The 245,425-nt window shown below is 43.5% G+C and overlaps 3 protein-coding genes across 14 annotated transcripts; all 3 read right to left on the reverse strand.

Moving 5' to 3' along the window:
• Positions 1–11,380: 11,380 nt before the first annotated feature.
• On the reverse strand, positions 11,381–12,763 carry LOC130356973 (polyubiquitin). Of its 4 annotated transcripts, none has more exons than XM_056559205.1 (2): positions 12,532–12,754; positions 11,381–12,432 (listed from the first exon to the last, which is right to left on the reverse strand). In XM_056559205.1, exons 1-2 carry the CDS (start codon positions 12,752–12,754, stop codon positions 11,381–11,383), a joined length of 1,275 nt encoding a protein of 424 aa, XP_056415180.1. The 4 variants fall into 4 exon arrangements, with proteins under 4 accessions (XP_056415180.1, XP_056415177.1, XP_056415178.1 ...); XM_056559202.1 differs by having other exon boundaries at positions 11,381–11,970; positions 12,013–12,754; XM_056559203.1 differs by having other exon boundaries at positions 11,381–11,880; positions 11,968–12,754.
• Positions 12,764–41,336: 28,573 nt separating this feature from the next.
• On the reverse strand, positions 41,337–42,404 carry LOC130356974 (histone H2A, sperm-like). 2 transcript variants are annotated; one of them, XM_056559207.1, is made up of 2 exons: positions 42,363–42,404; positions 41,337–41,813 (listed from the first exon to the last, which is right to left on the reverse strand). In XM_056559207.1, the coding sequence occupies exons 1-2, from the start codon at positions 42,375–42,377 to the stop codon at positions 41,367–41,369; spliced, it is 462 nt and encodes a 153-aa protein (XP_056415182.1). In that variant the 5' UTR covers positions 42,378–42,404; the 3' UTR covers positions 41,337–41,366. The 2 variants fall into 2 exon arrangements, with proteins under 2 accessions (XP_056415182.1, XP_056415183.1); XM_056559208.1 differs by lacking the exon at positions 42,363–42,404 and adding an exon at positions 42,183–42,300.
• A 19,308-nt stretch (positions 42,405–61,712) lies between these two features.
• On the reverse strand, positions 61,713–241,333 carry ITGAE (integrin subunit alpha E). Of its 8 annotated transcripts, XR_008889048.1 has the most exons (33): positions 232,539–232,770; positions 227,238–227,355; positions 199,495–199,619; positions 198,195–198,265; positions 179,760–179,886; positions 179,077–179,172; positions 178,205–178,306; positions 176,301–176,416; positions 173,955–174,109; positions 166,773–166,926; positions 165,809–165,956; positions 165,173–165,240; positions 164,663–164,804; positions 153,840–153,982; positions 152,352–152,492; positions 152,011–152,226; positions 147,867–147,997; positions 146,578–146,702; positions 144,614–144,759; positions 143,488–143,613; positions 135,675–135,748; positions 135,453–135,585; positions 94,780–94,881; positions 92,748–92,827; positions 89,806–89,883; positions 89,006–89,078; positions 88,811–88,918; positions 81,443–81,499; positions 80,322–80,420; positions 79,887–79,982; positions 75,056–75,166; positions 67,867–68,116; positions 61,713–61,837 (listed from the first exon to the last, which is right to left on the reverse strand). XR_008889048.1 is itself a non-coding variant. In XM_056559190.1 (32 exons), exons 1-32 carry the CDS (start codon positions 241,302–241,304, stop codon positions 68,063–68,065), a joined length of 3,546 nt encoding a protein of 1,181 aa, XP_056415165.1. In that variant the 5' UTR covers positions 241,305–241,333; the 3' UTR covers positions 65,889–68,062. The 8 variants fall into 8 exon arrangements, 6 of the variants coding, with proteins under 6 accessions (XP_056415165.1, XP_056415164.1, XP_056415166.1 ...); XM_056559190.1 differs by lacking the exons at positions 61,713–61,837; positions 232,539–232,770 and adding an exon at positions 241,274–241,333 and having other exon boundaries at positions 65,889–68,116; XM_056559189.1 differs by lacking the exon at positions 61,713–61,837 and having other exon boundaries at positions 65,889–68,116.
• Between the last annotated feature and the right edge of the window lie 4,092 nt (positions 241,334–245,425).

Genomic DNA, 245,425 nt, shown 5'->3' on the forward strand with positions numbered 1-245,425 from the left:
TTGTGAAAATGAAAAATGTAGGGTACACCAGCATTTTAATGAAAAACTTATTTTTTTTTTCATTTTCACATCCAAATGTAACGAAAATTCTTCAAACACCTGTGGGGTGTTAAGGCTCACTATACCCCTTTTTATGTTCCATGAGGGGTGTAGTTTCCAAAATGGGGTCACATGTGGGTATTTATTGTTTTGCATTTATGTCAGAACCTGTGCAAATCACCAATTTAGACCTCAAATGTACACGGTGCGTTCTCACTACTGAGTCATGTTTTGCGCCTGCAGAGCACTTTGCATCCACATATTGGGGAATTTCCGTACTCAGGAGAAATTGCGTTACAAATTTTGGGGGTCTTTTTTTCCTTTTACTGCTTGTGAAAATTTAAAGCATGTTAGTGTAAAAAAAAAAAAAAAAACACTAACATGATGGTGTTAAGATGTCTCAGGGCCGGAGTACCCCTTTAAATATCCTGAACATGTAAACCAATTGGGTTTCTTCTGAATGTTGCTTAGAAAAAGACTAGGGGAGACTTTGTTGGCAATAGTGGTAGCCTTCCTCGAAACCATTCTGGAATACCTCAGAATATGCCGGATCCCCACTAAACATGGGGATGGATTTCAGAATAATCCTTCGTATAGCCTTGTAGTCATCGCAATACTAAGTGGAAAAAATGAAACACTGAAACAAAATAAACAGCCTGTAAAATAATAAGACTCAATTTTGCTTGAGCTGATAAATGGTATTTCAACCTTGGCCCTCTCAAGAACTCCCCTCTCACTGTTAGTTTGGTGCCATATATAATAGAAAATGAAAGTGCTGCCTTTTAGTTAAAAAATTAAAAAATTAAGCAACAAGTTAACAGAATTCCAAGATGAAACACCTGAAGTAGGAGTGAGACTTAGCTAGTGCTTTGCACAGGAGAAAGCCTTGAGTGCATCCATCGGACCTCGCCTGGGCCTTGTTTATGCCATACATCACATGTATTGGCTGGCATCCCGCCAGAGAGGGATGCCGATGTATAGTGTGGTATACTGCAGCAGGCCCCATCTGTTTCAATGGCTTGAACAGAGTCACCCTAGTGACTCTGTTTAGGACGCTTTCTGCTAGTATATGCTAATTTAAGGGGAATCAATAGCACAACATACCAGGCTAATAAGTCCCGTTAAATTAGCATATCCAAATAGAGAGTGGTCTGAACACTATGGGGGAGATTCATCAAAACCTGTCTAGAGGAAAAGTTGCTGAGTTGCCCTGCAACTTTTCCTCTGGACAGGTTTTGAGGAATCTCCCCCTATGTGACTATGTTTTGAAGTGAATGGGTTATACCATAGTATACAATAGCATCCCTTTCTTGGCAATTTTTTTTCTAATCAACTGGTGCCAGAAAGTTAAACAGATTGGTAAATTAAAAATCTTAATCCTCCCAGAATGTATTAGCTGCTGTATGTTCCACTGGATAGTTCTTTCCAGTCTGACCACAGTGCTCTCTGCTGACACCTTTGTCCATGTCAGGACATGGACAGAGGTGTCAGTAGAGAGCACTGTGGTCAGACAGAAAATAACTATACAATTTCCTCCAGATCATACAACAGCTGATAAGTACTGGAAGGGTAAAGATTTTAATATAGAAGTAATTTATAAATCTGTTTAACTTTTTGACACCAGTTGATAAAAAAAAATGTGTTTTCCACCGGAGTACCCCTTTTAGTCATTATCCACAGTTCACTGCTTGGACCAGGGCTGCTTTTTCGATGAAACTTCCTCTCTTATGCTGTTTGTTTCCTTTTTGCTTACACAGCATCTTGCAAACCCAGTGTGTGAATAACCCTCTTCTTGTAATGCTGGCGGTTGGTAGCCGCCAACATGTACCACATACCGCTGGCAACCTTGGACAAACAGCTCGAACAGCTCCAATCCCTGACTGCCATCTCCTATTTAAGGGTACTCCTCCCTCACCTTCTCGCCTGCGCTACAAAGTTGTTTTCCATTGTAAAGGTTTTGCCGATTCTGCTGCTCTTTTGTTTCCAGTATTTCCTGATCTCTACCTGTTTTGTGACGCCGTCTGTAGCACTATTCCAAAACATAATAGAAAGAAGGAAGACTAACGAGTAGGTACTGTTTTGTGATTGGCCAGAGAAGCAAAGGAAAGGAAGTTCATGTATGATTACTGCTGGCAAACAGTCCCCTTACTGAAATGTAGAGAATGAAAAATAGCTGTGCACCATCAAGGGGACTCTAAGGGACTCAATAACAGTAGTAAGAGAAATAAAATCATCTTGTCACAACTATGAGGGTTCATTTAACAAAACAAGGTTAAAGTACAGGTATGCTTTAACCTCTTCAGGACCCATGACGTATGCATACGCCATCACACCCTGGGTCTTAAGGACCCATGACGTATGCATACGTCATGGTCTTTTCCTGGTCTCCGCCGCTCACCCGGCGGAGATCGGAAGTGGATCCCTGCTGAAATCCTTCAGCAGGGATCCAGGGCAAACGCCGAGGGGGGCCATGTATGCCCCCCATGTCGGCGATCGCCGCAAATCGCAAGGGAAATCGCCCTTGCGATTTGCGGTGATACCGGGCTGATCGGGTCTCTGGGACCCGACCGCCCGGTAATTTCGCATGATCCCGGCTGTCACAGACAGCCAGGACCATGCTGGAGCCTAGGAGCGAGGTGGCAAGCCGGCCACCTCCTCCTATCCCCTGCGATCTGTCGGTTAGTTAACCGACCAATCGCAGGAGGGGGGGCGGTTACTTCCTCCCGTCCTGCCCGGCCCCTTGAAGTCCGGAGAGGACGGGAGGAAGACCGGAGGATGCGGCGGGGGACGGGGAAGTGCTGGGGACCGGCCCCGGTACTTACCTCGTCCCTGAAGACCCGGATCCCGGCGAGGAAGATGGTGGCGGCGGCGACAGGTGAGTGGATCTTCAGCCGCGGTCGGGCCCTTTACAGCAATGCACGTCGCCGTAAAGCGACATGCATTGCTGTATTGGGACCCTATATACTACAACTCCCAGCATGCCCAGACAGCCCTTGGCGTCTGGGCATGCTGGGAGTTACAGTTTTGCAACATCTGGAGGTCCACAGTTTGGAGACCACTGTGCCCTTCCAGATGTTGCAAAACTACACATTCTCAGCATGCCCTTACTGTCCAGGCATGCTGGGAGTTGTAGTTCTGTAACATCTGGCCCTTCGTTGCAGAACTACAACTCCCAGCATGCCTGGACAGTTTTGGCATACTGGGAGTTGTAGTTTTGCAACATCTGGAAGGGCACAGATTGGGAACCACTGTATTAGTGGTCTGCAAACTGTAGTCCTCCAGATGTTGCAAAACTACAACTCCAAGCATGCTGGGAGTTGTAGTTCGGCAACATCTGGCTCTAAAGATGTTGCCGAACTACTACTCCCAGCATGCCTGAGAATGTTTGGGAGTAGTGGTTTTGCAACAACAGGAGGCACACTGGTTGGGAAACATTGTCTGTTTCCTAACTCAGTGTTTCCCAACCCGTGTGCCCCCAGCTGTTGCAAAACTATAACTACCAGCATGCACTGATAGACTGTGCATGCTGGGAGTTGTAGTTTTGCAACAGCTGGAGGTCCCCCCCCCCCCTCTGTGAATGTACAGGATACATTCACATGGGCAGGGAGCTTACAGTGAGTATCAGGCTGCAAGTTTGCGATGCAGCAAATTTTGCGCGGCAGCTCAAACTCGCAGCGGGAAAATCGCTGTAACCCCCCCCGCCCGTGTGACTGTACCCTAAAAACACTACACTACACTAACACAAAATAAAATAAAAAGTAAAAAACACTACATATACACATACCCCTACACAGCCCCCCTCCCCCAATAAAAATGAAAAACGTCTGGTACGCCACTGTTTTCAAAATGGAGCCTCCAGCTGTTGCAAAACAACAACTCCCAGTATTGCCGGACAGCCGTTGACTGTCCAAGCATGCTGGGAGTTTTGCAACAGCTGGAGGCACCCTGTTTGGGAATCACTGGCGTAGAATACCCCTATGTCCATCCCAATGCAAATCCCTAATTCAGGCCTCAAATGCACATGGCGCTCTCACTTTGGAGCCCTGTCGTATTTCAAGGCAACACTGTCGTATTTCAAGGCAACAGTTTAGGGTCACATATGGGGTATCGCCGTACTCAGGAGAAATTGCCTTACAAATTTTGGGGGGCTTTTTCTCCTTTCACCCCTTATGAAAAGGTGAAATTGGGGTCTACACCAGCATGTCAGTGTAAAAAAAAAATTTTTTTTACACTAACATGCTGGTGTTGCCCCATACTTTTCATTTTGACAAGAGGTAAAAGGGAAAAAAGCCCCCCACAATTTGTAATGCAACTTCTCCCGACTACGCAGATACTCCATATGTGGGCGCAAAGTGCTCTGGGGGCGCACAACAAGGCTCAGAAGGGAGAGTGCGCCATGTACATTTGAGGTGATTTGCACAGGGGTGGCTGATTGTTACAGCGGTTTTGACAAACGCAAAAAAAAAAAAACCCACATGTGACCCCATTTCGGAAACTACACCCCTCACGGAATGTAATGAGGGGTGCAGTGAGAATTTACACCCCACTGGTGTCTGACAGATCTTTGGAACAGTGGGCTGCGCAAATTAAAAATTTTGTACAGCCCACTGTTCCAAAGATCTGATAGACACCAGTGGGGGGTAAATGCTCACTGTACCCCTTGTTACGTTCCTCAAGGGGTCTAGTTTCCAATGTGGTATGGCATGTGGGTATTTTTTGTTGTCCTGGCACCATAGGGGCTTCCTAAATGCGACATGCCCCCGAGCAAAATTTGCTCTCAAAAAGCCAAATATGACTCCTTCTCTTCTGAGCATTGTAGTTCGCCCATAGTGCACTTCATGTCAACTTATGGGGTACCTCCATACTCAGAAGAGATGGGGTTACAAATTTTGGGGGCTATTTTCTGCTATTAACCCTTGCAAAAATGTGAAATTTGGGGGGAAGCACACATTTTATTGAAATTTTTTAAATTTTTTTTTACATATGCAAAAGTCGTGAAACACCTGTGGGGTATTAAGGTTCACTTTATTCCTTGTTACGTTCCTCAAGGGGTCTAGTTTCCAAAATGGTATGCCATGTGGGTATTTTTTGCTGTCCTGGCACCATAGGGGCTTCCTATATGGGACATGCCCCCCAAAAACCATTTCTGAAAAACGTACGCTCCAAAATCCCCTTGTCGCTCCTTCCCTTCTGAGCCCTCTACTGCGCCCGCCGAACACTTTACATAGACATATGAGGTATGTGCTTAGTCGAGAGAAATTGGGCTACAAATAGAAGTATACATTTTCTCCTTTTACCCCTTGTAAAAATTCAAAAATTGGGTCTACAAGAACATGCGAGTGTAAAAAATGGAAATTGTGAATTTTCTCCTTCACTTTGCTGCTATTCCTGTGAAACACCTAAAGGGTTAAAATGCTGACTGAATGTCATTTTGAATATTTTGGGGGGTGCAGTTTTTATAATGGGGTCATTTGTGGGGTATTTCTAAGATGAAGACCCTTCAAATCCACTTCAAACCTGAACTGGTCCCTGAAAAATTGTGATTTTGGAAATTTTGTGAAAAATTTGAAAATTGCCGCTGAACTTTGAAGCCCTATGGTGTCTTCCAAAAGTAAAAACTCAAACATAAAGTAGACATATTGTATATGTGAATAAAATAAAATAATATTTGGAATATCCATTTTCATTACAAGCAGAGAGCTTCAAAGTTAGAAAAATGCAAAATTTTCAAATTTTTCATCAAATTTTGGGATTTTTCACCAAGAAAGGATGCAAGTTACCAAAAATTTTTACCACTAAGTTAAAGTAGAATATGTCACAAAAAAACAATCTCGGAATCAGAATGATAACTAAAAGCATTCCAGAGTTATTAATGTTTAAAGTGACAGTGGTCAGATGTGCAAAAAATGGCCGGGTCCTAAGGTGTAAAATGGCTGGGTCCTTAAGGGGTTAAGCCAAGGTCCAGGATTGGCTGACATTTACTCTAAATGCTTAGATGGTAATTTATTCTCATGAGGTCACATCAGTTACGGAAAGTGTAAATTACCAGGTAGGAAAAATGCTGCAATGATTTGCATTGGATGCTGTCTTCATATTTCATATCAATTCCACTGTCACAGAGAACTAGTATTAGCATTGCCTGCAATATGCAAACACTTCTAGCGTGTTAGCTCTGCCGAGATAGGTCATTGAGTGGTTGGATTGCTGTATGATAATATAATTCTTGAATACAGGCTGCAGTTTGAAGCATCCCATCTCAGCTCTTCTCAAACCTTAAACGCCATCTAGTGGTGCATTAGTAGAATAACTGTGTAAGTCCTATACCAAAGCGATTCTATATTTTCTGCTAGTTACAGAAACACAGTAATAGTTATCTGAAGTATAACAATGGTCTCCAATGTCAAATCTGTAACAGGACTCCTATGTACCCTGTGGTGTATAATATTGGTGTATTTTATTCATACTCCAAAGCCATGATGAGACTGCTGTGTCCCCTGTAGTTAGGCACCTGACACTGCAGTTACTGTCACATATTACCTGTTGTCTTGTTCCATTTGGATTGGTATTTCCCAACTAGCATGCCTCCAGCTGTTGCAAAACCCTAACTCCTTTACCCTGCAACACAAAATGTAGGCTTTACATGGGTGACATGAGTAATAGAGGGGTACAAAGGAGTCCCAGAGGGGTGTAAATAGGTGGCAGAGGGGTGTACAGGGCTGACAGGTAAAAGGAGTACAGGAGGAAGTCACATCCACATATATATAGGGGAGGGGGAGCAGTACCTGAAGCTGAGCAGGGCGCTGTGATTCCAGCTCCAGTCCCAGCAGCTCCTGCTCCTTCTCACCATACACATCTTCATGCTGGAGGACCATGCACCTTCATACTAGGGAGGATCTGGAGGCCAGAGCTGCCCTACACGACCCAGATGTCCAGAGAAAGGAGCCACAGCATAACCCATCTCTGATCATGTGCACTGCACAACACAGACACCTCTTCTCCCTGTGTTGTCATGAGTCACAGGTACGTAAGTGTTTGTGTACTCCAATGAGTGTCTGCGAGGAATTCTGTGTGGATTTGCCTTGCAGCACAGTCCCTTCAACAGTGTTTTTATTAAAGGGGTACTCCGGCGCTAAGACATCTTATCCCCTATCCAAAGGATAGGGGATAAGACGCCTGATTGCAGGGGTCCCGTCGCTGGGGACCCCCGTGATCTTCCACGCCGCACCCCCTTAGAATCAGCCCCCGGAGCTTGCTCACTCTGAGTCTGATTACTAGCGATCACGGGGATGGAGCATAGTGATGTCACGCTCCGCCCCCTCAATGCAAGCCTATGGAGGGGGCGTGACAGCTGTCACGCCCCCTCCATAGGCTTGCATTGAGGGGGCGGAGCGTGTATTTAGACCCGGAGCAAGCATGCTCCGGGGGCGGATTCTAACGGGGTGCGGCATGGAAGATCACGGGGGTCCCCAGCGGTGGGACCCCCGCGATCATTCATTTTATTATAAGATGTCTTAGCGCCGGAGTACCCCTTTAACAATATAAAATGGGATAATGTCCTCAAAAACAAGAATATTGACACTAAATGGGAGACTTTTAAAAATATCTTAAATTCTCACTGTAAAATGTTTATACCTTATGGGAATGAAAGGATCAGGAATAAAAGAAAACCAATATGGATGAATAAAAATGTTAAGGGGCAATAAATGACAAAAATAATGAGGAAGAAAAGATGATGAGGAAATTATAAAAGGGGATCAGGAAAAAGGAAATATAGTAAACAAATTCTTCTCCAATGTATTCACCGAGGAAAATGAAATGCCAGGTGAAATGCAGCGAGATAAGGTAATCTCCCCAGTACAGGTCACCTGTGTAACCCGGGAAGAAGTACAGTGCCACCTACAGAAAATCTAAATAGACAAATCCCCAGGTCCAGATGGCATTCACCCCCGTGTTCTAAAGGAATTAAGTAATGTGATAGACAGACCCCTATTTTTAATATTCAGAGACTCTATAGTAACAGGGACTGTTCCTCAGGACTGGCGCATGGCAAATGTGGTGCTAATATTTCAAAAGGTGTCGAAAGGTGACCCCGGGAATTCTAGGCCTGTTATTTTAATCTCCGTTATATGTAAATTTTTGAGAGTTTTCTAAGAGATGCTATTTTGGAGTATCTTGATAAAAATAAATATATGACCCCATATCAGCATGGGATTATGAGGGATCTGTCCTGTCAAACTAACCTGTTTAGCTTTTATTAGAAGGTAGCTCCAGACTGGACCAGGGGCTTTGGATTTTTCCAAAGCATTTGATAAGGTGCCACATAAAAGGTTGGTGCATAAAATGAGAATGCTTGGACTGGGGGAACATGTGTGCAAGTGGGTAAGTAACTGGCTCAGTGACAGGAAACAGAGGGTGGTTATTAATGGTACTTATTCTGATTGGGTGACTGTTACTAGTGGGGTACCACAGGGGTCAGTCTTGGGCCCTGTTCTATTTAATATATTCATTGTAGAGGGGTTGAATAGTAAAGTAGCAATCTTTACCGATGATATTAAACTCTGTAAAGCGGTAAACACTATAGAGGACAGTGCACTGTTACAAATGGATCTGGATAGGTTGGAGGTTTGGGCTGGAAAGTGGCAGATGAGGTTCAACACTGATAAATGTAAAGTAATGCACATGGGGAGGAAAAATCCAGGCTGGGATTATGTATTAAATGAGAGAACACTTGGGACGACTGACATGGAAAAGGATTTAGGAGTCTTAGTTAATTGTAAATTTAGCTGTAGTGACCAGTGTTGGGCAGCTGCTGCCAAGGCAAATAAAATCATGGGATGCATCAATAGGGGCATAGATGCCCACGACAAGGAAATAATTCTACCACTGTACAAATCAATAGAATACTGTGTACAGTACTGGGCACCAGTGTACAAGAAAGATAAAGTGGAGCTGGAGAGGGTTCAAAGACGGGCAACCAGAGTAATACAGGGAATTGGAGGACTACAGTACCCAGAAAGATTATCAGAATTAGGGTTACTAAGTTTAGAAAAAGAAGGCTTAGGGGCGACAGGGGATTGTACAGAGATCTCTCCCATGATCTATTTATACCCAGGACTGTATATTTAACAAGGGGAGCATCCTCTACATCTAGAGGAAAGCAGGTTTCTACACCAGCACAGACAGGGGTTCTTTACTGTAAGAGCAGTGAGACTGTGGCATGCTCTGCCAGAGGAGGTGGTCATGATGAACTCTGTAAAAGAATTTAAAAAGGGGTCTGGATGCATTTTGGAGAATAATAACATTACAGATTATGGATTCTAGATCTATATCAATTAAGTAGGGACTCATTAGGGTTGTAGGTTGAACTTGATGGACTCTGGTCTTTTTTCGACCTTATGAACTATGTTACTATGTTACTCATCAGCTAAGGCATCTTTCACACTGTTGTTGTGCCCTTTGGGAAAAGGTCTGTTAGGCTAAGTTTCTACTTGGTTGCATTTTCCTGTGTTTGGTGTTTTTTTCTTGCATTTTCTGCTTTTGAGTGGAAATTGTATTTTTGGCCCCTTTGACGTTTTTTCTAAATTTGTTGGGTACAAAAAATAAAAATAAATAAATAAGGATGCAGTAGTGATGTAAAAAATTTATTTAACGAAATTTATATTTTTTATAACAAAATTTTAATTAATTTTTAATTGTGTGTGTGTTTCACATTTTTTTCTCTATTTTTTTTTTAGATAGTACTACTACTCCCGGCATGGAACAGACTGTTCCATGATGGGAGTAGTAGTACCTGTACTAATAGACATATCGCACCTGGGTGTCACTCCTGACACCCAATGCGATCATCCATAATATAGCAGAGATGCGGAGCTGCTCTGTACAGCGCTCGCATCTCTGCACTATACTCCAGGCCGGCCACTGATGTGAATAGAATTTCACATCACTCATTCATATTTTCCACCCAGAGTGGGGATTGGCTGGCTGGTGGCAGCCAATCACCGCTCTCAGAGGCAAATATGAATCAGTGATGTTCTATTCATATCACTGGCCGGCCGGAGTATAGTGCAGAGATGCGAGTGCAAGAGAAAGCCGCTCTGCATCTCTGCAATAAATAGGAAGATCGCATCGGGTGTCAGGAGTGACATCTGCTGTGATCTGTCCTTAACTGCAGGTACTACTACTCCGAACATGGAGCACACTCTGCTCCATGCTGGGAGCTGTAGTACATGCATTAATAGACAGATCGCAGGGAGTGTAAATTCTGACACCTGTTGTTATCTGTCTTTTAATGCAAGTACTACAGCTCCCAGCATTGAGCAGAGTGTGCTCCATGTTGGGAGCAGTAGTACCTGCAGTTAAGGAAAGATCACAGCGGATATCACTCCTGACACCAGCTGTGATCCTCCTGTATAATGTATACACCTATTCATAACATGCATTGCATTGCCGTGTCACAATGGCAGTGTGAAAGAAGCCTAAAACAGGTAAGCACAAGACATACACATGAACCTCTACATTATTCTCTAACAATAGCCTATGGTACACCATATAAGCAAAAAGGAATAAAAAAAAAAACGCAAAGGTGCTTCTTTATTAAGAACTTTGATAGTGGGAGGTTCCTTTGGGTGACTGTCTAATATAGAAACTTTTTTCATCAGAGCCAATGAGCTAACAGGAAGAGGGTGTCAGACATCTACTTTTATATAATGATACCATATACAAGATATTTTATTCTTAGAAGGGTAACTTAAAAATTCAATGTTTTTTTTTTTTATTGAAGTAGGCATGGGCATTGTGTGAGTACAAATGACATTTACACACTTTAAGATAACCTGTTAATTAAAGTGGTTGCTACCATGTAGTTGCCATAATTGTCCTTATGAGACAATCCCTTTAAATTAGTTCTTCACTTTGAACACTTTGGGCTACGTGCTAGAAAGGTCTCCATGTACTGTCTGTAAAATGGAGCATAGAGGAAGTCCTCCAGAGATACACTCTTTGTAGCATTCTGATAAGTACCCCTATATTAAGCCACATATCCCTAAATGGTATATAAAAATGGGTTTTCTAAACTGGACAACAACATTAGAAAAGGAGATATTTCATTACAATCAGTAACATAAAATCCCATTGGTTGATACTTATAACATCTTAAGAAATAAGAAATAAATGCAATTCAAGTTATTGTATGTTTTTTTTTTTACTACTGCTTTATTTAAAAAAATGAAGAACACATTTTGTCTGGTACCTTAAGAAAAACCCATAGGATCATTTATACCAATAAAACTATATCATCAAAACTAGTGTCTCCAATGTCCATTTGTGTTTTCAGCATTTACCTCTAACAGCCACCTCTCAGACGGAGTACTAAATGCAGTGTTGATTCCTTCTGGATATTGTAGTCACACAGTGTGCGTCCATCTTCCAGCTGCTTGCCGGCAAAGATCAATCTCTGCTGATCTGGTGGGATACCCTCTTTGTCTTGGATCTTGGCCTTGACGTTCTCAATAGTGTCACTGGGTTCAACCTCAAGGGTAATGGTCTTGCCAGTAAGGGTCTTCACGAAGATCTGCATACCACCTCTCAGACGAAGCACAAGATGGAGAGTGGATTCTTTTTGGATATTGTAGTCACATAGTGTGCGACCATCTTCCAACTGCTTGCCAGCAAAGATCAATCTCTGCTGATCGGGTGGGATACCCTCTTTGTCTTGGATTTTGGCCTTCACATTCTCGATAGTGTCACTAGGCTCTACCTCAAGGGTGATGGTCTTGCCGGTCAGGGTCTTCACAAAGATCTGCATACCACCTCTAAGACGAAGCACAAGATGGAGGGTGGATTCTTTCTGGATATTGTAGTCACACAGTGTGCGCCCATCTTCCAACTGCTTTCCAGCAAAGATCAATCTCTGCTGATCGGGTGGGATACCCTCTTTGTCTTGGATCTTGGCCTTGACGTTCTCAATAGTGTCACTGGGTTCAACCTCAAGGGTGATGGTCTTGCCAGTAAGGGTCTTCACGAAGATCTGCATACCACCTCTCAGACGAAGCACAAGATGGAGAGTGGATTCTTTTTGGATATTGTAGTCACATAGTGTGCGACCATCTTCCAACTGCTTGCCAGCAAAGATCAATCTCTGCTGATCGGGTGGGATACCCTCTTTGTCTTGGATTTTGGCCTTCACATTCTCGATAGTGTCACTAGGCTCTACCTCAAGGGTGATGGTCTTGCCGGTCAGGGTCTTCACAAAGATCTGCATACCACCTCTAAGACGAAGCACAAGATGGAGGGTGGATTCTTTTTGGATATTGTAGTCACATAGTGTGCGACCATCTTCCAACTGCTTTCCAGCAAAGATCAATCTCTGCTGATCTGGTGGTATTCCTTCTTTGTCTTGGATCTTGGCTTTCACATTCTCGATAGTGTCACTAGGCTCCACTTCGAGGGTGATGGTTTTGCCAGTGAGAGTTTTGACAAAGATCTGCATACCACCTCTCAGACGAAGAACTAAGTGAAGAGTAGATTCTTTTTGGATATTGTAGTCAGAGAGAGTGCGGCCATCTTCAAGCTGCTTTCCTGCAAAGATCAATCTCTGCTGATCTGGTGGGATTCCTTCTTTGTCTTGGATCTTGGCCTTCATATTCTCGATTGTGTCACTGGGCTCTACCTCAAGTGTGATGGTCTTGCCAGTCAGAGTTTTCACAAAGATCTGCATACTTTCTGAAAATAAGATGAATATTAATGGTTTAATTTGTGAAAATCCACATTCAGTGTGCAGAATTTTGTTTCTCTACAAATATGCATTTCATTAGTATTAGGAAATGTTACATACCTTCTTTTTCTCCTTTTTCTCCAAAGAGTAATTCTGCTGAAGTCTTAGCTGAGTAAACTGATGGACTGACTTCAAACAAGTTTATATATACTGTGGAGTGACATCAGAGAGGAAACCAACCGGTTTTCCTGGATTAAAGAATTTATTAGTCATTGCTCCATCAAGAATTCTTCATCACTGTAACATTAAATAGCTTAATAATCAGTTGCCAAAAAGGGCTTTGCCTAGTAATTAAACCTTCCACATATCCATGTATCATCATGAAACATTGCATAAATGAAGACAGACAAGAATGACCGGCTCATCCCAAGCTACTAAAGACGGCAGCATTGCTTGTTATTATCTGCTAAACAATGTGGGACAAGGATATATTTTCATTAGTGGCACAAAATACTCTAAAGTGGGCATATGGCCAGGTTCACACTATGGAAAATCAGAGCGTAATTCCGCTGCACAGTGCAGACTATGGGATTTCAGCGGCAGAAGGTCTGTTGTTGAGATTCTGCCATGATCCTGCTCATTCTTTCATCCATGGAGACAACAGTGTCCATGCGGTCCTCACCCAGGATTTGACATTATAAACCCTGCCTAAAAGTGGCTCCCCTGGTGCCCTATGACAAGAGTCTCAGAGGCTACTTTTGGGTAGTGTGCCACTTGAGGAGAGATCACTGACTGCTAGACATGATACTATGACACACAGTTAACTGGGGGGCACATCATTGGACTGAGAAATAGCAGAATGGTCATTTTGATTAACTGTCCGTTATCTAGGTGATTCTGCCCATGCTGTTAGGAGATTTTGGGAGCAAAGTATAAGGAGCTCCCACAGTTTTCTTATCTACCATTCAGACACAGTTGGCACCTCGAATATATGTCCCTTTTTTGCCTGGACCTTTTACAGGTACTTATCAGAAGGAAATTTGGTGTAATGTCAATCATTATTCGTCCTGCCATTTACAACCAGCTACATCACCTTTGTTTCCAGTGGTATTGTGAACAAGAAACCTGAACGGCTACAAGCTGGAACTGTATTGTCTTTAGAAATGAATCAAGGTTCTGGATTTATTCTGTACATCTGTACATCTGTAAGGGCAGATGTTATTAACCCTTAGGGCAGATGGCATTAATCCTATGTGTTCGTGATGCCAGGGCATGGTTATCCTCTACACCACCTGAGGTATGGCCGCTGGTTCCCGGGCCAGGCTGCAAGGTTATGGAACAACGGCACTTTACTGAGGTCAACAAGGTGTTAAAGTCTTTACAGCTCAGTTTAGGCCCAATGAGATGCTCAGTAAACTTTAGGAAGCTTGTTGGCTCGCTGGGACTTGTAGTGGACTTGGACTGACTTGTACAACCCACGCTGACTTTAGTAATTTGACAGACATGACTAACTTGACTATGTTGACTTGTCCCCTGTATTTGTGCTTACCGCCAGGCTTTGACTTTTATCTGCAGGAGTTAACTGGTAGTAGCTGCGTGGCTGCGTGACTAGGCCTTGGCCTCCCTCAGGAACACCAGACAACTGCTCAGGTCTTCGCTTGGCTGTACCTCAGCAGAACTGAACTCTCCACTCAACTGACTAGGCTAGTTCCTCCCTGGTATATATATATTTAGAGATTTCCCATTGGTCACCAACAAGTCACCTGTTCACCTTGCACCTTCCTTGGTAACATAGGACTTGGCAACAAAGATTTAAAGAGACAAATGCCTCAAAAAATTAACCAGCATATAACATGAGAACTTATTACACTTTATAGTCCTTAGGAGGGATGTGGACCCAAGGGAACACTGACAAAGAAGCCGCCACACAGGACGGGCAGGTGTGCAGAGTAGCAGATTCGGTACTAGGAAACCACAAGCTCCCCCTCTAAAAAGAAGCTGTCCTTGGCGCAACTTCCTGGAGGGTGGATGATATGAAGTGATCACTGGGGGGCCACGCAATAACGAAATAGCAACAACAACAGTTCCTGGGGCATTGTTCCAATGTCCTGCCCAGGGCTGATAACAGGGATAGAGTTCATTTTGCATTGTTGACAAATGTCCTGACATACTCATGTAGAGATGGGATTTTAAACCAGGATTCAACCAAAGATTTTTGTGTGAGATTCTATGTCCTCGTAACTGCATTGGGGTGGATCGGGCTTCCTGAGGCTTTCTACCCAGATGCCTGTGCTAACGAGGCCCATCGGCATGTTTTGCTCTACTTCTCCCCATAACAATATATTAGTAAATGTATTTGACTTTACATAGTATGCATTAGACAACAATGACTTATATACAATAACTTTTCCACCTTACATGCTGCGTCAGGTTATCAGGTACTTTCTGTGGCCAGTCAGAAAAGTCCTGTGCACAGTGGACAGGAAAACAATTAGTATTAGACAGAATAGACTGACATGGACTGAGTATAGGTATACTGACTATTAGGTAACAGTCCTATCTTAACCCCTTAAGGACGCAGGACGTACTCAAACGGCCCCTTTTCCGAGTCCTTAAGGACTCAGGACGTTTGAGTACGTCCTGTCAAATCCCGGCCCCCCCCGCCGCTAGCTGGAGGGGAGCCGGTGCCCGATGCCCGCTGAAATCGTTCAGCAGGCATCGGGGCATATCGCCCAGGGGGGTCATTATGCCCCCCCCATGTCGGCGATGGCCGCAGATCGCTGGACAATTCAGCCCAGCGATCTGCGGCAGATTCCGGGTCAATCGGGTCTCCAGTGACCCAGTGACTCGGAATTACAGGCTGTTCGGGGCCGTCTCCGACGGCCCCGAACAGCCAGAGCCTGCAGGGGTGAGGTGGCACTGGTGCCACCTCACGATCGCCCTGATTCGTCGGCCGGATTACCGGCCGAACAATCAGGGCGCCTGCTGCGGGTGTCACTCCCGCAACCCGCTCCGCCCCTCTTCCGGAGGATGTGAGCGGGTGCGGGACGTGCACCCCAGGTGCTGGGGACCCCGATCCCCGGCGTCAATGTTGGGATCGGGGCCCCAGGAGCGACGGCCGCGGCGACGACGAGGGACTGACCTGTGCGGCTGGATCGTTGGAGGTGAGTGACAGCCTCCTGCTGTTGCTTAGCAACAGCTCCCAGCATGCAAAAAGGGCATGCTGGGAGCTGTAGTTATGCAACAGCAGGAGGCAGACCACCACAAACAGCTGGAGGCACATTTTTTCTATGGAAAAGTGTACCTTCAGCTGTTGTGTAACTACAACTCCCAGCTTGCACCAACAGCTAAAGTGCATGCTGGGAGTTGTAGTAGTGCATCTGCTGGTTGCATAACTACAACTCCCAGCATGCCCGTTGGCTGTCGGTGACTGCTGGGAGTTGTAGTTTTGCAACAGCTGAAGGCACACTGAGTTATGTAGCAAACCAGTGTGTCTCCAGCTGTTGCATAACTACAGTCCCCAGCATCCCCAGTCAAAGTAGTATGCCTCCAGCTGTTGCATAACTATAAGACCCAGCATGCCCTTCCGCTGTCCGTACATGCTGGGGGTTGTAGCTTTTGCAACAGCTGAAGGCACACTGGTTGCAAAACACTGAGTTTGTTACCAAACTCTGTGTTTCACAACCAGTGTGCCTCCAGCTGTTGCAAAACTACAACTCCCAGCATGCACTGATAGACTTTTTGATAGATAGATTTTGCAACAGCTGGATGTTTCTTCCCTCCCCCCCCCCAATGTGAACGTACAGAGTACACTCACATGGGCGGAGGATTACAGCAAGTATCCGGCTGCAAGTTTGAGCTGCGGCAAATTTTCTGCCGCAGCTCAAACTGCCAGCGAGAAACTACTGTGAACCCCCCGCCCGTGCGACTGTACCCTAAAAACACTACACTAACACACAATAAAAAGTAAAAAACACTACGTATACACATACCCCTATACAACCCCCCTCCCCTCCCCAATAAAAATGAAAAACATCTGGTACGCCACTGTTTCCAAAACGGAGCCTCCAGCGGTTGCAAAACTACAACTCCCAGCATGCACTGATAGACCGTACATGCTGGGAGTTGTAGTTTTGCAACAGCTGGATGTCCCCCCCCCCAATGTGAACGTACAGGGTACACTCACATGGGCGGAGGATTACAGTAAGTATCCGGCTGCAAGTTTGAGCTGCGGCAAATTTTCTGCCGCAGCTCAAACTGCCAGCGTGAAACTACTGTGAACCCCCGCCCGTGTGACTGTACCCTAAAAACACTACAATACACTAACACACAATAAAATAAAAAGTAAAAATCACTACATACACACATACCCCTACACAGCCCCCTCCCCAATAAAAATGAAAAAACGTCTGGTACGCCACTGTTTCCAAAACGGAGCCTCCAGCTGTTGCAAAACAACTACTTCCAGTATTGCCAGATAGCCACTGACTGTCCAGGCATGCTGGGAGTTTTACAACAGCTGGAGGCACCCTGTTTGGGAATCACTGGCGTAGAATTCCCCTATATCCACCCCTATGCAAGTCCCTAATTTAGGCCTCAAATGCGCATGGCGCTCTCACTTTGGAGCCCTGTCGTATTTCAAGGCAACAGTTTAGGGCCACATATGGGGTATCGCCGTACTCGGGAGAAATTGTGTTACAAATTTTGGGGGGTATTTTCTGCTTTTATCCTTTTTTAAAAATGTAAAATTTTTGGGAAAAGAGGCATTTTAGGTAAATTTTTTTTAATTTTTTTTACATATGCAAAAGTCGTGAAACACCTGTGGGGTATTAAGGTTCACTTAACCCCTTGTTACGTTCCCAGAGGGGTCTAGTTTCCAAAACGGTATGCCATGTGTTTTTTTTTGCTGTCCTGGCACCATAGGGGCTTCCTAAATGCGGCATGCCCCCAGAGCAAAATTTCCTTTCAAAAAGCAAAATGTGACTCCTTCTCTTCTGAGACCTGTAGTGCGCCAGCAGAGCACTTTTCACCCCCATATGGGGCGTTTTCTGAATCAGGAGAAATTGGGCTTCAAATTTTGGGGGGTATTTTCTGCTTTAACCCTTTGTAAAAATGTAAATTTTTTGGGAAACCAAGCATTTTAGGTAAATTTTTTTTTACATATGCAAAAGTTGTGAAACCCCTTTGGGGTATTAAGGTTCACTTTACCCCTTTTTACATTCCCCAAGGGGTCTAGTTTCCAAAATGGTATGCCATGTGGGTTTTTTTGCTGTCCTGGCACCATAGGGGCTTCTTAAATGTGACATGCCCCCCAAAAACCATTTGTCGCTCCTTCCCTTCTGAGCCCTCTACTGCGCCCGCCGAACACTTTACATAGACATATGAGGTATGTGCTTACTCGAGAAAAATTGGGTTTCAAATACAAGTAAAAATTTTCTCCTTTTTACCCCTTGCAAAAATTCAAAAAATTGGGTCTACAAAAACATGCGAGTGTAAAAAATGAAGATTGTGAATTTTCTCCTTCACTTTGCTGCTATTCCTGTGAAACACCTAAAGGGTTAAAACGCTGACTGAATGTCATTTTGAATACTTTGGGGGGTGCAGTTTTTATAACGGGTCTTTTATGGGGTATTTCTAATATGAAGACCCTTCAAATCCACTTCAAACCTGAACTGGTCCCTGAAAAAAAGCGAGTTTCAAAATTTTGTGAAAAATTGGAAAATTGCTGCTGAACTTTGAAGCCCTCTGGTGTCTTCCAAAAGTAAAAACTCATCAATTTTATGATGCAGACATAAAGTAGACATATTGCATATGTGAATAAAAAAACTATTACTTTGAATATCCATTTTCCTTACAAGCAGAGAGCTTCAAAGTTAGAAAAATGCAAAATTTTCAAATTTTTCATCAAATTTTGGGATTTTTCACCAAGAAAGGATGCAAGTTACCACAAAATTTTACCACTATGTTAAAGTAGAATATGTCACGAAAAAACAATCTCGGAATCAGATTGATAACTAAAAGCATTCCAGAGTTATTAATGTTTAAAGTGACAGTGGTCAGAATTGCAAAAAATGGCTGAGTCCTTAAGGTGAAAAAGGGCTCAGTCCTTAAGGGGTTAATACTGTACATGAATTTACTTTCTGTATACAATGTACATTACTGATACTAACTCTCTATCTGTACACAAAATTATGCAGTAAATTACTGATTCTAACTCTATCTGTACACAAAATTTTGCAGTAAATATATAACTTTTTTTGGACTACACAATACTGACGTATAGTACGCATTTTATTACTGACTATTACGTACATGTGACTGGTTTACTCTCTGAACCTAGCAGGCAGTTGACCTTGAGTAGACCGCTGAGACCTGGGCAACACCATCTCTTGGGGACCAGAATCTGGAGGTAAAGCTGGAAGCTCGACAGGTACTTCTTCGACGGGAGCTTGAACTTGATCCGGAACCAGCTGCATAGGGACTGCCGGAACTGTGGGAACCAGGGCCTAAGCTTAAGGTGCAGGGATTTACCTCTGGAACTCTCGGGGATGGCACATAGACTGGAGCCAAGGGAGATACTTTAGGCCAGGAGCCAGAGGTAGACAGATGTATGTGGGTTGGGTAGGTGAGAACATCGGAAAATCCATAGATGGATGTATCCCTTCGCCAGGAACGTATTCTCAGACTGGTCTGACACATGGAGGCGGTAGTGGTGGGGACACTGGAAGATCCTCTTGTAGGGCTCCGTCTCCCAGATGGCATCCAACATGTCTGCTCTAGGAAATTTTCTTTGTTGCCCAGACTTTGTTGCCCACCTGTAGTGGATTGGCTGTGGCATGGCAGTTGTAGTCATCCTGTTGCCTTTGCCTGACCTCGTCCATCTTTTTGTTGACAATCTCCTTAGCTTCCTGAATCCAGCTCTGATCAGAAACCCATTCGTGGGATGTCAGAGGAGAATTATTGATTTGGACTTGTAACCCGAATGTCTGATCCTTAAGCAGTTGCCCGTGCCTTAACATAATCAGATAGAAGGGGGTATACCCCGTGGAACAGTTCATAGTGTTGTAATAGATTTCCAACAACTCAGGTAGCAACAGAGGCCATTTTTCTTGCCATGACACAGAGGCTGCTCGCAGCATATGGATGAACACTCACACAATCCATTCCCTTGAGGGTGATAGGCTGTAGTTCTGAGTTTCTTGCAATCATGGAATTGACAGAGGTCTTGAAAGAGTTGGGCCTCAAAGGCTGGTCCACGGTCAGTTAATAAAGACTCTGGGCATCCAAGGGTTTGCATCCAGAGTAGAACATTTGGGCCGCCATCTTGGCTGTGAGATCTTTGACGGGGACGACAATAACCCACTTGGAAAAGTGGTCTACCATGGTGAGAGCATAGGTATACCTGGACCGGGTAGGAGACAACTTCCCATGGTCTAATACGACCAGCTGGTTAGGTCTGTCACTCTGGATGGAGTGAAGGGGTGCTCTTGCGTTCTTGCGCACATTCTTGGTGATGTTACAGACCGAACATTCACTGCACCATTTCTCGATGTCCCTCTTCACCGGACTGTGGCATCGGTCTTGTGGACTCCAAAGTGTCCCGAATGGTCATGATATGTGTTAAGGACCATCGCCGCTTCTCTTTGGGGAACCAGAATCTGATGAAGTTGATCACCGGAGACCGGATCCAAAAACAGTCCTTTGTGCAAACAGTCGCTTCTTCTGTCCAACAGAGGCTTCAACTCGTAGTCACAATGGGCCCGGCATAGACAGGTTGGTACCTTTTTTACCAGAAGGTAGTCCAACAGATCCCCCACGACTCGACTTTCGTTTTGTAGAGTCTTCCAGGTATACAGGTCTTCCTTAACCTTTTCTGACCTGGGCTCACCATCCACAAGGGCGATAACAATATTCTGGTTTACAAACCGTTGGTAAAAGGGGGCATCTCCACGTCTTCCCATTTGTCTTCCGCAAGCGGCTTCGCGGGGGTCATTCAAGACAGTACATCGGCATTGACGTTTTACATGCTGCTTCTGTACTTGATGGTAAAGTTGTAATTAGCTCATCTTGAAGCCCATCGCTGCTAAGAGTACACAATTTGGCAGTGTTCAGGAGGGCCAAATGATTGTTATCTGTGTAGACAGTAAATGGCAAAGCAGCAAAATAATCTTTCAATTTTTCTGTCACGGCCCAGACCCGGGCGAGAAGTTCCAACTTGAACGAACTGTAATTAGTATCGTTCTTCTCCGCCCCTCGCAGATATCAACTGGTGTAGACAATCACTCTCTCTTAACCATCTTGGACTTGGGACAGGACATAGTAACATAGCTCCTAGACCTTCAAAACTGGCATCAGTATATAGCCGAAACGGATCCAGATACGCCAAAATGGGTGGCTGTGTCAGCAGATGCTTGAGAGCTTAGAGCGCTTTCTCTTGCTCTTCGGCCAAATCGATAGGTAGTCTTTCGTTGTAATTCTCCTTCGCCATTCCCCGCAGGAGAGTTACAAGGAGTTCTGCAATTTGGGCCAAGTGTGGGATAAAACGGCGGTAGTAGCCGTCGAATCCCAGGAAGCTTCTGACATATTTCACCGTGCGAGGTGTAGGCCAGTTTTGACAGCATTCACCATTTCAAGGTTTGGCTGAAGCCCCTCTGCGCCGAGAACGTGGCCCAGGTAATGGACTTGAGGTTTGAGCAAGTTACACTTTGATGGCTTGATCTTCAGCCCATGTTTGATTAGGACTTGATGTTCAATTTGGAAAAAGTGCAGATTGCTCAGGAAAAGCTGAACATAATATTTTCCAAGTAAAGTGCGTTTTAAACAGCATCCCCCACACTATTAACCTGTGTATTAGTGCGGGTGTTACTGCTGTCAGTTTTCCTTTAAAATTTCTCTTCATTAGAACTGAGGGACATAGGCCAACCCCATAGTATTATCCCTCCTACTCCAGACTTCCTGGCTAGCACAATGCAGTCAGGCAGGTAAGACTCTCCTTGCATTCCATAAACTTTGCCTCATCCACAAGCCTGCCTGATAGAGAAGTGTGGTCCATCACTCCACAGAACACATTTTCTCTGCTCCAGTGGCAGTGACTTTATACCACTTCATCTGACGCTTGGCATTGTGCTTTGTGATTTAGGGTGGCATCCTATCAGTACTATGCTGAAATTCAGTTCTTTACAAATGTCTTTAAAGGCTGACTGCATTGGTGGATTCTGGATTTTATACACCTTTGACAATGGGATTAAATAAACATCTGTATTCAATTACGCAGCACTATGCCTTCTTTATAAATTATCTTCAGCTCTTAACTGTGCAAAATCTGTTTCCAGTGTGAGACCCAATGTAATGTAATTCTATGGCATTGGATCTCGCCCTGGAGATGGATTTTGCTACAATATGAGCAGTTGAGAGCGAAGAGAATGGCGCCTCTGTTAAGGCATTTAGGTAGCAAATTCAAAATGAAGACAATTTTGAAAATATATGTACACAGTTGTGCAAAATAGTTGTTTGTCATAGCATCATTGGAGTTACGCTGTAGATCTGCCAACCCCAGTATATCTAGTTAAGTATACTTCTAATCTGCCCCTACAGTAGAAATGTTGAAGGACGTAATATTGCTTACCTTTTTAACTTGACTCCTTTAAGTATCCAGATGCCTTGTTCCATACCAGTTGGTTGCAATTACAAACCCATTTTGTTTATAGTTAATTTTACAGGTGGCACATTTGTAGCAGAGATTTATGTGACTACCTAAAATGGGATTGGCAGAAATCTATATGCATGCTGCATAAACAATCCCATTCAGATGTACAGAATTGGCATTTTTTTTCTGTGAATCTGATAAGTGTACATGACAGCTATTTTGCTCATTTTTTGGTGACTGGGGTGCTGCAGTATGTAGCAGGGTCTGGTGGTATTAACCCTGGGGGGGCAAGATGTTGTTAACCCCTTAGTGTTTGTGATGCCAGGATGTGGTTATTCCGGTATAGTAACCGCCGTCAACCAACCAAAAAAGGGTTTTGTAATAAAGGAATGTCCACAGCAAAGATCCTGAATAAACTGGAACTTTTACTTGAAATGCTTAGGGAACAGTCTTTACAATTATGCAGTTCCTTCAGAGGCAACTGGGACACAGGATACCTCGCAGGCTTGCTTGGACTTGTAGTTAGAGATATTTAGGCAGGCCACTGTGCTATTAATATATTCCATAGCTGAGTAGTAGTCACTGGATTTGTAAAATTGTAACTCACGTTATAGAAGTGGCTGCTGTTCCTTAGGCTTTTGCCTAGATGCAATTGCACAGGAATTGATGCTGCTTTAGTATACAGTGACCCCCTGACCTACGATGGCCCCGACATACAATAACTTCAACATGCGATGGTCTCTCAGAGGCCATCGCATGTTGAAGGCAGCATCAACATACGATGCTTTTGTATGTCAGGCCCATCGCATAAACGGCTATCTGGCAGCGCTGACTGCTTCAGCTGCCGCCGTACAGCCGTTTACGGTGCCCCGTGTTCTCCGGTGATGGTCTCATACCTGTCCTTGGGGCTCCGGATCATCCTCTTCACCATCCCCTGCGTCGGCGGTGCTCTCCATCGTCGTCATCACGTCGCTACGCACGCTGTCCCGTCATTCAATAGGAGCGGCGTGCATAGTGATGTGATGGCGGCGGCGTGAGAGCGATGATCCCGGGCAGCAGAGACGTTCTGGAGTGGCGGGGACACCATGGGGACGCGGCGACAGCGATGGAGGGCAACATCCAGGGCAGCGGTGACGAGCGGTGACCGTGCGGAGCAGCGGGGACAGGTGAGTACAACTACCTATACTTTACATTGCACGGATCCCTCAACATACGATGGTTTCAACAAATGATGGTTCATTTGGAACGGATTACCATCATATGTTGAGGGACCACTGTACAGGATGAGAAAGCAGGAACTAAGAGAGTGCAGGAACAAGAGACAAGAGAGCTAACTGAGAGACTACAGCCCCTTATATACTAGGGGGCTGGACTAAAGCCCATTGGATGCTAAGCCTGTGGGTCCTGTACCCAAGGAACTCTGGGTATGTCACATGACAGTGGTTCACATGACTAAAACTTTTATGCATTTGTACAAACTTTATACATATTGACAATGCATACACAATATATACAATGCATTTAAATCGAACAATAACAAGGTGGGGAACCCTGCAGGAGAGCCCTATGGACTCAAGGGACTCTTGCTGAGGGGACTTAAGGATGGTACAGGTACAAAGTCCTGTACCGGGACATGACACTTTTATTGCTTTTTGATGTCCTATATGTAGCCTGCTGACCTATTCTACCTAGTAAACAAACAAAAAACTAACGAGATGAGCGAGCCTAGCCCGGCAAACCTGCTCTCGCTCACAACTTTGAGGTGATATTGGCTTGCCCAACTTTCAAACATCACCTGGTTCAGCTTGCGCAAGCTTGGCAACAGGGGAAGGGATGAGGAACACATGACATTTTGGTGCCTTATGTAAAGCAGGAAGTACTGAGAACACTGAGATGACATCAGGGTAGACCAACATACCTTGCAGCAAGATCACATGACCCCAGGTTATCCAAACAATGCTTTGCATTAAGTGCCATATAGCTTCCTGGCCAATAAAGACTCATCATATGGGCGTATTTCACTATATTATGAACTACAATAACTTTACAGCCCCTGTAGCATAGTGAAATTGAAAAAAATCCAGGAATACCCCTTGAAACCCTATGCACTGCCTTACGGCTGCCATTTTGAAGAGAGAAAATTTGAATGGATGCAGCTCATTTATGTTTCAGTGGGGGGGGGGGGGGTGGCTGATGTGTGGTAGGGAAGAAAATGGAATTATGGGATTTGTAAGCAAAGAATTAAACTCAAAAAGGAAATACCAGTTCACAAAAAGCTAGCCAGTGTTATGGTGATCTCACAACATAGCCATTTAGCCCCAAGACAAGCGCAGATCCTTCCTAAGCATGTCCATTACTGTCAGGTATGTACTAAATTCACCTTATGGTGGATAACCCCTTTAAAGGACCTTAACATGGGTAGCTTGGAAGAATGATGAGACAGAGGGGATATGATAGAAACATTTAACCCCTTGAGAACCAAGCCAATTGTGACCTTAAATTGGCACTGTCAGATACAAAAACTTTTAATATGTTGTAAAGCATACAAAACCAATAGGTTTTGCATTTGCTTTCATTAGAAAATGTTGACTAATTCAGGGTAAAAAAGCCAGTCAACTAGGGGTCCCCCCTCCATGCTTGGACACACCAGTGTGCTGTGTCCAGCGGTCATCGCCTACGTGATGGACCCATCCTCTGATTGACAGCAGGTCCAACGCTGGGAGCAAGCAAGCGCACAGACCTCAGTAAGCCTCTGAGCAGGATGGGGAAGGCTCGCGGTGCATCGGCATCACCCCACGTCCCGAGCAGCCACCGCATGGTAGTATGTTTACATATGTTTATGATCCCCATACACTGCCGCCCGACAACGCCGCCAGACACCACCGCCCCGGTGAGTCCTTTACAGTGTTGCGGATGTGCAGGGCTAAATCTCCTGGCCAGGAGTTCACCATGACCACCTTCTCTGGCAGAGAGTTCCATAGTCTCCCAGTAAAGAACCCCCGTCTGTGCTTGTCTAGAAACCTTCTTTCCTCAAGAAGTTGTAGCCATGCAATAAAGAAAATGCCAAGTGACACTAAAGACTGGGTGAGTGCTCCATTCTTTGCATTATCTCCTGTGGATATATCTTGTTTTCTACATGTGAGCACTGCAGATGTCTGTACAGCCAGAGAAGTGAATACACACATGCGTTAGTAGTGAGTCGGTGCCGGGTGCCTCTGTTGTGGACAAGCCCATAAAAGCTATCACATTACAAAATCTAGCAAGCTAAGCAAAGCAGTGGGCTGGTTGATGCATTCCACACACTCTGCCCTTTCTCTGACAGACACAATGAGCCCAGACCCCATGTACTTCTGGGTCACCAGATTAGACCATTGGCCAGAGCTTGCCCAGTTTGCCATGGGTGTCCCCACTAGTGCCATTTGTTCCTAAACAAAGCTGTTAGTTACCATGGGACCAGGGGCGGATCCAGAGTAGAGTCTCGGGAGGGGCACTATTAGAGTATTTTGTGTTGGCGGACAGAAAATAAGATTACGGAATTTACAATATTATTAAATGTATCATACAGTCCTAACCTTGTTTAAGACTCTTAGGCCGTGCTCATATGTCAGAATAATAATCAAATATACCAATTGCCACAGAATGGGAAAGTGCTAAAGCTCTATAGTGAGGAGAATACACAGTGATATCAGTGACTACAGGTGACGTCTTATCATTGTGTATTCTCCTCACTATAGAGAAGACGTCACCTGTAATCACTGATATCATTGTGTATTCTCCTCACTATAGAGATCAGTGATTATAGGTGACATCTTCTCTATAGTGAGGAGAATACACAATGATATCAGTGATTACAGGTGACGTCTTCTCTATAGTCTTTCCTTATCTAATTCAGCTGGTACATACCGCCAGGATTTGTTCCAGCTAAATCTTCTCTCTGCAGAACTTGATGCCCAGACGTCTCCTCACTATGTCAATGCATTCTGATCCTCTATATGAAAACAATAATTATTATAATACTGCCAAACACTGTATTCTTTGAATATAATACTGGCACACACCCTCTGAATATAATTCTGACATACTGTACCCCCTGAATATACAACACACTGTACCCTCTGAATATAATACCGCCATACACTGTACCCTCTGAATATAATACTACCACACACTGTGCCCTCTAAATTTAATACTACCAAACACTGCACCCTTTGAATATAATACTATCACACACTGCACCCTCTAAATATAATACTATCACACACTGTACCCACTGAATATAATACTAACACACACTGTGCCCTCTAAATCTAATACTACCACACAGTGCATTCTCTGAATTTAACTTGCTGTGCTGTAACTACCCTCTGAGTAAAATACCGTAATGTATTGTGGCCCCTAAAAAACGTACCACCCCAAAAATTCCTCATAATATACACTATACTTCTGAAAGGCAAAACACTCTGTGCCTTCACATATAGTAATAATACCCCATCTTGTGCCCCTACATATAATATGACCCGTCCTGTTCCCCCCACATAATGCCCTCTGTGCTGTGCCCCTCACATATAATGCTCCTGTGCTGTGCCCCACACATTTAATGCCCCCTGTGCTGTGCCCTTCACATATAATGCCCCCATTCTTTGCCCCTCACATATAATGCATCCATCATGCGCCCCTCACATATAATGCCCCCATCATGCGCCCCTCACATATAATGCCCCCTGTGCTGTGCCCTTCACATGTAAAGCCCCATGTCCTGTCCCCTCAGGGGGCATTATATGTGAGGGGCACAGCACAGGGGGCAATATAAGTGTGGGGAACAGCACAGGGGGCATTATATCATATAATGCCCCCCTGTGCCCCACACATATAATGCCCCCTGTGCTGTGCCCCCCACATATAATTTATATGTGTGGCACAGCACAGGGGGCATTATATGTGAGGGGCACAGCACAGGGGGCATTATATGTGAGGGGCATAGCACAGGGGGCATTATATGTGAGGGGCACAGGACAGGGGGGCATGTCATATAATGCCCCCCTGTGCTGTGCCCCACACATATAATGCCCCCTGTGCTGTGTGTCCCACACATATAATTTATATGTGTGGCACAGCACAGGGGCATTATGTGAGGGGCACAGCACAGGGGGGCATTATATGATATAATGCCCCCCTGTCCTGTGCCCCTCACATATAATGCCCCCTGTGCTGTTCCCCTCACATATAATGCCCCCTGTGCTGTACCCCTCACATATAATGCCCCCTGTACTGTACCCCTCACATATAATGCCCCCTGTGCTGTGCCCCTCACATAATGCCCCCTGTGCTGTGCCACACATATAAATTATATGTGTGGGGCACACAGCACAGGGGGCATTATATGTGAAGGGCACAGGACAGGGGGCATTATGTGAGGGGCACAGCACAGGGGGCATTATATGTGAAGGGCACAGGACAGGGGGCCCCCCTGTCATGTGCTCTTCACATATAATGCCCCCTGTGCTTTGCCCTGCAGACCCTCATTAAATATTCCCTTTTCTCTGACCCCCCTCCTCCTAACAGTGGCGCATATCCTGTTTCCATAATCCCCTGGACCCTGAGCATACCCTTACTTACAGTATGCAGGCCGCGGGGACGGGATGTGACGCCATCGAGCCGGCCTTTAGTGGATCTCGTCCCCGCAGCTCACACGCTGTGTACTCACAGCGTGTGTGTAAGGTTAGTGCAGTGTTTCCCAACCTTTTTGGGGTCGGGGCACACCTCGGAAATTTTTTCTTTCGCGGGGCACCGCTACTGAGGTTGACGAGCAAAAAAAAAAAAAAAAAGGGAAAAAACGCACTGCACTATATCTATATCTGTCTCACTGTCACTCAGTACTTACTGCACTTGTCTCCTTGGAGGACCGGACTGTAGTTAAAAAAAATAAATAATAATTTATATATATTTATCCCACATTAGGTTGCAGTTCCCCCACATTAGGTTGGCAGTATAGTCCCCCCACATTAGGTTGGCAGTATAGTCCCCCCCACATTAGGCCCCGCATAGTCCCCCCCACATAAGGCCCCGCATAGTCCCCCCCACATTAGGCCCCGCATAGTCCCCCCCACATTAGGCCCCGCATAGTCCCCCCCACATTAGGCCCCGCATAGTCCCCCCCACATTAGGCCCCGCATAGCCCCCCCCACATTAGGCCCAGTATAGCCCCCCCCCCACATTAGGCCCAGTATAGCCCCCCCCACATTAGGCCCAGTATAGTCCCCCCCCACATTAGGCCCAGTATAGTCCCCCCACATTAGGCCCAGTATAGTCCCCCCACATTAGGTGCAGTTCCCCCACAGACATACAGCCTTCAGCCATACAGTGTATTACTGAAGGCTGTATGCCTGTGTACTGCCCCACTTCGGTGTTCTGAGCACCACTCCTCCGGTCCGGCTATAGAAGTAGGTCCCGGGACGGGAGGAGCGGTGCTCGGAACACCAAAGGAGACGTGCCGCTGGTAACACTTACCAAGTTGACAGCGCGCGTCATCCTCGCTGCTCTGGTCCTCTGCGATTGTTGCTATGGGCGCACGCATGGGACGTCAGTGACGTCCCTGCATGCGCTACCTCCCGGCGGTCCCCGCGTTTTTAAAGTAAATGCGGGGCCGCAGGGACTTAGAGGCATCCCTGTGTCCCGAAAGCAACTTTCGGGTCACAGAGATGTACCGCAGCACGGCACACCTTACACTATGTCACGGCACACTAGTGTGCCATGGCACAGTGGTTGAAAAACACTGGGTTAGTGAATGGTGGAGCCGGAGCTTACAGCTTCGGCTCCACCATGCTAGGGAGCGGGGGGGCAGCAATCTCGGGGGGGGGGGCAATTGCCCCATTGCCCCCCCCCCCCCTGGATCCGCCACTGCATGGGACCACCACATGTCTCTGTAACTTTGACATTAACTTAGCCTTAGAATCACTTTAACACTATTGCAATACATTATTTGATGACCCTAGCAGTGTTACACTTAAGAGCTCTTAGGAAGTGTTATACACGTGATATGACGCTTATTTTATTGTTGGTTCACAGAGCCAGCGAGCCAACGGAACCAAACTATTGAAAAATTTACCCAACTCAAGAATCTACCATAAACTAGATCATAATAGGCTAGTCAAGGCCCCAGTGATAATGAATGTCATGAAGCTTGTATGAACAGAGCCCAAAATCATATAAAATGATATCCCAGTGTTTTATTTTTTTTTAAAGATGATACACATGAGAGGCAGCTATCCTTTATATCCATGACAGACCTTAAAGTGCAGATTCTCCTTTACCTGTTGAAGACTCTACAAGTACAGTGATCCCTCAACTTACAATGGCCTCAACATAAAATAGTGTCAACATACAATGGTCCTTTCTGGACCATTGTAACTTAAAACCAGACTCAACAAACAATGCTACAGACAGTCCAGATCTGTGAAACATGTCAGGCTGGAAGAACTGACCAATCAGAATGGGAATTTCACTGGTAAAACACCTGTATTACTGAAGCGTATGCACTGACTGGTGTCTGGTAGTGCCCCCTAAAGTACAGGGTGGTATTACATGTTCTGTACTTCTCTTACCTGTGCCAGGGTTAGCTGCTCCTTTGGACACCAGGTAAGGGCGTCTCCAGTTTAGATTTTTAGGACACGGTACTGTACAGGACCCTGAAGAAGCTCCTGTCCTCTACATAAACAGTGATTACAGCTTCCAGCAGATCTTTTTTTACTTTTATATATAAGGACTTTCTTTATCTGTATTAGTTATCTACTTATTTTTCTTTAATCCTCACTTTTTTCTATTTTTGGATGATATTTTGGTGGCTTCAGAACCAATTACCAGGTTTCTATAGAGTTATGGTCTCAAAATACAATGGAACCAATTAATATTGTAACTTGAGGGACCACTGTATATACAATGTTAACCTTAATTGGCCCCTGTGCTCATTCTTTAAACTTGATCTGATGGTCATGTTACTAAGCAGCTCAGACTCTGAAGCAGTAAATAGTTTTGCATTAGGCGGGGTGCTGAGTAAAAGCTGGTTTACTTCCATAGATATATAGATATATACATATAATTATACACATGAATGTTCGGTGACTGGTTTTGCAGCTCATGCATGTGATTGTTTAGAGGATTAGAAACAAGGAATCCTTGACAAGTATGGCAGATCCAACAATGAGTAAACTTTTTCATCTGCCGGATATAGACGTAATAATCATCATCAATAATCCAGTGATAAGCAACAATTGTTATATCTCTGTTGTTGTAACACGTGGAAGGGTGTAGTGTTAGACTTATGTAGCTCTGTCTAGTTTGCTCTTTTTGCCCATGTCCTTCTATGGGTCTGTAGGTGCAAAATTTAAAGTGTTCTGATTTTTAGAAGGGAGGGAGGAAAAAACAAAAGTGCAAATCCGAAAATTGGCCTGGTCCTTAACGCATACCTGTCTGATCCAACAATTTTTTATATATATATATATATATATATATATATATATATATATATATATATATTACTATTAGTATGTGTCTAGCACCTTTATTTTTTTTTTTTTTTTATAACACTTTTATTGTAGCTCACTAGTTTGAATACCTCTTCAAGGGAGGGGGCATGGCCTCGCTGTGCTGGTCTCTGCCCCCTTTAGTATGCTGTCTACTGACATCTTCCCTACCATTAGTAAAACTACAACTCCCAGCATGTCCACACTGTCAGGGTATGCTGGGAGTTGCAGTTTCAGACAGTTTACTGTAAACATCCACCCGCTATGCCCGCCCCGCTCCTCCGGGCTCTTAGCAGCGGCATTGTCCAGGAGCGGCAGCTCCTGTGGGGGCGTCCTCTTCCCACTCAGCCTGGCCAGAAGATTTAGCCCTGCACATCCGCAACACTGTAAAGGACTCACCCGGGCGGCGGTGTCGGGCGGCAGTGTACAGGCATCATAAACATACTACCATTCAGTGGCTGCTCGGGGCGTGGGGTGATGCCGATGCACCGCGAGCCTTCCCCATCCTGCTCAGAGGCTTACTGAGGTCTGTGCGCTCCCAGCGCTGGACCTGCTGTCAATCAGAGGATGGGTCCATCACGTAGGCGATGACCGCTGGACACTGCACACTGCACACTGGTGTGTCCAAGCATGGAGGGGGACCCCTAGTTGACTGGCTTTTTTTTACCCTGAATTAGTTAACATTTTCTAAAGAAAGCAATTGCAAAACCTATTGGTTTTGTATGCTTTACAACATATTAAAAATTTTTGTATCTGACAGTGCCTATTTAAGGTCAAAATTGGCTTGGTTCTCAAGGGGTTAAATGTTTCTATCGTATCCCCTCTGTCTCTTCTTTCTTCCAAGCTACCCATGTTAAGGTCCTTTAAAGGGGTTATCCACCATAAGGTGATTTTAGTACATACCTGGCAGACAGCAATGGACATGCTTAGGAAGGATCTGCGCTTGTCTTGGGGATAAATGGCTATGCTGTGAGATTACCATAACACTGTGGCTAGCTTTTTGTGAACTGGTATTTCCTTTTTGAGTTTTATTCTTTGCTTACAAATGCCATAATTCCATTTTCTTCCCTACCACACATCAGCCACTCCCCCCCACTGAAACATAAATGAGCTGCATCCTTTCAAAAGACCTGTGGTTTTCAATCAGGGTGCCTACAGCTGTTGCAATAGTTGCAGAATGATCTCTCCCCCACCAAGCGATCCCTCCACCCAATGAAGCAGACAGGCTCCCTGTCATCAGCTGACTAGCGAGTCAGGTCTTGGCCGCATTGCAACCTGGGAAAAATCTGAGATAACAGTAATTTTGTATACAGATAAAAATAAATAGTGAGATGAAAATCACAGAAGAATTCTGAGAAAACTGTCACACACAGGTACAGACACTATATTATGAATTATACTAAATTTACAGCCCGTATAGCATAGTCAAATAAAATAAATTCATGGAATACCCCTTTAACCTCTCCTGGTAAGTTTTATCCTGCAATCTATGTACTAGTTTAGTATCTTCTCTGAACTCTCTCTAGAGTATCTATATCCTTCTGAAGATACAGCCTCCAGTACTGTGCACAGTACTCCAAGTGAGGTCTCACCAGTGTTCTGTACAGCGGTATGAGCACTTCCCTCTCTACTGCTTATACCTCTCCCTAAACATCCAAGCATTCTGCTAGCATTTCCTGCTGCTCTATGACATTGTCTGCCTGCCTTCAAATCTTCTGAAAAAAGGACCCCTAAATCCCTTTCCTTACATACTGAGGTTAGGACGGTATCACATGGGTTTTTACGTCCCAGGTGCATTATCTCACACTTATCCACATTAAAGGAGTACTCCACTGGAAAACATTTTTTTTAAACAAACTGGTGCGAGAAAGTTAAACAGATTTGTAAATTGCTTCTATTAAAAAATCTTAATCCTTCCAGTACTTATCAGCTGCTATATGATACACAGGAAGTTCTTTTGTTTTTTAATTTCCTTTCTGTCTGACCACAGTGCTCTCTGCTGACACCTCTGTCCATTTTAGGAACTGTCTAGAGTAGGATAGGTTTTCTATGGGGATTTTCTCCTACTATGGACAGTTTCTAAAATGGACAGAGGTGTCAGCAGAGAGCACTGTGGTCAGGCAGAAAGGAAATTTAAGAAGAAAAGAACTTCCTGTGGATCATATAGCAGCTGATAAGTAATGGAAGGATTAGGATTTTTTAATAGAAGAAATTTACAAATCTGTTTAACTTTCTGGCACCAGTTGATTTAAAAATGTTTTCCAGTGGAGTACCCCTTTAACCACATGTACTGCTATGCACTCATTATTATGTTGCAACAGGGGCCTTGCTAGGTCTCCAAAAGACCCAGGGTTAGAGCCCATAGCCCAACTACGCCCCCTAAACACACCCTCAGACATGCCCTAAACACACCCTTAGACCTGCCCCTAAAAGAATGCATGAAGCATTTTCAGGGCCATTACTACTCCATTCTGGTGATTAGTGGGTGTCCCAGTAGGCAGACCTCACCAATCACCTAGCTATCCTGTGGATAGGGGATCATTTTAAAGTTTAGGAATACCTCTAAGAGCAAAATCATCAATTTTGGCATTTTGAATTCTTTTAAGTTAACCCCGTTCACCGTGTGGGATAATAAACGTTATATTTTCAAAGATCAGACATTTACACATGTGACAATACCAGATATATAATAGTTTGTTATATTTAAAAAAATTTTATGGGAAATATTTTATGGGGGGGGGGGGGGGGGGGATATACATTTAAAAAAAAAATTTCTACCTGGCTGGTTAGCAAATAGAGGGGGAACATTGTGCATTTTTCTCTCTCTCTTTTTTTAACCCCTTAGGGACATGCCCCGTAAATGCACGCTGGAACGTGTAAAGTCTGTCTGCCTGAAGGGCTGAAGTCTTCTGAGACCATGGCTATGGGCCCAGGGCGGGAGAACAGTGGGCTGACAGGCACCAGAATCATCATGCCACTTCCCTGAAGCCACCACTGTCTTCAAGCAGTGGTGACAATAAAAAAAAAAAAAAAAAAAAAAAAGAACAACGGTAGCCAGAGACCCGGGGCTATGGGCCTGAGACCCAGGGCCACAGCTCCATTAGCACCCCCCTAGCAATTCCCCTGTGTGGCAATAACTTTGCTATATTGCTCCCTTGGAACCAATACAAATTTATTAAAATGCATATGTGGTATCCCAGTATCGCATTTCATACGGTACTTATTTATCTATGGGTCCCCGTAGCCAGAGTCCCTAGGACTTAGTAATCTCGGTTAGTCAGTCCGCCCCTAGTCGCATCTATTATAGTATATAGATTTCTAATTTGTCCATATAATAATGTATATGGTATTATTTCTGTATATAAATGGTTAATTACCTGTTTCTATTAGCGTTGCAGGACCTGCGGGTCATGTGACAAAGTGAACTCTATGGTTTTAGCTTAAGGACCTTTGGAGGCCCTCTTACATCAGCAATCCCATCACACCATGTACTGGTGAATGGCAGACGTTCGGACCAACCAGAATCGCCACGCCCCTACCCATATAAGGGAGCGGCGGCCATCTTCTCGCTCTCTTTCTCCTGGCTCTTGATGAGAGAAGACCTATATCGCAGTAATCGCAGTGAGTTAGGCCTGAGCCTCGCGGCAACAGCTGAATGATCTAAATTATAGAGTGTGTCATCCCCTAAGCACTCTGCAGTATCACCAGACCCAATATTTCCCCTAAATCCGGACGGATCTGCCCATCACTCCCTAAATTCAGAGACTAAAAGTTTAACGCAAGGTCCGCAACCTCTGCCAGTCGCTAAGCAACCTAAGAGCTGTTATATGAGACTGTTACTACGCATTGGATATTGCCAGCACTGCAGTAAAGTTATTCAAGTTCAAGTTAAATCTGCTTGTGGACCTTCAGTCATTTCATTGCACGTATCGCTTCTGGGAAGGGCGGTGATAGGCCAGAACATAGATTCAGCATACCAGCCCTCACCCTGGCGTCACGAGTGACAGGGTTAATATTAACCCCTCATATACCAACACCATACCATCCCTACCATACACGCCCCAAGGGCTAACACACATAGTTAAGTCATTGGTACCGTCTCGAGGAGTATTGTTCTATACATTCTTTTCCCATGGCAATGGGGATGCTAAAGGTGTGGCCACTGTGTATGACTAAAGAACAGGGCCTAGAACAAACCATTGTGGCCCCCACTTATAACCAGTCTTTCTTTAGAATGCACAACAATAGCAACAATCCTCTGATATCTTTCAGTTAACCAACTCAAAATTCACTGAAATACCAGGGATAGTTTTCTAAAATAATATCAATTGACTTTCTCAAAGATTGATCTTAGTGTATTTGTGTGTAAACATCTCTTGGGTAAGAAGGAAATTTAATTATGAGCCACAGAACCATGTAATTCCGAGTCCATCACTGAAGGAAGGATGGGTCATGATATCCACAAGTCTATTATAGTGAAATCTATATTCCTCCTATTACTCACAGCCATGCCATCTTGCATGACCAATCTACAAACATGGTTTATTATGATGATCTTACTAAAAGCCCCCAAATTTATTTATTTGACCTAGATTGTTTATGTTGAACTTAGTATTACTCATACCAATGCATCCAATAGGTATAGGTGTGGTATAATTTTGTCTCTGGGTGTATTACATTATAAGGATATTACTGAATAATTATATTTATCTATGCTTGATAACCGGTTCTACAGATTCTGCAATTCAGCAATACACAGAACATCTAGTCTGCTGTGGAATGGTTCCCAGGTATATTGAGGACACCTAGTAATGTAAAGTGAGAATACTTTGTGCTCATGTTTAAGCAGGAACTTATTGTAGAAAGTGTAGTAAAGCAGGCCATGTGTTTCTAGAACTCGTTATTCCTGTTTATTAATACCAGTCATTTTTAGATATGCGTTGCTGCAATTTATATAAAGAGTTTTTGTAACTAATTTAAAGGCAAAGTTTCCTCTATAGTATAAAGAGGAGCAAGTAGCCTACTTAACATGTCTGTTCTACTTTAAGTTTGTATTCCCCATAAAATTATAATGCAAAAGTATATTCTCTCTTCTTCATTACGAAATTCCTCTGTCCATGAGGCTATGCAGGGACACACACCTTTCACAAAGAGAATGGCAATATCCAGTTGCAATTTATGCATACATTTTCAGGAGAAATAACCAAGGTATGATACAATGCAGAGAAAAAGGTGTTGATAAGAATGCTTGTTTTATGAGAAATAGATGAAACCATAATTACTCATAAATAAGCAAATATAGCAGATGCTGCTCCCGATTTTTCTTATGTGTGACATATTTATCATACTATCACAGGGGGTTGATACATTTGGCTCACATAAGCAAAAAAACAATAAATCACTTCTGAATACCATTTTTTTTAGCACACATAAGCAAAAAATAAATGACTTCAGAACACCAATTTGTAACCCCACTTCAAGTTGCAGTAGTGAAAGCAAAATGTGCGATGCTAGACAGCAGTAGTGCCCCCCACCCCCACGACTAGGCAGAAGTAGTCTCCCCCCATACTAGACAGAAGTAGTGCCCTCCCCACTAGGCAGCAAGTGTCCCACCCTACTAGACAGCAATAGTCACCCCCCATATTAGAAAATTAATTAGACAGCAGTATTGCCGCCCTTATACTTACCTGCTGCGGCACTTCTGTCTTCTTCCTGTCAGCTCCGGCATCTCCTTCTTATCTTATTTCTTCTTCCTCTGCGCTCCGTCTTCTGGCTAACTGTAGCTTGCGGCCAATGGCACTTCACCCTGTCAAACTTCCCACCAAGTGCCATATTTAACTGTAGACGCCTCATAAGAGGCATTTACATTTAAATGCGGGACATGTGGGGGCCTTTCCAGGATGGCGGGACATCACCCTAAAAGTGGGAATGTCCCACCAGATCCAGGACGGTTGGGAGGTATGCAGTGCACTTTGGTTTTGTGTTGGATTGCTGGAGTGCCACTTTTCGTTTTTTCTGGATATTGGATTTTTGAGAGACCTTTGGTCAGGCCTCTAGGCACTTATCCAAGAACTATGGGGGAGATTTATCATTGTGAGTCTGTGTACAGTCATTCCTCCTAACATTTCTTTTTGCTGTGTTTTTGGCTTATTTGCACCAAATTTATCAATTCGACCCAAAGACTGATACATTTTGGTCCACATTTGTTGATGCATGCAGTATTTTTTTGTGTGGAAAATTAGAACATTTCTGGTTTTTAAATTAGTTTATGGCTCATCATGCAGTAAAAATAATGTTCTCTTCATTCTGTCGGTTGGTCCGATTATGGCGATACCCAATTTATATAGCTTTTTACATGTTTTTTCCTTTTCACAACAAAATCTTTTTTCCCCTTTGTGTTGCCATATTCTGTCATAATCTCTTTCATCCGCCCACGTTATGTGTTTATTTTTTGGGGGACAACCTGTCCTTATTGGTACCATTTTTTGCCATTGTTTATATTTATTTTATGCTTTGGACCAAAATTCTTTTTTTTTTTTTTTATGGCATTCACCATGTGGGATAAATAGCATTTTTTGTCTTTTACAGATATGGCAATAATCATTATGTATAAGTTTACTTTTTTTTTTATTTCATTTTCTAATAATACGAGGCTTTAATGGCAAAAGGGTAATTATATTTTACACTATTTTTGACAAACCTTTTATTTTTTATTCCCCTGTTACTATACTGCAGTACCTCTGTGTATATTTATAATACATTATAGATGCAAATCAAAAAATGTTGCAGTATCTTGTAATACCTTTTTTATTGGACTAACAGAATTTTGTGGAGACAAGCCTTGTAAATAAAAAAGGTATTACAAGATACTGCAAAATTTTTTGATTTGCATCTGCATCACTGGACTAATATGGCTACTCAAATTTACTAACCAAAATTTTTTTTGTATGTATATTTACACATATACATACACACCACTACACTGACACTCAGCCTGTCGTTGGACCTCACAGACTTCCATACTTGGCAGCCAGGAGGCCTTCAACTAGGGGTGACTGAGGGGTGGCAGTGTGTAGGTGACACTATGGGCATAGAAAATGGCAATGGGCAGGTCATATTAGTACAGTTGAAGCAATTTGGTAGGGGTAAAAAAGGTATGTTGGTATGGGTGTTACATACCGTGGAGGAGAAGCTTAGGGGCCCCCCCTATGTCTCACTGGAAAAGTGCCTTTCACTTAAAGGGGTATTCCACCCCTAGACATCTTATCCCTTATCCAAAAGGATAGGGATAAGTTGTCTGATTGCTGGGGGGGGGGGGGGTGGCCACTGGGAACCCCAGCGCTCTCTCCTGCAGAATCCCCTGTACAGAGCAAACTTTCCTCTGTGCCTAATGATGGGCGATACAGGGGCTGGTGTATCGTAATCTCACAGCCCCCCTCCCATAGGCATATTGAGGGGGTGGGATTGTGACCGCACAATACTCTGGGAAGCAGATGACAGGGGGCGCTGCAGGAGAGATCGTGGGGGTTCCCAGAAGCAGGACCCCTGCAATCTGACATCTTATCCCCTATCCTTTGGATAAGGGATAAGATGTCTAGGGGTGGAGTACCCCTGTAAACCCCTGCCACCCCCCCCAAAATGTCTGCACGTCCCTGCATAGCACCACCCACTTAGTGAGTGGTGAAGGAACCCTTGCAGACATGCACCACCCCTGTGATGACCCTCGTTTGCTTAAAAATAGGACATTAGCTAGTGCAACACTAAAGTACGACTACAAGTACACATTTACAAGTAAATTCTCATCAGGTCTGTGTACACCACATTCTACCAATGACAGTGACTAGATGCACTTTGGAAGATTGGTAGTATTGAAAGAGTCTTTACAATTTTACAAACATATTTGCATTGCATATAACTGCTAAGGAAGCATCAAGTTTCCCCCTAAAACCTTGGATTTTTAGGTTCTTTTTCCTGGGGCCTTATGTAAGGATTTTAGCTTTATTGAAAGTGGTTTCTGGAAATCTTCCTAGTGATACAGGGTTGTACCACTCACACCACCTACTACAACTGTTATCAGAAATATACAGTCTACACAATCCTATTTCTGGCATCATGAACTTACCGCAATCCAGTCCTGTATTAAACTTAGTGCTAAGCATATAACTCCTGGGTTACCACACCTACACAAGCTAGCTAACTGGTGTAGGATACCTGAAGACTTAACTCATGGTTCCATCTATTATGGTTTCCTATAGCAGGGTGTGAAATAGACTATCCGGACAGGGTAGACATGCAGCACAAATTTCAAAGATTGTGAGAGTACTTGCTCAACCATTTCCCTCTTCTGTCTGGATGATTCTACCTCAGTAGGAACAAGATACATGTGGTGCCGTGACCACCATCACCGACTGATTAACTTTGGCAACAGAAACTGGACTGGCAGGGGCCAGACATTGGTTACATTTAGCTGGATTATGGAATAGTGAACTAGGCCTAAGCCTCTAACATGAATTAGCAGGAGGCAGTAAGGCACGTGTGCATGCTAGTCTAGATTTGCCTGTTCAAGCCCTCTGGTGAGAGATAACATTGGAGACTCCTTCCTCATAATCTCTAAGCTCTTCTACATAGCTAACTGAGGAGTCATTGTACAACTGATGAGTAATGAGACCAATTTTCCATGCCTCCTTACAGATGCAATCCGCCAGTGGTGGTAGTAGAGTGACTATTTAACTCTTGCACTTCTACTACGTGTATGCAGTGGCAGTAAAATAATTCAAGGTGATAAGTCTTAAGGGGTACTCCGGTAAACAATTTCTTCAAGTCAACTGGTGCCAGAAGTGTACAGATCTGTAAATTACTTCTATTTAAAAATCTTAAGCCTTCCAGTACTTAGTGGCTGTGTACTACTGAAGTTGTGTCAGACTGGAAAGAACCACACATCTATGTCAGGAACTGTCCAGAGAATGAGCAAATAACCATAGAAAGCCTCTGTTCTGGACAGTTTGACACCGACAGAGGTGTCAGCAGAGAGTGCTGGTCAGTCTGAAAACACCAGCTTCCTTGGGAGCATACAGCAGCTGATGAGCACTGAAGGTAGGGGTGGAGTGACTGAGGGTCCGGCCGGGTAAAGGGCCTGCCACTTAGGATCCAGGACTTGTCCTGGATCCCCAGGCAGACGGTGCTGCTTTCTGCTGTATGTGCAGCCTACACAGGAGATGGGACCTCTGCCCCCATGCAGTGCAGGCACTGATGACACTCATCAGTGCCTTCACTGTGAAGGATGGAAGACGAGGGCCCCGGCTGTGGTGAGGAGATCGCTGCGCGAGACAATCAGGTGGTGGGGACGGGGGCAACAGCCTATACCTACTGTGGGAGAACTCTGCTGCTGCCTGTACCTACTATTGGGGGAACACTGCTGCTGCCTGTACCTAATGTGCCTTTATACCCAGATGCCTAACTACTTACCTAGTTCTCTACCTATGTACATACCTGGCTGCCTAACTACATAACTGCCTAACTTATAGATGGGAAGATTGTAGAGACAATTAGTTTGTGTGGGGGATTTGGGGGTTTGAATAGGGGCATGACAGGTGCGACCAGTGGCAGAGCCTCATAGGAGACTCTTAGGACTGTATCCACCTTTCCCAGCCCATTAGAGCAACTGAAGGCTGAATTTATGCAGGCTAAAGCAAGCAACTGCTGAGCCACGAAGTTTGTGATTAATCGAATCACTAATTTCGCTCATCTCCAGAAGTAATCTACAGATCTGTTTAACTTTGACTCCAATTTGTTTGAAGGAAAATAAATAAATAAACTACCCCATTAATGACTCCGATACAAGTTCACACACTGAGAACTTGTCATCCACAACCACACTTCAGTAGCTGGTAAATTGTAATGGGACACTGCAAACTTCCCTTCTTAAAGAAAACCATCCTCACAGGGCCGGCCCAAGACATTGTGCTGCCAATGTGAACTGCTTTGAGGCCTTTTCAATGATGAAAGCAGCAAGCTGATTGGTTGCTATAGGCAACTGGTCAACTTTTTCTGCACAGGTTTTAATATATCTCCCCTTCATTATTTAGCAGGCACTGGGATCCCAAGAGGGACTCCCAAGACTGGCAAAATTTGGTAATCAGTTGCTCAGGAGGAAGGCTACAAAGTGGCTCAGTGGTAGACATTGTTGCCTTGCATTGTAGCCCTAGCTAAAGCCTGGTCAGTACTTTACAAGTGTGAACCCTATACTTACCCAGGGACCCTCTACTCTTTCCAACGCAACACTGTATAATTTGTCTATTTTGTGCAGTATACCTTTGTCACCATTAAACCATTACAAAGCAGTTTTAGAAAAAGGTTAATTTATTGATAACTTAAGATTTAAAAAACACTTTCCAATAAGATTTAGCTTCTTGTTAAGGAATACAAACATACAAAAGGTATTACGTAAACTTTAGAAATCCTGAGACTCTGCAACTTTGGGTTCTTGTGAGGACGCTCCTTTTCCAGTCTTCTTTGGCAGTAGGATTGCTTGGATATTTGGCAGGACACCTCCCTCGGCAATGGTGACCCCATCAAACAGCTTGGCCAGTTCCTCATCATTCCTGACAGCCAGTTGGATGTGTCTGGGCAAGATCCTGGATTTCTTGTTGTCTCTGGCTGCGTTTCCCGCCAGCTCCAGGACCTCAGCACACAGGTATTCCAGGGTGGCAGCTAGATAGATGCTGGCTCCAGATCCAATCCTCTCAGCGTAGTTTCCCTTCCTCAGGAACCTGTGGATACGGCCTACTGGGAACTGGAGCCCTGCCTTGGACGATCTGGAGGCCTTACCAGCTGCTGGTTTCTGGACCTTCTTACCACGACCAGACATATTGAAGGCAGTTAGACAGCAAATTTGTAACTATGGAAATATGGAAAAGATTAAAGCAATTAGCATATAAATTACAAGTTTGGCAGTCATTCAATTTAAACAAATTGAAAAAAAAATTGACAGAACTTCAGACTTTTTGCTCCAAAAAGGGAAAAACAAAACAAAAACGCATTTTAAACCTGTGTTTTTTGCAAATGCCACATTTAGTAATGTAAGCAGTTAGTTTAGGTATATGTGGTGGCCCAGAACGGGACGGTGTTGCCCTGTACCTTTTCTGCCCTGTCAGGCAGTGTCCCTCAATGTCCCCAGGGCCCCCTGTAGTTCCCCATTTGTATACATGTTGATATTAAGAGATGTGTTATACCTTTAATAAAAAAAAATGTACCATGTGATTGTTACCTAGAAGGTTCCAGTGACCAGCTGACCCCCAGAGTGACCTATGGGCTCCCTTTTAGACTCCCCATATAAGCCCTGGGTGGAGCTAGCTTCTCTTGCTTCCTGCTGAGGTCCAGTAAAGTCCTGCCTAGAGTGTCCAGAGTAGTGGAGGCCTCAAGTCAAGTGCAAGTAATATAAAGTCACCTGTCTACCCAGCATGGCCTGCACTAAATTCTCCAGTCCAATTACAAGTCCCAGCAAACCCGCAAGGTCTCTGCATCACTGGTCACCTCCGTGGGCCCTGGCTGAACTGTTTAGACTTTACCAACTGTCTAGCCTCAGTAAAGCTACCATTGTCTGTAACTTTGCATCAGTGTCTTCATTGCCCCAGTGCCTAGCCCAGGATCCAGCAGTATACCTTTGGGTGGTTAAGGCTAAATCACACCCTGGTGTCAAGGGATTAATACCATCTGCCCCTAGGGCAATTACATCTGCCCTGCACCTCACACATACATCCCTTATGGATACAGACAAAAACATTGGGGGGTATTTATCAAAGGATTTAAACTTGTTTTTCCCCCTCTAAAATTGTGTCTCAAGAAGTCGCAGTCTAAATGTGTGACTTGCTTTAGAGGATTTTTAGTACATGATGCATTCTAGTCTATTTTTGACAGAAAAATGCATTGGCGGAAAGCAAGCTGAAGTCAGACCATGTTGGAGCAGGTTTAAATACAGTCTAAACTGTAGATCCCGAAGTCCGTGCGCAGAATTTATCAAGAGCCGTGCAACTTTTGATAACTTAGGCGCACAATAAACCAACCTAACCCTCTGTAGTTAAGTCAATATTGATGCAGGAAATAGCTTTGAGAAATCCCCCATTGAGTGGAAACAAAAGATTTATCCAAACCTGTGTAGAAGAAGTGGTACAGAGTCCCATTAGCAACCAATAAGATCGCTTCTTTCATTTAAAAAGTCTCTGAAAAATAAAAGCAGCAATCTGGTTGTTCTGGGCAAAGGCACCACTCTTCCTCTACAGAGGATTTAAGAGATCTCCCCCATTGAATTATATATAGCCATACTTTTGCTGAAGATTTTGTAATCCAGCCCAGGAGAAGCCAGAGAAGTAGGGCCCAGTATTCACTCTGCGGGGGGCCATGCAACCCCTCTCCTGCTTTATCACTTAATGGATTGATCCAGAGCTCACCTGCTGCAGCCGCCATGTATACTGCTCCTGCACTATCGATCAATAGCAGGACATAGCAGGAAAGAGGCAGTGCATCTCTGGAGCATAGCCGACCCCACTTCTCCACCCGTTCGGATATGTCAAATGTTTGTATTTGTCTGGGTGCCAAGACCCCCATATATCACTAAAGTGACAGGACAGAGGCGCTCAGCTGCACCCCCTCATCTGTGCTCTGCACGCCTAGAGAAGCTAAAAGGAGGTATACAGACTTGCCAGAAGTCTCATAGGGTTGCAGTGTAGATCCATATACCACTTTAGGTTATGTGCATAGAACAGAAATGAAGAGGCACATACAGCTGAGAGATTCTACCCCTTTATTCTAAAGATACATGGGATTCGCAGAACCTGGAGCCCCACTGATGACATGTCAGACATTTAATGAAATAGGTACACCCTTAAATGTTTGACATGTCAGAAGTGTCACGTGTACGTATTTTCTGCTGCAGATCTTGCTGCCTATTGCAGTCGGACAGCAAAATCTGCAGCAAACATGCACATGTGAATACACACTAAGTGTATGTTGAAAGTTTGCTGTAGATCAGTTGCAAAAATTGCAGTGTTTCTGCACCAAAACAAGTCTGCAACATTTTAATATACATGGATTTCTTTTGTTAAAGAAACAGCATGATGCACAGCCTAAGGTCTCGTTCACATGAGCAGCTATGCAGGTTTCCCCACTGCATGTTTGAAAGGAGGCATGCTCTCCACAGCAGATTTTCAGCTGCAGACCTTGACTTAAATGGGGCTTGCTTCTCCGCATCAGAAATTCTGCAGCCAAAAATCTCCTGCAGATAGCCAGGAAGAGCTCACCCCCTTTCAAACAGCAGGAAACCAGCAAATCTGCTCATGTGAACAAGCTCTTCGGGTAGGTTCACTCATGCATATTTTTGCTGCCCATTAAAGTCAATGGGTAGCAAAATCTGCAGCAATATACATGAGAATGAGTGTGCACCCTTAGGGTAGGTTAACATTTGCACATTTACTGCAGATTTTCTGCAGCTGATTTTGCTGCCCATTGACTTCACTGAGCAGCAAGCATTAAATTTTTCCTTCAGTTTCTCAGACAAGCTTTTAAAGTGACCATAATAAGGGTCTAGAGAAAAGTAAAGAGTAAAAGCAACATTTACACTTGAGTCCTATTAGGTATGTTCAGCATGGTCATATGGTAAAACCAAAGTCATCTCAGCAGTGATGCATTTTTACTAGGATAACTTCAAAACTGCAGGTCACCACATGACTATAGGCTTCTACACCATTGTATACATTACAGAAATTGGTAAACCCCATCACAAGCTTCACTTCATACATGTACCAGTAAATGGGTCCTAACCATACATCAAAAGGCTCAGAGTTTACCCCAGCTTGAGAATTACTCCATACCTCACTGTGTATGGAAGCACAAACCCTTTCAGTAAAGTCCCATTGCCATTGGATTCTGCAGATTCATTAAGAATTGTGCCACCTCAGCAGCTGCCCATAGAAATCTATACTAGCTGCAAACTACTGTAGATTTCCAAAATAAAATAAACCACAGCACTTATTCCTTTTAAACCAATGGGGCACACACTGAATACATTTACAACATTTTGAGACATGCCAAAATTATATAATAATTATATAAACCCAATCTTATAATTTCAAGCAATACACCCCCCCCCCCCCCCACACTTACTTCTCTCACAAGACACTGCAGAAACCTCTGACCACCCCAGCACTCTCCTGGCTTTTATAGTATTGCTGTGGTCAGTAATGAACAGGTTGGCAGCCAATTAACAAACTAACGATTCACTCCAAGCTGAACAGATACTTAAGGGGAGGTTCACACTACATTACTGCTCCCATTAGGCTAAGTTTCTACGCCTGAAAAAACGGCAGTGCAATTTCCTGCGTCTGGCATTTTTTCTGGCGTTTTTTCATTTGTGTGGAAATTGCACCTTGGCAGTTTTTTTTTGTGGTACCCAAAATGTGTTGGGTACCAAAAAAGAAAAAAAAAAAGCATTCATTAGTCATGGAAATTTTTTAATTTAACGAAATATATATATTTTATAACAAAATTTTAATTAATTTTTAATAAAGTGTGTGTGTTTCACTTTTTTCTAAATTTTTTACATTTTTAAGGTAGTACTACTACTCCCAGCATGGAACATACTGTTCCATCATGGTAGTACCTGTACACCCAATGCGATCGTCCATAATATAGCAGAGATGTATATGCACTATACTCCGGCCAGTGATGTGAAAAGAACATCACTCATTCATATTTTCCGCCCAGAGTGGTGATTGGCCGGATGGTTGCAGCAAATCACCGCTCTCAGCAGGAAATATGAATGAGTCAGGGGCCGGAGTATAGTGCAGAGATGCGAGCGCAGGAGAAAGCCGCTCCATCTCTGCAACAGATAGGACGATCGCATCGGGTGTCAGAAGTGATAACCACTGTGATCTGTTCTTACCTGCAGGTACTCCTACTCCCAACATGGAGCTCACTCTGTTCCATGCTACGAGCTGTAGTACCTGCATTAATAGACAGATCGCAGCAAGTGTAATTTCTGACACCTGTTGGGATCTGTCTATTAATGCAGGTACTACAGCTCCCAGCATAGAGCAGAGTGCGCTACATGTTGGGAGTAGTAGTACCTGCAGTTAAGGAAAGATCACAGTGGATGTCACTCCTGACACCCACTGTGAACTTCCTGTATAATGTATAGATGCGGCCGCTCTTCTGTGGTCCCCTGCACTGACGTATATATACACCTATTCATATTTCTTACAGAGAGCTATGATTGGCTGGAACCTTCTGGCCAATCACAGCTCTCTGCAGGAAATATGAATAGGTGTATATATACGGCAATGCAGAGGACCATAGAAGAGTGGCCGGCCGCATCTATACATTATACAGGAAGATCGCAACGGGCGAGCTGTCAATTAGTACAGGTACTACTACTCCCATCATGGAACAGTGTTTTCCATGCTGGGAGTAGTACTACCTAAAAAAAAATAAAAAAATAAAGCAAAAAAGACAAAAACATACACACTACATTTTTATTATTGTCTGCTAAATTTTTAGGTCCCTGCCCGCCCACATACATTAATCCCTGCTTTAAAAATTAATAAAAATTTTGTTATAAAAAAAATAAATTTCATTAGATACAATTTTTTCCTTGACTTCTGTATCTTTTTTATTTTTATTTTTTAATGGTACCCTACGAAAAGATATCTCCATCACTTTTTTGGATCGCTAAAGTCCAAAAAAAAATAAAAAACGCCTGCAAAAACGCCAAAATTAAATTTTGACTAAAAAAAATTGCCATTGGCTCAACATGCTGCGATTTTGGAAAACAAGGGGCTGGAAAACGCCAAAAAAGAATGAAAAAACGCCAAAAGGATAAAAAAAAAATGGCAAAGTTAAAAACGCCATGTGGAATATGAATTTAGCGATTTCTCATTGATTTATAGATATTATGTGGCCGCAGTGTTTTTTGCCCGAAAAACGCCATGCGGCAGAATTGGCGTTTTCTTGGCGTAAGGGGGGAAGCAAAAAAGTGAGAAGTGAATGTATGCTACGATCCTCTGGTCCTGTCAGCGATCCAAGAGTTAACCTGCTGCCGGAAAAGCGTGCAAAGAAAGCCTGCGCTGCGCCGCGACCCGCCCCTGGGTGTGGCTATCAAGTAAATGTATCGCTGCCGAAAGGGAACTTAAACAGTTGTTGTTTCCGGGGGGACCGGAAGTCGGGGCTGCACCAATGACGTCCTTCCGGCTGGCAGCCATTTTGGAGAAGCCTATTATAAAAGGAGCCCTGCACAGCGACCTCTTCAGTCTGCACAAGGAAGAGACGGAGAGTACAGACATGGCGGAGAGCAGCGTTCCACGTGGTGTGCGCACCAAGATGGCCCTGGAACAAAGGAAAGTTGTGGTGGTCGCAGCCCAACTATTCCACGATCTTGCCGACCGTCTGCAGCAGTTATCGTTGGATGAAGAGGGGTCCTGCAATCTTCCCCCATTGCCTGACGATGATGACGACTGGCCGGATACCCCTCCAGGGTAAATGGTTGGGACACCGGGAGCATCTTCACCGGTGAGACTGTCCCCTCACCACCGGACATGGGGTTCGTGGGCTGAGATCCCGACGGAGGAGTCTTCTGTAAGTACACCTTCAGAAGCTGCATTCTCTTCCTCCACCAGCCCTGAGCCAGAAATACCCCTGTCTGCTTTGCCGAGTGCACGACCGCGCTCACCAAGATTGCCAAAATGGAACTTTGGGGATGAGCCCAAAATGATCCAGTACATGCATGATATTCTCCAACCCCTGCCTGGGAAGACCCTTCCACCAGTCCCTAAGGCACAGAGGGAAAGGGCCCGTCAGGAAGCCGAATTGGCTGAAGTGATGGCAAAGTTAAAGGCCCGACACAGAGAACTTTATGCCCCCAAGCATGTTCATCTGCCTCATGAGGAGAGGATCCGCTACCAAGAAAACACCAAAGAAATGGAGGCATTCTACATTCGCATGTGGGACCATCCCTGAGAAGGGGAGAAGCCCTTGGAACGTCGCAGAGCAACAGTGGCCAAGTTCGACAAGGTCAAGGGTATAGGGTATAGGGTATATGAGAAAGCATCTTCTGAACAGGGAAACGTTTTGGATGTTTTCTTTGAAAACTATACATCCGAATGGTTTGAACCGAAGACTAGATCTGATTAGTGTATATTAAGCAAGAGGCAGTGATCTGTACACTAATGGTTCATTTTCATATCTACTGCTATTTTCATATAAAATTGTATTTGCCCCTGTTCTACTCCTCATCCTTCTTCGATTATATTAATTATAATAATAGCAACTAGCTGGCCTGTTACAATAATGTTTATTTAATGATTATTTATTTATATATTTGTCTGTTTTGTATATTTATTCTCCATTGTTGACCATTGTTGATATTTGGGACATGTGATATCCAAATGTGAGAATAGATAGATAAAAAACACAATGAAACTAGTAAATATATGGATCCATACCGTGTTTTCCTGTTAACCACTGTTTTTATGTATCACGTGATATGTATGCACATTATTTTAACAAGTTGTTGGTCTTCACTCTTTGACAAAGCGCTACACAGCGTGAAACGCATCAGGGTGACCACTGCGACCATTTGTCTTGTCTACAATAAACGCTAGTTTTATACCTGAACTCCTGGTGCCGGACATTGTCTACTTTCTTGGATCTTATCTGTGAAGCCGGGGCGGTGTAGGCGGGTCCGTGACACAGGTGTGTTCAGAAGGAGGGAGTGAGCTGACTTCAACATAATTTGCAAGGTCAGAGGTTATGGTACCCTCATTGATTGCCACACCGGCTATACCATCCTCGTAAACCGTCGAGCTGTCCAGAGGCCATACATCAACAAAAAGTTCCATTCCCTGGAGATGGGTGAGATAGTGGAGTACACACCCGTCCAGGGCCTGCGAGGAGAGTGGGCTGCCGCAGTCACAAAACCACCAGCTCCAACCCAGCTTCCTTTCAAGTATTTTCCATCTACTGATTGGGAGTCGGACCCCTTCCAGCTGAGGCCAAAATGGTCTACTCCTGATGCCTCCACCTACCAGCCTGAGGAGGAATTTCTACAGCAGCAGCCACATCCTTTTGTATCCTGCAAAGTGCCCAGGCTTACTCCTACCAAGGAGGTTTTGCCTAAACTGCGGGCACCAACCACAGTACCTAGGCCTAGGAAAGTGCTGTGGCCCACTCCCGACGAGGAGGTGGGGCCGACTCAACCAGCACCCACTATAAATCTCTACCCTACAGTGCCCCACTCTACCCTCACTAATGTGGTGTGGGAAAGCCACATCAATTCTTTGCCTGTTTTTGAGGTTGAGAGGGGTAGAGTCTCCAGAAGAGGAGCAAGGCAACACTGCAAGAGTTTCTTCTGAACTGTGACATTTATGTTTTCCTAGAGTTTTGTCTTCACAGACTTTTCTCCAACGTTTAAGAAGTGTGCCTAGCAGGAATATGTTAAGACTGTTCCAGTTGAAACGGTAACCGTCAAGCTTTTGTGCCTTGTCCTTAGACCAAGAGACTCCTAGCTGTAGGAGATTCGTAAGTTTGTGCCCGGCTAAACTGTGCGAGACGTGATATTTGGACGTGCAGGTCCTTAGTGCAGGTGGACTGATGATCCTTGCATGTCTGTTTACGTAAATACCGCAACAGTAACATAATATTCTTTGCTCAAATTGCACTTATCAGGTGAATGCACCTTAACCCTGTTGGAGTGTTTAATAAATATTTGTGCTAAGGTAACTAAATGTAGATGGTTATTGTACACTAAAAAAATTGCCTTGTGCGCGTATACACAAAAAGAAAAAAAATGTAAATAATAGGTCTTGTAGTAGTTGCTAGTAGGTGGCTCTCTCAGCTCCTCTGGGAGTAACATTTCCGTCACCCATCACTAACACCATCTCAAAGGTCTACACAGGGAAAACCACCCTTTAGGTATCAAGACTGACCTTTTACATAGTACTGTACACATAGTACCTCAAACTAATCCCTTAAGCGTATTTACCCCACTTTAACTTAGTACACCAAACAACAAAAATAACTCACACTGAAGTAAACACTTTAGGAATTGTAGCTTATGTCATTTTTCAATTCCTGCCACTTTTCTGTACTCTAATTGTTCTCTTCTTTCTCTTACGTGTGTGAGATGCCCTGCCCGGCCAGTAGGTGCTCTTGCGAGCTAAAGAAATACACGTAATCAAAAAGGTAAACTAGGTAAGGTTTATCTGTTGTGTTCTTGGGATAAGAGCGTGTAGCCAATGGACCCTAGTAGCCATTTTATTGGTAGAAAGCCTCAGGCAAGCCAGTAAAGCCCTCAGTGTACTAAATAGGTAACTAATATGGCAATAATGTCTAGTGAGATTCAAAAATGTTAAGTAGGATGTATCTCATGTATAATAATGTTATCCTGTTACTAAATTCATGAACCAAGTAATCCTGTTCATGAGTTTACCCGTGTATATGCTAGTACCTCAGAAAAAGTTAAATAACCTTGTAGTGTTATACAGCCTGACTAATGGACATTTGACAAGTTATGCCCAGGACTGTTAGAGAGCAACCTTCACTTTGTCCCTCTGTCTTAGGGGACAGACGTTGAGGCCGACTTATTTTAAGTAAGGGGGTTTGTGGTGTCCCGGTACCGTATTGCAAACCGTACCTTGTATGGTGGTGCCCAAAGATAGAGTTACTACGTTCAGGTAGGATCCCCCAGGTGGGACAGCCCCTAGTCACATCCTTCTTTTCTAATTTTATAATGTTTATGTGCATATATTTAATAATGTGCATATTTAATATAATGCATATTAGTGTGCTTACCTTCGGTCATGTGACTATGTTAATTCCTCTATGGTATGTTGGAGGACCTTTGGAGGTCCTTGGGTCACATGTTTACCCATAACTCTATGTACAGATGATTGACAGAAGTATTGGACCAATTAGCTCTAGTCCAACCCCTGCCCATAAAAGGGAGCTGTAGCCAATTATCGCTCTCTTGGGTTGCTGCTCTCATGGATGCCGGACTAGCAGGACGGATCTGCGCAACTTTCAAAGCCAAGCTAGGCCAGAAAACCTGCCGGCCTCAGCCAAATTAAAAAGTGAGTCCTAAACCAAATCCCCGCTAAAGCTAGCGTGACTACTGGACCGAAACTAAATCTCCTAAATCCAGTGGAACAGCGCATATCAGTCCCTGGACTGTAAAATGCTTTAGGTCCCAACCACTGGCAATCTCTATGAGACTTTACCTGTATAGAGACTGTTCCAGTTATGAAGTTTGCATAAAATCTTCAGTAAAGTTCCGACTGTTTTCGGCAAATTCTCCGGCTGTGGACATTCAATTATTCTATACCTCCCTATCGCTCTTGGGAAGGGTGGCGGTAGGACGAGCTTTAAAGAGGAGCCCTCACCCTGGCATCACGAATAGAAAGGGTTAACCAGAAACCCTTTAGTCACCGCACAGCTACACCCCATATACCCTACTCCCCCAGGATATCACATCAATATAAATATGTTTAAAATGTAATAGAAAAAACGGCCACTAGGTTGCTCGGTTCTGTTCCCTGTCACAATTAATACAGTGAGTTTGGTCTCTTCCCGGGCCTGGCAGGAGACCAAACTCAGGAAGTGTTTCTCTGCACTGAGCTTGATTGACAGCTGCCCAGAGCCTCACTGAGAGCTGCAAAGGGCCTCATTGAAACATGCATAGAGTCTGAGGTCTCCTATTCATCACAGTGCTGCAACCATGTGAGGGCAGAAGTGGAAACACCTACTTTCTCCTGCTGGAAGATTGCACTATGTGAGCAAGAATAAAGGTAAGATACAGAACTTTTTAAAGCTCTGAATTTTTTTTTTCTGAACGGTGGGAGTGATTTGAGTAGTTAAGGAACATAGCCTGAGTTAGTTTAGAAAAGTTTATTTGGTGACAGGTACTTTTTAAGGGAAGGGGCATGGTCTTCTGCAACCTGCTGGATTTCTCATAGCCCACACCAGATGTCAGGGATCTACTCTGAGGGTGCTTTCACATGTGCATATTTTTACTGCAGATCTGCAGCAGATTTGCTGCTGCAGAGTTTGCTGCCCATTGACTTCAATGGGCAGCAAAATCTGCTGAAGCAAATCTGCAGCAGATCTGCAGCAGTAAATTTGCACGTGTGAACGCACTCTTAGGGTACGTTCAGACAAGCGGATTTACAGTGTATTTTACGCTGCGGATCCGCCGCTGAAGGACCTCTGTATGTTGCCTTTATGCCGCTACGTGCAGACACGCTAAAGCGATGTGCAAGTTGCCGCGCATGCATGGTCTACTCGCACACATTGCGGCCGCTCCCCCTGCTCAATGAGCTAGACCGAGAGCTGCCGCGATGTGCAAGTATACTGCGCATGCGTGCAGCGACTTCCACATTGCAGTGTGTCTGCTCGTAGCGGCATATTGCCGCTCCAAGCAGGCACATGTAAAGGCAGCATATAGAGGTCCTTTAGCGGCAGATCCGCGGCGAAATACGCGCGGAAAATGTGCTCGTCTGAACGTACCCTAAGGCTGGGTTAACACAGACGAAAAATCTGCGGAATGGACATAAAAAAAACAAGTGCTGCCATTCCGCGCATTTGACTAACTGGCGGACGCTATGACCGGTCGTATAGTTGCCGTCTTATAGACGGCAATGCATTTCCTTGTGGATTTCGCAGAAAGAATAGGCTGAGCCCCCTTTTTTCTTTGCTGAAAGAATAGGCTTGACTATTCTTTCTGCAGATGCAGGAATCTGAATTTACGCCCCAGAAATTCTGCTTTGTGAACAGTGCGGCAGAATCCCATCAAAATCAATGGGACTCTGCTGCAGAGGAATGTCCGCACAGAATATTCATGTGGAATTCCGCATGGACATTCTGCCTTTTGTGATACTAAAGGTTACTTGACACTTAGTCTTTGTATCTTGCTGGCAGTTGGCCCTGTGTAGACCTTTGGGACCTAAGCAGCACCATTTCTTTTGAATCAGGAACACTTCCCTCTTCGGGAGCCCTTGTCATGACTGGAGTTGTAGGGGGTTCTTGGTGATCAAATTCCAGAGTTGGAGCTAGTTCTGGACTATCAGGACTTGGGCTTGCTAGCAGAGACACTGGAGACCTGGAAACCGGGGTGTAGACTGGTGCCAATGGTGACAGAACTAGAGCTGGTAAGGCAACTAGGATTGGTTGCACCGGCGCCTGGGATAACATGACACAAAAGACTGCAGGTTGGCTGGGAGAGAACATGGGGACATCCATGGATGGGTGGATCCCCTCTCCTGGCACATACTCCCTCGTAGGTCTGACAGCTGGTGGAGGAGATACAGGAGGTTCAGGCAGGCCTTCCTTGAGACATTACTTTATCCAGTAACAGTGGACGACTTGCGGCTCATACTCAGTTTTCTGGATCTCGTACACATCACAGTCTGGGTAGGGTATGGTTCCATTTCCCAGATGGAAAGCAGCTTGTGGGTCCTCGAACATTTCCACAGCCAGACATTGTCACCTAACTGAAGGGGTTTGGCAGAGGCATAACGGTTATAGTCTTGCTGTTGCTTTTGCTGAGCCTCACCCATCTTTTTGTTGACAATCTCATCTGCTTCCTGGATTCTTCTTCGATGGAAGCTTGCAGAGTGTTATTGAAGGGAGCTTGAAGTCCAAACGTCCGGTCCTTTGGCAGCTGCTCATGCCGCCCCATCATCAGGTAGAAAGGGGTGTATCCTGTGGAACAATGGACCACATTCTTATAAATTTCCAGCAATTCGGGCAACAATTGAGGCCACTCTTAGTGTTTTGACACAGATGCTGCCAACAGCATGTGAACAAAAACTTGATTGATGCATTCATACAGCCCGTTTCCTTGAGGATGGTAAGCAGTAGTCCGGAGTTTCTCACAGGCATGGAACTGACACAGCCCCTGGAAGAGTTGGGCCACGAAGGCCATTCCTCGGTCCGTCACGACAGACTCCGGGCAGCCAAGGGTTTGCACCCAATTGGAATAGAACATCTGAGCAGCTGTTTTGGTTGTCAGGTCTTTGACAGGCACTACGGCAACTCACTTAGAGTAGTCCACAAAGAAGAAGTGAGAACTGGCACTGTAGCAGCTAGTGGCAATCAAATGAACACACACCTGTATTTGACCACGGGGAACCTCACCTAGTCCTGGTGCATGGGGTGCAGGTACAAATCCAAGCAATGGAATAGATGCATAAGAAATAAAGGAAACTGCACTCACCAATCAGTGAAAAGGAATTCTTTACTGTAGTCCGTTAGGCATTAACAGCAGTGTAACAGGTATTGCAAGGAGCGGAGGCAGAGGTGGTTACGAGACAGTCAGCTTGTGGAAGCACAATTACTGTGTGAAACAGTTCTGTCCCGTAACCACCTCTGCCTCCGCTCCTTGCAATACCTGTTACACTGCTGTTAATGCCTAACGGAGGACAGTAAAGAATTCCTTTTCACTGATTGGTGAGTTCAGTTGCCTTTATTTCTTATGCATCTATTCCACTTAGAGTAGTGATCCACCATGGTGAGAGCATATGTGTACCTGGACTGGGTAGGAGACAACTTGACATGGTCTAGCACGACCAACTTCACTCTGGATAGAATGGAGAGGTGCTCTTGCATCCTTGCACATGTTCTTGGTAACGTTGCAGCCTGCACACTCACTGCCCCATTTCTCGATGTCGCACCACATCCCAATCCAGTAAAACTTTCGTCTGACAGTAGCCTCGGTCTTGTGGACTCCAAAGTGTCCCGACTGATCATGGTATGCATTGAGGACCATCGCCGCATTTCTTCGGGGAACCAAAATCTGATGAAGTCGATCACTAGAGACCGGATCCAAAGAATTTCGGTACAACAGTCCCTTGTGCACGAACAGTCTCTTCCTCTGTCGCCACAGCTGCTTCGTAGTCAGACTCGTAGTCACACTGGGCCTGATGTAGACGAGATGGTACCTTTTTCATCAGAAGGTAGTCCAACAGATCCCCCACTATTCGACTTTTGTCTTGTAGAGTCTTCCACGTATATAGGTCTTCTTGAACCTTCTCGGACCTGGGTTCTTTGTTCTCTGGGGTGGTCACAATATTCTGACTCACAAACTTCTGGTAAAATGGGGGCATCTCCACGTCTCCCCATTTTTCTTCGACAGGTGGTTCTTCGCCGGGGGTCATTCGAGACAGTACATCGGCATTGACATTTGACTTGCCGCTTCTGTACTTGATGGTGAAGTTGTAGTTGGCCAATATGGAGGCCCATTGCTGCTCGATGGCACCCAATTTGGCAGTATTCAGATGGGCCAATGTGTTATTATCTGTTTAGACAGTGAATGATGTGGCAGCCAAATAGTCCTTAAACTTTTCAGTCACGGCCCATACAAGGGCAAGGAATTCCAGCTTGAAGTAGCTGTAGTTTGCATCGTTCTTTTTACCTCCTCACAGGTTACAACTAGCATAGGCTATCACTCGCTCTTGCCCTTCTTGGACTTGGGACAGGACAGCTCACAGACCTTCAAAGCTGGCATCAGTATACAACCGGAATGGCTGACTGTAATCTAGATACGCCGGAATGGGTGGTTCTGTCAACAGGTGTTTAAGAGCTCGGAACACTGTCTCTTGCTCTTTGGCCCATTTAACAGGTGGTCTTCCACTGTAGTTCTCCTTCACCGTACCCCACAGGAGAGCTTTGAGGGGTTCTGCAATCTGAGCGAAGTGGGGAATGAAGCGACAGTAGTAGTCGGCAAATCCCAGGAAGCTCCTGATATCTTTCACCGTGTGCCAGTTCTTGACAATCTCCACCTTCTTAGGATTAGGCTGGACTCCCAAGATAGTGTACCTGATGTTTAAGCAGATGACGGTTTGATCTTCAGCCCATGCTTGATCAGGACTTGGAAGATGTCTGACAGATGACTGAAGTGCTCCTGGTAGGACTTCGAACACACGATGACACCGTCCAGGTACAATAGGACACTTTGAAAATTCAGATGGCCTAGGCACCGCTCCATCAGACACTGGAATGTAGCAGGGGTATTACATAGCCCAAACAGCATATTCTTAAACTCAAACAGTCCCATGGTGGTCACAAAGGAGGTCTTCTCTCGGTCCTCCATGGCCATAGGTACTTGCCAATATCCTATAAAAAAAGAAACAGACAACGGAGCAGTCCTACTAGGCTAAGGTAAAAGAGAGACAAAAGGAAGTTCAGAAGATAAAAAAAGCAAAGAGATTGTGTCTAGCATAAAATCACATTTATTGGTGATAAAATTACATTTATTTAAAAACTATGAAGTGAGGTCTTCAGCAGGGCCCTTGCTTCAGACAACTCACAGTATAGAAACATAAATAGATAAATACTCAGAGATTTCATATATAAATTACACTAAATCACAAGGGGGGTTACACTTGAACTAAATAATGTACTTAGTATATGGGACAAGTAAATACTGCGCTCTTGTGCGCACAAAGGTACAGTCTGACAATTGCTTAACCAGGGTTATAAAGAGGTAAGTAATGTCACAAGTTCAAATGGTGTAGACAATGATGTTAGAGTTAATCCTGTATTGGTTTATAAATCCAAGTTAAGAGGGGGTTTTGCAGCACTGGAGACTCACTGTTATGACCCCACTGAGCCCTGTCTGCGCAGGGTAGATGAAAGACAGCGTGTATCAGCGCTTAGGCATAAATCTCTATACCCCAGCGGCACGGAGACACTGACAAGAGGGGGCTGTGGCGGCACAACCTGCCTCTTACCGGATCAGTTGGTAAGTTTTGCGGAGTCAATCAAAAGAGCGTGGCGGCATTGCAGATCATCCGGCCCTGTGTCTCTCTACCCTGACGGCACGGGGAAGAATGTGAGAGAGCAGTGGAGGTCCGGTGCTGTTGATCACTTGCCGGCAATAGGTTTAAGCTGCTTGTCAATGGCTCTGCTGGGGCAGTGGCGGATTCCAAGTTGTCCCAGTACTTGTGCAGGTAAAGTCTTTTAACCATACGTGTTTTGGTGAGCCTTGTCCCCTTTTCAATGGTGCAAATAAAAGACTGAATGGACATGGTTGAGAACTACAGCCTTAGATAGCAGGTTTGGAAGACATCATTCAATTACAGTGTAACACCAGTTTTTTTGAATTTCTTTCCCGGGGATAATTAGACTGATTTGAGTCTGCTGTGATTGCTTGGACACATAGACGTGGAGAAAAGATGGAAAAAGATAAGAAGAAGAAGAAAGAACAAGATAAGAATTTTGTTAGATAGTATATAGAGATGGGTTAAAAGAAACTGCGATCAAATATATCAAAAGGTAATAAGTGTTGCAATATAAAACAAATAAATTTGTATCTAGCTTAATATGGCAAAGTTGTTATGTGTATATGAAAATGATTATCTGTATAGGAAATTTGCTGGAAGCAGGTTAGCCACAGATTCATTGGTATGCAAAAGCCCAGAAAACTGTATATGTTTAATTGGTAATAGGGTGGGGATATATATATATATATATATATATATATATATATATATATATATATATTTATTTATTTATATATATATTTTTTTTATTAAAATGGTTTAAAAATGTTAAAAATATTTTGAACTTGGAGAAACAAATGTACATATGTGCAGGAGACTATAGTATAATGTGATATCGTATTGTGGAGTTTTGTAGATGTCCAGTGTGTAGGTAACGTACAATGAAGAAATATAAATACATAAAAAAAAATATAAATTATAATAATATAATAATATGAAAAATTTGAAATGTAAAAAATTGATTAAAAAAATATATATTTTACATTTCTAAAATAATTATATATATATATATATATATATATATATATATATATATATATAAAATCTGAATTAAAAAATCTATAAAAAAATGTATTAATATATACGGCAGATATACTAAGTATGATTCACAAGAAACCAAATAATTCTAACTCAGCGTTTAGGCCTTTGGGTTCAAGGCTACCAAATTCATAAATTTTTCTTGCCTCCACTCTGGACATCTGTGTAACATAATTGCCCCCTCTCCAATTTCTTTTGATAGATTGGATTGCGGCAGATGGAGTTGTGATATGCATGAAAGTGAGCCGATAGGGGGTGCTTGTCGTTACTTTTCCTTATGTTATAAATATGCTCTGCAATCCTGGTTTTTAAAGCACTTTTCGTTCGTCCAATATATTGTTTTTGGCAGCTGCATGTTAAAATGTAGATGACACCCTTTGAATTACATGTTAAAAACTGTTTTATCTCCCATTGGAACGTATTTGAAGTGGATGTCACTTTGTCTCTTTTCTTCATGAATTTTGTGGCTTTACAACATGAACAAGTGCCACATCTACGGAAACCTCTAACTGACAGTCATGTGATTTTTCACTCCGTCTGTGGTGTATAGTAGGGGTTACTTGGATGCTCAAATGAGGTGCCCTTGTAAATATAATTAGTGGTGTGATAGGAAAGGATAGCCCTATGAGTCTATCTTGTTGTAGTAAATGCCAATTTTTTGAGCAGATCTGTCTAACTTTTTTGTATTTCTGGTTAAATGGGAGAATTAGACGAGCTTGATTGTCAGTGAGGTTAAATGGGAGAATTAGACGAGCTTAATTGTCAGTGACTAGTGACTGGGTCTGCTCTTGGAAAAATGTATTCCTGTCTAATGTTTTCTAACAACCTTGTTCTTGGAGGTTGTTAGAATTTTGGTTGGATAGTTTTTAGCTTTAAATTTTTTTGTGAGGTCATGTGCTTCTTTCTGGAACTGTGCCTCGTTGGTGCAATTTCTTTTTAGTCTCCTATATTGGCTCATGGGTATATTGAGGAGCCATCTGGGTAAGTGGCAGCTCGAGAACAGTATATAGCTGTTCCACAACGTGGGTTTAATGAAAGTGCTGCATGTTAGTTTAGTTGGAGTGGAGGTGATCTGGAGGTCAAGAAATTCGACACATGAACTACTAATATGTGGAGTAAAATTTAAATTCCATGTGTTGTTATTTAAATTAGCAATAAAAGAATTGAGTTCTTCTGCGGACTTATCCCAAATTAAAAAAATATCATCTATGTAGCGTCGTCAGAGTACCAGGCCCTCACCAAGCTTTGGGGTTATGTTAAGGTGTTCCCAATGGGACATAAATAGGTTGGCATAGCTTGGTGCGAACCTGGTACCCATGGCTGTGCCGTTAATCTGAAGGTAATATTCTTCCTCAAAATAAAAATAGTTATGTGTTAAAATATGTTTCATAGCTTTCAAAATAAAATATATCTGCTCAGGTAAAATGTCAGCATTTAAAAGATGATATTCCACTGCGGCTAACCCTAAGTCGTGTTTAATGACCGTATATAGTGAGCTGACATCTAAAGTGGCTAGTGTATATGTGGGATCCCAGGGAAATTGCTCAATTAACATGTTAGTTTAGTTGGAGTGGAGGTGCATGTTAGTTTAGTTGGAGTGGAGGTGCATGTTAGTTTAGTTGGAGTGGAGGTGAACCCAAAGGCCTAAATGCCCCCTTTGCCCCCTGTCACCCATGTACACTCTTCTATACCCCTCTGTCACCATGTAAAAAAAAAAAAAGTGAAGAGCCCAATAGGTTTGCTTTGCAGGTTTAACGGTGAAGAATTGTGGCTGGAAGAAATTGTCATTTCAGATGGAGAAGAAAAGGAGAAGAAAAGGGAACGACGCTGAATAGAGAAGACGTCATTGATGAGTTGCTGTCTAAAGCAGCACTGTAATCTACATACCCACAGATAAATAGATATTGTGCATTTTTTTTTTGCTCGTCAACTTCGGTAGGGGTGCATCGCAAAATTTTTATTTTCGGAGGGGTGCCCCGAGCCGAAAAAGGTTGGGAAACACTGCTGTAGACGGTATAATACCCAGCAGTCAATTCCTAATAATCTTTGACCGAGTGTAATTTTGGGTTTAGTACACAGCTATTGTGTGCTGCAGCATTTTTGTGTGCTGCTGGTGTTGTGCAAAAAAAAGTAGTGTACTATTTTGTACCTGTTAAACTCTCAAGGGCCTAGATACTGTGAAAGTCCAGTCAAAAGTACTCACCGGCTGGTGTTCTAGACAAATACTGTTTTAAGCGTAGTGAAGCATATTGTACTCCCCTCACATACGCATTAAGTATGTCAGGCAGAGAAATGCCAGGACGTGGACAGGAGTGGCAGAGGCCTAAGTTCATCAGGCAGAGGTCGCAGCAGACAAGGGGTGAGTGGCAGCAGGAGTCGCAGCGAGAGGCTTTAGCTCCCGGTATCAGCTAGCGGTCGTGTCTCGACCAGCAACCCATCTTCCGTCATCGATTGGTTAACACGGTCATCCACTTCATCACAAGTGACTTCTGATACCCCCAGTCAACAGTCAGTGGGTTCCTCAGACATAACCCTCAGTTGGCATGGCCCAGGAGCAGTCCCTGTCCTCCCATTGCCTTTGTCCTATGCTAGTCCTCCTAAGTGTCCCTTTTTCCAATAAGGCCACATGTTGCTAGTGGGAGCATTCTGTGTGGCTTAAATGTCCTACCATCGCCTGCTGCGTCTCCCATTGAGCACAGCAGTGGATTTTGATGATTTTCGGCTTGAGTGTATGTGTCGTAGTAGACCACCCCTCAGACAACCATTAATAACCTCATTGACTGCATGCCAAGTTGTGTAAGTAGGTGTCTTTCTGCCTGCGACACTCATATTCAATACTGAATAAACCTTTTTTTTATCATTTGCATTAACATGTCTATTGATCCTGTGATTTCCATAATTCCATAGCTTTACCTTCTTGGTGTTGCAGTTTCCCATTTGAATACCATTTTATTAGCACACATAAGCAAAAACCAATAAATGACTTCAGAACACCAATTTGTAATCCCACCTATAGTCGCAGCTGTGAAATAAAAATGTGCAATATATATATGTATGTATATATATATATATATATATATATATATATATATATATTTGTGTGTTTATAAAAAAATCACCACTTTTTGCAGCCTAAATATACTAACTTATTTTTCTTCTTATTTCAGATCTGTGTATCCTGTGGATTACTTCAGATTTGGTAGACTACGATGACCAGTGTTTTTTTTTTTTGTTTAAGATTAATAAAATGGTTACCGAGGGCTTGTGGGTGAGTGTTTTTTTTTTTTATAAAAGTTTTATAAATGTGTTGTGATTTTTCAAAATTTACTTTACAAGCTTAGTAGTGGAAGCTGTCTTATAGACGGAGTCCATTACTAAGCCGGGGCTTAGCGTTAGCCCCAAAAACAGCTAGCGCTAACCTGTGCCTAGGCGGTAACAGGCTGATGTTGTTTAGGCTGGGGAGGGCCAGTAAAAATGGTCCACACCCACCTGGTAATGTCAGGCTGTTGCTGACATTTTTTTTCAATAAATAATTAAGTATATAAAAAAATAAATAAAAAAAAACACATAGGGTTCCTCGTATTTTCATTCTCAGCCAGATACCAACCAAGCAGCAACAGCCTGACGTTACCGGGGAGGGAAAGGACCATTGCTTCGGGCCCTTCCCAGCCTAAATAACGCCAGCCGGTTACCACCTAGGCACAGTAGTGCCATGTTTGATGCTCCGGGCTTGTTGGTACCGGCTCCTTCCAGCACCCCTGGGGCAGTGGATACCGGGGTAATAATTGGGGGTTAGCGCTAGCTGTTTTTGGGGCTAATGCTAAGCCCCAGCTTAGTAATGAATTCCATCTATAAGACAGCTTCCAATACTAAGCCTGTAAAGTAAATTAAAAAAAACAAATAAAAAAAAACACGTTTAAAACAACTTTTATTTAAAAAAAAAAAAAACAATTCCCACAAAATCCCTCGTTAACCATTTTATTAACATTTAACAAACGAACAAAAAAATGCTGGTCATCGTAGTAATCCACCAAATCCGAAGTAGTCCACAGGTTACACGGAACTGAAATGAGAAGAAAAAAAAGCATGGAAAATAGGCTAGTACACTTACTGTCACCCGCCCGCGCCGCACGACTACAACTTCCAGCATGTTTCACTGTAAGGGCTGGTGGGAGATGTCCTCACTGTAGTCATGCGACGGCAGGCTGGTGGGAGATGTGCAGGTGGGTGACAAGCAAGTCAGGGAAGCTTGTCACCCGCACGTACATCTTCCGCCCACCAGCCGCACTACTACAACGCCCAGCATGCCATTACAGTAAGGACATGCTGGGAGTTGTAGTGGTGCAACGCAGGCGGGCGGAAGATATGCACACGGGTGACAAGCTTGTCACCCGCCCGCACATCTTTCACCCACCTGTGCTGCACCACTACAACTCCCAGCATGTCCTTACTGTAAGGGAATGCTGGGAGTTGTAGTAGTGCGGCGCGGGCAGGTGGAAGCCAGGGAAGTGGGCGGCTTGTGCTCCGCTCCCTGGCTTCCCAGCAGGGAAAATTAAGTTACAGCACTGTAACTTCATGTTTCCCTCTGGCAGCTGTGATTGGCCAGGAGGTCTGGACCAATCACATGTCTGCCCGGGAAATATGAAATTACAGTACTGTAATTTTATATACCTGTCGGCCGGCTACGCTCCCCGGCCACCCACCCACAAGCTGTTTAGGCTACAACTCCCAGCATGTCCTCACTGTAAGAACATTCTGGGAGTTGTAGTCCTGCAGTAGCTTGCGGGTGGGTGGTAGATGTGGGTGGTAAAAGTCGCACTTGTGACTTTAGTACGACTTTTTGTTAAGCTCCACTTCCCGCCCGCTACTACCACCCACCCACTAGCTACTGCAGGACAACAACTCCCAGCATGTCCTTACAGTGAGGACATTCTGGGAGTTGTAGTCCCAACAGCTTGTGGACTGGTGGTAGATGTGAGTGGGTGCCGCATCTGCGACTTTTTGTGCGACTCTTTAAAAATGTTGCCAAAGGCAAGTTTGTAAGCCAGTCTGACCTGGCTTACACTTGCGACTTTTTGAAGGGGGTTTTGCTTATGTGCGACTTTTGCACTTGATAAACTCCCAAAAACAAAAAATTGCTTAGGTAGGGCTGCCTGGTATTTTTTTGCTTACCTACAAAAGTCGCACAAAAAGTTGCTTACGCGCACGTGCAACTTTTTGTGCGACTTTTGTAAGCAAAAAAACTCCCTTGATAAATCTCCTTCTACATCTTTAAAGATAAGCAGTCACCGCTGTGATATCATGAAGCTCTGTAAATGCTCCAAACTGGCCACCAAAACGGAAGGAACAGAGAAAGATAACGGGAAAAGGGGACCATGAATCGGGGACAGGTAAGTATGGTTATCATCTGTGTTACCCGCATTGCCTGCCTGTATCAACAGGTTAGTGCAGTGATACTGATGGCAGTTTTCTTTAAGACTAAAAACAAACTGCGTTTAAGTTTTACATCACCAGTATTTATGGGCTTTTGGCCAAGAACGGTGTGTACTGTGACAGACAGTACTGGGTACATTCAATTCAATGGCTTGAACAAGAACATTCTGTTAGAATACACTATTTTAACGGTACCCAATAGCATAGTCAGCTGTGCTACTGACTTCGGTAAAATAAATGTATACTATCTTAAAGCTTCCTGAACTGAATCATTGTGTGACTCCATTCGGGCTATTGAAATGTATGGTACTGACTGCTGTCTGCCCAGTAAACATTGGCATCCTGTTTTTGATGTGATGCCCATAAATACCTCTAAAACACTATACACAGTGTATTTCATGCCTAACAATATCATATACGTTTTCTAATGCAGTTGGGTTATGTACCATACATCCTGAACACATGCATACATTGTCATTTAACATAAATGCAGAGCTATATTTACATAGATACAAACTAGGTACGGTGATATAAGGGGGAGCTTGAATTCTGCTTGCGTTTACGTATAGCCTGATTACTACACCAGGCATCGTGTTTATGTAGTCATGTAGTAAAGCTAAGAAAAATTGTACCATAAAAAGATAGATGATTTTATTCTTTACTCTAAATACAAATAGCTAATATACTTAGCTATTACTTATACAAGTATAATTGGATGGAGGTGCGCTAAAAATAAATCCTGCTCCCCTACCCTCATCCACCACAGCTGCCATTTATATATTTTCTGCTCCCTACTGCTGAGTGGGCAGTTCTTGCTGACATAACTCATCTCCGGCTGGGATTGGAGGCTGTGGTGCTGTTATTAAAAGAAACTGGCTCTGCTTTTCTCATTCTTAAGAAATATTTAAAAGGGTACTCCGGTGGAAAACAAATGTTTTCAAATCAACTGGTGCCAGAGAGTTTTACAGATTTGTAAATTACTTCTATTTAAAAATCCTAATCCTTCCAGTACTTACCAGCCGCTGTATACTACAGAGGAAGTTGTGTAGTTCTTTCCATTCTGACTACAGAGCTCTCTGCTGACACCTCTGTCCGAGTCAGGAACTGTCCAAAGTAGAAACTAATCACTATAGCAAACCTCTCCTGCTCTGGACAGTTCCTGGCACAGAAGGTTTAAGAGTTTTAAATTGAAGTAATTTACAAATCTGTTTAAAGGGATACTCCGCCCCAGGACATCTTATCCCCTTTCCAAAGGATAGGGGATAAGGTTTCAGATCGCGGGGGTCCCACCGGTGGGGACCCCCGGGATCTCGGCTGCAGCACCCTGTTGTCATTTCTGCACAGAGCAAACTCGCTCTGTGCGTAATGACGGGCGATACAGGGGCCGGAGCATAGTGACATCACGGCTCCGCCCCATCGTGATGTCACGGCCCGCCCCCTCAATACAAGTCTATGGGAGGGGCATGGCGGGCATCACACCCCCTCCAATAGACTTGTATTGAGGGGGCGGGCCGTGACATCACGAGGGGGCAGAGCCATGACGTCACGATGCTCTGGATCCTTTGGATAAGGAATAAGATGTCCTGGGGTGGAGTACCCCTTTAACTAATCTGTTAACAAAAAAAATTTCAACCAGAGTGCCCATTTAAATGCTACCCCATCCATACATACAGTGATGGATTAATCAAAAGAAGTAAAAACAAAAAGTAGAGGGATTTCTTGTGGCATCAGGTTCTTGCTTACATTGATATAGTTGCTGTTATTTAAAATGTATATGCTTTACTCCATATCCTCTCCCCAAGCTCCCTGTTTCTCTTCTCAACTTCCCTGGCCCCTTGATCCTCTCACCACCTATGTTCATAGTGTAACCGCACCAGCCGAAATGTAAGTGTGCAGCTATGGAGCATAATACCAGATGAAGGTGCAGTCGGATCCAGAGGAAGAATTTAAAAACTGTATCCCTGGTGGATCGATGCCATAACCCATTTATTTCAATGAGGAGAGTCATTTTGAGTCACTGGTAGGCTCATTTTCTGACCGTATGTGGCTTTTTTCCCAGACAAAAAACCCAAAACAGTTCTCTGCTGCAGTTTTCAGTCAGGGACAAAAACCGTTCCACTCATTAAAAATATAAGGGGTATGGCTCGGATCTACCAGGTATATGGCAGCAGGTGGTTTATGCACCCTAACTCAGAATCAGTACAGGAGTACTGTAATTTTACACAGTAACCCCACTAACAGAATTTTGAGTACAGCTCTGGAGTATAAGGGTAGGGTCACACGTAACGGATCCGCAGCGTATTTTACGCTGCGGATCCACCGTTGACCCGACCTTATAGTGTGCCTCCAGCTGTTCTTAACCCCACAATCCGCCACTACGAGCAGCCAGGGACAAGCGAGCCGCAGTGCGCATGCGCATGGTATTTAGACATTGCGGTCATTCCGAGATGGCTGTAAGTACACTGCGAGTGGCGCGGCTACCCGCAGGTCCCTGTTTGGCTGCTGTTATTGGTGGATTGCCACTGCGAGCAGCACACGGGTTGGGAACAACTGGAGTCACAATATAGGATCGGGTCACCAGTGAATCCGTAGCGTAAAATACGCTGCGGATCCGTTATGTGTGACCCTACCCTAATACAGAATGTAACTCCAGATCAGTACAGAATAGGTTACATAAAGTATGTACACAGTGAATCCACTAGCAGAATTGTGAGTGCAGCTCTGGAGCATAATACAGGATAAGTAGTGTAATGTATGTACACAGTGAACCAACAAAATAGTGAGTGCAGCTCTGGAGTATAACTCTTTTTAACAAAAAGTAACCACTAATATAAAGTACAATATGTCATGAATGTCACTTTGCTTAGTAAAAGCATTCCAAAGTCATCACTACATAAAGAGACACATGTCAGATTTGAAAAATGGGGCTTGGTCATTAAGGTCAAAACAACCCCACAAACCAGTAGTTACATCTTGTACACTCCAGAACTGCACTCACTATTCTGCTGGTGTGATCACTGTGTACAAACCCTTCATTACTTATACTGTGCAGATCCTGAGTAACATTCTGTATTATACTCCAGAACTGCACTCACTATTCTGCAGGTGGGATCACTTATGGAATTTATCAACGGGTTTAGTCAGGTTTTCTTTACTATAATTGTTGCAAAATTGTTGCAACTGCGACTACGCGATTTTTCGTGCGACATTTTGACTGGAAAGCAAGAAAAGCAAGTTTTCCAAAAATTTACTACGTAGTAATAATTTTAAAATGGACTACGGGTAGTCAGGTATTTATTAACTGCGACAGTCGCAACTGCGCAAAAAAAAAGTCGCAACAGGGTTAAAAATTGACTAAATTTACTCCAGCTCAAACATGGAGCAGAAAAATCTACTACCAAAGTAAAAAAGGAAAAATTGCTTACGTTAAAGAAAATTATCAACAGGCTGAAACCAGTTGATAAATAAGTCACACATAAGCAAAAAAAAAGTAAGGAAAAAATTACTAAAAAAAAGAATACATAAGCAAAACATTGATAAATGTCCCTCACTGTGTACAAACACTACATTACTTATACTGTACTGATCCTGAGTAACATTCTGTATTATACACCAGAGCTGCACTCACTATTTTGTTGGTGCAGTCACTGTGTACATAAATTACATTACTTATCCTGTACTGATCCCGAGTTATATCCTGTATTATACTCTAGAGCTATACTCCCTATTCTGCTGGTGGGGTCACTGTGAGCACACATTACATTACTTATCCTGTACTGATCCCGAGTTATATCCTGTATTATACTCTAGAGCTATACTCCCTATTCTGCTGGTGGGGTCACTGTGAACACACATTACATTACTTATCCTGTACTGATCCTGAGTAACACTCTGTATTATACTCCAGAGCGGCACTCACTATGCTGCTGGTGCAGTAAGTGTGTAGATTGCATTACATATCCTGTACAGGGGATTACATTGTAATGTATATGCACAGGTACTTCACAGCTGCAGGGTAGTGAGCGCAGCTCTGGAAGTATGAGACCAAAGTATTACTGTTCTTGCCGGTGGCGTGGCATTGTCGGTGCTCTTTTCTCTCCACCTCCCATGAACTTCCTTCACTCACCCCACAACCTCCCCGCACACGCCTCCCATTGTAATGCCTCTGTAAGTGAGGTTTGCTAACCTTGCAACAGGCTTAGCGAATTGTGTACTGTGTGTGTGACGGTTCGGGGAGGGGAGAAGGGTCAGTTAAACAGAGGAGTGAGGTGTGTCAGGGGAGGTTCAGAAAAGAGGAGTGTCTGGAAACTGGCCAATCCTGCCCAGGGTTTTTCTACCTTGGCAAAGTTTACTACTCTTGCAGTGCATTGGCACACAGTTGGCATTAATGTGGCAGTACTGGTGGTCTGAACCAATGGCCACCATTACAGATTTTTTTTTTTTGTACCACCAGGAAAACTGCTCCGTACCATGAGGGGACGCATACCCTAGATTAGGAACCAACCACTGAGTTGGAGGGAGGGAGTGGGGACCCAAACCTGTTCGATCTTATTCTCTTTGCAATTAAGTGGAGAGAACCTGCACAGGGCTCGCCTCTACAGAACTGCATTGTTAGGTTAAATTCATCCTATGTCAATATACATTTTATATTTGAATTACGTTATAGTGTGGCATATGTCGGAGGCATCTGTCAGATGTATACTTCGTCCTGATGTATACTTGTAACATGAATTGCAAAAACAGTTTATATATTGTAAATGTTTAGCAAGTAGGAGGTGGGGAATGGGCTCAAGGGTCATAAATAGAAGGCGGAGCCAGAATAGCTGACATCTCTTCTTTCTTGCTGAACTGATAATCATTCTGTACCATCCTGGTCGAAATTTTTATATTTTCTTTTAAAGAATCCACACTGTAAAAACAGAGGTAAATGTTCATTAGAAATAGCATATAACATTTTCAATGCCCACTAAACAATCATCTTCCTGTTATTTCTGTGAAAATTACATGTGTATAATAAGCAGCATGAGACGGCGGATATATCAATCCCTTCTGATCTGAGAAATAGCAAATGTAGAAAATACATAAATGTAAAAAAAAAACAAAAAATATGAAAAATCACTTGCTGCCTTCTCTCCCAAATTTGAGATAATAACTACAGTGACCACTCGACCTACGATGGCCCCGACATACGATCATTTCAACATACGATGGCCTCTCAGAGGCCATCGCATGTTGAAGGCCGCATCAACATACGATGCTTTTGTATGTCGGGGTCATCGCATAAAAGGCTATCCAGCAGCGCTGACTGCTTCAGCTGCCACCGGATAGCAGTTTATGGTGCCCCGTGTGGTCCGCTGACGATCACTTACCTGTCCTCGGGGCTCTGGTGCGTCCTCTTTGGGATCCCCTGCATCGACGGCGCTCTCCATCGTCATCACGTCGCTGCACACGCCGTCCCGTCATCAAATAGGAGCAGCGTGCGTAGCGAAGTGATGGCGGCGACGGAGAGCGAGGATGCCGGGGGAAGCAGAGGCCTTGCAAGAGCGTCGGGGACACCAGGGGACGCGGCAACAGCGATGGAGGGCGACATCCAGGGCAGCGGTGACGAGCGGTGACGGTCCGGAGCGGCGGGGACAGGTGAGTACAACTTCCTATACCAGTGGTCTTCAACCTGCGGACCTCCAGATGTTGCAAAACTTCAACTCCCAGCATGCCCGGACAGCCAACGGCTGTCCGGGCATGCTGGGTGTTGTAGTTTTGCAACATCTGGAGGTCCACAGGTTGTAGACCACTGTCCTATACTTTACATTGCACGGATCCCTCAACATACGATGGTTTCAACAAATGATGGTCCATTTGGAACGGATTACCATCGTATGTTGAGGGACCACTGTATAGAAAAATCTACTCTGTGTCTCAAGAGAACAGCAGCTTTGCCCTCCTTCTTTTTCCAGGTCTATTTAAGGCTATGTTGATACATCGCTTTTTGAGGCCCCTTTAAAGCCTAAAACACACCATTTTAGAAATTCTTCAAATTGAATGTGGGCTGTTTTTTGGCCCTTTTAAATGCATTTCTGTTTTTGGCTGATGTGGCAGCCATTTTTTGGTTTACAGTAATAAATGTTCTAAAATACATGCCATAATATGGATGTACAGTGGGGCAAAACATTATTTAGTGAGCCACCAATTGTGCAAGTTCTCCCACTTAAAAAGATGAGAGAGGCCTGTCATTTTCATCATAGATATGCCTCAACTACGAGAGACATAATGAGAAAAAAAATCCATAAAATCCCATGACCAGGGGATCATCTAGATCCGCTCGCCAAATGCAACCCACCTCCTTACAACATGACACGGAATGCTGCTTAGTGGTAGCAAAGGCCACAGCGGACTAAATTTTATTAACCATTTAACATAAATATATATAAATATTCACATTTAACATAGAAAATGCACGGGGTAAAAACACTAACCCCTTCATAACCATTATAACGTGCAAAACAGACTTAACCCCATAGATGCTAAACTGCCAGAAGAAGGAGGGACCTGAAGGCAACCAAATCCTGTCCTTCTCCTACTGAGCACTTAGTCGCCTCATCCCCTGACCCAAGGGCCCCGTCTTTGGAGAATATACTGCCACGACCAGCTGGGTCCCATCCCAGTTCCACCAGGGGCCAGTATAACCGGGCAGCTGCCACCGTTTTACCAGCAATGCCTCCAAGTCCCCCCTTACTATTCCTGCCACTGCGACAAGCTCTCCATGCTCACACACAATATAGCCACCACCCGAACCCTATAAACACGGGCGGGCAGGACACTTCTTCTTCTCCCTAGGACACACTAAGACTTCCTCTTCCTGTCCACTCTCTTAACCCCTCCTGTCTCCTCCCCTTTATCTTCCCGCTCTAACCATTAACCCCTCGTTAACCCCCCTCACAAGCTCCTCATCCAACCCCTGTCATGTGCCTCCTCCCATTCTGTCCAGTCCGGGGGGCTCTCTTTGTCAGATTTTTAAATCATTTATTTGCAAATTATGGTGGAAAATAAGTATTTGGTCAACAACAAAAGTTCATCTCAATACTTTGTTATATAACCTTTGTTGGCAATGACAGGGGTCAAACATTTTCTGTAAGTCTTCACAAGGTTTTCACACACTGTTGTTGGTATTTTGTCCCATTCCTCCATGCAGATCTCCTCTAGAGTAGTGATGTTTTGGGGCTGTCGATGGGCAACACAGACTTTCAACTGCCTTCAAAGGTTTTCTATGGAGTTGAGATCTGGAGACTGGCTAGGCCACTCCAGGACCTTGAAATGCTTCTTACAAAGCAACTCCTTCATTGCCCGAGCAGTGTGTTTTGGATCATTTTCATGCCGAAAGACCCAGCCACGTTTCATCTTCAATGCCCTTGCTGATGTTCTACTTTGGTTTCATTTGAGCATATGACATTCTCCCAATCCTCTTCTAGATCATCCAAATGCTCTCAAGCACACTTTAGATGGGCCCAGACATGTACTGGTTAAGCAGGGGGACACGTCTGGCACTGCATGATTTCAGTCCCTGGCGGCGTAGTGTGTTACTGATGGTAGCCTTTGTTAGATTAGGCTGGGTTCACATATGTCCAGAATCCGGCATTGGTGAACTCCGCCTAGATCTCGACGCAACTGATGCCACAACTGATTACAAGTTGTCATCAGTTTTATGGCATCTGGCATCTTGCATTCCCCTGTCAGGATTGTGAACTGTCCCATTCAAATGAATTGGATCAGTTCTAGCATCATTTTCTCTCCGGTGCACACCGGAGGGAAACTGTACCCGACGCCTGGTATATGTTAATCCAGCCTTACAAACAATTGTATTAAATAGGTATTAAATGATTTTAATATATAATGCTAGCCACGCAAAAAAGAAAATAAATCCATGGTCTTCACAGGTCCCAATGCTTGGAGCCCCAGATCAAGGGAGATTATCAGTGGTCTTGTATGTATTCCCTTTTCTAATTATTGCTCATTTTCACACCAAGCTGCTTGTCTATTGTAGATTCAGTCTTCCCAGCCTGGTTCAGGTCTACACTTTTGTTTCTGGTGTCCTTCGACAGCTCTTTGGTCTTGGTCATAGTTGAGTTTGGAGTGTGACTGTTTGAGGTTGTGGACAGGTGTCTTTTATACAGATAAGTTCAAACAGGTGCCATTAATAAAGGTAACGAGTGGAGGACAGAGGAGACTCTTAAAGAAGAAGTTACAGGTCTGTGAGAGACAAAAATCTTGCTTGTTTGTAGGTGACCAAATACTTATTTTCTACCATAATTTGCAACTAAAAGTCAGACAATGTGATTTTATGGATTTTTTTTCTCATTATGTCTCTCATAGTTGAGGTATACCTATGATGAAAATGACAGGACTCTCACATCTTTTTAAGTGGGAGAACTTGCACAATTAGTGGCTGACTAAATACTTTTTTTGCCCCACTGTATATTGGTTTGTAATGAGACAAAAATATACTTAATTTTGCTACTTTTTTGGGTGTATTTTCAGGCATAAAATTAGATTCATCAAAACCTGTGTAGAGGAAGAGTGGGGTTTTTATAAATCTCCCTGTAAATTTTAGGAAAACAATCCAAAAATGATATGTCAACATAGCCAAGTGACTGTAGAAGATGGCCCCCACCTAATGTTAGCAGTGCAATAACAGGAAAACTAGAACATAAGGTTGTGTCAGAACCTACACTAATTAAATTGATCTTTTTTTTTTCACTTTAGATTTATCATTGGTTTGTACATGTAGTGTTCCTTTACAAAGGTCCGCTAGCTATGAGTGGAATTACACCACCTGTAGAAGGATTTCTTTTCTACTGATGAATTATAATTTGTTACTAAACTTAAATAGGTTATTTGGCACCATATAGCTCAGCATAAAAATGAATTAAACTCGCCTGTCCCCATCCCTATTGCATCCATCAGTCGTTGCCATGTCCCATTGAGCAATGCCTCTTTGTTTTATCTTGATGCAAAGTAAATCACCAGCCTCAGGCAGTGATTGGCTTAAGAGACATTTCCTGAATGCCAAGATAACCGAATATAGTGCTGCTCAGTATGAACATGGTGGGGTATCAGGGCAGTTTAAGGGGTACTCCAGCTCTAATACATCTTATCCCCCATCCAAAGGATAGGGGATAAGATGTATGATCTCAGGGATCCCGCAGCTGGGGACACCCCCCCCCCCCGCAATCTGTCATTGCCCCTACTGCAAATCGCTATGAGTCTTTCTGCATATCATAGCAGATATTTCTTTACTTTGTCATCCATTGTCATATAGGAATCCTAATTTATTTTATTTCTTTTTCACCAATTATCTGTTACTCACTATTTATCAAAATCATGTTCATAAGCTAACCATTATTACACCATATATTCTCTATGTAAAATACATTTCCATCCAATACCTATTCCTTGTTTTGTTACAATTTGACTTTGAACTCCAATCCCAAATGCAACCAAGTTCAGTACACTGATTGTCATGCACTTGCCATGAAAATGGTATAAGCAATCACATCCACTCTCTGGCTACAAAATTCTATGCAAAAAGGAACATCGCTATCATTATCTTGTATTCCACATAGGCTGCTGAAGAAAGGATTTCTATCCTAAAACACGTCCAGCCAATTGATTTATTTTAAACCTACATTGCTGCCTTTTACTACTATTAGTATTTCAGTTCTAACTGCCTTTCCTACATCTGATGTGTAAAAACACCAACATCCTGCCAGGCATCCACGAGGTCGCTGTCCCACCTGGCCCATCTCCTATCACTTATCATTCTACCTATTGGAGCGGCGCAGTCCGCGATTCTACCAACAAAGCGACGCAGATCGCTAATCTCCAGGAAGCGGTGCAGTCCACAAATCATTTCTACCTTCCAGATCTCCCTGTACCTGCTACCAGCTAGTGCCGCCTGCGCGAACTAGCGAATCCCCATCGGACAGTTACATTGCGGGGAAAGGACTCACACAGGAGCGGGTAAGATCTATCTTGTTTTCTACCTTCGTATAATCAGTCTATCTGTTCGGCAGCTAACAGAGGAGCCTGCCAGTGGTGCACAAAGGGCATTAACTGTTGCAATTTTTTGGTTGTTATCCACTTTACCATCAACAATCTCACTTGCGGAGACTATAAATCCCAGCATGCCCTACAAATACCGGCAATAACAGTCACTACCCACATTTGTTATCTACTATACCACCAACGATTATATTAAGTGGGTAAATGCTATATATGGATATTTGCTAAAGACTTTACCCACAAAGACTACAAATCCCAGCTTGCCCTAAAAAGTACTGTTAAAGCAGTATCACACAAAAGGTTGTTACCGTTCTAGGGCTGGTTATATTCTAGATCCCAACTCATTCTGAACAAATTAGATATACAAAAGCAGCATTTCATACATTCTTATTGTTTTATGAGTGTATTTTATACAAATTATTATATGTATTGGTTGTGAGACAAGGGCCCTGTGACTACACCGCCTAGTTCACCAATATCTTAATAAATGTGTTTGTATTGTATCCATTTGTTACTTATTTGCATAGAATATTATCCAATTTACTTACTATTTTCCAATACCATTACCTATATACCTGGTTCTTTTTTATCACATATTTTTTATATTTTTTCCACTAATTTCATTTATATAACCTAGAGGACTGAGATATCTTTTGTTTTCTCACTTTGTCTATACACTCCCGGGGAGAGTCCATCTCAGTAACCTCGGTTTTATTTAGAATATGTGAGCTGCACCTACCCCATACCTAAATCCAAGAATTGACTGCCATAGAGACATGCCATAAGGTTTTTCCGAGGCCCAGTCATGGCTGCTTTTCAGCAAGAACCTGTGTTATTTTTCAATGGAATCAGACTGTTTGCAAACAAGTAGGTGGGAAATTTTTCCCAAGGTTTATGGAATACTGTATGGAAAAGTTGTGGTGGGGAAAACACATGGCAGGACTTTTGTATTAGCTGACAAAACAGAAGCCTATTTCCATCTTTGCTCGGGGATCTGTAAGAAAACCACCAAATTTCTGCTCTTTGTCTTCTGGACATGGCGTCCATTGTTTCTGCATGGCGGACAGGGGAACGCAGCAAGCTGCATTCCCCTGTCTGATGCCCTCCGGCGTGTCCAACCATCAGGTGTCAAAATTGAGACGCTGGAGGATTTTGAACTGTCCCTTTCAAATAAATTGGACCAGTTCTAGCATAATTTTCTCCAGAGGGAAACTGTGCCCGATGCCTGACATATGTGAACCCAGCCTTACAAACCATTGTATTAAATTGGTATTAAAAGATTTTGAAATACAATGCTAACCAAGCAAAAAAGAAAAGAAATCCATGGTCTTCACAGGTCCCAATGCAGCTGCTTTCACCTACCCTGCCACTTGTCTCTTCTGCCTGCTTCCATGATGAAGCAGTAGATCACAACCTGCCTGCTCAGCCAATCACTGTCCGAGACAGAGAACTAGTGCACTAGTGCAGTCAGTGATTGGCTAAGTGGAAGCAGGCAGAAAAGACAAGTGGTTGTGGACTGGAAGGAGATGCATTGGGAGCAGCGGGAGACCAGGTGGGTAAATATGGCTTTTTTTTCTTTCCGTAAGACTAGCATTATATAAATAACGAATCCTCGATTACTTCTTTAAAGGACTTTCAGAGAACGTAGGTAGAGATTTTCTCTGTTGCCTATAGCAACCAATCACAAGGCAATACTTTGTGATTGGTTGTTAAGGGAAACAGAGGCAGTCTTTCTTTTAGTCAGCTACATAAATCATTAACCCTTTCATTTGACTTATTTAACACAACTTACCTTTACAAGAATGATAATTATAAGACACAGAAGCACAACTCCCCCAACAGAACTACCAATGAAAACCGGCAGAATCGGTATCACTTTAGTTTCAAGAATTTTAATGGATAACTGAAAAAGAAAAGTAGAGAAGAACGTTTAGACATTGAAGGAAATTACCACTTGTTCAGAAATTACAGAAATACATGAACATAGAGGAAATTCCAAACACGTTAAATAAAACATAACCAGGGCTGGATCAAGGACTGTGGAGGCTTCAGGGCAAAACCTTCTCTACTATGTCCAAATAATACTACTAAACAGTGCACCAAATAATGACACCACAATATCCAAATAACAGAGCTATATAGTGCCTAAATAATAATCTTATAAATTACCATTATAATACGAACACACACTGGTTGAATAACAACACTGATAGCAATACCCAGGCCAATGGTTTCCAACCTTACTCCCTGTGATAGGGAATTGTAACACAGCTAACCTTTAGTAAAGTCTTCTAAGTATATTTCACCACAATGAGCCAAGCTTTTCCACAGTATTTCTTTTACTAAAACTACTCAAGGGGATTGTGTCAAAATCCAACACAACCAGCCTTGAAAGTAAACTTCTCACAACCCTGAGTTATAAGGAATTTTTTTTGTATTGGTGTGCGCAGAGAATCTCAAGTAAAAGTTGTTCCTGTTTTCAAGTTACCGTATTTATCGGGGTATACCACGCACCGGCCTATAACACGCACCCTCATTTTACCAAGGATATTTGGGTAAAAAAAGTTTTTTACCCAAATATCCATGATAAAATGAGGGTGCGTGTGTGCGCGTGTATACCCCGATATACCCCCAGGAAAGGCAGGGGGAGAGAGGCCGTCGCTGCCCGCTTCTCTCCCCCTGCCTTTCCTGGGGTCTAGAGCGCTGCTGTCGGCCCTTTTCACCCCCTGGTTATCGGCGCCGCTGCCCGTTCTGTCCCCCTGACTATCGGTACCGTTGCTCCATTGCCGGCGCCGATAGCCAGGGAGAGAGAAGCGGCGCTGACAGCCAGGGGGAGAGAAGGGGCAGCGGCACCCATTGCCGGCGCCGCTGCCCCGTTGCCTCCCCCCATCCCCAATGGCATAATTACCTGAGTCGGGTCCGCGCTGCTCCAGGCCTCCGTCGTGCGTCCCCAGCGTCGTTGCTATGCACGGCGCGGCGCTCTGACGTCATGCGCCGCGCCGTTCAGCGCATAGCAATGACGCCGGGGACGCACGACGGAGGCCTGGAGCAGCGCGGACCCGACTCAGGTAATTATGCCACCGGGGATGGGGGGAGGCAACGGGGCAGCAGTGCCGGCAATCGGTGCCGCTGCCCCTTCTCTCCCCCTGGCTGTCAGCGCCGCTTCTCTCTCCCTGGCTATCGGCGCCGGCAATGGAGCAACGGTACCGATAGTCAGGGGGACAGAACGGGCAGCGGCGCCGATAACCAGGGGGTGAAAAGGGCCGACAGCAGCGCTCTAGACCCCAGGAAAGGCAGGGGGAGAGAAGCGGGCAGCGACGGCCTCTCTCCCCCTGCCTTTCCTGGGGGTGTATCGGCGTATAACACGCACACAGACTTTAGGCTAAAAATTTTAGCCTAAAAAGTGCGTGTTATACGCCGATAAATACGGTACCCACATCAAGTTCAAGGCAGATACCATTACAGGTATACCAACACCAAGACGCCACACCCCAGTGTACCCCAGGGTCAAGGACTTTCCTAATTGTGCACACCCAAAAATAGAAAAGTTGCATGGGTGACGATCCTCTTTACCAAGGGTACAACTACCACCAGCTGCCCTGGACAACTACTATTCTACCTTAGGCACCACATATGTTTACACATATTTTACACACTGAGGATATTATGCAGTATATGTGAACATACCCTTTAAATGTACCTGTCACCAAATAAACTGTTCTAAACTAACTCAGGCTATGTTCCCTAACTACTCCTAACACCCTTCCAGCCCTTTAAAAAGCTTTAAAAAGCTGTGGATCATACTTTTCTTCTTGCTCGTATAGTGCAATTTCCCAGCAGGACAAAGTGGGCATTTCCAGCAGGCATGACATAACTGAAGCCTGCTGGGGGACAACTTCCACCCTCACATTGTTGCAGCATTGTGATGAATAGAAGACCCCAAGCTCTGTGCATGTTTCAGTCTGTGCAGATTTCAGTGAGGCTCTCCTTCAATTGTCAGTCTGTGTGGCTTTCTGGGAGAATCTGTGGAGCTTTAACTTTCTGTGCAGCTGTCAATCAAGCTCAGTGCAGAGAAACACTTCCTGAGTTCGGACTCCTGCCAGGCTGGGAGGAGACCGAACTCATTGTATTAATTGTGGCAGGGAACAGAACAGAGCCACCTAGTGGCCATTTTTCTATTACATTTTAAACATATTTATGTTGATAATTTTAAAAGCAAGTGAATGGGAAAGTGTCTGCTAATTACACAAGGAACACTATGTGGTGACAGGTACTCTTTAAAGCATCTATTCTCAATATATGGCAAATTGTACATTAAATAATTTCAACACAATGTTATGAGTTGGTGTTAATTCTTCATTCACATTTACATCGGAAGCTCAGTTGCAGATTCAAATTAAATAACAGGACAAAAAATGCTGCATGCATAATTTTTTGTCTTGTTAGAATTCTGCAAGATGATAGACACCAGACAGAAATGCTATGGACCCCATTAACCCCTTAAGGACACAGCTCGTTTTGGCCTTAAGGACACCGGCAATTTTTGAGATTCGGAGCAACTTTGTGTAAATGCTATATGTGGAGTGATTTAGGAATTTCATTTTGCAGCAGTAACCAATATATCAAATGCATATATATATATAAAAAGTAGCAAACCCCTCAAAAATACTGCAAATCTACACCATCCCTAACCTGGCTTACAAATGTGCCTTTGGATAGCATTTAAAAGAAAAGGTGCACTTTTTTTCGCAACAGGGTAAAAGTCACAGAAAAATGGAGAGGACGAAAAACACTAAATGATGTTCTGAAGTGATTTCTGAACTTTTACCTACATACGCCAAATTTATCAACCTCTGTGCGCCATTATAATAAATAAGTCCCAGAAAAGAAAAACCAAAGTAAAAATAAAAAGCTTCACAACACACTTTCAAAAGACACACAATGATAAATATCTCTCTATAACTTTTTTATTTTCTGAAGGGGGAAGTATGAGGACTCATTTTTGCGTCATGATCTGTAGTTTTTATTGGTACCATTTCTGTTTTGATCGCTGTTTACTCATCTTATTTGTTTACATATGATGTGACCAAAAATGATCAATTTGTTATTATTTTACACTTGCGCTGTTCACCATGCAGAATCATAAACATTATATGTTAATAGTTCTGACATTTCCGCGATACCAAATATGTAGATGGAACCAGAGGACAAACCACCAGGGGAAAAAAAAAGGTTAAGTTAAATGTTGCCACGCAGGTGGTACGTTATAGTATTACTGGTAACCCCTGATACATGAATGGGCCATTAATAAGTGAACTCCATATATATAAATAGAAACACAAGAAAAACGGAGTCACTTCTTAGACATATATTGTGTCCTATAGACACCAAGTTTATTAAGCACATAAAAAGGACAATGCATAAAGTGTTAAAATTGTAATAACAAGAGAAATACAGCATCAATAAGGTGGTATCACCATCCCTGCACATTAACAATTAATAACAAGAAATATATATATATATATATATATATATATATATATATATATATATATATATAAATAGAGGTAATATCCCAGAGCAACTATATCAGTCACAGATTGTAAACATAGATTAGATACAGTGCACTTATTGCACAAAATATGCTATGGTATATATGCCACAGCATATTTTGTGCAATAAGTGCACTGTATCTAATCTATGTTTACAATCTGTGACTGATATAGTTGCTCTGGGATATGACCTTGCTATTAATTGTTAATGTGCAGGGCCGGTGATACCACCTTATTGATGCTGTATTTCTCTTGTTATTACAAGATACTACAAGATACTATTACAAGAAGTGACTCCGTTTTTCTTTTGTTGCCAAATATGTAGATGGTAGATGTCGGAGGATCGTAACAAACCTTGTTCCACCATTTGCACTTGCCATTGGATGCTTGTATTTGCACAGCAGGGGTCCAATGAGCCCCTCTCCAACCTACCAGCAACTCCATTTTCCGTAGAGATGCCGTGATTGGCATTTATCTCAGCATCTAAAGGGTTAATGACAGACATCAGCATGTTTGATAATGCCCACCAGTAACCACAAATCTCCAGCTGCTGATAGCAGGCAGAACTTAAGGCTATAAAGCAAGCACAACTCCTGCGCTATCTTCATAGCCTTGCTGTAAATGTACGGCACTATGGGCATAGTAGCTTGCTGAAGTGCTGCAAATTTAGGGGCCATGTCTTTACAAGGTTAAAGTCAATGGGGGCTTGACAGATCTATAGTCTTTGGTTCCGTTCATTCCTCCTGAACAGAATTTGCGTTTGAGGGCCTGGATGTAGATGTGAACCTAGTTTAACACTTAAAGTGCCAGTCTAAAAGGCTTGGATGTATTAAATAATATGGCAGCTTTTTTTCTAAAAACTGTGTTACCCCTGTCCGTAGCCTGTGCTTGGTATTGAATCTTAGCTCTAATAAAGTGAACATGGCTAAGAAGTGATACCACATACATTCTGTAGTCAGCTGGGGTAAGCTGGATTTTGGAATCAAGCAGCCATGTTTTTCTGATCTTGAATAACCCTAATAATTCCTGATAGGTAACATCTAGACAAGGATAAAACTTTTTTCATCTTACCTGTGTCTTGTGTTCTGGCTCCTTCAGGTTTACATACAGGGTTTTGTCATAAAGAATTTCTCCAGTGACATTAAAGTCTTGTATTTCTTTTACTAGCTACAGAAAGAACATAAAAATTACAAAATACTTAAAATAAAGATGTGCATCAATGAAAAACTAGAAGGGAGCTCAAAGTAAGATTGTGACACTCTCAACACTCCCAACCAAAATCTGCAGACCTAGATTTGACTTTTGTCTATACCATTTTATCTGCTGGACAATACACCATGGACTTTGCTCATCTGCCTGTAAGTGTTCAATGGCATTAACATTTAGTTAAGTTGGGGATTAGATGTATCACATTCTAGTATTACCCAAAAATAACAGGAGGGAGTTGGCACAAGATTGGAAGAAGAAGCAAAACAAGATGACATTTATAAGGACATTGAATGTTACCTCTTGAAGCTTTCGCAAAAATAATCTTGTTGCTATCTTTATCTCTTCCCTTCCAGATGGGATTTTGCAAGCGATAAAAAGGCACTTTGTTTCCTCATTCTAACAAACAAAAGAAGATGAATTGAACTTTGTTGTAAAAAGCTTATAATGTTATATCACTTAGTTGCATTATCTGTAAGCCCTGTTTATGATGCAGAGACTCAAGCGTTGAGGGGATGTCCTTGTACGTAGCGCTCAGGGTGGAGGGGATAAAATCTGAAAACATGTACTCACCTACGGTCAATCCCCTGCTTGTACCATTTTGATGGTGTAATGCCCTCTACATTGGATTTTCTTTGTCTTTGCCTGCTCAGCCAATCACTGGAGTGAGGTCACCGTTGCGGCTAGTAAATGTCTAAGTGGGCACTTCCTGCTTGTCACAATGGACAACAGGAAGCTCCTGGCAGTGGGGATGGCAAGAGTAGAGGATTGACAGCAGGTGAAAACTTGTATTTTTTTTTTATTTTTTTTTTAAATAATGATCTGCCATCCTGAGCACTTTTACATATATTTACTTGGACAACCCTGTTAAGGTGTATGACAACTTTTGAACATCTCAGAAGAATTAGTGATGACCTTTGACAAGATGATCACACAATGATGTTCTCTTCACACTACCATCATGACTTTTATTTATGACCAATAAGCCATGGCACTGTGGCAAACCTGTCATACAAAATATCTATATGGTAAGTGATGGGCCCAATTAAGTTCTGCTGAGATCTTTCTTAATCATAATTTTGATGGCACGAATAGCATTGCTAATGACATTCCCATCACATTGCAGACAAATGTTGAAGCCAATCATTGGCTCCATTGTGTCAACATACCCTCAGGTAAATTTAGACCTACCTCCCTTTTTTTCCTAGATAGGTCTTTGGCCAGTAGATATTATAGGCACATCCAGTGCCCAAATCCAGTGTAAACAAAACTAATAATATAAATTTATTGTGCTTACTTTAAAATTAGCATTTATTTCACATATCCCAGATATACTTTGGGTGTTGATTGAATATTGGGACTTAAGATATTAATCACTCTTAAAAAGTTTTGCACATGAATACTGTTCCTATAAAACTTACATTAAATGTATCTCCACAACTGCGGGCTTGGGTTTCATTTGTACATTGAGTTGAGTTCTATAAAAATAAAGATATAATTTTATTAATGGCTGAATTACAAAGTAAAATATCCAAAATTAAAGAGGTTACCCAGGATTTAAAAAAAATCTTTTTTTGACAACAGCACCACACCTGTGCACAGTTTGTGTGTGGTTTTGCAGCTCAGTTCTATTGAATGAAAGTTGTTATTAGGGATGAGCGAATATCGCCGCAATTTGATTGCGCAAATCACTTCATTAAATGCCATTTAGTGCGGTCCAGGCTCCAGGGCATCTAAAATGGTGGATCCACATGTGAGGACATGGGTCAAGGAATCCTGGGAAGGCGGGAGCAAGGGTAGGCAGGATGACCCTGAATCACATGCAGCATGCAGACTATCAGCATCCAGCCACCCCTGCGATGTCACGGCACTATATAATCGCCAGCCATCTTGAGGCCAGTCACTACAGCCTTTTATTGCAGAGTGTATTGGCCAGAAAAGAGTTTTTCAGGCAGCGATTCACCTCCCAGTCACATAAGCATTCTGTTACACAGAGAGAGGGACAGAGAGCAGTGTGTGTTGCACAGAAAAGCATTTTTACAGCAGCGATTCACCTCCCAGTCACTACAGCATTCTATTACAGAGAGGGACAGCAGTGTGTTGCAAACTGTGTTGCACAGAACAGCAGCGATTCACCTCAAGCAAAAATCCTGCCTGGAAGCACTGATAGAGAAGGGAGTGAGATTGAAAGAGAAAGTGCAATTTTGGGTGTAGTACACAGCGACTGTGTGCTGCAGCACTGGTGTGTACTGCTGGTGTTGTACGCAAATACTGTTTTAAGCGTACTGGAGCGCATTGTCCTCCCCTCATAAGTGCATACCACATGGGTACATCGAAGCGGTGTACAATTTTGTTCCTGTTAAAGTCTTAAGAGCCTAGATACTGTGAAATGCTAGCCAAAAGTACACACCTGCTGGTGTTGTAGACAAATACTGTTTTAAACGTACTGGAGCACATTGTCCTCCCCTTATAAGTGCATACCACATACGTACATCTAAGTGGTGTATTATTTTGTTCCTGTTAAAGTCTTAATAGCCTAGATGCTGTGAAAGGCCAGCCAAAAGAACACACACCGGCTGGTGTTGTACATAAATACTCTTTTAAGCATACTGGAGCACATTTTTCTCCCCTCATAAGCGTATACCACATATGTACAACTCAATGGTGTACTATTTTGTTCCTGTTAAAGTCTTAAGGGCCTAGATACTGTGAAAGGCCAGCCAAAAATACACACCTGCTGGTGTTGTAGACAAATACTGTTTTAAACGTACTGGAGCGCATTGTCCTCCCCTCATAAGTGCATACCACATACGTACATCTAAGTAGTGAACTGTTTTGTTAGTGTTAAAGTCTTAAGGGCCTAGATACTGTGAAAGGCCAGGCAAAAGTACACAAAGTACACACCGGCTGGTGTTGTACACAAATACTGTTTTAAGCGTAGTGGAGCGTATTGTACTCCCCTCATATACTCACTAAGTATGTCAGGCAGAGAAGTGCCAGGATGTGCACAGAGGAGTGGCAGAGGCCTAAATTCATCAGGCAGAGGTCGCAGCAGACTAGGGGTGAGTGGCAGCAGGAGTCGCAGTGAGAGGCCTGAGCTCCCGGTTACAGCTAGCGGTCGTGTCTCAACCAGCAACCCATCAGCAGTCATCGATTGGTTAACACGGTCATCCACTTCATCACAAGTGACATCTGACACCCCCAGTCAACAGTCGATTGGTTCCTCAGACACAACCCTCAGTTGGCATGTCCCAGGACATGTCTTCCATTGCCTCTGTCCTATGCTGTTCCCTCTCCCACAGAAGAATCTTATGCTGTGGGTTCAGCTCCACTATTTAGTGAGGACAGTCAGCAGCTACTGCCCAGCCAAGAATTGGAGGAGACATCCGCCACTTCCTCCACTAGGCGGGCAAGTAGTGATGAGGAGAGTGGCATGGGAGGTGGTGTCGCGAGCGTTCAGGCTCCTGAAGCAGACACTGTTGAGGAACCTGAGGAGGACATCAGTGGCGTACAGACACAACTCGGTTTTGATGAAGCTGATCGCACTTGGGAGCTGGGTGCAGAAGGAGCTTCATCATTATAAGGAGAAGAGGGTTGCAGGTTGCCCGTGAGGCAGAAGCTGAGCCAGCAAGTGGTAGCATGGCTGGCAGTCAGCATAGTGCTAGAAGTGGAAGGTCTGGAGCCAAACTTGCCCAGGGTAGACCACCTGCTTCGCAGCTGCCTACCTTCCCGGGAGGTATTGAAACAGGGGTTCCTGGAGTCAGCAGCAGTAGAAGTCAATCAGTGCGGACTGTTGGTGGGAAAATCAACTACTCGGCGGTGTGGCAGTTTTTCATCAAGCATCCAGAGGAAGTTAACATGGCAACATGCAAAAAGATGTGTCGGCAGAAGGTGAAGCATGGCCATGGTCCATCCCAATGTTGGCACCGCGGCCCTGCGTCAACATATGCAGCATCACCATAAAGCGGCCTGGGAGAACCGTGGCTCCAATGTAGTGGTCCAGCCTGCTGCATCACCCAGCGGCACGCTGCTCCCTGTTTCATCCAGCCAAGCCTCCACCATCTCTTCCAAAGGGAGCTGTGTGTCATACCCTCCATCTGTCTCTCCAGATACTCCTGTTTCTCCTACTTCGAGTCAGTCATTCCGCCAGCAATCCATCGACGAAGCTATGTCCAAGAGACAACAGTATGCGACCAACGGCGCAGAAGCTGAATGTGCCCCTGTCCAAGTTGCTGGTGCTGCAGTCCCTCCCTTTTCAAATGTTGGACTCTGCACCTTTCAGAGAACTGATGGCTTGTGCCGAGCCGAGGTAGAGAGTCCCAATCCGTCATTTCTTTGCGAAGAAGACAGTACCAGCCCTGCACCACTTTGTGAAACAGAAGGTGGGCCAGTCCTTGAGCCTGTCGGTGTGTACCAAAGTGCACAGCAGCGCTGACATGTGGAGCTGTAACTATGGTCAGGGGCAATACATGTCATTTACCGCCCACTGTGTGAATGTGGTTCCTGCACAGCAACAACAGCAACTTGGACAGGTAACGCCGCTTACACCTCCATGCTCTCAGGCTGTCCTGTGACCGTGTGCAACTCCGCCTCCTCATCCTGTGCCGGGATGAGCAACGTCATTCCACTGCTTCATCTACTACAACATGGTTTGGAAACAATGGCTGGTCAGGGCACTGGAGATGTGCACCTACATCTCACGACCACATGAGCCCTGTGGGGGCTGAACTGGAGGAGGAGGGGGAGGGGCAAAGTGGAGCACAGTTTAGGTTTCGCAAGATGGATGCCACAACAATACTTCACAAATATGGATAGTGAAAAACATATTTATGGCACTGCTGCCCAGTTACAGACATTCCTCCGCATCAGACCGCAAGTGTGTATTGAGGACATGCATTAGCTAAAACTTAACTTTTCTTAGGATAAAATATATGTACCCCAAATGGTTTTGAAATCGAACAAAAGGAAAGGTGTGCAAAAAACACCATGTGCCGTCCTACACCACCAAGTATTGATGTGATGCAAAGACCTCTAAAAGGTGGAAGGGAACAATGTATGAGCCATTGTAACTGGTGGGGGTAAAAACTTCCTCTGTAAGGCCCTGCTCTTGCATTATTAATTCCCTTCTTGGCAATTGTTACCTAAAAAGCGTGGCCCCACACAGGAACCTCTCCCTATTTCCCCCTACAAATACTGACATTTCCCATTGTTTTTAGGTGGAAATAGAGAGTTTCCTGTGTGGGGCCAACCTTTTTAGGGTGAGTAACAATTGCCAAGAAGGGAATTAATAGGGCGAGAGTAGGGCCTTACATGGGAAGTTTTTACCCCCACCTGCTACAATGGACGATACCTTGTTCCCTTCCATCTTTTTGAGGAAAGTGTTGCTTGTCTTGAAAAGGGTGGCTCCACACAGGAACCAATCCCTATTTCCAACTAAAAACCCTGGGAAATGGCAGTGTTTGTAGGTGGAAACAGGGAGAGGTTCCTGTGTATGGCCGTCCTTTTTAGGGCGAGTAACACTTGCCAAGAAGGGAATTAATAGTGCGAGAGTAGGGCCTTACAGGGGAAGTTTTTACCCCCACCAGTTATAATGGACCATACATTGTTCCCTTCCACCTTTTAGAGGTCTTTGCATCACATCAATACTTGATGTGTAGGAGGCACATGGTGTTTTTTGCACACCTTTCCTTTTGTTTGATTTAAAAAAAAAAAAATAATAATTGGGTCCATATATTTTATCCTACGCATATTATTAAAAGTTACGTTTTACGTAATGCATATCCTCAATACTTATTTGTGCACAATAACACTTTTACAAAAGAGACCGTTTTCTTCTGCCTACCTGCCTCAGCTACTATTCTGATCCTGCCACCCACTTTCGTCACCAGGTACTGGTATTGCCACTGACCACACCACTCTGTCACCGGGTCACTTTCAGGACTCTTGATGCTGCTGCTGCCACCTCCAAGCTGTCTCATTCTGCCACCATATGTTCTCATACTGATGCCAGCTCCAGGCTGTCTCATTCTGCCACTATATGTTCTCCTCATGCAAATGCCAGCTCAAAGCTGTCTCATACTGCCACCATATGGTCTCCTCATGCTGTCGCCTCCTCCACTCTGTGTCAATCAGCCACTATATGGTCTCATCATGCTTCCCCCACCTCCAGGCTGTGTCATTTAGCCACTGTATGTTCTCCTCATGTTGCTGCAAACTTCAGGCTGTGTCATTCAGCCACTATATGCTGCCGCCACCTCCATGCTGTGTCATTCAGCCCCTATATGGTCTCCTCATGCTGCAACCAACTCCAGGCAGTGTCATTCAGCCTCTATATGGTCTCTTAATGCTTCCACCACCTCCAGGCTGTGTCATTCATCCGATATATGTTCTCCTCATGTTGCCGCCAACTCCAGCTTATGTCATTAAGCCACTATATGGTCTCCTCATGCTGCCTCCAACTCCAGGCTGTCATTCAGCCACTATATGTTCTCATGCTGCTGCCACCTACACACTGTGTCATTCAGCCACTATATGGTCTCCTCATGCTTCCGCCACCTCCAGGCTGAGTCATTTGGCCACTATATGGTTTCATCATGCTGCCGCCAACTCCAGGCTGTGTCATTCAGCCACTATATGGTCTCCTCATGCTACCGCCAAATCTAGGCTGTGTCATTCAGCCACTATATGTTCTCCTCATGCTGCCGCCAACTCCAGGCTGTGTCATTCATTCACTATATGCTGCCGCCACCTCCACTCTGTGTCTTTCAGCCACTATATGGTCTCCTCAAGTTGCCGCCACCTACACGCTGTCGTTTAGCCACTATATGGTCTCCTCATACTTATACCACCTTCAGGCTCTGTCATTGTGCCGCTCTGCGACAGTGATTCTAATAGCGATGCCTCTGATCTGCATGTCATTCTGAATAACAGTATTATTTCACTAACCCAGCATACACCCTATGCGTGTTACAGCAAGGCAAAGTGTTCTACGCCCCTATTGAGGCTCTCTGTAGGCCAGAAATTGCCGTTTTTAATAGCAATTTGCTGCAAATAAATTTGAATTGAAATTTTTTTTTGTGAAAATTCAGCGAATCGGCCGAATCAAAGTTTTCAAAAATTCCCTCATCTCCAGTTGTAATACCTCACACAACCTGCGGACATTTGTGATGTTGTTTTTGGTTAAAACTTGCTGTTTTTTTTTACTCCTAATCAATTAAACATTTTGGGGGGAATTTACCATTATTTCTAGATCAGAGAAAGGGGGAAACCACCTGGCCAATATTGTGTACTATGCTGCAACACCATGCCATATGCAGCAAACCGTGATGCACTGTTTATTCTGACACTTTTCTTTCATAGTAAACATTAACTATTTCAGCTATAGCTGTTCTGTAGGATTGGATGGACTAGCTTTTGCTCCCCATTTGCATCAATGTGCATTGGATACTTGTGACTGTGACATTGGTTCACTAGTTATCCTTTTTTGGCTACATATTGGAAACACTCTACTGCCATTCTGGAGATGAACTCACCCAGTCATTAATCCATCACAATTACTAACATACTTTCGCATATTTTCTGCTTCGGGCAAATCAACTTCAACAACTGACTATTCAATTTCTGCCTAAAATATCCCATCCACTGACAGGCACCATTGTCATGATATGCTTTAATTCACTTCACCTATTATTGTTATGGCTGATCAGTGTGTGTGAAAGGCTCCTAAACTCCCATTCAGTGTAACTAAGGGATCATTCAGATCTATGTCTATGTGAAGGGAATCAGGGAAATCATGGTTACTATATCGATAACCATGGTAACTGGATTTCACAATAAACCAAAATATTCAATATAGGACTTGATACTTAAAGGGGTATTCCAGGAAAAAAAACTTTTTTTTTTTTTTTTTTTTTTAGATATCAACTGGCTCCAGAAAGTTAAACAGATTTTTAAATTACTTCTATTTAAAAATCTTAATTCTTTCAGTACTTATGAGCTTCTGAAGTTAAGGTTGTTCTTTTCTGTCTAAGTGTTCTCTGATGACACGTGTCTCGGGAAACGCCCAGTTTAGAAGAGGTTTGCTATGGGGATTTGCTTCTAAACTGGGTGTTTCCCGAGACAGGGGTCATCAGAGAGGACTTAGACAGAAAAGAACAACCTTAACTTCAGAAGCTCATAAGTACTGAAAGGATTAAGATTTTTTTATAGAAGTAATTTACAAATCTGTTTAACTTGATATATATATATATATATATATATATATATATATATATACATATATATATATATATATATATATATATAAGGTTTTTCCTGGATAACCCCATTAAAAACAAAAAATTGACATGTCCTAGAGGAATGTCAAAGGTTTTCATCGGCTGGAGTCTGTGTGTTCAGACCCCAACCAATCTATGAGGATGTGATATGCGGACAGATAAAGAGGACAGGATATGAAGATGAGATATGAGGTCAGGATGTGAGGATGAGATATGAGGTCAGGATGTGAGGATGAGATATGAGGTCAGGATGTGAGGATGGGATATGAGGTTGGGATATGTGGTTGGGATATGAGGACGGGATATGAGGACAGGATATGAGGACAGGATATATGGGCAGTATATGAGGATAAGATATGACGACAAGACTGTAATTGTTTCTTTCTCTCTCCCATAAGCTTTAGGTTGGAAGACAAAGCAATGACAGGTACTCTGCTATAAATGCATGTGGATCTTCATACATCATAGTACTGCTTAATATGATAAACATCAAAGCATTCGCATGGAACACACCTGGAATGTCTGGATGAATTGTACGTCCGAAAAAGGGACTCTTTTAAAGATAATGGGGACCTTCAGCTCCAGGATTAGTTCTGCAGCAAATGGATTTTCTGCATTCACCTGTGGACAGAATTAAATATAGTAAATCAGTGTAAATGAATTAACTGCTACTATTGCTACTAACTATGTGGAGCCTGGCACACTTACATTAAATGTGTAATAGACTTCTTCATACATAGGGGGGTCAGATGGTATTGTGACGAAAAGTGCAGTCTGTTGCCTAGATCAATAAATAAATATTAAGCAGTTACAGTGCATTGCTATTAAGGCTATATATATATATATATATATATATATATATATATATATGTTGAAGTCAGCTTGAGCATGTTAGTGCCAGCATATACAGTAAGCACTTGTCCTCCAGGAATGATTTCAGATAATTTTCAGGTCATCTCATGTACACCAGTAACCAGATAAAGTGGTTATCAGGAGGGTCCTGCTTAGGCCAGCGATTCTCTGACCTGCATTATGTCACACTGGGCCTGGGTAATTTCGGAGCTGATTTCCGCATGAAAATTCCGCTGCAGCTGAATCCCATTGATTTCAATGGGATTCTGCTGCACTGTGCACACGGCGGAATTTCAGCGGCAGATGTTTCTGCTGATTCTGCTCAGAAATGCATTACCGTCTATGGAGACGGCGCATTTCCGAGCAGTCCTAGAGCCGTTGTTTCAAATATATGTATGTACGGTCCGCCTGTATTTTCCGGTGGACATTCTGCACATTTTCGGTCATGTGAACACGATGTGAACATTTCTGAGTATATCATGTTACATTTACAACTTCTTGGTACAGATATCTCCTACAGAAACACATTTTTTTTTCTCTTCTTGGGCATTAAAGGCAACGCAACAACCCAATAGTGTTACAAAGCTGTTATCGAATATACCAGTAAAGAATCACATAGTAAAGAATCTTATAGAAGAAACATTTCAGGGACTTACACAGAGAGGACAGCACTGAAGGAATGTCTTACTGGGAGCACAGTTTTCTGAACCAGAGAGTCCGAGACATTGTTAACGCTGAAATCAATAAAATTATATATTAATACCTGATGAAAAATTGTTCTATATATTCACAAAATGACTACAATAAATTTTTTTGTGTAAATGACTTATAGCAATGTTTGTCAAACTATGTGTCTCCAGCTGTTGCAAAACTACAACTCCCAGCAAGCCTGGAAAGCCATAGGCTGCAATAAGTGAAGACACACTTTTTAGAAAACACTGACCTATAGTAAATATATGGTAACAATTCTATCATACATAGAAACCCTTAGACTATCAAATGAAATAAAAAAAATTACATTCCATGTTTCATTTTTCAATACATTTTCAGCTGAACAAAAAACATTAAAGGGGTACCACGTTGGAAAGAATTTAAAAAAAAAATCAACTGGTGCCAAAAAGTTAAACAGATTTGTAAATTACTTCTATTAAAAATCTTAATCCTTCCAGTACTTATCAGCTGCTGTATAATACAGAGGAAGTTCTTTTCTTTTTAAATTTATTTTCTGTCTGTCCGCAGTGCTCTCTGCTGACACCTCTGTCCATATCAGGAACTGTCCAGAGCAGGAGAGGTTTGCTATGGGTAATTGTTCCTGCTCTGGACAGTTCCTGACAGAGGTGTCAGCAGAGAGCACTGTGGACAGACAGAAAAGAAATTTAAAAAGAAATGAACTTCCTCTGTATTATACAGCAGCTGATAAGTACTGGAAGGATTAAGATTTTTAATAGAAGTAATTTACAAAATTGTTTAACTTTCTGGCACCAGTTGATTTAAAGCATTTTTTTTTTAACACCGGAGTACCCCTTTAATTTAGTGCAACAAGATGTCGGACTCTGTTCACACCATGGAAAGCATGAAGCATTGCTATGATACATCCCCTGGCGGATACCATGGGTGGCCAATGGACTCTCCTGTCCTAGGCCACCTTCACGTGGCAGTTTATGGGTCAGTATTTGGTAACCTTATTTGTAAGCAAAACCAGGAGTGGAATAAACACAGACAATTTGAAGGAGATTTATAAACCTGTACAGAGTAAAAGTTGCAAAGTTACCCATGGCAACCAATCAGATTGCTTCTTTAATTTTTCACGGGCCTCTTTAAAAATGAAATAAGCGATCTGCTATGGGCAACTCCACCACTCTTCTCCTGCACAGATTTTAATTAGACTCCCCGCATCTCTACTGTGTTTTGGAGGGACTCTTGGTTTTGGGTTACACATACTGATAAACCGATGGCCACTACGTCCCCTCCCATATACATGAATGGAGTGGGCGTGGTGTGATGTCACAAGGGGGCGTCACATCAGGTCTCCAGTCCTGGAAACACAGAGGTTTCTGAGACTGGAGAATGCTGGGTGCTGCACGGAGATCGCAGGAGTTCCAGAGGTGGGCCCCCCGCAATCAGACATCTTATCCCCTATAAGATTTCTATGGCTGGAATACCCCTTTTATGGAGAAGATTTATCATTGTTGTCTTTGGAAAGTGAGTTCGGAAGTAGTTGCGGCACATTTATCATACTTCGATATGGGGGGGGGGGGGGGAGAATGATAAATTTAGTGCATGTAAGCATTAAAACAATTAATCACTTCAGAACACCATTTTGTATAATTCCTCCTTTCCTCACAGTTGCAACTTTGCCTCCAAAGGCATTCTTGTAAGCCAGGTCTGTCCTGGCGACATTTTGGAGGGGTGTGCAACCTTTTTTTCATGCCCATGTGCAACATTCACACTTCATAAATTAGCAACCACTGCAAGGTCAAAGCTGAAATTTGCTCAGGTAAGGTTGTTTGCTACTTTATGTGTACCTACAAAAGTAGCAAAAAAGTGGTTAGGCGCACGTGCAACACTTTGTATGACTGGAGCACGGAAAAAAAAAAAAATGCAATGATAAATCTCTCCCATTGTGATTTGGAAGATCTGAAGACTGAACATATGTGTATGGCAGCAAACCCATTGCTAGGAAATGGCAATTCTAGCCGTCTTGTGCCTGGCCAATTTCCCAGATGACATAGTTCTAGGTAAGATCCCAATAAACCCCTGAAAAATATGTTCCGCAGAACACCAAAGTGTTCCATATATACTCGAGTATAAGCCGAACCGAATATAAGCCGAGGCCCCTAATTTCACCTCAAAAACCCAGGAAAAGTTATTGACTCGACTATAAGCCTAGGGTCTGAAATACATCATCCCCCCCCCATGTAATCATCCAGACCCCCGTCATCATCCCCCCTTCATCATTACCGCCTGTCAATCCCTTCATCAGTGGTCTTCAACCTGCGGACCTCCAGATGTTGCAAAACTACAACTCCCAGCATGCCTGCGCATGAACTTCCCTGTGCGTCGTCATCAAGGCAACGTCACTAGTCTGGGGTCGGGCCCGGAGCGGAGAACAGGCCCCCCCCCCCCCCCCCCCGGTGAAAAAGGACAACCCGGAACGACTAACCCTTCCCACCAGACGGTCCCTGTAGCATAGATGGCCCGGACCGGCTCACCCTTCCCACCGAGGGGAGGTGAGTAGAAAACTAAAGGGTGGGGGTGGGGGTTAGTCTGGATGATGACGAAGGCCGCAGTGGTCTTCAACCTGCGGACCTCCAGAGGTTTCAAAACTACAACTCCCAGCATGCCCGGACAACCGATGGCTGTGGGGGCATGCTGGGAGTTGTAGTTTTGCAACATCTGGAGGTCCGCAGGTTGAAGACCACTGAGAAGGGATTGACAGGCGGATAGTTCACTCGAGTATAAGCCGAGGGGGGCGTTTTCAGCACGAAAAATCGTGCTGAAAAATTCGGCTTATACTCGAGTATATACGGTACCTCATTAAAAAAAGGTTAAAAAATGTGAAAGTCATTAGAATTTCTACATATAGGATTCAACTTACTTGTTGACAACATAATTAATGGTGGCCTTCGGAGATGAAAATCTTTCTTCCGTTAGTTGCCAAATAATAGAAAATGTCTCCTACAGAAGAAGATATAGATTATTAGCATCAAGAAAAGTCAGTTGTGTAATCTCAGTGAGAGCAGTCCAATTGTTAGAAATTTTAGATAAAATTATATTAACACATTTACAACTTATACAATAACTGGGTATATGCAATAGGCACTGCAGAGGGAAAGGCTACGCTTCCACACAGGTTTTTTCTGGCATTTTATTAGAATACTGCCACTGCAAACACATAGGCCAACATTTATCATTCTCTTTAGGTTTTTTTGTCCACAAAAGGTGCAAAAAAGGTGCAAGCAGGGTTTATTTGCACCTTTTTTGGCACCTTTTGGTTCACACATTTCTGCTGATTTTGAGTTGTAATCCACTGATTTTGGCAACACACATGATATGGAAGGGTTTTATGAACTGCGCCTTTTTGTGAAAAGCTGCAAAAAAAGACGAAAAGACACTGAAAAGTTTCTAAAACTACAGCAGCCCAGACTTAGCTTTTTGGTTTATGTGAAGAGAGAAATTTCAGAAAATGTGACCTGCACAAAATGTATCAAATACTCTGCGACCATTTAATAAATGTGGTGCTCCTACACATTACCAGCACACAAATAAAAGGTGTAGAAAAATGCTTGTCTTACACCTACAATGATAAATGCCGGCCATATTCTTTTCAATGAAAGTTTCTTAGAACCTTCCATAGAATTGTTCCATATAACTTAAAGGGGTACTCCACTGCTAGACATCTTATCCCCTATCCAAAGGATAGGGGATAAGATGTCTGATCGTAGGGGTCCCGCTGCTGGGTCCCCCCACGATCTCCCGCAGCACCTGGCATTCTAAACAAATGCCAGGTTCCTGCAGCAGTGGTTATGATGACATGGCCATGCCCCCTAGTGATGTCACACCACGCCCCCTTAATGCATGTCTATGGGAGGGGGCGTGTGGGCCAACACGCCCCCTTCCATTGACATGGATGAAGAGGGCGTTGCATGACGTCACGAGGGGCATGGCCATGATGTCACGATCACGTCACCTGGCTCCGAGCACACTGAACAAAATGTTCAGACTGCTGGAGCACCAGGGGTTCTCTAGGGAAGTATATATATATATCTCCAAAGCCACCACACTACTGGATATGTTTCCTGTAAACCATTCTGCCTGATATGCATAGCTACTTGGGCCCCTATTGTCTTCTCTGGCTGCTTGATATTCTTTGCCATTCTTCCCTCCCCTTGCCTACATTTCCCAGCATTCACTTCAGCTCTGCTCTGCCAGCCAGAACACTCTTTGAGAGCAGCCTCCACCTTCCTGCTCTGAGCAACAGAGAGAGGTTTAGTGTCTGAACTCAGGCTCAGGCTGCACACACCTCCCAGTTCTCGGCTCTAAAGAGAGACTCATCAGTGCTGGGCAGAAAAAACATGGTCTGTGTCTCTCAGAAGAATGGGGGCTGCTTTTAGAGAGGGATTTGGACAGAGACAGGGTGGATGGCTGGATGATGTAATTCCCTCACTTAATGCATGTAAGTGACAACCAAAGAGGGAAAACTGCTAAATATAATGAGAGGGAAAGGATGGGCTGTGGGTTTAGTTTCTCAGAGTACCCCTTTAAGCTGCCCTGGACTCAGGCTATGTAGAAAATACAACTAATATACACAATTTTACACCAAGCATAACATGAAAACTTTTCTACTAAAAGGAATCTGTCCGCTGTATTTGCTGCTATGTGCGGCAGACACTGTTGGATAGCTGTTAGGGTATAAAAGAAAACTGTATCTTTTCATGAAATGATGGTGGTTGCCAAACCTATAAAACCTCCTTTTTTTTCATAGCCAAGTGTCAGTAAGGTGGAGCTGAGCTGCTCAAGTGCCACAACCTGACACACCTGCTTGCTTAACCTCATTTCCCAGCACTTCCTTGACTGACAGGCAGAAAACATGATGTGAATGAGGCCTTAAATGTAAATGGTAAACTTACAGTAGATGCTTTAAACACAGGGTGTTGGATTCCACACGTCATAGAAGAATAAGCTGAGGGAATCATTTTTGGAGGAGAACATTCAATCCCGGGTTTATTAGGCTAAACGTAAAATACAAAAACTATTAATGACAGCAAATATACAATGTATTATGTAGTCAAACTGTGAAATACATGACAAAAACAGAAAGGAAGACACAAAAGGCTGGGTTCACACTACATTAGAAATTATGCTTGGAAATTCTGATGCAATGGAGTCCTTTGTTGTCATAGTATTCAGCTGCATACTATGAAATTTCATGGGCAGAAAATCTGCCACCAAAAAAATGGTCTTAGCTTTTATTTTGGCAATGTCCGTGCTGGTCCTAGTGCCATCTTAAACTAGGGATGAGCAAATCGAATCTGACTAATCCAAATTCGTTACGAATTTCCGGAAAAATTTGATTCCCAACGAATGCAAATATCACAGCGATATGATTGCACGAATCGCTTCATTAAACTCCATTTAGTGTGGTCCAGGCTCCAGTGGGCATCTAAAATGACAGATCCACATGTGAGGACATGGGGCAAGGAATCCTGGGAAGGCGGGAACAAGGGTCGGCGGGATGACCTTGAATCACATGGAGCATGCAGCCTATCAGCAGTCAGCCACCCCTGTGATGTCACAGCCCTATATAATCAGCAGCCATCTTACGGCCAGTCACTTCCGCCTTTTATTGCAGAGAGAGAGAGAGAGAGGGACAGACAGCAGTGTGTGTTGCACAGAAAAGCATTTTTACAGCAGTGATTCACTTCCCAGTTACATCAGCTTTCTATTCCAGAGAGAGAGGGACAAAGAGCAATGTGTTGCACAGAAAAGCTTTTTTACAGCAGCACCTCAAGTCCAAATCCAGCCTAGAAGCACTGATAGGGAAGGGAGTGATAATTAGAGAGAAAGTGCAATTTTGGGGGGTAGTATACAGTGACTGTGTGCTGCAGCACTTGTGTGTACAACAACTGATAAGTTAATAGTAGCCAGCCAGTTAGGGTGAGCAGAGCACTCAAAGCTTATTGTCCTCTATTAAGTGTAACCTGGGCGTACATCTAAGTGGTGTACCATTTTGTTCCTGTTAAAGTCTTAAGGGCCTAGATGCTGTGAAAGGCCAGACAAAAGTACACACCAGACAAATACTAGACAAATACTGTTTTTAAGCGTACTGGAGCGCATTGTCCTCCCCTCATGAGTGCAAACCACATCCGTACATGTAAGTGGTGGACTATTTTGTTCCTGTTAAGGTTTTAAGGGCCTAGATACCGTGAAAGGCCAGCCAAAAGTACACACCTGCTGGTGTTGTAGACAAATAATGTTTTAAGCATACTGGAGCGCATTGTCCTCCCCTCATAAGTTGATACCACATACGTACATCTAAGTTGTGTGCCATTTTGTCCCTGTTAAGATCTTAAGGGCCTAGATACTGTGAAAGGCCAGCCAAAAGTACACACCTGTTGATGTAGACAAATACTGTTTTAAGCGTAGTGGAGCGTATTGTACTCCCCGCATATACGCATTAAGTATGTCAGGAAGAGATGTGCCAGGACATGCACAGAGGAGTCCGAAATTCATTAGGCACAGGCAGAGTTCACAGCAGACTATGGACGAGTAGCACCAGGAATTGCAGCAAGAGGCCTGAGCTCCTGGTATCAGCTAGCGGTCGTGTCTCGACCAGCAACCCATCTGCTGCCATTTGACGCCATATGGTCTCACTGCTGCCACACTCAGACGCTCTGCAGCAGTGATTCTATTAGTGATGCCTGTAATCTGCATGTAATACTGAATAACAGTATTATTTCACTAACACAGCACACTCCCTATGCGTGTTACGACAAGGCAAAGTGTTCTACACCCCTATTGAGGCTCTCTGTAGCCCAGAAATAGTCGTTTTTAATACCGGTTCACCACAAATAAATTTGGAAAATTCGGCGAATGGTGTAGCCCACAACTTTTCCTTTTCATAAGGGGTAAAAGGAGAAAAAGACCCCCAAAATTTGTAGTGCAATTTCTCCCGAGTACGGAAATACCCCATATGTGGCCCTAAACTGTTTCCTTGAAATACAACAGGGCTCTGAAGTGAGAGAGCACCATGCGCATTTGAGGACTAAATTAGGGATTGCATAGGGGTGGACATTGGGAATCACTGGCATAGAATACCCCTATCAGGATGCCTCCAGCTGTTGCTAAACCCCCAGCATGCCTGGACAGTCAGTGGCTGTCTGAAAATGCTGGGAGTTGTTGTTTTGCAACAGCTGGAAGCTCCGTTTTGGAAACACTGCCGTACAATACGTTTTTCATTTTTATTGGGGGGGGGGGGGGGGGGGGGGCAGTGTAAGGGGGGGGGGTATATGTAGTGTTTTACCCTTTATTATGTGTTAGTGTAGTGTTTTTAGGGTACGTACGCACTGGCGGGTTACTTTGAGCTTCCCGCTAGGAGTTTGTGCTGCGGCGAAAAATTTGCCAAAGCCCAAATTTGAAGCAGAAAACTCACTGTAAACTCGTCCGTGTAAATGTACCCTGTACATTCACATGAAGGGGCAAACCTCCAGCTGTTTCAAAACTACAACTCCCAGCATGTACTGACAGATCGTGCATGCTGGGAGTTGTACTTTTGCAACAGCTGGAGGCACACTGGTTGGAAAACCTTCAGTTAGGTTCTATTACCTAACTCAGTATTTTCCAACTAGTGTGCCTCCAGCTGTTGCAAAACTTCAACTCCCAGCATGTACTGATCGCCAAAGGGCATGCTGGGAGATGAAGTTATGCAACAGCTGGAGGTACGCAAATACAACTCCCAGACAGCTGTTTGTTGTTTGGGCATGCTGGGATTTGCAGTTTTGCAACATCTGGAGGGCTACAGTTTAGAGACCACTGCACAGTGATCTCCAAACTGTGGCCCTCCAGATGTTGCAAAACTACAAATCCCAGCATGCCCACACAGCAAACAGCTGTCTGGGCATGCTGGTAGTTGCAGTTTTGCAACATCTGGAGGGCTACAGTTAAGAGACCACTGTATAGTGGTCTCAGACTGTAGCCCTCCAGATGTTGCTAGGCAACTCATCGGCTTCAGTAGGATCCAGGGAGCCGCATTGCCATCCTCTTCTTCCGTCGATCTCCGCCGACGATCGCTGCCTGCTGCCACTTATGAGGTGGAATTTTGCCCCCCGTGAAGACTTACGTCTGCTCCTCCCCCAGCTCTCCAAAGATTTCCGAAGCTAGAGCTGGGGGAGGGCAGAGCAAGGGGAGGGAGGAGATACACGCCCCCTCCCTCATCTCTCCTCCCTGAGCTCGGGAGGACGCAGGTCTGCACGGGGAGAAACAAGCCAGAGCAGGGGGAGAGAGGAGGAGCATGGCTCCCGCATCTCCCCTCCCCTCGGAGGACGCAGGTCGGCACGGGGAGAAGGACACCAGAGCTGTGCTCCTCAACTCCCCTGCCTGGGCTCTGACTGTGTTTACTGAACAGGATGACAAAGTACACAGGCTGGGGATTCATACACTGCAGGGGCTGATTTCTACACACACATGGGTGTGTGTGTGTTAGTGGTTCCCAACCAGCGAATGCTGGGAGTTGTAGTCCCTGTTATGTGTGTATGGGTGCTAGTGTTTCCCAACCAGGGAATGCTGGGAGTTGTAGTCCCTGTTATGTGTGTGTATGCTAGTGGTTCCCAACCAGGGAATGCTGGGAGTTGCAGTCCCTGTTATGTGTGTGTGTGTGCTAGTGTTTCCCAACCAGGGGATGCTGGGAGTTGTAATCCCAGTTATGTGTGTGTATGCTAGTGTTTCCCAACCAGGGGATGCTGGGAGTTGTAATCCCTGTTATGTGTGTGTGTGTGTATGCCAGTGGTTACCAACTGGGGAATGCTGGGAGTTGTAGTCACTGTTATGTGTGTATGCTAGTGTTTCCCAACCAGGGGATGCTGGGAGTTGTAGTCCCTGTTATATGTGTGTGTGTGTGTGTGTGTGTATGCTAGTGGTTCCCAACCAGGGAATGCTGGGAGTTGTAGTCCCTGTTATGTGTGTGTATGCCAGTGTTTCCCAACCAGGAAATGCTGGGAGTTGTAGTTTTGCAACACCTGGAGGCACCCTGGTTGGGAAACACTGGTGTATGCCCTGTAGAGGTGTGGTGAACTACAACTCCCAGGAGACTACAGAGGCAGCATACCACAGACTGAAGACTCCTGAATGACATATGCTGGGAGTTGTAGTCCTTTTTGTGTGTGTATGACAGTGTATGACTGCTTCAGCTGCCGCCAGATAGCCGTTTACGGTGCCCCGTGTGCTCCGGTGATGGTCTTCTACCTGTCCTCGGGGCTCCGGAGTATCCTCTTCACCATCCCCTCCATCGCCGGCGCTCTCCATCATCGTCATCACGTCCCGTGCACGCCGAACCGTCATCCAATAGGAGAGGCATACGTGCGTAGTATCCCGGGGAAGCAGAGACGTCCGGAGCATTGGGGACGTGGCAACAGCGATGGAAGGCGACATCCAGGGCAGCGGTGACGGGTCCGGTGCAGCGGGGACAGGTGAGTACAGCTTCCTATACTTTACATTGCGCGGATCCCTCAACATCAATGGTTTCAACAAACGATGGTTCATTTGGAACGCATTACCATCATATGTTGAGGGGCGACTGTATATATATATATATTAGTGTGCTGTCTATAACGCAGGTTTCCTCGGGCTGCAAGGGGGAGGACGAACTGCACGGGCTGGTTTCTGCTTTTTCATGGGGTGTTCATTAGCCCCTTAAATAGGACATAGAAATGCACGGGGTTTGTACAGGACATGAACATCATTGTATAAACCATGTGCATTTATATGTCAGAGTTCATGCAGGGATGTAGAAATGCACAGGGTTCATACAGGGAAGCTGAAATGCACAGGGATCCATACAGAGAAGCAGAGATGCACGGGGTTCATACAGGGAAGCAGAGATGCACGGGGTTCATACAGGGATGTAGAAATGCACAGGGTTCATACAGGGAAGCAGAGATGCACAGGGTTCGTACAGGGAAGCAGAGATGCACGGGGTTCATACAGGGAAGCAGAGATGCACGGGGTTCATACAGGGAAGCAGAAATGCACAGGGTTCATACAGGGAAGCAGAAATGCACGGGGTTCATACTGGGAAGCAGAGATGCACGGGGTTCATACAGGGACGTAGAAAGGTACGGTGTTCGTACAGGGAAGCAGAGATGCACAGGGTTCATACAGGGAAGCAGAAAGGCATGGAGTCTATACAGGGAAGCAGAAATACATGGGGTTCATACAGGGAAGCAGAGATGCACGGGGTTCATACAGGGAAGCAGAGATGCATGGGTTCATACAGGAAAGCAGAGATGCACGGGGTTCATACAGGGAAGCAGAGATGCATGGGGTTCATACAGGGAAGCAGAAATACATGGGGTTCATACAGGGAAGCAGAAATACATGGGGTTAATACAGGGAAGCAGAGATGCACTGGGTTCATACAGGGAAGCAGAGATGCACAGGGTTCCTACAGGGAAGCAGAGATGCAGGGGGTTCCTACAGGGAAGCAGATATGCATAGGGTTCACACAGGAAAGCAGATATGCACAGGGTCCACACAGGGAAGCAGAAATGCACGGGGTTTATACAGGGAAGCAGAGATGCATGGGGTTCCTACAGGGAAGCAGAGATGCACAGGGTTCACACAGGGAAGCAGAAATGCACGGGGTTCATACAGGGAAGCAGAGATGCACGGGGTTCATACAAGGAAGCAGAGATGCATGGGGTTCCTACAGGGAAGCAGAGATGCACGGGGTACATACAGGGAAGCAGAGATGCACAGGGTTCATACAGGGAAGCAGAGATGCACGGGGTTCATACAGGGAAGCAGAGATGCACGGGGTTCATACAGGGAAGCAGAGATGCACAGAGTTTTTACAGTTCATGTCAGCATTTATTGCACAGCAGGAGGGATTTACAGGAGAAATAACACGTATGTACGTCATGGTGACGTGGCAGTTAACGCACCAGGACATACATTTACGTCCTAAGCATAACCACGGGCATCGGAGCGATGCCCAGATCATGCGCGGCAGGTCCCGGCTGTTGATCGCAGCCAGGGACCCGCCGGTAATGGCGGACACCCGCGATCCCGTGGATGTCCGCCATTAACCCCTCAGATGCCGTGATCAATACCGCTCACAGCATCTGCAGCATTACGGTCACTTAATTGGATGATCAGATCGCCCGCAGTGCTGCCAGGGCGATCCGATCATCCAGCACGGCAGCCGGAGGTCCCCTCACCTGCCTCCGCTGTCTTCCGGGAGTCTTCTGCTCTGATTTGCCTTCCCGCAGACTAGAGCAGAAGATGACCGATAACCCTGATCAGTGCTGTGTCCTATACATAGCACTGAACAGGATTAGCAATCGAACGATTGCTATAAATAGTCCCCTATGGGGACTATTAAAGTGTAAAATTAAAAGTAAAAAAAGTTAAAAAATAAAGTTCAAAAAATTTGAAAAACCCCCTCCCCCAATAAAAACCTAAATTGTCCCATTTTCCCTATTTCACCCCCAAAAAGTGTTAAAAAAATATTTTATATACATATTTGGTATCGCCGTGTGTGTAAATATCTGAACTATTAAAATAAAATGTTAATGATACCGTGCGGTGAACGGCGTGAACGTAAAAAACAAAAATCCAAAATAGCTGCTTTTTTATAACATTTTATTCCCAAAAAAATGAATAAAAAATGTATTAAAAGTTTTATATAAGCAAATATGGTATCAATAAAAAGTACAGATCACGGCGCAAAAAATTAGCCCTCATACCGGCGCTTGTACAAAAAAATGAAAAAGTTATAAGTCTTCAAAATAGGGGGATTTTAAACGTACTAATTTGGTTAAAAAGTTTGTGATTTTTTTTAAGCGCAACAGTAATAGAAAAGTATGTTATCATGGGTATCATTTTAATCATATTGACCCAAATAATAAATAACACATGTCACTTTTACCGTAAATTGTACGTCGTGAAAACGAAACCTTCCAAAATTAGCAAAATTGCGGTTTTCTTTTTAATTTCCCCACACAAATAATATTTTTTTGGTTGCGCCATACATTTTATGGTAAAGTGAGTGATGGTATTACAACGGACAACTGGTCGCGCAAAAAACAAGCCCTCATACTAGTCTGTGGATGAAAATATAAAAGAGTTATGATTTTTTGAAGGTGAGGAGGAAAAAACGAAAACGTAAAAATAAAATTGTCTGCGTCCTTAACCCCTTAAGGACCAAGGGCGTACAGGTACGCCTTTGCTCCCTGGTACTTAAGGACCAAGGGCGTACCTGTACGCCCGTAGGAATTTCGGTCCCCGCCGCGCGTCGGGCCGGGGTGACTGCTGATATCTATCAGCAGGCACCCCGCGCAAATGCCCAGGGGGGTCATTAGACCCCCCCATGTCGGCGATCGGCGCAAATCGCAAGTGAATTCATTCTTGTGATTTGCGCCGATTTCGGGTCATTACGGGTCTATGGTGACCCGGTGACCCGGAATAGAAGGGGGATCGCGGATGTCCTAGACACCCACGATCCCCCTGTAGCGATAGGAGTGAGGTGGCAGAGGTGCCACCCCTCCTATCTCTGCTATTGGTGGTCTAGACGCGACCACCAATAGCAGATCGGGGGCGGAGGGGTTTACTTTCGGTTTCCTCGTTCTGCCCACCCACAATAGGGGGGGGCAGGACGGGGAAACCGAAAGGGACCGGCGCTGAAGATTCACTTACCCATCGGCGACGGCAGCGGGCGACGATCAGCGGTGGCAGCGGGCGACGATCGGCGGAAGAAGAGGACGGTGACGCAGCTCCCTGGATCCGACGGAAGCCGGTGAGTTACTTAGCAACATCTGGAGGGCTATAGTGGTCTCTAAACTGTAACCCTCCAGATGTTGCAAAACTACAACTCCCAGCATGCCCACACAACAGTTTGATATATTGTTATTATATAGATATATTGCTAAAATATAAATGTTTTGACAAACTGCCTTGACTGTATTTACTGTTACGAAATATTTACTTACTAAAGTGAAAAGATTTTGCATCTCAATGTTATACAAATGTTCTTATTGGACTTCTCTCTTTATGACTGAACATTTCAAGGTACTATTTGAACTACTCTACATATGTTGCAGACCGAGAATATTGAAAGTGTTATTTTCCCAATCTTGTATATTTCACTTAATGTTGATATTGTATGTTTTCTTTTTGAAAATGAAAATAAACAGTTATATAAAAAAAGAATGATAACTAAAAGCATTCCAGAGTTATTAATGTTTAAAGTGACAGTGGTCAGATGTGCAAAAAACGCTCTGGTCCTAAGGTGTAAAATGGCCTGGTCCTTAAGGGGTTAAGGCCCAAATGGGCTGCGTCCTTAAGGGGTTAAATCATTAACCTGTCTAGGACCAGGGGCGTACCTGTATGCCCTCAGGGTATACGTCCAGCAGTGCCAATGTCTGAGGGGCTCCTGAGCCCCTCCCCCACCATGTTGGTCAATTCAGACCGGAGTTTTATGGTGATTCCAGGTCATATGGGTCTCTGGTGACCCGGTAAATACGGGTGTTCGGGGCTGTCCAAGACAGCTTCGATCACCCTGAAGTGATAGGAGTGAGGTGGCAGGGGTGCTATTGGCCGGTCAGAAGCGACCGACCAATAGCAGATCGGGGAGGTGGCACGAGGGTTAAAGTTCAGTTCCCCTATTCTGCCCACCCACGGTAGTCCGGGCAGAGCGGGGAACTGTGATGTGAGCATTCGTGGAGGTCCCTTACCAATTGTGGGTGGCGATCCTCCTCTAGATGTGGCGGGAAGCGATTGTGCTGTTGACGGGAGCCAGGAGGTGAGTACTTACCTAGCAACATCTGGAGGGCCACAGTTTGGAGATCACTGTGCAGTGGTCTCTAAATTGTAGCCATCCATATCTTGCATAACTACAACTCCCAGCATGCACGAACAGCAGATGGCTGTCTGGGCATGCTGAGAGTTGTTTTTGTGTGCCTTCAGCTGTTGCATATCTACAACTCCCAGCATGCCCTTTAGCTATCAGTGCATGCTGGGAATTGTAGTTTTATCACAGCTGGAGGCCCACTGGTGAGGAAGCACCCAGTTGGGTAACAGAACCTAACTCAGTGCTTCCCCACCAGTGAGCCTCCAGCTGTTGCAAAACTACAACTCCCAGCATGTATGGTCTGTCAATGCATGCTGGGAGTTGTGGTTATGCAACATCTGGATGGCCACAATTTAGAGACATTGCACAGTGATCTCCAAACTGTGGTCCTTCAGATGTTGCTAGGCAACTACTCACCTCCTGACTCCCGTCAACAGCACAATCGCTGCCCGCCACACCTAGAGGAGGATCGCCGCCCGCAATCGCTAAGGGACCTCCACCGCTGCTCACATCACAGTTCCCCCACTCTGCCCGAACTACCGTGTTGGACAGCCCCGAACACCCTTATTTACTGGGTCACCAGAGACCCATATAACCTGGAATCACCGCAAATCTCCGGTCTGAATTGACCAACATGGGGGGGGGGGGTCAGGAGCTCCCCATGCATTGGCACGGGATGCCTGGTGGACGATTTCAGCAGGCATAAAGAAGAAACCTGCGTTATACAGAGCACACTAATAAATATATATTATATAGTAAATTTGAGTAGCCGTATTAGTACAGTGATGCAGATGCAAATCAAAAAATGTTTCAGTATCTTGTAATACCTTTTTTATTAGACTAACAGAATTTTGTAGAGACAAGCTTTCGGGATTCCTCCCTTTATCAAGTCCAAAGCAAATCTAAGCTTTGAGATGCTAAAAGAAATCTTCCCTGAACCTCCCATCTTGGCCTTCAGACAACCACACAATTTACAACAAAACTGGTCAGCCGAAATTTACCTACAGAAAGAACAGACACAGACAATGGGACCAAACCCTGCACCAAACCTCGCTGTAAACTCTGTCAACATATCTGCACCAAGATGGAAGCCACCCACATCAACAAGACATATAACATTAGGGGACTATACTCCTGCACATCCCCAAATGTGGTCTACATGATACAATGCACCAAGTGTGACATGGGATGCCACACAGACACACAGACATTCCACACAGACATTCCATCAACATTCATAAAGAAAAGTACTACTGCTCCCCAGTTGGACACCATTTTACCCAAACAGGCCACTCCATACATGACCTTACAATCAGGATACTGAGAGGGAATTTCAAAAACACACACTTGTGCACAACCCAGTACTGCCCCCGGTGCCCCTATGTGGAGGAAACATCTTTGCACGTGTTTTGGCAGTGCCCCTTTGCACAGGGTCTGTTGGACGCCCTGGAACATGAACTCAGAGACTCTGTACCCAGGAACTACCTATCGTACCATTCGGTGCTTTACGGTCTGTTCCCTGGGACCCACGACGTGGAGGCTATCCAGGAGGCCTGGTGCCTTATGAACTGTTTTAAGGACGCAGTGTGGCTTGCCAGGAACCGCCTTGTGATCAACAGGGAGAACATGTCCGTCCCGGACTGCCGCAGGTTCATCAAGAGCCTGCTTAGAGACTATTCCATCTTGGACAGCCCGACCGTCGATGAGGAAGAAGAGGAGTGAAGACCCCTCTCCTTCTACCATGTCTCCTTGAAGATAAAGCCCAGCAGTTTGGCCCTGTGATCCGCCCCCTCCCCACCCCCACATAGTCGCTGATACCCCCCACGCCCCCGCCCCACAGCCCATGCCCCTACCCCGATCACAGATTGTATTGTTTTGTTATTCGATCTCTTGTGCTTTTCTATTACAGGATTGAGCGGAGTGTTAGAGTAGCATGATGTGCGATGTATAGATTAGGGAATCTTTGCTGTGTATTGTTCTCTTATGCTTTGTGTGATTGTAATTTATTGTATGACTTGTAATGATTGAACGGACAATAAAGCTCTTTCAAAGCTCTTTCAATAAACCCCGAAACAGCTGTCTGCAGATGGGTAGAAACTTCTCTTTTGGGGAGTAAGTCTGGCTTGGCATTAATCCTGATCAGTTTTTTATATTCCGTAACTGGAGCTAAGCTGATACCAGGGAACAGCGCCTGAGAAGGTGATGTAATGAGCTGCTTTGCATATTCCCCTACCCAGAATGCCCGCGGAGTGCTTTGTGGCCCTTGAAAGCTCCGTCACACCAGGAGTGGTGAACTCGCCCTGAGTTAAATACTCATCCCCTATATATATATACGTGAACTACGACTCCCAGGAGACTACAGAGGCAGCATGCTGGTGTTATACCACATACTGAAGACTCCTGAATGACACATGCTGGGAGTTGTAGTCCCTTTTGTGTGTGTATGACAGTGTATCGCAACCAGGGCTGATTTATATTAGTGTTCTGTGTATAACTTTGCACAGGCTGTATATATATATATATATATATATATATATATATATATATACAGCCTGTGCAAAGTTATACACAGAACACTAATATAAATCAGCCCTGGTTGCGATACACTGTCATACACACACAAAAGGGACTACAACTCCCAGCATGTGTCATTCAGGAGTCTTCAGTATGTGGTATAACACCAGCATGCTGCCTCTGTAGTCTCCTGGGAGTCGTAGTTCACCACACCTCTACAGGGCAAACACCATTGTCATGCACACACATAACAGGGACTACAACTCTCAGCATTCCCTGGTTGGGAAACACTAGCATACACACACACATACACACACACATATATAACAGGGACTACAACTCCCAGCATTCCCTGGTTGGGAACCACTAGCATACACACACACACACATAACAGGGACTACAAATCCCAGCACTTCCTGGTTGGGAACCACTAGCATACACAAACACATAACAGGGACTACAACTCCCAGCATTCCCTGGTTGGGAACCACTAGCACACACACACACACACACACACACACATTACAGGGACTACAACTCCCAGCATTCCCTGGTTGGGAACCACTAGCATCCATACACACATAACAGGGACTACAACTCCCAGCATTCCCTGGTTGGGAACCACTAGAATACACACACATAACAGGGACTACAACTCCCAGCATGTGCCCCCCCTTCTCACATAGATATCACCCCCAGTCAGAGATTTATTCCCCAGTCCCTGCAGTGTATGAATCCCCAGCCCGTGTACTTTGTCATCCTGTTCAGTAAACACAGTCAGAGCTCAGGCAGGGGAGATGAGGAGCACAGCTCTTGTGTCTTTCTCCCCGTGCAGATCTGGGTCCTCCCGAGCTCAGGGAAGGGATGAGGGAGGCGTGTACCTTTGGAGAGCTGGGGGAGGAGCGAATGTAAGTCTTCACAGGGCACAAAATTCCACCTCACACCGCCGCTGATGGGTAAGTGGACTTTGGCGACGGTCCCTGTCAGTTTCTGCCCCGCCTATTGTGAGTGGGCAGAACAGGGAAACCGAAAGTTAACCCCCCCCCCCCGCCCCCGATCTTCTTGACGACCAATAGCAGGGATAGGAGGGGCGACACCCCTGCCACCTCACTGCTATCCCTTCATGGGGATCGTGGGTGACTTGGACAACCGGGTCCCCATAGAACCGTATGACCCAGAATCAGCGCAAATCGCCAGTGTGAATTCACAGGCAATTTGCGGCGATCGCCGACATGGGTGATGACCCCCCTGGAAATTTGCGCGGGGTACCTGCTGATAGATTACAGCAGTCACCCTAGTCCGGAATTCCCACGGGCATATGGATACGTCCTGGGTCCTTAAGTACCAGGAAGCCAGGGAGTATCCATACGCCCTAGGTCCTTAAGGGGTTAAAGGGGTGTACTGCACCCCTAGACATTTTATGCCCTATCCAAATGAAAGGGGATAAGATGTCTGATGGTGGGGGTCCCGCCACTGGGGACCACCGCGATCTCCCTGCTGCACCAGGTGTTCATTTAGAGCGCCGGAGGCTCGTGACATCACAACCACGCCCCCTCAATGCAAGTCTATGGGAGGGGGTGTGACGGACGTCATGTCTGGGGTGCCGCAGTCGAGATCGTGGGGGGTCCCCAGTGATGGATAGGGGATAAGATGTCTAGGGGCAGAGTACCCCTTTAAATCAGCACCATACACGATCATTGGGGGAGGGGCTTAATTACTTTAAAAAATTTTAATTCTGCAATCTAAAAATTGGAAAAAATGTTATCAGTGCTATGCATAGGAGGCAGGTTAGGTGACCTCAGCAGCCATCTTGGCTGATTTGATCCCCATGGCCGTGACGCGGGCGAACATCAGCGCGAGTTAATGGCGAACATCAGCGCGATTGCTAATGTTCGCCATTACAGGCAGGTCCCTGGACCCGTGGTCTATGATGTGAGCACAGCTCCTGCACTCGCTTTATAGTCGCGACGGAACCCAGGGCGTACACATAGAATGTCCTGGTGTGCTAAGTAAAAGGCACCAAGGGCGTACTTGTACACCCTGCATCCTCTAGGGGTTAAAGAGATAATACCCTGCAGACTGCCGGGCATGCTGGGAGTTTTGCAACAGCTGGGGGCACCCTGGTTGGGAAACACTGGTCCAGAGCATCACTCATCAGACGTCCCGGCAGCCAGCGCTGCTCATTGAGCCTGCCGGAGCTGCACTAATCTGTGTAAGAAACCTACAGGCCCGGGCTGTTGGGTGCCACAAAATGACATTATATATACTGAGTGTTCGGTTAGGAGAAACAAATATAAAGCACTCCATATGGAGTAGCGCCATTTTAATAAACCTTATAGAAAAATCCCTTAGGTAAAAGTCATACAGAATATATTAAAAAGCTCTCTGGATTTCAGCCAATCAGAGAGCAGCACTGCCCAAATTGAACTCCCAGGAGGAGCAGCATGTTATACATGTGATGTCATAAACACTGTCCACCAGAGAGCAGCACTGAGCAGAAATAACACTTCTGCTCATTCTCCATCAGTGAGGGGCCGATGCTGGACACTGTAGGAACCTGGGAATGCAGATTCATACACAGGATTAGTTAGTGTCGTTCCATGTACATTTCTATAATAAACATGTAAATAATCTTTCTTTTCTTTTTCTTTCTTTTCTTTTCTTTTTCTATATTAGATGCAGTATATCCAGGATGTGGAGTCACATTTGCGGACCTACAGCAAGAAGCTGGCTGAAGGCATAACCTCTGGAATCACGCACATACACAGATACATTTGCCCAAATTATAGAGGTAACCTCCTTTAGTATGCCCAGAGGAAGGGTAATACAGTAGCCATGGATTCCCTACAGGTTTCCTCCCCTCTGGAGGTTTTTCCTGTCCTGAGTTAGTTACTGTACGCTCTTTGTGAGTGATGGGAGGTTACAAAAAACCCTACACAAACATTGTAATAAATAATAAATAAAGTTACCCTTTTTTAACCTTTCTTTGACTTGTTTGACTCATTTATTTTATTTCTGTGTGTGAAAAACCTTGTTAGCAAAATGTGGATGCCATGTTTTTTTTTGTTGTTTTTTTTTTAAGTGTCTGAAGCTGCTGTCCTGGTAGATCTGCACAGTTTGGTGTGCAGAGAGGCAGCTGATACTGGGTGGTACAGTTGCCGAGGCAACGGTAGGACACCCAACAAGTTCTGTGCATGGGTGTTTTTATGATGAACGGGACTCATGCAGGGAACTTGCTGGGGTCCGTACAGTTGCACAGGATCAACTTTTGGGTCCGTACACTCACCCTTAAGGAATTAGGTAGGGATTGTGCACAACTTTTCCTCTAAACAAGTTTTGATCAATCTCCCCCACAGACCCTATATACATAGAACCAGTCCCATATAAAATCTACACTAATATACCCTATAGAAATCGAACCAACACAAATATACTGTAAATTAGTGACCCTATATAGATAGTACACTCCCATATATACTGTAAACCAGTGTCCCTATATACATAGTATAGAACCATATATACTGTACACCAGTGACCCTATATACACAGAACCAGCACCATACTGTACAACAGTGCCCATGAATAAAAAGAACCAGCCTCCATATATACTGGACACCACTGACAATGACCATATATTCGTAAAACCAGCTCCATATATTGCAATGGACAGATGTCTTTTTTCAGTCGTACTATGTATATATTGTATTGTATATATTGTATATACTGTATAACAGGGATGCAGATCCTGTAAACATAGTACAGCCCCATATATACTGTACACTAGGGATACTCATCCAACATACATAGCATTGCTCCATATACACTGTAAACCTGTGACCCTATATACATAGTAGTAGTGCCATATATATGCTACTCCAGCCATACTGACCTTATATATACAGTACCAGCCCCATATATACTGTATACCAGTGACCCTATATACATAATACAGAACCATATATACTGTACACAAGTAACCCTATATACATAATACAGAACCGTGTATACTGTACACCATTGACCCTATATACATAGTACAGATCCAAATATACTGTATACCAGTGACCCTATATAAATAGTAAAGTCCCATATATACTGTATACCAGTGACCCTATATACATAGTACAGAGCCATATATACTGTACACTAGTGACCCTATATACATAGTACAGAACCATATATACTGTACACCAGTGACCCTATATACATAGTACAGAACCAGATATACTGCACACTAGTGACCCCATATACATAATACAGAACCATATATACTGTACACTAGGGATACTCATCCAACATACATAGCACTGCTCCATATACACTGTATAAACCTGTGACCCTATATACATAGTAGTAGTGCCATATATATGCTACTCCAGCCATACTGATCTTATATATACAGTACCAGCCCCATATATACTGTACACCAGTGACCCTATATACAATATATATATACTATATAGTACCTATATACTATATAGTACAGATCCATATATATTGTATACCAGGGACCCTATATACATAGTACAGATCCATATATATTGTACACCAGTGACCCTATATACATAGTACAGAACCAAATATACTGCACACTAGTGACCCTATATACATAATACAGAACTATATATACTGTACAAAAGTGACCCTATATACACAATACAGATCCATATATACTGTGTACCAGTGACCCTATATACATAGTAAAATCCCATATATACTGTATACCAGTGACCCTATATAGATAGTACAGATCCATATAATCCGTAAAGAAGAGAAAAAAGAAACCAGGGCAACTCACCAATTACGTAAACTTCAAGCTTCTTTATTGATCCATGAAGGGTATAAACTGTGCAAGACACGGGTGGACAAACAACAAGGGGACGTTCGTTCGGGGCTACGGTGCCGTTTCGCAAGATATGCTTCAACTGGCCCACATCGTCTTCCAGCCGGAAACACATTTAAATAACCCTCCCCTCCGTTGCCATAGAAATGAGCCAAACAAAAGGTAAGTGCAATTAAAAATGTTAAAAACAACTGTGTGATACTCCTAAGACATTCATTTAAATTAGTAGTGCACTGAGCTCAGTACGTTCATTAAGACCTAAAGGCCCCATTGCTTCTAACCGAAGAATCCATTTAGTTTCATTTTTTAACAGTATTTCTTCTTTATTTTTCCCAGCAATACCATGTTCGATCCTCTCAAGTCCGACAAAATGGAATCCGTATTTTTCTTTCGAATGAACTTCATTAATATGTTGAATAAATCTAGTGGCTCCGATGCCGGTTCTGAGGGATCGAACATGTTCGCGGATTCTGTGAAATAGGGGCCTCTTTGTCTTCCCAATATAAAATAATTTACATTTACATACCAATGCGTACACTACATGAGAGGATCTACATGTAATACATTGTTTCACATTAATAGTATTACCTGCTAATTCTACAACTCTACATTTCATATTTAGAGAGCAAAATGAACATGAACCGCAACTAAAATTTCCTTTCGGGCGTAATTCAGACAACCAATTCTGCCTCGTTGCGTTTTTTCCTCTTTTCAATAAATCTCCAATTGTTTTCGTTTTTCTATATGTAACGATAGGTTTTTCACTAGTAGTTATTGCTATGTCAGTGTCCTCTTGTAGAATATACCAATTATTCGTAATAGCTTTTTTAACTATATTATTAATGGGAGTATTTGAAAAAGAAAAAACGTAACGTTTATTGTTAATTCTATCTTTCGTTTTCAGCAACACTTCTCTTGGTACTCGATCTATTTTCTTTCTTGCATCAAGAATTAAATTAAAGGGATACCCTCTCTGTTCCAAACGATATTGTAAATCATCTGCCTGTTTTTGAAACATTATGGGATTGCTGTTAATTCGTTTTAGTCTGACTAACTGACTATATGGGATACTATTTTTAACCTGGGGGGGATGAGACGAATGATAATGTAACAATGAATTTTTGGCAATCGATTTTCTAAAACCAGATGTCACTATATTGCTATCTACAATATCTATCTGTACATCCAGAAATTCAAGATGTTGATCTCCAAATACATATGTAAAAAACATGTTAACTCCATTCACTTGGTTGAGATATTCAACAAAGGCAGTAAATTCCTTCTCTGAACCGTCCCAAATGATAAAGAGGTCGTCCACATATCTGAGAAAAAGTTTAATTTTACCAATAAAGGGGTTCTTGGATGTAAACACCCATTTGTCTTCCAACATGGAGAGAAAAATATTGGCATAAGCACAGGAGGTGGGAGACCCCATGGCTGTACCATGTGTCTGTCTGTACCAATCCCCTCCAAACTGGAAGACATTATTACTCAACACGAATGTAAGGGCTTCAGTAACAAATTCAATGAAATCGGGAGACTTACCTGTTTTCCGTAGGATAGTGGTCATAGCCTCCACCCCCGAATCCAATGGGATTCGGGTGTATAGGCTTTCCACATCCACGGAACACAGTTTAAACCCAGGTTGCCAATGAAAATTATTCAAAATTTTTATTAAATCTCCGGTGTCCCTAAGATAAGAAGGTAATTCTCTCAGTAGAGGTGAAACTAGCCAATCAATATAGCTGGACAAATATTCTGTCGGTGACCCAATCCCAGAGACAATAGGACGTCCCGGGGGCTGGGTCACCGACTTATGGACTTTTGGTAAAATATACCAAGACGGTTTTCTAATGTTCCTAGGGAGGAGGCGTTCAGCACTTTTTCTACTTATAACTCCTTTCTCATGGAATTTTCGAAGTAGCGATCTCAAATTATTAAGTATCTGTGGACAGGGATCTTTTTTTAATTTACAGTAAGTATTCTCATCTCCTAATTGTTTAAGAGCCTCTGTGTTGTAATCAGTAGTTTTCCATAAAACAACCCCCCCACCCTTATCAGCCTTAGTAACAACAATATCTTCCCTCTTTCTTAATTTATTTAGGGCTATTTGCTCTCTATCTGAGATGTTGCTCTGGACCTTCGGGTAAATGAGGGCTTTAACTTCTTTCAAAACTGACTTCTGGAATATATCAATTGGGCTCCCTGGTATAACAGGAGGATTAAACATCGATGGATTACCACCTGAAAAAAACTCATCATTAGTATTTCCTGTCCTATCAGACACCTGATCATTGACATCAGCAAGGAACGTGACTAAATCCTGCTCCTCCTCATTAAATTCACTAGGTACACAAAATCCTAAAGGTCCTATTTTACAGCTTGTTTCACCTTCAAGTAAGACTACATTTTTATTTTCATTATTTCCTGTAGAAAAAACTTTTTTTAAATTTAATTTACGGACACCCCTGAATAAGTCCTCTTGGAACTGGACAAAGTCGAATTTCTCTCTAAGACCAAAGTTCAGTCCCTTATTCAATAGTGAAATTGTGTCCTCATCTAAATCTTCATCCGTAAGGTTCACTACTATATTTTCAGGAATTACTTGCGCCAAGTTACATTCTTGCGTTTGGGTATGCGTTTTCTCAGAATTCTTTGATTTTCCTCTCCCTCTTCGGGTTCTGGGTCCAAAGGGATTCCGGCAGCTTTTTGTTTAATATCCCCCACATCTCCAGTCGATTCTGTTGAACCACTGCTGTCTGTGTCAGTTGTCATAAAATCCGAACTTTTCTTTTTATTTTTATTCCTGCTTAAATTGGACTTCACCGGGATATTTTTAGAGACTTTTCGATTAGCATTAGACTTTTTATTCCAAGTGAAGACCTGATGATTCTCAAAGTCTTTTTTGTCTCTTATAAATTTGTCCCGTTTAATAATCTTAATTTTTTCTTGTACTAGACCCAACTTCTTCTCCAAGTTATGCAGAAACGTATTAAATATTGGTTCAGAGAGTCTTGTTCTCAATTCGCATTTAGCTTTGCAAAGGTCTGCTGTTACAATTTCATATTCAGTTTTATTTCTCTCCAGTACTAACTTCTGGATCTCCAGAGAATGTAGTAAATGTAATTCATCCCATGCTTTTATAAATTCGGGATCATCTGTATACTGTGAAGGAGTTTTGTATACACGTAATCCTCTAGGAATGCGTAAATTGGTTACATAGGCTTCTAAAGAGTTAATAGTCCAAAAAAGTCTAGTCTCTTTCTCAGCCAGGGATTGAACCTTGAACTCCAGTGCTTTAGTACTTAGTAACGAAATTTCATCTTTGTATTCACAAGACGCGAAGAACATCCCCACGTCCACCCGGCCTGCACTTATAGCCGTCTCTGAGGCATTATTAGGAGAATCCATCTCCATAATGGAATGTGCTATTATAGAGGCTGTAGCGTGCTCAGAGTTTAGAAACAAAAGTCCATAGACAATATTCAATAGTAGAAAGAAACAAACTCGGCACTGCTTCCTTAATTATAAGCACCTGACATCCAATGCCTCTGCTGGCTTAACCACGTCTGATGGTGCTCACTGGTAATAGCAAAGTCCAATGCAAATAATCCGTAAAGAAGAGAAAAAAGAAACCAGGGCAACTCACCAATTACGTAAACTTCAAGCTTCTTTATTGATCCATGAAGGGTATAAACTGTGCAAGACACGGGTGGACAAACAACAAGGGGACGTTCGTTCGGGGCTACGGTGCCGTTTCGCAAGATATGCTTAACATTTTTAATTGCACTTACCTTTTGTTTGGCTCATTTCTATGGCAACGGAGGGGAGGGTTATTTAAATGTGTTTCCGGCTGGAAGACGATGTGGGCCAGTTGAAGCATATCTTGCGAAACGGCACCGTAGCCCCGAACGAACGTCCCCTTGTTGTTTGTCCACCCGTGTCTTGCACAGTTTATACCCTTCATGGATCAATAAAGAAGCTTGAAGTTTACGTAATTGGTGAGTTGCCCTGGTTTCTTTTTTCTCTTCTTTACGGATTATTTGCATTGGACTTTGCTATTACCAGTGAGCACCATCAGACGTGGTTAAGCCAGCAGAGGCATTGGATGTCAGGTGCTTATAATTAAGGTAGCAGTGCCGAGTTTGTTTCTTTCTACTATTGAATATTGTCTATGGACTTTTGTTTCTAAACTCTGAGCACGCTACAGCCTCTATAATAGCACATTCCATTATGGAGATGGATTCTCCTAATAATGCCTCAGAGACGGCTATAAGTGCAGGCCGGGTGGACGTGGGGATGTTCTTCGCGTCTTGTGAATACAAAGATGAAATTTCGTTACTAAGTACTAAAGCACTGGAGTTCAAGGTTCAATCCCTGGCTGAGAAAGAGACTAGACTTTTTTGGACTATTAACTCTTTAGAAGCCTATGTAACCAATTTACGCATTCCTAGAGGATTACGTGTATACAAAACTCCTTCACAGTATACAGATGATCCCGAATTTATAAAAGCATGGGATGAATTACATTTACTACATTCTCTGGAGATCCAGAAGTTAGTACTGGAGAGAAATAAAACTGAATATGAAATTGTAACAGCAGACCTTTGCAAAGCTAAATGCGAATTGAGAACAAGACTCTCTGAACCAATATTTAATACGTTTCTGCATAACTTGGAGAAGAAGTTGGGTCTAGTACAAGAAAAAATTAAGATTATTAAACGGGACAAATTTATAAGAGACAAAAAAGACTTTGAGAATCATCAGGTCTTCACTTGGAATAAAAAGTCTAATGCTAATCGAAAAGTCTCTAAAAATATCCCGGTGAAGTCCAATTTAAGCAGGAATAAAAATAAAAAGAAAAGTTCGGATTTTATGACAACTGACACAGACAGCAGTGGTTCAACAGAATCGACTGGAGATGTGGGGGATATTAAACAAAAAGCTGCCGGAATCCCTTTGGACCCAGAACCCGAAGAGGGAGAGGAAAATCAAAGAATTCTGAGAAAACGCATACCCAAACGCAAGAATGTAACTTGGCGCAAGTAATTCCTGAAAATATAGTAGTGAACCTTACGGATGAAGATTTAGATGAGGACACAATTTCACTATTGAATAAGGGACTGAACTTTGGTCTTAGAGAGAAATTCGACTTTGTCCAGTTCCAAGAGGACTTATTCAGGGGTGTCCGTAAATTAAATTTAAAAAAAGTTTTTTCTACAGGAAATAATGAAAATAAAAATGTAGTCTTACTTGAAGGTGAAACAAGCTGTAAAATAGGACCTTTAGGATTTTGTGTACCTAGTGAATTTAATGAGGAGGAGCAGGATTTAGTCACGTTCCTTGCTGATGTCAATGATCAGGTGTCTGATAGGACAGGAAATACTAATGATGAGTTTTTTTCAGGTGGTAATCCATCGATGTTTAATCCTCCTGTTATACCAGGGAGCCCAATTGATATATTCCAGAAGTCAGTTTTGAAAGAAGTTAAAGCCCTCATTTACCCGAAGGTCCAGAGCAACATCTCAGATAGAGAGCAAATAGCCCTAAATAAATTAAGAAAGAGGGAAGATATTGTTGTTACTAAGGCTGATAAGGGTGGGGGGGTTGTTTTATGGAAAACTACTGATTACAACACAGAGGCTCTTAAACAATTAGGAGATGAGAATACTTACTGTAAATTAAAAAAAGATCCCTGTCCACAGATACTTAATAATTTGAGATCGCTACTTCGAAAATTCCATGAGAAAGGAGTTATAAGTAGAAAAAGTGCTGAACGCCTCCTCCCTAGGAACATTAGAAAACCGTCTTGGTATATTTTACCAAAAGTCCATAAGTCGGTGACCCAGCCCCCGGGACGTCCTATTGTCTCTGGGATTGGGTCACCGACAGAATATTTGTCCAGCTATATTGATTGGCTAGTTTCACCTCTACTGAGAGAATTACCTTCTTATCTTAGGGACACCGGAGATTTAATAAAAATTTTGAATAATTTTCATTGGCAACCTGGGTTTAAACTGTGTTCCGTGGATGTGGAAAGCCTATACACCCGAATCCCATTGGATTCGGGGGTGGAGGCTATGACCACTATCCTACGGAAAACAGGTAAGTCTCCCGATTTCATTGAATTTGTTACTGAAGCCCTTACATTCGTGTTGAGTAATAATGTCTTCCAGTTTGGAGGGGATTGGTACAGACAGACACATGGTACAGCCATGGGGTCTCCCACCTCCTGTGCTTATGCCAATATTTTTCTCTCCATGTTGGAAGACAAATGGGTGTTTACATCCAAGAACCCCTTTATTGGTAAAATTAAACTTTTTCTCAGATATGTGGACGACCTCTTTATCATTTGGGACGGTTCAGAGAAGGAATTTACTGCCTTTGTTGAATATCTCAACCAAGTGAATGGAGTTAACATGTTTTTTACATATGTATTTGGAGATCAACATCTTGAATTTCTGGATGTACAGATAGATATTGTAGATAGCAATATAGTGACATCTGGTTTTAGAAAATCGATTGCCAAAAATTCATTGTTACATTATCATTCGTCTCATCCCCCCCAGGTTAAAAATAGTATCCCATATAGTCAGTTAGTCAGACTAAAACGAATTAACAGCAATCCCATAATGTTTCAAAAACAGGCAGATGATTTACAATATCGTTTGGAACAGAGAGGGTATCCCTTTAATTTAATTCTTGATGCAAGAAAGAAAATAGATCGAGTACTAAGAGAAGTGTTGCTGAAAACGAAAGATAGAATTAACAATAAACGTTACGTTTTTTCTTTTTCAAATACTCCCATTAATAATATAGTTAAAAAAGCTATTACGAATAATTGGTATATTCTACAAGAGGACACTGACATAGCAATAACTACTAGTGAAAAACCTATCGTTACATATAGAAAAACGAAAACAATTGGAGATTTATTGAAAAGAGGAAAAAACGCAACGAGGCAGAATTGGTTGTCTGAATTACGCCCGAAAGGAAATTTTAGTTGCGGTTCATGTTCATTTTGCTCTCTAAATATGAAATGTAGAGTTGTAGAATTAGCAGGTAATACTATTAATGTGAAACAATGTATTACATGTAGATCCTCTCATGTAGTGTACGCATTGGTATGTAAATGTAAATTATTTTATATTGGGAAGACAAAGAGGCCCCTATTTCACAGAATCCGCGAACATGTTCGATCCCTCAGAACCGGCATCGGAGCCACTAGATTTATTCAACATATTAATGAAGTTCATTCGAAAGAAAAATACGGATTCCATTTTGTCGGACTTGAGAGGATCGAACATGGTATTGCTGGGAAAAATAAAGAAGAAATACTGTTAAAAAATGAAACTAAATGGATTCTTCGGTTAGAAGCAATGGGGCCTTTAGGTCTTAATGAACGTACTGAGCTCAGTGCACTACTAATTTAAATGAATGTCTTAGGAGTATCACACAGTTGTTTTTAACATTTTTAATTGCACTTACCTTTTGTTTGGCTCATTTCTATGGCAACGGAGGGGAGGGTTATTTAAATGTGTTTCCGGCTGGAAGACGATGTGGGCCAGTTGAAGCATATCTTGCGAAACGGCACCGTAGCCCCGAACGAACGTCCCCTTGTTGTTTGTCCACCCGTGTCTTGCACAGTTTATACCCTTCATGGATCAATAAAGAAGCTTGAAGTTTACGTAATTGGTGAGTTGCCCTGGTTTCTTTTTTCTCTTCTTTACGGATTATTTGCATTGGACTTTGCTATTACCAGTGAGCACCATCAGACGTGGTTAAGCCAGCAGAGGCATTGGATGTCAGGTGCTTATAATTAAGGAAGCAGTGCCGAGTTTGTTTCTTTCTACTATTGAATACAGATCCATATATACTGTACACAAGTAACCCTATATATATAGTACAGAACCATATATATATACTGTACACCAGTGACCCTATATATATATATATATATATATATATATATATATAGCACAGAACAATATATGCTTTACACTAGTGACCCTATATACATAATACAGAACCATATATACTGTACAAAAGTGCCCCTATATACATAATAAAAAACCATTTCCTTATCGTCCCAAGGCAGCACACAGATGGGATATTTCATCCCCCAGTCACCAACCTAGGACCATCCACCTAGCAAGATAATTAAGAAATTAGCATAGTTAATTGCTGACCTGATAAGAACCCCCTCCTACAGATCACACCTGTGTTTAATTTTGTCCTCATTCCACCAGGAGATGTTCCACCTGCTCCTTCTACCTGTGGTTTTCCCTTTGTTTTGGATGTTTCTGGACTTACAGATCTTCTGATCAGCCTTGCGGGGTCCTGGCTGCAACGCAATTAAGTGCCGGTGCAGTATCCTGGCCATGACCTGGTCTCAGAGTATATTCTGAGCTTCATGCTTTACCAGTGCGGGGTCCTGGTAATACCTGTGCCAGTGTCCTGATATGAGCCATAAGCCAGCGCGGGGTCCTGGCCGACTCATACTGGTTCCGAGATGTTCCGTGTGCCCATCGCTTATCTCAGCCCTGCGGGGTCTTGGCTGCAACTTTTTGAAGTAAGTATTTGCCAGTGCGGGGTCCTGGCTGTTCCCTGCCATCAAATTTTTCCTGCTGGTGCAGTATCCTGGCAGAGGCAGATGGCAGGGATATGACCGGTGCGGGGTCCCGGTTTGAGGTAATGATGGATGATTAAATATTTAGGTAACCAGTGCAGTATCCTGGATAAATCATTCTGAACCTTTGGCTGATGTCATATTCCAGCCCTGTTTTGCCCTTCTATTATGCTGGTGAAGTATCCTGGCTGGGCTCCCTATACCTGACTACTGGTGAAGTATCCTGGCGTATCGATACCTTGCTTATGCCGGTGGAGTATCCTGGCGTATCGGTACAGCTGTCTCCTTGTGCCGGTCCGGTCTGTCATCACTTCGGATGTCTGGATCTGGTCTGCTCCACAGTATATCCGGTGCTGGGTCCTGGTGAAGACTGGAAATCTCCATGAGGAGCAAATGTTTCCTACACTTGCTGGTATCAGGTATGTTTCACGCTTTAGGGGTTCCCTGGCATTAATAACATTACCCATCACATGGTCCTGCCAGCAGATATGTCCTTAAACCCTTTGCAGATTTCTCTGACCAGAATTATGGCTATAGCCGCTGTACTTCCTTAAATAATGTGCACAATGGGTTGTACATTGTGTCTATCTTGCTGTTGTGCAAATCCATCATGAGAATCATGGCGACCGTCTTTTGCGCTGCATTCTGGTAAATTGTATGCAGTGACGTCGCTTCAGGAATAAAGATAAGTATCTTATCTATACTGTTGTAAGACATTTAGACTGCATAAGGCCTGTAATGCCTGTGGATACACTATTGCTCTCTGTGGTCAGCCATCCAGTCTGTATATAGCCTATAGTGCTTGTTGTTACAGGCTATTGTTCTCTGTTGTCAGCCATACAGTCTGTATATAGCCTGTAGTGCTTGATGATACAAGCTATTCTCTGTGGTCATCCATCCAATCTGTATATGGCCTCTAGTGCTTGTTGGTTCAAAATATTGCTCTCTGTGGTCAGCCATCCAGTCTGTAGAAAGCCTATAGTGCTTGTTACAAGCTTTTGCTCGCTGTTTTCAGCCATTAAACTGCATAAGGCCTGTAGTGCTTGTTGATACAAGCTTTTGCTCTCTGTTGTCAGCCATCCAATCTGTATATAGCCTGTTGTGCTTGCTACAGGCTATTGCTCTCTGTAGATACAAGCTGTTGCTCAGCCATATAGTCTGCAGGTATCATTTATCCTGTTATGATATGTAGTGCTTGTATCCATATAGTCCTTATGTAGCATGTAACCTATGCATATAATATGTAGTGCTTGTATCCATATAGTCTGTATGTACCTGTATATAATATGTAGTGCTTGTATACATATAGTCTGTATGTACCTGTATATAATATGTAGTGCTTGTATCCATATAGTATGTATGTAGCATGTACCTGTGTATATAGCTACTGCTCTCTGGTAGCAATCTAGTCGGCATGAAGTCTGTTGTGCCTGCCTGACATAGTCTTCATAGTCTGTATTACTGTGGTGAATACAACCTGTGGCTCACTATACTCCCTGTGAATACGACCTATTGTTCACTTTAATCATATAGGCTGTATTAACCCTATAGTGCCTATGAATAAAACCCTTTCCCTGTGGTCAGTCTTATAGTCTGCATAGAAAGTGTAGATCTTGTAAATTCAAGCTGCTCCTGTTGTCAGCTATATATTTGGGTGAAGGTTGTAGTACTTAGATATACAGATTGTTACTCTGTTATCAGCCTTGTTTAGAGGGGTATTTTCCTTACTCTTTAGTTCGGCTTTGTTGCCTATCTATGTTGCAGATAACGTCTAACCGCACATTATAGATATATATATATATATATATATATATATATATATATATGCCCTGTATACTGTCTTATGGGTTATTTCTTGTGTATAGGGCCCTGGGTCAGGGTCTCTTATTTTTATAGCTGGACCTGGCACCAATATGTTTCTACCACCATCTGCTCTGGTGGTTCTGTGGTTGTCATCTCTATCATGTACTAATATATATTTTTCTCTTACAGATGTCAGGCCCTTCAGATGGAGCCTCTGTGTAAGAATACATAGGTCTGATCCATGTAATATGTGCCAGAAATCTTCTTCCTGCTCATCTTTGGCTCTGGTGTTACAGCTCAGGAGTAGCAGATCTGTTAATAGATGTCATTACATTATAGGCATCTAACTAAAGTAGATTCATTTCCATGGGTCTGATTAACATCAAGCAGATGACTTGTACATTATCAGTTAAAGCTTCAGCTTCTAGTTTGGCACATGACAGTCAACATGATAGTAGATATTCACATCTTAAATATAGACTTTACTGTTCTAAACGATTTATTCATCTTCTCTTTGTTCCAGGTCCATTCTTGAAGGAAGAAGTTGTAATGGTTTCCATAAGATCTGTCTCCTTAACTCAAGGATCAGGCTTGTTGTCCATGTGGTGCTCATCTCCACAGAGTCTCAAGCTCTTTGTTGTCTTGTCTCTGGTCCAATGATATTATGAAGTGTCTATTGGGATAGTAGCAGATCTGTCTCCAGATGGCTCATGTGGTGCTGTACTCTAAGCATGGTGGTTTACAAGCAGAAATGTTTCTTCTTTTCCAGAAGGTTCATAGTTTAATTCTTTACTTTTACCACCAGAATAATTCCAACCATCGACTCCGGGTCTCTTGTTGAGGATTGCGGATTGAGTGTCTTTTCTACTGAGGAGACGTTCTCCATCTCACTTCTGCTACATGATTGTGTTTTGGACAAAGAGTCACTTCAGAGATAATCAACAGGAGATCCTCCGGTCCGGTTGTCGGTTTTCCTTCTAGCTTCTGGCATAATGAAAGGTGGTAATATTTAGCACGCCATCTTCATATCAAAGTGGATCTCTAAAGAGAATACATTCCGCACTGGACATGTGGCGGACTTTGTAGCAGTTTGACCATATCAAAGAAATCTAGTCCTGATCATGATCCACAAGAAAACAACAACCAGTCCATACTACAAGTCTATTAGGATTCAGCAAAGTTTATCCTAGAATCTTAAAGCCACATAATAGTTTTAATGTGAGAGAAGAGAATATACCATCAAAGTGTGACTCGAACCTCTTCTTGTTAAATCTAGAAGATCCGGAAATACTCTGGTACCTCAGAGTTCATCAGAGAGGTTGTACCTCCACAGGATGCTGATCTACCAGGACGAGATGTTCTCTGCTAGTGAAATAGTTTCTATCAATCTTCTTCATAAGGAAATCTTACAGAAGGTCTTCACTGTATCCATTGTGATGTCATTCTGTTTGGCTTTCAGAGTCTGGTTTTTCCAACCATTGCGTATTTAGGAGAGAATTCTGTAGGCTTCCTCTGCACCAAGATTTACTGTAGACAAAATTCCTATAATCTGTACAACCGGCTTTGATTGAAATGAGATAAAACTCTAATTCCTTCATTGTTGATCATTTCCTTAGGAAATACAGCTACACTTGAGTCTGTAAGCATCTATTATGAATGATATTCCGCTCTTGAAGAACCATCATATAATGAATACAGTATGTGAAGTCACCATGTCCATAGGATTCCATAAAGGGATGAGAAATTTGTATTTGATTTAGAGAATTTCTTTCGTTCTGTAAAGAATCTACCAGAAGGATAGAAGAAATAGTCGTTTTCCTTCATATATCCACGGCCGCTGGCCCTGAACTGTATCTGAAGGCTCGTATTGCAGAACAGTAGAGGAATAATCTGTATTGGATAGTAAGAGGCTCTTGCCTTGTCCTAAACAAAGTGTTGTCTAGCTGAGATCTGCAAATGTTTTGTCCTTCCAGGCCACAAGTTCATAAATCTGAGGTGGAGTTGGTTTTTTCCATCTCGTGGTTTTGAGCAAAAGAGAATTTTTCCTTGTAGTTTCTTCAGTCTCTTCTACCAGTTCAACTTCCTCCTGATAAGCATAGAGGGTCCAAATTTTGAGTCTGTAATGCAGCCTCCTGGTCCATACTGCTATCCTGTGTCAAAGTATAGGCTAGTAATTCAGCCTTTGAGATTGTAGTCCTTTTTAGGAATTACCCTCCCTTTGGGTTTCTATGTAAGATCCCATCTGTGTGCTGCCTTGGGACGATAAGGAAAAACAAAATTGTTCTTACCTGTAATTTTGATTTCCTTGAGTCCCAAGGCAGCACACCAATACCCTCCCAATACTATTTTTTTCTGTAATTCGTCTCTATTTTATTAACACAGGTGTGATCTGTAGGAGGGGGTTCTTATCAGGTCAGCAATTAACTATGCTAATTTCTTAATTATCTTGCTAGGTGGACGGTCCTAGGTTGGAGACTGGGGGATGAAATATCCCATCTGTGTGCTGCCTTGGGACTCAAGGAAATCAAAATTACAGGTAAGAACAATTTTGTTTATATACTGTGAACCAAGTGACCCTATATACATATATAGTACAGAACCATATATACTGTACACCAGTGATCCTATATAAATAGTACAGCTCCATATATACTGTACACCAGTGACCCTATATACATAGTACAGCGCCATATAAAATGTACACCAGTGATCCTATATACATAGTACAGTTCCATATATACTGTATAACAGTGACCCTATATACATAGTATAGCCCCATATATACTGTTCACCAGTGAACCTATATACATAGTACAGCCAAATATAAACTGTACACCAGTGACCCTATATACATGGTACAGCACCATATATACTGTATACCAGTGACCCTATATACATAGTACAGAACCATATATACTGTACACAAGTGACCCTATAGACATAGTACAGAGCCATATATACTGTGCACCAGTGACCCTATATACATAGTACAGAACCAGGGACACCAGTGACCCTATATACATATTACAGAACCATATATACTGTACACTAGTGACCCTTTATACATAGTAGAAAACCATCTATACTGTATACCAGTGACCATATACATAGTTCAGATCAATATATACTGTACACAAGTGACCCTATATACATAGTACAGAACCATATATACTGTGCACCAATGACCCTATATACATAGTACAGAACCATATATACTGTACACAAGTGACCCTATATACATAGTACAGAACCATATATACTGTGCACCAATGACCCTATATACATAGTACAGCACCATATATACTGTATGCCAGTGACCCTATATACATAGTACAGATCTATACATATTGTACACAAGTGACCCTATATACATAGTACAGAACCATATATACTGTACATCAGTGACCCTATATACATAGTACAGAACCATATATACTGTACACCAGTGACCCTATATACATAGTACAGAACCATATATACTGTACACCAGTGACCATATACATAATTCAGATCCATATATACTGTACACAAGTGACCCTATATACATGATACAGAACCATATATACTGTGCACCAATGACCCTATATACATGATACAGAACCATATATACTGTGCACCAATGACCCTATATACATAGTACAGAACTATATATACTGTACACCAGTGACCCTATATACATAGTACAGGTCCATACATACTGTATACAAGTGACCCTATATACATAGTACAGAACCATATATACTGTACACCAGTGACCCTATATACATAGTACACAACCATATATACTGTGCACCAATGACCCTATATACATAGTACAGCACCATATATACTGTATACCAGTGACCCTATATACATAGTACAGATCTGTACATACTGTACACAAGTGACCCTATATATATAGTACAGAACCATATATACTATACACCAGTGACCCTATTTACATCGTACAGAACCATATATACTATGCCCCAGTGACCCTATATACATATTACAGAACCATATATACTGTACACTAGTGACCCTATATACATAATACAGAACCATATATACTGTACACTAGTGACCCTATATACATAGTACAGCCCCATATATAGTGTACACTAGTGACCCTATATATATACATATATATATATATATATATATATATATATGTATATATATATAAAATACATAACCATATATACTGTACAAAAGTGACCCTATATACATAATACAGAACCATATATACTGTACAAAAGTGACCCTATATAAATAATACAGAACCATATATACTGTACACCTGTTACCCTATATACATAGTACAGCTCCATATTTAAACTGTACACCAGTGATCCTATATACAAAGTACAGCCCCATATATACTGTATACCAGTGACCCTATATACATAGTACAGATCCGTGCATACTGTACACCAGTGACCCTATATACATAGTACAAGCCCATATATACTGTTTGCCAGTGACCCTATAAACATAGTACAGATCCATATATACTGTACACTAGTGACCCTATATGCATAGTACAGAACCATATATACTGTACACCAGTGACCCTATATACATAGTTCAGATCCATATATATTGTACACAAGTGACCCTATATACATAGTACAGAACCATATATACCATATATATCATATATACCATGCCCCAGTGACCCTATATACAAATTACAGAACCATATATACTGCATACCAGTGACCCTATATACATAGTACAGCCCCATATACAAACTGTACACCAGTGATCCTATATACAAAGTACAGCCCCATATATACTGTTCACCAATGGCCCTATATACATAGTACAGGCCCATATATACTGTACACCGGTGACCCTATATACATAGTACAGACCCATATATACTATACACCAGTGACCCTATATACATGATACATATCCATATATACTGTACAGTAGTGATCCCATATACATGATACAGAACCATATATACTGTACACCAGTGACCCTATATACATAGTACAGCCCCATATATACTGTACACTAGTGACCCTATATATATAATACAGAACCATATATACTGTACAAAAGTGACCCTATATATATAATACAGAACCATATATACTGTATACCGGTGAACCTATATACATGGTACAGAACCATATATACTGCACACCAGTGACCCTATATACATAGAACAGAACCATATATACTGTACACCAGGGACCCTATATACATAATACAGAACCATATATACCGTACAAATGTGACCCTATATACATAATACAGAACCATATATACTGTACACCTGTTACCCTATATCCATAGTGCAGCTCCATATATAAACTGTACACCAGTGATCCTATATACAAAGTACAGCCCCATATATACTGTACATCAGTGACCCTATACACATAGTACAGGCCCATATATACTGTACACCAGTGACCCTATATACATAGTACAAATCCACATATACTACACACCAGTGACCCTACATGCATTGTACAGATCCATATATATATATATATATATATATATATACTGTACACCAGTGACCCTATACACATAGTACAGATCCATATATACTGTACACCAGTGACCCTATATACATAGTACAGCCCTATATAAACTGCACACAAGGGACCCAATATACATAGTACAGATCCATATATACTGTACACTAGTGACCCTATATACATAGTACACAACCATATATACTGTACACCAGTGACCCTATATACATAGTACAGATCCATATATACTGTACACTAGTGACCCTATATACATAGTAGAAAACCATATATACTGTGCACCATTGACCCTATATACATAGTACAGATCCATATATACTGTACACCAGTGACCCTATATGCATAGTACAGAACCATATATACTGTACACCAGTGACCCTATATACATAGTACAGATCCATATATACTGTACACCAGTGACCCTATATGCATAGTACAGAACCATATATACTGTACACCAGTGACCCTATACTTAGTTCAGATCCATATATACTGTACACCAGTGACCCTATATACATAGTACAGAACCATATATACTGTGTGCCAGTGACCCTATATACATATTACAGAACCATATATACTGTACACTAGTGACCCCATATACATAGTACAGAGCCATATATACTACACACCAGTGACCCTATATACATATTACAGAACCATATATACTGTACACTAGTGACCCCATATACATAGTATAGCCCCCATATATACTGTTCACCAGTGACCCTATATACATAGTATAGCCCCCATATATACTGTTCACCAGTGACCCTATATACATAGTACAGCTCCATATATACTACACACCAGTGACCCTATATACATGCCATGCTTCCCCAAAAATAAGAAAGTGTCTTATATTCATTTTTGCTCCCAAAGATGTGCTAGGTCTTATTTTCAGGGGATGCCTTATTTTTCTTTTTTCTTTTTTATCAACTGGTGCCGGAAAGTTAAACAGGTTTGGAAATTATTTCTATTAAAAAATCTTAATCCTTCCAGTACTTATCAGCTGCTGTATGATCCACAGGAAGTTATTTCATTTTTGAATTTCCTTTCTGTCTGACCACAGTGCTTTCTGCTGACACCTCCATTTAAGGAACTGCAATAAATAAATATATGTGTAGCTCACTCAACCAACTGACCTGAGGTTAACTGGATAGCCTAAATCCCAAAAGGCTTAATACTAAATATGGAGAATGATTATTGCATATAATAATCTAAAAATAAACCATCATATACAAAACCAGTCCTCAAAGGGCAGTGAATAAAAGTAGGGGATAAAGAATGAGGTAGATAGAGGATATTATTAATATATTGTATTGTAGGATAATATATAGATAGATATGAATTAATTATGAATAGATATGATTTATAAACATTGTAATAGTATAAAATAAATTAAGTTTAAGACCTGAAGCAGAGATATGTATAATAAGTAGACATTTATTATTGCAAAATATGATAAAATAGTATAAAGTAACACATCTGGGCAGGGCCCTTGCGCCAGATGTGAACTGAAAGTAAAAAATAATAAGAATAAATAAACCACCTATATAAAAGCACAATTTAGCCTAAAAATTAGCAAAAAAAAAAAAAATGTGTGGGAAAAATAGTGAAGCAAAAATAGTTGCTAAGTCCACAGTCTAATAGTTCTCATTGACTGGTAGATCCATGTATAAGTTCCATGAATGGTGTAGCCAGACGTTCAATACAGTAACAAAATGTAACAAATGTCACAGTGTTAGTAATACCTGCAAACCGCAATAGGTCTGGGAGTTACTCACGGTCTGTACGGCCGGGTTGTATATAGCTGACAGTCTCGGCAGAGAAAGCAGAGTTCGGCACTGACACAGGTGTGGCGTCCTGCTTCTATACAAATGGGTGAGTCGACCCGGTTGTTGTGCGGTCTTGATGGATGCAATTGCAGGTTGGCACGGATGGGCATCCGGCCGCAGTGGTTCAGGATAGATGTAATCTCAGCAGATGTCTGGACTTGGCGTAGTCCCTGGCGTCCTCGTGTGGATTTGCGCGCGTGATCCTGTAGTGGTCCGTATTATAAGGTGCTGCAGCGCTGCCAATAGCTAATAGGCTAGATTTAATATTTCTTGAAAGTTCATAATAATAATAAAAGGTGGTGACAATAGAAAAGACAGGCTATACGCGTTTCAAGACCGTAGTCTTATTCCTCAGTAGCCGAAAGTGGATATCGCGTGCGCAAATCCACACGAGGACGCCAGGGACTACGCCAAGTCCAGACATCTGCTGAGATTACATCTATCCTAAACCACTGTGGCCGGATGCCCATCCGTGCCAACCTGCAATTGCATCCATCAAGACCGCACACCAACCGGTCGACTCACCCATTTGTATAGAAGCAGGACGCCACACCTGTGTCAGTGCCGAACACTGCTTTCTCTGCCGAGACTGTCAGCTATATACAACCCGGCTGTACAGACCGTGAGTAACTCCCAGATCTATTGCGGTTTGCAGGTATTACTAACACTGTGACATTTGTTACATTTTGTTACTGTATTGAACGTCTGGCTACACCATTCATGGAACTTATACATGGATCTACCAGTCAATGAGAACTATTAGACTGTGGACTTAGCAACTATTTTTGCTTCACTATTTTTCCCACACATTTTTTTGCTAATTTTTAGGCTAAATTGTGCTTTTATATACGTGGTTTATTTATTCTTATTATTTTTTACTTTCAGTTCACATCTGGCGCAAGGGCCCTGCCCAGATGTGTTACTTTATGCAATTTTATCATATTTTGTAATAAAAAATGTCTACTCAATATACATATCTCTGGTTCAGGTCTTAAACTTAATTTATTTTATACTATTACAATTTTTATAAATCATATCTATTCATAATTAATTCATATCTATCTATATATTATCCTACAATACAATATATTAATAATACCCTCTCTATCTACCTCATTCTTTATCCCCTACTTTTATTCACTGCCCTTTGAGGACTGGTTTTGTATATGATGGTTTATTGTCACGATGCCGGCTGGCAGGTAGTGGATCCTCTGTGCCGGAGAGGGATTGGCGTGGACCGTGCTAGTGGATCGGTTCTAAGTCACTACTGGTTTTCACCAGAGCCCGCCGCAAAGCGGGATGGTCTTGCTGCGGCGGTAGTGACCAGGTCGTATCCACTAGCAACGGCTCACCTCTCTGGCTGCTGAAGATAGGCGCGGTACAAGGGAGTAGACAGAAGCAAGGTCGGACGTAGCAGAAGGTCGGGGCAGGCAGCAAGGATCGTAGTCAGGGGCAACGGCAGGAGGTCTGGAACACAGGCTAGGAACACACAAGGAAACGCTTTCACTGGCACAATGGCAACAAGATCCGGCAAGGAAGTGCAAGGGAAGTGAGGTGATATAGGGAAGTGCACAGGTGATCAGACTAATTGGAACCACTGCGCCAATCAGCGGCGCAGTGGCCCTTTAAATCGCAAAGACCCGGCGCGCGCGCGCCCTAAGGAGCGGGGCCGCGCGCGCCGGGACAGGACCGACGGAGAGCGAGTCAGGTACGGGAGCCGGGGTGCGCATCGCGAGCGGGCGCTACCCGCATCGCGAATCGCATCCCGGCTGGAGGCAGTATCGCAGCGCCCCGGGTCAGTGGATCTGACCGGAGCGCTGCAGTGAGGAGAGTGTAGCGAGCGCTCCGGGGAGGAGCGGGGACCCGGAGCGCTCGGCGTAACAGTACCCCCCCCCTTGGGTCTCCCCCTCTTCTTAGAACCTGAGAACCTGAGGAGCAGACTTTTGTCTAGGATATTGTCCTCAGGTTCCCAGGATCTCTCTTCTGGACCACAACCCTCCCAATCCACTAAAAAAAAGGTTTTCCCTCTGACCTTTTTTGATGCCAGAATCTCTTTGACGGAGAAGATGTCCGAGGAGCCGGAAACAGGAGTGGGAGGAACAGATTTGGGAGAGCAACGGTTGATGATGAGTGGTTTAAGAAGAGAAACGTGAAAGGCATTAGGAATACGAAGAGAAGGAGGAAGAAGAAGTTTGTAAGAGACAGGATTAATCTGGCACAAAATTTTGAAAGGACCAAGATAGCGTGGTCCCAACTTGTAGCTAGGGACACGGAAGCGGACATATTTAGCGGAGAGCCATACCTTGTCTCCAGGGGAAAAAATGGGAGGAGCTCTTCTTTTCTTATCCGCGAACTTCTTCATGCGTGATGAAGCCTGTAAGAGAGAATTTTGGGTCTCTCTCCATATGATGGAAAGGTCACGAGAAATTTCATCCACAGCGGGCAGACCAGAGGGCAAGGGGGTAGGGAGGGGGGGAAGAGGGTGACGGCCGTACACCACGAAAAATGGGGATTTGGAGGAAGATTCAGAGACTCTGAAGTTATACGAGAATTCGGCCCATGGAAGGAGATCTGCCCAGTCATCCTGGCGGGAGGAAACAAAATGTCGTAAATAATCACCCAAGACCTGGTTAATTCTTTCTACTTGTCCATTGGATTGGGGATGATATGCAGAAGAAAAATTTAATTTAATCTTGAGTTGTTTACAGAGAGCCCTCCAGAATTTAGACACGAATTGGACGCCTCTATCCGAGACGATCTGCGTAGGCAACCCGTGAAGACGAAAAATGTGTACAAAAAATTGTTTAGCCAACTGAGGCGCTGAAGGAAGACCAGGAAGAGGGATGAAATGTGCCATTTTGGAGAATCGATCAACGACCACCCAAATAACAGTGTTGCCACGGGAAGGGGGTAAATCAGTAATAAAATCCATACCAATCAGAGACCAAGGCTGTTCGGGGACAGGCAGGGGATGAAGAAAACCAGCGGGCTTCTGGCGAGGAGTCTTATCCCGGGCACAGATAGTGCAGGCTCGCACAAAGTCCACAACATCCGTCTCCAGAGTCGGCCACCAATAGAAGCGGGAGATGAGTTGCACAGATTTCTTGATGCCCACATGACCTGCGAGATGGGAGGAGTGACCCCATTTGAGGATTCTGAGGCGTTGGCGTGGAGAAACAAAGGTCTTTCCTGGAGGAGTTTGCCTGATGGAGGCTGGAGCAGTGGAAATCAGGCAGTCAGGAGGAATGATGTGTTGCGGAGAGAGTTCAACTTCCGAAGCATCCGAGGAACGAGAGAGAGCATCGGCCCTAATGTTCTTATCGGCAGGCCGAAAGTGAATTTCAAAATTAAATCGGGCAAAGAACAGAGACCACCGGGCCTGGCGAGGATTCAGCCGTTGGGCAGACTGGAGGTAGGAGAGGTTCTTGTGATCGGTGTAAATAATAACTGGAAATCTTGATCCCTCCAGCAGATGCCTCCATTCCTCAAGTGCTAATTTGATGGCTAGAAGCTCTCGATCCCCGATGGAGTAGTTCCTCTCCGCCGGAGAGAAGGTCCTAGAAAAAAAACCACAAGTGACAGCATGCCCGGAAGAATTTTTTTGTAGAAGAACAGCTCCAGCTCCCACTGAGGAGGCATCAACCTCCAATAGGAAGGGTTTGGAAGGGTCAGGTCTGGAGAGCACGGGAGCCGAAGAAAAGGCAGACTTGAGTCGTTTAAAGGCGTCTTCCGCTTGAGGAGGCCAAGACTTGGGATCGGCATTTTTTTTGGTTAAAGCCACGATAGGGGCCACAACGGTAGAAAAATGTGGAATAAATTGCCTGTAATAATTGGCGAACCCCAAAAAGCGTTGGATAGCACGGAGTCCGGAGGGGCGTGGCCAATCTAAGACGGCCGAGAGTTTGTCTGGATCCATTTGTAGTCCCTGGCCAGAGACCAAGTATCCTAGAAAAGGAAGAGATTGGCATTCAAACAGACATTTCTCAATTTTGGCATAGAGTTGATTGTCACGAAGTCTCTGAAGAACCATACGGACATGCTGGCGGTGTTCTTCTAGATTGGCAGAAAAAATCAGGATATCGTCCAGATATACAACAACACAGGAGTATAAAAGATCACGAAAAATTTCATTAACAAAGTCTTGGAAGACGGCAGGGGCGTTGCACAGGCCAAAGGGCATGACCAGATACTCAAAGTGTCCATCTCTGGTGTTAAATGCCGTTTTCCATTCATCCCCCTCTCTGATGCGGATGAGATTATAAGCACCTCTTAAGTCCAGTTTAGTAAAGATGTGGGCACCTTGGAGGCGATCAAAGAGTTCAGAGATGAGGGGTCTGGCGAGACTGGTCACTGGGATGTTGAACCTGTTGACGAGAGAGGCCAAAATAAAATTTCCTGCAGATCCGGAGTCCAAGAAGGCCATAGTAGAGAAGGAGAAGGCAGAGGCAGACATCCGCACAGGCACAGTAAGACGTGGAGAAGCAGAGTAGACATCAAGGACTGTCTCACCTTTGTGCGGAGTCAGCGTACGTCTTTCCAGGCGGGGAGGACGGATAGGACAATCCCTCAGGAAGTGTTCGGTACTAGCACAGTACAGGCAGAGGTTCTCCATGCGGCGTCGTGTCCTCTCTTGAGGTGTCAGGCGAGACCGGTCGACCTGCATAGCCTCCACGGCGGGAGGCACAGGAACGGATTGCAGGGGACCAGAGGAGAGAGGAGCCGAGGAGAAGAAACGCCTCGTGCGAACAGAGTCCATATCTTGGCGGAGCTCCTGACGCCTTTCGGAAAAACGCATGTCAATGCGAGTGGCTAGGTGAATGAGTTCATGTAGATTAGCAGGGATTTCTCGTGCGGCCAGAACATCTTTAATGTTGCTGGATAGGCCTTTTTTAAAGGTCACGCAGAGGGCCTCATTATTCCAGGATAATTCTGAAGCAAGAGTACGGAATTGTACGGCATACTCGCCAACGGAAGAATTACCCTGGACCAGGTTCAACAGGGCAGTCTCAGCAGAAGAGGCTCGGGCAGGTTCCTCAAAGACACTTCGGATTTCCGAGAAGAAGGAGTGTACAGAGGCAGTGACGGGGTCATTGCGGTCCCAGAGCGGTGTGGCCCAAGACAGGGCTTTTCCAGACAGAAGGCTGACTACGAAAGCCACCTTAGACCTTTCAGTGGGAAACTGGTCCGACATCATCTCCAGATGCAGGGAACATTGGGAAAGAAAGCCACGGCAAAACTTAGAGTCCCCATCAAATTTATCCGGCAAGGATAGGCGTAGACCAGGAGCGGCCCCTCGCTGCGGAGGAGGTGCAGGAGCTGGCGGAGGAGATGACTGCTGAAGCTGTGGTAGTAACTGCTGTAGCATAACGGTCAGTTGAGACAGCTGTTGGCCTTGTTGCGCTATCTGTTGTGACTGCTGGGCGACCACCGTGGTGAGGTCAGCGACAACTGGCAGAGGAACTTCAGCGGGATCCATGGCCGGATCTACTGTCACGATGCCGGCTGGCAGGTAGTGGATCCTCTGTGCCGGAGAGGGATTGGCGTGGACCGTGCTAGTGGATCGGTTCTAAGTCACTACTGGTTTTCACCAGAGCCCGCCGCAAAGCGGGATGGTCTTGCTGCGGCGGTAGTGACCAGGTCGTATCCACTAGCAACGGCTCACCTCTCTGGCTGCTGAAGATAGGCGCGGTACAAGGGAGTAGACAGAAGCAAGGTCGGACGTAGCAGAAGGTCGGGGCAGGCAGCAAGGATCGTAGTCAGGGGCAACGGCAGGAGGTCTGGAACACAGGCTAGGAACACACAAGGAAACGCTTTCACTGGCACAATGGCAACAAGATCCGGCAAGGAAGTGCAAGGGAAGTGAGGTGATATAGGGAAGTGCACAGGTGATCAGACTAATTGGAACCACTGCGCCAATCAGCGGCGCAGTGGCCCTTTAAATCGCAAAGACCCGGCGCGCGCGCGCCCTAAGGAGCGGGGCCGCGCGCGCCGGGACAGGACCGACGGAGAGCGAGTCAGGTACGGGAGCCGGGGTGCGCATCGCGAGCGGGCGCTACCCGCATCGCGAATCGCATCCCGGCTGGAGGCAGTATCGCAGCGCCCCGGGTCAGTGGATCTGACCGGAGCGCTGCAGTGAGGAGAGTGTAGCGAGCGCTCCGGGGAGGAGCGGGGACCCGGAGCGCTCGGCGTAACATTTATTTTTAGATTATTATATACAATAATCATTCTCCATATTTAAGGAACTGTCCAGAGTATGAGCAAATCCCCATAGAAAACCTATCCTGCTCTGAACAGTTCCTAAAATGGACAGAGGTGTCAGCAGAGAGCACTGTGGTCAGGCAGAAAGGAAATTCAAAAAGAAAATATATTCCTGTGGATCATAACAGCAGCTGATGTAAGTACTGGAAGGATTAAGATTTTTAATAGAAGTAATTTACAAATCTGTTTAACTTTCTGGCACCAGTTGATTTAAAAAAAAAAAAAAATGTTTCCAGTGGAGCACCCCTTTAATGTGAAACCAGTTCTGGAGGACAGATAGACAGCCACAGGGCCACTGGGCTGACAATATGATATAGCACTCGATCATATTGTGAAAATGTGTTTTGCCTTTTCATTTACCGGTTTAATCAAGGTGAATTGCAGGATCTTTGGGTAACTTATTATCACATTTGTCATGTAGGAATTATCGCCTGAATTTGTAAGGGACAGCGTCACAGTCACATCCGTGGTATTTCCAACAACCAGCTGACTTCTGAAATAAAAGAAAATATGATGATTAATACAGTGAACAACATTGAGCGTTGATGAGGTATTCTCATACACATGTCCCACCAGTCTTACCGGGATACCTGGGTGGTCAGCAACAACTTTGGGATGCATATTGTTTTGTTATTGCAATCCTTTTCATATGGTAACTGGACAAAGACAATAAAAGAGTTAACTGTCATGATGCTGAACATATTAACAGCAGAAAAGATTTTATCAATCCTATGTGCATTTATGGTATATAAACCCTCTTTTAAGCACTTTTAATACTTACTTAGACCAGCGTTTCACAAGCCAGGCTCGGTTCTTATTAAAAATGGCCTTAAAAATGTGTCTGTCAATGAAATCTATTTCAGCTGCAATTTATGGCTGTTTTCAGATAAAGCTATGATAAACCAGGTGGCCCACATCTCCCTTTTTTTTGCTAAGCTCCCCCTGAGTGTAGAGGATTGAAACATTTTCCCATATGTCTTTCACAACCAAGACCTCTTTGTTTCCAAGGCTCTCAAAGTCACTCATGACTTACATGATATTTCTTTCCTTTCCTTGTGTGTAAAACATTTTTTGAACAAAATCATATAGACCTTTTTTTATTGTCCATTCTATCTGCTCCTCCATTGAAAACATTGGAAGCCTTACATAGGTCCATTACATACACAGAAGAAGGTTGATGGCTGAACAATAATTGAAGGAACGATTCACACTTTATCATTGGCTGAAACAGTTGTTCAGACCGTCCATACACGAGCAATAATACTAGGTGAAGGGCGAATTGTTTTTTTCGGAACATTCTGAGAATACTCTTTCCCGAAAGATCATTTATGAATTAAAGCTCTTTCATCTATCACCTAAAATTTTTTAACACAGCCGACTTCTATCCAGATGAAGACAGTTTGACACTGGTTGGCTAAAACAATTATTACTTGTTAAAGGGGTAATCTGGCGGTAAGCTTATTTACACAAAAATGTCCAACAGCGGGACTTAATAAACGTGTTTATACTGGCCTACACTCCCCTGCTGCCTCGGTATCACTGATCCCAGTCCTAGTACGTTCCTCTTCCTGGTGCTGAGGTCGATCTCCTTTCACAGCGCCACTTAGCCAATCCCTGCCTGAGGCAGGACACTGCTGCGACCAGTGATTGGCTGAGTGACACTCTGATGCATAGGCCCCCCAGGAAGAAGAACTTGGCTGAGACTGGGGCTAGGGGTCAATGCATCACAGTGCCACTAAGCCAATCACTGACCGCAGCGGTATTCAGCCTCCCAGGGGTTGGCTGATCGGAACCGTTATGGATTAACCCCCAGCATGAGGAAGAGGAACAGCAACACTGGGGCATCGGGGGAGCATAGGAAGCTATGAACATGTCTGTTTATGTATGGTAACTGTACATATATGGACAATTATTGTGCATAGTCTATCCATATATGGTAATGATACATATATATGGACAATTATTGTGCATAGTCCATCCATATATGGTAATGGTACACATATAAACAATAATGATATATCCATATATTATAATAGAGATATGGACAATAAAATCATTGATGCTTCCCCAGGGCTTCCCTTCACTATATCCCACTACAGTATCTGCCTACAAAGCAGATCAGGAGTCCTAATAATGTACACCTCTGATGAAAGGCTAAAATGCTGAATGAACTTGCAGAGATGCTATAGGAAATGTAGTGTACCATTCAAGCCATCAAAATAAATGGTGCAAGTGCTCCTATCATATCCATATACCCTGATAGGAGATTATGGGAGGCATTTCTGATTGTCTTTAGAGTTGATTTTGTTTGTATATATGTCGCAGATTTGGCATATTTTTTTAAGCTTTTTTGTCTTACACAGAAAAACTGTTAAGGTTAGTCTTATGCAGTGGTAATAAATTTATCAATTGAGACTTTTTGTGAAAAGGCGCAAAAAAAAAGTCTCAAAACTACACCAAATAAATTTACCAAAAAATGTGACAGTCCTACTAGGATAAATGATAAACAGTAACAGACTAGATGTCCAATAATAATCTAAAATAGCTTATTATACAATAAATGATGCTCACTATGCAGGGCCCTTGCATCAGACATACCACAAATGAATCAGATAAAATTAGATAAAATAAAGATATTATGCAAATGCTTAAATAAAAATGCTCATATAAAAGGTTCATATGATAGAATGCTCAAAATAATATAGCAATAATTCCCCAATTGGCAGGCTAGGTAAATGTTAGTTAATGATGTCACACTTGCAGCGCTGTAAGTGTAAAGATCAGGGTTTCTCTGTACTGTACTACCGTGATGCAGTGGCAAACAGTTCCAATAGCAGAGTAGTTAGTCTCTTATAGGGATGGCTCGGATGGCGCCGTGCCGTACTGTAAACACTGAGCGGGGCTGGTGTGTGGCAGACGGCTGCACTCTGCAGTGCTGTAGACCCCCTGCTAGTTATCCTCTCTACCCTGATGGCGCAAAGCTGGTAAATTGGAAGTCCTAAGTGGGATGGGGATTAGCACTGTGTCCCTCTTGCCCATAATGCCCAGTATAGGTCCGGCAAATGAGCTCTGCAGCGCTGTAGACCCCCTGTTGGCCGCCCACTTTACCCTGACGGCACAAGGATAATGAATGAAAAGTCCCAAGTGCGGTGGGGGTTGGCATGCTAGTGCCTCTTACCGGTACTACCAATGTAAGCTGTTGTGGACCTTGATTTCTCAAACGGGACGGATGTGTGCTTGGCCAGCGGAGTATATGGAATTCCAGGAGCGCACGTTCTGCTTCTGTACTTGTGATGCAATTTACAGTAACGTAGATCTTCAGGTTTGCTAATGTACAAATGTCAAAACTACACCAGCCCAGGCATAGCTTAGCTTTTTAATGTATGTGAAGAGAGAAATTTCATAAAATGTGACCTGCACAAAATTTATCAAATGCTGTGTGACCATGTATAAAATTTGGCGCTCCTGCACATTACCAGCACGCAAAAAAAGGTGTAGAAAAATGCTTCACTTACACCTACAATGATGAATGCCGGCCCTATATTTATGAGATTTTTAGATCTTTACTTAGTGCCCCCTGGCATGGCCATGCTGAAATGTTACATTCATGCCCAATAAACAAAGAAAACAGATAAAGATAATTTATTTATTGCAGTTAATTATTATGGGGTTGAGGTTAAACCTGGGCAGTTGCCGTGGGCCCCTATCCAAAAAGGGGGCCTCCTGAAAAGCTTTAGGTATATTCTAACACTACTGCATTTTGCTGCAATTTGCGCAAAATTGCAGTAAAATTGGGGCGTTTTTTTTTTTTTCGATTTAGAGCAAATCGCAGCAAAATACATTACTGTGAGTATAGCCCTAAAGCTGTCTGGGCTGCACAGGCCCCAAAGACATCACACACAGACTTATGTATCTGCTAGGACCTGCTATAAATCCTATAGGCTAGGACTCTGGAGATTTCATCTCAGGTCTTGGCAGATACATTGTAAGTCTGTGCTGTGTACGGGCTCTGAGCAATGGATAAAGAAAGGAGACGGTAATAGGGGAAAGAATGGAGGGGGGTTAAAATATTCAATCACAGCATATATATTGCTTCCTAACCAGTGTGGAACCAGTAAAAGATATTAAGGGGGGTGATTTAACATTTTAACCCCTTGGGGACACAGCTAATTTTGATGTTTGCCATAACTCTTATTTTTCCATCCACAGACCCATTTGAGGTTGTTTTTGTTTTTTGTACCACCAATTGTTCTTTGTAATGACACCTTTCATTTTATCATAAAATGTACGGTGCAACCATTATTATTATTATGTTGTGGGTAAATTGAAAAAAAAAATTGTGGATTTTAGTTTTTACACACTACACTTTATGGTAAAACTACCATGTTCTTTTAATTCTGTGGGTCAACACGATTTAAATGATCCCCATGTTATGTGCTTTTCTATTATTGTACTGCTTTAAAAAAAAAAAAAAAACTCAGACTTTTTTTTAACAAAGTAAGTATTTTATCCCCTTAAGGACCAAGACAATTAGGTCTGTACGCCCCTTAAAGACCAGGCCTGTTTTTTTAAATTGGGGATGTCTGTTTTTATTAGAAAATAACTCACGATAATTCTGACATTGTTTTTTTTTGTCACAAGTTGCCCTTCATGTACATAGTAAATGTAAGCCGATATCATTTGTAGTTTTTTTTTACAATGCAAAAAGTCATGAAATAAAAAAAAATAAAGATTTTTTTGCTATTTTAACACTAATAGGTTGTATATATTTATACTTACTGACCAAATAGTTTATGAAACTTATACTTTCAGTTGTCTACTTTATTTTGAAAGCATTTCTTAATTTTTTTTTTAATTAACATTTTAAATGAATTAGAAGCCTAACCATTTTACTTGAAGTTCTCAACATTTTGAAAATGTGAAAAGTACATCTTTTTTTAATGTGCTATGCAAGGTTTGCAGAAATTTGAAGGTGGTAGAACATAGGAACCCCCCCTCAAATGACCCCATTTTAAAAACTAGACCCCTCAAGGTATTCGCTAGGGGGTACAGTGAGTATTTTAACACCATAGTTTTTTTATTACAAAGTCATTGTTAAAAATTCGAAATTAGCTTTATTTTCACAAATGCATCATATGTGGGACATATTTTTTGTACATCGCTTCTGATATTGAAAGAAATGCACCCTATATTTTATTGAGCTGCTCGGCCCGTGTTTGTAAATCCCCCTGCTTAGGCCATATTTGGTTCCTTGGCTGAGACGTAGGAGCCAGAAGGAGAGGAGTGCCATTTGGCTTTCAGGGCATCATTTTAGGCCGAATGGATTATAGGCCGCACTTCATGTCTGCAAAGGGTTTTACCTGCCAGAACCATACAGAACCCCCACAAGTGACCCCATTTTGGAAACTACACCCCTAAAGTATTCACCTAGAAAAGTGAGAACTTTGAGTCCTTTTTGTATGGCTGGAATGGTTACAAAGTCAGTGGAAACATTTTAATTTGCTTTATTTTTCACGAATGCATCATTTGTGGAACATATTTTTTGTACATTGCATCTGAAAAGTAGAAAATGCGCCGCATATTTTATTACGCTGTTTGTCCCATGTTCGGTAATACCCCCGCTTAGACCATATTTGGTTGCATGGCCACATTGTGGGACCCAAAAGGAGAGGAGCACCATTTGGCTTTCAGGATATCATTATACAAATTATAGGCTGCACTTTATCTTGCAAAGCATTCTAGCTGTCAGGACAATACCGCACCCCCAGAAGTGACCCCATTTTGAAACTACACCCCCTAAAGTATTCACCTAGGGCAAAAAGTGAGTATGTTGAGCCCTGATTGTGTGGCTAGAATTATTTCAAAGTCAGTGGAAAAAAATAGCAATTAGCTTTTTTTCCACAAATTCTTTATTTGTGGGACATCATTTTGTTAAGTCGTTTTTGAAGTGGAGGAAATGTGCCCATATTTTATCACGCTGTTCATCCCGGGCTGGGCAGTACCCCTACTTAGGCCACGTCTGGTTGCCTGACCGCCTGGTAGGACCAAGAAGGAGAGGAGCCCCCTTTGGCCTTCAGGGCCTCATTATATTAATTATAGACCCCACCCCATGCCTGTAAAGGATCAGAGCTGTCAGAACAATACCGCACCCATACAAGTGAATTGGCTGGACCAGAGACTGCTCTGATCGCTCCTTGATCGGTTAGCAGTGACGCACGGCTGTCTGTGACAGTTAAAGTTCCTGATGGATATATCTGTCTTGCTGTGGGAATAAGCACCATCAATGGAGATAAAAAAAAAAAAAAAACTTGAAAAAAATGGTTTATTCTGTTGGGGGGGGGGGATGTAATATGCTGCGGAAGTGCACCGTGTGATCGTACACATTATGCATTTTTTTTTCTTTATATTTATTTAATAGATGTATTTTAATTTTTTTTTGCACTTTTTAAAAAAAAAAATTTTAATTTTTTTACACGTTTTATTTTACACTTGTATTTATATTATATATTTTTTTACACTTTTTTATGCTTTGGTATACTTAATATGCCAAAACATTGCAGTTATATGCTGTCCTGACCGGGGCAGACCTGGGGGTCCTGTAAGACCCCTGGCTGCCCAGGTAACTAGCAGCATTCCGCGATCGTTGTGGGTGCTACAGGAGAGAGACAGAGGGAGCCCCCTCACTCTGTCAAACTCCTTACAGCTCGCGGTCACTTCCAACCGCGGCTGTCACGGTTAAACAGCTGGGACCGAAATTTTCCTACGCTTCCGGCAGTGTGGCAGGCTCCCACCCGCCGGGGATCACACACAGCACCCCGCGCTCGCACTGTAGGGTGCGGCAGGGAAGACAGAGGGAGCTCCCTCCATCTGTCAAAACACTTACAGCCCGCGGTCACTTCCGACTGCGACTGTAAGGGTTAAACGGCCGAGACAGAAGTTTACTTTGGTCCTGGCAGTGCGGCAGGGTCCCGGCTGTGTGTTACAGCTGAGTCCCTGCCGCGATCTCGTGGATAGACGAGTACCCACGAGAACCATGGACGTGCATACTCCTCCAGGTGCGGGAACATGCATCCATCCTGAAAGTGTATACAAGTCCATGGTCATTAACGTGTTAAAATTGGCATCTTCTGACCCCTATAACTTTCTTATTTTTCTGTATATGGGGTTGTATGAGGGTAATTTTTTTGCGCCGTGATCTGTTGTACATTGAGGAGCACAAACATGGGCATTATTACATGGTAAGATGCACAATGGGGGCATTATTACTGTGCGGGGCATTAAGAGGAGAACTATTACTGTGTGAAGAATAAAATGAACAGACAGGCAGCACCGAGAAGATCACTGTAATGTTGTTCACACTACGGAATGTCCGCCCAGAAAATCTCCGTGCGTACACTCTTAAGACTGCCAGTGATGGCTATGCAGAGTCCGCAGAATGAATGAACAGGTTCTTTCTTTCTGTGGATATGGAATTTGGAATTTCTGTGCCAGAAACATTTGTCACGGAAATTCTGCCAGGTGCACAGCGCAGCAGAATCCCATTGAATTCAACAGGACTCTGCTGCAGCGGAATCTCCATGCAGAATTCCAATGCGGAATTCCACACGGAAATTCTGAGGTGTGAACATGACCTTATAGTATATGTAAGTGCTACTACTGATAGGCAGAACTGAGAAGATCACTGTTTTAGTGTGTGCAGTGACAATTACTGTATAAAGAATAAAAGGTAACAATATGAGACTAGGGCTACATGGCAAGAATGGTCGCACAAAGATCGCCATGTTGTTCTCCCTGAATTGTGCTGAATCTCAGCTAATGTAAGTAAATGTCGTCACACGAAGAGAAATCCAGCGCAAATCAATTCTTACTCTTTAGGTGGTTTATTAAACGCTTAAAACGGAATAATAAAATGTGTGATTTCCTGTGACCCTGTGGTTTCCTGTAACCATACATTTTATGATGCATTTTAAGCATCAAATAAACCCCTAAAGAGCAAGAACTGAATTGCGCTGGATTCCACTACATGTGTCATTACAAGTTGCTGTTGCTCCACAGCTGTGCACTGCGTTCTTGCAGAGGGGGGAGCTGAGCTGGTTTGCACTACATACGGTCACGTTGCGACCCCCAAATTACCGCAGCCACATTTTCATCCTGGATTGAATTATTACGTTTGTCATGTTGTAGTCACAGCCATTTGTGGTTTGCAGCGTAATCTCATTTACTCACATTAGCTGAGATGCAGCACAATTCATAGAACCCAACATAGTGATCTTTGGTCACTCAATCTGGGGGCCCCATTTTGAATTTTTGCCCAGGGCCACACTTAGTCTAAAACCGGTCCTGATTGTTAAGCTTCTCTTAAGCAAATAGTTGCTTTTTTTTTTAGTGTTTTTACCTGAATATCAGTATAATTTTGGTCATGAAAATCCAGCCCCGGTGGTGGGAGATCTCTCCGTAAGTCAGAAACCAAAGTATAAGATATCCTTATTACAATATCTTTGAAGCAATCATAAGTACAAGGCTGTGAAGTAATGAAGAGAACAATCAATATACATTATGTAAGGCAACACGCCATATTATTCAATCTACATAATACATTGCCACAAGTAATCCTTCCGTTGTGGTCATTTAGAACAGTAGTCTCCAAACTGAGGCCCTCCAGCTGTTGCAAAACTACAACTCCCAGCAGGCCCGGACAGCCAATGGCTGTCTGGGCATGCTGGGAGTTGTAGTGTTGCAACATCTGGAGAGCCAGAGTTTACAGACCACTGATTAAGAAGGTAGAGAAATACATAGGAGGCTAGTAGGTAAAAAGCATTGTTATGTATTTGAGACCTTTTCTTAAAGGAAACCTGGGACCATGTAAATGCTGTAAACTAAATTTTTTTGTAGAACTCAATTTTTTTTTTAGTATAACTAGTTGAGAAACACTGTTGTAGGACAATGCTTCCCAACCAGGGTTCCTCCAGCTGTTGCAAAAGTACAACTCCCAGCATGTCCGGAGTTGTCCGCAACAGCTGCAACAGCTGGAGGCACCCTGGTTAGGAAACACTGATCTAATGCTCTGGTTGATATATTTATCACTATGCCATTCTGACACACTGACCACAGCAGGACTACAACTACTGTTTTATTTTCTTCTACAATAATACACGTACGCACACAACATGCTGAGTAGTCTATCGCCCCTTTCAAACTGCTTTTGCGCTCTGTAAAGAATGGCCGTTAAAGTTTTTTTTTTTCTGTGCCTTTAATGGCCGTTCTCATGACGGGGCAAAATGGCAAACAACAGGTTCTGATGGCTCCCATTTACTATTATGGGGTCCGTTGGGTGCCGTTGTTTTTTGACGGAATAGCGGGAGAAAAAGACGGCACAAGCAGTATTTTTTCTCCTACTATTTTCCCCAGTTCCCCTTATGGGCTTCATCATATCGTAACGACAGTGTGGATAGAGCCTTACACTGTTGTAGCACGTCTACCTATATCTACTGAATATACATATTAGGACTGTCAATAGTTACCAGTACTGTCAGCAAAAATGAAGTACAGTTTTCATGAGTAAAGAAGAGTTTTCTTCTGCTAGAGATTTCGTTGTTGATGGTTATTCGTCTCTGCTCAGTTAGGACATCTAGATCCATTTTGTAGTCAAGATAGGATTTGTTAAGCTCTGAAACAAAAGCCATAGGCGAGTGGATTATCGTCAACTTTGTTCTCTCTACATATATGCGTCATATAGTGCACAAGTAAAGTAACATAGTAAAGTAAATGTGTTACAAACTTTGCAGTAAATTGAGACTATACAATACAAAAGAGGACCTGTGGCTAACCCCAAAAAATGAAATAGCATTATCATTAAATAGCTTATGGCACCATGATCACATGCTTTTTCAGGGAATCAGTCAGATGGGCATGGACTTAATTTTAAGTGGGCGTGATCAGGGGATGGGTGACATTACAGTGTCAGGGGGTGCGTATTAGTAAGACATATCCCTTAATGTACAACATTCACATTCCTTATTGTATAATCCCACCCATTACCTGACAGCTACTCCTATTTCTTTATTTTATTTAATTCATGCCCATCTGACTGATTTCTTAAATTGACAAATTATGACGCTCATATCTTTGGAACGGGAGGGTGTATTAATAAACTGTAAAAAAGAACTGTGATCCGGACACCCTAAGCTATTTCATATCAGTAAAATCTAAATTTTTGGGGGCTGGCCACAGGTCCTCCTTTTACTCCAGTGGAAAAGTTTTTTTTATTTTTTTTATTTACCGTAAATCAACTGGTGCCAAAAAGTTAAACAGATTTGTAAATTACTTAAAAATTACTATTTAAAATCTTAATCTTTTCAGGACTTATGAGCTGCTGTATGCTCCAGAGGAAGTTGTGTAGTTCTTTTCTGCCCGACCACAGTGCTCTCTGCTGACACCTCTGTCCATGTAAGGAACTGTCCAGAGCAGGAACAAATCCCCATAGCAAACCTCTCCTGCACTGGACAGTTCCTGATGTGGACAGAGGTGTCAGCAGAGAGCACTGTGGTCAGACAGAAAAGAACCATACAACTTCCTGTGTAGTATACAGCAGATGATAAGTACTGAAAGGATTAAGATTTTAAATAGTAATTTTTTTAAGTAATTTACAAATCTTTAAAAACTTTTTGGCACCAGTTGACTCAAAAAAAACAGCATTTTTTTTCCACCAGAGTACCCATTTAAAGGAGCCCCAACACTCAAAATAACACAACACGTAATAAGTTATATTAGAACATCTGGTGGTAAAATTTCCTAACATGATAGTTACGTAGCTGCAAGTTACACTTCATTTAAAAGAAACTTTTAAACTTTCCCTTTGTTCTCCCTTTTGGTGTCCTCCTTTTACTCCCAGAGCACAATTTTAGAATTAAAGGGGTACTCCCACCCAAGACATCTAATCCCCTATCCAAAGGAAAGGGTATAAGATGTCTGATCTCAGGGGTCCCGCCGCTGGGGATCCCTGCAGTATTGCATGCGGCACCCACCTGTTTTTTGGCCGGAAGCGCTGGAGGGTCTGAGTCTCGACTACGGAAGTCCGTGACATCAGGACTCCACCCCCGTGTGACATCACGCCCGTCCCCTCAATGCAAGTCTATGAGAGGGGCCGGGCATTGAGGGGATGGGCGTGACGTCACACGGGAGCAGAGTCCTGACACCACAGACTTCCGTTCCTGTAGTCGCAACTCAGACCCTCCAGCGCTTCCGAATAAAAACAGGTGGGTGCCGCATGCAATACTGCGGGGTTCCCCAGCAGCGGGACCCCCGAGATCAAACATCTTATCCCCTATCCTTTGGATAGGGGATAAGATGTCTAGGGTGGGAGTACCCCTTTAACACACGTACATGCTCAATATAGTATATGCAAATCTCCAAGTGCCACCGATTGACAAATGCCTCTAGAAGGACATTAGGCCCTGGCTATTTCTGATACTATATGTATGCTTACCTGTTTGGTTGTAAGGTATCACGTTAAAGCACAGACTAGCATTTACAGTGCTATAGTGAGGAGTCACAGGGATTTTATTAGGCACAAATTGCATAGTTGCCCTTATTTTAACCACTGGACAAGACCTGTAGAGAAATAAATATTTCAGACAGAAACTTAACATACAGCATCATATTTGCTGACACTTAAAATTTTGCCAGGGAAATCCAGGGAACTGAGCTTCAAAAGGGGTGGTGGTTTTTGCACATTTCATGCAAAAGTCAGTAGGGGGTATTTATGAAGCCTTTACCCTTTTTTTCCTGTCTAAATTTGGCGCACAATTTTGGCCCAGTGAGTTTTTGCGCCTTTTCTATGTTCCTTTTCGTTATGCACATTCCTTTGGTTTACTGTTGTATGTGTGTTTTCAGTCAGGTTTTTGCAGTGGTCAGAAATTTATGAAAATGCAACTTTTTAAAAAGGCACAAAATTTGGCGCAAACCCTTTAAAAAGGTGCAAATCCCCTCCATAAAAAAAGTGCCATAGAAAACACACATTACAAAATGTTTTTGAAATTGCTCATTAATATAAGCAAATCCCCTCGTTATTTGAAAAAAAAAAAAAAAATATATATATATATATATATATATATATATATATATTATTTCCTATAAAAAATATAACGAAAAAATAAAACTCTTTTTTTTAATTAGAATTTTTTTTTTCCATATGGTTAGGATGTACGTGTTTTAAAGTCTGGATATTAGTAATGTAAATATTTGAAATGTAAAATAAAGAACATTCAAAATAAAGCTACTAAACTGATCTGCAGTAACACACAAGGAATCACCTCTGAAAGAGCTTCCTGGAACTATCACCTGAAAGGTGGGTTAATTCGCAGATTAAAAGTGATTTTTTAAATTTATAGCCCGACTTGCGACTTTTTGTAAATTTGATGCCATGACTTAAAAAACCACCTATGATAAAAAGGAGTAAAAAAAAAAAAAAAAAAAAAAAAAAAAAAAACACATACCACAGCCATTATTCATAAATACCCCCCAGTGTTTCTAAGGCATTCACAGTGGTGGGAGATTGAGCTTAGATTGGGCCCGTCTTAATTTTGCCCTTATTAAATATTGGCGAGTAGTAGCAGTATAACTTTTTTAAACCTTTTTAAGGTATCACTGGCTGGGGCTAGATGTTTAATCACGTACCATCCAACATGTCGAAGCTTATGTACAAATATTTCTATAGAAAATGGACATGAGGAATACAATAACTTTACAATTTTTTTCAAAGTTTCCTTAACTTACTGAAGAACCACAACATTTCCTAAGGCCCCGATTGCTATATCGATATAGCCATCTCCAGTAATATCCAATCCACCGTCTACTGCCTGGCCAAAGAACTGCAGCTTCTGTTTGATATCTGTTGCTCTAATTCTCTGTAATAGAATCATAACATACATTTAATATTCACATAAAGATGTTTTACGGGATTAGAAAAGCACCAGACCTGTCTATGGTTGTCTCGTATTATCACTTTGCTTCAGTTGCAAAACTGCACTCAACCTTCGGACAGGTTATGGCATGGTTTTGGTAGAAGACAGTCAGGTTTTTTGTAATGTCCTACACTCCCTTTAAAGAAACACTGAACTAAATTTAACAAGAAAACAGGATATTACCCCCCATCCCTTTGTAAGTCTGCATTTCATTTATGTATGTTTATAAAATATTGTTATAGAAGTCCTACAGAGAACACAAGGATAAATGTCCTGCAGATATGTTCTGTTTTCAGCTGGTAAATTACTGTGAGGTGTGGTTTTTATGAGGGTGGGCTTATATAAGGCTGGAACATATGGGTGGGGCTTAAAGTGATCCTGTCATTAACTAAAAGTATTTATACAATGTAGATAATACTATTATACGTATGTTTGTAATATACATTGGTTAAAAAATGTTTATATTTTTTTCCCTACAGCTATAGTCTATGTGTCTCTGTGAGGAGTCCAAATACAGGAAGTGTGGGTGGGACAAGCAGGACTCTATGCAGTGTGGACAAGCAGGGCTCTGTGCACCGAGGACAAGCAGGGCTCTGTACACCAAGGACAAGCAGGGCTCTGTACACCAAGGACAAGCAGGGCTCTGTACACTGAGGACAAGCAGGGCTCTGTACACCGAGGACAAGCAGAGCTCTGTACACTGAGGACAAGCAGGGCTCTGTACACCATTGGACAAGCAGGGCTCTGTACACCAAGGACAAGCAGGGCTCTGTACACTGAGGACAAGCAGGGCTCTGTACACCGAGGACAAGCAGGGCTCTGTACACTGAGGACAAGCAGGGCTCTGTACACCAAGGACAAGCAGGGCTCTTTACACTGAGGACAAACAGGGCTCTGTACACTGAGGACAAGCAGGACTCTGTACACTGAGGACAAGCAAGGCTCTGTACACTGAGGACAAGCAGGGCTCTGTACACTGAGAACAAGCAGGGCTCTGTACACTGAAATCAAGCTGTCTATACCTACTGGGGGGATTCTTAATCTTGTAGACAGCAGCCCCCCCTTGTAGACAGCCCCCCCTTGTAGGCAGCAGCCCCCACCACCACACCTTCGGTAGTGCCCCTGGGAGTTGCCCACTCGCGGCTGTCCTCTGTTGGGTGTTGCCACTCCGCTGCCTTGTTCTCCCATCCGCATCATGGGGTCCTATGAAGGAGCATGTGTCATACACGTCACTCGGCTTCCTCATAGTGTTACACAGGGCACAGCGGAGGAAGCAGAGTGACGTGTTGTGGGCAGACTGGGGGGGGGACTCTAACTCTGCTGCCTACACCTACTGCGGGGGGACGCTAACTCTGCTACTTACACCTACTATGGGTGGATGCTAACTCTGCTGTCTACACCTACTGGCTACTGGGGGAACTCTAACTCTGATGCCTACACCTACTTGGGGGGGGGGAATCTAATTCTGCTGTCTATACCTGCCGGGGGAGGGGACTCTAACTCTGCTGCCTACACTTACTGGGGGGGGGGGGACTCTAACTCTGCTGTCTACACCTACTGGGGGGGATGCTAACTCTGCTGCCTACACCTACTGGGGGGGGGGGGGACGCTAAGTCTCCTGCCTACACCTACTGCGAGGAATGCTAACTCTGCTGCCTACACCTACTGTGGGGGGACGCTAACTCTGCTTTCTACACCTACTGAGGGTGACTATAACTGCTGTTTACACCTACTGGGGGACTCTAACTCTGCTGTCAACACCTACTGGGGGGGGGTGCTAACTCTGCTGCCTACACCTACTGGGGGGTTCTAAATCTGCTGCCTACACCTATTGGCTACTGGGGGGGGGACTCTAACTCTGCTGCCTACACCTACTTGGGGGGGACTATAACTCTGCAGTCTACACCTACTGGGGGATGCTAACTCTGCTGCCTACACCTACTGGGGGAACTCTAACTCTGCTGCCTACACTTACTTGCTACTGGGGGGAAACTCTAACTCTGCTGCCTACACCTACTTGGGGGGGGGACTCTAACTCTGCTGTCTGCACATACTGGGGGGGGACTCTAACTCTGCTGCCTACACCTACTGGAAGGGACTCTAACTCTGCTGTCTACACCTACTGAGAGGGGGAGTCTGTAACGCTCCTGCCTACACCTACTGTGGGGGGGGGGACCCTGCTGCCTACACCTACTGTGGGGGAACTCTGCAGCCTACGCCTACTGTGGGGGAACTCTGCTGCCTACACCCACTGTGGGGAACTCTGCTGCCTACACCCTACTGTGGGGGAACTCTGCTGACAACACCTAATGTGAGGGAACACTGCTGCCTATAGCCACTATGGGGGAACTCTGCTGCCTACACCCTACTGTGGGGGAACTCTGCTGACAACATCTAATGTGAGGGAACTCTGCTGCCTACACATAATGTGAGGGACTATCTACTATGTTCCTGCCTAGCTAATATGGGGACATACTCCTAAACTAATAGGAGGGCTACCTTCTAACTACATAGGGGGTTTTCATAATGCCCCTCCTGAGACTAGACTCTGTATCTGCCATTAGGTGGAGGGGGTGCTGGCTACCTAACTTCCTGGCTACCTAACTTTGTACCTCGATGCCTAACTAATTACTTACATACCTGGCTATCTAACTACCTACATACCTGGCTGTCTAAATACCTACCTACATATCTTGCTACCTACCTACATACCTGGCTATCTAATTATGTACATACCTGGCCTTCATACATGGCTGCCTAACTACCTAGCTAGAAACCTTCCTATCTGGCTTGTCACCTACCTACATATCTGGCTTCTTGATCTACCTACCTAGTTAGCTATTTACCTGGCTACCTACCTAACTGCCCTTTTACTGTGCAGGACAACAAGGAAGGCTTTATAATAGTTAGGGGCTTATAGATGGAAAGATTGTGTAGAGGAGGGGACGGCACTGAAAAAATGTTTAACATGTTTGTCCTGAAGATGTTAAGAGATCGATATGGCGGTCTGATCCGGATGGAGAAGAAAAGGAAATAGGATGCTGCTGACCAGAAAATACATAATTGTGAGTTCCTAGATGTAACTGTAATCACTTATATGGTATACACATCCTGTGTACAGCTGATATCTACCGCTATATAGTCCTGTATATAATCACTTATATGGTATACAGATCCTGTATAGTATACTGGTCTGTGTATAGTGTTTTTTTTTTTAGTACAGTATGGCGGTATTATCCAGTTATTGTGTGGTGGTATATATTTACTCCTTATATACTGGTATTATTGGTCATGGAAACTTCTTTTACCTACCATAAAGTGTTTCCTATATATAAAATTTAGTTTATTTTGTGTGTAGGGCTGGTGAAGGAGTTTGGGAAGAATAGGGGCAGAAGTGTGACCAGCAGCAGAGCATTGCAGGGAGCCCTTACTCTTTTTGGTCCCGTGGCCCCGAGTGTTGTCAGTCTGCCCCTGCACATGCTTCTCCATGAGACGCCATGAAGCAGACGGGAGAATGGGGCAGCAGAGCGGGGCATTCTTTTTGACGGGAGGATGGCACTGCAGCAGGTATCAGATATGGTATCGGGGACCTTAAACCAGTCCCCATGCAAATGTCTGATATTGGCCCCGATACCGATACTAGTATCGGTATTGGGACAGCCCTATATAGGGGGAGATTTATCAAAACCTGTGTAGAGGAAGAGTGGTGCAGTTGCCCATGGCAACCAATCAGATTGCTTCTTTCATTTTTCACAGATCTCTTTAAAAATGGAAGAAGCGATCTAATTGGTTGCTATGGGCAACTCAGCAACTTTTCCTCTGGACAGGTTTGATAAATCTCCCCCATAGTGTCAAATAGATAGTACTTGTCAAACTACTTCCCAATCCTTTTTTTAAATGTGTTGTGCTGTGATTTAGAGGATTACATGTACCAGTTGTTTTGTGTTTATCCATACCTGAGAGGGTGTTTTGTAGATGCCATCTGCCATACTGTTATAGATGTAAACACTTCCAAATGAATTAGGATCTTCAAAACGTCCCTCAAGAGGTGCTCCTATGGCAACATCTTGAAAACCATCATTATTGACATCTCCAATCTGAGCTATGGAGTAACCAAACCTTGCAAATGAATAGTATGGTTGTTCCAGTTTTAAAACAAGTGTGAACTCCCTCTGTACAGACATAAAATAAAAAATAAAACATAAAATAAAAGTCATCAGTAAACCCCAAGAGGTTTTCTATGTACAATTTATCAGCATGAAATACATTGTACTAACTAACAAAACTGGATTTTTACCTCATCGATGAGCTTATAAAGGTAGACTCGTCCCTCCTCACCCTTGATATGGTAAAATGGTGCCCCGACCAGAAGGATGTCTGTATATCCATCTTTATTGATATCTACAGTGCAAAGCTGATGCCCAAAGTAGGATCCAAGCTGTGTGTTTACAGAATTGAAAGATATTTTTAAAGAATTCAATACCTTATTTATCTTACTTTTTTGGTGTTGTATTGAAGGGTTACTCCGCTGTAAACATATAATCCCCTATCCAAAGGATAGGGTATACCATGCTAGATTGCAGGGGTCCTGTCGCTTGGGATCCCCGCAATCTTTGCAGCAGAACTCCGCTCGGTGCCCAATGACTGGCGATACTGGCCGCTACACCCCCTCCATTTATGTCTATGGACGTAGGTGTGACTGCTCTGTACTGTAGACATGAATGGAGGGGTGTGGCGTGACATCATGAACGCGGACCCCTGTAATCTAACATCTTTTTTCCTTATTCTTTGCATAGGGGATAAGGAGTACCACTTTAAGGCCCTTTTAGATGCGCTGACTGCTACAAGATAACAAGCACTATCTTGTTCATTGGCGCTCATTTAATAAACCTTTCCGGAGCTTACTCCATTGTACCCAACATAGCTGGGTGATTTGTGTGGCCCTTTAATTTTATCATTGTCAGGATCACATGTCCTGTTACACAGAGCAATAAAGATGATTTTAAAAATTGTCACTTGATGAAACAGAGTTTTCTTGTTCACCTCCTTATCGCTGCCTCTTTTATAGGGCCAATTTTTGGAAATGAGCAACATTTTCCTACAAACGCTCCATTATTTTCAATAAGAATCCATGTTGTACATCACATAGAAAAAAAAATCACGCTCATTGAAACGATTTCCACATCGCATTGGGGAACTAAATCTAAATGTGAAAGGCTTTTAAAGGCTGTAGAAGAAATTCAAGAGTACGTCTTCACTTTCTAAGCTCAAAAATTTTTCGTATGTGAAACTACATGTGAAAATACAAACAAATTCCCATATGAAGTATATATCATGGGTAGCCTATTTGGTTAGGATGTGCATCATAGAGTGGATATGAAACATCACGCACTATTTCTGTTTCTTAGTATAATTTGTACATTTGCATGTTACACAGATATGGTACAAGATCCAGACACAGATGTAGTAGAAGAACTAAGCTTGTTGGATCCAGCAATTGTTGATGGGGTTCACCATTTTTTTAGTGAAAGCAACTAGACAAAAATTTTAGGATGTACCCAATAGGCTTTGATCTATTTTTACCCAAAATGAAAATAACAACAATATTAATAATAGCATCAGTATTATCATTATTATTATTATTATTATTATAATATTAGTATTATAATAATTATAATACATTACTGGATCTACCTAAATAAAAATGTTACAATTTAATTTCCCTAAATCAAGAGATCATATGGATTCCCTGTCAAGGCTTACAAGATGGATAACCATGGTTTACCTGTTCCCCTGTTAGGGTTTGCTTGAGGTGATGGGTTTTAAAATCTTCTTCAAAGACAAGAACTTTCCCCACATTGGAATATCTTGGTGCTCCAGCTATATACAGAGACAAGTATTTTCTCTTTGCTGTGCTCACACTGTATCCTGTTTTCAGTAACATACAATAAAAATCAAAATTCTGTGATAAATTTTCTCATCAATTTTCCTAAAAAGTAAAAATGTTCTCAAAACTTTTACATGAACTTTGCAAGCCTTTAAATGGTTTGAGACTGTTTATGCATCAAGTGTTTATTTTTATTTGTCAATATACTATAGAGTTATGCTATGTTAAGGGATGCTAGACCTGTTTAAGTTATTGTGCAGGATCTTGATAGGTAATAGAGACCCTGTTAAATTGATCATAACTGACCACAATGGATCCGACATACCCGTTATGAATCTGGTGAATAAGGAATTCTTATACAAATATGCCAATTGTTACGCCTAGCGCTCCGGGTCCCCGCTCCTCCCCGGAGCGCGTACGGCGTCTCTCTCTCCGCAGCGCCCCGGTCGGTCCCGCTGACCGGGAGCGCTGCACTGTCATGGCCGTCGGGGATGCGATTCGCACAGCGGGACGCGCCCGCTCGCGAATCGCATCCCAGGTCACTTACCCGTTCCCGTCCCCTGCTGTCATGTGCTGGCGCGCGCGGCTCCGCTCTCTAGGGCGCGCGCGCGCCAGCTCCCTGAGACTTAAAGGGCCAGTGCACCAATGATTGGTGCCTGGCCCAATTAGCTTAATTGGCTTCCACCTGGTCCCTGACTATATCTGACCTCCTCCCATGCACTCCCTTGCCGGATCTTGTTGCCCTTGTGCCTAGTGAAAGCGTTTTGTGTGTCCAAAGCCTGTGTACCAGAACTTCTGCTATCCACCCTGACTACGAACCTTGCTGCCTGCCCCGACCTTCTGCTACGTCCGACCTTGCTTCTGTCTACTCCCTTGTACCGCGCCTATCTTCAGCAGCCAGAGAGGTTGAGCCGTTGCTAGTGGATACGACCTGGTCACTACCGCCGCAGCAAGACCATCCCGCTTTGCGGCGGGCTCTGGTGAATACCTGTAGTGACTTAGAACCGGTCCACTAGCACGGTCCACGCTATCCCTCTCTGGCACAGAGGATCCACCTCCTGCCAGCCGGCATCGTGACAGTAGATCCGGCCATGGATCCCGCTGAAGTTCCTCTGCCTTATATCTCTGATATCACCACGGTGGTCGCCCAACAATCCCGACAGATCGCCCATCTAACCCACCAGCTGTCGGAAGTGTCCACCATTGTGCAGCAACTTCAGTCGCAACTTCTGCAGCAATCATCTCCTCCGCCAGCTCCTGCACCCCTTCCGCAGCGAGTGGCCACTCCCAGCCTCCGCCTGTCCTTGCCGGACAAATTTAATGGGGACTCTAAGTTTTGCCGTGGCTTTCTTTCGCAATGTTCCCTGCACTTGGAGATGATGTCGGACCAGTTTCCTACTGAAAGGTCTAAGGTGGCTTTCGTAGTCAGCCTTCTGTCTGGAAAAGCCCTGTCATGGGCCACACCGCTCTGGGACCGCAATGACCCCGTCACTGCCTCTGTACACTCCTTCTTCTCGGAAATTCGAAGTGTCTTTGAGGAACCTGCCCGAGCCTCTTCTGCTGAGACTGCCCTGCTGAACCTGGTCCAGGGTAATTCTTCCGTTGGCGAGTACGCCATACAATTCCGTACTCTTGCTTCTGAACTTTCCTGGAATAATGAGGCCCTCTGCGCGACCTTTAAAAAAGGCCTATCCAGCAACATTAAAGATGTTCTGGCCGCACGAGATACTCCTGCTAATCTGCATGAACTCATTCATCTAGCCACTCGCATTGACATGCGTTTTTCTGAGAGGCATCAAGAGCTCCGCCAGGAAAAAGACTTAGATCTCTGGACACCTCTCCCACAGTCTCCATTGCAATCTGCGCCTAGGCCTCCCGCCGAGGAGGCCATGCAAGTGGATCGGTCTCGCCTGACCCTGGAAGAGAGGAATCGCCGTAAGGAAGAGAATCTTTGTCTGTACTGTGCCAGTACCGAACATTTTTTGGTGGATTGCCCTATCCGTCCTCCACGTCTGGGAAACGCACGCTCGCACCCAGCTCTCGTGGGTGTGGCGTCTCTTGATGCTAAGTCGGCTTCTCCACGTCTCACGGTGCCTGTACGGATTTCTTCTTCAGCCAGCTCTTCCCTCTCAGCCGTGGCCTGCCTGGACTCTGGTGCCTCTGGGAATTTTATTCGGGAGTCCTTGGTGAATAAATTCCGCATCCCGGTGACCCGTCTTGTCAAGCCACTCCACATTTCCGCGGTCAACGGAGCCAGGTTGGATTGCACCGTGCGTTTCCGCACGGAGCCCCTCCTAATGTGCATCGGACCTCATCATGAGAAAATTGAGTTTTTGGTCCTCTCCAATTGCACTTCTGAAATTCTCCTTGGACTACCCTGGCTTCAACACCATTCCCCAACCCTGGATTGGTCCTCAGGGGAGATCAAGAGCTGGGGTACCTCTTGCTTCAAGGACTGCCTTAAACCGGTTCCCAGTACTCCCTGCCGTGACCCTGTGGTTCCTCCTGTATCCGGTCTCCCTAAGGTCGTTATGGACTCTGCCCGCCTTAAGAAGTGCCTCTCCCCCCCTCCCAGTCCAGTCAGTCAAGCCTCGGTGCCTCCTCGTGGCCCTCGTCCTGGTGTCACACTGCCCCGTGCCAGGCCTCGCCCTCTGCCCTCCCTCCCCATTCCCACTCCTGCTGTACTGCCTGCCGTTGAGGAATCCCTCCATCCTTTCCCGGTGTCCTCATCCCAGGGGGGGCAGTTACCGGACAAAGAGAAGGGGAGACCTAAGGGGGGGGGTACTGTTACGCCTAGCGCTCCGGGTCCCCGCTCCTCCCCGGAGCGCGTACGGCGTCTCTCTCTCCGCAGCGCCCCGGTCGGTCCCGCTGACCGGGAGCGCTGCACTGTCATGGCCGTCGGGGATGCGATTCGCACAGCGGGACGCGCCCGCTCGCGAATCGCATCCCAGGTCACTTACCCGTTCCCGTCCCCTGCTGTCATGTGCTGGCGCGCGCGGCTCCGCTCTCTAGGGCGCGCGCGCGCCAGCTCCCTGAGACTTAAAGGGCCAGTGCACCAATGATTGGTGCCTGGCCCAATTAGCTTAATTGGCTTCCACCTGGTCCCTGACTATATCTGACCTCCTCCCATGCACTCCCTTGCCGGATCTTGTTGCCCTTGTGCCTAGTGAAAGCGTTTTGTGTGTCCAAAGCCTGTGTACCAGAACTTCTGCTATCCACCCTGACTACGAACCTTGCTGCCTGCCCCGACCTTCTGCTACGTCCGACCTTGCTTCTGTCTACTCCCTTGTACCGCGCCTATCTTCAGCAGCCAGAGAGGTTGAGCCGTTGCTAGTGGATACGACCTGGTCACTACCGCCGCAGCAAGACCATCCCGCTTTGCGGCGGGCTCTGGTGAATACCTGTAGTGACTTAGAACCGGTCCACTAGCACGGTCCACGCTATCCCTCTCTGGCACAGAGGATCCACCTCCTGCCAGCCGGCATCGTGACACCAATAGTGCCAACTCCATCTTAGGAGCTCTACCTTGCTCTCCAAAGCAACAAGCATTTACATATAGACATCTGATATAATACTTGAAAAAAGGAACTTATAGACTGGTTTGGTTCTCTTCCCTTTTTTTGTGCATTTATTTCTTCATTTTGGCAAGAAACAAGTATTTCTCATTGCTTTATTCTCATATATTGTGGGAGCCCAAAGTCAAGTCCTTACAAGGCCATTGCTGATTGTGACTCTACATTTCGGGGCATACACCTTAGTCATGTGCACAGCCTACCAGACTACCAGTCATGTATAAACTCCAGTATACACACTAATATAATAAGAAATTAAAAATACTTAGTAGCACAATAATAAATAGCAGACTTTAGATCATAAATATCCGGCAATTTAATACTAAAATTAATATAATACGATAATAACATTTTTCATTGAGGCCTTTTGGCTCCATTGTTTCAAACTTGCTTATCCAGTATCCAGTACTTCTTGCTGTAACAAGCAACATTTGGTTAACTCCTCATTGGCATTCACTCCCACTTTCTGCAGCACTTGCCATTTAACATTGGTAACATCATTCCCAGATTCAGAAAACGTCTTGCTACTGAGGCTTCGCCATGTCTATGTTCTGTTGTGCATTGCTTTCTTTTTTTTGGGATAAACAAACATATAGCAAAAGTATCCAAACATATATATAGAAAAGTCTATAGGAAGCAGCACATCAAGTTAAATGTAACGGGTGCAAGCCAATTGAACCTTGGTGCTCTGGTTCTACTGGATAGGTAAAGGATGAAGGCAGCACCACCACAGTAGTAAAGTCCCAAAAAAACTTGAATTTATTCCATGATGTGGATTACAACATGTCAGGAGTCTAGCAACCATGACGCCACACTGCTATTGGCTAATATCCTCTCTACCCGGAAGTCATTGCCGGCAGCGTTAGCCGGGACTCGGGGATTGTGGACAATGGCGGCGTACACGAGGTTAGTAGCGTGGTTGGCACCATGACAATTAATGTTTTTAATACCTTACACCTGTACACTGTCACTAAGGACAATGAATATTGCACTTGTCTAGCCGATCTGAATGTGAATTGTATAGGATCGGCTCATACAGTAACATGCTATATGCATGTTATGAGCACTAGTAACACTGTATATAAATATTATATTGTATATCACAAGTTTTGATGCTTTATCACTTTATTTATATTATGATGTCACTAATTATGCTAATGTGATGATGTCACTGATTGGGGGAAGTGTGTATTTAAACCCCTTTGTATGACTTGTATGCACTTGAAAATGGCGGTGAGAGATCACCGAAACGTTGTAATCCACATCATGGAATAAATTCACGTTTTTTTTGGACTTATAGATAACATTCCTAGACTCACAAGTGGAGAAATGTCTGATCCGTATTTCCTCACCCGTATGTGGATGTTGCAGAGTTTCTCCTCGTGTCACATTGCTGCATTGTGCCCAAAGCAAACATGGAAAAGTTCTGTTCTTTTTGCTTTTAAGTGTCAATTGTTGTGATGTTCCCCGAGCAGACCCCACGTCACCATGGAACACTTTATGCCGTAAATTGGGTGCTCTCTTGTTACAAATGAGAGGAGCTGACTTTATTGCTGAATTTAAGTCAGCTCTTCTCATTCGTAAAAAGAGAGCACCCAATTTACGTGGGGTCTGCTCGGGGAATATGACAACAATTGACACTTAAAAGCAAAAAGAACGGAACATTTCCGTGTTTGCATTGTGCACAATGCAGCAATGTGACACGAGGAGAAACTTTGCAACATCCACATACAGGTGAGGAAATACTGATCAGACATTTCTCCACTTGTGAGTCCAGGAATGTTATCTATGCCAATAAGTGCCCGTGCGGTCTCCTGTACATTGAAGAAACTACCCAATGTGTGGGAGACCGCATAAATAGGCATAAATCCACCATTCCTTGTAAAAACTTGCTTTACCTGATCCCACACCATTTTGAGAAAGCAGGACATAATATTTCTCAACTAAAATTTCAAGTCATTGACAAGGTGGAACTACCCAGGAGAGGAGGTAACACGAAAAAATTCTTATTAAAACGGAAAGCCTACTGAATCCATAAATTGGATACAGTAGAACCTAGAGGATTGAATCGTGACTATGAGCTTACGCAACTGCTATAGAGGTCTCATCTTATATTTTTTTTATCCTCCTAATGTTTGGTATTCTATATATTTTTTACTAACATCAAATATTTCTCTACTTTAGATACAGAGAATAACAAGCAATAATACAGTCAATACAATTCAGGTTATATACAGGTTCCTTTGTTTTGTGTATATATATATATATATATATATATGTTTGGATACTTTTGCTATATGTTTGTTTATCTCTCCAGTCCGTATGATAGTTGACACCTATATAGAATTAGGACAAATGAACAGCCTACCGGATGGGGCAGGCTTCCTATAAATTGTATTACATGTTAACTTGTGAGCATAACGGTTGACAACGACTTCTGGCCAAAACATGTCCTGTGTATCGCTATTAAGAAGATGTGTGAATAAACACTAAAGTTTTGCAGAGAATACGTGAGTGCCAAGACTTCTTTCCATTTATACTGCATTTATCCTTGGTCTGCGAGCACCACCTTATGGATTACGAGCACCAACTCGATGTGTGCAGTGGAGTATCCCTTTAATCATTTCAGGCGAACACCAGGAGCTGTGTTTGGTGAAATACCAGAAGCTCAATAAAAAGTGTCAACATTTGATCCAGAGATTCAAACAAATAATATTAATATTTTTTCCCATGTTGTAAGATGTGAAATTTAAGATAAGTGGATGGAAGTTTCAGAATGAAATCTAATATTACAGTAGCCGAGACAAAGACTCTTGATGAGCGACCTCTCCCTTGTCATGCAGTATGCTGACAAGGGAGGGACCATTGTCGTCATGAATAGGAATGATTATTTACCGAAAGCGAGATGTCCGCTGTCTGATAATTCCATGTATATACCTTTAAAAAAAAGATCCTACTGATGTATTTTAAAAAGAGGTTAATAACAAAATATGTGTGATGGTATTATTTCTGAAAAGCTAATAAAATCTCTCATTACTGATTTTCCTAGAATCCCAGTTCTGTATCTCTTCCCTAAGATCCACAAGGATGGCGATTGGCCTCCAGGTCATCCAATCGTATCAGGATTGGATTCCCTGTTGCAGCTACTTACGATCCATGTGGAATTTATTTAAAATCAGAAATAAAGAAACCAGATCAATGCTTGAAGGATACAATTTCCTTCATAGATTAGAGAATATGGAAACACAAATGTCACATACCTCTGTACATTTGATGTGTAAGAGAGTGTCATGTGTAAGATAAATCTTGTCCCGTAATCCCATCTAAAGCAACTGCATGATCAGTTTTCTTTTAAATCTATTGGAGTATGTTTTAGCAAAATTATTTTCGCTTTGACCTGGATTTTGGTATATGGTATATCGGTGGGCTCATCGGTGGCACCAAGTATGGCTATTGCCTTTATGGCCCATTATGAAGAAAAGGTGTTTTTTGGGGAGATGGGCATGGATGTGTTGTCCATGTGGCTTTGCTACGTGGACAACATATTCATGCTCTGGTCAGATGATGAACAATCTCTCCTTATGGCTGAATTAAATACTAAATATTAAACAATAAAATTGACATTAAATTATAATGCTAATGTTATACAATATGTATCTAGATGTAGAAATAAGAAAAACTTAAAAAAAAAAAACATCACTGTACACTAAGCCAACAGACAGAAATAACATGCTGCATAGAGAGAGCTTTCATGTATCTACGTTGTTTAGGAAGACTGCCTAGTCAGTTCACAAAATCAAGAAACTCTCCAAAACAGATATGGAATTTTGTAAGTGTAAGGAAGAGATAGTAAAGAATTTTTTTATAGAGTACATTAAAGGAAGGGAGCATTTAAAACAAAAATAAAAAAACACAGAAAATTAAGTAGGGGATACGACTAGGGAAAAAAATTGAATGAGTAAATCAAAAACAAAGATTCAGAACTACATCATGTACATAGAAACATTTGACGGCCAGAGCTCCTTAGATGACAGTGGGCTCAGCCTATCACCAGCCGGGACGGGACATCGCTACGGCCGGTGATATGCCGACAGCTCTGCGGCGTCCCCGTCCCTAGGAAGTGGAATGATGTCAGCACTGCCGGACCGTGAGGCCTGTGCTGGACCAACGGGGGCTTGTAGGAAGGTATGTATGAGTTTATTTTGTTTATTTTTGAGGCCTGGGCACGGCATATATAAAAGTGTACCACTACAGTAGTCATTTAAGATTAGTTAAATGGACCATCCAAAAATACTGGAACTTGTTGGGAACATATCTCAATTACGGGAATTTATTCTGAGAATTTATTCAGATCTAGCATTGGCCATGTAAAAAATCGACTACAGGCTCCCACATTATGTGAGAATAAAGCAATAAGAAAAACTTGAAATGAAAAAATAAATGAACAAGAAAAAGAAAGAGAACCAAACCTGTCTATAAGTTCCTTTTTCTAAGTGTTATATCAGATGTTTGTGGTAATCTTTATATTTATGTAAATACAGGTGAATAAGGAAGCCATTATAAAAGGCTATATTCACATTAGTTGAGGGTCTTTTCCACTAGTATTCCATTGCTCTCTGATATGAAGAACAATAGAAATCTTACAGATCTATTATAAGATAAGTAAATGGGACTTGTTAGGAAATAGCAGTAATTTTGACACCAGCATGAACAGAGCCCAAGACATCCATTTAAAAATTATTTTGATTCAAATCTTTTTCATAAAAATAGTACATCATATAAAGAAGTCCCCTATGGTTTAACCCTTTCCAGGATACACACCATGAGTTAAGGACTCAGGGTTTTTCCGTTTTTGCACTTTCGTTTTTTTCCTCCTTACCTTTTAAAAATCATAACCCTTTCAATTTTCCACCTAAAAATCCATATTATGGCTTATTTTTTGCGTCGCCAATTCTACTTTGCAGTGGCATTAGTCATTTTACCCAAAAATGCACGGCAAAACAGAAAAAAAAATCATTGTGCGACAAAATCGAAAAAAAAACACCATTTTGTAACTTTTGGGGGCTTCCGTTTCTACGCAGTGCATATTTCGGTAAAAATTACACCTTATCATTATTCTGTAGGTCCATACGGTTAAAATGATACCCTACTTATATAGGTTTGATTTTGTCGCACTTCTGGAAAAAATCATAACTACATGCAGGAAAATTTATACGTTTAAAAATGTCATCTTCTGACCCCTATAACTTTTTTATTTTTCCATGTACAGGGCAGTATGAGGGCTAATTTTTTGCGCCGTGATCTGAAGTTTCTATCGTTATGATTTTTGTTTTGATCGGACTTTTTGATCACTTTTTATTCATTTTTTTAAGGGTATAAAAAGTGACCAAAATACGCTTTTTTGGACTTTGGAATTTTTTTGCGCGTACGCCATTGACCGTGCGGTTTAATTAATGATATATTTTTATAGTTCGGACATTTACGCACCCGGCAATACCACATATGTTTATTTATTTATTTTTTTACACTGTTTTATTTTTTTTATGGGAAAAGGGGGGTGATTCAAACTTTTATTAGAGAAGGGGTTAAATGACCTTTATTAACACTTTTTTTTTACATTTTTTTTGCAGTGTTATATAACACTGCACACACTGATCTCCTATGCTGATCACTGGCGTGTATTAACACGCCTGTGATCAGCATTATCGGCGCTTGACTGCTCCTGCCTGGATCTCAGGCACGGAGCAGTCATTCGTCGATCGAACACCGAGGAGGCAGGTAAGGGCCCTCCCGGTGTCCGATCAGCTGTTCGGGATGCCGCGATTTCACCGCGGCGGTCCCGAACAGCCCGACTGAGCAGCCGGGATACTTTCAGTTTCACTTTAGAAGCGGCGGTCAGCTTTGACTGCCGCTTCTAAAGGGTTAATACCGCACATCGCCGCGATCGGCGATGTGTGGTATTAGCCGCCGGTCCCGGCCGTTGATGAGCGCCGGGACCGAAGCGATATGATGCAGGATCGCGGCGCGATCCCGCTTCATATCGCGGGAGCCGGCGCAGTACGTAAATATACGTCCTGCGTCGTTAAGGGGTTAAAGGGGTACTCTGGTGGAATTTTTTTTTTTTTTAAATCAACTGGTGTCAGAAAGTTAACCAGATTTGTAAATTACTTCTATTAAAACATCTTTACCCTTCAAGTACTTATTAGCAGCTGTATGCTAAAGAGAATTTTTTTTTCTTTTTGAATTTCTTTTTTGTCTTGTCCACAGTGCTCTCTGCTGACACCTGGTGCCCATATCAGGAACTGTCCAGAGCAGGAGTAAATCCCCATAGCAACCTATGCTGCTCTGCACAGTTCCTGACAAGGACAGAGGTGTCAGCAGAGAGCACTGTGGGCAACACAAAAAAGAAATTCAAAAAGAAAAGTATTTCCTCTATAGCATACAGTTGCTAATACGTACTGAAAGGATTACAATTTTTAAATAGAAGTAATTTACAAATCTGTTTTACTTTCTGGCACCAGTTCATTTAAAAAAAAGTTTTCAACTGGAGTACCCCTTTAATAGAAAATATGTCAGCTCTATTTGCTGTTAGACATAGTTGGATAGTTGGCAAACTGGTCTGGAGCTGATGGTGGGGCCAAACATATAAAAGCTTCCTTTTTATTTCTCAGCCAAGTGTCAATTAGGTGGAGCTTAGCTGCTCAAGTCTCACAGCCTGGAAAACTTCCTAACTCGCCCTCACCTCCTAGTCTCTTTTTGTCAAAAAAGGGATGGGTAGAGAGGGAAAGAGAGGAGGTATGTCAGGTTGGGGCAGTTGAGCAGCTTTGGTCCAACTCCTTGACACATCACAAAAAAGCTATTTTATAAGTTTAACAACAACAATCAGTTGTTTTTATACCCTAACAGCTGTCTGCGGTTCTTAACAGAAAATACATCTGACAGATTCCCTTTAACCCCTTAAGGACACAGCCAATTTATTTTAGCATTTTCGTTTTGTCCTCCTCGCCTTCTAAGAGCCATAACTCTTTTATATTTCCATCCACAGACCCAATCGGTGAGAAACTTTTATTGCAGCGATTATAGACGTTAGCTGCATTGTTTCTGTAATTTGGGAGTTTCAGAAAGAAAGTATTAAATGATATCACTTACCTAAGTAACTGTAGCCTACTGCCTTTGAAACCTCAGATGACTCATTGAGAAAGCTTACTTTATGTTGCTCGGATTTCATAGAATACACCATCAAGCCCCCCGACCAATCAAAGGCCCCAACTGCACCAAGCACCAAAGTATCCTGTATGGATAAAAATGATGGTTATTTTATATAATTTAAAAAAGAACAATGTATGAACTACACCTAGTGTCAAAACTTGTCTCTTACTTGTAAAGTACTATGGAGTATGTTGGCGCTATATAAAGTTTTTCACAATGATTATTATTATTATTAATAATATGCAAGTTATCTGTCATTAGGACTCTGCAAATGTGTTCCAGTAACGTGTTAAAGGCAAAAACTGAAAAAAGGAAAAGTGATTTACCCATTTTGTTCCATAGGTTGCAAAAATGGGTGGACAAGGCTTATTATTTGGAGAAAAGAGAGAGTGGTCCATATCCTATATTTGCCGTATATAAGGATTTTATTGAATGTTCATAGTTACTTACCTTGTCCTTCAAATGAGCTGAGAATCCAACTTCAGCCAAGTCAAATTCCAATGAATCACCTTTAGAGCCTGCATAGAAATACATTTTAATCCTACCATACAACTGTGAATAGTTGGATATACATCTTAGATGGATTATCTGCTACGGACAGCCCATTTTAAACATAGTCCATAGTAGGAAATGCTGGGATAATACAAGAAATTCTTCCCTTAGAGCTTGCTTGACCAAGATGAACATTGTTGAAGCTCTTGGGCACCACAACAAGTACCCATGAAGTGAGCTCTACTTGTAAGGGGCCCAGGGTGTTCTTTTCTTTTAGCATTCCTAACTGTTCCTCTCAGCTAGTGTGATATCAGGAGACCCCTGGAACAGTTATAGGTAAGAAGAAGGGCACCAAACACTCTAAATACAGAAAGCGCTGGCCCCTAACAAGAACAGCCTGCCTCCTGGGTACTTGCAGAGGAGGCCAGGAGCTTCAACAATGTTAATCTTGCTCATACAATCTTCATGACCAAAATACAATCTATGTAGGGACTTCCCTTCCCAACCTCTGTATAGGACTGTGAGCAGCTTTTACAGCTCAAAACTGCTGGCAGGTCCAATTTAGCTAACGTAGTTTTTAATTTCTAACTTTACCTTCAATTCCTGCCATCTTCTGCTGCAAGGAAGAGATTAGACCATCCAGTTTGGAGTAGTCTTCTACTCTTATAACATGGTCCTTTTCCTCAGTAGCTATAAGTTTTAGCTCACTGTAGGCATTAGTCTTGTTAAATACACCTCCAACCTGTAGAGAATGCCAAAACAGTAAGAGACTCCATAGAATATTTGATTGTTCTTAAAGGTAATGTGTCATCGGAAAATTACCCAATACTTAAATCAGGTTTTTATGTTAAACCTATTTTTTAGTTTATTTATTTTTTTTAATTTTTCATCTATATTTTATAATAACCCTAAATCTAACATTTCCATTCTGGCAACTAGGTCTAAAACTGTGCAGATCATTCCCAGTAATGCCTTTCTAGTCAAGAGCAGAGTGAAAGGAGACACTAGTAGAGAGATAACACTGTACCCCCCACCATTCACAGCAGAGGTCAGCATCTAAAATGACCATTGTAAAGGTCTCTAAGTCATCTGAGTAAGACAGGTCCTGTCTATTGCTGTCTATGTCCATATTCTGCCATAAAGCATATCAATAAATTCTGTTAAAAACAGCTCAGGCAAGATGTCAGCACCCAGAATAATGTACAAAAAAAAAAAAATTACAATCATGTTTCAGTATCTGGCTTCTCTCGGGAAAAAAAATAAATTTTTTCTTATATATTTTTTTATTTTCTTTAAGGGGTTAATTTTGTAAAATGTTCACGATTTTAGGCACAGTGCGACAACATAAAAGTTACTTTACAATATTACATTGTAGCTGATTTTTTTACTCCTCTGCGAGAACAATGCAGCCGGCTTTCCTGCAGACTAATGTAATATCCCCAAAAAATCCTTGTCATCTTGCAGCCACTTGCACCACATACACTTGTTAATCATATAAAAAAAAACTCAGCTCTACTCTATTTGACTAATACTATCATGTCTTTACTCAAGAACTAACCCCAATGATAAATCGTTCAATGGTTTTCATCCTTGGATCATTTATGACAGTTGTTATGTTCACTGGATCCATGAAGATATCTCCATCTGTCAATACCAAGATGATTTTGTTGGCATTTTTTCTAGATCCATGGCTTTCATCAAAAATACTGTCTCTGTAAAAGAAAAAAATGAAAAAAGAATAATATTGTGCAATTGTGACTTGAAGACCGGGCCATTTTTAGTTTGTGCACTTTCGTTTTTTCCTCCTCCCCTTCTAAAAATAATAATAACTCTTTCAATTTTGTACCTACAGACCCATATGAAGGCTTGTTTTTTGTGCCACCAATTTTACTTTGTAATGACATTAATTATTTCAGTACGAAATCTATCCCCAAAAATTATTTGTGGGGCAAAATTGATAAAAAAAAAAAAAACACCAAAAAATGCCATTTTGTACATTTTGGGGGCTTCCAATTCTATATAGGGCAATTTTCAGTAAAAAAAAATGACACCTTATTAAAATGATACCCAACTTATATATGTTAAATTTTGTTTTACTTCTTTAAAAAAATTATAACTCTTTGTACGTAAATTAGCATTAGTGTATTTTTCTGTATATGGGGTTGTGAGAGGACTCATTTTTGTGCCATGATGTGTAGTTTTTATCGGTACCATTTTTTTTGATGGGACTTTTAATACATTTTTTAGGGTACGCAAAGTGAACAAAAATACACAATTCTGGACTTTGGTATTTTTTTTACGTATACGCCATTGACCGCACGGTTAAAGTGATACTCCGGTGGAAAACTTTTTTTTTTTTTAAATCAACTGGTGCCAGAAAGTTAAACAGATTTGTAAATTACTTCTATTAAAGGAGATGTCCAGCGCAGACTACTCCTATTCTGTCCTGCCCAGGCTGCAAAAAAAGACAAAAACAAAAAACAAACTTTCACTTACCTCCCTATGTTCCCCCGGAGCTCCGCAACAGCTGATCGGTCGGCCGGGCTGTTTACTTCCTACTTTCTTTAGCCCGGTACGTCACACGGTGCTTCAGCCTATCACCGGCCGTGGCGGGACATTGCTGCGGCGGGTGATAGGCTGAAGCGCCGTGTGACGTACCGGGCTAAAGGAAGTAGGAAGTAAACAGCCCGGCCGACCGATCAGCTGTTGCAGAGCTCCGGGGCAACATATGGAGGTAAGTGAAAGTTTGTTTTGTCTTTTATTGCAGCCTGGGCAGGATGGAATAGAAAAAGTCTGCGCTGGACATCTCCTTTAAAAAATCTTAATCCTTCCTGTACTTATTAGCTGCTGAATACTACAGAGGAAATTCTTTTATTTTTGGAACACAGAGCTCTCTGCTGAATCATGAGCACAGTGCTCTCTGTGCAGTTCCTAAAATGGACAGAGATGTCAGCTGAGAGCACTGTGCTTGTGATTTCAGCAGAGAGCTCTGTGTTCCAAAAATAAAATAATTTCCTCTGTAGTATTCAGCAGCTAATAAGTACTGGAAGGATTAAGATTTTCTAATAGAAGTAATTTACAAATCTGTTTAACTTTCTGGCACCAGTTGATTAAAAAAAAAAAGTTTTCCACCAGAGTACCCCTTTAAAGTAATGTTACATTGCATTTACGCACGCGGCGATACCACAAAAGTTTATGGTTTTTTTTTTTTTTACAGTCAAACCATGAAGCTTTTAATGATATGTAAATATCGCATCCAACAAAGTAACAAGAGTGGTCCGTAGACCGGTACAACAAAATGTGAAATACAGAGATACACATAAATAATACAGGCACAGGTTGGCATCCCTTAGGGAAGTGGGCTAAACATAAGATATCTAATCTAATTCACAGGTCGACACCTTCACAGAGTTACAGAGTAGCGCTAATCAATAAAGTCAAAAGCAATGTGACATATCGGGGCTATGTGTAGAAGATAACCATGGTTCCCATACAGTGTGAAAGTTATCTACCATGTCTTCTCGGATTGCGGACAATTTTTCACAAAGCATTATGAGGTTTATTCTAGAGATTACAGTCCCAACATGAAGACTCGATTGCTTCCACTGTGAAGCAAAATGAATCCTAGCTGCCATCAGGATGTACTGTGCAAGTCTACATTTTTTTTTAAATGTTAAAAGGGGTGTGATTCAAACTTTGATTAGGGAAGGGGTTAAATCACTTTTATTAACTTTTTTTTAAAGAATTTTATAGTCCCCCATAGGGGACTATTACATGCAATCTACAGATTGCATAAACTGTTCAATGCTATGATATAGGATAGCATTGATCAGTGTTATCGGTGCTCCATTGCTACAGCCTGCCATGGTTGGCTGGAGCTTTGGATTACTGATCGGATGGTGAGGAAGCAGGTTAGGGCCCTCCCGCCGTCCTCTCAGCTGAACGGGATACCGCAGTATAACAACTTTGAATGTGGCGTCTAAGGGATTAATTTCGGGCATCACTGTCTGCTGCCGGGTCCACCCCTCTATGAACTGCACTCAGCTCCTGAGCACACGTCATAGAAGGGGAGCGGGACAAGGGCGTACAGGTATGCCCCTCATCCTCAAGAGATTAATCAAGCATCATTACCTATCCTGCAAAAGGTTTTTTATTTATTGGAAGACTTGAGAATCTAGGAAAGAATTTCATGTAGGGAGGAAAGTAACCTTACAAGTACTTTTCCACCAAAACCAAATGTTTTATTTGAGAAGCGCTCCTCAAATTTACAGTAAAGTACAATTAATAAAAATGACTGAATTGAAGGTAGAAATGGTTGTGAGCAGGCAAGATGGACAGTTTCTAAAACTACTCTGCAATTGCTGACCACAAAATGTTTATTGAGGACCTGTGGCCAACCCCGACCCCCCTTACTGTCATTAACCCCTTAATCCCTTGAGGACCAGGGGTTTTTCCACTTACATTTTTTCCTCCTTACTTTAAAAAAATCATAACTCTTTCAACTGTGCACCAAAAAATCCATTATTGGCTTATTTTTTGCGCCACCAATTCTACTTTGTAATGACATCAGTAATTTTACCCAAAAATGTATGACGAAGTGGAAAGAAAAAATTATTCTGCGACAAAATTGAAGAAAAAACACAATTTTGTGAATTTTGGGGACTTCCTTTCTACACAGTACAATTTCCAATAACAATGACACATTATCTTTATTCTGTAGGTCCATACGATTAAAATGATACCCTACTTTTATAGGTTTGATTTTGTCGTACTTCTGGAAAAAATCATAACTACATGCAGGAAAATGTATACATTTAAATCTTCTGACCCCTATACATTTTTTTTTCCGCTTACGGGGCGGTATGAGGGCTCATTTTTTGCACTGTGATCTGACGTTTTTAGCGGTACTATTTTTGTATTGATTGGACTTTTTGATCGCTTTTTATAAATTTTTTCATGATATAAAAAGTGACCAAAAATACACAATTTTGGACTTTGGAATTTTTTTGTGCATATGCCATTGACCGTGCGATTTATTTAACCATATATTTTTATAATTCAGATATTTCTGCTCGTGGCGATACCACATATGTTTATTTTTTTTTTATTTACACTGGTTTTTTTTTAAATGGGAAAATGGGGGTGATTCTTTTATTAGGGAAGGGGTTAAATGATCTTTATTAACTTTTTTTTTTCATTTTCTTTTGCAATGGTATAGCTATAGCACTGCACACACTGATCTTTTACATTGACTATTGTTATCCCATAGGATAACATTGATCAATGATTCTGCAGCTTGACTGCTCATGCCAGGATCTCAGGCACTGAGCAGTCATTCGGCGATTGGACAGGCAGGAGGAAGGTAGGGACCCTCCCTGTGTCCTCCAGCCTTGGAAGGTCCCGAACAGCCCACTGAGCTAGCCGGGGGTAGTTTACTTTCACTTTAGATGCTGCAATCAACTTTGAACGCCGTGTCTAAAGGGTTAATAGTGCGTGGCACCACAATCAGTGTCGCGCGCTATTAGCCACGGGTCCCGATCATTGTTAGGCGTTGAGGCGTGGCCCCGTGTTATAGAAAGGGAGCGGACTCAGGGCGTACCTGCCCTTAACAAATTTTTTTTTTATTTGCACCTTTGTTTTTTTCCTCTCCTCTTCTAAAAGCCATAACACTTAAAATTTTCAACTTACAGACCCATATAATGGCTTGTTTTTCACGCCACCAACTGTACTTTGTAATGGCATCATTCATTATACCACCAAATATACAGAGACATGAGAATTTTTTTTTTGTGGGAATAAATTGAAAAGAAAAAGCAATTTAGCAACCTTTAGGGGCTTCCATTTCTATTCAGTGCACTTTTCGGTACAAATAAATGAGATGATATATCTATTCTCATTACAATTAGAACGATACTCAACTTAGGTTTTGTTTTATTTTCCTACTTGTATGAAAATGAGTATGTTTAAAATTGACCTCTTCTGACCCCTATAACTTCTTTTCTTTTCTATTTATGGGGAATAATTTTTTGTGCCATGGTCTTAAGTTTTTAATTATACTATTTTTGTTTTGATGGGACTTTTTGATCACTTTTTATATAAAAAATATGCACTTCTTGACATTGGTATTTTTTTCTTTTCTGTCATATACTGTGCGGTTAAATTAACATTATATTTTAATAGTTTGGACATTTTACGCACGCAGCGATACCACATATATTTATTTTTATTTTTGTTCACATAATTTTATTTTAAAAATGGGAAAAGGGGGGTGATTCAAACTTTTATTAGGGAAGGGGTTAAATCCCATTTATTAACTTTTTTAAAACTTTTTTTTAACAATGTATTTTAGTCCCCCTAGGGGACTATAATATGCAATCTTCAGATTGCAAACACTGATCAATGTTGCTCCATAGGAGAGCACTGATCAGTGTTATCGGTGCTCCATTGCTCCAGCCTGCAATAGTTGGCTAGAGCATAGGAGTGCTGATCGGACGACAGGAAAGGAAGTAAGAGACTTCCCTCCATCTGGTTTACCCGCGATGGTCCTGATCAGCTCCGCTGAGCTGCCGGGAATAAATTTCGGCACTTTTAGACACCATGATCAACTTTAATTGTGACGTTTAAAGAGTTAATGCCGGACAGCAGCCAGGATCCTGCGGGTATTATGCAAGCTCAGCTCCTGAGCTCGCTTCATAACCCTGCCATGCCGCAGCGACATTTTTTAAATGCCGTTCTGCGGCAAGGGGTTAAATAGCTTAGGGTGCCCTGATTACAGTTTTGGGATATGAGGGTTTATAGTTTGTCTGACAATTTAGGGAACCAGTCAGATCGGTGTGAACTTCATTAAAAAATTGGGAGTAGATTATACAGTCAGGGGGTGTGAATGTTTCACATTGATGGGAGAGTATGCCTAATACACACCCCCTGACTGTATAATTCCACCCGACACCTCACATTTCCTTCCATTTTTATAATTAAGTTCACGTCCATGTTACTGATTCTCTGAATTGTCTGACAAACTATAAACCCTCATATCTCGGGAACAGGAGGGTGTATTAAGAAATTGTAAAAAGGTGTGTGTTGAGGGCACCTTGACTACAACCTCACTATGGGCACACAGGGCAGTCCATCTCAGGCCATGTACTTCATCTCGTAAACTCTCGCACATCATCTTACTAGAACTTCTAGGGACCAATAGTAAGATTTCACCAATCCCTAGACACAGTCTAAAGCCATCCAACAAGATGCTATTCTCCTGGTTAAGTTCAAGTTTTTACTGCCGCAAGAATTACCTTTTCCTTCTCACTGCTACTCTGCAATCCTTGGATGAAGATTGGAGCATGATGCCAGTTGCTGCCCAATTTGACTATAAAACAGAAGAAAGAAGAATGTCCCTAAGGACTAAGGGGCCCGTAAAGCTTTTATTTACTTTATTTACTTATACTGATAAAATCCACCCAGTCATAAACACATATATTTTAATTCACATGTTTATTACTAGATGGTTTTTCAGTATAAGTAGTAAAAGCTAAGTTTTAGTGCACCTTAGTCCTTAAAGGGGTATTCCGGGCAAAAACATTTTATCCCCTATCCAAAGGATAGGGGATAAGATGTCAGATCGCGGGGGGCCCACTACTGAGACCCCCCGCGATGTCCCTGCAGCAACCGCATTCTATGCGGGGACTGCGTCTCTAGTTTCGTAAACCTCTGGGTTTCCGGGACTGTGGACGTGACGTCACGCCACGCCCCCTCCATTCATGTCTATGGGAGGGGGCGTGACGGCCGTCACTCCCCTCCCATAGACATGAATGGAGGGGGCGTGTCGTGACGTCACGTCCCCAGTCCCGGAAACCTGGAGGTTTCTGAATCTGGAGATTCAGCACCCGCATAGAATGTGGGTGCTACAGGGAGATCCTTGTATACCCCTTTAAGGACATTCTTTTTTCTTCTTTCTGTATTATTTGTTAAGGTGACTTCATGTAGGCCAACTTGTTTCTGCACATAATACACATTTTTTTCTGCCAGTTTGAATACAATAATATTCTGTTAAGGAATGCCAAATACGTAAACATTTAGGGACTTCTTTCTGTATTATTTGTTAAAGGACATCTGCAGCGTGATTAACACTTATCCCCTATCCACAGGATAGGGGATAAGTGTTTGATCGCGGGGGGTCCGACCGCTGGGACCCCCTGTGATCTACTGTACGGGGCGCTCCGTTAGGGTGATCGAGGGGGGTCCCAGCGGTCGGACCCCCCACAATCAAACACTTATCCCCTATCCTGTGGATAGGGGATAAGTGTCATACCGCTGCAGTTGTCCTTTAAGGTGACTTCATCTAGGCCAACTTGTGGCTGCACATAATACACATTTTTTTCTGCCAGTTTGAATACAATACTATTCTGTTAAGGAATGCCAAATAGGTAAACATTTAGGGACATTCATGGCCTAGTGATTTGGCTTTTGCAGGTATTATGGTTTTGACCCTAGTACCAAATTGTACTAATGTTATATCATGCCTGGTGCCACAATTGCACAATAATATGTACAGCTGCCAACACCTGGAGCACCACATGCAGGGGCCCAAGAGCCACATGTGGCTCCCAAGCAACTGGCTGGGGAACACTGCTTTACCACATCAAGTCAATTGTGTTTACATGGGAAAATGCGCTACCTGCACAATTCCACTGAACATCCAACAGAGTGTATGCTTGTAATGTTACACAAATACATTACTTACAGAACATGGAGAAGGGCAGATGCTGTTTTTGTCACATTTCCAACTTGCTGAATCTTTTTAACCTTATCAAGAATAAGGAGGCTGTCTTTACGACTGTCCCAGAGGTCAAATTCTGTTTGTATTATGTCTCCATACTGTACCACAGCAAACTCACACTAAAAACAAAAGAAAAGGTTAAAACTAGAAGTGAGAAAGGCAGAAATAAAGATATACCGTATTTTTCGTCATATAGGATGCTCCGGCAGATAAGACGCACCCAATTTTAAAGGAGGAAAATCTAGAATACAATGTAAAGTATAGGACAGTGATCTTCAACCAGCGGACCTCCAGATGTTGCAAAACTACAACTCCCAGCATGCCCGGACAGCCGTTGGCTGTCCGGGCATGCCAGGAGTTGTAGTTTTGCAACATCTGGAGGTCCGCAGGTTGAAGACCACTGGTATAGGAGATAATACTCACGTGTCCCCGCCGCTCCGGACCAGTCACCGCTTGTCACCGCTGCCCTGGATGTCACCCTCCATCGCTGTCCGGGCATGCCAGGAGTTGTAGTTTTGCAACATCTGGAGGTCCGCAGGTTGAAGACCACTGGTATAGGAGATAATACTCACGTGTCCCCGCCGCTCCGGACCAGTCACCGCTTGTCACCGCTGCCCTGGATGTCACCCTCCATCGCTGTCCCCGGGGTGTCCCCATCGTTCCGGAACGTCTCTGCTGCTAGGTATCCTCGCTGTCCGTCACCGCCAACACGTCGCTACGCACGCCGCTCCTATTGGATGACGGGACGGCGTGTGCAACGACATGATGACGACGAAGGAGAGCGCCGGCCATGCAGGGGATCCCGGCACGGAGCAGACACCGAGGAGGCAGGTAAGGTCCCTCCCGGTGCAGCTGGGTTAGTGTCACTTTCCCTTCAGACGAGGCGGTCAGCTTTGATCGCCACGTCTGAAGGGTTAATACAGGGCATCACCGCGATCTGTCCTGTGATGTCCGCGATAGGACAGGGTTTTAATGTGTATTCGCCGTATAAGACGCACCAACTCCCCCCCCAGTTTTGGGGAAGAAAAAGTGCGTCTCATACGGCGGAGAATGCGGTATACACTGCTCAACATTGAAATTGCAACACCAAGAAGGAAATGTAGAAGTATGGAAATCAGAATCAATAAATAAAAAAATGGAAACAAAATATAAAAAAATCTTGATTTATTTAGTATCAAGTATGAGCGCCATGTGTAGAAATACATGCACTTACACGCCTTGGCATGCTTATAGAAGGGGTTATTAATGGTTGTCTGAGAAATGTTCTGCAATGCAGAATGCACTTGAAAATGCAAATCATCAAGATCCACTGTTGGCAATTCCCAACCAGTCATGTCCCAGATGGGAGACAAATCTGGAGTTGCTTTAAGCCATAGCAGGTTTACGCCTCGCAGGCTGTTCACAGTAGCACAAACAATGATGAACATAATGCTGAACAGTGCTGATATCTCAGCCTGTGCATTAAAGGGGTACTCCAGTGGAAAACTATTTTTTTTAATGAACTGGTGCCAGAAAGTTAAGCAGATTTGTAGATTACTTCTTTTAAAAAAATCTTAATCCTTCCAGTACTTTTCAGCTGCTGTATACTACAAAGGAAGTTGAGTAGTTCTTTTCAGTCTGACCACAGTGCTCTCTGCTGATACTTCTGTCCATGTTAGGAACTGTCCAGAGCAGGAGGGAATCCCCATAGTGAACGTTTCCTGCCCTGCACAGTTCCTGACATGGACAGAGGTGTCAGCAGAGAGCACTGTGGTTAGAGTGAAAAGAACTACTCAACTTCCTTTATAGTATACGGCAGCTGATAAGTACTGGAAGGATTAAGATGTTTTAATAGAAGTCATTATCAAACCTGCTTAACTTTCTGGAGTCAGTTGATTCCACTGGAGAAATCCTTTAAGAGACTTGGCTGAGTGATAAATCAAGGTCTCTCAAATCTTCTGTCCCCCTAGGTTTGTGAAAAACAAGAGGCATCACATCACACTTTACAGATGTTATTCAATTTCTGAGGTTTCATGTGGCCAAATTTTTTTGTTCTGGCTTTTATACCACTGAAGCTCCTCCTACATGCCAAAAATTGGAGCTAGGTGATTAAAAAATGTGATTATTTGCAGATTTTAGGGACACCAGCTACTTCCTCCATTTGCATAACCTTATGGCCTCTGCTTCTTGGTGCAATTTCAATGGCGAGGACTGTAGATAGTACTATTATTGTTAACTATGTGATCACATATATTTTGATGATGTTACAAAGAATAGAATTTTCCCTTTATTCGTTCTTTCTAAAGTGATAAAATGTTTGGTCTTACAAACCTCAAAACATTTTTCCCATATTTTTGTGATCAGGTTAAATATAAAGTCCTTTGCCTCTTGAAAGTCGACTTTGCTTATGCTTCCAGATCCATCTAGAACTATTGCAATCTCCGTTCCTGTTAGAATATAGTGTTTATATTAAATGGGGTATCAAGCAGACTAGTTAAATACACAAGAAGTTTGTTCTTACAATACACGAGAAAGGAAGTAAATTAGTGTTTGTTATGAAATGACCTATGATCCTAGAAAATAACTTTATGAACAATGTTGTTTAAGTCATATGGACAGATGCTGAACCATTCTTAATTTTCAAGAGGTTGTCTTAAGACATCTCCTTTCTGTCTGCCCTATTAGGACATATGCCCCTTGCACAGGATTCCGCTCCATAAACCAAAATCAGTTTCCTCCATGATGGACCTTGCCAAACTATATATTACACGTACATATTTTCAGATAAATGGCTGTCCTGTAATACTGCATTTGTTTGGGTGAATGTAACATGATTCTGAGATGAAAGGTCATCGCCACCAATTTTTGCAGCTAGGCCCACAAATATTAGCTGCCTCCTAAGCAGGCTTAGTTTCAAAGAAGGGCTGTCATGATGAGGAAACCCCATAAATACGACACATTTTTAAAGGGGTATTCCGCCCCTAGACATCTTACCCCCTATCCAAAGGATAAGGGATAAGATGTCTGATCGCGGGGTCCCGCCGCTGGGGACCCCCGCATTCTACCATGCAGCACCCACCTGTAACGCCTTCCAGAACCGCTGGAGGCCCTCAGGCTAATACCATCCAGACCACGGGGACGTAAGATTGTGACGTCACGACTCCACCCCTGTGTGACGTCACACCCGCACCCTCAATTCAAGTTTATGAGAGGGGGCGAGAAAGTTGTCACGCCCCCTCCCATAGACCTGAATTGAGGGGGCGGGATGTGACGTGACACCGGGCGGAGTCGTGATGTCACGGTCTTACGTCCCCGTGGTCAGGATGGTATTAGCCTGAGGGCCTCCAGCGGTTCCGGAAGCCATTACAGGTGGGTGCCGCATGGTAGAATGCGGGGGTGCCCAGCGGCGAAACCCCTGCAATCAGAAATCTTATCCCCTATTCTTTGAATAGGGGATAAGATGTCTAGGGGTGGAGTACCCCTTTAAAAACCCTGTGACTGTATATGTGTGTCAGAGAGATGGGGCTCTGCATTAGCAAGAGTATAAACCAGTAACCAAAAATGGCTCCTAGTGATGAGTGGCAGGGGCCATATTCGAATTCGTGATATTTCGTGAATATATTGACAATTATTCGTCCTATGTTCGCAAAATTCACATATTCGCTATGTTCATGCATGGAAAATTTGCATAAAAATTAGCATGTGAAAAAAAATATTCGTCATTACAAATATTTAGCACTATATTCTAAATATTCGCGAAATGGCGAAGTCCCAATATTCGCGATAAATATTTGCATTACGAATATTCGTGCTCAACACTAATGGCTCAGTCTTAACTTTAAATGATATCATGATGCTGAAATCTCTTTGCATTCACCTGTTTTATTCTAGGAATCACTGGCTATCTTCAAAACACAGGCTAGCCTTGTGCTGGGGGTGAACAATCAGTACTCACCACCACTGGTCTTATAGATGGTTTATTTTGCATGACTGACTATTATACCGGTCATGGGGATGAAGTTTAGTCACTCGCTCCATTCAGCAATTATTCCTAGGTTATGCTAAATACTTTTGGACCTTTGTATTAATAATTGAAGTTATTTGCTGAGTTTACATGTTGTAACATTGTATTTACTGCTACAGTGAACACATAAGAAAGTTAAAAAAATATATGTGTTAAAAGTGACATGAATCAGAGTGAACAAAGTAAACAGTTTAAAGAGCAAAATACCTACCACCTTCTTCATCAATGTCATAAATGTTGTTATTGTTATTACTGTTTGAGTCATGTTTATTGTCTTTCTTTGAGTCCAGGAATTTGTCGGTAAAAGTTACAGCTAAAAGAAAGAGTAATCAAAATAATTAGTGGGAATGTAATGTAAGAAGTCTCAATGGGGGAAATTTTAAAGTGAGTTTTGAAGTCATATTTTTTTGCTTTGGTTTTGCTTATGTGCGACATATGTATCATACTATCACAGGGGGTTGAGAAATTTGCCTCCCATAAGCAAAAAAAAAACAAAAAAACAAAAAAACAATAAATACTTCAGAACACGACTTTGTATTATTCCTCCTCTCCTCTGCGAGTTTTCTGCACATAAAGTCCCAGTTTAAAAAAAAACATTTTTAATAGTACTTTCCAAAGGCATTTTTTTAAGCCTTCATAAATTCGTGACCACTGCGAAGTGAAAACTAAAAGTTGCTTATGTAAAGTAAAGTAGCTGTTTGTTACTTTATTCCTACCCACAAAAGTCGCAAAAACAAAAGGGGTTAGACGCACGTGCGACATTTTGTTTGTCTGGAGCAAGCAAAAAAAAAAGCTCTAAATGCAATGATAAATCTCCCCCATCATGAGCTGCTGTAATTAAACTGGAGACATACAGAGGTAAATTATTACCTCCTGTTTTTGGATGTACGCTTCTGATTTGACCTTTGCAATGTATTTTGTACAGTCCCTGCTGTCTTAGGAGTGCATACCGATTATTAGTACTATTCTACTTTCTGCTAACAAAATATATAAAAAAAATCCAGATCACTTAAACACTTTTATAAAGAAATTCTTTTTACATTATGTCTCAGCATTCTGAGCTTTAACCCCAACATCATTCACCTATATTGAGTATTGGTCGATCAATAGTGTTGTTATTGTTGTTGTTGTTGCTGTTGTCTTTCTTCATCTTCTTCTTCTCCTCCAGAAAGTCAAACACTGCATGAAATATAAGGTACTAGAATCAATCAAATCTACAATATAAATACATTTGAGCCAATTTTGTAATTTAAAGAAAATCAAAATTTAAACAAGAATCTGAACATTCCATAGGTGTAACAATTTTTGGCATACATAACTGGAATAATCAGATATTGCAGTATCCATATTCCCCTTCAATTGACATATAACATTTTCACAAAGAAGTCCAATCACTGGGATCCCACTCATCACTAGAATTTACCGTAGGCTTGTAGAGAACAGGCCAAGTGCATGCTCAGCCATTGCGCCATCTAACTTCTTTCCACAGCAACCATCAATAGGTAGAGGAACAGTGGAGCTCTAGCAGCCTATGGGGTTCTCTACAGATAAATCAAACATTAACCGCCTATCCCACTGTGAGGTGATAAATGTAAGAGAGAAAACCCTTTTAGCTGAGTCGTAATATGGTTTATACATTGGGTTGCTTATTAAAACGGCAGCAACAGCAGTTTACATTGGGAAAATGACATACACTTTCAGGTTAGTTGCCATAGGTTATATATCTGTCCAATAACAATGATCAATAGCAAAAACACCATACATACCAGTTGTTGTAAGATTGGGATAAACCCTCTCCTTTAAAGAGCCATTTTCATTGATATGTAGTAAGCAAACTCCATTTAATTCACCCGTTGTGGTTTTCTTATTCTGCCTCTTGAACTGCTGGCATGTCTGTATAGGATATAGGAGTGAAGAAAAAACTGCAAAGTTACTTAAATAGGCGCTGCTGTTAAAAAAAAAATAAAAAAAAAAACCTTTTGAGATTCTATTTAGAACCTGATTGATCACTAGAAGGAGCTGGGAGAAGTACACATTCTCTTGTTCAGTGTTATTTGACCAAACAGTCTCATAAAGTAAGTCTATAAGACCATCTCAATTATCTCACTCACAAGGACTCAGAGGAGAGAGCAAAGAGAGAAGTTCTGAAAAAGAACTGCCCTGGAAATGAGTTATGTACTCTAAATAAGCTAAGAATGGGATTTCCCTCAATTGGACCTTCAAGGTCCTTTATTGGTCAGAAACTGGACCCAGTGGATGATTCTTTGGCATTCTGCTTTGACTATTATCCCTCCTCCACCAAACCTTAAAGGGGTATTCCGGGCAAAAACATTTTATCCCCTATCCAAACAATAGGGGATAAGATGTCTGATCGCGGGGGGCCCGCTACTGAGACCCCCCGCGATCTCCCTGCAGCACCCACATTCTATGCGGGTGCTGAATCTCCAGTTTCGGAAACCTCTGGGTTTCCGGGTCTGGGGACGTGAGATCACGCCACGCCCCCTCCATTCATGTCTATGGGAGGGGGCGTGGCGGCCATCATGCCCCCTCCCATAGACATGAATGGAGGGGGCATGGATAAAACAAGGGAATACCTCTTTAAGCTTAATAACTAATAATACCACTTGATAGCAAAGCGAGGTCAATTCAGAGATGGCAATGTACTTTACTCTACTTTAGTAAATGGCACCTGTAATCTCAGGCTTGCTTGTGGCTGCTTTGCCACAGAAATATAATTCATGGAGCATGTTAACAATGGTAGTGGCTAAAATGGCTGAAAACCTTTATGAGAATTTTTTTTCCCATCTTTTAACTATGAGCGATATTTTGAACAAGCATTTCCCCAATTTTTTTTTTTTACTTTAGAATAAACCTCACTATTTTACTTCTATTAAAAAATCTTAATCCTTCCAATAGTTATTAGCTTCTGAAGTTGAGTTGTTATTTTCTGTCTAACTGCTTTCTGATGACTCACGTCCCGGGAGCTGTGCAGTTCCTATGGGGATATTCTCCCATCATGCACAGCTCCCGGGATGTGACATCATCATTGAGCAGTTAGACAGAAAACTTCAGAAGCTAATAACTATTGGAAGGATTAAGATTTTTTAATAGAAGTAATTTACAAATCTGTTTAACTTTCCGGAGCCAGTTGATATATATAAAAAAGGTTTTGCCTGGAATACCCCTATAAATTTTAAATTTTACATTCTTGAGTCTTACTCTGACCTTGGCTAAAATGTCTAAATCTCTTTTACATAAACTTTAAAGTAGACCTCTGAAAAGACAAGGCAAGGCACAAAAAAAAAATGATGGGGTTTAATCTAAAGTTAAAAAAATGTTTGATGTCTAAGGTCTTGAAGGTCACAGCTGTAGATATAATTGATGCTCAAAGAGACCTCTTGGTACAATTACTCTGTGTTACTATGGTTAGATAACCACTTTTACATGGTAACCTATGGACTGTGCCATTTCTGTTAATAGAGCAGAAGACTACATTATTCAATACTTTGAGGCCAAGAGAACCCATGTGTGTATTGGCCACATTTTTTATATATTTGCCTTTGGGCTTGTGGGTGTATACATAAGAACATTTTCTTGAACGTGCACCACAGCTGTGTTGTGAATTTAAAAGAGAAATAACCTCTGTAACACACAGGAAATGTGCTTAATTTTCGAAAGATATAATTTTGTTTAGACACCAACAACTTATCAAAAAAGTCAAAAGTGTGTCATAAGCCTCTCAAAATCCGTATAATCTCTCTGATGTTTATGGAGCAGGTCACTGGTTACAGATTTAACACCTGTAACATATTTTCTGTTTATTTGCCTCTGCTTGTAAGTCACAAGGTAGAAGTTGAAGCACTAAAATTAGAGATGAGCGGATTCTTAAAAAATTCGATCCGGCTGATTCGCCGAATTTTCCGAAAAGTTTTGTTTCGGTCTGAATTTATTTGCAGCAAATCACTATTAAAAATGGCTATTTCTGGCCTACAGAGAGCCTCAATAGGGTGTAGAACACTTTGCCTTGCTGTAACTAGGGTGTTTGCTGGGTTAGTGAAATAATACTGTTATTCAGTATGACATGCAGATCAGAGGCGTCGCTATAAGAATCACTGTTGCAGAGCAGCACAATGACAGAGCTTGGAGGTGGCATCGGTATGAGGAGACCATATAGTGGCTGAATGACACAGAGTGGAGGTGGCGGCAGCATGAGGAGACCACATAGTAGCTGAATGACACAGATTGGAGTTGGCGGCAGCATATAGTGGCTGAATGACACAACCAGGAGTTTGCAGCAGCATGTGGAGAACATAAAGTGGCTGAATAACACAGCCTGGAGGTGGTGGAAGCATGAAGAGACCTTATAGTGGCTGAATGACACAACATGGAGGTGGCGGCAGCATGAGGAGACCATATAGTGCCTGAATGACACCGCGTGGAGGTGGCGGCAGCATGAGGAGACCATATAGTGGCTGAATGACACAGCCTGGAGTTGGCGGCAACACGAGGAGACCACATAGTGGCTGAATGACACAGAGTGGAGTTGAGGCAGCATGAGGAGAACATATAGTAGCTGAATGACACAACCTGGAGGTGGCGGCAGCATGAGGAGAACATATAGTGGCTGAATGACACAGAGTGCAGGTGGCGGCAGCAGCATGATGACAATATAGTGGCTGATTGACACAGCCTGGAGTTGGCGGCAGCATATAGTGGCTGAATGACACAGCCTGGAGTTTGAGGCAGCATGAGGAGAACATATGGTGGCTGAATGAAACAGCGTGGAGGTGGCGGCAGCATGAGGAGACCATATAGTGGCTGAATGAGACAGCATGGAGGTGGCGGCAGCATGAGGAGAACATATAGTGGCTGAATGAGACAGCCCGGAGTTGGCGGCAGCATGAGGAGACCACATAGTGGTTGAATGACACAGCCTGGATTTGTCGGCAGCATATAGTGGCTGAATGACACAGCCTGGAGTTTGGGGCAGCATGAGGAGAACATATAATGGCAGAATTACACAGCCTGGAGGTGGCGGAAGCATGTGGAGACCACATAGTGGCTGAACGACACAGTGTGGAGGTGACGGAAGCATGAGAAGAACATATAGTGGCTGAATGAAAATGCCTGGAGCAGGTGGCAGCATAAGGAGACAACATAGTGGCTGAATGACACAGACTGGAGTTGGCAGCAGCATATAGTGGCTGAATGACACAGCCTGGAATTTGCGGCAGCATGAGAAGAACATATAGTGGCTGAATGACACAGAGCCTGGAGGTGGCGGAAGCATGAGGAGACCATATAGTGTCTAAATGACACAGCATGGAGGTGGTGGCAGCATGAGGAGACCATATAGTGGCTGAATAACACAGCCTGGAGTTGGCGGCAACATGAGGAGACCACATAGTGGCTGAATGACACAGCCTGGAGTTGGCGGCAGCATGAGGAGACCACATAGTGGCTGAATGACAAAGCCTGGAGTTTGCGACAGCATGAGGAGAACATACAGTGTCTGACTGACACAGTCTGGAGGTGGCGGAAGCATGAGGAGACCATATAGTGGCTGAATGAAACAGCGTGGAGGTGGTGGCAGCATTAGGAGACCATATACTGCCTGTGTAATGTCTGTTTATTTGTTTTTGCATTTTCCCGTTTTAGGCCCTGTTCAGACCTTGTTTTTCATGCATTATCTGTTTTTTGTGCTTTTCTTCCAGGCGTGTAAGAGTTAAGCCTTTCACACGTGTACTAGGCGAGTGTGGCTATATAACTCAGTCAGTTCAGCTCAGTCAGTATTCCAGTGGCTGGTTATTTTAGTTAATGCCACCATGTCTGTTGGTGCAATGCACTTCCATGTCTGCTTGAACTTGCACCTTGTATTTATCTTGTGATATTATCTGAGTTTTAGCCATGGTTAAATAGTCTTGTTCATTGTAGCTTTTAGTCTGTGTTAGATTTATTGGTTTTAGGATTATGTCTGTTCAGCTTTGTTGGTGTTCACACTGTGTCTGAGTCTAGTTTGTACTTGTACCAGTCTTGTATCTTGAGAAATATCCTGTCTAGTATCCTGACCAGTGTTCCTCTACGTTGTAGAGTTTGGTGTTCTTGTATCCTTTTTTATGAAGTCCAGTTTGTATATTCTGTTTCCCAGTGTGAACAGTGTCTTATATTTATATTCTGTTTGGTTGATCTATTCTTTGTACTTGAACAGTGTTCTACTTTACCTGTTCAGTTTTAGTGTTTTGGCTATCGGTTCTTCCGCTATCCCCTTCATCTCCTGGATTTTGCTGTATACTCATATCATGCCAAGTCTTGTTCATTTTATCATGTCTGCCGTTTATCTGATATCTGGTTTATGAACTGTTTCTTAATTCACTATATTCTGCTCTGTTTGTGAGTTTACATTCTGCCCTGTTAGTATTTGTATTCTGTCTGGTATATCTGGTTGTCTAGTAGGTTTCTGTTTCTGGCCTGTGACCGACTATGTTTATTATTTGTTTTTACGCCACTGCACTTTAGCGCAGGAAGGGACCGGCTCCCAGTTGTCGATCCATTGTTTAGGATGGATGGGCAAGTAGGCAGTAGTGCTGCTCGCGAATATTCGCAATTCGAATTTTATTCGCGAATATCGCATATTCGCGAATTCGCGAATATTCGCGAATATAGCGCTAATTCGTAATTACGAATATTCGTTTTTTTTTTTTGTTTTTTTTATTCACAGTACACATCACATTGATCATCCCTCTCTGCTTCCAGCTTATGTGGTGTAACAAGGCTCTAATACTACTGTGTGAGACTGGTGTGCGAATTTTCGCATATGCGAAAAGTTACATATGCTAATTTCCGCATATGCGAATTTTCGCATACGTTAATTTTTGTATTTACAAATTTTCGCATATGTTAATTTTCGCATGCGCGAATATTCGCATATGCGAAAATAAAACGAGACTATTACGAATATGCGAATATTCGCGAATATGACGAATATTCGTCCATATATTCGCGAATATTCGCGAATTCGAATATGGCCTATGCCGCTCAACACTAGTAGGCAGGGAGAGATTTTTTAGGTTCAGTTTAGGGCTCACTCTCCCTGTCCCCCCAGTCGGTCCCTGACAGCCTGTATGACACAGCGTGGATATGGCGGCAGCATGAGGAGACATATAGTGGCAGAATGACACAGTCTGGAGGTGGCGGAAGCATGAGGAAACTATATAGTGGCTGAATGACACAGCCTGGAGTTGGTGGCAGCATAAGGAGACCACATAGTGGGTAAATGACACAGCCTGGAGTTTGTGGCAGCATGAGGAAAATATATAGTGGCTGAATTACACAGCCTGGAGGTGGCAGCAGCATCAGGAGAACATATGGTGGCAATATGAGACAGCTTGGAGCTGGCATCAGCATGAGGAGAACATATGGTGGCAGAATGAGACAGCCTGGAGCTAGCATCAGCATGAGGATAACATTTGGTGGCAAAATGAGACAGCCTGAAAGTGGCATCAGCACGAGGAGAGCACATGGTGGCAGAATGAAACAGCCTGAAGATGGCAGCAGCATCAGGAGTCCTGAAAGTGACCTGGTCACAGAGTGGTGCGGTGGGTGGCAATACCAGTACCCGGTGATGAAGGTGGGTGAAAAAAGTAGAACTTGGCATTAGATGTATGGCATCATGCAGGTGGCAGGATTAGAATAGTAGCTGAGGCAGGTAGGCAGAAGAAAACGGAAATCTTTTGTAAAAGTGTTAGTGTGCACAAGTAAGTATTGAGGATATGCATTATGTAAAACTTAACTTTTAATAATATGCTTAGGATAAAATATATGGACATTTTTTTTTTTAAATCAAACAAAAGAAAGGTGTGCAAAAAACACAATGTGCCACCTACACTACCAAGTATTGATGTGATCAAAGACCTCTAAAAGGTGGAAGGAACAACGTATGGTCTATTGTAACAGGTGGGGGTAAAAACTTCCCCTGTAAGGCCCTACTCTCGCATTATTAATTTCCTTCTTGGCAAGTGTTACTCGCCCTAAAAAGGGCGGCCCCACACAGGAATCTCGCCCTATTTCCACCGACAAACACTGCCATTTCCCAGGGTTTTTAGGTGAAAATCGGTTCCTGTGTGTGGCCGCCCTTTTTAAGACAAGTAACACTTTCCTCGAAAGGTGGAAGGGAACAATGTATTGTCCATTGCAGCAGGTAGGGGTAAAAGCTTGCCCTCTAAGGCCCTACTCTCGCTTTATTAATTCCCTTCTTGGCAAGTGTTACTCACCCTAAAAAGGGCAGCCCCCACACAGGAAACTCTCTCAATTTCCACGCAAAAAACCCTGGCAGTGTTTGTAGGGGGAAATAAGGAGAGGTTCCTGTGTGGGGCCGCCCTTAAAAGTAACACTTGTCAAGAAGGGAATTAATAATGCGAGAGTTGGGCCTCACAGGTGAAGTTTTTACCCCCACCGGTTACAATGGACAATACGTTTTTCCCTTCCACCTTTTAGAGGTCTTTGCATCACATCAATAATTGGTGGTGTAGGTGGCACATGGTGTTTTTTGCACACCTTTCCTTTTGTTTGATTTCCCAAAAATTTGGGGTACATATATTTTATCCTAAGAATATTATTAAAAGTTAAGTTTTACGTAATGCATTTCCTCAATACTTCCTTGTGGTCTGATGCGCAGGAATGTCTCTAACTGGGGAGCAGCGCATTAAATCTTTTTTGCACTATCCATATTTGTGAAGTGTTGGTGTGGCACAATGGTCAATCTACTCTGATGCATCAGGCATTGGTGGATGGAAATCCTGGCTGATCCCTGCCTGATTCATCTTCACAAAGGTCAGTCTCTTCACATTTTTCGTGGACAGACGAGTTCTCTTTGGGGTTATTATGGCCCCCCGCCGCACTAAAGACCTGCTTTGATGGCAGACTACTTGCCGAGCAGGACAGCTTTTCCAGGGCAAATTCTGCTAGTTGCGGCCACAAATCATGTTTGGCTGCCCTGAAGTCCAGCGAATTTTCAGGGTGTATTGGCATGGTCATGTCAAGGTATGCCACCACCTGCTGGTTCAGGGTATGCCACCACCTGCTGGTTCAGGTCCTGCTCCAGGTCTACCTGCTGCTGATGAGTTGCTTCACTGTGCGGGTGAAGAAAGCTACTCATCAATGACTGTAGCTGATACTGCTGTCATGGAGCTGGTACTGCTCCTGCTCCTGCTACCCCACCCCTCCCCAGCAGCCATGACAGTGGAAGGTGAGCGCAGAGGCACCCCCCCCCCCCACTGAGTCAGACTAGCGAGAGGATGGACGATGACACAGATAGGCATCAGCCAACTGACTACGTAGGATGTCTCTGTAGTAGGTCAGCTTGTCCTCCCTCTCAGTGGGTGTAAAAAAGACCCCCATTTTGTGCTGATAGCGAGAGTCCAATAAGGTGGAGAGCCAGAAGTCATTCCGCTGCCGAATGGTGACAATTCGGCGGTCACTACACAAGCAAGTGAGCATGCATCATGCCATCTGTGCAAGTGACTCGGAGGTATTCCCTGCCTCCATCTCCACTGCACACTGCCAAAGTGTGTCAGGGTCCTCTGTCTCACCTTCCTCATAAACCTCTAGCTCCTCTGGCCGCTCCTGCTCCTCCTTTCCTGTCAGATGACTAGAAAAAATGCCCATATCGCAAACCTAAACTGTGCTCAACTGTGCCCCTCCTCCTCTTCCAGTTCAGCCCCCACAGGTCTCATGTGGCCGTGAGATGCAGGCGCCACATCTCCAGTGCTCTGACCAGCCATCGTTTCCAACATGTGTTGTAGTACATGAAGCAGTGGAATGATGTTGTTCATCCCGGCGACTGACTAATGATGTAGCTTCCTCAAAGGGCCTGAGAAAACGGCAGGTGTCACGTTTGAGCTGCCACTGGTTGACATTGAAGTTACACAGGAGAGTCCCCCTATCCGCTTGGATCATCAAGAAATCGGTGATGGCTTTTCTCTGTTCGTACAGTCAGTCCAACATATGGAGGGTGGAATTCCAACGTGTGGAAACGTCGCAAATCAAATGTTAGGGGATGCAGTGTTACACTGCTGTGCCCTGTTCAACAAAAATCCCTGAGGATTCAGGGCAAAAATAATATAAACAACAACTTTTGGGTTTTCCCCCCCAAAGGGGTTAGCCCTAAACTAGAAATCCCCTCTAAAATGATAATGCTTTATTTAGTTCATTTAAAATAATGAGTGTAGTTGATACATTAAAAACACAGTCTTTGCTCAGGTGGTAAGGACTCAGGATGCATCATGACATATATTTTGGCATTAACGGCTGCTGATTAAAATAGATCATTCGCTAGCCATCTGTACCCCAATTCGTTAGCTATCTGTACTGCTGTGCCCTGCACACATGGTATGCTGGAGGGGCACTGAGACTTGTCCGTGCAGTGGAGGCTGAGGACACGGTGGAGGATGAGGAGGCGGAGTCGCACACTGTCACAGGACCAACCGCCTGAGAGCGTGGAGGCAGAAGCGGTGTGACCTGTCCAAGTTGCTGTTGTGGCTGTACAGGAAACACATTTACCCAGTGGGCCGTAAAGGACATGTATTGTCCCTGACTATAGTTACAGTTCAACACGTTGGCGTTGCCGTGCACTTTGGTACACACCGACAGGCTCAAGAACTGGCCAACCTTCTGTTCCACAAAATTGTGCAGGGCTGGTACTGCCTTCTGTGCAAAGAAATTATGGCTTGGGACTCTCCACCTTGGCTCGGCACCAGTCATCAGTTCTCTGAAAGGTGCAGAGTCCACCATTTGTAAAGGGAGGGACTGCAGCACCAGCAACTTGGACAAGAGTACATTCAGCTTCTGCACCGTTGGTGGAATGACTGACTAGAAGTAGGAGGAGCAGTAGCATCTGGAATGACAGAAGATGGGTATGACACACAGCTTGGCTGGCTGAAACAACGTGCCACTGAATGATGCAAAAGGCTGGACCACCACATCGGAGCCACAGTTCTCCCAGGCCACTTTATGGTGATGCTGCATATGTTGACATAGGGCCGTGGTGCTAACATTGGGAACCTGGTCACACTTCACCTTCTGCCGACACATCTTGCATGTGGCCAGGTTCACATAGTCCGGATGCTTGATGAAAAACTGCCACACCACCGAGTAGCTGATTTTCCGCACTGATTTACTGCTACTGCCGCCGACTCCAGGAACCCCTGTTCCACTACCTCCCGGGAAGGTAGGCTCCTGCGAAGCAGGTGGTCTACCCCGGGCACGTTTGGCTCCAGAATTTCCACTTCTGCCACCATGCTGACTGCCAACCATGCTACCACCTAGTTGGCTCAGCTGCTGCCTCACGGGCAACCTGCAACCCTGTTCTCCTGATGATGATGAAGCCCCTTCTGCACCCGGCACCCAAGTATGATTGGCTTCATCATCATCGAGTTGTATCTGCACGTCACTGATGTCCTCCTTTAGGTTCCTCAAAAGTGTGTGCTTCAGGAGCCTGAATGTTTGCAACATCACCTCACATGCCACTCTCCTCATCCCTACTTGCCCGTCTCCACTACTTGGCTGGGCAGTAGCTGCTGACTGTCCTCTAGTAGATCGTCCTCACTAAATAGTGGAGCTGAACCCACAGCATAAGATACTTTTGTGGGGGAGGGAACAGCATAGGACAGAGGCAATGGGAGGACAGGGACTGCTCCCGGGCCATGCCAACTGAGGGTTGTGTCTGAGGAATCCACCGACTGTTGACTGGGGGTGTCAGATGTCACTATTGATGAAGTAGATAACCATGTTAACCAATCAATGACGGCAGATGGGTTGCTGGTAGAGACACGAACGCTAATTGATAAAGGGAGCTCAGGCCTCTCGCTGCGACTCCTGCTGTCACTTGCCCCTAGTCTGCTGTGACCTCTCCCTGATGAATTTAGGCCTCTTCCACTCCTCTGTGCATGTCCTGGCACTTTTCTGCCTGACATACTTAGAGCGTATATGAGAGGAGTACAATACGTTTCACTACGCTTAAAACAGTATTTGTCTACAACACTAGCAGGTGTGTTCTTTTGGCTGTCCTTTCACAGTATCTAGGCCTCAAGGCTTTATCAAGAACAAAATAGTACACCACTCAAACTCACAGTGAGAAACTCGCTGTAAACCCACTTGTTTTAACAAAACCTTAAAGTTTTGTGGTATGCACTTATGAGGGGAGGACAGTGCGCTCCAGTACCCTTAAAACAGTATTTGTCTACAACACCAGCAGGTGGTATGCACTTATGAGGGGAGGACAATGCGCTCCAGTACCCTTAAAACAGTATTTGTCTACAACACCAGCAGGTGTGTACTTTTGGCTAGCCTCTCACAATATCTAGGCCCTTAAGACTTTAAAAGGAACAAAATAGTACACCACTCAAACTCGCAGTAAGAAACTCGCTGTAAATCCACTTGTTTTAACAAAACCTTAAAGTTTATTATATAGGAATTACAGCGGGAATGTAAGACACTCCGAATCAGTTTTCCAAGTTCTCAGATATGTTACTCATATTTTAAAGCAGCACTCTAGATTTTTTGCAGAGAAGGGGTGGAGCCTCATTACTGCAGATCATCTCATTAGGCCTCTGGAGCTGGAGTTCCCCAAGATGAAATGATTAGGCTCATAAGTGGGCTGGGGCAGTTTACAATATGTGCCGTTTTTATGTGTTTCACTTATTGAAAATATGTTTTCTAGAAAAATATTAGCATATTAACATGTTTTATGAATAGCCTTCAGACTATGTTCACACATTGCATTTTTTACCACATTTTTCATTTTTTTACTGGCTTTTGGTCCTGTTTTTAACTGCAATTTCCCAAAATTATGATAAAATTATGCATTTTTCAATGATTTGATCAAAATATTGCCACAGAAAAAACACATTGCAAGAAGGCATCGCCTGAACAAACCCTCAGGGGAGGTGTTATAAGTGCTATATATCCTGATCACATAGAGGTAGCAGCAACATACACATGGAGATAGGAGGCAAGGGGTGATTAAGTCATACTGTAGTTCACAGAATGTCAGCTAGGACAGACCACTTCCTCTGACACATTAAACACTATGATTAAGGCTGGTAATCACATGACATAGTTACAGTGTTGAAAATCATAAGTGTGGCAGTGCTGGGATAAAACAGATGATGCTGTAGGACTAGTGATGGTAAGTGAGCATAATATGGGCAAAAAACAAACAAACTTGGAGTGCTTTTGTAAATATTCAACAAAATAGTTCTCTAAAATACAATTTGTTTTCTAAATGTAAAATGAAGCAACTTTCTAAGTAGTTTTTTTGGGGGGGAAATTTCCTACAACTGAGCTGCTACTCAAAGATTAGAGAAGTCTGGCTAAGAACCTTCTGCTCTCTTAGGCCATGTTTACACAGCTGAAAATTTGCAGAATGTCCTCCCTGAAAACACAGGCGGGCATACCGCACTGAGCATAGTCCTCCGATGCTAGGACTGCTTGAAAATGTGCTGTCTCCATAAACAGCAATGCGTTTCCGAGAAAATTCTGCTGAAAGAATGAACATGTTCATAGTTTGGCGGATAGCTATATCAGAATTTCTGCAACAAAAACATCTGCTTTAGGAAATTCTTCATGTGAACGATGCAGCAGAATCCCATTAAAAACATTGGGATTTGCTGCAGAGGAATTCCCGAGTGGAATTTTTCCGGATTCCGTTATAAAATTCCGCCATGTGAATGTCACGATGCCGGCTGGCAGGTAGTGGATCCTCTGTGCCAGAGAGGGATTGGCGTGGACCGTGCTAGAGGATCGGTTCTAAGTCACTACTGGTTTTCACCAGAGCCCGCCGCAAAGCGGGATGGTCTTGCTGCGGCGGTAGTGACCAGGTCGTATCCCCTAGCAACGGCTCAACCTCTCTGGCTGCTGAAGATAGGCGCGGTACAAGGGAGTAGACAGAAGCAAGGTCGGACGTAGCAGAAGGTCGGGGCAGGCAGCAAGGATCGTAGTCAGGGGCAACGGCAGGAGGTCTGGAACACAGGCTAGGAACACACAAGGAAACGCTTTCACTGGCACTAAGGCAACAAGATCCGGCGAGGGAGTGAAGGGGAAGTGAGGTGATATAGGGAAGTGCACAGGTGTAAACACTAATTGGAACCACTGCGCCAATCAGCGGCGCAGTGGCCCTTTAAATCGCAAAGACCCGGCGCGCGCGCGCCCTAGGGAGCGGGGCCGCGCGCGCCGGGACAGAACTGACGGAGAGCGAGTCAGGTACGGGAGCCGGGGTGCGCATCGCGAGCGGGCGCTACCCGCATCGCGAATCGCATCCCGGCCAGAGGCGGTATCGCAGCGCCCCGGGTCCGTGGAACCGACCGGAGCGCTGCAGTGAGAGGAGTGTAGCGAGCGCTCCGGGGAGGAGCGGGGACCCGGAGCGCTCGGCGTAACAGTACCCCCCCCCTTGGGTCTCCCCCTCTTCTTGGAGCCTGAGAACCTGAGGACCAGACTTTTGTCCAGGATATTGTCCTCAGGTTCCCAGGACCTCTCTTCTGGACCACAACCCTCCCAATCCACTAAAAAGAAGGTTTTCCCTCTGACCTTTTTACATGCTAAAATTTCTTTGACGGAGAAGATGTCCGAGGAGCCGGAGACAGGAGTGGGGGAAACAGATTTGGGAGAGAAACGGTTAATGATAAGTGGTTTAAGAAGAGAAACATGAAAGGCATTAGGAATACGAAGAGAAGGAGGAAGAAGAAGTTTGTAAGAGACAGGATTAATCTGGCGCAAAATCTTGAAAGGACCAAGATAGCGTGGTCCCAACTTATAGCTAGGGACACGGAAGCGGACATATTTGGCGGAGAGCCATACCTTGTCTCCAGGGGAAAAAATGGGAGGAGCTCTTCTTTTCTTATCCGCGAATCTCTTCATGCGTGAAGAAGCCTGTAAGAGAGAATTTTGGGTCTCTCTCCATATGATGGAAAGATCACGAGAAATTTCATCCACAGCGGGCAGACCAGAGGGCAAGGGGGTAGGGAGGGGAGGAAGAGGGTGACGGCCGTACACCACGAAAAACGGGGATTTGGAGGAAGATTCAGAGATTCTGAAATTATACGAGAATTCGGCCCAAGGTAGAAGATCTGCCCAGTCATCCTGGCGGGAGGAAACAAAATGTCGTAAATAGTCACCCAAGATCTGGTTAATTCTTTCTACTTGTCCATTGGATTGAGGATGGTATGCAGAAGAAAAATTTAATTTAATCTTGAGTTGTTTACAGAGAGCCCTCCAGAATTTAGACACAAATTGGACGCCTCTATCCGAGACGATCTGCGTAGGCAACCCGTGAAGACGAAAAATGTGTACAAAAAATTGTTTAGCCAACTGAGGCGCTGAAGGAAGACCAGGAAGAGGGATGAAATGTGCCATTTTGGAGAATCGATCAACGACCACCCAAATAACAGTGTTGCCATGGGATGGGGGTAAGTCAGTAATAAAATCCATACCAATCAGAGACCAAGGTTGTTCGGGGACAGGCAGAGGAAGAAGAAAACCAGCGGGCTTCTGGCGAGGAGTCTTATCCCGGGCACAGATAGTGCAGGCTCGCACAAAGTCCACCACATCAGTCTCTAGAGTCGGCCACCAATAGAAGCGAGAGATGAGTTGCACAGATTTCTTGATGCCCGCATGACCTGCGAGATGGGAGGAATGACCCCATTTGAGGATTCCGAGGCGTTGGCGTGGAGAAACAAAGGTCTTTCCTGGAGGAGTTTGCCTGATGGAGGCTGGAGAAGTGGAAATCAGGCAGTCAGGAGGAATGATGTGTTGAGGAGAGAGTTCAATTTCAGAAGCATCTGAGGAACGAGAGAGAGCATCGGCCCTAATGTTCTTATCAGCAGGCCGAAAGTGAATTTCAAAATTAAATCGGGCAAAGAACAGAGACCACCTGGCCTGACGAGGATTCAGCCGTTGGGCAGACTGGAGGTAGGAGAGGTTCTTGTGATCGGTGTAAATAATAACTGGAAATCTTGATCCCTCCAGCAGATGCCTCCATTCCTCAAGTGCTAATTTAATGGCTAGAAGCTCTCGATCCCCGATGGAGTAGTTCCTCTCCGCCGGAGAGAAGGTCCTAGAAAAAAAACCACAAGTAACAGCATGCCCGGAAGAGTTTTTTTGTAGAAGGACAGCTCCAGCTCCCACTGAGGAGGCATCAACCTCCAATAGGAAGGGTTTAGATGGGTCAGGTCTGGAGAGCACGGGAGCTGAAGAGAAGGCAGACTTGAGTCGTTTAAAGGCGTCTTCCGCTTGAGGAGGCCAAGACTTGGGATCGGCATTTTTTTTGGTTAAAGCCACAATAGGAGCCACAATGGTAGAAAAATGTGGAATAAATTGCCTGTAATAATTGGCGAACCCCAAAAAACGTTGGATGGCACGGAGTCCGGAGGGGCGTGGCCAATCTAAGACGGCAGAGAGTTTATCTGGGTCCATTTGTAGTCCCTGGCCAGAGACCAAGTATCCTAGAAAAGGAAGAGATTGGCATTCAAACAGACATTTCTCAATTTTAGCATAGAGTTGATTGTCACGAAGTCTCTGAAGAACCATACGGACATGCTGGCGGTGTTCTTCAAGATTGGCCGAAAAAATTAGGATATCATCAAGATATACAACAACACAGGAGTATAATAGATCACGAAAAATTTCATTAACAAAGTCTTGGAAGACAGCAGGGGCGTTGCACAGGCCAAAGGGCATGACCAGATACTCAAAGTGTCCATCTCTGGTGTTAAATGCTGTTTTCCACTCATCCCCCTCTCTGATGCGGATGAGGTTATAGGCGCCTCTTAAGTCCAATTTAGTAAAGATGTGGGCACCTTGGAGGCGATCAAAGAGTTCAGAGATGAGGGGTAAGGGGTAGCGGTTCTTAACCGTGATTTTATTAAGTCCGCGGTAGTCAATGCAAGGACGTAGAGAGCCATCTTTTTTGGACACAAAGAAAAATCCGGCTCCGGCAGGAGAGGAGGATTTACGGATAAAGCCCTTTTTTAGATTCTCCTGGACGTATTCAGACATGGCAAGAGTCTCTGGGGCAGAGAGAGGATAAATTCTGCCCCGGGGTGGAGTAGTGCCCGGGAGGAGGTCGATAGGACAATCATAAGGCCTGTGAGGAGGTAGAGTCTCTGCTTGTTTTTTGCAGAAAACATCCGCGAAGTCCATATAGGCCTTAGGGAGACCGGTTACTGGAGGAAGCACAGAGTCACGGCAAGGGTTACTGGGAACCGGTTTTAGACAGTCCTTGGAACAAGAGGGCCCCCAACTCTTGATCTCCCCAGTGGACCAATCCAGGGTTGGGGAATGAAGTTGAAGCCAGGGAAGTCCAAGGAGAATTTCCGAGGTGCAATTGGGGAGGACCAAAAGTTCAATCCTCTCGTGATGAGATCCGATGCTCATTAGAAGGGGCTCCGTGCGGAAACGTATGGAACAGTCCAATCTTTCATTGTTTATACAATTGATGTAAAGGGGTCTGGTGAGACTGGTCACTGGGATGTTGAACCTGTTGACGAGAGAGGCCAAAATAAAGTTTCCTGCAGATCCGGAGTCCAAGAAGGCCACAGCAGAGAAGGAGAAGGCAGAGGCAGACATCCGCACAGGCACAGTAAGACGTGGAGAAGCAGAGTTGACATCAAGGACTGTCTCACCTTTGTGCGGAGTCAGCGTACGTCTTTCCAGGCGGGGAGGGCGGATAGGACAATCCCTCAGGAAGTGTTCGGTACTAGCACAGTACAAGCAGAGGTTCTCCATGCGGCGTCGTGTCCTCTCTTGAGATGTCAGGCGAGACCGGTCGACCTGCATAGCCTCCACGGCGGGAGGCACAGGAACAGATTGCAGGGAACCAGAGGAGAGAGGAGCCGAGGAGAAGAAACGCCTCGTGCGAACAGTGTCCATATCTTGGCGGAGCTCCTGACGCCTTTCGGAAAAACGCATGTCAATGCGAGTGGCTAGGTGAATAAGTTCATGAAGATTAGCAGGCATTTCTCGTGCGGCCAGAACATCTTTAATGTTGCTGGATAGGCCTTTTTTAAAGGTCGCGCAGAGGGCCTCATTGTTCCAGGATAATTCAGAAGCAAGAGTACGGAATTGTACGGCATACTCGCCAACGGAAGAATTACCCTGGACCAGGTTCAACAGGGCAGTCTCAGCAGAAGAGGCTCGGGCAGGTTCCTCAAAGACACTTCGAATTTCCGAGAAGAAGGAGTGTACAGAGGCAGTGACGGGGTCATTGCGGTCCCAGAGCGGTGTGGCCCAAGCCAGGGCTTTTCCAGACAGCAGGCTGACTACGAAAGCCACCTTAGACCTTTCAGTGGGGAACTGGTCCGACATCATCTCCAAGTGTAATGAACATTGGGAAAGGAAGCCACGGCAAAACTTAGAGTCCCCATCAAATTTATCCGGCAAGGATAGTCGTAGTCCAGAAGCGGCCACTCGCTGCGGAGGAGGTACAGGAGCTGGCGGAGGAGATGATTGCTGGAGCTGTGGTAGTAGCTGTTGTAGCATAACAGTCAGTTGAGACAGCTGTTGGCCTTGTTGCGCTATCTGTTGTGACTGCTGGGCGACCACCGTGGTGAGGTCAGCGACAACTGGCAGAGGAACTTCAGCGGGATCCATGGCCGGATCTACTGTCACGATGCCGGCTGGCAGGTAGTGGATCCTCTGTGCCAGAGAGGGATTGGCGTGGACCGTGCTAGAGGATCGGTTCTAAGTCACTACTGGTTTTCACCAGAGCCCGCCGCAAAGCGGGATGGTCTTGCTGCGGCGGTAGTGACCAGGTCGTATCCCCTAGCAACGGCTCAACCTCTCTGGCTGCTGAAGATAGGCGCGGTACAAGGGAGTAGACAGAAGCAAGGTCGGACGTAGCAGAAGGTCGGGGCAGGCAGCAAGGATCGTAGTCAGGGGCAACGGCAGGAGGTCTGGAACACAGGCTAGGAACACACAAGGAAACGCTTTCACTGGCACTAAGGCAACAAGATCCGGCGAGGGAGTGAAGGGGAAGTGAGGTGATATAGGGAAGTGCACAGGTGTAAACACTAATTGGAACCACTGCGCCAATCAGCGGCGCAGTGGCCCTTTAAATCGCAAAGACCCGGCGCGCGCGCGCCCTAGGGAGCGGGGCCGCGCGCGCCGGGACAGAACTGACGGAGAGCGAGTCAGGTACGGGAGCCGGGGTGCGCATCGCGAGCGGGCGCTACCCGCATCGCGAATCGCATCCCGGCCAGAGGCGGTATCGCAGCGCCCCGGGTCCGTGGAACCGACCGGAGCGCTGCAGTGAGAGGAGTGTAGCGAGCGCTCCGGGGAGGAGCGGGGACCCGGAGCGCTCGGCGTAACAGTGAACATGGCTTAAAGAGGTACTCCGGTGGAAAACCTTTTATTTTTTTAAATGAACTGGTGTCAGAAAGTTAAACAGATTTGTAACTTACTTCTATTAAAAAATCTTAATCTTTTAATACTTTTTAGCAGTTGTATGCTACAGAGGAAATTCTTTACTTTTTTAATTTCTTTTTTGTGTTCTCCACAGTGCTTTCTGCTGACACCTCTGTCCGTGTCAGGAACTGTCCAAAGTAGCATAGGTTTGCTATGAGGATTTTCTCCTGCTCTGGACAGTTCCTATTACGGCATCAGGTGTCAGCAGAGAGCATTGTGGACAACACAAAAAAGAAATTAAAAAAGAAAATAATTTTCTCTGTAGTATACAGCTGCTAAAAAGTACTGAAAGGATTAATATTTTTTAATAGAAGTCATTTACAAATCTAAATTTAAACAGTAACCAACCCCTCAAGACTAGTACCAGTTACCTGATACATAGATGAACAATATACAATAATAAATACCTTGATCGTGCTTCAATTACAAGATACAAATTTTGAAAAAATATATAATTACTCTAAGTACTAAGAAGTACTAAAAGATTAAGATTTTTTAATAGAAGTAAGTTACAAATCTGTTTAACTTTCTGACACCAGTTCATTTAAAAAAAAAAAAAAAAAGTTTTCCACCGGAGTACCTCTTTAAGCCAAGGTGTTATATAAGACACATCTCATGATGGGGAAAAGCAAAAAGCTGTCTCAAGACCTTCACAACCTAATTGTTGCAAAACATAATGATGGCGTTGGTTACAGGCGCATTGTCGGCCATTGACCTTAAATAATTGTGCAGTGATTGTAAAAACCTACCATAAAGCTGTCTGCATTTCTGGCAAAAGAAACAATTGGATATGGATTGACTCGATTTACTGGGTCTTGTCCTAGAAATAATAAAAATTACTACATAAATAATGTACGATTGGCAAAAGATTGCTGATATTATATATTCTCTATGTCAGAGTGCCCCAACCCAGTCTTCAAGACCCACCACCAGTTTTAAAGGTTTATGCCAGCCCTGAGACATCTTATCCACTATCTTGTATTCGCCACCCACTTGTTTGAGCTGCACGCCGCGGTGCCAGCTCACAAACAGCCGGGTGGTGACCACGGGGCCGGAGTATCATGACCCCTCCCATAGACTTGCATAGCGGGGGCGGGGTGACGTCACACGGGGACGGAGTCGTGACGTCTTGATACTCCGGCCCTGTGGTCGAATACAAGATTGCGACATATTCTCCCCTATCCAAAGGGTGTCTCAGGGCCGGAGTACCCCTTTAACTGTTTTATTCTAATGGCGTACTAAAAAAAAACAGAATGTTGGTGAGCTTGAGGACTGGGTTGGGGACGTTTAGAGATGTACAAATATATTTGTATATTAAAGTACATTGATACATAAATGATGCTTTATAAATGCCCATAATACATTAGTAAACACTCTGCTTTCCCAGGACATATGACCTAGTGGTCCTTCCTACTGTTATCTCTGAGTCTATAGCCACCAGACAATTCTACTGTATTTGAGAGGGTACTATACAAAGTTGGGTTTACCTAGGAGACTATTTGTTTAAAGAAGACTCTGGCCGAAATGTATTCACTGTGTTATGCCCAGGTGAATAGGCAATGCTTGACAAAAAGATTTAAAAAACACCAAAAAGAGAATCCATGTTATGCACTACCCATCAGGCATGGACCTGCTTTAGGCTATGTGCACATGGTAAAATCTACGCTGCAAAATTCTGCTGCAAAACGATGCGATTTCTCTGTCCCTTTCACACTGGGGAATTTCAGCCACGGAATTGACACATTCCTCAAAATTTAAAGACCTGTCTTAAAATGTTGCGTAATTTTGCAGAATTGCAATTCTGCAAATTCTGCCCAAATTCCTCTGCACTTTTGCCGAACAGAATTTAAGCAGAATTGCAGAATTTTGGTCATGTGAACATAGCCTTACTGTCACTTTGTAGCCCTAATCTTACCAGCAACTGGAAATAAATACTACTTTCTTACTTTGGTTTAGGTGTTCAGCTTTGCGGTCAATGCAATGCAAGTATTCTAAATGAAGTTCAGGAAGCCATAGAAAGCTTAAGTATGCCTGGGAGATAAAGGATACCTGAGGGCAGCTTAATGTTCTCCATTTTACATTGCAGATGTAGGTCAACATCTTTAAGTTCACATTTATATAGCCCTTCAAATGTTCGCCTCTCAGGATCCTTTAAAGGTGAGAAAACGTAAACTCTGGAAAGACAAGAAGGGGGACACATTACCAAACAGTACGAACAGTCAGTATATTAATGGTAATAATGACTTAATATATGATATTAAGGGACATTATGCAGTGAGAAACATAAAATAGAGAGAAAAAACAGACATGTTCACACATCTACAACATGCACAATGATCTAAGACTTCTCAGCAACATTCATTAAACTAACTGGTCATCAGTGTACTTTATGATCATGAAGTGCAAGCCCACTAGCCACGTCATGGCCACCTGTAAGTAGCAGGTCCCTAACATCCCTAACATAAAATGGCACTGCACTGATCGGCGACCACAACCACCGCAACACCAGTCTCCACAGACACAGCGCCACGGCAGCAATGGATGCTGCACAGCACAGCACCAGACAGCCAGCCTATGCAGCTTCCTGCCAATTCATATAGACCTGGGCTGAGGGAGAGGGGCAGAGTGCTGACCAAGTAAAAACAAAAAAAGAGGGGGATGTTAGGGACCCGCTACTTACAGGTTGCCGTGACATGGCTAACGTGCTTGCCCTTCATGATCATAAAGTACACTAATGACCTGTTAGTTTAATGAATGTTGCTGAGAAGCCTTAGATCATTGTGCATGTTGTAGAGGTGCGACAACATGTCTGTTTTTTTTCTCCATTTGAATTCACATTGTGTTTTCTATCCCCCTTTTTTTTTTGTTTTTACTTGGTCAGCACTCTGCCCCTCAGCCCAGGCCTATATAAATTAACAGGAAGCTGTATATGGCCCCATCATTTCTGGCAGCCTCCCAGTTTTTGACTGGGAGCACATGGTAAGTGAGCTTTTATAACTGTTCACACTGGTGCTGCGCTTTGCGGCGTCCATTGCTGCTGCGGCACCATGTCTCTGGGGAGGCGCGGGCCAGATTCTGGTTTGGGCGGCATTGGGGCTGCTCTGCCAGGGGGCCATTCCCCCTGTGGGCACTGGTGTTGCGGCGGTGGGGGTCGACGCTCGGTGCAGCGCCATGTTATGTTAGGGATGTTAGGGACCCGCTACTTACAGGTGGCCATGACGTGGCTAGAGAGCTTGCACTTCATGATCATAAAGTACACTAACGAACTGTTAGTTTAATGAATGTTGCTGAGAAGCCTTAGATCATTGTGCATGTTGTAGATGTGTGGCCATGTCTGTTTTTTTCTCTGTTTGAATTCATAAATCAGTAAAGTATTGTGCAACCACATCTGCTAGTTGTATCGAAATCTAGTTACTGTCACGATGCCGGCTGGCAGGAGGTGGATCCTCTGTGCCAGAGAGGGATAGCGAGGACCGTGCTAGTGGACCGGTTCTAAGACACTACTGGTTTTCACCAGAGCCCGCCGCAAAGCGGGATGGTCTTGCTGCGGCGGTAGTGACCAGGTCGTATCCACTAGCAACGGCTCACCTCTCTGGCTGCTGAAGATAGGCGAGGTACAAGGGAGTAGGCAGAAGCAAAGTCGGACGTAGCAGAAGGTCGGGGGCAGGCGGCAAGGTTCGTAGTCAGGGGAGATAGCAGAAGTTCTGGTACACAGGCTTTAAACACACAAAACGCTTTCACTAGGCACAAGGGCAACAAGATCCGGCAAGGAAGTGCATGGAAGGAGGATAGATATAGTCAGGGACCAGGTGGAAGCCAATTAAGCTAATTGGGCCAGGCACCAATCATTGGTGCACTGGCCCTTTAAGTCTCAGGGAGCTGGCGCGCGCGCGCCCTAGAGAGCGGAGCCGCGCGCGCCAGCACATGACAGCAGGGGACGGGAACGGGTAAGTGACCTGGGATGCGATTCGCGAGCGGGCGCGTCCCGCTGTGCGAATCGCATCCCCAACGGCCATGACAGAGCAGCGCTCCCGGTCAGCGGGACTGACCGGGGAGCTGCAGGGAGAAAGACGCCGTGAGCGCTCCGGGGAGGAGCGGGGACCCGGAGCGCTAGGCGTAACAGTACCCCCCCCCCTTAGGTCTCCCCTTCTCTTTATCCGGTAACTGCCTCCCCTGGGATGAGGACACCGGGAAAGGATGGAGGGATTCCTCAACGGCAGGCAGAACAGCAGGAGTAGGAATGGGGAGAGAGGGCAGAGGGCGAGACCTGGCACGGGGCAGTGTGACACCAGGACGAGGGCCATGCGGGGACACAGGGGCTTGCCTGATGGGACTGGGAGGGGGGGAGAGGCATTTCCTGTGGCAGGCAGAGTCCTTAATGACCTTAGGGGGACCGGATACAGGAGGAACCACAGGGTCACGGCAGGGAGTACTGGGAACCGGTTGAAGGCAGTCCTTGGAACAAGAGGGGCCCCAACTCTTGATCTCCCCAGTGGACCAATCCAGGGTTGGGGAATGGTGTTGAAGCCAGGGTAGTCCAAGGAGAACTTCAGAAGTGCAATTAGGAAGGACCAAAAATACAATTTCCTCGTGATGAGGTCCGATGCACATTAGGAGGGGCTCCGTGCGGAAACGCACGGTGCAATCCAACCTGGCTCCGTTGACCGCGGAAACGTGGAGTGGCTTGACAAGACGGGTCACCGGAATGCGGAATTTATTCACTAAGGACTCCCGAATAAAATTCCCAGAAGCTCCAGAGTCCAGGCAGGCCACGGCTGAGAGGGAAGAGCTGGCTGAAGTAGAAATCCGAACAGGCACCGTGAGACGTGGAGAAGCCGACTTAGCATCAAGAGACGCCACACCCACGAGAGCTGGGTGCGAGCGTGCGTTTCCCAGACGTGGAGGACGGATTGGGCAATCCACCAAAAAATGTTCAGTACTGGCACAGTACAGACAAAGATTCTCTTCCTTACGGCGATTCCTCTCTTCCAGGGTCAGGCGAGACCGATCCACTTGCATGGCCTCCTTGGCGGGAGGCCTAGGCGCAGATTGCAGTGGAGACTGTGGGAGAGGTGTCCAGAGATCTAAGTCTTTTTCCTGGCGGAGCTCTTGATGCCTCTCAGAAAAACGCATGTCAATGCGAGTGGCTAGATGAATGAGTTCATGCAGGTTAGCAGGAGTCTCTCGTGCGGCCAGAACATCTTTAATGTTGCTGGATAGGCCTTTTTTAAAGGTCGCGCAGAGAGCCTCATTATTCCAGGATAGTTCAGAGGCAAGAGTACGGAATTGTATGGCGTACTCGCCAACGGAGGAATTACCCTGGACCAGGTTCAGCAGGGCAGTCTCAGCAGAAGAGGCTCGGGCAGGTTCCTCAAAGACACTTCGAATTTCCGAGAAGAAGGAGTGTACAGAGGCAGTGACGGGGTCATTGCGGTCCCAGAGCGGTGTGGCCCATGACAGAGCTTTACCAGACAGAAGGCTGACTACGAAAGCCACCTTAGACCTTTCAGTAGGAAACTGGTCCGACATCATCTCCATGTGCAGGGAACATTGCGAAAGAAAGCCACGGCAAAACTTAGAGTCCCCATTAAATTTGTCCGGCAAGGACAGGCGGAGGCTAGGAGTGGCCACTCGCTGCGGAAGGGGTGCAGGAGCTGGCGGAGGAGATGGTTGTTGCTGCTGTAGCTGTGACTGTACTTGCTGTAGTTGTGACTGGAGTTGCTGTGTCATGGTGGTCAAGTACGACAGCTGGTGATCTTGTTGGGCGATCTGACGAGCTTGCTGGGCGACCAGCGTAGGGAGGTCAGCGACAACTGGCAGAGGAACTTCAGCGGGATCCATGGCCGGATCTACTGTCACGATGCCGGCTGGCAGGAGGTGGATCCTCTGTGCCAGAGAGGGATAGCGAGGACCGTGCTAGTGGACCGGTTCTAAGACACTACTGGTTTTCACCAGAGCCCGCCGCAAAGCGGGATGGTCTTGCTGCGGCGGTAGTGACCAGGTCGTATCCACTAGCAACGGCTCACCTCTCTGGCTGCTGAAGATAGGCGAGGTACAAGGGAGTAGGCAGAAGCAAAGTCGGACGTAGCAGAAGGTCGGGGGCAGGCGGCAAGGTTCGTAGTCAGGGGAGATAGCAGAAGTTCTGGTACACAGGCTTTAAACACACAAAACGCTTTCACTAGGCACAAGGGCAACAAGATCCGGCAAGGAAGTGCATGGAAGGAGGATAGATATAGTCAGGGACCAGGTGGAAGCCAATTAAGCTAATTGGGCCAGGCACCAATCATTGGTGCACTGGCCCTTTAAGTCTCAGGGAGCTGGCGCGCGCGCGCCCTAGAGAGCGGAGCCGCGCGCGCCAGCACATGACAGCAGGGGACGGGAACGGGTAAGTGACCTGGGATGCGATTCGCGAGCGGGCGCGTCCCGCTGTGCGAATCGCATCCCCAACGGCCATGACAGAGCAGCGCTCCCGGTCAGCGGGACTGACCGGGGAGCTGCAGGGAGAAAGACGCCGTGAGCGCTCCGGGGAGGAGCGGGGACCCGGAGCGCTAGGCGTAACAGTTACAGTACACAGGGCTGGCGATATCTTTTTTGCCGCTGCTGTCTTGATGGAAATAAATATGCAGAAGAGCACAGCAGAAGCGGACTGTGGGCAGAAAAATATTTCTGAAAATAGGATTTCCCAATTCCTTGTTATGTCTTTACCACATCTGCTTTGCAAGATTGGTTTACACGTAAGCAATATTTACAGGAACATGGTAGCCTTTGCTTTGAAAAAAAACGTAACAATTTTTACTGAACAATACAGTGTGCTGATGATTTGCATTTCCTGCTATTCTAGTAACTATATTTGGGTATTTTTCCAAACATAGATGTGTATGAACTAGGACTCCACGATTTTGAGTCTGAGTCATAACACATATACATGAGGGAAATCACCCAAATGTAGTGACTAGCTGACTACATTCAGGTCATTGAAGTTATTGCGTTCCATGTCTGTGCTTCAATATGTTCACATCCAATTTTGTTAGGTTGCTGACATATGCGTACCATAGGGGGCACAATTGTAGTTTCATCCTAGCCTTAAAACACGTGGCATAGTCCCTCTTGCAAATCTCTGTGTCATTGAATCACTGTCAGAGAACCCACCCCCTTGCTCTGGAAAGTTATGTTTCATAGAAACAATGCCTACAGAATGTAAAGTGTCACCTAGTATCAGTAACCAAGTCTCAAATTGTCTATAGGGGATGTGACAGACAAACCACATATTCTCAATATGAATCAGCAGTCTGCAAAGTAATACCTTCGTTTAAAACAAACATGTAGGAGTTTTATTGTACAACCAAAGACAAATGCTCTCTATAATTTCAAACTTAGACACATCTTGACATCTTTTCATCTAAAATACATTTATTATGTGTTCTAGACACTCCATGATATGATCGAAGGGACATGGCTTAGAGTGCAACATAATGCACCAAAAGGCATAGATTGTTAAGCCAACTTTAAAGGGGTTATCCAGGAAAAACTTTTTTTATATATATATATCAACTTTCTCCAGAAAGTTAAGAGGATTTGTAAATTAATTCTATTAAAAATCTTAATCCTTTCAGTACTTATGAGCTGCTGAATGTGAGTTATTCTTTTCTGTCCAAGTGCTCTCTGATGACACCTGTCTCGGGAACTGTTCAGAAAAGAAGCAAATCCCCATAGCAAACCTCTTCTACTCTGTGCAGTTCCCAAGACAAGCAGAGATGCCAGCAGAGAGCACTGTTGCCAGACAGAAAAGAACAACTCAACTTCAGCAGCTGATAATTATTAGAAGGATTAATATTTTTTAATAGAGGTAATTTAAAAATCTGGAGCCAGTTGATAGAATACCCTTTTAAGCTAACATAAAATGCTGGGCATGTCTAAAAGTAACGAACAGCTTGAGCTACTGTGATTAGGGATAAACTGACTTCTCAAAAGTTTGGTTCTGCCGATTCGCTGAACTTTGGCAAAAAGTTCTGTTTCTACCCAACTAGTCCTGTCCCAAAAATGTGTATCTAACACTGTATAAGAGCCCTCAAAGCCCTCTATAACACTCTTAGGTCACCTAAGGACTTCTAAGCTGTTTTAAAGGAAAAGTTAATAAATTTCAGGTACAGCGATAGGTATAGCTATGGTTAATCAGATGGTACCCAGTGGTAGACAAGACTAGCGCATTTTTTTATGCTTTTTAAAATTAATGTACAAATATTCTCCCTTTCTGGGAATAGCCCCAGAAATTAAAAAGAGAGTGTATTTTTTTACAAAATATTTAGGGGCATAGCAACAAGATTGGCATCCTCAAAAGTGTAGAAAAGTGACACAAAACCCTCTATGCGCAGCTTTTTAACGAAAAAAAACCCTGTCACACTAAGCTTTCAGTTAAAACAGATTTTGCGCTGACAGAACAGATACAGAACACTATCTACTACAATTATTATACTGTATATGTGTGATCCTTTTCCTATCTATGTTGTTTAGTGTCCCTAGCAGAAATCTTCACCTAACACCTGCTATCTCTAAAATGGCTGCTAAAGCAATTCGCATAGGCTTTTATAGTGGCTTTGACATCACCCCTATACTTCCTCCTGATTGGCTAGGAGAGTTGTTTAACCCCTTAAGGACTCAGCCCATTTGAGCCTTAAGGACTTGTTTTTTCCTCCTAGCCTTCTAAAAATCATAACTCTTTTATGTTTTCATCCATAGACTAGTATGAGGGTTTGTTATTTGCGCAACCAGTTGTCCTTTGTAATGACATTACTCATTTTACCATAATAATGTATGGTGCAACCAAAAAAAAATACTAATTGTGTGGGAAATTGATAAGAAAACTGCAATTTTGCTAATTTTGGAAGGTTTTGTTTTTACACTTTAATAGTCCCCATAGTGGACTATTTATAGCAATCAGTTGACTGCTAATACTGTTCAGTGCTATGTATAGGGCATAGCACTGCTCAGTATTATTGGCTATCTACTGCTCTGGTCTGCTCGATCTCAGATCAGAGCAGGAGATGCTGGGAGACTGACGGAAGCAGGTGAGGGGGACCTCTGTCCGCCATTATGGATGATCGGATCCCCACGGCAGTGCTGCGAACATCCACATTAAGAGCCGCACTGCCGCAGATGCCGTGATCTGTATTGATCATGGGATCTGAGTAGTTATTGGCGGACATCCGCACGATCACGGATGTTGGCCGTTACCAGCGGGTCCCTGGCTGCTATCAGTAGTCGGGACCTGCCGTGCATGACCCGGATCTGCGGTCATGTACAGGACATAAATGCACGACCTGGTGCGTTAAGTACCACCTCACCAGGACGTATATTTACGTCCTGCATCGTTAAGGAGTTAAAGAGGTATTCCAGTGGAAAATAAATGTATTTAAATTAATTGGTGCAGTACTTATCAGATGCTGTATACTACAGAGAAAATTGTGTAGTTCTTTCCAGTCTGACCACAGTGCTCTCTGCTGCCACCTCTGTCCATGTTAGGAACTGTCCAGAGCAGGAGAGGTTTACTATGGGGATTTGCTCCTGCTCTGGACAGTTCCTGACATGGACAGAGGTGGCAGCAGAGAGCACTGTGGTCAGACTAGAAAGAACCATACAACTTCCTCTGGAGCATACAGCAGCTGATAAGTACTGGAAGATTGTGAAATAGAAGTAATTTACAAATCTGTTTAACTTTCTGGCACCAGTTGAATTGATAACATTTGTTTTTCTCCAGTGTACCCTTTAAAAGGTAGTATGGGATTCCCTGAGGTCATGTGATCCTTTTTCCTTCTCCTTTTGGCCATATGGCTAATATTATTATAGCAGTTTCTGCCAAACTGAACTCCCTAAATTTTAAGTTCTAGCCAAACAAAACCTTTTGCAAAGATCTGACCGAATTTGGGTTCTACAGGTTCGGTTCAATCCTGTGATGAATTTGGAATATCCTTAGAGACTGTCCCCTGTGGTTTCTCCCCACCCAATCAACCTTGATTGAAAGATTCCCCCCCACCCCCACACACACACACACACACACTGTTTGGGTATAAAGGGTGATCTACCACTCAAGATCAGCAGTGCGGGGACCAGCTGACAAGGATCGCCCCAATGGCTCGCAGCTCAAGCAGCATGAAATTGATGACAGGTTCCCTTTGCGCTGCATTGACATTAAAGATTGAATGTGGGCATTCCTATTTTGACCTGATTTTCCTTAGTTTAGTAGATTATCCACTGTATCACATCACTGTTTCCAACTGTGGACTGTATGAATACCTTCTTGACCACCATTATTGTCCTGCCAAATATGCTACATCCCTGTTACTGATTCCTCACATTCATGAAATTTATTTTCGGACTTGTGTGGCTGTTACCTTAAAGTGTACCTCTACAGTTGTATTCATGATTATAAAAATATCTATAGTTCAGCACTGTGCATTTAATTTAGAATTTGGCACCGGAATACCTTCACCGAACACCCATTCTCCTGTTACCCGTCACATATAACTCTGCATTAGGAGACAGGGCTTCCAGCTCTATATTAGACATTTCCAGAATGAGTCCCAGTGTAATGCAATTCTATCACTGCGCACGTGCGCACACAGCTTGTACTTATAGGGCCTGTGAGTAGGACATGACTGCAGGGGAGCAGCTGGGCAATGTTTTTTTTGCCTGTGAGCACAAGGCCTTAGGAGACATGACAAGTTATTATTTTTTTTTTAGAAAGAGCAAAAAAGCATTGAAAGGCCTTTAAGGAGCCTTAGAGAGAATTCAACTTTCTACAGCATTATCAATATGGTGTAATATTTACTACTTATTTGCATCACAACATATCTACACTGCATGACAAATCTTTTGAAAAGCTACACTGCCTCGCAAAAACGCTCTGTCACAATCACACCCTATCGGTCCAGCCAAGACGCTAGAGAGAGAGTGTGATGGTGCAAGGGTTAAGGCCACCAGACCTCTGGGTATCCACTACTAGTCCCAGCAAGTCACCAAATTAACCCTGAGATAAACGTGTTTCCACCAGAGCTGCCTTCAGAAAGGTGAGCTCATATATTCAGAGATCAAAGACCAGAGCTGATTAATTAAACATTTAATCTGATAAAAGGTATCACAGTGCTATGCATATAAAAATACAGGAACAAATGACATACAGTTACAAAAATATATAAAAGAGTTTAGCAAGTTCAGAAAACAAAAGATGAAGTTCTTACAGCATGATGATATAGTCCTCCTTGTCAGTGAGAGTCCAGCTCTTTCTTAGGATGGTCTTGTTAGCTTGTTGCACAGCATTGAACACCCCTGAGTCTAGCATTGTTAAATATTATATATATCTGCCTTTTTGGAGGGAGACTCCGTTCTCCCCTCCCCTCTGATCCCACCAGGGGGGCATCTCTGTCTCTGGCCCTCTTATCTGGTTGATTATATGATGAGACCAGAGTGCATGACTTCCTGCTGCTTCAAAAAGAGCCTCTGACTTCAAAGGAGATACCAAGACAGCCAGACCTCCAATAAAATAAAATACACAAAGGGACACACCGTCCAAATGACCTCTCACCCATGTCCTGGACAATCCATCACACACAGTCATAACTTATAATACACATATAGGATTTTAACCCCTTAAGGACCCAGCCATTTTACACCTTAGGACCCGGACATTTTTTGAACATCTGACCACTGTCACTTTAAACATTAATAACTCTGGAATGCTTTTAGTTATCACTCTGATTCCGAGATTGTTTTTTCGTGACATATTCTACTTTAACATAGTGGTAAAATTTTGCGGTAACTTGCATCCTTTCTTGGTGAAAAATCCCCAAATTTGATGAAAAATTTGAAAATTTAGCATTTTTCTAACTTTGAAGCTCTCTGCTTATAAGGAAAATGGATATTCCAAATATTTTTTTATTTTATTCACATATACAATATATCTACTTTATGTTTGAATCATAAAATTGACGTGTTTTTACTTTTGGAAGACACCAGAGGGCTTCTAAGTTCAGCAGCAATTTTCCAATTTTTCACAAAATTTTCAAACTCACAATTTTTCAGGGACCAGTTCAGGTTTGAAGTGGATTTGAAGGGTCTTCATATTAGAAATACCCCATAAAAGACCCCATTATAAAAACTGCACCCCCAAAGTATTCAAAATGACATTCAGTCAGCATTTTAACCCTTTAGGTGTTTCACAGGAATAGCAGCAAAGTGAAGGAGAAAATTCACAATCTTCATTTTTTACACTCGCATTTTATTGTAGACCCAATTTTTGAATTTTTACAAGGGGTAAAAGGAGAAAATGTATACTTGTATTTGTAGCCCAATTTCTCTCGAGTAAGCACATACCTCATATGTCTATGTAAAGTGTTCGGCGTGCGCAGTAAAAGGCTCAGAAGCAAAGGAGCGACAAGGGGATTTTGGAGAGTACGTTTTTCAGAAATAGTTTTTGGGGGGCATGTTGCATTTAGGAAGCCCCTATGGTGCCAGAACAGCAAAAAAAACACAGGTGTTTCACGACTTTTGCATATGTAAAAAAAATGTGTGTTTCCCCCCAAATTTCACATTTTTGCAAGGGTCAATAGCCGAAAATACCCCCCAAAATTTGTAACCCCATCTCTTCTGAGTATGGAGGTACCCTATAAGTTGACCTGAAGTGCACTACGGGCAAACTACAATGCTCAGAAGAGAAGGAGTCATATTTGGCTTTTTGAGAGCAAATTTTGCTTGGGGGGCATGTCGCATTTAGGAAGCCCGTATGGTGCCAGGACAGCAAAAAAAAACACATGGCATACCATTTTGGAAACTAGACCCCTTGAGGAACGTAACAAGGAATAAAGTGAGCCTTAATACCCCACAGGGGTTTCACGACTTTTGCATACGTAAAAAAATTTTTTAACTAAAATGTGTGTTTCCCCCCCAAATTTCACATTTATGCAAGGGTTAATAGCAGAAAATACCCCCAAAATTTGTAACCCCATCTCTTATGAGTATGGAGGTACCCCATAAGTTGACCTGAAGTGCACTACGGGCGAACTACAATAATCAGAAGAGAAGGAGTCATATTTGGCTTTTTGAGAGCAAATTTTGCTCGGGGGGGCATGTCGCATTTAGGAAGCCCCTATGGTGCCAGGACAGCAAAATAATCTCCACATGGCATACCATTTTGGAAACTAGACCCCTTGAGGAACGTAACAAGGGGTACAGTGAGCATTTACCCCCACTGGTGTCTGTCAGATCTTTGGAACAGTGGGCTGTACAAAATTTTTAATTTGCACAGCCCACTGTTCCAAAGATCTGTCAGACACTAGTGGGGTGTAAATTCTCACTGCACCCCTCATTACATTCCGTGAGGGGTGTAGTTTCCAAAATGGGGTCCCATGTGTTTTTTTTTTTTTTTTTGCGTTTGTCAAAACCGCTGTAACAATCAGCCACCCCTGTACAAATCACCTCAAATGTACATGATGCACTCTCCCTTCTGGGCCTTGTTGTGCGCCCCCAGAGCACTTTGCGCCCACATATGGGGTATCTCCGTAGTCGGGAGAAATTGCATTACAAATTTTGGGGGGCTTTTTTCCCTTTTACCTCTTGTCAAAATGAAAAGTATAGGGCAACACCAGCATGTTAGTGTAAAAAAAAATTTTTTTTACACTAACATGCTGGTGTAGACCCCAACTTCCCTTTTTCATAAGGGGTGAAAGAAGAAAAGGCCCCCCAAAATTTGTCAGGCAATTTCTCCCGAGTACGGCGATACCCCATATGTGGCCCTAAACTGTTGCCTTGAAATACGACAGGGCTCCAAAGTGAGAGCACCATGTGCATTTGAGGCCTGAATTAGGGATTTGCATAGGGGTATTCTACGCCAGCGATTCCCAAACAGGGTGCCTCCAGCTGTTGCAAAACTCCCAGCATGCTTGGACAGTCAACGGCTGTCCGGCAATACTGGGAGTTGTTGTTTTCCAACAGCTGATGGCTCCATTTTGGAAACAGTGGCGTACCAGACGTTTTTAATTTTTATTGGGGAGGGGAGGGGGGCTGTGTAGGGGTATGTGTATATTTAGTGTTTTTTACTTATTTTATTTTGTGTTAGTGTAGTGTAGTGTTTTTAGGGTACAGTCACACGGGCGGGGGATTACAGCGAGTTTCCCGCTGCGAGTTTGAGCTGCCGCGCAAAATTTGCTGCATCGCAAACTTGCAGCCTGATACTCACTGTAAGCCCCCTGCCCATGTGAATGTACCCTGTACATTCACAGGGGGGGGGGGGGGGACCTCCAGCTGTTGCAAAACTACAACTCCCAGCATGCACGGTCTATCAGTGCATGCTGGTAGTTATAGTTTTGCAACAGCTGGAGGCACACGGGTTGGGAAACACTGAGTTAGGAGACAGACAATGTTTCCCAACCAGTGTGCCTCCAGTTGTTGCAAAACCACAACTCCCAGCATACCCAGTCAGCCGAAGGGCTTATTGGGAGTAGTGGTTACGCAACAGCTGGAGGAGAACAGTTTGGGGACCACTGTGTTGTGGTGTCCAAGCTGTAGCCCTCCAGATGTTGCAAAACTACAACTCCCAGTATGCCAAAACTGTCCAGGCATGCTGGGAGTTGTAGTTCTGCAACATCTGAAGGGCCAGATGTTACAGAACTACAACTCCCAGCATGCCTGGACAGTAAGGGCATGCTGAGGATGTGTAGTTTTGCAACATCTGGAAGGGCACAGTGGTCTCCAAACTGTGGACCTCCAGATGTTGCAAAACTGCAACTCCCAGCATGCCCAGACGCCAAGGGCTGGCTGGGCATGCTGGGAATTGTAGTATACAGGGTCCCATTACAGCAATGCATGTTGCTTTACGGCGACGTGCATTGCTGTAAAGGGCCCGACCGCGGCTGAAGAGGAACTCACCTGTCGCCGCCGCCGTCTTCATCGCTGGTATCCGGGTCTTCAGGGACGAGGTAAGTACCGGGGCCGGTCCCCAGCACTCCCCCGTCCCCCGCCGCGTCCTCCGGTCTTCCGCCCGTCCTCTCCGGACTTCCAGGGGCAGGGCGGGAGGGAGTAACCGCCCCCCCCCCCCCTGCGATTGGTCGGTTAACTAACCGACGGATTGCAGGGGATAGGAGGAGGTGGCAGGCTTGCCACCTCACTCCTATACTTTAGCATGGTCCTGGCTGTCTGTGACAGCCGGGATCATGCAAAATTACCGGGCGGTCGGGTCCCAGAGACCCGATCAGCCCGGTATCGCCGCAGATCGCAGGGGCGATTTCCCTAGCGATAGCGATCGCCGACATGGGGGGCCTACATGGCCCCCCTCAGTGTTTGCCCTGGATGCCTGCTGAAGCATTTCAGCAGGCAACCGCTTTCGATCTCTGCCCGGGGCGCGGCAGAGACCGGAGAAACACCAGGACGTACTAGTACGTCCTGGGTCCTTAAAGCCCAGGGTGCCAGGACGTTCTAGTACGTCCTGGGTCCTTAAGGGGTTAATAATCAGGCCTTGGGCCTGACACGCTCACTTTTCAAAGATTGTCGAGCTCTGCACAGAATCCTGGAGTATTTGCATTGAAAGTCTGCTGCAAAATCCTGTGTGCCACTAACGTTAACATAAAACGTAAAACATAATACTTTTCTGGCACAATAGGTTTTCTTTATTCCCCTCCCCCATGCTGTTGAAGTTTTTAGAACAACCTCAGCTGCAGCAACTCTGGAGTTCTTAACATAATTTCTCATTACAAAGATACAGGAGACAGACCGCAGCCTGGCAACTCTGAATAACAAGACCAAAAAGACACAAACCACAACATTTGCACAAACTGTCAGACAAGAAGATAAGTATATACTGCTTTTAACCCTTCCTGGACATTTTGCAAAGATGTAGCTATAGTGGCAATATTTACACTGACGTGCGACTTCAATTTGAATTCTAAAATTATAAAAAAAATATTATGTCTGAATACTTCTATATATTCTAAAATCAATCTACATAAGCATTGTCAAAATGCCAGCAGGCAAATAACATTTATAAAAGCTTTTATACATTATTATAATTGCCCTTATACATTATTATTATTATTATTATTATTTATTTTATACATTATTATTACTGCCTTTATACATTGTTATAACTGCCTTTATACTTTATTGCACTTCAGTAATACCAGTCAAATGCCCATTTTGATTGGCCAATTCTTCCAGCCATTGACACGTTTCGCAGATCTGGACTTTCCATAACATTGTAGGTTGGGTCTGGTTTCAAGTTACAATGGTCCAGAAAAGACCATTGTATATTGAAAATTTTGTAACCTGAGGCCATTGTGAGTTGTGTGACCAATGTAATGCATTTTAAGATATTCCATATATACAGTGTCTGCTTGTCATAGCATTTGCAGAGCCCTGCTATAGTTATGGTTATTTCAACAGCTACCGTATATACTCGAGTATAAGATGACCCGAATATAAGCCGAGGCCCCTAATTTCACCCCTCAAAAACCAAGGAAAAGTTATTGACTAGACTATAAGCCTAGGGTGGGAAATACATCATCCCCCCATGTCATCATCCAGACCGAGAAGAGAGCCTCCCGGTGAAAATGGACAGCCAGGGAACGACTAACCCTCCCCACCGGACGGTCCCTGCAGCATAGATGGCCTGGACCAGCTCACCCTTCCTTCCCACCGAGGGGAGGTGAGTAGAAAACTAAAGGGGGGGGGGGTCTGGATGATGACGAAGGCCCGGCAGTGATCTTCAACCTGCGGACCTCCAGATGTTTCAAAACTACAATTCCCAGCATGCCCGGACAGCCGATGGCTGTCCGGGCATGCTGGGAGTTGTAGTTTTGCAACATCTGGAGGTCCGCAGGTTGAAGACTACTGAATGGGATTGACAGGCGGAGAGTTCACTCGAGTATAAGCCGAGGGGCGCGTTTTCAGCATGAAAAATCGTGCTGAAAGACTCGGCTTATACTCGAGTATGTACGGTACTACACTGGGTGTAAGTATGTGTATTACTGTGTGTCTAGGTGACATCATGCTGTTATTAAAGCTAATTAGAAAAAAAACACAGTGGTCTCTAGGTAACCTTGTCTCATGGTTATTTTTCTTTATAGTTTTCTGTTAACCAGTTTCTGGGCCCCAATGCAAAATTCTGATGTTTTCATATGTAGCAAAGGAGCCTTGGGGCCCTTCAGTCACTGAAGGCAATTGCTACCTCCGCATCCCCTATAGTTACTCCTCTGTTTAAAAAAATAAATCACACAGAGGAGACAGGGAGAAAAATATAAGGTCTGCCTCTATACGTACAATGAGAGATATGACTTTCACTATTTTTACTTCACTTATTATTATGAATAATAATAATAATAAAATGTATTTCTATAGCACCAACATATTCCACATGACTTTACAATTCTGTAGGCACAACATGCAAAGTGGAAAACTGAAGCATCTGTCCATAGCAACCAATCAGATCGATACATTTTTCAGAAGCCTTTTCAAAAAGTAAAGAACATGACTGGTTACTATGGACAACTTCTCCACTTTTCCTCTGCATACGTATTGATAAATCCCCCCTAAGTATTCAAACAAGAGGAGTGAGGACCCTACTCACAAAAACTTACAGTCTATGAGGGATGGGATTGAGACAAAAGGCAGAAAGTTTTCTTTGTATAATGACCCAGACATCATATATAAATAGGGAAGGGCACAAAAAGGTGGATAAGTCAGTTACCAGCTAGTCTCTGTGGGGGAGATTTATCAAAACCTGTGCAGAGGAAAACTTGCCCAGTTGCCCATAGCAACCAATCAGATCGTTTCTTTCATTTTTAACAAGGCCTCTGCAAAATGAAAGGAGTCATCTGATTGGTTGCTATGGGCAACTGGGCAACACTTCCTTTGCACAGGTTTTGATAAATCTCCCCCTAAGTGCTTGAAGCGTAGGGGTAACACTGGTAAATGAACAGTGAGTAGAAAAAAACAATTTAGGGAATGTTAACATCCTTCCTAAATAGATGTGTCTTTAGGCCACCCTTAGAACTGTGGGTGTTAGGAATGAGTCTCATTGTTCTCGATATGGCATTCTAAAAAAAACTAGTGCATCAAGAGCAAAGTCCTGGCTATTAGTGTTGCTCGCGAATATTCGCAATGCGAATTTTATTCGCGAATATCGCATATTCGCGAATATAGCACTATATATTCGTAATTACGAATATTCTTTTTTTTTTGTTTTTTTTTTCACAGTACACATCACAGTGATCATCCCTCTCTGCTTCCAGCTTGTATGGTGTAAAGAAGGCTCTAATACTACTGTGTGAGACTGGCGTGCGAATTTTTGCATATACGAAAATTTGCATATGCTAATTTTCGCTTATGCAAATGTTTGCTTATGCTAATTTTTGCATATGCTCATTTTCGCATATGCTACAATAAAACGCGAATATTACGAATATGCGAATTCAGCGAATATATGACGAATATTCGGCCATATACGCGAAATATCGCAAATTCGAATATGGCCTATGCCGTTCAACACTACTGGCTATGGAAGTGAGAGGCTCGGAAAATGGAGGATTTGGCTTTTGGATCATTAGCAGAACATAAAGTACATGTAGACAGAGATGAGGGAGGAGATGTAAGGAGACCATCACTGTGGAAAGCTGTGTGGATGTTGTATTCTGACATGAACGGTAGTGACTGGTATAGGGGGAAGACGTGAGTGTAATAACGGGAGTGGAAGAGGGGCCTGACTGCAGCATTTAGGATGGACTGGGGAGGTTAGAGAAGGTAAGACCATTACTAAAGAGTTATAGTAGTCAAGATGAGAATGTTGGCTTCACAGAATGCTTTTATTTTAGTAAAGAGGTTATGGCAGAGTGTTTGAAGGAGGAGGGTTAGATACCAGAGAAAAGACAGAGGTTAAATATTTTAGATAGGTGAGTAGTGACGGCCGGAGAGAGGAAGAGAGGAGCATGGAGACTTCTTTCTTATTTACTGCTTAAGAAGTTGAAAGGGATGAAGACGAAGTGTGTGGGTGGATGGTGGTTGGGATCTAAGCTTCTAGATAATTAGGAAATCATTACCTAACAGATATTGTTGATTTTTACTTTTAAATAGGCCAGTTCTTCTGCACAGAGGTCAGTGATAGGTTTATTTAGCCCAAGACTCTCCAGCCAAAGAAGGCCAGAGAGGCCCTTGATCTCGAAATAGTAAACCAGAGGTAGGACCTGCATCTATCAGCATACCCCGTTTAAAGGGGTACTCCGGTGCTTACACAACTTATCCCCTATCCAAAGGATAGGGGATAAGATGCCTGATCGCGGAAGTCCCGCAGCTGGGGACGCCCGTGATGATGCACGCGGCACCCCGTTTGTAATCATTCCCCGAAGTGTGTTCGCTCCGGGACTGATTACGGTCGACCGCAGGACCAATAGCTATCACGCTCCCTTCCGTAGGCTTGCATTGAGGGGCGGAGCGTGACGTCACACGGGGGCAGAGGCGTGATGTCACACGCCGCCGGCCCTGCAGTCGACCGTAATCAGTCCCGGAGCGAACACGCTCCGGGGACTGATTACAAACGGGGTGCCGCGTGCAAGATCCCGGGGGTCCCAGCTGCGGGACTCCCGCGATCAGGCATCTTATCCCCTATTTTTTGGATAGGGGATAAGATGTGTAAACACCGGAGTACCCCTTTAAGTTAAGTTTGGGCTTCAAAAGTAGCCCAAAATTGCCTAGGCCATTCTAGGCACAGGACATTAAACGCACAGCTCCTTGCTGCAATTTGAGTCATGACAGGAAACATAAAGCTAAAATGGCCTCAAAACACCAGAATTATACAATTTACATTCATGGGAGGACTAGCCTCCATACCCAGGGAGGAGACCACTTTATAATTAACACTAAGTACCAGACTAAAATAAAGATGACCACACACTTATTTGGATAAACAGGCCGCGGTCCTCATTTATTAAGAAAACCAATAACATAACATAATAATAAACTCAATAATAAATATTAAACCAATGGGAATTTTACCACCTGTCTGCCCAGCCTAGCTTGGTGTCACCCTGCTTAACAAACTCCGACCGCGACAAAAGGAACATAAAGAAACAAGGGAGTGTGGGCGGGGGGTTCTTCTTTGCTTGACTCGCCAGCATCTGACTGGAGCCAGGGGCAGCATCCTTATTTATAAACAAACCAAGTTCCCGCCGTTGCCCAGCGACCAATCCCAAGCCAGCTGAACATCTGGCCAGGAACATCTGCCCAGATACATGTGAGTGACCAATCAGCACCCGCTGTATGTAAAAACCACCATTTGATATCTTATCATTTTATTTTATTTTTTTTTAAATATATTTAACCCCTATTCCAACTAATCCCTGGGCTGGAGGCACCTCCCATGTGGCCCTTCACTTAGGGCTCCGGGCCCTTAGCATGGGAGGACTAGCCTCCATACCCAGGGAGGAGACCACTTTATAATTAACACTAAGTACCAGACTAAAATAAAGATGACCACACACTAATTTGGATAAACAGGCCGCGGTCCTCGTTTATTAAGAAAACCAATAACATAACATAATAATAAACTCAATAATAAATATTAAACCAATGTGAATTTTACCACCTGTCCGCCCAGCCTAGCTGGGTGACACCCCACAAACATGGATAGCCTACTATCCATGTACCACCAGACCCGCGGCCTTTTCAATCAGGGTCTGAAGACCCGTATTGAAAATATCGTTTCCAACATCTGACAGGTGCGTAAAGTCATCACGATACAAACCAGGGATGAAGCCCTCAAGCTCCACATGCCTAAAGGAAACACCACCCACCCGTCTCATGAAGCGGGCCATGCCTCTATTGACCCTTCTTCTGATGCGCTCCAAAAATATAAGCTCTTTGGACGCCCATAATAAACGAGGGACAATTTCTGAGAACCCCACTGAGCAAGAAGGCCAGACCAACTGGAGCTCCAGAAATAAAGCCTTTAACTCAGAAAACAGGACTGCCGTATTTACCTTCCCAATATCATTACCCCCAATATGTAATATAAATATATCCGGGTATGGCCAGATAGCAGCACGCTTCAAAATAACGTCCCAAATATGACACAGCTGCAACCCACTTACTCCGCACCAGAAGATGTTGAAGTTCTCCTCCTGGAAACCAAGATTCAACGTATACACTCGTTAAGCTGCTCTTTTAGCCGCCCACCGGATAAAAGAATGGCCTAAAATCCATACCACTTTTGCAGAAGGACCTAAAAATTAAATCAAGACCAGGTTAGGGCGAACATAACTCAGATATCTATCCGACGACCACCTGCCAATTGATTTAATAGCCCACGGATCTAAACCCCATAAAGAGGCCTCGGTGGCAGCACCGATTCTAAAAGAATGCGAACTGAAATGAAAATTACCCAAACCCAAATAACAAAGGCATTTCTTCAAGACCCCATTAAACTGGCTTCTTGTCAATGGCGAACCATCCAAGTGAATGAAAAAATTTTCAAAACCAAAGGGACGAATGGATAAAAACTTGGAAATAGTCCCCCATGGACAAAAGGCAATGCCTTCAACTTTGTTCAAACGTATAAAATATCCGTTACCTGCTATGTCAGTTTTTGAACGAGAAACATAAATAGAGACATGACAATCATACAAAAACACATCAGTGTACAGCAAAGGGGACAAACTAACCTTGTTGGGAGAAACCAGCTCGCTAATCCTAAAAGCCCCAAAGAATGCAGTCACAAAAGCAGTAGAAAACAAATGCGCCTCGAACTCGGCAAAACAAACCTGAAAACAAGCAGCACACAACTTCTCTAAAAGACCATAATTAATAGGGCGTCGAACATCCCTCCTATATTTGGCCAACTTTAACCCCTTTAAAACCTGCTTAACCTGAAAAAATGACAAAATAGACTTAACCCCAAACCATTTCTGAAAAAAGGAAATACCCGACAACTGTTTATGGATGTGGCTATGCGATACGTCATCAGCTAACATACCTGACACGAACCTGATAGCCAAATCCCCATCCGATCTAAGGTAATCATGACCATGGTCGACACAAAATTGCAACCAAGACTTCCACGCCTTACTATAGTCCGACCATGTCTTAGGAGCAATAGACTGATGTAGATAATGCTCAGCTAGTCCCAAACCAGCTCCCAAAGATGGTCCGGACAAGCTACCCCTTCTGGATCCGCATCCGGCACCAACTCCCGGAACCTGGAGAACTGAGAACGAGACAATGCATCAGCTATTACATTGGAAACTCCTTTAACATACTTGGCTTTCAACCATATATTTAATTTTAAACACATCAAAACCAAATGCCTAAGAATTTTGATAACTGGGTCGGAAGCTGAAGACAAACAGTTGACTGCAAAAACTACACCTTTATTATCAGAATGAACAACTATCCTGTGGTCCCTAAAGTGCTCACCCCAAATCACTAATGAAACTAAAACCGGAAATAATTATAACAAAACAATATTACTAACTAAACCGGCCCTAACCCAAGAATCATGCCAAGGCTCGGCGCACCAATGTCCTGAGAAAAAGGCTCCAAAGCCAAGCGACCCAGCTGCGTCCGTGAAAACCCCAAGAGATCCATATTCAACAAACTCATGCTGCCAAACAGAAGCACCATTAAAGACCTGCAGGAATTCTGACCACAACAATAAATCCTCTCTCAGACTTCTAGACAGACGGATATGCGCTCTAGGCGACTTAAGGCCCCTAGTCGCTAAGAACAATCTCCTACAAAACACTCTACCCATAGGAACCACTTTAGAAGCAAATACCAACAAGCCAAGCAAACTCTGAAGTGCTCTAAGGGTAGTCTTTTTCCTGCACAACATAAAATTAATTAATTGTAACATTCTTTGAATCTTTTCAACCGGTAAATAAAAAACCATGTCAACAGTGTCAATTACGATACCCAAAAATTCTAACCTGCTACAAGGAAGAACAGTTTTCTCTGACGCCAAAGGTATGCCAAAATGCTGAGAAATGCGCAGGAAACAAGAAAAAATTTCTAGACAATCATTAGTGCCCTGTCTACCGAAAAACAAAAAATCATCTAAATAATGTAACAAACCGCCCCCTTTGAATGAAGAAGAAACCACCCATTCTAAAAAAGTAGAAAAACTCTCAAAATAGAAACAAGATAAAGAAAAACCCATAGGCAAAGCCTTGTCAAAATAAAAACAACCGTTAAAATGAAAACCCAACTAATTAAAACCTTTAGGACAAACCGGTAGTAGCCGAAAAGCTGATTTAATATCCGCTTTGGCGAGCAAAGTGCCCTGACCAAATTGTTTTAACAAAACTAAAGCGGAATCAAAGGACGCATACTCAACCGAGCATGCCCCAGGATCAACAGAATCATTAAGCGAACCCTTCAGAGGATAAGAAAGATGGTGAATCAATCTAAAAGAATTGGGCTCCTTCTTTGGAACAAGCCCCAAAGGGGATAACCTAAAATTAGGAAAAGGAGGGGACCGAAACGGTCCCTCCACTCTACCTTCTTTGACCTCCTTGTCAATCTTCTCCTGCAATACTACCGGGTTCAGATAAACTGAACGCAAATTATCCACCCAGCAGCAACCCCGACCAGTGAACTCCGGAACATCAAAACCAAAGGTAAAACCATTAAACAGCAATTCAGCTTTCGCTTTGTCTGGGTAAAGCTCTAGCCAAAGATGCATGTTTTGTACCTTCACTGGCGTCCAAGCTCTTTAAAAGAGATTCTCTGACTGAGGGCTGCTGCTCAGAAGACAACGCGTTCTTCTTGAAACATCTGGAGAGTGAATGGGTACCCCCACAATGAGAGCACTCGTGCTTGTACTTACAGTTGGACTGCCACTTGCACTGTGACTCGTTGAAGGCAAAACACACACCCTTCCGAAAGGAAGGAGGCGTGCTGCCCGGTACCTGTCTACTTCTTTGTGGAATCATCAAATTAATCCGTAACCCCACATCCTTCTGACCCCATTTAACTGATGGGTGCACAGACAGCTTCTGCCTGAACATTTCATCACAGATGTGCCATGCAGAACCACCGAAATTGTGGTACGCTTCTAAAATTATATCTAAGTGTTGGAACAGCAATGCACATATATGTGGAAATTTTTCACCCATGACCGCAGAAAAAATGCAAAATGCTTGCACCCAATTATTGAACGTCTTCATTGCCGCCACCCTTCTTCTATCCTCCTCCTTTTCCTTTTCCCCTTTATCTTTGACTGGCTCCTTGAAGGATGGAAGCAATGAAAACATATCAACAAAATCACCTTTCCAAATTTTTTCTTTTACAGATAACGCTAAATGGTACCCTAGTGGCGACACCTCACATGTAATTGCTTCTTTCAAACAAATCTCCAGGACAGATTGGGACATCACAGGAATATTAGAAACAGACAAAACTGACGCAACATCCTGTTTGGAAACAGAAGGATTAGTAACCGTGGCAACCACACTAACAGGACTCTCATTAGTAGTGGACACGACTGGGTTAGCAACATCCAAGACAGATGAATTAGACAGCTGAGAGGAAACAGAATTAGACCTCGCAGGATCCCCCCCCACTAGATGTGGGTGGATTAACCCAAGCTGCGGCGCATTACTGCCCAGCATTAGCCTTTACAGCCCCGGTATTATTACCCGGAATGGCAGCCAACATATTACATAAAGCCGCCATCCCAGATAACAATTGACTACCTGGCAAGTTATTTAAAGCATCCATCCCAACCTGAGCACTGTGACCCGCATTGCTGCACTCACCCATGGCCGGCTCAGTAGATGTATCAGCCACTGGAAGTACAGGAGGCAGAGATCCAGGATTCACAGGGGGGTGAAAAGAGACCAGCTCCCTGCCAGCGCCCAAAAGGGGGGCAGACCTGCGCAATGCAGAGGAACCCGCACTGGCATCACGGGCCGGGGGGTGGGAGCTGCTGGACCAACTGAAGGACCCCCTACCGCCGCAGGCTGCCGCTGGGTCGCTACTGACTGGTGACCTGGAGCAGACAAAGAGGACACTTGGGGTAAGCAATCCCCAACACTGGAAGCAGGGGCACTAGAAACATACATATGTACATTACCCCGTCCATCCCGACACCTCTGTCCGCTCTGCTGTCCCCTGTCTCCCAGTCCTCTGCCCCCGCTGGCCACCGTCGGGGCATAGCGTTTCCTCTGCCGGCCGGCCTGTCTCTTTGAACGCCGCTCCACTACGGGCGCCGCCGGAACAGGCCTTGGGTCACCTCCGGTCACCGGCACCGCCCCAGCGTCACTTCCGGCCCGTGCGACGCCGACGTCAGACACCGGCGACGGAGCGACTTCCGGCCCAGGACTCGCCCTCTGCGACGCTGCTCCCCGGGATGGTGCTTCTCCGGCATCCGCGCTGCTGTCTTCCCCGGTGAGTGACAGGCTCAGGCATCTACGGAGCCATTCCTCTCCCCCGGCTGCCTCCGCTTTCTTCAGCAGCCGCACGTACAGCTCTTGTACAGCGTCTGCTGCATTAATGGCCGAGCTGGGTCCGGGCTGACTGAACTCCATTCTCTCCATCCTTTCCTTCAGGCCGCGGACGAGGTTCTTCTTTGCTTGACTCGCCGGCATCTGACTGGAACCAGGGGCAGCATCCTTATTTATAAACAAACCAAGTTCCCGCCGTTGCCCAGCGACCAATCCCAAGCCAGCTGAACATCTGGCCAGGAACATCTGCCCAGATACATGTGAGTGACCAATCAGCACCCGCTGTATGTAAAAACCACCATTTGATATGTTATCATTTTATTTTATTTTTTTAAATATATTTAACCCCTATTCCAACTACTCCCCGGGCTGGAGGCACCTCCCATGTGGCCCTTCACTTAGGGCACCGGGCCCTTAGCATTAGTGTTTTATTGTACTTACTAGATATTTAAGTAAGATTGTTCCTACTCTAGGAAATTTTATTCTGCCTTGCTCTGCAATGTGTATAAACCCACAACTGTGGTTTTTCGTGTTTCCCTTGCTGTATTACTTTACATTGATGTCAAACATGTGGACAAACCACAAGATTATTGTCACAAAAATGCATTTATAAGGAAGGAATGGTTTGATAATATTATTAAGCTTGAATTGGGATTTCCTAAATGCTCATTCTGTTACATGTAGTGCAACAACATCCTATAAAATTGAGGGGAAAAAGATAACCATGGAAGTTATGAGAGTTTATCATAATCATTATTTTCAAACAATCATTTGTTTCCCTTAGTCCTAACAGCACAAGTGGGGTATTACTGCCCCTGTAAACAATCAGGACAGATGGAATGTTTATTAATTAGAATAATAAAACAATCAGTATGCTTCTACAGTAAATAGTCCTCTTGAGAGCTTTCCCCCCATGACATTGTGTAGAATAGCTAGTACAGAAAGAATAGGAGGAAGGGATATTTGTATGCTGCTGTTAGGACTAAGGGAAAACAAATTATGTTAGAAATTAACAATTCCCTTACAAATAGAGACTTAGCAAAAAGATAACCTAATAGGATCTAGTGAAGTAGCAGTAGCTTAATTTACATATTCATTGTCTGTGACTCCACATCCTAGCAAAGAGGAGTCACTAAGCTCCACCTCCTGTGAAGATCTTCTGGGGGACATATATCAGGACCTACTGGACATAATTAAGTAAGTGACCCCTCATTGGGCTCCTGTTCACATACACTATAACCCAGTGTAAGGTTTAGTGTGGGTGAACAGGCTGACAGTTTTCCTTTAAATACAGACTGGTGATGCCAGCTGTCCTGATCTGCCATCTTAGATACAATAGAGAATAATCAGGGCATTTGGGGGAATTCATCCCCACTAACATTCTGATGTAGAATATGTCGGCAGATGAGAATAATTTGGCCCATCTAGTCTGCCCAATATTTTGAATACTATGAATAGTCCCTATCGTATAGCGTTATGCCTGTCCCATGCATGCTCAAACTCCTTCACTGTATTTGCAGCTACCACTTCTAAAGGAAGGCTATTCCATGCATCCACTACTCTCTCAGTAAAGTAATACTTCCTGATATCACTGCATAATCCTTTGCCCTTCTAATATCATACTATGTCCTCTTGTGGTAGTTTTTCTATACAGTGTTGATTCCCTTTGTGTATATAAAAGTTTCTATCATATCCCCTCTGTCTCTTCTTTCTTTCAAGCTATACATGTTAATGGAGTTCTGCAGTGAAAGATAACTTATCCCCTATTCAAAGGATAGGGGATAAGTTATAGATCGCAGGGGGTTTGACTTCTGGCACCCCCGTGATCTGCTGAACTGGACCCCGGCAGTCTGCTGGAAGGGGGCGTGTCAACCCCTGCACGGTGCAGCAGCCGACATGCCCCCTCCATGTATCCCATACGCTTCCTGCGGGGGATGGAACAGCAGCTGCACTACACTGCACTACTCCTTTAAGGTCTTTTAATCTTTCCAGGTAAGTTTTATCCTGTAATCTAGGTACTAGTTTAGTAGTATTAGTTTCACCTATCTCTAATGTATCTATATCCATGAACACTGTGCAAATTAATGAACTTTAACAGTTAACAAAGCGCTACCTGCTGACAGTTCAATATACTTCCTCCAGCACATAATTTTGAAGCTGTTGCTTATATTCTTGCAAGGCTGAGCTGTGTGTAAGCCGCAGTACCTGACATATATGCATGGATGAGACTGGTACTGTGCCACAAACTGAGAGGAACATACATGTGGTTCTACTACAAGGCATTGCTTCCATCATGTTTTGATGGCATCCTCCTCTCCTTTACAACTCTTTCTGACCTCTTTTTGTAAATTCCTATAATAATATTCTCACGGAAATTTAGTGGTAACTACTTCATTCTCACCGTGGGGTTCTTTATAGAGGTTTTTGATTCAAAAGGGATATGAAAGGTTGATACAAAATGATAGGAAGTACTAATACTAGTTATTTATATCTAGACCAGTTACTCTTTTTTCCATATGTCAATGAAGTTTCCAGTGCTATAAAAAGCAGCATGCCCTTTAAGTTTGCTGAAAGGGGTTATTCAGCTTAAAACAACTTATCCCTTATGCACAGGATAGGGGATAAGTGTCTGATCATGGGGACCCCCTGTGATCTCCAGAACGGGGTCCTGCTTTTAGAGCGTCCTGGAGCTGCATATGCCATATTATCCATTCATTTCTATGGGAGCACAGGAGGTACTTAAGTGCTGTATCCATGTATCTCTGGCTCTCCCATAGAAATAAATGGAAAATGTGGCATCTGCAGCTCCAGGGGCCCCGTTTTGGAGATCATGGGGGTCCCCACAATGAGACACTTATCCTCTATCCTGTGCATAGAGGTTATGTTGTTTTTCAGCTGGACAACCCCTTTAAAGGAGATATATCATAGGGAAAAACGTATTGTGGGGGGTCCCAGCGATCTAAAACTTTTTCCCTATCCTTTGGATAGAGGATAAATTTTTCCCCATGGTACTTCTCCTTTAACTTTATATTTAGTATAAAAGTCCCAAGCCATTAAATATTTAATCCCTTAAGGACTCAGGGTTTTTCCGTTTTTGCACTTTAATTTTTCCTTCTTACCTTAAAAAAATCATGTTTCTTTCAGTTTTGCACCTAAAATCCATATGATGGCTTATGTTTTGCGCTACCAATTCTACTTTGCAATGACATCAGTTATTTTACCCAAAAATCTATGGCGAAACGGAAAAAGAAATCATTGTGCGACAAAATTGAAGAAAAAACGCCATTTTGTAATTTTTGGGGGCTTCAGTTTCTACGCAGTAAATTTTTCGGTAAAAATGACACCTTATCTTTATTCTGTAGGTCCATACGATTAAAATGATACCCTACTTGTATAGGTTTGATTTTGTCGTACTTCTGGAAAAAATCCTAACTACATGCACGAAAATTAATATGTTTAAAATTGTCATCTTATGACCCCTATAACTTTTTAATTTGTCTGTGTATGGGGAGGTATGAGGGCAAATTTTTTGCACCGTGATCTGAAGTTTTTAGCAGCACCATTTTTGTATTGATTTATTTTTCATGATATAAAAAGTTACCAAAAATACGCTATTTTGGACTTTGGAATTTTTTTTGCGTGTACACCATTGACCGTGTGGTTTAATTAACTATATATTTTTATAATTTGGTCATTTCCACATGCGGCGATATTTTTATTTTCACAGTTTTTTTTTTTTTTTAATGGGAAACTTTTATTAGGGAAGGGGTTAAATTATCTTTATTAACTTTTTTTTTCCGTTGTTTTTTTTGCAGTGTTATAGTTCCCATAGGGACCTATAACACTGCACACACTGATCTTTTACATTGATCATTGTTATCCCATATGATAACATTGATCAATGATTCTGCCGCTTGACTGCTCATGCCTGGATCTCAAGCACTGAGCAGTCATTCGGTGATCGGACACACAGGAGGAAGGTAGAGGCCATCCTTGTGTGTTCCAGCTGTTTAGGACCCTGCAATTTCACTGGAGCGGTCCCGAACAGTCAACTGAACTAGCCGGGAGTAGTTTACTTTCACTTTAGACGCGATCAAGTTTGAATGCCACGTCTAAAGGGTTAATAGCGTGCAGCACCATGATCAGTGCCATGCGCTATTAGCCACAGTTCCCGACCATTGTTAGAGGCCCCGCATTATAGAAAGGGAGCAGACTCAGGGCGTACAGGTACACCCTGAGCCCTTAAGTGGTTAATATTAGGAAGATTAATTTCTTTAGGATTATGTACATTATAAACTGCTTAATTTGTGAACAACTTACCCTTTCTCAGAATTGGTTTTGTATTGCATTACATTTTGTCCAAACAAAGACTTCTCCTTTCCTCTATAGCTCCATGCCTTCCCTATATCAATGTTAAAACATTCTGAAGGAACCATCACTGCAAAACATAAAAAAGAAAAGCTTTTAACAAATAATTTTTTTATTTTAAAAATCAAAGCGCTAACACTTTATCAATAAATATTTACTTTGGTATTAGAATTCAGGAGAAAATAGATCTTCTCATATACTAGAAAATAGTAGTGTTCTATTGGGTGTATTTTTTTAGGCGTATCAAATTTGCAACAATATATAACATGAATATGATATATATTTATCCTTAAAGTTGTAACCTCTAATACAATAAAAGAGTCATTCAAATTGTGTAAACACTAAACCTAGACTTCGGTTTCATGAGACAGATTGTTATCTTGTTTATTACTAAACATTTCTCATAGTTTTCCCTATGCCTTTTTTATGTCATTCATACTGGTAACTTACGAGTGTCCATAAGAAATGCAATACAAATACACTATAGAAAATGTATATTGTATTTTATAAAACATGTCCATGCAAATATACATCAATACCTACAGTAGCTGTGATAAATAAGAGGAATTGGAGGCTGCCAAATATAGAATAAGTGTATGATATACAGCCAAAATGAGCCTATATAAGGGTTGTCTCATGAATTCCCTAAAGACATCCTGACAATCAGCTGATCACCATAGACCCTAAAATCCCCAGAATCAACTGCTATCCCCGGGAAAAAGTTTGTTTGGCCATACAGACTCAATGGGGTATTACAGAGCAAGGGCTGCTCTTATTTAGCAGCTTTCTACTGACCACCCTGTGGCTTAAAGAGTGATGTCCTTATGACCTAAGATAATGTATATAGACAGTGATAATCTTTAGTGTATCCTAAATTGTTTGATATAAATTAAAATTGCCAACATAAAGAAGGGATACATACAATGTACACCAAATGATAAGGTCCTGTGGTACTTGAACCACTAAACTATATAACCTATTAACCTTAAAGACTACTCAAAACAGGACCATGTATGAAAATCAGTATTCTTTATTATGAAATTAATTCAAAAATCTGGGGACCAGGGAAGGGAGGGGTACACAATGCGAGTGTAGTAATAGCTATGTAGCATTGACAATGAGTAATGGCCTGCTATAGAGAAGGCAGTAGTAGTCCAACACAGGTGTGTTTGCCAAAACTAAGTAAGGATGTATAAGGATCTATATTTAATGCAATCATACAAAAATAAAAATAAAAAAGTGCACAGTGAACAATAAATACATTTAAGTGTAAAGGGATGGTACCCTGAATCAATGAAGAGCAAAAGTGAAAGAGCGGGTAGAGACTAGCTGACCACACCACCAGCGCGTTCGCCCAGGGGGCTTTGTCCAGGAGTGGTGGCCAACTGGGGCAGGGCACATTTTATATTCATAACACAATTACGCACCTGCAAGGAGTTATGAGCTGGAGTAGTTTGCTGCCGCATGGAGTCGGCTGGAAATGACGCCGGATGGAGTCGGACGGAAATGGCGTATATCATATCATGCCAAATGGCCACGGCAAAATGGCCTACTACAAACATTAGAGGCCAAACTGGGCTTGTACTACAAGAAAATGCCCGCTGCCCATGCGCACGTCGTAACCCAGGATTGTCAATGTGAAAAGGCCACTAAAGAATGGCCGCCGCCATGCAAACAACTAAGAATATACATTAATATGGCCGTCCCACGTACGTACATTGTGGTTAGGCCATATACATATTAATGTTAACATATATGTCAAGAAAACTCAGTGGCGGACAGAATGATAGGTGGATAATTTATAGGGGAAACCAATATCCCGCGGCAATGCACATGAGGCAGCATAGCCAGCAGAGCAATACAGGTTGCATATATATATATATATAGATAAATAAATAAATATATACATTTAATACATATATCGATATAGTTAAAAACAGGAGACTATATATGGAGAGAAAGAAATGTATACATATGTAAATATGAATCAATCAATAGATTAGTAGTGAAATAGTGACCACACTAACTGATACCATGTGGGAGGACCCAAATATATACATGAAAAGTTACTATCTGTATGTATATACGTGAAGAGTACCTAAATAATAATATCATAATGTAAAATACCAAAATTCATGAAAAATTTATGTGACATCAAGCATAGTAAAATAACGTAAAAAAATTATGATAAATAGTTAAACAAATATATATAAACACATCTATTTAAAAGTGTGAGTGCTAAGGTGCAAAAATGTGCAAAAATTTTTTTACAAAATTGGGGGGGGCCCCCATGTGAATAGAGTGATATAGAAGTCATAAGTTTTATTATCCAGAAGTGGCGTGGACTTGATACTCAGGAATGCTCATAAAAAGAATTTACGGAATCTACTACACAGACTTACAAAGGTATGTGGAATTGGATGTTTCTACAAAAGTACATCTCAGACAGCCTCATACGGGTTCAGGTTTTCCCCTCGTATCCCATCGAAGATAACACCTTTAGAGAACAGTGTGAGGAAGCATGTAATAATTGCTCTCGAAAATTTCTGGAACTATATGTGCAAAGGCATGGTACCCTGTATAAATGAAGAGCAAAAGTGAAAGTAGCTGGAAACCAGAGACCGGCTGATAACAAGTATATGGAGACTCCCCCCCCCGTTCCCCAGTTACCTACCACACCTCCGACGTGTTTCGCCCAGGGAACTTTGTCCATCCAGGAGTGGCAGGCAACTGGGACAGGGCACATTTCATATTCATATTAGCCAATCATAACACCGTTATGCACGTGTAAGGAGTTATGAGCTGGAGTAGTTTGCTGCCACATGTGGGAGAGACGCCGGATGGAGTCGGCCGGAAGTGGCGCACATCATATCGTGCCAAACTGCCACGACAAAATGGCCGCGGCATCTCTCCCACATGCGGCAGCAAACTACTCCAGCTCAAAACTCCTTACAGTTGCGTAACCATGTTATAATTTGCCTAATATGAATATAAAATGTGCCCTGCCCCAGTTGCCCACCACTCCTGGACAAAGCCCCCTGGGCGAAACACGTCGGAGGTGTGGTAGGTGACTGGGGGGGGGGTCTCTCCATATACTTGTTATCATCCGGTCTTCCTGGTTTCCAGCTACTTTCACTTTTGCTCTTCATTGATTCAGGGTACCATCCCTTTGCACTTATATGTATTCATTGTTCACTGTTTACTTTTTTGGATTTTTTGTATGATCGAATTATGTATGTATGTATATATATATATATATATATATATATATATATATATATATATCCTTACTTAGTTTTGGCAAACACACCTGTGTTGGACTACTACTTCCTCTATAGCTGGCCATTACTCATTGTCATTGCTACATAGCTATTACTATATACTCAAATTTGTACCCCTCCCTTCCCTGGTCCCCACCTTTTTCTATGTCCATGCCTTTTGCTTTTATCTTGTTTTTGAATTAATTTCATAATAAAAAATACTTATTTTTATACATGGTCCTGTTTTGAGTGGTCGTTAAGATTAATACGTTATATAAATTAAAATTGGCCCAAGCAGGTTCTACCAATATGAACAAAGATATAATTATTTTACACTAGGGAAATAGCTATGGATAGCTGGGCACGAAAGTAAATGTTAATTGTCTCTAATACACTCATTGACAAAAAATAATACACAAAGAGGGAGTTGAAATAAAAATAAACTTTGCATGTATAAATGTAATAATGATGTATGGAAGGGATCACAGAGTGAAAAGAAACCTTTTTTAGTGGAATACTGTACAATTGAAAAGAGGCTCTAGTACCCTTTTAGACCACCTCTAGCCTGCATACAAGATGAAATACAGTTGGGCATGGTATATATAGGTTCCTTATGACATTGTGCAGCACATTTGCCCACAGAAGTTGCAGTAGATCTGTAGATCCTGCATACTCTCAAAGGGGTACTCAGTTAAACAGATTTGTAAATCACTTCTATTTAAAAATCTTAATCCTTCTTAATCCTTCCAGTGCTTATCTGCTGCTGTATGCTCCAGAGGAAGTTTATTTCCAGTCTGACCACAGTGCTCTCTGCTGACACCTCTGTCTGTGTTAGGAACTGTCCAGAGTAGGAGCAAATCCCCATAGCAAACCTCTCCTTCTCCTGACATGGACAGAGGTGTCAGCAGAGAGCACTGTGGTTAGACTGAAAAGAACTATATAACTTCCCCTGGAGCATACAGCAGCTGATGAGTACTGGAAGGATTGAGATTTTTAAATTGATGTAATTTACAAATCTCTTTAACTTTCTGGCACCAGTTGATTTAAAAAAATGTTTTCTACTGTAGTACCCCTTTAAGTAGCTGAAGTTGGCTCTCCAGAAATGCTCGATTAGCCATAAATCTGTCAGAGATATTGCTAGAAAACTATTGCTGTGCGTGGGAAAGTATCCTTCTGAACAATGCCAGTTGAAAGCCATGAGAGGCAACAGAAAGGATGCTGAAGCTGTCAGTGACCCTTGTATCACTACTAGGGATGACTCCATAGATCATCACATCACCAGTTGGGGCAGTATCCTTCTCCAGCAAAGGCAGGGTTGAAGCCTTTCCCATGATGCCCTGATACTTGAGGATATATTTCCAATTCATAACAGTACAGGTTTTATGGTTATGACACCACTGCAAACTATGGTAATGGTGGCTAGCTGTCAATGGCAGAACATGTAAGGGTTACCATGACACCACATTTCTTCTGCTATGCTTTTGCTCAGTATTTTAAGCCAAACCAGGAATGGGTCCAAAACACAGAAACTGGTGCATTTCTGTTCATTATTACTGGTTTTGGTTAAAATACTAACCAAAATACTATATGTTAACCCAGCTTTAGATTTGAGCCACCAGTTTAACTGGATCCCTGTTGCTGTTGTTTTGGAAGCTGTATCTAATGTTACTCCTTTGCAAATCTATTTCTAGAGCGTAATGTATGGATTTACAAATGTAAAAACTCATATCAGAGTAACAACTTCAATTTGTGTTCTAACAACATCAAACTAGTCCTTTTATTCAAACCACCGAGCAGAACATAGAAGAGCACCATATGTTACACAAGATAAAAAGGGCAAACTAATACTAACTCGCAAAGATAACATAGATAGTGAAACATAAAAATTAGCACCTGCACAAGCAACGCACTCCATAGATGCAGTAGTGGCATTCCCTATTCTACAATCCACATAAAAATCTACATAAAAGACAATTGATAAAATATATCTTACATAATAGTAGAAGAAAATAGCCTTGTGAGGGTCCAATCCGACTCCTGAGAAAAGAATCTGAGTGCAGAGGTAGTTTGAACATGTTGCAGTACTGTAGGTAGTTCACATGGAAATGATAAGTGATGAGAGAAGTATGGCTGAGTTGCACACTCTTGTAGACTTGTGGTGTGCCTTTCTTCTGCACACGTATTCTGTTCTTGTGAGTGCTGTTCCACATTCTGCTAAATTATTTACCACAATGGGTTTTTCTTTTTCAAAAAGAAACTAGAACCTTGTTTGGTAAAAAGAAAAAATGTAAATTAGCTTTTATAATTGACTATGCTTATAGCAGGCACCAGGAAAAAGAACTTGTGGCCAGTTACTTAAAAATATATGATATTCCCACATTAGTGCAGGAGATGACTATTTATTCTTAAGACGCTCGTGGTATGAAAGAGGATTTGAATGGGTATGGTACAGTTTAAGCAGCCATGCAAAGGAGCGGTGATAAATGGGGTAATCTGTAGCTGGATCTCTAAGGCCGGTTTACACTCCAAAACCCGCGGGCGGAAAATTTCAGGCCAGAGATTCTGAGTGTGACCAGCGCTGACTGAATCACTTGGCGCTAGGACAACACAAACAATGCCCCCCCCCCCCCCCCCCCCCGATAGACGGCAGGTTCCACCAGAACAATAAGCAGCTGCAATGTTCTGACAGAATTATTTGATCAAAATTTTCTGACCGAAATTCCGCCAAGAAAACTCATTTACCTGCATTTTACCTTCTTACAACTGAATTTTCGACCAAAATTCCTGAGCGGAATTCTGGTCATAAATCCCATAGTGTGAACTCGTCCTAAGAGTTGACTGCCAATGACAGACTGTTGTGGGGGTGTTTGTGACTAGTGTTGCTCGCGAATATTTGCAATGCAAATTTTATTCGCGAATTACGTTTTTTTTTTCCACGGTACACATCACAGTGATCATCCCTCTCTGCTTCCAGCTTGTGGGGTGTAAAGAAGGCTCTAATACTACTGTAAGAGACTGGCATACGAATTTTCGCATATGCGAAAATTAGCATATGCTAATTTTCGCATATGCAAATGTTTGTTTATGCAAAAATAAAACATGAATATTACGAATATATGCAAATTTAGCGAATATAAGATGAATATTTGTCCATATATTCGCGACATATCGCAAATTCGAATATGGCCTATGCCGCTCAACACTATTTGTGACTAAAACAAGTGCTTCTATGGCTACTAGTATAGCACATATGGCAGTTACTCCAAAGGGCCATTTGAAGTAATTTGTTGTGCAGTTAAACAAAAAAAATCAGATATGGTCTGCCCTGTAACCCTTGGAAACAACATGGGAAGAAGATGGAGGCTCCCTGTGCACTGGCATGCGGCCGAAGACAGGGCTTATCATCAATAGTGTTGCTCGCGAATATTCGCAATGCAAATTTTATTCGCGAATATCACATATTCGCGAATTCGTAATTACGAATATTCTTTTTTTTTTCCACAGTACACATCACAGTGATCACCCCTTTCTGCTTCCAGCTTGTGTGGTGTAAAGAAGGCTCTAATACTACTGTGTGAGACTGGCGTGCGAATTTTCGCATATGCAAAAATAAAACGCGACTATTACGAATATGCGAATTTAGCAAATATATGACGAATATTCGTCCATATATTCGCGAAATATCGCGAATTCGAATATGGCCTATGCCGCTCAACACTAATCATCAACAGATAGTTGTTGCTGTTTACTACTGTTAAAAATCTGTATTTAATGTTTTACCACAAGTTCTACAGGATAAGTTTTCAGTTTTTATTCCTAAATCTGTCCCTGTTCCTCTGCCCATGTCCAGAACAATAAATGTGTATGACTTTATAGGGAACCTCTGAGACTAAACATTGTGGTCACTAAAAAAGTAAAGAAAGAAAGGTTTAAAACAAGGCAGGAGATTTATGAAAACTTGTGTAGAGAAAAAGTGGACGGGTTACCCATAACAACCACTCAGATTGCTTCTTTCATTTTGAAAAAAGCTTCTAAAAAATGAAAGAAGCAAACTGATTGGTTGTTATGGGCAACTTCTCCACTTTTCCTATACACAGGTTTTGATAAATCTCCCCCAAAATGTTTTGTATGTAGCATTGGTTTTGAATTTTAATTTTAATCAGTTTAATCAGTTTATTTGTCTTTATCTAGCCCAGCAGTCGATGGCTATTGATCCACAAGGTTTGTTATCCAATTTGTGGCAGTCTTTAACCCCTTACGGACACATGGATTTTGCCAGACATCACCTTGAGGGGGATGTCCGGCATTAGCCGTGGGTCCTTTCTGATAGTCAGCTGGGACCATCCCATTATGGTGTATGCTCAGCTCCTGTGTGCATTTCATAGACTGGGGTCCGGCCTGCATCTTTAAGGTATTACAAAGTGTTTTAAGTTGCTAGGCTACCGGGGTCAGGATTTCTGAACTGCCAGGGAATTTTCAGATGGGCATGGACTTACTTTTAATCATAGGAGGGAATATCAGGTCATGGGCAGGATTATACAGTCTGGCAGTGTATATTGAGCGCACCAGCCCAATAGTTGTGGTGTCCAAGTATGTTCTATCAGGTAAATTTTGCTTCAGGTGGGGGAAGGAGTTATTCAGTTTAGAAATAGTTGGGAAGTGTGTGTTCAGTGCAGAGTTCAGTGTGAGCTGTAGTGTGGAGAAGAGACAGCAGGAGTGTGAGGTGATTCTATGGAAGCCTAAAATAAATATTCAAGCAAGTGAGCACACCATTCTGCAAGTGTTCCCCACCCAGGACAGTTCAGTCCTAATTGTGAGCATAATACCCCATGAGTAGATGGGCCACACAGAGATAGATCATACTCAGGCAATGTGTAACTTTCTAACACTATTAGAACCCTAGTCAGCATGGGAGGCCTCAGGATTAAGTCTATAGTCCCAAGCACAATACTACAAGTCACAGCAAGCCTACAGGGCTCCCAAGGGCTATTCTGCATCTCCTCTACTCTAATCTGTGCTGTGGGGATTGTAGCATCTACTCCTGCCTCAGTAAAGACAGTTATCCATAACCTGGCATCAGTGTATTTCTTATCCAACGCCTGGACCAGGAGAAGCTGTCCTATCCATGGACCGTGCAGGTTAACGATGCCCATACACCCTTCACTCAGTGCCCTTATTTGAAAGCCAACTCTTTTTGGAGTGCGAAAACAGGATTTGGGTGTGTGCCTTACTCACAGTGAATCTGCTAGGCTGAACTGTGTCTATACTGCAAAAAGCGCACGAGCGACAATTTATGCACCATTTCTGCTGTACGGGACTTTGTCTTTGCAAGTGTTTGTTACAAGAGGCGCTGTGAAAAAGAGGGGGAGAAGAAAAGTGTATTGTCGGCCATATTGTCTGTGAAAGCCGTGACCAGAGACTGTGTTATCTGTTGTTATCAGCATGTGCAAGCAGCGGTGAGAACTCTTGCTGTGCCAAAAAGTTTCTTCCACCTCAGCAGGGATTAACCAAGACTGCACAAAGCATGCAAAGAAATCCTGCGAAACAAAAAGCCCGCCCTCAGGTGTTGAAACCAAGATGCTGTGAAAAGTCCAAAGTGGAATCAAAAGGACCACTTTCCTGTTGCACAGAAGACAGTTGAAGAGGCTGCAGAGATGTTGTACTTCGTGTCGATGGCCGTTCTGTTGGAGTCCACTACAAAAGAGACTGGAGAACTCTGTTTACGGAAAACACCTCGTGAGATGCAGAGAGAAAGCATGGCAGACAGCATTGCAAGAGAGTGTACTAAGATGGTGGCAAATGCACAGCAAGTTGCGGCCGCTGCCGCAGAAGTGTTCAAGGCCATTGCCGGGAATATGATGCGCCAGTCGGATGACATGTGGGGCCCGCTTGTGCCGTTTCTGGGGAAGCTCCGTTGGTGGTCAGAAGTCCTGCAACCATGTCGGCATCTTCAAGAGCACCCTTGCCAGTGCAGCTTTCTTCACTCTATCGATCATGGGGACCGTGAGTGGAATCCACAGCCTCCTCCTTACTAGAAACCATCACAGAAAAAAAAATTATACAGGCCACAATAAAGCTTACCAACAGTTTTGTTCCAGTTTTTGGCATCGGAGCCTGTTGCTTCAGTTCCAATTTTTGTACAAACCACATATCCAGCCTTTGTAGGACATTAAGTGTAATGTCCCAGGATTGCTTAACCCTATGTTCTACAAGTTTACTAGTTCTGCAACAGTTCAAGATTATGTACCTGGCACTTAGCCATGAAGAAACCACTACGCTTTTGTACCCCATATAATGCCGTGAAATCCTTAAAGGGGTGGTACTCCACTGGGAAACATTTTTTTTTTTAAATCAACTGCCAGAAAGTGCCAGAAAGTTAAACAGATTCGTAAATTACTTCTATTAAAAAATCTTAATCCTTCCAGTACTTATCAGCTGGTGTTATGATCCACATGAAGTTCTTTTCTTTTTAATTTCCTTTCTGCTTGACCACAGTGCTCTCTGCTTAGACCTCTGTCCATTTTAGGAACTATCCAGAACAAGATAGGTTTACTATGGGGATTTGCTCCAGTTCTTAAAATGAGCAGAGGTGTCACAGAGAGCACTGTGGTCAGGCAGAAAGGAAATTCAAAAAGAAAAGAACTTCCTGTGGATCATAACAGCAGAAGATAAGTACTGGAAGGATTAAGATGTTTTAATAGAAGTAATTTACAAATCTTATTATCCCAAAAAAAAAGGCTGCAGCAGCACTCTTGGTCAAAAAATGGAGGCTCTTGGCGCACTTTTTGATCAAAACGTGTCCCCCCATCCACCTCACGGAGGTGGCCTCATTTTGGATGGGACCCTAACACACATTCTGAGCCTAACACTCATAACACTCACCCCTGCTGGGCATATAGCCTCTGACTGGGTGACATGCTGGATCCATTATCAATTAAAAATACCTCCTGTGAAATAGGGGAGAGGTGCACAGCTACAGAGGGTGCGGTTCCCCCTAAGTTGCACAAAACAAAAAGAAAAATAGTCAGCACAACTACCTAATACACGGGTACACGCTGCGGTGGCAAATACAGAGTATACAAAAAAAGAAGGTAGCGGCAGCACTCTTGGTCAAAAAATGGAGGCTGTTAGTGCACGTTTTGATCAAAACGTGTCCCCCCATCCACCACGCGGAGGTGGCTTCATTTTGGATGGGACCCTAACACACATTCTGAGCCTAACACTCATTACACTCACCTCTGCTGGGCATATAGCCTCTGACTGGGTGACATGCTGGCAAAGTGTTAGGACAAGGCAAAGTGTTCTACACCCCTATTGAACTATATGGTCTCCTCATGCTTCTGCCACCTCCAAGCTGTGTCATTCAGCCACTATATGGTCTCCTCATGCTGCCTCAAACTCAAGGCTGTGTCATTCAGTCACTATGTGGTCTCCTCATGCTGCCGCCACCTCCAGGCTGTGTCATTCAGCCACTATATGGTCTCCTCATGCTTCCGACAACTCCAGGCTGTGTCATTCATCCACTATGTGGTCTCCTCATGCTGTTGGCACCTCCAGTTATTGTGCCGCTCTGCGACAGTGATTCTAATAGCGATGCCTCTGATCTGCATGTTGTAATGGGTCAAGGCAGGTGGTGGATCTTCTGGGCCTATGTGGATGATGACATGAGCCGTGCCAGGGAGCTGAATCTAAGGTGCCACTGGTTTTCACCAGAGCCCTCCGCAAAGCAACTCCCAGGTCGCTACCCCTGGCACGACTCGTCCACACAGGTAGCTGAGAGGTGGCGTGGCACAGAAGGAGACTGGCCGGACATGGCAAGATTACAGAAGGTCAGGGCAGGTAACACAGGTGCAGGGTAGGTAAGGTAGCAAGGAACAGGTACACGGTAACAAAGATACAAGACTTTCACTATGGCAATAGGCAACCAAAGAGTCCGACAGGGAACCAAGGGAGGAGCTGATATTAAAGTACAAAGGGGCAGGTGTAGACACTGATTAAATGAGCACTGGCCCTTTAAGAGTAAGAGCTCCGGCGCACGCGCGCCCTAGGAGGCGGGGGCATGCAAGCCGGGAGTGTGAGGACACAGAGATGCAGAAGATGAGGGAGGTGAGTGACGGGCTGGGATGCGCATGCGGGCACGTCACTCGATGCGAATCCAAGCCCCACCGGCAGTGGGGGCATAAGCAGAGAGCGCTCATGGCCAGAGTGTCTGGCCGGAGCGCAGGTGTTACAGTACCCCTTCCCCCTTTGGTCTCCCCCTCTTCTTTGGAATTCAGAGAGTTCCCCACTACCAGGGAGTTTCTGGAATGGGCAAAGACTGTAAGGAACTTGGAGGCTTCTGTCGTGGAGTATTCAGTCTTCTAAGGTGAGCAACTGGCAAGGAAGAATGTCCCCAATTCAAGACTTTACATCTGAGTTTAAAAGGCACAGAAGATATCACAGGGGGAACAAGACAGTGATCTTGGCAATATTGTCCCCAACAAGTGATTACACAAGATTTCCAGTCAAGTTGTGGAGAATGACGTTGAAGCCAAGGAAGACCAAGAAGAAGCTCCGAAGTACAATGTGGTAGCACATAGAACTCAATTCTTTCCTTATGCAAATTTGCAAATTTCCTACTTGCATGACGAGGGGTTCAGTGCGAAATTGCACCTTACTTTTCAGGTTTTGTCCATTAACAGAAGAGATGTAGAAGGGCTTGGCAAGACGAGACACTGGAAGACGGTGTTTATGGGCCTGGAAGGGAACCAATGAAGTTACTAGCAGAACTGGAGTCCAAAAGAGCAGAAGCGATGAAAGACGTCTTGCCAGAGGAAAATTCTTGAACCGGGGTGGTCAAGCAAGGAGAGATAATATTAACATCTAGGGAAGCCACTCCTACTTATCCAAGTTGAGAGCGTTCTCCCGGACGCGGAGGATATATAGGACAGTCTTTGAGAAAGTGCTCCGGACTGGCACAGTATAAGCACAAATTCTCATTGCATCAACAGGATTTTTCCTGCTGCGTTAAGTGAAAGCGTTCCACTTCCATAGCGTCTTCGGCAAGAGGCAAAGTAGAGAGTAGGGGTGGATGTTGGAACACCGGGGCCAGATGAGGTAAACGCTGTGTTTGGGCAGGCTCTTTTTTTCAAAGGAAGTTCCTCCTACCTCTTGGCTAAACGCACAACAATTCGAGTGGCTAATTGGATAAGTTTGCTCAGGTTAGCCGAAGAATCTCGTGCAGCGAGAGCATTCATGATTCTAGAGGAAAGTCCTTTTTTAAAGGTAGCACACAAGGCCTTGTCATTCCAAGCAAGTTCAGAGGCAAGAGTGCGGAACTGAACCGCATAGTCGGCAACGGAGGAATTCCCTTGGCAGAGGTTCAGTTGAGCTGTCTCGGCAGAGGAGGCTCGCGCGGGTTCTTTAAATACATTGTGGAATTCTGCAAGGAAGGCTGACAGGTTAAAGGAGACCGGATCTCTATGATCCCAGAGAGGAGTAGCCCAGGCCAAAGCTTTTGCAGACAGTAGACTGAACACAAACGCCACTTTAGCACGCTCTGTCAGGAACAGATCAGCCATAAGTTTTAGATGGATAGAACACTGTGTCACAAAGCCTCCACACAGCTTGGGATCTCTTTCATACTTAGAAGGCAAGGATAAACAAAACTTGGTCCCGGGGGAATCTGGAGACACAGGAAGAGGCTCAGGAACAGGTGGCTGCTGCTGTTGGTGCTGCTGAGCGTCAAGAAGCTGTTGCATCAAGGCTGAAAGTTGATTCAGTTGTTGTGCCTGACGGGCTAACTGCTGCAACTGCTGAGCCACCATGGTGGAAAGATCTGAGACATCTTGCAAAGGCACCCCAGCGGGATCCATGGCCGGATCTTACTGTAACGGGTCACGGCAGGTGGTGGATCCTCTGGGCCTGTGTGGATGATGACATGAGCAGTGCCAGGGAGCGGAGTCTAAGGTGCCGCTGGTTTTCACCAGAGCCCGCTGCAAAGCGGGATGGTCTTGTTGCGGCAGGCAGCACCCAGGTCGCTACCCCTGGCACGACTCGTCCACACAGGTAGCTGGGAGGTGGCGTGGCACAGAAGGAGACTGGCAGGACGTGGCAAGATGGTAGAAGGTCAGAGCAGGTAACACAGGTGCAGGGTAGGTAAGATAGCAAGGAACAGGTATACGGTAACAGAGACACAAGAATTTCACTATGGCAATACGCAACCAAAGATCCATCAGGGAACCAAGGAAGGAGCTGATATTTAAGGACAGGGGTGCAGATGTAGATACTGATTATATGATCACTGGCCCTTTAAGATTAAGAGCTCCGGTGTGCGCGCCCTAGGAGGCGGGGGGCTTATGCGCTGGGGCTGCGAGGACACGGAGAGGCGGAAGATGAGGAGGTGATTGATGGGCTGGGATTCGCATGCGGGCAAAAATTGTGGCAAAAATGCAGTAAAAGAAATGCAGAGGTAAAACTGCAATGTTTGAATAAGCGCCCTTACTTCTGGATGATTTGTAAATTGGCTTCGATTGCGGCTTAAGTTTTGCTTTATCTTTGTCACCAGGCTCCTTGTTAAGGCTGAATTGATTCTTCCCAAATGATCCCCATTGCATTTCTTCCACCCTTGAGCGGAAAAAGGACACCACAAGGGTCTATTCACACGTACAGCATTCTGCGCATATTTAAAGTCTGCTGCTTCAAATCCTGTGCATCAAATTGTGGGAAAACTCCTTTAACTATTCCTACCTAAAACATTATCTTTCATCTGTTTTCCCATCTGGTGTTTTCCCTACTATAAGGTGGCGACCACATCTCAGTTTATTCCTAAAGAACTCTCAATATCCAATATTGAAGCAGCCCTCTGTGGAAACAAAATATAGTTATTGTAGATGGATAGCATTCTGGTAAGTTCAAATCAAAATTAGATAGATAGATAGATATTGACTATGTGCTGCTTTTAACAGTTAGCACATCCTAATGACACCCTTACAATTACAGCGGTGTGCTGGTTATGGATGGTGATGTTATCGTGGTGTATCCCAAAGGAAGGGATGCTCCTGGCCTCCAGTGTCTGGAGGAGGAAGCCAGGAGGAGAAAACGCTAGTGACCACGGGGGAGCACAGACAAGGTGAGCATGTCTTTTTGGTTGTTTTTTAAGCGCGTAATGGAGTCCTAACTATAGGGGTAAACTAGCTTTAGGGTAACCCCCAGTGTATAGGGGGGTTATACTTAAAAGGGACAAACTACCTATAAAGTGACAACGATCTACAGGTGCATACTACTTCTGGAGGTCCTGTCTACAATGGTGTCTTATCTAAATGGAACAATCTACCTACAGGGGGACAGACTACCTACAAGGGGGCAAACTACCTATGGGACTACCTACCTAAAGAAGAAAACTACCTACAAGGGGATGAACTACCTACTAGGGATAAACTACCTACAGGTGGTAAATTACCTATGCTGTGTTACCACTTGCTGTGCTCCTACTTCTGTTTCTTTACTTTCTGCTCACATAGCTCCTTGAAAATGCAGTGCATCGATAACCCTTTCCTCCTCCCCACATGCTATCTATAGCACTGTACTCTAAATCATATTCCAGCACAGTACCAGCTTGTTCATTCTAAAGAATGCACTTTTTCCAGTGCCAGATGTCACACTCTGCGCTGCGGCAACAAAATAGCAAATTCTTACCTCCTACCCCAAACGCATTTTCGCATCCTGACGAAGCTGAATTGTGAAAACGCGTTTGGGGTAGGAGGTAAGAGGCATTGTTCTTTAGGGTGCATGATTCTCAGCAACTTTGCTTTTCCTTTGGAGCTTCCTCCAGTGCTGCCCAGGGCCTTTGATTTTGCTATTTTCTTCTATTGTTATTTATGTGTGGCAGTATCCTTTTACATTACGTTTATCTGGAGACCTACTGCTAGTTCTTGCAAAATACATAATTTCTCATGTACTCCAGGGCTGCTTGTAGGACTTCATGCTCCTGTATATGCTCAATACATGCCCACTTATTCTTTACTCCATATGAGTGTATAATACATATTTATGCCCCCATCCTCCACTCTTCTGCCTGAGTATCCTGTTGGACGCTGCTATACGTATTTTATATGCTTTTACTATGTTTGTATTTCAATAAAATATATTTTTATTTGCACATTTATTGGTTCATTATGGTCTTTTTGTTGGTGTGGTTTGGTGACCATTTGACATTCAGTCTCAGACCGCCATTTAGCCTATAGGGTAATTAGGATCCACATCCAGCTCCGTAACACAGGTCATTGCATGGTAGAGAGGAGGCAATATTGTGAATAAGTGCTGTCCTGTGATTGGCCAGAAAAGTAAGGAAATGAAAGTCCAGCCCAGCTCAAATGCCTCCACTTGAAACAGAAAGAAAGAGTAATAGCAGTGCACTGTGGAGGGGACTCTCAGGAGCTTAGTAACAGCAGCAGGAGCTCATAAATCACTATGTCACAACTGAAGGGCTGATTTAAAGGAGTACTCCGGTGTAAAACACATTTTTTTTCATATGAACTGGCTCCAGAAAGCTAAGCAGATTTGTAAATTAGAAGAAGAGCGGAGAGGCTCCTGCGGAAAGTTTCACTGCAATGACCCGAGCAACTCAAACTAACACCTGTACCCAAGGTGTCTGAAAAGGGAGTACTAGACAAAAAGGATTTTTGAGGCTCAAGGTCTTTGGATAAGGAACACACTTGTTGGTTAAGATATATGAAATATTAATTAATTAATTTCTATCAACTGATAGTCCGGGATTACAGGGCCCTTGTAAATCCACGGAATCAGAAGATTCATAAAATATATCAAATCATAAAATTCATATGTATATTCATAGAAATAAAATTATATATAGATGTATAAGACCACTGAAAAGGGTAGCAACTATTTCAAATCGGCACTCTGGATAGTATTTGTATATAGATAATGTCCATAAAAGTGCCAGTGCAGTCCTGAATATATATATATCACAGTCTTGCACACTTATAAAAACCTTTCATGACAGTAGAGTGGCAGTTGAATAATATTCAGGTGTCTGTGGCTTCAGACTTAGATGTCGCTCTGTATGTTATATAGAGCAATCCTAGGATGCTGTATTCCACAGCGCAGGTTATTCAAATGTCTGCAGTAAATTCAAACTATGCGCATAGTGTTAAGAAAGGTTTAGCTCACCGGTCCTGATGCAATTCTCGGGAGGTATCTTTACCGTTCCTTGCTTGTCCTCAGCGATGTCAGGCAGCTGTCTGTCCCCGCTCTCTGGCCTGAGAGTGCACCGCTGGAGTCTCTGTCGACTCCTATTCGCGCGATTTTAGCAGATGGTGGGCGATAGATACAGGGGCTGCAGCGCTTGCAAGGCAGGTAATCCAGGTGGCGTCCTCGTGTAGAAAGCGCGCGCTCCCGGTCTCTGAACACGCGCTCAGAAATGTCCGTGTGATAGCCGGTAATTGCTGTGGACTGCAAATGATAATAGTGGTGTCATATGTCTCTTGGGGGGGGGGGGGTCGCCGGACGCGTTTCAGCACCCACTAGGTGCTTTCTTCAGCGGCTTAAATATAGGCAGCTGAAGAAAGCACCTAGTGGGTGCTGAAACGCGTCCGGCGACCCCCCCCCCCCAAGAGACATATGAGACCACTATTATCATTTGCAGTCCACAGCAATTACCGGCTATCACACGGACATTTCTGAGCGCTTGGTCAGTTGATAGAAATTAATTAATAAATATTTCATATATCTTAACCAACAAGTGTGTTCCTTATCCAAAGACCTTGAGCCTCAAAAATCCTTTTTGTCTAGATTTGTAAATTACTTCTATTTAAAAATCTTAATCCTTCTAATACTTATCAGCTGCTCTATACTACAGAGGAAGTTGTGTAGTTCTTTCCAGTCTGAGCACAGTGCTCTCTGCTGACACCTCTGTCTGCTCTGTCTGTGGTAGGAACTGTCAAGAGTAGAAGCAAATCCTCATAGCAAACCTCTCCTGCTCTGCACAGTTGCTGACATGGACAGAGGTGTCAGCAGAGAGCATGGTGGTCAGACAGAAAAGAACTATACAACTTCCTCTGGAGCATACAGCAGCTGATAAGTACTGGAAGGATTAAGATTTTTTTTAATAGAAGTAATTTATAAATCTGTTTAACTTTCCACCATCAGTTGATTTGAAACAAAAAAAATGTATTCCCCCCGGAGTACCCCTTTAACAAAGCCATGTAGGTTTTAAAAGTTCTTTTGAAAGTATCAGTACACTTTAATTTAGCTTTATAGCAACAGATGTTTTTTTAAAATGATTATTGCAGGTACTCTATGCATTATGTATTGCTGTTTTAGTACAGAGTCTTGTATTCACTTTGGTATTGGTCTTTCATATTTGGTATTTAGTTGGTATTGAATAATAATGGTAAAATGAAAAGCCTCCGTAATGACTAGGAAGTAGAGAATAAATACTCTGGATAGAGGAAATGAATAATGTATCATGCACTAATGGTTTCATTCTGAACACCGTAAGACTAGTATTGAAAGTAAGATGTACTGTGAGTCACATTGAAAATTTGTGATGTAAAGATGTAATGCTGTGCAAGTGCTAGACAACCACTAGACTATCAGAAATCCAGCAACTCATTGCATTCTTAAAGCATAGATTAAAATATTTCTTTTACAGGTTTCATCTAGATAAAATGTTTGGTATGAGTGGGAATTCTGTACTTTTCATTATTAACCTGTAGTGAACCTCAGTAACATTGAGTATTATAGGCCAGAGTTGTACTTACAATCATGTTTATTTCTACTAAAATTAGATTAACCCCTTAACGACGCAGGACGTATATTTACATCCTGCGCCGGCTCCCGCGATATGAAGCGGGGTCGGTCCCGGCGCTCATCAACGGC

Source organism: Hyla sarda, chromosome 2 (assembly GCF_029499605.1).
Source record: "Hyla sarda isolate aHylSar1 chromosome 2, aHylSar1.hap1, whole genome shotgun sequence".
Taxonomy (NCBI): Eukaryota; Metazoa; Chordata; class Amphibia; order Anura; family Hylidae; genus Hyla; species Hyla sarda.

Excerpts from the sequence above, each read along its gene's own strand:
- LOC130356973 (XM_056559206.1), bottom strand. The coding sequence starts at position 12,754 with ATGCAGATCTTTGTGAAAACTCTGACTGGCAAGACCATCACACTTGAG.
- ITGAE (XM_056559189.1), bottom strand. The coding sequence starts at position 232,755 with ATGTGGAACAGCACTCACAAGAACAGAATACGTGTGCAGAAGAAAGGC. Across the intron at positions 178,307-179,076 it reads TCGACCAATACTCAATATAG|CTGTAACTTTTACCGACAAA; the intron begins GTGAATGATGTT and ends TCTTTCTTTTAG. Across the intron at positions 75,167-79,886 it reads AGCCAGAACACAAGACACAG|TTATCCATTAAAATTCTTGA; the intron begins GTAAGATGAAAA and ends TTTCTTTTTCAG.